The sequence below is a fragment of the Balaenoptera musculus genome, chromosome 6 (genome assembly GCF_009873245.2).
Source record: "Balaenoptera musculus isolate JJ_BM4_2016_0621 chromosome 6, mBalMus1.pri.v3, whole genome shotgun sequence".
NCBI classification, from domain to species: Eukaryota; Metazoa; Chordata; class Mammalia; order Artiodactyla; family Balaenopteridae; genus Balaenoptera; species Balaenoptera musculus.
The window spans coordinates 30,153,051-30,441,408 of record NC_045790.1 but is presented as its reverse complement, the minus strand read 5'-3'; the positions used below and the strand labels follow the sequence as shown (position 1 = coordinate 30,441,408).

The 288,358-nt window shown below is 43.5% G+C and overlaps 1 protein-coding gene across 7 annotated transcripts; it reads left to right on the top strand.

The window, feature by feature from the left end:
- The first annotated feature begins 67,427 nt into the window (after positions 1–67,427).
- Positions 67,428–278,822, top strand: DAPK1 (death associated protein kinase 1). Of its 7 annotated transcripts, none has more exons than XM_036856617.1 (28): positions 67,428–67,477; positions 68,610–68,779; positions 79,393–79,488; positions 175,795–176,016; positions 213,863–214,001; positions 215,706–215,835; positions 216,007–216,055; positions 216,142–216,168; positions 216,659–216,811; positions 217,178–217,223; positions 218,381–218,470; positions 219,841–219,933; positions 222,892–223,011; positions 223,470–223,568; positions 224,406–224,504; positions 226,091–226,189; positions 227,402–227,599; positions 228,944–229,141; positions 233,088–233,186; positions 239,978–240,055; positions 253,491–253,713; positions 259,434–259,622; positions 261,713–261,910; positions 262,983–263,121; positions 264,250–264,370; positions 266,969–267,157; positions 277,006–278,234; positions 278,687–278,822. In XM_036856617.1, exons 2-28 carry the CDS (start codon positions 68,718–68,720, stop codon positions 278,718–278,720), a joined length of 4,419 nt encoding a protein of 1,472 aa, XP_036712512.1. In that variant the 5' UTR covers positions 67,428–67,477; positions 68,610–68,717; the 3' UTR covers positions 278,721–278,822. The 7 variants fall into 7 exon arrangements, with proteins under 7 accessions (XP_036712512.1, XP_036712510.1, XP_036712514.1 ...); XM_036856615.1 differs by having other exon boundaries at positions 67,434–67,751; XM_036856616.1 differs by lacking the exon at positions 67,428–67,477 and adding an exon at positions 68,362–68,506.
- The last annotated feature ends 9,536 nt before the right edge of the window (positions 278,823–288,358 follow it).

Sequence of the window (288,358 nt, the reverse complement as noted above, 5' to 3'; positions counted from 1 at the left end):
ATTTTTAAATAAGGAGAAAGTACCCCCGGCCCCCGGGGGAATTCTTGTTTCATTCAGATGTAACTTAGCAAGGACTTTCACAAATAAAATGCAAGTGAGAACAGAAAAAATTAATTAGAAACAAAGATCAGAATTCCTTTTCATTAACTCCATAAAAACCACCATTCCTTCAAAAGAAAACTTGAAGAAATGTTAATACACTAAAATTAAAATGCAAGTCACCACTTGTTTTCTTTGCCCTGACCTTGCTAAACTAAAATTAATGATCTGATCAGCCCAGAGACCACATCTTAAAGGGCATTTTCCCCTATAAAGCAGAAGGTCAGAATTCTGTTCCAAGGTCTGTACCTGACCTGTGGTTATTGAAAAACCAGTGTTCCCCCTTTAGGCTCTGGAAGCCAGCATCCGCTGAACAGTGAGACAGTGACCCTGAGGGACGGCTGATTTCTTTGAATGAAGCATCAAATACATGGCGATTCTTGTAATACATAAAAAAAAATGATTACAGTTTTACTTTAAATTTTACCCACATGCATACACACACAGTAACCTATAGTTTCATCTTAAGTTTAAAAAGTTGAAAAGATAGAAATAACTTATGAAAATTATTTAAAACAAAACACATTCACAGCAACTACATTATATCATTTATATGCAATGCATTCTTTTAAAAAATAAATATATTTAAGGTTTAAAAGTGTGTTCATCACAGGAAACTTGGAAAGAAAACAGGAGAAAAAAAAAATCATCAATGCATCTAACATCCAGATACAACCATGCCAACCTACGGATTTGTCTTCTTCTGGTATTTCTGTTGTTCATATATTTTTACATATAAATGTCAATATACAGAGTATTCAAAATTTTATATGCAGATTTTCAGTTTTTCCTGATTATACCAATAATACCTGCTTTTTGTAGATCATCTACATTATATAGAAAATTGTACATCCAAAATGCTACCATCTAGAGAGAACATTTTAAATATGTTGGTGTAACTCTTTACATTATGTTTTCTTTTTTTTTAAACCTACACAAGTAAATATGTTCACAATCTTGTTTAATTATTTTTTCTTTTTCAGAAAGCTTAGGATGCCATAGAATGATAGGGAAATCTAACAAGACAATATGTAATAGAATAAAGTGTTGTCATTGAGAAAGTATGGAGCGGTAGGTCCAAAAATTAAAATTAGCACAAGTTCTGGAAAGAAGGAAAACTTTCACACACTATAAGAAAGAATATCCTAATAAATCTCTGGAGATTGATCAGAACAACTTATTTGAGAGTTGTTCATGCTGAGAACATTCCTTCAGTCTCTTCCCACCCCTGGTTCCCACCCCATCCTTCTGAACTCAACCTGAAGTTGAGAATGACTAATCTTAGGTGCAACATCAAATGCTAGGCAGTTTTCTACCATTGGTCAGCTTTCCCATTGAAAATAAGAAAAAGGAGATTACTTAAATAATATATTTGCATAGCATTTCTTTTTTTATTGAAACATAATTGATATATAACATTATATTAGTTTTTGCTGTACAATATGATTTGACATTTGTGTATATTGCAAAATGATCACCATAATAAGTCTAGTTAACGTCCATCACCATACATAATTACAAAATTTTTTTTCTTGTAATGAGGACTTTTAAGATCTACTCTCTTAGAAACTTTTAAATATGCAATACAGTATGATTAACTATAGTCACCACACTGTACCTTACATCCCCATGACTTATTCATTTTATAACCAGAAGTTTGTACCTTTTGACCTCTTTCACTCCTTTTGCCCACTCCTAACCCCCACCTCTGGCAACCACCAATGGGTTCTCTGTATCTATGAGCTCTAGGGCTTTTTGTCTTTTTTTTTTTTTTAAGAGTCCACATATAAATGAGATCATATGGCATTTGTCTTTCTCTGTATGATTTATTTCACTTAGCATAATGCCCTCAAAGTCCATCCATGTCATCACAAATGGCAAAACTTCATTTTTTTTATGACTGAGTAATATTCCATTGTGTGTGTGTGTGTGTGTGTGTGTACCACGTCTTCTTTAACCATTCATCCATCTATGGACACTTAGGTTGCTTCCATATCTTAGCTACTGTAAGTAATGCTGCAATGATGTAGGGGTGCTTATATCTTTTCCAGTGAGTGTTTTTATTTTCTTCAGATAAATACCCAAAAGTAAAATTGTTGGATCATATGGTACTTTCATTTTTTTAATTTTGAAACTTCATGCTATTTTCCATAGTGGCTGCACCAATTTACATTCCCACCAAGAGTGCACAAGAGTTCCCTTTCCTCTACATCTTCACCAGTACTTGTTATTTTTTGTCTTTTTGATAATAACATTTCTAACAGATGTGAGGTGATATCTCATTGTAGTTTTGATTTGTATTTCCTTAATTATTAGTGATATTGATCATTTTTTCACATACCCGTTGGCCATCTGTATGTACCTATATATCTTCTTTGGGAAAATATCTATTCTTCTGCCCATTTTTAAATCAGATTATTTGGGTTTTGATCTCTAGTGAACTCAGAAGGTAGTGCAACTATCACCACTATCAAATTTCAGAACATTTTCATTATCCCCAAAAGAAACCCATACCCATTAGCAATTACCCCCCACCCACCCCCCCGCCACAAGCCCTTTCCTCAAATCCTGGCAATATTTCCAATTTTTTGAGAGCTGACTCTTAAACATTTACTACACACCACTGCTAGGAACCCATCTGTTTCTATAGTAACAGTTACTTTTCTCTTTCTTCTCCCTTAATGCTTTGAGTCTCCAAATACCTTGAGGCCTCCTAAACCTGAAGATCTAGATCACAAAGATTTATATATCTTTAAAAAGAAGTTATTTAGCTCTTGCTTAATTCAGTTTATCCATCACAGAATGAGATGAAAAATAGTCATGCATAGAGAGAAGATCAGGAACTAATAAATCTTTTAAAAGGCTAGATCACTTTCTGTGAGATTAGTATGTGGGATTTACTTCTGCATGAGACAGTGAGCTCTTGTTTATTTTTAGATTAGATAATGCATTTCCTAGGACCCACAGGAAGCTTTGGCTTCTCTTATTACTGAGCACACATGCAGAGACCACAGACTTTGTGAAACAGGGGGAAAAAAATGACAAGGGAAAAGGATTGGGTGGTTTGCTCTTTTGATCTCTAATGCAACACCATCAGGAAAGATGAAGCAAAATGCCCAAGAATTTACTAAAAGAAGTTCACCACAAATACACAAAATGCACATGTCAAAAGATGTATATGCATGTACACACTCCTGTGAGTGTATATGCACCGTGAGATTATTTGTTAATGTCCTAATGACTCCCTAACCCCAGAACAGTCTCCCCAGATATGGGCTCCCAGACACCACATACATATTACTCATCTAATTAATGCTTGCTGAATGAACTTGTTTCTAAATCTTTTATATTTGCAAGCAGGGAATGCTGGGCTGTCCTCTCAAAGTGTGGTCCACTGACCAGCAGCATCAGCGTTATCTGGGAGCTTATTAGAAATGCAAAGCCTCAGGTCCCACCCAGGCTTACTGAACTGCATTTGTATTTTATCAACACCTCTATTTGATTCACGTGTGCATTAATGTTTGTGAGGCATTGGACTGAAACCTGTGGAGGACCCTTTAATTGACAGCTGTTGTCATCTCACTTTTCTGAGTTTGTATAGAGAAAGAATTTGTGGGCACTTAGATAGAATTCATCCAAATGATCCCTAACCAGAGTTTAGATGTCTTGGGAATCCCCATCCCATCCCAAGCTTTAGTTTTGGAGCTAAAACAAGAGGGTAATTCTCTGCCCAGGTTGGAACCTTACTGACTGTAGAAAGGCCAATGGCCCGTCTTCATGGATCATGGAAAGTTTTACTCAAAAAAAATTTTTTTTATCATAAAAGAAAATATTATGCTTACTACAGAAAATCTAGAGAGCTATGGAGGAGAAAATTAAAATCACCTGACTTTTAACCTCTGAGTGTTAAACCCTTAACATTTTGGCCCTTTTTTTTTTGTACATGAGGATGTCCCATGCTGCTTCCAGTGGAATTCTTTATTTTACACAATTGGGAGAATGAAGTATAAGAGTTTGTATCCTGTTTTTTTCACAAGTCGTAATTATTCTCATACCCCTAAAAATTCTTCAAGAATGATTTTAATGACCTAATATTCTGTGTGACTGAACCATATTTTATTGAAATATTCTCGTATTCTTGAATATTTTTAGACTTTTTTAACCCTTATGTATGACATTGTGACTAACATCCTTCTGTTCAAATCTTTCTGTGATTTTCTGATTTCTTCTTTATAGAATTTCATAAGTACACTTGTGGGGTCAAGTGGTGTGAACTTTACACCTGATTGACACACAATGTAGAACTTTATTGTGTATCATACTGTGGGGCAAGCCCCCCAGAAGCTCAGCAGGCAGATTGCACTCTCACCAGCCATTTCAACTCTCCAGCTTCTTGGATGACAATTACCATTGCATTGTTTTAATTTGCATTTCTTTGATAGCCAGTGTGGTTTCTTCTGTGAATCTCCTATACTCCTTGGTCTTGATCTGCTTTTTTGTTGGGGTGCTACTATAATCAGAGATGCTAATATCATCCATCATTAACTCTTTATCTTACCATTTTCTCTTTCCAATTGCCATTTAACTGTTTATAAAGTCATATAAATGTTTTACATTTTAAATTGAATATACTGTAGTCAAAATTATGAATCTTTTCTTTGTGATTTCATAACACTTATGCTTAGAAAGATCCTCCCCACTAAAAAACACATAATTAATCTCTATATCATTTCCAGAACAAGGTGAAATAGCAGAGCTGATCGTTACTATCCTAACTTCATTCCTGATCAAGCACAATGTTGGCTTTTACCAGCATCACGTCCTTTGCCATTTTTTTGTGATGTTTCCTTAATTATATATATCTCCTAAGACATATTCAGGAGTCTGACAGCCAATCTATCTCATTGACCTGTCAATTCTTCTTCCAGTATCATATGATTTTAACTATATTTTAGCCTTAAAACACCTGGCCAACTCAGTTTTTACAAACAAGGTGTGCTCTTACTGTTTTACTTTCTAACTTTGGCTTCTTATGGCATAAATCAAATTTCAAACCCAAAAGCTGATATGTCTGCCCACATTTTTGGCACAGAAGCAGTTATCTTTTGTTGCTGTAATGTAGAGCATTAGATATGAATAGAGGCAGGCTCCTCAAAGTGCCCTGATAGCTTTGCCTTTCCAAAAAAGAAACTGGAATGTACAGAACTTTTTGACGTGAGGTCCAAAGCTTCATTATATTTTGCCATGCAAAACAATATCCACTCTCTTTCTTGACATATCTGGCTGTTTGGGGATATTAAAAATCCTCTTTAAACAGCTAGGAAAAAGTCTATTTATCTTTATGTCTAGTTTTGTGGTTGAAATTGTGAATATCAAGTGTCCTATATTTTCTTGAAGAAATATTTTCCTTTTCTTTTTGGCTTATCTCACATAGACTCACTTTTTAAATTCCTCACAGCAGGTGTCCTTAAGTAAACCACTCAAGGGGTGTAGCGAGTGAGGAAGAGTTTGCCCTCAGTGTTCAACAGAAACGGTTCGTCTGCTGAGTTCCTTAACTACTATTAGCTTCTGCTTTGGCATTTATAAAATTAAGAAAAGAACAGCTCCTGTCTTGTTGAGTTGATAGAATAGTTAAATGAGATTATGCATGGAATAAGCTAACACAATGCCTGGCACAGAATCAACCCTCAATAAATGTTAGCTTAAAAAATAGACCCACTAACTCCAGCCCCCCTCAGTCTTTGCAGATGATCTTGCTTGACCTCTACTTTGCTGAGAAAGTGAAATTCTCAGTCTACCCCTCCTTTATGCTCATCCTTGACCCTAACAATCTTATTCCTTCCTTCTTCCTATCTCGAGAAAAGAAGGTCATCCTCCTTGCCAAGGCTATCACTGTATGTGTGATCATCCTCCAATGCAGAAGCTATAATACCTTTATAAACTGGTTTTGGAAGCCACACACTACTCTTTCCACTGTATTCTATTGGTCCCACACACCATCCCTGATTAAACATAGAAGGGAACAGCAGAAGTACATGAACACTAAAAGACAATGACCACAGGGGCCATTGTAGAGGCTACCAGAGTCCAGTAGACACTCTCCTCTTCCCCCATCCACACTGGCCACAATTTCTCATCCTCTACTCTCTCAGGTAGAGTTCCTATCTGCAAACAATCCAAGTTGACTCCAAGTATTCAGAAGAGGAATTTATTAAAAAGATTTTTTTGGGACGGCTGGTGACCCAAGGTGGCTGAAGTTACATTTCCAAGAACAACGCCCAAACCAGGTCACAGAACTTGCAGGATGAGAAAACAACTCCCATCGCTGTGGCTGTTGTTACTGCTGCCTCACTGGGCATCACAGGGAACCATGGTGGTCACTGTCACACCTCAACAGTGACACTTTTTTTTTTTGAGTTGGGACTGCAACCTCACAATCTCTGCTCCTCAAAAAGCTAAAACCTCTGTTGCCACCTACCCAACAAAAATAATAGAAGATTCTACAAGTCGGTCTTTACCCAAGTTGTTCCTTTCTGAACAGATGTTTAATATGGGTGTGTCTGATCAGTGCTGCGTGAGTCACATTCTTGCATCCCAAGTGCAAGAGAGGCTTGGAGTCTCAATTTTCTGAGTTCTGCTTTGTTTTTGGTGAGACAAGATGCAAAAGGCCAGAAATACCCCAAACGTTGCAAGGGTTTCAAAAAGTGTAGGACACCCAAAAAGAAGGACAAATTGTCCACGATACCCACTCCTTTTAATCCTTACAATTTGGCTTGTGTCTTGCTGTTCCACTAAAGCTGTTTCTCAATGGTCCTCAGGGCCATTCAACAAGCCTTCTCACCCTGGATCAGTCCTTTACAAGCTGGAGAAATGAAAGTAGCCCTTGGCCATCATCTTAGGCAGGTTCCCCAGAAGTGGACCTGGAGACAAGAATTCCTTTCCAAGTGATTGATTAAGGAGCCTGGCTGAGAAGTGGATGAAGCAGAAGGAAGAGGAAAAAGCCAAGTGTGGGCACAATTTCAGGCCAAGTCCCATGGAGTAGATTCAGCCTCATCCTGCAGGGAACTCTGGAGGGTAAACTATGCCTCAGAGTTGTCCTGTCCTGAGGCCAGGGAGCTTTCACAATCTACCTTTGCAAGGAGTCAGAGAGGGACTTGACCATCTAGCTCTTTGATCTTGAAGGTCAGGTGGCTACAGTAGCCTGAGGGTAGTCCTCTGAAAAAGAGGAACAGATCTGAACCTTTGGAGATCAAAGCACACAGACCCCTTTGGGAAAAAGTGTAAGCACATGTTAAAAGGCACCCGAGGATTTCTGGGCAGAGGACAAACAGAGCCCAGGAGAATCAAGGAGTTAGTATTCAATTTCAAATACACAGACTCAGGTAGTGGCCCAACCTGAGTCTACAGCCTTGCCAGTTGTGCTGTCCTCAACCAGCCGCCATGTATCTCACTAATCCCCTGGATCTACCTCAACCTTCATCCAGCTGTACTGTTGGCTTACACACATACCCCTAACCTTTCTTGACTTTCATAGCATCATTTCCTAGAGCAGGAAATGCTCCCCGCTGAGTTGCATCTATCGTAGAGCTCCCGGAAACCTGCTCAAACACTGCCTGGCCTCCCCAGCCCTCAAGCATAGCTCTCCCTTGAACTAGAGGAGACTCTAGCTTTTCAGAGCCTTATCACATAGTGTAGGTATTTATGTTCTTGTCTTATCTTCACTGATGGATTTTAGACTCTGGAGGACAAAGGCAGCTTCTTTTTTTTTTTTTTTTTTATTTTATTTTTATTTTTGGCTGTGTTGGGTCTTTGTTTCTGTGCAAGGGCTTTCTCTAGTTGTGGCAAGTGGGGGCCACTCTTCATCGTGGTGCGCGGGCCTCTCATTATCGTGGCCTCTCTTGTTGCGGAGCACAGGCTCCAGACGCGCAGGCTCAGTAGTTGTGGCTCACGGGCCTAGTTGCTCCGCGGCATGTGGGATCTTCCCAGACCAGGGCTCGAACCCGTGTCCCCTGCATTGGCAGGCAGACTTCTCAACCACTGCACAACCAGGGAAGCCCCAAGGCAGCTTCTTATAAAACTATGTTTACTGCATAGCATCTTCTTCATGGTATTCGCTTACATGTGTCTGTTGAAAGAATCCTGCTTCTGAGTTCATGAACCATCTAGAATCTTGCAATTTACTTTGAAAATAGAGCATTCCCTAAAGCAGAACCTCCAGCATAATACCTTAAATATATCCCTCTGTTGAAAGAAGAAGAATAATATAATATACTTTCATATAATTACTCCTGATCTAAACAGTAAGTACGGAAATAAAAGATGTGGCTCTGGGTCCCCAGGCAAAAAAATCCTGGAAAATTTCCCTGACTTTTTTAGACAGTTCTTGTCAAGTGAATTTACCCGCAGTCCCTACTAAGGCAGGGCTGATGTCATCTTAGCTGCTGGGGACCACATGCACTCTTGTGCCCTCATCTACTTAAAATCCTTCAGCAGTTTCCCACTGGTCTTAGAATTCATCATTCACAAGGCCCGGTCTAACCCCCAGCCTCAGCTCAGCACACTGTTCCTTTGCTCACAAAACTCCATCTGCAACAATCTGTCCTCACTGCTTCTATACACCACAGTTTTCTTTGCTTTAGAACTATTGTCCTCGATGTTCCCTCTGCCTAAGTACCTTTCCCTCCCCCACAGGGAACATGGAGGGTTGGCTCCTCTTCATCCTTTTGGTCTCAGATCTCTTAACATTCCATCTCAAGTGGCCCTTTCACCCCTTTCCCAGGAGGTGTCAGTCCTATCACTTCATTTATGTCCTTCAAAGCCTTGATGACAATCCTAAATTATCATTCAAATGATATTTTCTCCCTTTCCCAAGTAAAATTACAAGTTGCCCAATGGAGATTGCCTTGTATATATGCTCAGGGCCAACAAAAATTCTTGAGTCAGTATAGGCATTCCATTAATAATTATTAATGAATGAATGGGAAAATATGCTTTGTAGAAGAAAAGTCTTCTTATTTCAGGACAACAAAACAAAATTATAAAGCAATAGGTAAATTTGACTTCATACCATTTGGAAAGTTTCTATGTGATAAAATGTGAGTAACCATGTAAAAAATAGAAAAAAAAATAAAACTTGGAACACACATAACAGACAGCATTAATGATCTCCATCAATTTAGGTGACTGATCTTACATGAATGAGAAGGATTTCACTTTATAAAAAGTAAAAAGGAGTCCAGGGTCCTAATAAGAGTAAGATTATCATTAATAACAATGAGAAAATTAATGCACCCCCAAATAAGCAAAGATGATTTATGGCATCACCACTAAATCTCCACTGAACATGGGAATTATTTTCCTGACCCCAGTGTATCCCTGAACTACTTGTGTCCACTTAGAACTTTGCACCTCCCCCAAGAAAGGCACAAATCACATGGTCTTACAGCTAGTCATCTAGGCATCTGTTTGGGAGAGCCTCAGGGAAGGAATGGTGTCTTGTTTGTTGTTCTCCAGAGCCAGCTCAAAGCTTGTCACAAAGCAGGTTACAAGGTGGGGAGAAGAGGAGTGGGAGGAGGGGGAGGGTCAATAACTGCAAAAATAAAGCCTTTGAGCAGGTAAGGGGAGATGAAACCCAAGAGTAAAGTGGAGGTGCTGGCCCTCCTTCATAGTAATTAATGGGAAGGCACAGGCAGATGAGGGAGTGTGTGCTTAAGGGGTTTCATTTCCTCCACTGAATATGAGGCAGACATGGAGGAATGTAAAAGATTTGAGGGGAGTGAAGAAGGTGTAAAGCTGTCATATTACATACTGAGAAAACAAAGCCATTAGAAAAGCTTAACAAGGTTGACATTGAGTGTACAATTGAGATTTGTCATCATGAAACAAAAGCAAGAACCAGTCAAGGAAGTTATGCACTATTTTCCAGCAATAACTAGCTGCTCGAATGAAGGCACAGAGGAGGTGGAGAGCTGCGTTCAATCAAGATTTCAGGTTTGCTGACAAGCCACTGGGGAGAGGGTCTACGAAGTTCATGGCATGTGCAAGAGGAGAATGGACCATGGACTCTAATCTGAGTAGGAAGGAAGTGAAAATATGATAAATCCCTGAGAGTGAAAATATAATAGGACCAAAGGATTAGAGTCCTTGCTGAGGCTGCAGAATTGTTGGAGTAGAGGTTCTAGAATAAGGGAGATAGAAGGTGGTGGTCAGAGGATGGGATACTGAAGCTGATTTTCAGGGATCATGCACTTCAGGATGATGAAAAGTTCATATTTTCACCATGGTAGTCAATAGTTTAGTTGGGATAAAAGAAAATGAACATGAAGAGGAAGAGGAACTGAACTTCTAACGTGAAAGACGGATCATCCATGTGATTGTGGAAATCTCCGAGAATGAAGTGGAAAGGTGAGTTTTAAATGAATGTGCCATTAAATGCCTTTGAGATACGGAGGGCATTTAATCCTCTCAACAATTCCACATGGCATGACATTTTAATCCCCACTTTACCGGGCAAGGTACCTTGAATACTTATCTAACATCACTCAGAGAGTAAGTGATTGAGCTGGAATTTGAACCTAAGTCTCTCTGGCTCCAAAGCTTATTACATTCTTTCTATACCAGTGTGTATATTCCATTTTTCATTGGTGAGACTAAGCAGAAAGGAGTTAAGGCATGATCCATGGCATTCTTGGGCAGTGAATTCTAAGCCCAGAAGGAAAAGTAAAAGGGAGTACTGAAATGCCTTGAGGAAGAAAATGCAGACTCTAGAAACTCTTAATCTCAATATCATTAACTTCTGGACACTACAATCTCAGTTGCAAATGTGACTTAATTTTTCAGAGGAGTCAGTGAGATTCCAGAAATAAATATACATAAATGAGCCATAGAACTAGAGGGTATCTTAGAAAGTATTTTGTCCAACTCATTTTCTGCTTAGAAAACAGAAAAAGTTAAGTGCTTTGCCTAATATCACAAAGCTAGGTGGTAACATCAGGTCTAACCAGGTCACTGTCAACCCCGTGCATCACACAGACTGTGGTTTTCCCTCCTACTCCAAGAGGATTTTAAGTCATAATCTTTGAGACTGTATGTCTTTTCTTAGATCATACTTGCCAACGAGTTAAATCCATTTTGCTTGGGAGTCTTCTCTGTGGTGCATTTGGCCTTTTTGTGGCATCCACGTGGCCCTTTTTGCTCAAATTTGCTGACTCGGACCTTCTCTGGGATCCAGGAACAGCCTCCTTCACAGAAACCATGACTGCAACCTGCTCTAAACTTGTGGTCAAATCTTGCCAGAGGCGAGAGTCCTCTTCCTGTTGGTCTCTTTCCCAGACTGGTCTCTTGAGAAACTGGGAGTTCTGGTACCTGTTGTCAAGAAAGAAGTTGGAATCATTGAACACGAAATGTGACATGTTAGAGGACCAGCTACACACCAGCTGATATTTGGAGGGTTGAAAATGCACTGAACTGTTTTGGCTTCTTCAGTGAAGTCAGATTCAGCAGCTGGGGGTTTTCCTGTACCTTCCAGCCTTACACTTCTGTGGTTGGGGGAAGGAGCTGGGGTGGATTGGTCTAAAAGAGACACAGAGATGAATTAGAAAGTACTTCCTTTACTACAGGCATTTACTTCAGAACGTTTGATCAAGGCATATCAACGTTAGTAAACATTGTGCTAAGCATCCTTAGGCTCAAAGACATCAGCTTTCTAAAATGAAGGCTGTTAAGGCAAGTGGCTGTGTAGGGCCTCATAAATTATGAATTTACTAGTTACTGAATACAGATAACCCTGCAATCAGGAGATAGCTGGTGATTATGAGCAACTCTTCTTTTCATTCAATTAACCACCTGAAGAATCTGGGTTTTGATTTGGATTTGTGTTTGAACTCTATAGTCTCCTTTAAAACAAGGGGGGAAAAATTTAATGCCAGAGCATAGTACATCTCTTCCAGATTTACGGTGGAAGAGCTCTCTCTAACATGGTTAGAAATCAATGAATTCAAAGAAAATTACCTGCAATGTATTATTGTCGTTAATAATTACCACTGATCAACTCAGGAGGGAGGAAGGGCAAAATATGTTCCATTTCTGAAATCTGATCTTCCCCACAATTGGAGACAGGCTTCTGCTCTAACCGGTTTGACAAACAGGAAACCTAAATTTGGGCGGCTGCCCAGAGATTACCTAGCAAGGAGGCAGCAGGCCTAAGGTGGAAACACAGAGCTCCTCATTTTCCAGTTACAGCACAGACCCCCGCAGATGCTTAAGAGCAGGGAAGGAGATTCACGAACACTTCTGTATGCGGTCCTGTGGTCCTCCCTGTGCTTCCTATGCTACTAACATGTCAGACAAACAGAAAGCGTCCCTCCACCTCCACCCGCACCAAGACAGGTGCTTTAATAAAATCTAAGACATCTAGTCAGCATCCCAGAAGAAAGATGTGCTTAGCAGGAGTGACCTTTTAAAGAAAGGTCAAATATATTTTTCCTAAAGGTTTTTCAGGATACTTGGAGCCAAGTTTTCTGATGATTTTTCTAAACATAGTACTGAGAATTTACCACCTGCATTATTAGAGGGAGCCTTTCAATACTCAGGCTCCAAAGATAAATATTAATAATGGACATCATTTACTTGGTGCATTGTTTCACAAAGTATGGCCCAAGTACATGTTCAGATACCAGAGGTGGTATGCAAAGTGATTTTAGGTCCTATCTGATGAATTTTTTTTAATTGAAGTATAGTTGATTTACAGTATAGTGCTAGTTTCAAGAGTACAGCACAGTGATTCAGTTATATACACACACAGACACACACACATATTATTTTTCAGATTCTTTTCCCTTATAGGTTATTACAAAATACTGAGTATAGTTCCCAGTGCTATACAGTAGGTCCTTGTTGGTTACCTATTTTATATATAGTAGTGTGTATATGTTACACCCAACCTCTTAATTTATCCCTCTCCCCCAACGATGAATGTTTAACTTAAGGTTATATATTTGTTTAAATGTATATTTGAAAACATAATCAGCCCACCAACTCCATGCTTTAATGAATATAATTGCTTGGGATGAAGCTAAGTTTTTTAAATGAGTTAAATAAAATTAAAATATTTAAGTAAATAAGAGTACAGTCAATAATCAAATATGATTGAAGTTTTGCAAGTAATAATTTGGTGCTTACTATGATTTCCAGACACTTTGCTAAAGGATTGTGGTTTCTGCTCCATCCCTTGTTTCTTCAAAAGCTCAAGTTAATCATATCTGTGAGTTGATGGAACCGAACCCTTTTGGCTTTGGTTTTGTTTTCTGAACACTTTACCTTTTGAACTAAATCCTCTTGGATTTTGGATTTTGCAGGATTATTGGCAGAGGTATGAAATTCTCCTGCATTACACAGTGAGCTTTGGAACTCGTTTGGTGGTGAGACAGCGGCTCATACCCGCTCATGTGAGCTGCTTATGTGCTTCCCTTCCTAACTCTGCATCCAGGGAGAGCACTTTGGTAGATTGGAATTGGCCACAGTGAGAGTATTTACACCACAGATATTGGCAAATGCTATAAATTAGGGTTTGGTTTTGTTTTTTTCTAGAGAATCGGTTGTTAAACATTTACCAAAATAAAACTTTATTTAACTCTATTTTAAAGTCTCCCTGCAACGAATCATTGGGTCCCTGCACAAGCAGAAACATCCACTCAGACATCTGCTATGAATATGATAGCAGCAGAGTAGTCTTATTTTATTAATGTATTTGGCAATTAATGGGAGATGCTTAAAGGATGTTTTAATGGGACATAAGGGGGAGATGGAGAGACAATGGATATAACAGTTTGTAGCAGCAACATACACCTTACTACGTAATGTGCAGGGTTATTGCACCCACTTATTTGTTTTAAAATGTAGTCTGGCCACTCTGGAGTAGATAGAATATGATAGCAGCAGAGTGCATCAGAGAAAAGGACCTCCAATAAGGGGCAGGCTTTTTAGGTATTTCCTTTTAAAAAACGCTTCTTCCAACCTCTACTTTTGTTACTTGACCAAAAGTGGACCATTAACTTTTTTTTATTAATTAATTTATTTTATTTATTTATTATTTTTGGCTGCGTTGGGTCTTCGTTGCTGCACGCAAGCTTTCTCTAGTTGCGGCGAGCGGGGGCTACTCTTTGTTGCAGTGCACGGGCTTCTCATTGTGGTGGCTTCTCTTTGTTGCAGAGCACAGGCTCTAAGCCCGCGGGCTTCAGTAGTTGTGGCGCACGGGCTTAGCTGCTCCACGGCATGTGGGCTTTTCCTGGACCAGGGCTCGAACCCGTGTCCCCTGCACTGGCAGGCAGATTCTTAACCACTGTGCCACCAGGGAAGCCTGGACCATTAACTTTTTAAAGAGCTATCTGGATTGTATATTTCCAAATGACACTGGGGAATTGACCTTCTCTCTACCCCTTTATGCTACACACCACTCCTAAAATATTGTATCTAAGTGAACTCTGATTCATGACGAACATCAAGCTAATGCCAAAAGAGGAAAGAAGTGAAGATGTCCACAAGAAGACAATAAGCAAGGTGGTGAGGAGGGGGAGGTGAATGATGCCTAGACAACCATCCCAATGGTTAATTCCCCTGTATGTGTACAGCAGCCTCAAGTTTTTCTCAGCATCAGCTGGCCCCTCCTGTTTCCACCCAATCTCCTTTGATGTTCCAGTAGCCTGTCAGAACTTATCTCCAGGGGTCCTGAAAGCTCAGAATTCAAGAGCCCAGTGGCTAGCCTGATTGGCTATCTCCTGTAGAGATTAGAACTTCAGAACATGAGTAAGCATTCTGCTTCCCTCTTAGATATATATTTGCTGCTTCCCACCTGAAAAATAGTACAATCTCACCAGCCTAAAGCTCATTACAGCTGGGCTGGCTAATTCCCAGGTGGGCATTTCATCCGTGATTTCAAGCACATTCCATTGACTAATGGATTACACCTTGACTGGGGGGAGGGCAATCAGATAGCATTGACTCCAAGCCAAGCAAGTTACAATGCTTACTGGGCTCCGCCACGGAGGGAACTTAGCAGCTGCAGGCCCTCCACACTGCACAACCCCAGGGAATACATTTTACACTGTCTTCTATGTGCTGGTGACTCCTAGAATTGTACACTGCACACAGATTATCAAACGATCACAGATGAAGAAAACAAGGCCCTTAGAGAAGATGGCTTCTCCAAGTTGTTTAGCTACTAAGAGAAGAACTGGGATTACACCCCAGGTCTCTGGGTCATAGTCTTTCTACTACACTAAACTGCCTCCCATATATATTTTTTTAATTTTTATTTACTTGTTTATTTATTTATGGCTGTGTTGGGTCTTCGTTTCTGTGCGAGGGCTTTCTCTAGTTGCGGCAAGCGGGGGCCACTCTTCATCGCGGTGCGCGGGCCTCTCACTATCGCGGCCTCTCTTGTTGCGGAGCACAGGCTCCAGACGCGCAGGCCCAGCTGCTCCGCGGCATGTGGGATCTTCCCAGACCAGGACTCGAACCCGTGTCCCCTGCATTGGCAGGCAGATTCTCAACCACTGCGCCACCAGGGAAGCCCCCATATTTACTAATAATAGCAACAGAAAATAATGATGCTCTCTTACCATATTGAACATTTATTATGTGTCAGGCTCTGCATATTTGATGATTTACATACATTTTCATAAACATCATGGATGGAATAAGGTATGGACCCTGAGGGACCTAGGTCTCTAACCTGTTGGCCAAGTCATAAGAAAGGATTTGGCAGAGTTTTAGAACTAGAGTTTTAGTCTAAGTGTGAATGCAGTAGGACTCATGTTTCTCTTTGCTTCAGAGCACAATACAGGCTTCTCTTATCCACTCTGCCCCTGAGGAGGTAAGGTGACTTTACTGACTGGTAATCCTGGGCATGTGTAGTTCTGCCCACTGTTTCTCCTCTGCTTTTCCATGATTTAAATCTTCCCAGGTCGGGATTCTCATGTAGACAGAGTCCAGAATATACAGGAGCATAGCGATATGGCTGATTTGGGGCTGCTGACTGCCAAGAGGCCTTGCTACCGTTTAATTATTTGTTGTACTGATTGCATAAGATTAAGCCCATACCTCACCAGGCAGTTGAATTAGTGTCCTTTCCTCTCTGCCCTAATATCACCTTCTCATCTTGTCCAGGGTCCAACAATGAGACACTGAGAAAGAAAACTAATTCAACTTTTGGAGACTAGATTCCAGTCCTTCAAGCCTCTATCCATGCGTCCATCTTCACCCACAGAGATTTTTCAGCAAGGATTACATTGAGCTGCATGTACCAGAAACTCAACAATTGTGCCTTAAACAAGTGAGGGGTTAATTTTCTCATTAAACAAGAAGTCCAGAGGGGGAAGTCCAGAGCTGATGTAGTAGATTGTGGAGATCATCAAAGACCTAGGCTCCCCCTAAGTTTTTCTCCACCATCCTTTGCTTGAAGCATTGATCCTATGGTTGCAAGGTGGCATCACAACTGGGTTCGGGCAGGAGAAAGGGAGCCAGTCAATGGACAAGCAGTGCATGCCTGTGGAGTCTTTCTTTTTAACAGGAAAATAACAGCTTTCCAAGAAGCCTTACCAGTGGACTTTCAGACTTACGTCACATGGTTATCACTAGAGAGCCCGAGAAATCAAGTGATTTGGGGCAGGGGTGCATGCCATCCTGAACAAAAGCCAGGTTATGTTAGTAAGAAAGAAGGAGAAAAAGGCTATTTGATGGTGTCAACCCCCAGACTGGAGTCCCTCCCTGAAGCCCTGGACCACCAGTCCTGTCCATGTCTGGATCCTTCTACAGATGTCAGAGTTCCCTCTCCAGCTGGAGTCCTAGTTGTATTTAACAACTAGTTGTATTTAACTCTTAGCTGATTCAGGACTCCTTCCAACAAATTAAACCCTCCATGTCTTACCTCTCTATTAGCCTTGGTCAAAACCCAGAATATAAGTTCCCTGTTAAGCCTAGAGTCTCCTACACTGTACTGTGCTCCGCCAGTGCAAATTCTCATTCTCTTCCTCCTTCCCCAGACTTTGGGCGGCTCCTTCCATCCACAATGCCTTCATGATTATTGCCTCCACTTCCATGCCCTTCCCTGAGGTTGAATGTCTCCTACGGCCCTCTCAAGTGAGGTTCTCTTCATCCTATACCCAGGGAAGCTCAGAGAACTTCCAGACAAGTTCTGCCACCATCCAAATGAGACACAAAGATTCTCACACTTTGGGCCCACTCTGAGAAGACTGGTGCCTTCTCCAGACCTCCTTGTCCAATCTTCCAATCTTGTTCTTTCCAAACTCCTGATCATCTGGCCAGAACCACCATCCAGAAATCAGAGTAAATCTTTATTACTTCGGATAACCTCCCCTTCTAGGAAAGTGGGCAAAGAGATATACTGTTCAAAATCCTGCCCACTGGGAGGGTTTCCCTTCCTCACTACCCTCATATTGAAATGCTTTTATTACCTACTTCTGGCAGAGGCTGGCATCTAGAAGGAGTATCTATGAACAGCAACAAGTTGGCATTTTTTTTAAAACTTCAGTCACAGGGAGCTCTCCCCATGGGCATAAGTGTGGGCTGAAGGAAGGACAGAAATGTGGACAGAGTAGGCAGGCTGGGAGCCTGAACCACGTGGTCATGAAACCTATTTGTGTCTTCAGAGCCAGCCCAGGTCTACTCCTATAACTGCTTCTTACACTCCATGACTGAGGCCTGACTTTGTGTGCGCAGGAGGGAGGTGGTCAGATAGTCTCCAGTTCATGATCATGCATTTAGATCAGAGCCCAGTAACAAGTCAAGAGCTGTTTCTCAAAAGAGAATAGTTACTTGCTTACAGGAGCATGACATTGCTCAGTATTCCTTGGGGTTTTTGTAGTGATTCTCCCATAAGGACTTGCCATGAGCTTCATATACATTCTGATATGCCACAGATCCTCTAGAAATCATTGAATGTTCTGAGCCAAAAGAGGAAAATAAAAGCAAGTCCACTGGAGAGTCATACCTTATTCTAGGCTTCATACAGGGCTGACAGCGTGGGGGTCCACTTGGTACACTGGTCCAAATAGAACACACAATATCCAAAGGGCTCATTATGAACCATGCCTCTTTCTTGGTGGTAGGAGACATAATATTAAGCAGCATCTGTTTCCTAGTGAAAAATATAATAACCTAATATTCCCCAGAGCGCTAGAACTCCAGAAACTTTATATAAGTTATTTTACAATATCTTTTGATTCATGTGCCTTACGAGAGTAACTAAAGAACCTGCTACTTCCTATTCTCCACAGTCTGTCAGCCTAATGTCATCAGTGCAAGCATTAGGTGTCTATACTTTAGAATGATAATTTGGTTGCAATCTTCATGGATTAGGGTGGGGCACAGAGTCAGAGTTGATACCTGTGGCAAGACGGCAAATGTATATTGCTGACCTGTCAGGTGAAAGCAAGATATTTCTGGTATTCTCCATTTATTAAAACAGATAAAAAATATGCCAGCTAAATAGCTGTCCATCAAGTACAAGAGCTTTATAAATTTGCTCCAGTAATAAAATTCAGTGTGATGTGCATCCACAATGGAAATTACCACCTAATTAAATTTATAATTTACCACTATTATACAGGATCATTCCACTTTTTGCATTTGCCAAGCTGGAAAACATATCAGAATGCAATAAAGGACCATTAGACATTCATATTCAAATATTTGATTGTAATGTAATCTCTGAAATTCCCCCAGAAATAGAATTTTGCTTTCTAGGTACTATTCAGTGGGTTTCGCCAATTACTCTGATCAATAAACTAAACTGACATTCTATATTACTGAGAATTCATTGAATCTTAGCATATAATAGTTTTCCCAATAAAATAGCCACAATTATTTGGGGAGAATGTCAGAAGGAACTTGTTAGACGCATGCAGTAATATAGCGCATCCTTTCATCGGTGGTACTCAGCTTCACCTTCATTCAAGAGGCTCTAGATTTTTTGACTGACTCATATTATGGAGTTGGGTAAGAAGTCTCACTTTCTAATGTAATAGCTTGAGCCAAATTTTCCTTTCATCCATGGACTGCCTGTTGATTTCATTTCTAAGGAGCCTGTAATTTAAACACCACAGCCAGAAATGTATACATGTCTGATAATCTCTTAAATTCTTCACACCGTGCTTGCCCTGCTGCATAATGAAATGACCGTACCCACTTGGCTTCTGCTGTCATTTGAACTCAGGCATTCTGAGCTTCTTTCAACAACAGTGAGATCAAGGAAGCTGCTTCAATGGCAGCATTTTTCATCAGCATTTTTGATCTCTCAAGAAAAGGTTGTAAAGCTCTTTTTAAATATTGTGATGCTTCTCTCATCAACAGTCTTCATGGCAAGGGTAGAGGGAGAGTCTTCTCAGTCCTATCTGGAGATAGAATAAGAGGGCAGGCCAGGCATACGTGATAGATCCAGTTCAGAGTCTGTTAGACAAACTCTTGAAATTACTGTTCCTGCCTTATAAGACCCTTACCAGTCTCTCTGTGTCATTTAGTAAGGGCCAGCATTTAATCCAAGATTATATAAATTAACCCAGAAAACAAGTAAAACCACAGCTGGTTAGCTAACTCTAGCCCACTTTATGCTGAATCTCTAGTAAGTACACCCATGTAAATAGAGTCCCATCCCTGGTGAAACATCCTCAGAATCCGTTTCAGAAAAATCCGTCTAGACATTTAATGATATAAATTTACAAATCCTTTTAGATTCTCCTAAACACAGTGTCTAAATTTTGCACTTCATCCTCCTAAACCATATTGTGTTTAAATCCTGGTGCTCTTTGGAGCATCAGTAAGAGATGGGGCATGTGGAAAGTTATTGTCTTTCTTCTACATAGAAGATGTGGCTTCATCTGTTAAAGGAAATACTGACTTTAGAAAGTTTGAAGAATCTGAAAAGCACTTTGAATCTCACCATATTTCCCATTCCAATTACTGAGGTCCCTGGTCAAAGCCCTAATGTTTAGTAAAAGACCTGGTCAGATTGTAAATTAAACTGGTACTTAAATTAGCAGCCTGCAGAGTCAGTCTGTGAATTTCATTTTTAGCTATTTTAGCCCCACATCTACAAGCCAAAAGCAAGCTATAAGTATTCAGTGTTTTTCAAGCACTTTTGGCCATGACCTACATTATTCATGTAAAATAAATTTTCTGTCACAAATAAGTTCACACATACATACAGTTGAATGAAAAATTACGTGAAATATTTCTTACTCCAACTATATGTAAAGTACTTTGGTATTTTCCCTTCTGTTATGTTATTTTTAAACTCTTGGTCATGACTACACAATAATGGGTTTCAACCACAATCTCATAAAGATTCTGAGTTTTATCCCATGTCTTGAGGAAGTTCAAAGTCTGATACAACTCTTAAAATATCCAATGACGTTAGAAACCATCCTATTCCTACGTTCCCAGAATTTCTCATTCTCTTAAAATTGATTTAATAACGAATTCTAATAATCCCCATTTCCTTGAGGATCTATATTCTGCAACCCACCCCTTCATTCTTTCCTGTCAATTTTTGTATGATTCAGGGATCTTTGGATGCAAATAACAACAATCAATTCTGACTAACCCAAGTAAGAAAAAAAAGGGTTAATTGGGAATAAACTCAGTAACATAAAATCAAAAGAACTTCTTAACAACCAAACTTTGGAAAAAGTAGGAATGGTAAGTTTCAGGAACCTCAACTTCAGGAATGTATAGACTGTCTCCTGAAGGTTTTCTTCCAACCACATTTGTTAATGATTCAAATTTGTGAAAAAGAGAATCTGATTGACCCCGCTTGATGTGGTGTGCCAACCCTGTGGTTGGCATGGTAACAGGGTCTTCTGATGTGTAGTCCCATCAGAACCACATGGACCAGGATGAGAAATAGGTCCCAAAGGAAGAGATGTTCCCAGACACAAATAACAGATGTTCACTATGGTAAACTGTATAATCAAGATAGCCACCCATTTTAGAACTGGGTTCAAGGAAAGTCTAGTTCAGCAAACCGCAGAATCCATTTTCAGCATCTCAGACAGACGTTTCTCATTCTCAGAGTAGGGACCACTCAGTGACAGGGCTCTGTGATTCAGGCACTAATGGAGAACTCCAGATGTTCCATGTTCCAACAGGCACTGCTGCCCTGGCAAGGCTAATGGGATTTGGGATGGGTGGCATTCTCAATGCTAAGTCCCCCTCATTATTTTTGAGATGAGGCTGAAGCATTAAAAAAACTCCCACATTAACCAGCAATGCCTAAAAACAGTAGTTCTCACAAAGAATGCCCACCAGTATAAACTGGGGTGCTCTTTCAAAATAAACATGACCATAATACAACCTCAGATATTGTGATGGAGCCCAGATACATGTGTTATGGACAGAGAGGTATTTCTCAAGCATAGCCAGGGTTAAAACTCACTGACTTGGATATCAGAGCAGCCCAAAGCCTGGAGGTGAGAAGCACTGTTTGATCCAGCTCTGAAAATCACAGAAAAGGGGGAGGGAATGCAAGCAAGTCCCTGAGATTAGGGGAAGAAGGTGACATTACAGTGAGGTTTTCTATGTGTAAAGTACATTCACCTAATAATTTCTCTTCTCCCCTCATCTTATCTTCAGGTCTCCATAATTACCTGAAATTCTGCCGTTAACAGTTCGTCGTTGAGGCAACCTTGCATATTAAGCCCTCCTAGCCACTAACACGGTAGAAAAAAAATTCTAGGAAAAGAGCTGGGAATCAGAGACAAGTCAGGAGACTTTTGATATAGAGTAAGGAGAGGCATGAATGAAAGAGTGTAATGGGATGGGAGGAGTGTGCAGCAGAGACCACTGGTTGTTTTTATAGTATCGATTTTCCCTTCTTCCTCACTAATAGAACTGTAGTGTAGCCTAGTTCAAAGACTACATTTCCCAGGCTTCCTTGCTGCTAGGAGCGAACAATGAGATGTAAACAGAGGTGAAGTGGTGCTCCCTTGATCCTTCATAAAGGGGACTGACTCAGCTGAGAGGGGTACCCCTCCACGCTTCCCCTTCTCCTTCTTGATTCCACAATGAACTCAGATTTAGTGACTAAAGTTCCAGATGCCATCTGGAACCACGAGGCCATCTGAGTATGGGAGATGCTTGCTGAAATGGTGGAACAGAGGACTGATGGAGGCTGGCTCCCCGTGACACGAACTTCAACTGCCTGATCTCAGCTTTAGACTGCCTACCTCCAGAACTTCCTTACAAGAGGGAGAAACAAACCTCTGGTTTGTTAGGTTGCATACTGGGGTCTTCTGTTATATGAAGCCACACTTAATCCTGGGGGAGAATCTGGAGTACAGCCCTATGCCCAAAGAGGTCATTTTCAGGAAAGGCTCTCAAAAGGAGGGCTCTGAAATGTCCTAATGTATATAAAAAAAAAAAAAAACTTTAGCTTCCATCAGGTGGAAAGTAAAAGAAACCTATGGCTTCCTTTTTTTTAATATAGCCACACACACATCATGTCTGTTTGCAATCAGTCCTGCAAGCTTCACCCCAGCAAGCCTCCCACCCCTTACCAGTGCTTCTCTCCCAGCTCAGTAGTCATTGCCTGTCCATCCTCACCTGTCCCTCAAGGCTGACACTCCTGATAGTTGTCCCAGGTGCAGCTGTGGTCTTCTGTGGTCTTCCAGCCCAGCTCTACCAGTAATGCTGCTTTGTGTGAGCACCTGTAGGGCCCACAATCCTCACTAAGAGAGGTGCCTCCCACCTGTCTGCACAAAACCCAGACAATACTCAGCAAGGAGAAGTTAGCGTGGTAATGGATGAAGAGCCACAGATTAGAGCTGATGTATTCTCTTAAAGAGCTTAGAGCTAGAATTAAATTCTGTAAATGAAGATCTTGGAGTAAAAACTTAGTATTTTGGAGATTGTGTTTAGTTGTTTTACATGTGTTTAGATATCCTTCCCAAGGTCACATCCTATAAGAGGCAGTTAGGAAAATGTCCGAGATAGGCAGAAGTTGGGTATTATAAAGTTATGATTGGCAAATTCAGTTGCTAATAACAGTAAGTCCCAGGCTCTTTGCAGTGATTAGTAGTGAGCACCCAGCTACTGACCTAGCAGCCAGCAGGGTCCAGAGATAGATCTCTCTGGGCTGCGGAGGGAGCAGAGCCTCTGTAAATGGGCTGGGTGGCAGTTGGACTGGCAGGCATGGCCGTGCAGTCCCTTGGGTAGCAGGGGCTCTGTACTCCCCATCCTCCCTGCTGACCCCTTCTCTGGTAACCTGAGAGGGCCTCCTTCTGGTGTGCTTGACATCCTGTTTCCATGGCTGGGCCTTATATGCATCCTTCATTGTCCATCAGCTGTATTCATAGACAGGACTCTCGGCATACTCAAATCCTGTACTGTTCCATAGTTTCCGTGCTACGCCAAATTGGCTTTCCAGAAACCCGTGCTCCCACCACCACACAAACGCACGTGCACACCTCCCCTGCTTGGCTCTCAAAGCCTGTCTGAATCTCCCATTATATTTCTGCAGTCCCCCCTCTACCTCTGCTCGCACACGCACACACCCTCCCACTCTTGAAGCCTAACACATCTTGAGAACATTGACCAGTACTGACTTCGGCGTTGTCTACTTTGGGGACCTTGGATGAATCACTTAGCCCTTCCCACTTCAGTTTCTTCATTAGAAATTGATGAGGTAGAACAGTGAACTTAAAGATCCCTTCCAATTCTGAAAGGCTGCCATATTTTGTACGTAGATTCTGTCTCCCATGCAGATATCTTTCCTGATTAATAATATAGATGATAATGGTGATAGCTAACACAGAGCACCTACTATGTGCCAGGCATAGTGCAAGGGGCCTGACATGCATTATGTCAGTCGACACCTCGTAACAATTGTATTAAAGGTGAATACAATTACCTTCCCTTTTTTCATTGAAGAAGAAAGACCAGAGCATTAGAACTATATGTCCAAGGTAATAAAGAGTACAGCCAGGACAGGATGTTGAGGCTGACCCCAGAGCTCATGGTCATAGCCGCTGCACTATCCTAAGGTAGTGTCAGGAGCCTGATGGTTGCATGTCGGTGTCAAGAGTCCTAGGCTCAAATTCTGATGCCACCATTTACAAGCTAAATATTGAAAACAGTGTTGGCATCTAGTAAATGGCCAATTATTATCAGCTATTATTCTTGTTGCTTTCAAAGTTCTTCCATTACTGTTCTCTCCTAGGAGCAACAGATTCCTTTTGGCTGTGATATACTGATATCACCTCTTAAAGACAAAAAAAATAAATTAAAAGGGTAAATAGCAAATAAAAAGAAAAGAAAACTCCAAAAGAAAAGTGACACTATATAAGTCCTTGGGAGAAGAATTCTTTTTTTCAAACCTTGACAGAATTCAACCTCCACAAACTATGGTTTTTTCAGAAGAACTTCTGCTCTTTCTTTCTTTCTTTCTTTCTTTTTTTTTTTTTTTGCCACATACAGAATTCAAAGAACTGACTTAACAAGAATTTGAGTTCCACTTAAAAACTCCACACTGATACATAGCATGCTCTGCAGATATTCTGCTACTGGGTAAGGAAGCACCACTGTTTCTAGGCAACAGACCAGAAGCAACGAAGAAGAACTAAGCAAACAACTCAAGCTCAAGGGCTGTGAATTCTATCTCCCCCTTTGCTTCTCTGACCTTGAGCAAGTTGTCTGCTCCATGTGCTCCCCTTTCTGCTGAATGGGGATAACAAGTTCAGCCTTGTTTTGAGAAAGCCATTTCTAAAAGCAACCTACCAATAAAATGTATAATTAAAATGTGTGGTAGAACATTATTTAACCATTAACATAATTGTCTAGCCATTACATACATGTGTAGTCTTGGTTTTCACACATTAGTTATTAAGAATTGTTCAATCAGAGTCTTCCTGAATATAAACTAGGGCTAAATATGTGTTCTACATTAAGATTGAAAAATACATACACCTCAGGGGGTCCCAGGTCTGAGAGCTACAATATATACAAGGATGCAAATACCTTTGATATAATTGCTCCACTGCCCATAGTTACTTCAGACTAAATTAGCCTTTATTTAGATAGGTCCTGAAAGCTCTTTAACATCTCAGTAGGGAGGATGGTCCACGATGCCTCAAGGTTCATGTGTCACTTCTGCATAACTAATTATTATCATCATCCTTATTATTAATCATAAATGATGAAGCCCTAACTAATTATTTAATAGAGTAGTCAAGTGTCAGTAAACATTGAGAGGCCCTCTTGTTTCTCTTGAGTTATTATTTAATTCAGCTGTGAATGTGAAGTTCAACCTCACTATACATCAGCTTTCATTTTGATGGAGATGAAAGAAAAAATATTCAGCCAAAATTAGAGATAAGACCTGCAGACTTACTGCCCTTTTCTTCTGAGTAATAGCCAATTGTAAAGCCTGCACAGGGTTTGACCTGGTTATTTCTGTATTCGAGAAATTGGAGAGAAGAGAGACACTGAAAATGACCGAAAAGAAAAAACCGATTACTAAAAATTAATGACTACTTTATTTATTTCCTTTGTCATGACAGTAACTCAGAATTTCTCTCCCATTTGTATTTTCTTTGATTTCTCCTTCTCAGCACCTTTGGGAAAAACCCTCAGTCAGAATGTTCACCTTAAAGAAGAAGACTGAGTGGAATCGCCTGTGAATAGCAATTAAGAACAGAGTGTGGCAGGACTTCCTCATTTTCTGTATTGGTTTTTGTTTGTTTATTATGGTTTTTCTTTCTTTTTTTTTTTAGCATTTTTTAATTGAAGTATAGTTGATTTAAAATATCGTGTTAGTTTTAGATGTACAGCACAGTAATTCAGTTATATGTATATATATATTCTTTTTCAGATTCTTTTCCCTTATAGGTTATTACAAAATACTGGTATAGTTTCCTGTGCTATACCTTTTCTCTTTTTTTTTTTTTTTTTATTTTATAAAATCATGTTGATTTGGAAAGCTTACAGTAAATAGCATTTTATTTAGAGAGTTCCATTTCCTCATTTTAAAACCAGCTCTGGTGAGCAGAACCCTGGTTTTTGTTTGTTTGTTTGTTTTGTTTTGTTTCTTAAGTTTAGAATGTCCTTTTAATGATTCAATTAAACTTTACAATAATGCAACATAGTAACAAGGAGCCATCTAGGAAGTGAGACTTAGGCTAAATACAAAACCTCAAAGACAGTTAAAACTAGAATTTAGTATCCACTGAAGCATAATTTTTTTCTTTCTAAAATTACCTTCATTTCTACCAAGTATGGCCAACTTAAGACTAATTTGCTTGCAAAATAATTCTGGCTTTTAATAAACTTGGCCTGATTATTTACATAAGTGTAATTGATCATATAGGCTCTTTGATTTGTTTGTTTTGTTTTGTTTTATTTTGGTGGAGTCTTAACCACTGGGCCACCAGGGAAGTCCCGATATAGGCTCTTTTAAATTGGCTTTGCTGGAACTTTCTATAAGGAATCTCGGATTGAACTTTTAAAAGATCTCTCAAGACCAGGAGAACCATGCCAAGGACTTGTCATCAGATTTCTCCTACAATATCTACAGATTTGTTTTGGTTCCTCTCTTCTCGAGGTCTCAAAATATTTTGAGGTTCCTGTACCTGCCAGAAAGTGAGCTTTCTTAGTTACCTGGTAAGGTTTCTGGGAACCCTGTAAGCAAGGTACCAGGTTGTTTTACCAAGGAGCTTTATGGCTCCATAAAGTCCACCTTAGTTCTTTAAAGCCGTCTGGTCTTACCTGATTCTATGCACATTCTCAAACATGACATTCCAGTCAAAGCCATGATAATATGACCAGTGTTTCCAATTATGTCCTATTATAAGTGAAACAGATTCTCATTATACTTATGCAAATAATTATATTATAATGAAAATAACAATCTCATTAAGAGTTTCTAGATTGCGGAGGGATCAGTTAGAGAGAAAAAATGTTTCAATTCTGCTCACAGAGGTATAATTTACCAAATTGCTGTAAGCCATAATTAGCTTAAGGGGAAAGGTTCCCTTGTATCTGGAAAACAAAGATTAAAGCCATTATATTTCAGAAAAAAAGTCATAAAAATTATCATTCAGCTCTATCTAATTCTTGTTGATCTTGATCTTCTGTTAACAATTTTATGAAGCCATTAGGTTTTATATTAGAATTCTTTATTACCCAGTTCAGTGGTATGATCTGAAAGTTATCAGAAACCTTGCTTGTCAAAAAGTTCTTTCAATGGTTCTTCTTAAAGATGAAGGATTTTTGCAAAAGCATCATAGTAAAACAATAACTGTCTGTAAATGACAAAAGACTCAAAAAGTCACAGTTAAAGGCCTGATTACAATGTAATTGTCAAAGAAATTTGGTTATTTTGGGACATACAACATTAAAATGTTAACTAGAATTATGACCAATAACATTATACCAGGACACATTCAATTATTAGAAATTCCATATAATTTCTAGAACATTTATGGTAATGACTTTACTCATACAATATAACCTAAGAAGGTTTATAACCACTCATTTGACAATGTTTCCCATGCAATCTAACAAACTAAATAAGCCTAATTAGTTTAATATCTCTCTGAGATGTTCCAGGGTCTCTCTGAAGCACGTCAAAGTTAGCTAGAGGTCAAAATAACTTCATTTAGAATTTGATTTAAGAAAGTTTATCAAAGATATCAAAAGGTTTTAAAACACTTGGTCAAATATGATCATAGGTCACTGTGAAACAATACTTATTCATTTAGCCTAGTGACAGTAAAAGATTTCAAAGGCAAATACAGAGAGTTGCAACAGATTACTTAAAAGGTAAAGAGATTTTATAATGTTATCAAAAGCAGATCACTAATAAAACATTGTAAATCAACTATACTTCAATAAAAAAGGAAAAAACATCAGAGCAATAGTCTAAGAAAACTTAGTCCCCTTAACAGAGAGAAACCAAATTCTAACTTTGTACAACCTTACCTTTACTATTAAAATTCTTTCCAATCTTAGCCAGTTCTGATCACATATAAAACTCCTTTCTCAAGGTTTCTTTTCCACAAAACTTCAAAGATTCTCTCTTCACCTTCAGATTCTGTCCCTTTGTCTTTTTTTCTTTTTGTAACCTCTTTTTTAGGACAAAATCACCTTCTTTTCCTTTAACAAAATGCACTTCCATTCCTTATATCTTCTTTCTTTTGTATATAGTGATGTTTTCCCAATTAATTTTTAGTAGTTTTAATTAGAATATTTTAATTAGAATCTTTAACCTTTAAAAACCTTAATTTCGGGCTTCCCTGGTGGCGCAGTGGTTGAGAATCTGCCTGCCAATGCAGGGGACACGGGTTCGAGCCCTGGTCTGGGAAGATCCCACATGCCACAGAGCAACTGGGCCCGTGAGCCACAATTACTGAGCCTGCGCGTCTGGAGCCTGTGCTCTGCAACGAGAGAGGCCGCGATGGTGAGAGGCCCGCGCACCGCGATGAAGAGTGGTCCCCACTTGCCGCAACTGGAGAAAGCCCTCGCACAGAAACGAAGACTCAACACAGTCATAAATAAATAAATAAATAAATAAATAAAAGAACGTGAATTTCTAAAAAAAAAAAAAAAAAAACTTAATTTCTAGTAAAAACTAAGCAATTATAAACTGTCCTTTACATTAGCATTCTGTAGAATGACAATCTTATAAATGCTATTTATAATTTCTAAAAACATGTGCTTTCTTATAGAAAATGTCTCAGTGTGGCACCAAACACATTTATTAATAGTCCTAAAAATTTTCAGTTTTTCTGTGAAAGGAAGCATATGTTCAGTAATGTTTCAGTATCTTATTTTATTTGGGAATGATCCAGATATTCAATAAACTTCCATCATTTCTATCTATGTTGTCACAAACGGCAGGATTTCCTTCCTTCTCATGGCTGAATAATACTATCCATTATTTATCCATGGATCCATTCATTTATTATTGATGAATACTTAGGTTGTTTCCATGTCTTGGCTATTGTGAATGACATGGTAATGAACATGGGGGTACAGATATCTCTTCAAGATTCTATTTTTCATTTCCTTTGGATATATATATCCAGAAGTGGGATTGCTGGATCATATGGTGGTTCTATGTTTAAATTTTTGAAAAACTTCCATACTGTTTTCCATAGTGGCTGCACCAATTTACATTCCCATCAGCAGTTCACCAGACTTCCCTTATTTCCACATCCTTGCCAACACTTGTTATCTCTTGTCCTTTTGTTCATAGCCATTCTATCAGGTGTGAGGTCATATCTCATTGTGGTTTTGTTTGCATTTCCCTGATGATGATTAATGTTGAGCACCTTTTCATGCACATGTTGGCCATTTGGAGGTCTTTGGAAAAATGTCTATTCAGATCCTTTGCCCATTTTTTAATTGGATTGTTAGTTTTTTGCTATTGAGTTGAAAAAAACTGTTATGAGAAATTTTGACCTGGAAAAAAGATTTAACTGTAAATAAACTTCAAGAGGTTAAGGACTGCATCATTTTCCCTCCTGTTGTACTTCCCTAGTCCCAAGTACGGCTTCTGATAAGGTAGTAAGAAAAATTTCTTTTCTGAATGAATTGAATAAATAAGTAATAATATACATACAAGAACGATATGAAGTGATATGAGATATATCTGAAGGGTTATTGAGTAAAATAGGAAACCATTTTCCTTTGTGGCACCAGAAGGTAGAAGTAGGAACAATAAGTAAAAGAACACAGATTGTTAGGCAAATATTTTAAAGAACTTGTCAATAGTCAGTACTGTCCAAATATGTAATGCATTGCTTGAGGTATTTGGGAGTGGATGGGTGGCCACAGGACAGAAATAATTTTACAGAGGGATGGGACATTGGACTAAGGTCTTAAGGTTCTTTCCAACAGAATATTTCCCCTGTGAGCTGAGGGAAACATGCAGAGAAAGGGATGTACCTAGAAATGTAAAAAAAAAAAATTTTTTACATTTAAAAAAATGTTTATTTTATATTGGAGTATAGTTGATTTACAACGTTGTGTTACTTTCAGGTGTACAGCACAGTAATTCAGTTATAGGTATATGTATATTCTTTTTCAGATTCTTTTCCCTTATAGGTTATTACAAAATACTGGTATAGTTTCCTGTGCTATACCTTTTCTTTATTTTAGCAAAATAAAACCCAGTTGATTTGGAAAGCTTCCAACAAACAGCATTTTATTTGGAGAGTTCCCTTTCCTCATTTTAAAACCAGTTCTGGTGAGCAGAACCCTGTTTAAATCAACAAAGTAAGGAGGGAAATGTTAACTGTTATTGGTGGAACTCTTCTGCAGTTCCCCAAACATCATTCATAACAACCACTCGAAGCAGATGTCCCCTCATTAGGAGGTTAGTGGTATATAGGCTGGAAGCATCAAGTTGAACAGTGAAGTCAATATTTGTCTTAGTTTACACATCAAACTAGAAAATCAAACAAACAACTCTTGTTATAATAAATGAATTGGTCTTGATAATTTTGTTATACTATTTTGATAACAATGTTGCCAGGGCCTCAGAAGGTATTTACGGAGGAAGTCACACCCAGAGGTAACACACTTTTCATAAGACCACAAATATTATGAATATGTGATACATAATTGTTTGCAATTCAAACATCCCATTCTTTAGGTGTTGACAGAAAAAGGCCCCCACAGTGTATCTGAGGACCGAGGCCGCTGCCTCTGTTTACCTCCAAGTACAATGGGAGGTTACCTGCACACGGGTGGAAGCAGGTATTTCTTGGTAGAGACATCTGTCTCCAAGAGGAAGAGCTGAGTTACCTCACCAGAAACCTCCACCTCGCTTTCACCCTCCCAAGCACAGACCTGCTTCACAAGGTTAAGGACTGTTCCGTTAACAACTTTTTTTTTTTTAACATTGGAATATAATTGCTTTACAATGTTGTGTTAGTTCCTGCTGTATAACAAAGTGAATCAGCTATATTTCACACTAAAGACTCTTGAAAAGGTTTACTTTGCAAACAACCAATTCCTTTTTTTCTAACATAATGACTTTTAACCCCACAGTTTAAATAGCAAATAGATTGCTCAACATTACAGTTCAGGCAAAGCCACACTCCATACTCGTGAGTTTACCCAGAGACACCCGTGAGGGATGATTTAGGATCGTGTTCCATGTTCGGGTGACTCTGAGACGTTTGGCTTTGCCTAGATACACCAGAGGGATGTAGAAGTGCCACCTCCAACAACTCCTCCCCCTGTGCTATGCAGCCTGTTTCCAGGTGTTTCATCACAGCTCTTTCATTTTGCCCCAAAAATGTCTTTCTGAGTTAAAATTTCATTTCGCTGTGCAGTTTTAATGCAAGAAAATCATGAGCCCTCAAAAGGTAGAAAAATTGGTGAAGAAAATGGAGCAGAAGAAAGAAAAAGACTTCATGGTATCTCTCCTCCATCAACCACCAGGAGCCATCATCTTCCTTCTTGGGGACCAAAACCTTTAGTGTATCATGTACAAACTGTATTTATTAACCTTCAGACTGTTCTTTAGGACCTATATAAAAGTATCATTGCTCAAGTGATATACTTTTCTACCTATGCACATGGTTGGGCATCTTAGTGCTGGTCTGGAACACATTCTAATTTTTCCTATTAAAATTAATGGAAATTTCTCTTCCCTTAATGGCTTTTCACTTTATAGCAAGATTTGCAGGAATGAATAACACTTACTAAGCAAGGGATAGCTATAGCCTGGTCTTAATCTGATCTATACAAATGCATTCTTCCACTTCCTCAGTGGAATCCTCTCTAATCACTAATCTGGAATAGCGATTAGATTAGCTAATCGGTATACTTCTGGTATATTTACTGGGGCCTGAAAATGGCTCTGTTTTCCCTGCCTCTTTCCTTTTGGCAAGTTATTCCTGTTCCCTGCAGTTCTCTCTCATGGCAAATCACCCTATCCAGATCGTACACATGCTTCAATACCCTACTTGAATGCCTCCGCTGGCACTGCTTTCTCTGACATCCTGATTGTCTGGTTGGTTGCACCATTCCTTTTCCCATGTAACCACATCTTGCTGAACATTATGGTAAACTGGTGGACAGGCCCAGGTCCTTCTCCCCAGTAGACTGTAAATTCTACTGTTTTCTCTCCCAACCACCATCACCCAGCCTCACAGCACTTAGCAGGGAGCTGGACAAGATGTAGATGTTCAATAAATAATTATTGAATTGGAATTCTATGGAATGAATTATTGTTTTCTAGTCCAGCATACAGTGGAGGCCAAATCTCTGCATGCCCAAATTATTATTATTTTTTATATAAATTTACTTATTTTATTTATTTATTTTTGGCTGCTTTGGGTCTTTGTTGCCGTGCATGGGCTTTCTCTAGTTGCGGCGAGCGGGGGCTACTCTTCGTTGCAGTGAGCAGCTTCTCATTGCAGTGGCTTCTCTTGTTGTGGAGCACGGGCTCTAGGCACACAGGCTTCAGTAGTTGCGGCACACGGGCTCGGTAGTTGTGGCTCATGGGCTCTAGAGTACAGGCTCAGTAGTTGTGGCGCACGGGTTTAGTTGCTCCGTGGCATGTGGGATCTTCCCGGACCAGGGCTCGAACCCGTGTCCCCTGCATTGGCAGGCGGATTCTCAACCACTGCACCACCAGGGAAGCCCCCTAATTACTTTTAAAGAAGTACGCTGTTGTATTTCTTCCTTCAGGATGGTCTGAAACAGGCAAAGACATTTTTGCCCTGACACTGATGGGGATAATAATACAGTGCTTAACTAATTGGCTTTGTACTCAGACCCCTGACTATGACACCTTGCTCTCTTACTTACTGGCTGTGGGACACTGAGCTAGTTTCTTAATCTGTCTAAGCCTCAGACCCTTAATTAGCAAAGAACAAAATGACACCTCCTTTTCTAGTTATTGTAGGTTCAAATGAATGTTTTTCCTTCCTCTGTCTCTTTTGATTTTAGACATTATTTATTTATTGAAGTATAGTTTTTTTAACATTTATTTATTTGTTTGTTTATTTATTTGACTGCGTTGGGTCTTAGTTGCGGCACGTGGGATCTTTTACTTGCGGCACGCGGGATCTTAGTTCCAGCATGCAGGATCTTGTTCCCTGGCCAGGGATCGAACCCAGGCCCCCTGCATTGGGAGCACGGAGTCTTAACCACTCACCACCAGGAAGTCCCTGAAGTATAGTTGACTAACAGCATTGTGTTAGTTTCTGGTGTACAGCAAAGTGATTCAGTTACATCTATGTGTCCATGTATGAGTGTATATATGTATGTGTGTACATACATATGTATTCTTTTTCAGATTCTTTTCCATTACAGTTTATTACAAGATATTGAGTATAGTTCCCTGTACTATAAGGTAGGACCTTGTTGTTTATTTTATATATAGTAGTGAGTATCTGCTAATCCCAAACTCCTTACTTATCCCTCCCCCACCCCTTTCCCTTTGGTAACCATAAGTTTGTTTTCTATGTCTGTGAGTCTGTTTCTGTTTTGTAAATAAGTCCATTTATATCATTTTTTTAGATTCCACATATAAGTGATACATATGATATTTGCCTTTCTCTGGCTTACTTCACTTAGTATGATAATCTCTAGGTCCATCCACGGTGCTGCAAATGGCGTTATTTCACTCTTTTTTATGGCTGAGTAATATTCCATTGTATATGTGTACCACATTTTCTTTATCCATTCCTCTGTCGATGGACATTTAGGTTGCTTCCATGTCTTGACTATTGTGAATAGTGCTGCTATGAACATTGGGGTGCATGTATCTTTTCAAATTAGAGTTTTCTCCAGATATATGCCCAGGAGTGGGATTGCAGGATCATATGGTAACTCTGTTTTAAGTTTTTTAAGGAAGCTCCAGACTGTTTTCCATAGTGACTGCACCAATTTACACTCCCACCAACAGTGTAGGAGGGTTCCCTTTTCTCCACACCCTCTCCAGCATTTGTTATTTGTACACTTTTTGATGATGGCCATTCCGACTGGTGTGAGGTGATACCTCATTGTAGTTTTGATTTACATTTCCCTAATAATTAGTGACATTGAGCATCTTTTCATGTGTCTATTGGCCATCTGCAGACATATTTACTTTAAAGTCATTTTCAGATTGTTCCATTATTTTCATTTCCTTGGGAGTAAACTCCTCACCCAATTGCTGAACTTATTCCCTATCTTTTTTTCAGCATCAGCTTTCTTCACGTGATTTGGACTTGGAGTCTGAGAGCTCCTCATGAGTAGGAGTTCAAGGGTATATATGTTCCCTTCTCTCTAGTTTAGTCTTCCCTTACTGGCAACTTTGCTCTTTCCTCCACAATCTACCCCTGTGCTTCCAGGGAGATCCAGATCTTAATGGAGAATCTCAGGGCTCCCACGTGAAGGTGATATTAAGGTATCACAGAGGTACTGACTGAGGCTACCTAGTTGATTGGACCCCTTCCTAGAGTGAGGCTGCATCTGTTTCCTTCTGCCACTCAGGCTCATATGTTTATGACACTGCCCCTTCAGGTAGTACCAGCACTTCCCTCAGCCTCTGTTTGTGCCAGGATTTGGCAGAACTCCCCGGTTTTAGGCAGTGTGCCTGATGCACCTCTCATGAGGTATTTGGTTCCAATTACCCCACAGACATTGAACTGTTCCCTCAGACCCAGAGAACAGCCAGTCGTAGTTTCAGCCCTGCTCACTGCTCCATCCTGTGTTCGGGTCTAGAGAGATTGTTATCTTGCTTGGAGGATCTTTATCTTGCATGCCTTTGTTATTTAGTTATGTATTTAATATTTTGATATTTTTGTATATTACTGATGTGTGTCTGGAGCTACAGATAGAAAGGGATGGTGATGGGGTTGCTGTGGGTGGTTGAAATCACAGTGCTGTCCTAACCTGCAAGGAGCACTGTGGAAGGCGTCCTGAAAGAGACTCATTTGAACTGGGTTCAAGAGATGAAGCAGGACAGGGAACCAACCCTGAGAAGGGGCATGAGCTCTAATCTACGGAAGAAACACGTAAGCAGTATGTCAGAGAAGACAAAGAGATTGATTTTAGTTGGTAACCATAGCTCCCAAACAGAAAACTGTATTAGATTGAACCATATGAAATTGCTTTTTACTTGCAAAAACAGTGCTTTCATATGGTTCAACCTAATGTGTGTGTGTGTGTGTGTGTAAGGGGATGTCATGGGAGTTTAGGCTGAAAAAGGAGGCAAGAGCAAACTTCAAAGCCCACAGAAATTAAATGACATACCAAGATGGTTGAGCTCTGTCCTCCTCGAGGCACCTAATTTTGAACAAAACCACAGCAAAGCCATAGCAGGGGACAGACAGCCACACAGGGAGGAAGGAGGAGGAAGAAGAGAGGAAGAAGCAGTAGAGGAGGAGGAGGAGCAGGAGCAGGAGGAGGCGGAGGATATGGAGCAGAACAAGAAGGAGGAATAAATATAAAGAGGAACAGGGGGTTTCCCTGGTGGCGCAGCGGCTAAGAATCTGCCTGCCAATGCAGGGGACATGGGTTCGAGCTCTGGTCCAGGAAATTCCCACATGCCGCGGAGCAGCTAAGCCCATGCACCACAACTAATGAGCCTGTGCTCTAGAGCTCTCAAGCCACAACTACTGAGCCTGAGTGCCACAACTACTGAAGCCCGTGCTCTGCAACAAGAGAAGCCACCGCAGTGAGAAGCCTGCGCACCGCAACAAAGGGTAACCCCACCTCGCCGCAACTAGAGAAAAGCCCGCGCGCAGCAACGAAGACCCAACGCAACCAAAAATGAAATAAATAAAATAAAATTAATTAATTAAAAATTTTTTAAAAATAAAATAAAATTAAAAATAAAGAGGAGGAGGGAGAGGAGAAGAGGGGAACTAGGAGGAGCAAGAGTGCTGTTTTCTCAGGAAGTTTACGCTTTGGTTCTGAATGGACAACACCCATAAATAGCATATATACAGGTTTGATTCTCAAGATCTTTTACAAGGTACAGTATGGTAATGAGTGCAAATGGGATAAACCACGAGTGAGGGCATGAAAAGGAAAAGAAGGACCCCTGGATGTGACTGGAGATCATCTAGTCCAACCTCCTCATTTTATAGGTGGGGAAACTCAGACGCAGAGAGACTCAGTGACTTGCCTGAAGTCATATAAATTCAGACCCAAGACTAGAATGCTAGTCTTGTGCAGTTTTCTTCTCATTTCTTCATCAGGGAGAAGTTAGTTAATTGAGAAATACTCACTGGAACAGATATGTTTTGAGCCAAACGAAAGGAAGCAGCATTTATAATTTTGGATCTTGCAAATGCAAATTTTGTAGACTACTATGTTGGTGGGTCTAATGATTTGCAAAATGTAATGGAAATGTCTTTTGAGCAAATAAAATGCATTCCATATAAATACTCTATATTTTGGAAAATAACATAATTGACAGAAGAAAGGAGAAGTCTTTAAAAAAAAACGGGGTGGCAAGAAGCCATCACTGGTCACAGGGAGTTATGGTCATGAGTGATGACAGACCAATAAGGCAGTCACCTCCTGACTGACTCCTTAGACCACTAGACTCTGACATTCCTAATGTGCCTGTTGACTTCTGGGAATAAGCTCCTGAAGGAGGAGATTAACGTCTAAACTGGATCATGTTTTTCCCTCAAACACAACCTTAATGCGTAGATACGGCACCTCTTTTCTTTATGATCAAAAGCTGACCTTCTCCACACAGCCTCTATACAATGAGTAGTATTGAATTTTGACATTTTATTAAACTTTGGTTTGGTTTCTAAAGCAAAATTCAGCACTCCATACCTACTTTAGGAGACACCAATAAAATAAAGGAATGTACTGCCCTATCCTAGCCATGCTGTAGTTCTAGAAATTGTGTTATAGGTAGGATAATCTTTTTACTGGAAAGACTGTGATTTTTATCATTTTTAAAGTCCTATTTTCTTAAAGAGAGAAGTTTAGATATTTTAAGCTAGTAATTCCCTTTCTAGGAAGCAATCCTAAGGAAACAATCAGAAACTCAGATTAATATACAGATATGCTCATCATTTAAACATTTATTATCATAAAAAATTAAAATCAGTCTGAATGTCAAGCAATAATAAGATAATTAAATTATCACATATACATACACTGGAATTTTAGATACTATTGAATTCATGTTTCAAAGAATATGTGACAATATCTCCTATAGAATGTAAGCTTCCTGAGAATACAGACCAGGTCTGATTTTCCTCAACATTGTATTCTCATTTCTTAGCACAGTGGCTCAATTAATATTTGTTGGACGAATGAATGGGTGGATGAAAGTATTAAGGTAGAAAAAAAAAAAAGAATTCAAAGCTATGTATATATTGTAAATCACACTATTTCTTCTCAAGTAAAACACTCCAAAGAGATACTGTCACTATTATTACAAACAAAAGCAATATTACCAAAAGCATTACCTTCTTGTGGCTTCATACCACGTAAACATAATGAAAATGTGTTTGCATTCAAAAGCAGAAATATGTTCTTGGGTGCTCATGTAGAGTTTTGGTGCATATGATAAACAGGTTGAGAGTAAAACAGAAGATAAACTGTCCTTTTATTTTAATCAATTTTCTCCCCAAATTCTATTATATTGAACCTTATTTTTCAAAATTCGTTCTTTGTTGCCATAGTGATCAGCTCCCAGTGTGAAATTATATCACACTGGCTTTCTTTCAAGTTTCAATAATGTGCCGTCACCACCCACTTCTCTTTCAAAATGTTCAAATCCTCTAATCACTCAGTAGCTTAATAGCCTCACTTTTGGGGAGTTGAAATGGGAGTCTGGGGCTAGGAAAGGGTTGTATACAAAGAGTGGGAGTGAAATAAAAGGAAAAGAAAAAAGTAAAGTTTGGAAATAAATTATTATATAAAATAAGGTTTGACCTTCTCCATCTAGCAATCTACTATTCTCAACATACCTCAAATTTTCCTTTTATACATTATATACTAACGAATGAATTAAGCCTTAACTTAAAAGGAGAGTAATTTGAGAATAAAGGTACATTGTCTATATTAGCACTTACAGATTATCCTTAATATAGAAAGAGTCTTTACAAAACAGTAAGAAAATATTTTCCTATAAAAGAATGAAGGAAAGTTATAGATAGACAATTTACAAAAGAAAATAATAAAATTGTCAATAAACACATAAGAGGATGTTCAACTTTGCTAGTAGTCAAATAAAAACAAGATACTGCCTTTTGTCTGGTGTTTGGTAAAAACTAAAAAGGACAATAATGCTAATATAGCTAGAGTTTAGAGAAACGGGCACTCTTATACATTGTGGTAAGAATGTAAATTGGTACAACCTCACTGGGTATCTTTTGAATTAGGATTTCCACTCCCAGGAATTTATCTAAAGGGGAAAAAAATTGAGAAATGGGGATATATATTCACAAAGATGGGTATACAATGATATTCATCTTCTCTTTGTTTTCATACAATAAGTGGAATCAACCCCAATGTCCATCAACAAGGAATATTATATAGATTATGATTTAACCATATAATGGAGTGTTCTGAAGACATTGAAAATGATGATGTAGATCTGTATTTCTTGACATGAAAAGTTTTCACATTGACATGGAAATATATCCATATAACATGAGATGGGAGAAAGACATATGGGGATTTGGAAGATTTCTGAAAATACCCTAGGAAAAATAAATGTGTATGAGCTTCCACAGAAACAGGTCTAGACGCAGCTACACCAAAATACGGACTGTGGTTATTGCTGAGAGGTATGCTTACAAGTGATTTTTATTATATAAATTTCTGTATTGTATGAATATTTATAACTGGCAAATTAAAATCAGGAAAATCAACTGAGATGTTTCCATTTTTGTTACACACCAAGTAAGTTTCTCACAGAATTTGAAACTTAAGTTCCCAGACATATAAAAATCTTAGGACTGAAGTGGACCTTGGAAATCAGAAATGAAGTGGTGATAATTGGGTTGAGGAAGGCTTATGGAAACATCTGACACAAATCTGTTACCCAACAAGTAGTTATTTAATAAAAGCCTGGATTTAGGCCCTCATTTTACAAGACAGGAAGCCCAGGCTCAGAAGATGCTTACTCTGGGTCACACAATGAGTAAGGGAGGAATCCAGGCTTCCTGACCCTGGGTCTCCTGGTTTTCTCACCTGAACAGGCCAACCCCATTGAACAAAGTAACCTTTCCCTCCAGCAATTTCAGGTGACTGCCTATTTTGTATAGCCAAAGGCGTTGTTTTTTTAATGGATGACACATCTTGGGCAAAGAAAGAAACATAGCATGACTCAAACAGTGAGCTGAGTTTATATAGAAATTATAGGCTGTACCGCTGTTTGGTAAGAGTTTGGAACTAATTACAAGGTATTCCCAAAACAACACCTCTTTGGGCGTCACGTGCATTTCTGAAGATTTCCTGCAGACGACTGCTGGCCTAGGGCATTTCCTCTGTGAAAATCCAAACATTGCTTGTTTATTGTTATGCAAGATTTCTAGGAATCTTTCTAGTAACCAAAGACTGGACGTGTAGCCTCTCACCACGGACCTTCCCACATAGGGACCTATTCAGATAAGGAAGCATTTCTGTTGTTAATGTAAACCATCACTCCTGAATAAAAATGATTCCATTCTGTCTGCCTTTAATACAGGAGATGGGTATAAATTGAGTCATATTAATGGGAAAAGCCCATATTTCTCTGATCCTTGACTGAAAAGTGTCACAGGTTTTGTCTGAGTGTCCCCGACTTGTGTCTCTTCTGGGCTCCAAATTTGACCCCTAGCTATATCCCCTACATCCCCAAAGAGGGACTCCCACATTCTTTCTCTCTCCTGGTCTCTTCTTCGATGCTCTCTGCCCTTAGATACATTGGCCTCTGCTGCCAGTGCCCATCACAGGGAGGTCCAAGTCCATGGTCTGGCTCTCTCTGGATGCTCCCGATTGGACCAAACCTCAATGATAGTCTAGTGACATATTCTCCGAAGACTGGGGAGAAAGCATCACTGACTCTGGGCCATATTTTGTCACCAGGAGCTTGAGGGAGCTGAGTCTTTCACCAATGACTCCCCAAGGCCAGCAAGGTAGAGGCAGGACAGGCGCAAGAGCACCCTCCCCACGCCCCTATCTCTCCCCAGACACACCAAAATCCTCCTCACCTTCCTGCAACAAAAACCAGGCTGGATGCAGACCAACTCAGGCGAATCATCGCCTAATGACAGCTCTTCAGACAGGTCTGAGCCTCGTAACAGGCTCAAGTAAAGATCTTGGCTACATGCATTTCCCTCGTCATTTTATATTCCAAAACAAAAGCTTATTTTTGTTTTTTTAAAGATTTTTTTAATGTGGACCACCTTGCAAGTCTCCATTCAATTTGTTATAGTGTTGCCTCTGCTTTATGTTTTGGTTTCTTGGCCCCAAGGCATGTGGGATCCTAGCTCCCGGACCAAGGATCGAACCCGCACCCCCTGCATTGGAAGGCGAAGTCCCAACCACTGGACGGCCAGGAAAGTCCCACAAAAGCCTATTTTGAAAGAATGAAACTAGTTTGCACTATGCTAAAACAAATTTAGCGTCTGACTACTGTAAAGCAGTCTGTCGATTCAGGTTGAGGTCACTGGGAAGGAAATGCAAAGCAAAACACATAAACATGGATATGAAAACCAAGGAAGACAACAATAAAATCGAACAATGAAAATGATGCCCTTTCTTTTTGGCTTCAATTTGTCATTTCTGTCAGAACAGATCAAACCACCGTGTAGACAACTTTTTAAAAGTTTGCAAGTTAAAGTTAAGTTTAAGCTTAATTTTATTTCAATTTTCAAAGTGAACTTTAAAAATTGCTTTAATGTGACTTTCATGAATAAACTGAAACACTAAACACATTTCGCAGCAGCTGAAAGAGAAGACAGACTCCATTTCGATAATATATGGCTGGGCCCGAGTGCACGCATTCAGATCAATCTCAAACATCAGGGATTAGCTACACAAACACACAAAATTTAGCACCGCTGAATTTGACCACTCAGACGTAAATGCAACTGTTCTCAGAGAAGATCAATGTTTGTAGTCTTAAATTCATTCAATATTTAATTTAAATGCAAGTTGGTTTATGCCCGAAGCCAAGGCCTGACATTTCATGGGGTTTCATCCCCAACAGCCCAACCCAGCATAAAGCCTCATGCAGACTCCCAGGTGCCAAGGAGGCTTCAGGACCACAACCTCAAGGCCCACCGACCTTGGTCCAGAAATAGTGCAGGAAGGCACACCCACATATGCAACCAAGTCCTGAAAAGCCTAACACCAGCTACCTAACTGGTTTCTCTGCCTACCTCTTACCCCCTCCAGTGGTCTCTATGGGGCTGCCAGAGCCATCCTTCCAGGGGCAAAGATGAGTAACATTTACCCCACCATTCAATTCAAGGCCAAGTTAAACACTTAGGAAAGCATTGCCAAAGAGCAGAGCAGACGTAATAGGTTGAAAATTAGAAGCAGAACCCAAAGAAAAACTCCAAATAAATCTAGATCCAACTCATATAGTTTCTTTCACTGGGTTTCTTTTTATTAGCTTGCATTTCAAAAGTTGTGCACACCCAGCACAGAAAAATCAGAAAGAACACCTCTACAGCCATACTTGCATCTCCTGGAATGGCATTTTTGTACATGTTATTCAAGATCCTTCCTTATGGGCACACATACATAGAGATAATATTTTTACAAAACTGGACCCCTGAAGTAAGTGCTGTCTGTTACACACCATACTTTAGGTCAGTGGTTCATAAACTTGGCTGCTCATTATAATCACTTGGGGAGACTTTGAATCCCTTGATGGACAGGCCTCAATCCTGACCTCTAAATTAGAATTTCTGGAATGAGACCCAGGCATCAGTATTTTAAAAAACTTCCTAGGTGTATCCAAGGTGCAAAAGAGTTTGAGAACAACTGTCTCATGCACAGTAGTAGAGTAGGCCACCCCAAAATATGCATATGCATCTTTGGCATAAAGATTATTTTGAGAAACTGCAGACACGGAAGAAGGTCCGAAAACAGAGTAGAAGTTATCCTTTACTAAGGGACATTTACATTTATAAGGGAAATCTCCATCTGTAGGGATGTCTCCCTCCATACCAGGAGGAGCAGGATGGCTGTAAGTCACAAGGAACTTGTCAGTGGAGAAGGCACCACTCAAGCCTGCGGAACAACTTCACCCTCCTTTCCTGGGCTTTCCCTGGTACCCTCCCACAGCTGGCTCGCCTCCTGCCAACCCCACACCTCCAACACCTTTCTTTTGTCTTTCACTGAAGATATATTTACGGTGGTAGCTTGGGCCATTTCAGGGAACTCTACTCAATTTTCCTGGGTATCTCCTATGTATATGTAAGGTATACATGCTAGTAAACTTTCATTTGTTTTTCTCTTGTTAACCTGTCTTTTATTACAAGGGGCACTCAGCCAAGAACCTGGAAGGGTGAAGGGAAAATTGTTTTTCCTCCCCTACACTTTCACAAAGAACTGCGAGTGAGGAGATTGGGTTTGGGGTGAGGTAGGGCGGTAGCGGTCAAACTTTGTTGTGTATCCGATCCCCTGGGGAACTCGGTGAAGATACCTGGTCCCAGGCTGTCTCCTACTGCCATGAGCCTTGGACTCTGCGTCCTGTATTAGCTCTCTAGGCAATTCAGATACACACCAAGCTGGGAGGCCACCAGCTCAGGTGACCAACCTCCTGTTGTGTGATTGCCTCTTAGGTGACCCTCTACTTCCCCATGCTCACTAACCATAAACCTCAGGAGCTGGGCTGTTCTCCATGGCAGAAGCCTCTAGCCACGTGTGTCTACTGAGTGCTTGAAATGTGGTTGGCTCAAGTTGAGAGGTGCTGCAGATATAAAACAAACACTGAATTTCAAAGACTGAGGACACATTGAAATGATAGTATTTGGACTATATTGGGTTTCTCTCTTTTCCCTGTTTTTTCTTTTTCAGTGTGGCTACTAGGAAATTTAAATTACACGTGTGGCATGTAACTTATTTCTATGGGACAGGCTGCTCTAGGGGACAAGACTTAACGCCTGTTCACTACTGTCTTTCCAGCACCTAGCTCAGCGATTTTGCATCAAATAGGCAATCCATCAATATTTTCTGGAAAGAGGGAATGAGTCAATGAATGAATGAATGAATGAATTAATATGGCAGCCCAGGCATTCATGGTATTATTCCACAGACAAAGGAGAAACTTTCAAAAAATAGTAGCTATGTTGGTTTGGGTTCCCCCAGAAGCAGTCCCTGAGACAAGGATTCAAGTGCAAGTGATCTATTTGGGATCTACCTATTTGCTCTCCCATCCCATCCTAGAGGTGCCGAAAACAAAAGCCAGGGAGTAGAGAAGTGAAACTGGGAAGGAAGGAGGCTAATAAAGGGTGTGATCTCAAGCCAGTTACTACTGTGGGTGACTGGAACTTGATCCTGATGGGAAACATTAGGGAACAGCACAGAATTAGTGCTTTGAAGTTATTTCCTTCCGCCAGGGTATTTCTACACCATTCCTAGCCATCATTAGTTAAAGCTGCTGGGAGGACTGCATGTGTTCATCCCAGGCACTCTGTCCTACTGTGTGACGCAGACAGAGAAAGCCTGCAGGCAAAGAGACATCAGTGTTAGCAGGTGGCATGTGCTAAAGTGGTATGGCTGAGGGGCAGGGGCATAGCCAATGACTCCCAACTATAGTTCCTTTCAAAGCAAGCCTGTTAATTCCATCAGCTAATAATTAAAATTGGTATCACCATCATACAGCTCTCCACATCCCACAAGACAGTCAGTAAAGCCCCTTTGGGATCCTATGGCAGCTCTTTCCTTGTTAACCCCACTTCTTGCTCTCCCATCCCATCCTAGAGGTGCCAAATGGATATGGGGAAGAGGTTACCAGTAATGAGCCCAGTGTGGCTTAATGAAGTGTTGCCCAAGTTGGTTAAAGATGACCCCAGCTTTGCTGTCACTGAGTCACAGCTCTGCCCTTCATTTCCTGTTAGTTCACCCTAGGCAGGTGTTGGTGGGCAATTTTCTTTCTTCTAGCTTCTGCATTACGATGCGTACTCACCCAGAAATGCGACTGTCCCTTGTCTTTGAATTGCCCTCAATACACGTACACATGAAATGATATATGTGTGCGATACATGAAGTGGTAGCAGCTCAATATTTTAACAAAGAGTCACAAATTTCTAGTTCAGAAAATGTGACTTCACTCAGTATTAAGTCATTTCACAGAAACCAGACCATAGTGGTTCTGTTTTTGGAGGTTAATTTCTTCTGGTTCTAATTTGATATGAATCAGGAGAGGCTCCAGAATAATTTCATCAAGCACAGTGAAGCAAGGCAAATAAAACAAGTAGTAAACAAATTGAAAATGAGAAATGGCTGATCTAGGGGGGATTGAACTCCAAGTAGTCTGGAGTCTTTATAGTAATTTTAAATCTACTTGATACCATAAAAATGTATGTGTTTTCCATGACCAACGCATTTCACTAAGGGCCTTGGTTTCATTCAGAGGACTTGAGCCAAACCACTGTCACAACCTGTCACTGCTGGAACTTTGCATTCAAGGCCCTTTCCCCGGTCTAACATTCTAGTATTTATTTTCCCTTCCTGGAATTTAGGTAGTGTAAATATTTAGGTTATTTAATTCAACTTTTAGGTTATAAATAATCAGGTTATTTAATTTAGATAGATAGATAGATAGATAGATAGATAGATAGATAGATAGATAGATAGATAGATAGATAATCTTAAAGGTCCTGCAAATAGCTGGGCCATCATAACTTAAAAAATAAACTGGATATTCCAATAAAAATATACAAATTTAAATTAATTCCCCAATCACTGATCCTTCTGTACTTAACAAACACATGTGAAGCATCAAGAGTTGGCAAACACATAGTTTCTACTATACAGCAAAGTGAATCAGCTATACGTATACATATATCCCCTCTGTTTTGGATTTCCTTCCCATTTAGGTCACCACACAGCACTGAGTAGAGTTCCCTGTGCTATACAGTAGGTTCTCATTATCTATTTTATACATAGTATCAATAGTGTATATATGTCAATCCCAATCTCCCAGTAAGAGGACTTTCTGTGAGGGTCAGGGGCAAAGGTGGGACGCTGGGGCCGTCCACAGGAGGTCTGACAGAGTGTTTCTCAACCACAGACAGGAACTGTGTAGAGAGAACAGCCCTGTACAGGGTCCTCATAAGCAGCACGTGATGCCTGTGACACAGAACATTCAGAGTCAAGAGATCACTGCTAAGAGGACCACCAAGCAAAACCCCTGAGCTCCTCCTGGTCCCCTCAACCCTGCTCTGACCCAGAAAGACCCAGAAGTAGGGAGGAAGAGTGATGGGTAAGAAAAAGGGGAAGAAGATTCTCACATCCCTCCCCACTTCTGACCCAGGCGGACTCAGCCTCTGCTACAGGAAGAGGGATGTTTCAATATGGAGGGACAGAGAAGTTTGGACTTCGACGTGACGTTTTAATACCTGAAAAGCTCTTAACTGACCAAATGGGACTTGTTCTTATGGATGGAAGCAGCCCAGGAGGCTATAGACTGAACCCAGGAAGTTGTATGGGGGCGGTGAAGGGGGAGTCTCCCGTTGCAAGAGCTTGTGGTGGGGGAAGGATGAACTCACTTCCTTTTGCACCCCAGCAAGTTCATTAACCTGGTTATGCTGTCAAAGATCCTGTGCTTACAATAACCTAACACCAAACTAGTGAACCTTTTCCTTGGCCTTCAATCTGACTTGAACTTCCTTTTGCAAGGAAAGTTGATGTTGACTTGAGAGCAGGAAAAAAAAAAAGAGCTGGGAAACACAGATGTCCATAGTGCGCTAGAGAACAGCTCTGCCTGGGCAAAGAACCCCCATAAAGATCCCCAATTGTTGCCATGGAGGAACATGGGCTCCATCGTTTTTAATCTACTGATTTTATAAGAGAAACTGAATCCACAAATTTTTATGAGAAATACCCCTTTTTTGTTTAACATTGACAAGTAATTTTTAAAATTTTTAAAATACTGTGCAGATCCAAATGAAAAGAGCCAAGCGGGGGCAGGCAAGGTTGTGACTTTGAATCTATCATGGGGCAAATACAGTCATAGGTGCTAACTGGGTCAGATACAAAGATCTGTAGCATGTGCCATGTCATCCAGCAGCTTCCTATCCAGGAGGACAGATGATGCATACAGCTAAACTGCATACAAAGGGGAAAAAACGGTGGGGAGCAGCGTGTATTAGTCAAGGTTCTCCAGAGAAACAGAACCAGTAGGCTCTCCTCCTATTGGTTCTGTGTGTATATGTGTATATATATATATATATATATATATATATATATATATATATATACACCAATGTATATTGTTTATTATCTATATCTATCTATCTATCGAGAGAGAGACAGAGAGTTTTGAGATTTATGATTTCTTTGAAGTAACAGGCATGGGGACTGCAAGCCTATAATTTATAGGGCAGGCTGGCAGGTTGGAAATTCAGGCAGGAGTTGATGCTGTAGTCTTGGGGCAGAATTTCTTCTTTTCCAAGACACCTCAGTTTTTGCTCTTAAGGTCTTCAATTGAGTGGATGAGGCCCACCCACATGATCCAGGGTAATATTCTTTACCTAAAGTCAACTAAAGTAGTTAGCCACATCTACAAAATACCTCCGCAGCAACATCTAGACCAGCGTTTGAATAACTGGGTACTGCAACGCAGCCAAGTTGACACATAAAATTAACTATCCCATGGATAAGTGCTGTAAGAGAGGTACAAAAATTACTACAGAAGTTCAGAAAAATCTGAAATTAAGGAAGGGTATAGGGTTGAGAAACAATCCCCATGATAAAACACTAAAGAAATACAGACTTCTCAATAGAGAAGACCAAGAAGAAACACTGCTAATCAACAGTAGCCAAGCACGTGTTGGTCATTATTACATGGTATTTCATTTAATCATCTCAACTCCCCCTAATGCAGTAGCAACTATCATTATCCCCATTTTCTAAATGAAGCCCCCAACCCCAGTGTTTTCAATATCATATGACTATTAAGTGGGGACTCAGATTCAGGCAGTTTGAAATCTCCAGAGCCCTAACCACTACTTATACCACCTCGCAATGAAATCATACCCCACATGTTACCTCATTAATTCTCACAAAAGCCCCATGAGGTGGGTATTACTATATCCCCACTTGACAAATGAGGAAACTGAGGCTTGAAGTACAAGGTAGCTACACAGTTCCATCCTGGTCTCTCTGATTCTGAACTTGTGCTCTGACCACCCCCAGCACCCTGCATGCCTCCCACCTCAGCTCCAAGTATGCAAAGAAGAACATGTCAAGTGCTCTCGTTTATGTCCACATGTAACCCACAAGAGGAATGGGGCTTAAATTCAATCAGAACAAAACATTGACAGAACATTGGAAGTAACTTCTTGGTTGTACATCAGGGAAATACACACCTCAACCAGAGAAAGAAAGGTTTATCCTTGGAGACCCTGCTGCTTTCAATATTCACCTCCCTAAAGACAAGACAGGTTATAGTCATTTAATGGGAATGTGTATTGAGACTCTGAATTTTGGTTATTGATTGGCAAGAATAAAAACACAGCCACCCACACAGAAAACAACAGCAAAGTTGGCTTCTCTTAAATGAAAATATTTCTTTGGCTTTCTCTTAGCTACATATTTTTAGCAAAAATTAAACATACACTGCAAATCATGCCTTCATTTCTTGGGTAGGGAATAGACTCATTTCAATCTAACTTCAAAGGAGCAACCAGGAGACTCTTCTTTCTCAGCCCAATTTGAAACACTCCCACACTTTTTTATCCTTTTCCCTCTGTGAGTTATTTTTTCCCTCCTCAGAACGTAGAGTATGTGAGAAAATGTACTGTTCTATTTTTGCTGAGGAATGAATTTTAAGCTCATAAACTGTTAACTATTCAATTGTTATCCTTTCTCTAGACCTTTATATTAGAGTCAATGCTAGGTCTTCCTTCCTCCCATGATCATAAAGATAACATGAGATATAGGCTAATAATTTAGCTATTGTCTAAGACTAAACGATGTTCTTTAATTGTAAGCATTATTTTTATTCTAATTATAACTCTATAACAGTAATCATCCAACCCCTCATAATTTTATGTGTGGTCATGATATTGTAGGTCGAATAATAAAAATAAAATTTATATTCATTGAGCCCTACTGTGTGCCAGGCATCAGGCTATACACATATTTAAAACTCACATCAACCTTATGAGGTAGGTACTAATTGTTGTCCCCATCTTTCTAAGGAGAAAACTGAGGTATAGGGGACTTCAGTAACTTCCCCGTGTTTACACGGAATGGGACTGAGATTTAAAACGAAGCACCTAACTGCAGAGACCATCTGTGGTTGTAACAACGTGCACAGCTCCCACTAAAAAATGGTGAGGTTTTATTTTCTTGTTTTACTCTTCCTTCGTGGGAGTTTGAAACAACATTCAATGAGGGCAGAACAAATAAACACAAATACTCCAAAGGGAAACACGGCGAATACATAGGTGGCCTTATCCTCATTCAGGGGAGATGCTAGTCAGAAGGTGAGCTGTGAATCTACATGGGACAATAAGCTGTAACATGGAGGTGGAGGCTTGGGAGGTCGTTTACAGCAACCACTTGACCTTAAGGACCATAATAGGATTTCTGTGATGCAGCAAAGCTTATGAGAAATCACAGACATAGAGCTTGACACCTGTCTTAGTCTGTCCAGGCTTCTATAACAAAATATGATAGACTGGGTGCTTGTAAACAACAGAAATTTATTTCTCACAGTTCTGGATGCTGGAAATCCAAGATCAGGTTGCCAGTGTGGTTGGGAATCTGGTGACGGCTCTCTTACGGGCTGCAGACTGCCAACTTCTTGCTATATCCTTACATGGTAGAAGAGAAGGGAGCTCTCTTGGATTGCTTTTATAAGGGCACTAATCCCGTCCATAACCTAATCCCAAAGGATTAGGGATTTGGAGGTGCTAATACCATCACAATGAGCATTGGAGTTCAACAGATGAATTTGCTGGCAGGGGAAACACAAAAGTTCAGTCTATGGCAACACCCAACGCATCTCCCTCTTTTTACCAAAGTGACAACAGAGGTCTAAAGTGGGAAAATGGCTTACCCAGATTCATAGAGTTTTTGGTAAAACTAGAACCATTTATTCAGTTAACCAATTTCTCTGCACCTCATGACCTCTCCAATAGGTGAGTTTAGTTAGGCAAAAGGGTGTGGCTTTCAAAATCAATTCAACAGCTCAAGTTAAACACAGAGACAAAAATATTACGGTACCAGATGTTCACTTTCTTTTTTTTAATTGAGGTATAATTGATGTATAACATTATATTAGTTTCAGGTGTACAAATGATTTGATATTTGTATACATGGTGAAATGATCACCAAAATAAGTCTAGTTGACATCTGTCATCATACATAGTTACAAAATTTGTTTTTCTGGTGATAAGAACTTTTAAGATCTACTCTTTTAACAACTTCCAAATATGCAATTCGGTGTTATTAACTATAGTCACTATGCTTTACATTATATCTCCATAATTTGTTTCTTTTGCAACTGGAAGTTTGTAACTTTCAGCCTCCTTCACCCATTTTCCACACCCACCAGTCCCGCCTCTGGCAACCACCAATCTGTTCTCTGTATCTATGAGCTGGTTTTTTGTTTTTGTTTATGTTTTTTTAGATTCCACATGTAAATGAGATCATACAGTACTTATTTCACTTATAATGCCCTCAAGGTCTATCCATGGTGTGGCAAATGGCAAGATTTCATTCTCTTTCATGGCTGAATAATAACCCACTGTTTAGCACAATTTCTTTATCCATTCAACCATCAATGGACACCTAGGTTATTTCCACATCTTTGCTATTGTAAATAATGCTGCTGTGAACATAAGGGTGCATATGTCTTTTGAGTTATTGTTTTCATTTTCTTTGGATAAATATCTGAAAGTAGAATTGCTGGATCATATGATAGACCTATTTTTAATTTTTTGAGGAACCTCCATACTGTTTTCCATAGTGGTTGCACCAGTTTACATTCCCACCAACAGTGCACAAGTGTTCCCTTTTTATTTCTCATCTTTTTGATAACACCCTTTCTAATAGGTGTGAGGTGATGTCTCATTGTAGTTTCAATTTGCATTTCCCTAATGATTAGTGATGTTGAGCATCTTTTCATGTGCCTGTTTGCCATCTGTATGTCTTCTTTGGAAAAATGTCTATTCAGATCCTTGGCTCATTTTTTAATTGAATTGTTTGGTTTTTTTGCTATTGAGTTCTATGAGTTCTTTATACATTTGGGATATTAACTCCTTATCAGATATATGATTTGCAAATATAGTCTCCCATTTCATAGGTTGCCTTTTAATCTTGTTGATGGTTTCCTTTACTGAGCAGAAGTTTTTTAGTCTGATATAATCCCACTTGTTTATTTTTGCTTTTGTTGCCTTTGCTTTTGGTGTTAAGTCCAAAAAATCATCACCAACACTGACGTCAAGGAACTTAAAGCCTATGTTAGCTTATAGGATTTTTATGGTGTCAAGTTTTATGTTCAAGTCTTTAATCCCTTTTTGAGTTAGTTTTTGTGCATGGTATAAGATAGGGGTCCAGTTTCATTCTTTTGCATTTATCTGTCCAGTTTCCCCAACACCATTTATTGAAGATACTGTCCTTCCCTTATTGTATATTCTTGGCTCCTTTGATATAAATTAATTGACCATATAGGCATGGGCTTATTTCTGGGCTCTCTATTCTGTTCCATTGATGTATATGTTTGTTTTTTATTCTAATACCATGCTGTTTTGATTACTACAGCTTTGCAATATAGTTTGAAATCAGGGAGTGTGATGCCTCTAGCTTAATTCTTTCTTCTCAGGATTGCTTTGGCTATTTTGGGTCTAGGTGTTCACTTTCTATGTGGCATTACAGCAGATTTTAGCAATATCTCAGCCCCTCCAAATCTCTGTTAACTGGAATTTCCATAAAATATGCTCATAATTCTTCAAGATTTCACTGTGCCTTCTGGATCATTAAAGAAAAGATAAAATTGTGGTCAGTGCAGTTTCACTGTTACGCAATCGACTTTATTCTGTCTCTCCATATGGCATTTTATCTTGCATCTTCTAAACTCAGAGTCTGCTTATTAACCAGAGCAGCCAGGCTGAGCAGGAACGGTTAAAAGTCGGTGGAGGTGGGTCTTGTTTCTCTCCAGAAAACTCAGTAGGTTCTAAGTATAACTGGAAGAAAACTGGGACAAAATATCAGAAAGAAAATAGCTATAATACAGCATCAAGGTCTCTCAGGCATAGAAAATATAATAATTTCTGTTTTCTTACAGGGAGAAATCTTCCTTAAGCTTACACATGAAACCTCAACAAACTTACTTTCTTCCAAATATTTAAAGCAGCAGAACTCAGTGTTACTTCAGGAAATACTTGGATGGATGGTGGCCAGCTGGATGGGCAGAGTCCAGCAAAGGAATCCAGGTGGCTCTGAATACAGAACACCAAATAAGCAGAGGTCGCCATTACCAAAGCCCTGGAGGCCTGGGTATCAGGGTGTGGGACCTGCATTCCCCAAGACTCTGAGCCTAGGAAATCAGACTGTGGGGCGTCAGTTAGGGAGTGTCTTGAGATCAACACCTGAGGAAGGGCAGGGATAGGATTGGGCAGAGGGAGAAGTGGAGCAGCAGAAGGCCATAGACAACCCACCAGGAGGTCTGAAGCTGGGATAACCCATTCAGAGTTGTCCCAAGTTTCTTAGAAGACACTGGGCCTTTGTACCCACCTCCAGCAGTCACTGGATGAGTCCACCCTGGGCAGGGTCAGGAGGCCCTTGTCAGCTGAGGAAGGTCCTCCAGTGGGCCAACAACTAAGGGCTTTCTGCCAGCGGCACTCGCAGCAGCTGGGAAGGTCAGTGCTTTGTTCCTGAAGGGGGATCTGGGGGGCACATTCCAGCACCATCCCAGGGCATGAGCATGCTCCTCTTCCGGGAGCAGGGCCTTGCAAGACCAGGAAAGAGTATCAGTGCTGCCATCCCAAGACAGGGGTCAGGGCATGCCTCGACCCCAAGAGCAAGGGGGGTGCGTGGGGCCTGGAGAGTAAATCCATGTTTCACAACAGAGCACAAACTAGACTCAAAGCCAGGCCTGTGATGGGGCAGACCCAGACAGGAGGGGGCCAACTCGGGGGCCCCATGAGTACGGGGGCACGGCATGGGGCCCGCGCCCTGCTGCCCTCTCTCCTAGGCCAGTTTGATAGTAAGAAAACACACAGAAACCCCTAAAAGCCCAGCAGGATTGTCTGGGCCACACACTCCCAGTTTGGGGAGTGCAGCAAAATGGAGAAGTGAGAGGAGATAACACATATTGGGTGAGCAATGGGGCCAGCCTGGTGCTGGGACTGGGTGTGTGAGTGGGGAAGTGATGGGAGCATCTCAGCCTCACCAACTTGAAGGAGAACAGGAAGCAGGAGAAATACAGTGGGGGTAGAAAAATAAGTAATTAATCGTACTTTACATATGCAGGATGTTTTATGTTTTTCAAAATTCTGTGTATGTTGTGTGTATGTGTGTGTGTGTGTGGTCCCAGTATGCTAATTCTGCCCCTAGAATGTTTATATTAAAAAAATATCATCTGGGGCTCCCCTGGTGGCGCAGTGGTTGAGAATCCGCCTGCCAATGCAGGGGTTCCTGGTTCCAGCCCTGGTCCGGGAAGATCCCACATGCCACGGAGCAACTAAGCCCGTGCACCACAACTACTGAGCCTGTGCTCTAGAGCCCGCGAACCACAACTACTGAGCCCACATGCCACAACTACTGAAGCCCACGTGCCTAGAGCCCGTGCTCTGCAACAAGAGAAGCCACCGCAATGAGAAGCCCGCGCACTGCAACAAAGAGTAGCCCCCGCTCACCGCAGCTAGAGAAAACCTGCACAGAGTAACAAAGACCCAATGCAGCCAAAAATAAATAAATAAATAAATAAATTTATTAAAAAAAAAATCATCTGTGAATGAATGTGGTAAATGCTTGTAAAACAGCTAATCAGAATGTCTCTTTCTGTCTCTGTCTCTGTCTCTGTCTCTCTCTCTGTGTCTCTGTGTCTCTGTCTGTCTCTGTCTCTCTGTCTCTTGTCTCTGTCTCTGTCTCTCTCAGGCCTCTGGAGTTGTGAGCAACACCCACTCACTGAGCCTGTGCTCTAGTGTCAATCAAAGATGACTGCAAGAGGTGATGTTAGAAAAGAAACTGGATGTCTCCCCAGGTGATCATATCCTCTTGTTGTAAGACCGAAGCATAAATGAAAAAACGAAAGTAAAAGGTAACTCCTAGGACTGCCTATTAAGTTCAGGAGTGGACCACGTCCCATAAGCTGGTTTGAATGCTTTGCAGAGAAGTCATCATATATACACTTGAGGGACTGATTGGAGACTTCCACTGCTAGCTGCTCACAAGTGATTCTTTGATGTCACTTCCTTATTATCATAATAGGTGGAACCTAAACCTTCAAGGCCAATTAACACATCCTTTATTCAGGTATTTGCATGCTGAGAACTATTGAGGAATGTCCTTGCACAGCAACATCTTCCTGTCTATTCTCAAGTGAAGAATTAATGGCCTTGCTCCAGTATAAACACATTGTGTTTTCAATAAAATGATGAAAAGCTTTTTTAAAAAAAAAGTATCTTGCAAGTCACTACACTTGAAATTGTCCTTCAATACAAAATGGTGAACAATTATTTTAAACAAATCTATTGTAATAACAATTGATGAGGATGTCAGTTCTCTAAGTTCTCTGACAACTAATTCAGCCAGAGACTTTAAGAATACATTTAGGATTTCCCTGGTGGTCCAGTGTTTAAGACTCGCAGTGGGCTCGGGTTCACCTGCTGGTCTGGGAACTAAGATCCCACATGCTGCGCGGCAAGGCCAAAAAATAAAAAAAAAATTTTTAATTTTTAAAAAGAATATATTTATATTGTATATTACATGTAAGATGGTATGTTCTATCACATCAGAGCAGTACTCTCCTTCAAGAATTTCAAGAGTTTTCTCAATGCCACTCTGGCTAAAATTCTGCAATTCTTTTTTTTAAAAAAAGTTTTATTGAAATTCACTTGTTTTAAGTGTTCAATTCAATGATGTTTAGTACATTTGCTATTCTTTTTCAAAGTGATTTTCCCTGGTAAAACCATGCGTTGAGTTTTCCTCAGTCACATGAATCATTTCCAATCTGGGTGTTTTGGTTGCTCCTGTATCTAGGTTACTCATTTGTACAGAACTCCCAATTCTTGCTAGCTAGAAGACTGAAAGGCCTGGGTTTCCCTGATGACAGCTTTTAACAAATATTTGGTTGCCTCTGCATTGTAATCAAAATACTGATAAATCCACCTGGTTAATCCTATTTCACATCACAAAAGACTCCAAGGGCAGGCCATGATAATGTTAAACATTTACAACTCTGCATATAAGTCTGTCTTTTGCAATCATATTTTAAAATGGTTTATTCCACTGTCAAAATACAATGTATTTCATCATCATTAAATAAAATTTTCTCTGCTTTTTGGCAGGTGGACAACCTATCAGTCATTGGGAAAGATTGCCACAGTGCAGAATTTAAAGGTGCTGTAAATTTTGCACCTTAAGAACACCTGTGCCTTGGCGTGCTTAAACAGCTTTCAGTGCGTATTAAAAGCCAGCTGATCTAATTTAGCACTACAGTGATCCACTTGGAAAATAGGTAGAATTGTTATGCTTTCAATTAACATATATTTAATCAAAAGGTAAAGGAAGGAAAGCCTAGGAAAGAAACAATTATTCGGCAGTTTTAATTGAAATCCATGTGTATACCAGGTGTAGGACACTCAGCAGTTATACAAGGCATGTTCCTGAAGAAGCAAACTCTGTACTGAGAGATGAGAGCAGCAAACATGGAACAATGAAGGCTATATAAGGGAATACATATTTGGGAATAAATTGTATAGAAAGACCTAAAGGGTCAAAGCAGTTTAGAGAAGAGAGATCAATGTAGACCATAAGTATTAGGGAAATTTTTATGGAGAAAACAGGACATGCTCTGGACCTAAGGGATAGTTAATATTCTCAACAGAAAGTTTCCAAATTTGGGAATACTTCGGTACATACAGTCATAATTTTGATGGAGTGGCATAATCTATATTTATATCCACCTAAATTGACTTAGAAATAGCACATAAGTAAAAGTGTATCCATATCCTTATATGCAGAACAATAGAACTGGAAGATATAAAAAGTAGTTTGCATATCTAGAATTCCTGGGCAAAAGAGAAGATCCAATAATTTAGGGAGACCTGGCTTACCAAATTCCTGACTTGGAGCCCTACAAATGATGATATTAAAGGTCTCAGAAGTTGAGCTGAAGAGAAACTGTTTAACTCTACTTACTGTAGAATTCTCCATGCTTATCTGACCATGGAACACTCTCACAAAATACATGTTACACAGAATACACATGTCAAAGAACTGAATTCCATGGGACACAGATTGGAAATAGAAATCTATAACAATAAAAAACAAGCAACCCAGTTTTAAAAATGGGCCAAAGACCTTAAAGACACCTCACCAAAGAAGATATGCATTAACGTGTACACACTACTATACATAAACTAGATAATCAACAAGAACCTACTGTATAGTACAGGGAACTCTACTCAGTAATCTCTAATAACCTATCTGGGAAAAGAATCTGAAAAAGAATGGAGATATATATATATGTATGTATAACTGAGTCACTTTGCTGTACATCTGGAACTAACACAACATTGTAAATCAACTATACTCCAATATAAAATAAAAAATTAAATTAAAAAAGGAAGATATGCAGGTGGCAAATAAGCATATGAAAAGATGTCTGCATGATTCATCATCCGGGAAATGCAAATTAAAACAAGGAGATACCACTACACACCTATTAGAATGGCCAAAATTCAAAACACTGACAACACCAGATGCTGGCGAGGATGTGGGACAGCAGGAACTCTCATTCACGGCTGCTTCAAATGCAAGATGGTGCAGCCACTTTGGAAGACAGTTTAGAAGTTTCTTACAAACCTAACCAGGATCCAGCAGCCACGTTCTTTAGTATTTACCTCCCCAAATTGTAAACTTAACGTCTACACAAGCAACTGCATATAGATGTTTATAGAAACTTTATTCATAATTGCCAAAACTTGGAAGAAACCAAGATGTCCTCAGTAGGTGATGAATAAATAAACTGTGGCACATGCAGACAATGAACTATTATTCAGTGCTAAAAAGAAGTGAGCTATCCGGCCATGACGAGACACAGAGGAAAGTTAAAAACATATTCTTAAGTGAAAGAAGCCAATCTGAAAAGGGTACATACTGTATGATTCCACATATGTGACACTCTGGAAAAGACGAAAACTATGAAGACAGTAAAATGATCGGTGGTTGCCAGGGATTAAGGGTGGGGGAGGGAAGGATGAATACTCAAAGCACAAAGGATTTTTAGGGCAGTGAAACTAGTCTGTATGACACTATAATGGTAGATACATGTCATTATCAATTTGCCCAAACCCACAGAATGTACAACACCAAGAGTGAACCCTAATGTAAGCTATGGGCTTTGGGTGATGATGATGTATCAATACAGGTTCATCAATGAGACAAATGTACCGCTCTGGTGCAGGATGTTGATGATGTTGATAATAGGGGAAGTTGTACATGTGAGGGGCAGGAACTATATGGGAAATCTCTGTACCTTCCCCTAAACTTTCCCCTCAATTAATTTGCTCTAAAAAATAAAGTCTATTAAAAAAAGTAAACCAATCAGGTGTGCATTACACATCAGTGGAATCTGGTCCACACACATATTTTGTTTGCTACTTAACCTACTTACAACTCCTGTCTGGTACTAAGCTTCATTTAAAAAGGAGAGAGAGAAATTGGCATTGAGAGCTATTATGTGACTTGCACAAGGCCCCATGGTGGTGTTCATGGCACAGTGAGTGGCGGAACCCAGGTCTCCTCAACGCAAGTCTTGCACTTCTTCTGCAAAGTTCTACCTTACAGAAGCTTCCTTGTCTGTATCCTGAAACCCTCAGAAAGACAGATGAATAGGTTAGAACAATGTCACAACTATTATTGAGAGGAAAAAAATAGGAGCCTAAAATGTAACCTACTCAAATGTGGCCAAATATAAATAATCTTTAAGGTGATGAAAGAAAAATGCTTTATGGTTTTAGAAGTGTCAAAATTGTTCAAATGCGTAAAGATGGTCACAAGAAGAATTTGCAATCACGAACCAATTCCATAAGGATTTCTGGTCTTTTTTTTTTTTTTTTTTTTTTTTTTTGCTGCACTGCGTGGCTTGTGCGATCTTAGTTCCCCGACCAGGGACTGAACCCTCAAGCTAGGCAGTGAAAGCGTGGAGTCCTAACAACTGGACGGCCAGGGAATTCCCTCTGGTCTACTTTTTAACCACACAAATCTATTATTTCTCCTTAAGGACTGGTGTACTTCCAACCAATCCTTACCTTGAAAAAGCAGACATTTAAAAAAAATCATGGCTGAATGCAGTATTTGGAGAATGATCTGATTTAGTCAAACATGTATAAGACCCACAGCTCCCACTTTTCATATGGAAGTTCTTGCATTCCATACTGCCTGACAGTAACCTAACGACCTTTTTCCATTTGTGTCCTTTTATCATTTTTAAGTTTGATTCCTTCTTCAATGGCTTTAATCATTTTAACCATTCTTATTTTACAACCTCTATCCAACTGTCCCATTAACTAAAATTCTGGGGAGAGAAGTTATTCCCGTCATTGATTAAGTCTAGTGATTCCTAATTCTGTTGTACTGGTTCCTTGAGGGTTCTACAGTTTTCAGTTATGAGCTCATCTTCAGTGGGGTTTAAGTATTCTTCCTGGGGTGAGATGAGGGCAGGTCTCTCCAGAGGAGTTTACCAGTTCAGGACTACTTTCCTGATGTAGGTGATTCTGGACCAACATAAAGTGTCAATTTTAAACTCAATTCCATGTGAGGAGGAGGCCTGAGGTTACAAATTCTCAAACACCTTGTGGCAGATCAGTTTTTGTCATCAACCCATGTTAATGGGTGGGTTTTTATCCAGTCCACCTCTTACTGAAGGTTCAATCTCTTAGAGAGTGTTTTACCTAAAACTGCCCAAAGTCTCAACTCCTGTCCCACTTGAGTATTAAAAATCCCAACCCCTTATATTCCTGAGGCTGACACCCATACCCAGTGCTGTCAGGATCCACTTGTACCTTTATTTATTCTTTTGGTTGTATCTTTCTTACTTTCTTTCAGGTACAGATGTGCCTTTAAATGATGTTATTAGTGTTTCTAATACCTCACAGCTAGAGGGTTTTAGGGTTTCTTGTTCACCATACAGCCAAGTTCAAAATGCCCTTTAGCTTTCACTGCACGGCTTCTGTTAGAGAACAAGGGAACAGCTCAGGTTGGTCAGATTATGTTATACACCTTTCTTGATAACTCTGTTACAATGCATAAAACTACTGTTATAAGTTCAAGGTTTTCCAATGAACTGGAAAATGCTGTTGTGTATTCTTTTCTGGGAGCTTTCCTTATATTTCATGATAAACAGAATTTGTAAATAAATTGAGGAAGCAGCAAACAGTGAATGGGAGAGATTTTTGGTCAAATTTGAGATTCTTAAAAAAATACTTCTCTGTGTAGCAGCCATTGATGTCAGCACATAACACATGTTCATAACCTCATACCATCCTTTGAAGCAGCACTGATGAATTTCAAAGCTTCTTGTTGCTTTAAGGAACTTTTCTAAGAGAGAAAGGGGAATCAGCTCAAACCTTCTTGGACAGATATTGGAAATTTGGCACATGCCAATTATCCCCCAAAGTCCTTCCAAACTCTAAGAAGATAAGCACAATTATTGTTGATGAACTGTTTAATTAATGCATATATTATTCAGCATACTATTTTAACTAGAATTTATGATACTATAAAGTTGCATTTTATGTGATATACATATGTATACGCACATGTACCTATAACAGTGGAGTGCTGTGGTGATGCCTACAGTGAATTTATGTCCATTTTGTTAGGCTTGGAGCATAATTTTACTCTTTTGAATTTTCATGGAGTTATTGTTGCTGAGCCTTGGCTTTTATGACATATTTTTGTTTACTGCCATAGTTTTTCCTTAGTCAGTAGTACAACCTCCAATTATTGCATTCTTTCCATGGAAAAGCGCTATATGTTTACACCATGGGCTTCATGATGCTCTAGTTTCCTGGAATGCATTTTGATTAAAAGCAAAAATTGTTTGTATATCAGAACATGATTGTAGCTAATTAATTACACCAAAAGGCAATTAATCCAGGAAAAAATTTCACTGTGTGCCATCATATGCCTAGTACCATGCTTTTTTAAGTACTAGCTTTTTGAGATATTCTAAAAGATATAAAACATGGACCTCTAACACTCAAGGGGCCTACAAGTATTTTAAAACTTATATAAATCAAATATCTAATCAAATATTTGCAAAATATTTGATTTTGCAAATCAAATGGGCAAAACCTATTTTTAAAAAGATGTATTTAAGTCATTTAAGACATACTTAAGTCAATTAAAATGTAATATTTTTTTTGGTCACGCTCTGCAGCATGCAGGATCTTAGTTCCCCAACCAGGGATTGAACCCATGTCCCCTGGAAGTGCCGAGTCCTAACAACTGGACTGCCACGGAATTCCCCCAAAATGTAAATTTTTTTTTTAATATATGAAAGAATCTAGTTAATATTTGAAAAATTAATCACCTTTGCAAAAAGTTAGGATAGGATGGGGTGGTGGGAATCTATGTTTTTTAAACATTAAGAAAGTGAGGTAGACTGGAGAGATGGGAGTGGTGTGGAGGTCTGCGGAAGAGGTGGGAAATGCATTTTCAACTATTGTGTCTTTTTTATTGTATAACCTTGATTAGGAACTACTCTCATTGATTGTGGCTGGAGAGCTCCACTGGGGGGATTTCTTCTAGGAAACTTAAGCAGGAAATTTTAGAAAAACCAAGTAGATCCTTTCTTTAAGAGGATTCTACAGAAATATAAAACGTGGCTACTTCTTAGTCATTATTCCCTGGGTTTGTCTTATTCACCATTATCCTTACCATTCAATAAATAATTAAATCAATGAGTGAACATTAAATTACTAGAAGTAATTCTGAATTCCTAGGAGGTTATAAACCCAGTGTGGTGTTCTTAAGTGGTATTTCCTCAGAAATTTTCATCATCCGACATTTCTTAAAATTAAGAGAAAATGGCAGAAATACTTAAACAACAAATTAAATTAAGCCCATTATTCTTATAAAGTTTTTTGAAAAGAATATATTTGGACTTATTAAGTCTAAACAAAAAACATCAATTTTCTAGAGGTGTGTAAATTTATGAGAATACAGCACTGAAAGGGTCAAAGATTATTGCTTTATTTGCAAATCTTCAGACTGACAAATCCCTCTGGAAAAATTTATGATGTTTGTCTTTTTAAAAAGCAATGTTTCTATAAACACTAACAAACTGCTATGAATAAGGCTGTAAATCACTTCACTGGCTTGAGTAATGGGACTTGTATTTCATGAAACCATGCCAAGAAACCTGGAGGCTTTCATTGATATTGAATCTCCTGTAATATTTAATATCTGTGTCCCAAAAAAAGACAAATTTTGATACTGACCCAAAATACTTTTACCATAATTTTTTTCTGAAAGGAAAATAAATAGAAATCAATGATATTGTCTGATGGTTTTAAAGAGGTTCATTAGTTACCAACAGAGAAAAAAACGTTAGAAGCAGTAGAAAATAAATAGAACTACCTTCACTAAATCAATGTGGCTGTAGGTTTAGATTTTGTCTGTAATTATGATTTGTACATCCAGTTCTAATGGATGAATAATGTTGAGTTCTTCCTTCTGGATGACTTTTCTTTCAGTCTTGCTTTAAGTTTGTTTGACAAAACAGAAACTCTGTTGAATGTTCCACTCTTCCCCTTCCCCATTATATCCAAATGGATATAATCCCAGTTATATCCATTTTAGGCAAATGGGGAAATGTTGCAGAATCTGGTAGCTAACTGCACTAAAAATCCAATAGCAGGAACTCTGTGGAGAGAGAAGCATACGTGTTATATGAATGCTACATTTGCATTTAATAGTAAAATAAGTGACGTGTACAGTGCTTAGAAGACAGCTCTGTGTACCTCTAGTTAGGAACCTGGCTGACATTCTGGGCCATGAGTTTTATGAGTGCTGTTCAGTGTTACCAATCTTTTGCTTCAGGTAGTGTCTGAACCTAAAAGAAATTGGGCCAGGCATAAAAGAAATCAGTCTAAGGACCAAAGGAAACATGTATCCCCAGATGTTTATAATCTCCTGTGGCCTTTCAGACGCTGGTCAGTGATTTGTATGTGTTTATTTACATCCCTCTTGTTTTTTTTTTTTTTTTTTTATAAGTTTATTTATTTATTTAGGCTGTGTTGGGTCTTCGTTTCTGTGCAAGGGCTTTCTCTAATTGCGGCAAGCGGGGGCCACTCTTCATCGCGGTGCGCGGGCCTCTCACTATCGCGGCCTCTCTCGCTGCGGAGCACAGGCTCCAGACGCGCAGGCTCAGTAATTGTGGCTCACGGGCCTAGTTGGTCCGCGGCATGTGGGATCTTCCCAGACCAGGGCTCGAACCCGTGTCCCCTGCACTGGCAGGCAGACTCTCAACCACTGCGCCACCAGGGAAGCCCCCTCTTGGTTTTTTTTACAAAGGATTTAATGAGGGTTAGCGATGCATTCAGTACCACAGGATACAATAAATAAAAATTGGAAAGAAACTGAGTTGGAGGGAAAGTAGGTGTAGACAAGTAGGCAAAATCCATGCCATGGGGTCTTAAACTCCGGGTCCCATACTCCAGTGCAGAGGGCCAGGCAGGTAATGTCAAGCCCTAATCTTTAAACCCATGCGCTACAAAAAGGCTGTGAGTCTGGAACAATGGTGGGAGAATGGGTCAGAGAGGTTCTTCAAACAGCTCACAGCTCAGAAGGAGTTGTGTAATGTGCATTTGATATTTTGTTTGTGAATATTCAATCCTGTTGCAGAAAACAAGAAAATAAATGGGATGGATGAAACTCGCGAGATTTGTTAAGCACAGAAAAGGAAGTCAGTAACCTATTAGACCAAGAAGACAGCAAATATTTATGATGCACTGTACATACAGGAGACATATAAGGCACTCAATATTCATGAGGTCTTAATTCACCACTCATTGGTGGTACCCATTCTGACTCCAAGAAACACAAGTAAAACCCATAGCTGCTCAGCAGACTAATTGGCAATCTATAGCTACTGGCAAGGCATACTTGCCCCTCTGTATTTGCTTGAGTTAATGTGCTTCTGTTCTCAAGAGTTTTGCCCCTAACACTCTCCTTTTTAGTCCTGCATCCTGTTCCTAGATGGCCTCATCTACTCTCATGCTTGAAGCTCCTCTGGTGTACACAAAAATTACCCTCGGCTATCCCATAGGTACCCAACTCCACCTGGACATTATCTAGATGCCCCATGAGCACCTCAGACTTCATATCTCCCAGATTGACCTCATCTTCTCTTTCCCCAAACAGCTTGTCCGTCTGTATTTCAGCCAACATAGCAGCAATATCTACCTAATCACTCAACCAAAAATTTGGATATTGCCCTGACTCTGTCCTTTTCCTCTAGTACCAAGTCCTGTGATTTCTACCTCATTAAAGTTTCTCATTGTCTTTCTCTACCCACCATCTCCAAGGATGTGCCAAATTAGCACTAATCACCCTGGGTATCAAAGAGTCTTCAGAGTGAAGACCTAAGTGCCGAGCACAATGGACAAGACTGCAAAGATCTCCCTTGGTTTACGTCTCCGCTCTCATCCAAGTCCGGGACACAGTGCAAAAGACCCTTCCCCTCTCTACTCTTACCTCTTGACATTTCACTGCCTGAACTCTGATTACTTACAGATTCCTGAACGAGCCATTATCTTTCTCACATCCATGATTTCATCCTCACTGTTTTCCTCTCTCTAGATGTTCTTCTCTCCCACCTCTACAACCCCACAATCCACCACCCCATCACCCACCATTTTATTCTGCTAACTCTTAATCTTCTTTCGCATGTTTTAGTGGGACTGTCAACTCCTCCAGGAAACTTCCCTGAAACCCCAGGCTCACCCCTATCATCATCCTCCATCCCTGGCCTTTATCTGAATTAAGTGCCCTCCCTTCGTGTTTCCTGACAGCAGTCTGTCAGGGCTGCAGAGGAAAGAGATAGCACACTCAAATTAGGATGATTCAAGGAGGTGTGGGAGAGGTGCAGGGGAGCCATAGGGATGGAGCAGGAACCCCAGGTTAGTAACGTGGAGCTGCCACCAACTCTAGGTCTGAAGAGACTAGGGGAGAGAGTGGTTACCAACACCTGGACAGAGAAAGTCACGTAGAAGAGTTTATCTGGTGAGGAGCAGTGACCTTTGTTTGATAGTGACCATGGCAAACTTGCAGTGAGAAAAGCAGGGCAATAACTACCCTGGCCTCATTCTTCTCCCTTCTCCTTGACCCCATGCCAGGTTCCCCATTGGCCAAACCAGCCTGCAGCCAGAACACAAGGAAATGAGTTAAAATAATCTTACAGCTCAGCCTGCAGACCAGTAAGGGTGGAGAAGGATAGAAAATACATCTAGAGAAATAAATGGATTATATCTAGCACAACCACACTTTAATAGAATTGTCTCTTTGTTCTTTAGTCTCCATCACTAGACTGAGTTATTTGAGGACAGAGAATGTTTTATTTATCTTTGCATCCTTAGTATCTAATACGTATTAGACAATAAAAGCTTATTCAGAGAATATGGCAAATTGGCCATAACCTGGAGGATTACATTTTCTGATCTTGCCACTTGCTTTCTCACTCTGGAAAATGGAGAACAGAGTGAGCTCTACAATTTTCACCGTCTGACAAAAAAGAAACATCATTTGGTCAGGAGTAATGAGTTCTCTTAGCGCTCAGTGCTGAGAGGAATTAGAGTCAATCATGTGACTGTCTACATAAGAGGCACTCAACTGCATAATGGGCAATATCTTCAACATGGAAACCACAGGTGCAGAAACATTCTTCATGGGGTCATTTAAAAATATTAGCCCTTGATAAAAGCCAAAGGCATGTTATTAAAAAGTAATCCAAAGGTGAACTGAGCTAGTGTGTTCCACTTTGACTAATCTTAGAACATCTTGCCCAAGAAATGGTTAAGCCTTAGACTTCAAAACTGACCCACTAAAAAAACTCCAGTCCTCTCTGGATTCTCTCATCTCTCATCAGCCAATAGATGAAAAGGATCAACTGAGAAACTCAATGCACTGAGGAACCATGGATCCATTAGAGGACAGAAGCCTGGGTCCCTGAATGACTATGTGGAATGGAGCCCTTTCTCTAATCTCTGCAAACCTCTGTGCTGAGAGCAAGAAATAAACCTTAAATGTGTCAAACCTCTGAGATCTGTGGAGTTTTATAGCAGCAGTTATTTTACCCTGACTAATGCAGATATAAAATAATGTCCTAAATTCTATACTGGAGTCTGTTTTAAATGTTATCACCATTATTATCATAAGCCATAGTCCATATCATATTCAAGTTCTTTTCATGGAAGTCCTTTCCAGCTTGAGTCTCATAATATCAGGATTATAGTATTGTCTTCCATAGGAGAAATGTCTCTCAGAGCTCTTCTTGCTTGGACTATGATAGAAAATATAATACCAACATTCTGATGTATTTTATAATGTAAAAAGCCCTGTTTCATGCATTATCATTTTAGAATCTCCCAGCAACTCTGAGGAATACACAAGTGTCCATTATTGTCCTAATTTTGCAGGTGGTGAAACTGCGACTAAGAAGGATAAAGTGGAGAAAACAATTTACAGAGTTGTTTGAAGATTAAGCAAGAGAATAATTTAGTCTGCCTGGCATTTGGTACATGTCAAGAATTAAGTTTTCTTACATGTTATCTATTGCCTCATAATAAACCACCCCAAAATAATGACTTAGAACAGCAGCAATCATTTATTCTGCTGGCAGAATTTGGGCTGTGAAGACACAAATAGCTGTGGGTGGGGGTAGGGTGGAACAGCTGGCTTCCTTGGGCTTCTCTCTTTCTGTGGTCTCTCCACATGGTCTCTCCACATGGCAGCCCCAGGGTAACCATGGCAGCTGAAGGCTTCCGGAGTGAGTGGAGAGAGCAAGAGCAAGAGAGCAAGCAAGAGAAAAAAGAGAGAGAGAGAAAGAGAACGTTAGGTAGAAGCTCTAACACATTATGACCCAGCCTTAGAAGGATATCACACTGTGCCACTTCTACTACATTTTCTTAAAATCAAGCCACTACAGACAACTCATATTCACGGGGAGGAGAATTAGACTCTGTTTCTTCATTGAATTTTGGGGCACATTTTCCTCTCTAAAATGCTTGCCTAAATTAGTACAGACATGAAACTAAGGGGTAAGGGACACAGCCAGGGTCATTCACAGCTAGGGTTAAATGGTTCCACCACTGTTAGATCCAAATGTGTGACTCCCAAGCCCCTGCTCTTTTTCACTACTCCAGAAAATCTCCTGTGATCAGCATGAGGGAAGACATGCTAGTCCCCAAACAGAGGCAGTTCTTCTCATTGCCTTGGAAAGTACACTTAAACATTTATTTTGCAGGAAAATATTACCCTTAAAGCAGCCATCCATAAGCACTTTCCAAGTTTCCAAGTATCTGTGTTTTTGATCCCCCACCAACAGATGTATTCATTTGCATTTCCCCTAGATGAACCACTTTTTTTGTTATTTTTGACTGTATATCTCACCTCGCAAGATCCTTTTGTATTAATTCTCAAACCCATCACTAAGGTTGATGCCGCCACCCAATTTGGAATCTTCCCTTGATTCCATCATCATGAATGTGTGCCCTTCCTGTGGGCCATTGAACGAAATGTTCTTTAAGAGGAGGGTCTGACATAAGATCTGAGGGGCATTCTTTTTTTTTTTTCTCCCAAGAATTTCTATTGAACTAAAGAGAGTTTAAACCATCTCATTTTAGAAAATCTGGAAATTTGAACGATGACATGGATCTGAAGCCTCAGAGCATTCACATACCGGTTTTTGTAACTCTCAGCAGTAAGGCAGATTTCCCTATAGGAGCTTTTCTCTGTTTAGGGATCCCCAGCAGTCCCTATGGGGAAACATCCTTTTTGTTCCCCCTGAACCCCAGGGCTTGGTGGGGGCCTGGGGTAAGAAGTAGAGAGAATGGATAAGGGTCTCCAGTGTAGACCAGCACAGTCCACAGGAATATAACTGCAAGCCACATAGGTACCATATTTTCTAATATTTGCATTTTAAAAAGTAAAAGGTGAAATTAATTTTAATAATATATTTCATTTAACCCAATATGTACAAAATACTATCATTTGAACATGCATATCATATTAATATAAAAAATATTCAAGAAATTTTTTCATCCTTATTTCCATACCAAGTCTTGGAATCTCATGTGTATTTGACACTTCTTGCACACCTCATTCCGGACTAACCACATTTCAGCTCATCAATGGACAATACTGTACTGGACTGCACACATAAACCCTTGGTTTCTGTTGCTGCCTTGGGCCTCTGAGACCTCAAACCTTTCTTCTCTGGTTTCATACCTTCTTACAGTTCAGATCTCAGCTCAAAACACCTATCCTGAACAAAAATCCCTTCTAATGCTATCCATTCCCGCCCTGTCATTCTCTATCCCGTTACCCAGCAGTATTGTCTCCATGGAACCAATCCCTTCTAAAATGATCTCATTTATTCGTTTACATATTGATTAGCTTCTCCACCAGAACGTAAGTTTCAAGAGGGCACGGATTTTTTTTAAACCTATTATGGTCTCTGTGATTTTCCGGTGCCGAGCACCGTGCCTGGACCACGAGGGGCGCTCAGGACACCTCTGCAGGATGAAGGAATCTCATTTCTCTGGAGCCCCGCCGAAGGGGGCAGCGTAGCGGCGTGTCACAGGTGGGGCGCCCATGTTGCGCGCGGCCGCGCTGGCTGAGCTCCTGGAGCGGGTGTGGGGTGAGTGGGTGTGTGCGGGGGTGTGCGCGGTAGAGCGCGCCAGCGAGCCCAGAGCGCCGAGCGGGGAGGAGCAGCCAGCGCCGCGCAGCACCCGCAGCGCCGGCCCGGCCGGGCAGCTCGGAGGTGGGTGGGCCGTGTCGCCAGCCCGCCCGCGGGGTCCCCATTGGCCGCCTGCCGGCCGCCCTCCGCCCGGAAGGCGGCGAGGAACCGAGGGGCTGCTCCGGAGCAGGAGCGGGAGAGCCCGGCCGAGCCGACGCCGGACGGACGCGCGGGATCCGCGCCCCCACTCGCTGCCTCCCTGCGCTCCCGCTGCCGCCCCCCTTGTCCCCGGCGCTGGCGCCTACCGTCGACCTCCGACAGCGCCCCGGAGAGACCCGGGCAGCTCCCGGGCGCCCGGGTGAGTGGCCGCTCGCGGCTCCCCGTCTCCTCCCGGGCCCCGCCGCCTGCTTTTGCTTTCGCGGCCGCGGCGCGGCGGGGTTGGCCCGGGCAGCGCCCAGGGCAACCGGGAAGGCCGAGGCGGGGTACACTTGACTGAGGGGAGAAGTGGGATCGCAGCCAGGAGATGCCCCCAGCCCCGCGGAACGGGTGGGAACAGGTGGCGCGGGCCGGGCGCTTTGTGTCGGGACGCGGAGACCGGGAGCGGGCGGCCGCGCCTCCCTCGGCCGCTCCCTTCCCTCCCTTGCTCCCCCGGGCGGCCGCACGCCGGGTCGGCCGGGTAACGGAGCTGGAGTCGCCAGGAATGTGCCTCTGGGGACTGCTTGGCTCGAGGGAGGAGAGAAGGTGGCTGAGGCGGCCGGGGAGGTGCGGGAGCCGAGAGGTGGCGCGGGGGCTGCACCGCCACTCCAGGCAGGAGAGGGATGCTTCCAGCTAGGCACGTTCGGCCCGGGCGAGGGCTTCATTCTTCCGCTGCGCCCCTGGAGGTGGGGAGCTGGGTGGGCGTGTGTGCAGAGAAAGGGGAGGCGGGGAGGCCAGCCACTTCCGGAGCGGGTTCTGATCCGTGCCGAGCGCCCTGCTTTCGGGGACGCGGACCCTGGGGTGCGGTTGTGCCCGGCCCCACGCGTGCGCCGGCGATGCGGGGCTGGGGGCGTCCCTGGCCCGGGTTTAACAAAGAGTGCTCCTCTCCACACGGCGGGGTGCGGCAACTCCGGAGAGGTGGTCTTCAGCGAGCGAGTCTTAGCCCTGGGGAGGGTACTTCGTTTTGAGGTTGTCATTTTATTGTTGTTATTGCTTTTTTTTTTTTTTTTTTTTTTTAAAGGACAGTTGACTGATGCATGAGGGGCCCACGGAGGCGCAGGAGCGGTGGTGATGGTTTGGGAAGCGGAGCTGAAGTGCGCTGGGCTTCCGTGAGGCGTGACAGTTTATCATGACCGTGTTCAGGCAGGAAAACGTGGATGATTACTACGACACCGGCGAGGAACTTGGCAGGTACTGGGGGTGCCGGAAGCGCACGCTTCTGGGTTGTGGGAATGCACAATACTGCGGGCAGTGGGCGGTAAACAAATGCAGTTTGAATTCAGGCGTCTCCCTCGTCCTTCCAGGAGATGTGCAAATTATAGAGAAAAGAGTTAACTAACCCAGCAAGGACTAGGGACCAGAAATAAACTACCTAAAACAAGGGGCTGGCGGTGGAGAAGAATTTCAGTGTTAGATTATGATGCAGAGTGTATTGATCAAGACCCCTGGACAAGAATAGATTTAGTTGTTTGCAGTAATGCTTGTCAGCTTTTGCCCTTCTGAGACAATGAGGCAAAAGCTGAGATATAGTTGAAACTGGAGTTAGCTCCAGTTAACTGTGAGTTAGCCCTTATGTGTGCAGAGAGTACAAACTAATTAATAGGCTTTTAAAGGCTTAATACTTTCCCTCTTTCTGAATTTTCAGAATAACATGCACAAGTATCGGTAGGTCACACATGGAGACTTGCCAGATGTTGATGTTGTGTTTGGATTTTGAAACTTCCTTGAACCAGGAATTTAAATACCCAGTTGGTGTCAGTGGTTGCTTTGGTTTCATTCGCGATGTTAAATTTTTAACACATCCCTAGTTGAGAGTCTAATATGGCTATCTGGATTCAGAGCATACTTCCATTGCTGCAGGAGCTGTGATTCTGAATATGAAGCCTTTCAGTTCCAGGTGAACAAAGAATGATTTCTTTGGGGGCCTCTAAGGGCTGGATGGGTTTCCCCTTGACTGGGGATTTGACAGGGTGTGTTATGCTCTGGTCTAACTTGAGCAGAAAACCCAGTTTTCACACCTAAATTTAAATTCAACATAAGAAATTTGACTGCAGTGTATTTGTATTGTGAGTCAAGTAGACAAAAGGATCTTAAACAAAAAAGTATGTATTTATTTACATGTGTATCAAAATATGTATTTTTCCGTATACACCTGATGTCCTGATTCAGTGCTTCCTGTTTCCCCATGAAAAGGAAATTCAAAAATACCCACACCCTAGATGACCTTGTGAGAATTGTGAAAGTTGAGTTTAACTAAAATTTTTTCAAGTGCAAGTAATAGTTCAGAACAAAAGCAATTTTTAAAAAGATACTGTATCAAAATATTTCTGTCTACATTTAGTATGGCCTCAGAACATCACTGGGAACTTGTGCTTAGGGGGAGCTTACTATATATTGGAGATTTACTGAGTGAACAAGTAAGAAGGAAAGCTCTCAAAAATATTTCATGGATATGTTTATTGTTAAGGTTTAAGAGTATGTGGTTGAAATACTTGGTTTAACTAGAATTAAGTCACTTTATTCCTGTGGTTTTTAGCAAGATGAGTGGTACATGGAGTTTTCCTTTGGGAGCAAGGGAAAAAGGCAAAAAAGTATGTTTAAATTCTGTTTGTGTAGTGTGGCCTGATTATATGAATTCTCTTATAAAGAAAGATGATTAAAAGTAGGTGAGATGATTGCTTTATAGGTTAAGTATGTTGACCTTATTTTCCTTAAGATCTTTTGGTAGAATTATGTGTTACGAGAAGGAAAAATAATGAGGCCTTCCTGTGGCTGGCGGGGGAGTTTGTGATCTTTATTTCGTGGGTGCGTTGACAGGCCCTCTGCCTCTGCGATGGAGAGCAGTTTGCTCATTTGTCACTAGATTTTGCTTTGATTTTGGCTCATTCTACGTTTCTGTGTATAATTTTCTCCCCACTGTGCAAGACTAATTGACAAATTGTTTATTGAATAATTTAATTTGTGTGACCTATGAATTTGAAAGAAGTGCTTTGAAAAACTGGGAGTTGGGGATTTTTAAAAATAAAGTATACATGCCGATGTGTCTGATAGGTCTTTTGCTTTTGTTTAAAAATGCAGTAAATGGTTGATTTTTTTATTTCGAAGTTTTTTTCAAGTCCTGTGAATTTTATGTCTGCCAGGAAATAGCCACTTCCTGAAAACAAATCCTGGCGTAAGATGGACATATAGGAAAGATGCTGCTTCATGTGTCACTGAGAGAAGATTGGGAGTAGAGGCAGGAGCTTAGTAGCGGAAAATGAAAATGGGCAGATGCTTAACACAAAAGCAGGCTTGTTCTAAGCAGTGAGTTATAAACAAACCAACATCTACGATTTAAAACTTCATCCACATATCTTTAGCAGTAATCTACATAATAGCTACTCACTTACCTTATAAATGGTCTAAGACAAAGTCCATAGCTAGAGGAGGGAGGATGGGTTTTTGAACAAGTAGAATATAGTATTTTGATTATTACTATTGTTACTTTACTTTTAGGAAAACAGAGAGTATGTGTGTACAAGGGTGAGAGTGTGCGTGTGTGTGTCTGTCTATGTATATTATTGTGTATACTGCCCAGGTGTACTGTAAAAGCTCTCTGTCAACTCTAAAGAGCTTTATAAAGTATTATGATTATTTGTAGTAGTGATAGAGCAGACAGACCACTGGACAGATATTCTGGTCCAAAATTGGCTCTAGAACTTGCTAGCTGTATAACCTTGAATAGGTCACTTACCATCTCTGACCCTCAGGATCTTCATCTATAAAGTGAGAGGCCTAGTGCTTATTTCATGGCTGTTGTGAATACCAAGTAAAAGAATTTTATCAGCAGTCAAGAGTTAAACAAATATAGATATCATCAGCAGGACTGGTTGAGACATGTGAGTATTCCAGGCATGCTAATAACTTGGTTTGCAACTTGATATTCTTTTTTCTGTTTACCAATTTGGGGAAGGGAGATCCTGTGGGAAAAGGGTCATGGGGGAGACCCATTGCTGACAGCCCTTGGCCTCTCCACTCTGATTCTGAATAATGCAGCTCTGGCCTTGAACTTGCACACCCTTCAAGTAGAAACAAGTCCCTGCAGTGAAAAGGACTGTCATGGTTAGAATATTGTTTGGTGACCTGTGTTGACTCCAGGAGGCCCTTTGGGTCTCACCCTCTATCCCAGGAGGTGGAACGAAGAACTGCTTCTGTCACATGTAGTGGTTTCTGGGAGGGGTTCTTATAAATGCAGATTTCTCCATGTGCTGTTACACTGGGTCATTTTAATGCCCCAGGTGCCTTAACATCTCTTATCAATTGGCACTCGGGGCAGCTGAAGCCCAGCTTGTCCCACCATCGCACTCCAGTTACATCCCTGGCTGTGGTTCAGCCTAACCTGCGAGCCTCTTGGCACCTCTGTGAACACCTCCTTCCTGAGAACTGGCCTTCTTTCTCTTACACTGTCTGACCTTATGTGATCTGAAGACCTGGGTCCCACCTCCTGAATAAATCTCTCCACAATGATCTCTCCCTTTCAGAAGCCAAATGACTTGCTCTCTGAAGCACTCCACTGGTCATGACCACAGACTGCCCCATCCATGCTCCATCCTTGCTTTGTGTTGTTAATATTCTTGTATGACTCCATGTAGCCGGCTTAAAAGTTCCTTCAGGGTGCGCTGTGGGCTCTTTAATCCCCTGTGGGTGTGCAATGTGCTGTGTAATTCTGGGCAAAAGTTTAATCGATGCCTGAATAGGCTAATGCAGGCCGGCAGGTACAATATTGAGACCAGAATGGGGATTTGAGACGCAAATGCTGATGCCGGTGCTGAGGCCGATGGATGGTGTGTAGTGTGGGACAGCCCGGCACACTCCTTTGGGAAGTGGGGAGACACCTACGTTTGCAGGATGCTATATGAATTAGAGGCAGCGGCTGTAAACATCTCACACATAGTCGCTGCCTCAGATATTAGTTTTAATAACCTCTTTTCCCCGTTACAGCATTTACCACAACGCATACTCATTACTTGTTTGATTATCTGCTTTCGCCACAGCTTGTCACAGGGTTGTGACCTTGGACTTGCTCATCATTTTTTATCTCTTATGCCTAATTAGGTGCATGACGTAGGTGCTCAATAAATGCTTTCGGATTAAATAAATGGATTAATATTTGTAAAGCACCATGAGTACACACACATATGCACATATATATGGTTACATGTATATGGCCCTCAATGAGTGATGACTCTGGTGGGGATGAACTTAGGATATTAAAGGCTGAAGCTCATCAAAATAAAAGCTGTTTTTCCTTTTGCGTTCTGTGGCTGAGTAAGGTGCACAGCAGCCAGCATATCCAAGCACAAGATCAGTTTTAAACAAAACAAAGTGGAGCATTAAGTATTCTACATTTGTTTGGATGGTTGCTGGAAGCTAATAATTTAAAGTTAAAACATTCTCATTTTGGCATAAAATCCAGAGGCATTTTAATTGACGTGAGGAACTGTAATAAACCCTGACAGTCTGAGTACATCTTTCTGTTGGTTTACTGTGAACTGCAGGAATCAGTCCTAAGACTGGCAATCCCGTGGGGATGGGAGAGGGAGAGACTTCCCAGCGTGTTTTCTCCTTGGAAGTGGGACTCGCGGGCTCACGAGGTTGACTAGTGAGATCATCCTGTAGGACCTCCCTGAATGTGAGTTTCCTCTTCTCATTTCTGCTTCTGTGTGCCCTCAGCTGTTTCCTCTGATGGGAAAGACTGCAAAGGTTTAAGAGAGGTAAAGTTCAAGTATATGTATTAGAGGTAACAATCAGGGATTTTAAAATTTTGTGCATTATAGGGAGGTCTAATAATAATCTTCTAGCATGTGAAGGGAGGGCACGGTGACAGTAGTGAGTGGCAGTTGGGTTGAATGCTTGCTTGCCAGCACTGGGAATGCACCTCTGGACCACCTGGGGACGTAGAAATTAGGTTCACTGGGACCTGGTGGGACATACCATCAGGAACATAGGGTATGGAGGCGCTAATTGATGGGGAAGCCAGGGAACGTTGAAGCGGCCTTTTTGGTCCTCCTGTGCCCTTTTACCCTAGGCTTGTGTCTCACCCAGCCGCTTAGGAACCTAAAGGCCCCATAGCGTTGGCACGCCCCTGCAAAGCTGTGAAAAACACAATAAGCTTACAGAGATGGATGCTCAGATGAATTTCAGTAATTGCAATACAGGGTTATATCAGAAGAGGTGACATTATCAGACGTATCCTGTGGTCTCCCAGCAAAGTTGTAACCCCAGAAAGGTAGAGACCATTTCCTTCAGGCACTGGGGTGGGGGTGGGTGTGTGGATACCTTCAGAGATGGTGTGGTCGGGGGATGACGGGTGAGCAACAAGGTCAAGATTAGGTGGTCTGACCTCTGGGACACCCTGTAGGGGAATGAGTTATGAACTTTCACCCCTAATTCTACCCAATTGCAATGTGTACCTAACCTAACCTAATCAGGCATTTTATATGCATGAAATAAAGCATGATTTTAATGGAAACATATTTCTGATCAGGAGACAAAGAATGCCACCTGCTGGTAGAGGGGAGGGGCTTTTGTTGGTGAAGGGTAGCCCAGGACCCTTGGGCACTTAGACCTAGAGGAAGCTGAGCAGTCAGTGAGTCCTTCCTTCTTGTTTCATCCCATCAGTCCTTAGGTCAAGTGGTTTTCTCAAGGTAGCTGGCTATCAGGTAGAAAGAGATGGACCTAGACTCCCAAGCAGGACTGTTTTCATTATATTCTTCACACTACTTAGGATTTGGCAATTATCATTTTTTTGGAAGCCAGATAATGTTGATATTGAACAGAAGTGATTTGGGCAGCCATCTAATGCCTATCCATCTTAATACGTGCTTGGAGAGGATGGTCAGGAGTAACTAGTAACCGCTTCATGGTGGGTTTTCATTTTCACCACATGAAGAGGCTGACGCTTTGAGTTCAGAACTCTGATGGGCATTTGACAACACATGTGACCTTCTTGCCTTTTCCAAATGGCTTGTGCCCCATAGTTATGAATGGTGCTAGTACATGCCGTAGTTTTACCCAAGTGCCAAAGTTCATAATTTAGCTTTTTAGAAAGTTCACAGAACACTTTCATTATTATTTAACCTTTGAGTCATGGAATGTATACTAGTCTGTCTGGTTTAAGGCTGGGGTGTGATTGTTTGAGGCTTTATGTGGAAGGTGATAATTGTTTTGCTTTGGTTTGCTGTGGTAAGTCATCACAACAGAATGCATCATCCCTCAGCCTTGAGAGAGATTATATGGTAGTATAATTATTTATAATAAATCCAGTCTATCACTTTGTTTACATTCTAAATTAGTTCCTGTAAATGTACAGTTAGGAGAGAGTAGAGGAAAATATGACTGACCTTTGGTTTTTCTACATCATCTAACAAAAATGGGTTTAAAAATAACTTTGTCTAACTAGTACATCTTTCTTAGGTAAAACAGAAAGTGTCATATCCCCATTCTAGGTTTAATGTACTAAAAGGATTTTTACAGGGAAAAGTCTGAAACCTGAAATAGTTGGTCTTATTTTCAATCCCAGTTCAGAACAAAACAAAACCAGTCATGTGCTGGTAACTAATCTCTGGTGATAACTGACAGGTGTGATCCTTAGTGACTCTTGTTTATCGCTTCTGTCTTTTGGAGGTGACGTTGAGAGCTCGTGTGGCTTACAGACCACACTGCAGTCATTTAAGTATAATGTTGCTAACCTCTGAGAAATGACCCCGGGGCTTTCCCCTATGTCCTACCTGTCGACATTCCAATTGTCAACTTGAGAAATTTTATTCAGTAATATAATGTATTGATACATTCAGAGATGTCAGGAGGGGAAGGAGGCGGGGAGAAAGTTGTTGATTTTTCCCTTTATCAAACATTCAACTTTGGATGAGGAATGTAATGTTTGAATAAATGAATGCTGTGAACTGCCGATCTCTGGTGTTTGAAAGGTTTATATTGATGGTGCTTATATTCATAAGCCTGATGGTTTTCAGCTGGGAAATTTAGCTCTGTGTGTGGACTCTTGTGGGACACATTTTATTTTCGGTCAAAACTGTCTGATTATGAGTAAATTATAGAATAAAAATTTAAAAAGCAAAAAAAAAAAAAAAAACTGTCTGATTACTCCTTCTTAGATATAATGTGATGAATGGGGCTGGTTTTTAAATATCTCCGGTACAGTTGATATCGTAAGTTTTCACGTATAAGGAATGAGTGAATTTCCATTTTTTTCCATTGTTAAATAGTTTTTTCTATAGTTCATTGTTTTCTACTTTTGAAACCATGCATCCCTTCCCTTTTTAACTTGTAAGGATTGTCAGGATTTTCGAGACCTTACTTTGGTCCTCCATGCTCTTGTTCCTGGCCCCCCAGTGTGGAATTTTCCAGTTGCAAAAGAAATGTAGGAGAGGTAATCAGTACCTTTTTTTGGTCCCATCATGAAGAGGGTCAGATTTCCCTCTGAACTGCCTGTCTTTATGTCCGCCTAGCAACTCATACCACCGTCTATGACCAGGCTGTATACGCAGGAGGGTAGGTACGACTCAGGTGATAGGACAAAATAGTGACAGAGGGATACGTTGGCGCATAGATGGAGCGGCTTGGGGGAGAAGAGGTCAGTAGTTAGTACTGATTCTGTTCTAATGTTTCCGCCCTCCTTTGAGAAGCTCTTCTAAATTGTTTTGCCTCCTCTGGGTAGAGCTCAATTTTTTTTTTTTTTTTTTCATCTGTGGTTTATGGGTAAGCGGCAGAAATATGTGTCTCTGGGAGAGTGATGAAAGACTGCAGCCTTTTGAGTGTAGTATTTAATAGACTGAGAATTGCAAGCTGCTTCCCTTTACAAAAACAAAGCTATGGGCACTGTAGGTATATGAATACTGTAGAGAATAGACTTTTCACAGCTAACTGCTGAAGCTGGAAATGCTGAATTACACCTGATACCCAGAGGAGCTGTCCTGAGAAATTTGGTAAGCCAGAAAAAGTTAAGAAGTTATTTGTTATCTTAAAAATACTATTTTACTGGTACATAAATCAGTGTAATTGAAACCAGATACTGCCGGGGGTTTCTGATGTACACTTGGAATGTGAATATAGAAAGTTATCTTTCTCAATGTTGTCTTTGCCACTCAGAGTGTCTAGAATCAGCATGTGAACTGCTGTTTTTAATGCCAGAAACTTCCACCAAAATATCCTCAGGAGCTCCCGTCTTTGGATAATCACAGGTTTATTTCCTTCCCCTTTCATGGCTGGCTTACACTTCTCTGCAGACCATAATTGCAGTGGCACCAGTGTGCTCAGGACAAGGCCTGGCTGATGTAAGGCACCTCTGCTCTTGTTTTCTCCCGAATGTCTCTATTTCCACATTGTACAATCAGAGTGAAGTAGAATCCTCACCTGTCATCCCATTTGGTGGAGAATTTATAAAATGACTGCTTGAGACCTTGTTCTAGGCATTTCTTTGCCATGTAATTCAAACTAGCTTTGGAATGGAGGGAAGATATTTACAATTTCCCATTTAGAATTGATAAGGTTTGAGCACCTGGCCGATATCCCCCCTCAGGAGCTTCAGGAAGCTGATTCAATTGTTTGGGAGAGGAAGTGAATTAGAACAAGTGGAATATTTTCCAGGATGAAGTTTTATCAGTCTTGCTTTCCTCCCCACCCCTCCCATGGCACAGAGAGATAGGAAAGCTTGGCAAATACGGCAGTGGACAGGCAAGTCGAGGTGGTGTAGAAGCATGAAGTCCCTCGGTTTTGCTAAACATGCTTCGGGCACTGAATGAGTATATCCGGTTTTATTAATGTTACCAATTAATATGGACCATCCTTTGTAGGCCTCCTCTTCAGAAGCAACATTCTCTTTCATGCAGATAATTAAAAACATTTTTTTTTTTTTTAAACAAATTGAGTATTTTAATTATTTATTTATTTTATTTATGGCTGTGTTAGGTCTTCGTTTCTGTGCGAGGGCTTTCTCTAGTTGCGGCAAGCGGGGACCACTCTTCATCGCGTTGCGCGGGCCTTTCACTGTCGCGGCCTCTCTTGTTGGGGAGCACAGGCTCCAGACGCGCAGGCTCAGCAATTGTGGCTCACGGGCCTAGTTGCTCCGCGGCATGTGGGATCTTCCCAGACCAGGGCTCGAACCCGTGTCCCCTGCATTGGCAGGCAGATTCTCAACCACTGCGCCACCAGGGAAGCCCCAATTAAAAACATTTAAAAAAATTTTTTTGCACCCACAGGGCAAGGTCAGGCAGAGCAACCGCGGAGCAGGACCCCGCGTCCCGGCGGGTCTGGGCTCCCAACATTCCCGAGTCTCTGGCGCCCCTTCCCCGCACCCTCGTCTGACCCCGCGCCCCAGTGTGCCCTTTGACCCCGTCTAAAAACGTGTTCTGAACCAAGCCGCCGACGGAGGAGGGACCCACAGCGACCTGAGGGACCGCTCTGCCGTGCAAGCGCCGCGGCGCAGCCGGGAACCCGCTGGGGAGGCGGCGGGGAGGCTGCAGGACCTCGTCCCCAGGCGCAGCCCGCCCTCCGCCCTCAGCCCACGGGGCCGGGGTCCTCACCGACCCACGCGCCCAGGCCGGCCAGAGGAGCGACGCGGTGGCGCGGAGGCTGGTGTCCTCGCCGACCCTGAGCCGCCTCCCCTCCGGCCCAGGCTGGGTGGGCGGCAAAAAAAATTTTTTAATTAAAAAAAATTATCTGTATTAGAGACAAGTTTTAACCTGGAGAACTAAAAAGCGAATGCAGAGTGAGCTGGCCTGTTTCGGCCTGCAGGCTTCTGTGGAGCATGTCCACGGCTAGTCGTGCAGATTCTCTCTTATTTCCTGTATCCCTTAATGTGCGGTAAATAACTGGCCACTTGGTATTATTTTACACTTGGCTTGTTCATGTGATTCTTGTCTCTCTCTGAATTGTGAGTTTTCTGAGAGTAGAAAGCATGGCTTTTTGTGTCTCTTACATGGGGTGGGATTCAGCTAAACGCACAGGAGGCTTTGTTTATTTGCCTTATGAAGGTACATGTCCAGGAATTAGAATGTGGTTCAGAGCTTTTGACCCAAATCCCTGACTCCACAATTCACTAGCTGTTGCCTTGGGAAAGTCACTTGACTTCTGAGAGACTCAGTTTTCTCATCTGTGAAACGGGGATAATAATCATACCTACCTCATAAGGTTGTTGTGAAGACACACGCAATGCGTGTAAGGCACTTGGCCTAGTAGCAGGCACACTGTAAGTGCTGGAGAAGGGGCGGCTGTTTAATAAGACAGAGAGCGCAGGAGAGACTGAACATGCTTCTGGATCCTTGTCACCGGGGTCCTGCCTTTTTCTGTTAGTTCCTCATTGCCCCACCCAGGTTCTGACCTGGTCTCCCAGGGGCGGGGTGGGGGTGACGGCCCTCTTCTCCTCAATTCCATCCTTCCTCCTTCTCTTCTTTTCTCCTCTGTCTCTCTCCCCATCTTTGGCTCAGCCCGCAGGGTGGGCTCATTCTACCAAGTTTGACGTCTCTTATGTGATCTGCCTTTCTAGCTGCCCGTTCCGGCTGGCTCGGACCCAGGACTCGGTTTATGTACTGGGCTCCCTGGTGGGTCTGCCCGGTAGCGTGGTCAATGATTTGCAGAGCTCCTGAGAAACAAGTTAGCCAGGAATTGAGCCGTGCATTTGAAAGTGGGCTGCTGGAGATGGGGCTTACACGGATGCCATTGCAAAAGTGCACCCAGATGCCCCTGGAAGAGGGAGGGAGGAGCTCATGTCAAGGAGGGTCAATTAAGATGGGAAAACATGCTTTCAGGGAAGCCAGGACAACTAAAAGCTGCACAACAGCCGGGAGAGAGCTGCTCGGAAATGCTCAGAGGGACGGTCATCCTGGCGTTATTAAGAACCTGAGGTATGTCAGCACACAAATTTATGTTTTAACAGGGTGTACTGTAACTTCCTGAAAAGTCAATTTCATTTTTCTAGCTGCTTTTTAAATGAAAAAACTGTCTTAAGCAGCCCAATAAGAGGCTAGGAATTTGATTGGATGAACAAATCATTGATTTTTCTTACAGATCTTTATGGAAGAAGGAATCTGAATGAGTGTGAGTTCCATTCTGAGATGAACTTGCTGCAGAAGGCAAGACGTACGGCAGGTCTGAGCCTCCGTTCAGTTCTGACACGTACTGATTTAAGATGTGAAAATAAGTGTTTGGCCAAGCCAGAATTGCCTGTGCCAAGAAAAGCCTATTAGGTTGGTGGCTGAAAGGCTGAATTGTTAGGATTTACTTAATGGCGAGGTTCTGCCAGCTGCTGGGAGTGAATGCCCACTTAGGCGTTTGAGTGCATCCTTTTTCCCTGGACTGGGGGCCCATTTGTTCAAGGAACATGGCGGTCGCACCAGAGGCCCCTTTAAAGGATGCTTCCTTATTCTTTGGACCATTGAGTAGAGATATCTGTAGTTTATAAAAGTGACATTAGATGCTCACAAATTTGCAAAGGAAAATGCCCAGAAATTGGGTTTATAAGGTAAGTTCAAGTGAAATATCAGGAAGTGACAATGCTAACTATAAACAGGCAACATAAATAGACTGTTAAACAAAAGTGTCGTGTGAACTGTGATATCCGCCCGTCACATATTCATTCGTCCAGGGTTGATTGGACTTCTGAATGATAGGGCACTGGCTGGGGTGTCAGGCAGGACCGTTTATCTCAGCAAGTTCCTAACCAAGTAGGGCAGACAGACTTTATACAACCAATGATAATAGAAAACCTAAATAAGGAGTGAGAGAAATTAAGTATGAAAAACTGTTTCTGGAGTTCAGGCAAGAAGAGGCCATTCTGACTTGGAGGGTTCATTCATTTATTCACTCATTCATTCAGATTCTTGTGGGGACATAAAAACATAAGCAGGTGGGTGCCTGAGCAGATATGTGTGCGCACGCATGTCTACCCATTTATTCCCTGGAAGAAATTGGAACTCAGACATGGAGGAGGAGACAAGGAAACTAAGATTTACTGGGAACCCGTTTTAGACCAGGGGCTGGAGGTAGGTATTTAATCCACATTTTACAGATGAGAAAACCGAGGTTCGGAAAGACATTGGCCTTGGATAACGTGTTTAAGATGGTGGAGGCAACCATTGGACACCCAAAATTGCTAAGTCATGGCTGGAGATTGGGTGATGGTGGTAGGGCTTACCCTGTGGCCTGTTTCTCTGCCCTGTCGTGGAAGGGAGAAGTTTAAAGAACTTTAAAACATCCAGGGGCTTCCCTGGTGGCGCAGTGGTTGAGAATCCACCTGCCAATGCAGAGGACATGGGTTCGAGCCCTGGTCTGGGAAGATCCCACATGCCGCGGAGCAACTCGGCCCGTGAGCCACAACTACTGAGCCTGCGCGTCTGGAGCCTGCGCTCCGCAGCAAGAGAGGCCAAGATGGTGAGAGGCCCGCGCACCGTGATGAAGAGTGGTCCCCGCTTGCCGCAACTAGACCCTAGCACAGAAACGAAAACCCAACATAGCAATCAATCAATCAATCGATAAATCTTTAAAAAAAAAAAATCCAGCACAGCGCCTGGCTCATACAATGTGTTCAATACATGTTTCCTTCCTTTTTTTTTTTTAAATAAATTTATTTATTTTATTTATTTATTTTTTACTGCGTGGGGTCTTTGTTGCTGCACACGGGCTTTCTCTAGTTGTGTCGAGCGGGGACTACTCTTTGTTGCAGTACGCGGGGTTCTCATTGCAGTGGCTTCTCTTGTTGCAGAGCACGGGCTCTAGGCGCACGGGCTTCAGTAGTTGTGGCGCACGGGCTTAGTTGCTCCGCGGCATATGGGATCTTCCCCAACCAGGGCTCGAACCTGTGGCGCCTGCATTGGCAGGTGGATTCTAAACCACTGCACCACCAGGGAAGCCCGATGTTTCCCTCCTTTAAACTAAAAGTTCTCAACCTTGGTACTAGTGACATTTTGGTAGGGATGATTCTTTGTGGTTGTGGGATGTTTAACAGCATCCCTGGCTTCTGCCCTCTGGATGCTAGTAACATCTGTCCCCACCCCCGCCCCAGCCCATTGAGAACCACTGGGCTACAGGATCAGGGCAGGGAAGTGTTAACAAATGGACCTAGGGGTTGGAGCGGGTAGTAGGCAAAGAGGATCCTGCCCCCAGTGAGCAAAGAAAGTGCCCCTGAAGGAAGGTATTGACCTTGGGTGTCCAGAGCTTGGGAAGGAAGAGAGGAGGCTGCAGATGGTGTGAGCCAGAGGTCTGAGGCAGGTGTTGTCTTAGTCTGGCTTTTATGTACTGTCCCTGGAGTGGGTGTGTCTGCTGTTTCCCAGAGGCGTGGAGTGGCACTGACAATGAGTAAGACCTGGAGAGACTTCCGGATGTCGCTCGTCCAGTGTGGTAGCCACCCATGACCAACGTCGAAGTTTCTGCCTTGCCCCGTCCTGCTGAGCAGGCTGCTCTGAGTCATGGCTCGGCTGGGTTCCCATCACTGCCTGACCTCAGTCCACCCTACTGTCTCCTAAGGGTGGCCTTCTGCTGCTGTCTCCACGACTCTGTTTTTAACCTGCTTAATAGCTTTGTGTGTGTGTGTTTTTTAATGCTGATTTCTAATTTTTAGTCAAAGCTAGATAACTCCTTGCTTTTTATTCACTTTTCATTCTCTTAGGCCCCACATCTTGCCTCTCCAGCAGGCTGGATGGCATAGCATGCTGTGTGACTGTGGGGAACCCATATAGCTTAGTTATTGCCTCCAATACCCCCTCTTCCCAGCAGGGGGCTTTTAAAGGTGAAAAGTCAGGTCTCAGGATGTGGCAGGAGGTGTGAAAAGTGATCTCTGCCCTCTCCCAGCTCCCTGGGGGAGGGGCACTTATACGGAAGTCACCTGGGGAAGCTTGTCAGTGGTGGAGGGTGTGAAAGGACAGGGGCTGATTTGGAGGGCACGGTGGGGAAGGGAAATGGGTCAGTCAGGGTGCTGGCAACAAATGAGTCCACTCCTCTTCCCTGGTGGCACAGTGGTTGAGAATCCACCTGCCAATGCAGGAAACACGGGTTTGAGCCTTGGTCCGGGAAGATCCCACGTGCCGTGGAGCAACTAAGCCCGTGTGCCACAACTTCTGAGCCCTTGTGCCACAACTACTGAAGCCTGCGCGCCTACAGCCCGTGCTCCGCAACAAGAGAAGCCACCGCAGCGAGAACACACGCACTGCAACGAAGAGTAGCCCCCGCTCGCCGCAACTAGAGAAAGCCCGTGCGCAGCAACAAAGACCCAACACAGCCAAAAATAAATAAATAAAATTTTAAAAAGAGAAATGAGTCCACTCCTGATGGTCTAGGTGAAGGACGGCCAAGTACACAGTCTGGGAAGCTGATATTGTGCCTAGGGCTGAGCTGGGGCCGCTGAGGAGGGCCTTCAGCACATATGCCACTTTGGGGAAGACACACCCTGACCTCTCCCTCCTCCTTCCTGCCAGTGCCTCCCCTTAACCCCCCGCAGGGAGCAGGATGTGGGGCAGCCTCCAGCTGGGCAGAGAACAGTGAAGAACAGATTGGGGGGGGTGGGGAGGGTGGTGTGTGGACAGATGGAGGAGATGCAGAGTAACCAGGAGAGGGACATCCGCTAGTGACAGCTGTGAAATAGCACTGCGTTTGCCATGCAACTGCTCCCCTCTGTTGGTGCAGGTGATCAGAATCTGTACTATCACTGTGAAGGATCCTCCTCCCTACTCTGAATACTGGGTTTATATCCCATTTTTCCCAGGAAGTCACTTCTGACCATCCCCTTTCAAAGTGTTCCCTCCTCTTGCAAACTCCTGGATATTTCCTCTTTGCCACAGTCATCCAGCATTTAGACTCTCCATGTTGCATTGCTGGCCATATGTGCATGTGTGTGTGTGTGTGTGTGTGTGTGTGTATATCTGTGTTTATCTTCCCTAGATTATAAGCCCCTTAAGGTGTCATAGTTCTTTTGTTCCCAGCATCTTTCACAGAGAAAGTATTCCAGAAATACCCGTTGTCTTAATTGGTCATATCACAATATTCTGAAATGAAGGACTGTACCATAGTTCCTATGAGTTTTAAAGGTGGATAAGTAATCACTAAAAAGTTCCTTAAGATGCATAGTATGTTTTCATCTTTGGAATAGCCCTGGGTAGCGACAGCCCTGTAAAGGTACAGAGTGGGTCCCAGTTTCAACTGCTAGCTGGAGAGTAGGATATGGACAAAACGGCTATATCGTTTCCATTGTACAATCTCCATTGTAGAAATCCTGATGATTTCCCCCAAATCTATTGGTACTTTTTTTTTTACCATGTTACCTATTCTCATTGTATGATTTTTTTTTTAAAGAAGTATCTTTTTTTTTTTTTTCTTAAAGGGAACGCTATTTATTTATTTATTTTGGCTGTGTTGGGTCTTCGTTTCTGTGCAAGGGCTTTCTCTAGTTGCGGCGAGCGGGGGCCACTCTTCATCGCGGTGCACGGGCCTCTCACCGTCGCGGCCTCTCTTGCTGCGGAGCACAGGCTCCAGACGCGCAGGCTCAGTAGTTGTGGCTCACGGACCTACTTGCTCCGCGGCATGTGGGATCCTCCCAGACCAGAGCTCGAACCCTTGTCCCCTGCATTGGCAGGCAGATTCTCAACCACTGCGCCACCAGGGAAGCCCTCATTGTCTGATTTTAAAGTATGGGGGAGTCTTGTGGGAATACACTGGGGTTGACCCCCTCTCAGTTACTGAAGGGAAAGTAGGTACTAGAGGCAATAGGCACCAGCTGTTGATGTGCCCATGTCACAGCTAGCGTGGTTCTTAGAGAAAGCAGCACATGTTTGTGCTGAGTCTGTGAACAGGGCCTCTACAGCACAACTGTTTGCCCTGGAATATTTGCAGTTTAAAAGTGAAAACCATGGGACTTGACGTTAAACCTTTCTGCAGTCGGCAGTCTCTTCAGTACCATCAAATTTGCTCTCTTTTTTTTACGATGCTGGAAAACTGGGGCTTCAGAAAGCAAAAAGGAAGTCTGAATATAGAATTGACTTCTTCCCCAGTAAATTTTAATTGATTCTAGTGCGAGTAGAAAGGTGTATCATGTGTTCTTAAAAGATAGGATTTAATTATGGTTTAAAATTAATTCTCTAGAAAGTGCTTGGAGTTGCACCCAGAGAGAAGAAACAGAGGGCTCTGGTAGAATCGTGTAAACGGATTGATGGGAAAATGGGCTCCTGCTGCTGAGGGTTTGGGAGCGCTGCCAGCCTTACGACTAGGTGTCAGTGAGCCTCCCCACTCAGGGAGCAAGTGGAGGGACTGCCAGCGTGGGGGAGCCCTGCTCTGAGGGGGCAGGGACATCTGGAGCCAGAGCAGTTTCCAAAGCGGTGCAGCTCTTGTTTCTCGGGTAGCATTCCTTCCTGTGGTAATAAAGAGGTTACAGGCGAGAAGACAGCTGCTCGAAAGCCAAGGACAGTTGTTGCGAGCAGGTATTTAAAAATCAGCCACCGTGGGATGGGAGGAATCAGGATACTGGAGACAACTAGGGTTCAACTTTATGGCTTAGAGTTTCTTTTTTGACCCTGGAAGGCAGGTGGGAAGTGGTTTTTTTAGGCTTCTTTTTCAGATTGGGAAACCAGAGTTTAGAGAAGTTAATCTCAAGGTAGCAGAGTTCAATTCAGTGTGAATTGAAATGCGTGTATGTGTGTATATACTTACATACATATATATATACATATATATAATATACACATGTATATGTATACCATACATACATTTATTGTAAATTTTACTGATGTAAAGGATGTGTGACAATTTACAAATAATCACAAAATATCCATATTCATTAGTATAAATTCCATATAGCCAATATATAGCCAGCATGCGTTTGTTAATTTTTGCTGTGGTCAACCTATGCTTGATGATGTTTTGACAAATGGAAAGGCATCCCCATCTGCTAATTCTTTTCCCAATAAATTGATTGCCACTCAATCTGGCATGTGATCTACTGTTCAACGATTTCTCACCCTTGCACAAATTATATTCAGTAAATTGAACCCTCCTTCAACTTCAGCACTGCTGATTGCAGTAGTGCTATCTTTTTAGCTTTTGGTGTCATTGCCGGGATTGGGGCATTGTTGGATTCTGTATTCTTTAACAGTGGCTATGTTTAACACGCAGCTCACAGAATTTCTGCAAAATGGGCAGTGGGCTCTCATGAGCAGCACGGACCGGCTGGAGCGCTTCCCCAGCTCCGTTGTTAAGGTCTGAAAAGGCAACTGCTTACCTGTCTTACTCACTGCTGAGCCCAGTCCCAAGGATGGTGCCAGATGTGTGCTTGGAGACTCAGAAAGTGTTGTTCACATGGATGAGTGAGACTTCAGAGCTGGGACCAGCAGCCAGTTCATGGGACTCCAGTTTGCACCGCATGAGGACAAGGTCCTTGGTGGGCAGTGAGGAAGCTCAGGGAGGAAGAGACACCGTCAGAATCTCCACCGTCAGAACTGCCTGACAGAGCCCTGCCTTCTGGTGGGATGTTAGCACTCGGGCAGTGACACAAAGAAGAGGAGAGAGGACAGCATCTCCTTCTGTGTCCCTTTCTTCCAGCTTTATTAAGTCTGGCATTTTTCTTCCCCATCTTCTAGGGAAGGCAGGGCCTTCTTGTCTAGCAGTGTGGGGACTTGCCCTAGTCATCAGTACCCAATGCGGGTAACCAGTTATGGGGAACAAGAGACATATAGATCCCTTTACGTCTTCTAAAATGAAGTGGGTCATACCTTTCACACGACGCAGACGTCAGAGAGAACATGCAGGGAAGGTCGTGTCCCTCCTTCTGTCTTCTAGCTACCAGCTCCTCAGCTTCTTGGGCATCCTTCCAGGTAGAGCCTGTGCATATTTCAGTCAGTAAGCTTATGCATATTTTCATGTTTTTACTGAGATGGTATCATGTTATATGCATTGTTCTACAGTTGGTTTTTTTCACCTCACAACATATTTTGAAAATCATCCCATTACTGCAGAAAGAGAAATGCCTCTTTCTGTTCTTTGAGTTTACCGTAATTTATTTAACTCTCTCCTTATCTATGAACTTTTAGGGTTCGTTTCTAATTTTTTATTACAAATAATTCTTCAGTGAATACCTTTGTATAAAAGGTTGAAATTATCTGTAGGATAAATTCCTAGGAGTGAAATAGCTGGGTCAGAGGGTATGAGCATTTGTCATTCATCGCCAAGTTGCTCTTCATAGAAGATAAGCCAGTTTACAACCCAATGACCCACAGTTGAGAGAGCTGATTTCTCTACCTTCTTTTAAAACTTCTGGGTGCGTTCTATTTTGATAGGTGTGGTTTCATTCTTTTTTTTTTTTTTTTTCTTTTGGCCCCACTGCATGGCTTGCAGGATCTTAGTTCCCCAACCAGCGATTGAACCCAGGCCACCGCAGTGAAAGCACCAAGTCCTAACTACTGAACCGTCAGGGAATTCCCTCATTAATTTTTAAATATGAATGAGTATAAGCTTCTCTTCATGTGCTTAAGAACTATTTGTCTTTGCTGTGAACTTTCAGTTCATACTATTTGCTCATTTTTCAATAACTTTTTAGACCTCTATTAATTTGTAGGAACTCATTATATATTAAAAATTGCTTTATGTCTATGGCATGATTTAGACATCTTTCCTCTAGGTTGTCCTTTGTCTTTTGACTTTGTTTCTGCTCTTTCCCCCCCATGGATATGTTTTTCTGTATTATGGTAAAATATACATAAAATAAAATATACCATTTTAACCATTTTTAAGCATACAGTTTAGTGGTATTAAGTACATTCACATTGGTTATGCAGCACAATCCAGCTCCAGAACATTTTCATCATCCCAAATGGATATTTTTTTAAAGTAGTCAAATTTATCAAAATTTTTTCATCTTTTCCAGGTTTTGTATCATATTTAGAAAGTCTCTGCTCACTTTGAGTTCATTAAAAAATATTTTCTATAGTTTCTTCTAGTACTTTTATGGTTTATTATTTATGTTTAAATTCTGTCATCCATCTGGAATTCCTTTGGGTATAAAGTGTGAGGTATGACTCCAAGTGTACTTTTTCCAGATAGGGAGCTCCTTGGTTGCCATTTGGCCATCAAACAGGTTTGAGGACTAGCTAGATTCAGTTCTTGGTAGCTATAGGGAAGCAGCAGAGGAAGCCATTTTGAGCCGTCCATGTGAGCTTGGGGGACTTCAGAAGTTAAGCCTAACCTAGACTGAGGAAATTGAATTCTAGGAAACTAGGAACTCCTAGGTATTTATGTTTGCTATCCTCAAAAGAAAATCACAGACATGCTAGTCAGTACTTTGAATTTGCTGAAAGACAGTCCGTCCCCCCTGACAGAGGTGGATAGGATATGTACAGCACACAGGACAGAACTTCTGGCTCTTAGGCAAGGCCATCCTGCAGGACGAGCAGTTTGTACCCTGCCAAAGGCTCTGCAGCAGGCTGAGAAGGGGTGGGGTCAGGACTGAAATCCAGCTGATGCTCTGGGACCTCTTCCTGGAAGAGGGGGCACCTGTTTCGCAAAGGCTCCAAGTAGGCCGGAGGTGCCCTAACACTAGAACTCAGTTTCCCAGGTCTCCAGACCCACTGGCAAGCACCCTTCTGGATCCTCCCAGGCTCCTTGAGTGGAGGATCAAGGAGCGTCCCTCACGTTCCAGGTGGGCTGGGCCGTGGGTTGGTCCCCTCACTCTCAGGGTAACTAGGCAGGGCCTGGGGACATTGGAGCCCCCTGGCTGGTTATCTCAGGCTGCAAGAAGCATAGATATCCTCATGGTCCATGAGGTGGGATAGAAAGGTTGGGAAGCACAGACTTGACCTCTTGAACTTGCATCTTTCTCAGAAGCCTGCAGGTGGAGCTGGGGTAGGTTTCCTGCCAGAAACACCTCCTCACAGAATTCCAGGGGACACCAGTCACAGACATTCGCATCCAGACTGTATGAATGGTGTGCCCTGCAGTCTCCCCAGGGTCCCATTTTATCCCGTGGAAGCCTGTGGTGGCCCAATGGAAGCAATTGGGGTGGAAGAATGTCTTTCTATATGTGGGGGTGAGTTCCAGGACTTTCTGCATCTCTGTTTTTCACTGTGCTTAACTCAAAAATGAGTTGAATTAATGAACGACATGATGTCAACTTCCAGAAAAAACCTGTGGTATTTCTTTTGCAGAGCAGCCATATCCAGGTTGGGGACTTCTGGTCTACCTCCCCTGTGTGTTTTCATCCCTTCCCCTGTGAGCTCTCCAAGGCCTGGCACTGGGGCATCTCCGTTTTGCCCAGCTCCTCTCTCTAGACCTGACTCCTACTGGATGCTTGAAAGTTTGAGGAGCTTAATTACCTGTCCCTGTTGCTCCCACCACGGGGTGAGAAGTCAGTTGCTCCGAAGGACACAGCCAGTCAATTGAGCCACCAATGTACAGAGAGATGCAAGTTTGTTTTTATGTTTTGTTTTATTTTGTATTTATTTTTTAACTTTTAATTTTATCTTGGAGTATAGGCAATTAACAATGTTGTGATAGTTTCAGGTGCACAGCAGAGGGACTCAGCCATATGTATACATGTATCCATTGTCCCCAAGTAAGTTTGTTTTTAAATATTAAAGTGGAACTCACCTAGAAACAGCAAATATTTAAATTCTTTGTTGGGTTTTGCTCTTTTTCCTGGTTACTACTAGATTTTTATGGGGGGGACCTTTTTTTTTCAGATATAGTTTGCATGCAGTAACATTATACTTTATATTGTACAATGTTATGAGTTTTAACAAATACATATTGTCATGTAACCGCCACTGCAATCAAGAGGTACAGTAGTTTTGTAATCCCCCCAAATTTCCTTGTGCCTCTTGTAGTTAACACCCCCACTGTCCCCAGCATCTGACCACTATTTGTCAGTTTTCTGTTCCTCTAGTCTCTCCTTTTCGAGAATGCTATAGAAATGGAATCATAGCATGTGTACCTTTTAAGTCTGGGTAGCATAATGCATTTGACATTCACCCAAGTTGTTGCTATATCAGTCATCCCTTTGTATTGCTGAGTAGTACCCTGTCATATGAACATGCCACAATGTATCCATTCACCAACTGAAGGACGTCTGGGGTTCTCCAGTGTTAGCATTTTGACTCCATTTGCTAGTGGGTGGGAAGCTTTCTAGAGGATCATTATGGTACTAATCAAGTATGTTTGGTATCTTTTTCGAAGACATCCCCCAAGACACTGCTGTGTAATTGTGCACTGAATGGTCCTTTAAGGTGATGGTAATGGTGGTGTCACTGCCCAAATCTGGTTGACATCTCACCATTCAGCCATCCTTAATTGTTCTCTGCTGCTCTCTCTGGTGAGTGACGCGCCTTCTTTGATGTTGAGGCCAATTAGAAATGTTATAAAGGCATTTCTCTGAAAAACTCAGAACCCAGACTAAACCACCTCCATATGCTGTTTTCTGCTTCAAAGACAGTGAGAGGCTAGTTTGACACAATTCCTTCCCATTAGAACAGGGAAGACTCTTGGCAGTGGGGCCAAGGAGGAGGGGATGGAAAGAACCACCTGAACAGAACACACTGGTCTCAGGCAGGCTGTGAAAGCGGATGCCTGAAGGGTGGAGGGCCAAAGGCGATGTTAATTGTCTGTGCTTACTTAGCTGATGGAAGCAGAATTCCACAAACATTCTGTAAGACCAAAGCCTAGTAGGCGGCTGCACACTCAAGTGAGGAGAGCTGGGGTCTGCGTACTTCACTGATGCGTTGTTTCATTTGGGGCAATCCTCTGCCTCTCTAGGTCTTGGTCTCCCAGTGACTGAAAAAAATCCAAGAAGGGAATTGAGGAAACTCATCTTTTGACCTTGACTTGTGTGCTCTTGAGCATTATGTGTCCTTGTGTGGATCACCTACCCTCCAGTTCCTCTTTGCTAGAATGAGGGGCTTGGAGGGGATGGGCCTCCTGGGTCTCTGACCCTGATCTCACCCTCTCAGAGCCCAGCACATACTGGCTGTTTGCATCTGCTGGGTCTGCAAGTCCAGAAGCAACAGCTTGGTACCGCAGGGAGGCCCTGCTGCCATCACTGCTCACCAAGCATGGCGGTGGGGGGAATGCTCTGTTGTAGGACAAGCCTGGGCTGGCCAAGCCCCCCTAGCAGAGTGCAGAGGGAGCTTGCTCCCCTTGGGAACTTCCCTGGAAGCTTCTCTGATGCATTCTGAATCCAGGCCTATAAGGAAGGTGATCTGGCAAAAGATCTCCAGAGCCTTTGAAAATCCCTTTTATAGACGTGCATGCAATACTGTCTTCCAAAACACAAACTTCATGTTTTCTTTGGACCGTTTCCAAACACTGAACTTTTTTCTGAGCTGTCACTGGCTGAATTATTGGGACTTACCTCAGGTGGTTATTTCACATCCTCCTTTTCTCGCTAGTGACATTTAAAATACTTCTCCTTTGATAGCACGCTATGTTAAGCCAGGAAAAAATCCAAGGACTGGAAGGGATCTTTTGGCTGAGGTGTTATCTGCAAGTGATCGTTTGTCGACTGGAATGCAGAAACCACGAGTCCTCCTTTGCTGCTGCGTTCTAGTGACTTTGAAGTGGAAAGTTAGATTTCAGAAGCACTCCCAGTGCACTGTGCAGGCCACATTATTTCATACTCCTGTATGCAAAGGTAGTTTGAATTCATCATATACGTTCATCAACATAGTAAGCCACATTTGTACAGAGAATGCTGGTGACATTAACACAAACGTGCCGTGTAAGCCTAATATCCAGATGGTTAAACACCCTTCTACATTAATCATTCTTGTGAGTACTTCAGCAATATATGGACACTTTATCCATTTAAGCTTATTGTTGGAATGCAATGTCTATTCCCTCTTCCTGGGATGCTCTTCCCCCCGAGAGTCACATGTTAACCCTCACCTCCTTCAGCGTTTGCTCAAGTGTAACTTTCGCAATGAAGCCAAACTTCACCACCCTATTAAAATCACCTCTCACCCCACACTGTACCCCATTTTCTGCCCTATTTCTCCCCCAGCACTTAGCACTTTCTAACATACTACTAACATAACCTTACCTTTTTAAAGTTAAGGATTTTATTTATTCTGTGACTCTTTGGGTAGAGATCTTTGTCTCTTTTGTCCTAGGCATCTAGAACAGTACCTTCCTGACACATAGTAGGTGCTCAATAAAAAGTGATGGAGTGAATGCATGCATGAATGGGGGGATGAATGGCATAGTTATTTGGTTATTTGTTTGTTTTCATTTCTTGACCGCAGAGCTGGAGGGAAGGCCCAGGTTGCATTGGAGGAGACCAAGCTTTAACACCACATGGGCTGCAGCCCATATCCCTTTTCCTGCTGAATAACTGACTACATTGAGGCTGCCTGGAGCAAGGAAGCTGCCAGCCCCAGGAGGCTCAGGCTGGCCCGGGAGAGCCCAGGAGGAGGGGTCCTGGTCTCCTGCCCCTTAGTGCAGGGCAGATCCCCTCTGTTGCACTGGGATCTGGTCTCCTGCTGTAAGTTCCTTCATTGTTGCCTCTGGCCCTTTAAATTTGGGGTTTTATGAGAATACCTGGGGTGGTGGAGTATCTGATGTCTCCTTCACTTCTCAGAACTCCTGCTTCCTCATCTGCAAAATAGGATCCTAAGAACTGCCTTAGAGATCTGTGTGCATTAAATGAAAGAATGTCCATAACTTCTTATTGCAGTGCTGTCATTAATTTTTAAACTCACCGCTCCCTCCCTGCTACCATCTGTATTTAGAATTAAAAAGCACAGCCTAATCTTGCCCTCCTGTTTTCCCCAACAAGAACTTATATGGTTTCTCTAAAATGCAAATCAAAATTACAATGAGGTATCACCTCATACTGGTCAGAATGGCCATCATCAAAAAATCTACAAACAATAAATGCTGGAGAGTGTGTGGAGAAAAGGGAACCCTCTTGCACTGGTGGTGGGAATATAAATTGATACAGCCACTATGGAGAACAGTATGGAGGTTCCTTAAAAAACTAAAAATATAACTACCATACGACCCAGCAATCCCACTACTAGGCATATACCCTGAGAAAACCCTAATTCAAAAAGAGTCATGTACCACAATATTCATTGCAGCTCTATTTACAATAGCCAGGATGTGGAAGCAACCTAAGTGTCCATCGATAGATGAATGGATAAAGAAGATGTGGCACATATATACAGTGGAATGTTACTCAACCATAAAAAGAAATGAAATTGAGTTATTTGTAGTGAGGTGAATGTATCTAGAGTCTGTCATACAGAGTGAAGTAAGTCAGAAAGAGAAAAACAAATACTGTATGCTAACACATATATATGGAATCTAAAAAGAAAATAGTTCTGAACAACCTAGGGGCAGGACAGGAATAGAGATAGAGAAGTAGAGAATGGACTTGAGGACACGGGGAGGGGGAAGGGTAAGCTGGGACAAAGTGAGAGAGTGGCATGGACATATATACACTACCAAATGTAAAATAGATAGCTGGTGGGAAGCAGACACATAGCACAGGGAGATCAGCTCGGTGCTTTGTGACCACCTAGAGGGGTGGGATAGGGAGGGTGGGAGGAAGACGCAAGAGGGAGGGGATACGGGGATATATGTATACGTATAGCTGATTTGCTTTGTTATAAAGCAGAAACTAACACACCATTGTAAAGCAATTATACTCCAATAAAGATTTTTTTTTAAATTTTTAATTTATTATTTATTTATTATGTTTATTTTTGGCTGTGTTGGGTCTTCGTTTCTGTGTGAGGACTTTCTCCAGTTGCGGCGAGTGGGGGCAACTCTTCATCGCGGTGCGCGGGCCTCTCACTATCGCGGCCTCTCTTGTTGTGGAGCAGAGGCTCCAGACGCTCAGGCTCAGTAGTTGTGGCTCACGGGCCCAGTTGCTCCGCAGCATGTGGGATCCTCCCAGGCCAGGGCTCGAACCCGTGTCCCCTGCACCGGCAGGCAGATTCTCAACCACTGCACCACCAGGGAAGCCCCAAGATTTTTTTTTAAAAAAAGATATATAAGCTCCTTTTCAAAAAAAAAAAAAAAAGAACTTACATGGTTTCTCTTGTGCTCTGTTGTTATTCTTCCATGCACCATAAATTATGCCATAGCAACATAACATTTTCCAGAATGTGAGAAATAGCTGAACATTGAGACTGTCACTTTTGTGCAGTTGTCAGAGATCTAGGAGAAGCAGTTGAGAGCGCTTTTGACTTTTAGCATCAACCTCAGAGACCCTGTGTTACCAACATAGGTTGTGTTATCAGTTCATGCCTTTAGTCTTTTAAAGGTAGCTTGATTTTCAGTTTGCAAGTTGATTTCAAGTTTGTTTTGTATGTACAATTTATATTCAGCACATTAACAGCCTCGATCTCTCTGAGGGTCAGATAATAGGTCTGCTTTTCTGCACCCATTTTGAAGTTAGCAGAGACAGTTAATAGGCAGCTGCGTGCCCTCCCTTTTAGTTTTAATAATGGACGAAAAGTTCTTTCATCCACTGTATTTCTTCGAAAATTCCAGAACAGTTTTCCTCTGTTTGAGGAATATTAATGTGGCTCTTTAAAAAGATAAACATGTTATTTCATTTCCAAACTCGACTTTCCAATGGAATTCTGGCATTCAGGGACAGCCTGGATGAACTGGGTTGGGTGTTGCTACGTGAAAAAGACGTGCAGTGGGGAGCCTTCATGGCTGGTGGGAAAGGACATCCAAGGATATCCCTAAGGGGCCCTTTTGAAGGTCAGGCTCCCTGGAACAAAGATACTCATTGGGCCAAGATCCATGACCTCTTCATATTCATGCAGGTCTCCCCTTCAAAGGAGGTTTTTAAGTAATTTCCTTCCCCATGGGGACAGAGCAGCCGTGAACCAAGGATTAGCATCAGGCCTTTTAAAAATGGAGACCGATGAATTTAAGAAATGCTTACCCTTTAGAAAGTCAAGTACAGACATGGATATATTTTAAAGTATCTATCTATCTAACCCTCTCCCTCAAAGGAGACTGGAGAGAGAGTGAAGAGAGCCAGAGAGTGAGAGTGAAAGCTGGAGAGAGAGGTGCATTTGTGGAAGAGATGGGGGCAGGGAGGAGAGGGAGAGAAGAGACAGAACCATTTTTTAGGGAAAATATGGTCTGATAGTTCTGGGTTGCACGCAGTGGGTTTGGTTCCGTGTGCTTCTCGTTTGCACCCCATGATGGATTGTGGCTTGTTCACAAGCCCTCTTGTGCACGGTCCCCTCCGAGTGTAGGGCTGTGCCCCATGCCCTCTGCTGGAGTGCATTACTGGGCCACCAGCCTCCAGCCTGTTGTTCAAAGAAGAAACAATATTTGAAAGCTGGCCTGATTTTTTTTTTTTTTTTCCTTTGGGCTTTCCTGCATTTTCTTTACTGAGCACGTATTACTTTGTATTATAATTGGGGAAAACAGAATAAATAGCAAAAAGAAGGGGCGTGAGGTGAGACCATCTGAAGGCTTTGTAAGTTGTGAGAGGGAGAGGCGGGGCGAGAACACAGTCACTGGGCAGCAAAGACTGGGGGGTTTCAGGCCAGTGCTAACCTCTGCAAGATTAGTGACCCAGGACGAGTAGAAAAAAGTCATCACTTCTGTTTAATGCTAAGAAAAAGCCACCCCCTCCCTGGCAGAGGGCATGGAATCCTTCAGGATTTCATACAGGACTAGATATTACGTATACTTTTAAAAGCTGGTTACCTGAAAATTAAACTATTATTGTTTTCTCTGGCTTACAGGAGAGTTACAGAATATTGGAGGATATTGGAGTGAGGAAGTGGGGGGGAGGGACCTGAAAAATGGGTATCAGTTCAGAGCAATCCCCTGGACTCTCTTATTTCTGCAGCTCTCCCCCTGTGCGTCCCCTGGGCATTTGCCCCATGATCTGTTACAGGTAGTGCTGACACTGTTCTTGGCTCTTGATTTTCCTTTTTCGAGGCACCATCTCACTAACAACATATTCCTAAACGGGCTTTAGTGCTGTGCTGGGACTACTCTCTTTCTGGCCACATGGGCATTAATGACACCCTTTGAGCTCCTCCTATTTGTAAGTCCTTATGTGCCGTTGATAACTGGGGCCAGAAGTGGCCAGGGTACTGTGGTTTATACCAGGGGTCACAAAAGATGACTCGAAGAACAAGTCTGGCCCAACGCCTTTTTGTCCAGCCCACAGGCTAAGAATGGTTTTCAAATTTTTAAATGATTGGAAAAAATCAAAAGAAGATAATATTTTGTGACATGTAAGAATTATATGAGATTCAAATTTCAATATCCACACATAAAGTTTTATTGGAACACAGCCTCACCCATTCTTTCACATTTGGTCTAAGGCGGCTCTCATGCTATAGAGTTGAGTCGTTGTGGCAGAGATCTGGAGCCCTTGAAGCTGAAAATACTTACTATCTAGCCATTTACAGAAAAAGGTTTTCAATCCCTGGTTTACATCATTGGGCTGTGCATGTTGTACCGTTGCCCTGTTGTTTAAACTTTGAGATCTGAAATGTATTAAATGAATCCCATTTTCATTATAATGTAACATTTTTGTTTTGACAGCACTTTTCATGCCCCCTATAAAAATCTGAAAATGCCAGACAATGACTCAATGTTGAAACTGTTGAATACACAGAGCCAGGTGTCCATAACCGAACGCTCTGATGCTTTAAGAGAAGAAAAACCTAATCCCTCCTTTTCCACCCCCTTCTTTTTTTCCAACATGTTATTATGAAAAATTTCAAATATGCAGAGAAGTTGATGGAATATGCAGAGAAATTTACTATGCAGTGAACACTGATATGCCCACCACTAAGATTCTGCATTTGCTAACATTTTGCTTTATTTCCTCTATCCTATATCTATCCATCAGTGTACCTTATTTTCAATGCATTTTAAAATAAGTTGCATATGTTACTACATTTCAACTATGGGTTACTTTTATTTCCACTGTTGATGAGGCATAACCAGAAGGGTGTGGAATGTTTTCATTCTCAGAATGGAATAAAAGGGAGGTGCTAAAAGCAGATAGGAGCAAACAGGAAGATGTAATGTAGTTAAAGCCTGGGTTTAAAAAAAAAAATGTGTTTGTGTGTGTTTGTATGCACACACATTGTAAAATTGTGTGTGCATATACATGTGTGTGTATATATGTATGTATGTCTACATATAAAATAAAGGACAAAAATTGTCCTTAAAGTAATAGAATCTTAGGGAAGCCTATTCAGAGGCAGCTGCAGGGAAAGAACTATGTGTAACTGTGCCCGGACACCAGGACAGTGTTGTGAAATTAAAGATGCCAGAGACAAGGCCATACTGAGTGTCTAGATTGGGGGCAGATGTGTTTTAAGGAAGGAAACACGTGGCCACCTGGGTAGCCTTGTTTCTAGCCAGGCCACGTGGCACCGCCAGGGCAGCCTCGACTTCCCTGCCCTTCGCTGGCGTATCTTCTAGAAGCCTGAGCTCTCCTGAAGTTGTAGTTGTGTTGCAGTTCTGCCTGAACCTATTTGGCTCCGCTTCAGGAGAGCATCCGAGGAGTGGGACGAGGAGGAAAAATGGTGTCTGTGTGTTCCAGGCGGCTTCAGATGGGTAGAGAGCTACCTTCAGGATCAGAGGCCAGCCAGTTCAGAATGTGCTTGTGTCTACGTGTGCAAGCAGCTCTCTGGGGAGCAGAGCCAGGTGCCTGGGGAAAAGTCTGAAGTGCATTAGGCAACCTGCTACCTGAAGGACCAGTGAGGAAACGTTATCAGAGAAGCCTTTTAGGACAGGAACAATTAATCTTTAACTAACTCATTATGTCCATTCATTTTCTCACAGGCTTCTCAGCTCCCTGTCCTGACAGCCTATTTAAATGCGTTTGCATAGCGCTTTACAAATTTTAAAGCACTTTTCATGGGTGGTATTGGCCGTCACTATGATCATGTGGGGGTTATTATCCCAATTTCTTAGGAGAATTTTTTTTTTTTTGCAAATTGCTTTGAGTTCTTAGGGAAAATTGTGTAACAAACACTAGAGCCTATTTACCAGTAAATGTACATAGAGCTATACACCACATGTGGCAAAATACAGATGGCTTATTTTGGCAATTGTTTTTGGTTTTTGTTTTAATGCTGTAATGCTGTTCCAACTGGTTTGGCTTAGAAGTTTTTTAATTGACAGTTTTTGCCCCTCCCAATCTTTGCTCCCTGAGGGCTCCGGTACTCTGTTGGACATTTAATCGAAACTTCTAAGGCCCTTAACATAATGCTGGTCCTCGTGCAGATACTTTGTAATGTTTACTTTAAACTGACTGAGTTATTGATAGGATGACTTAGTTTTGATTCCATCTCTGAATCAAGGATCAGCAAAAACAACTTTAGGCACACTCGGTGGTCTTGTCAGTAGATACTGTTGTGAACAAGTGAAATACCTTCCTGTTGTTGACCATTATTTCAAAATTATGTTCTTCCTTGTGTTGTATTCTTCCTTGATTTGTTTTCTATAGTCGATTTGATTTGTGCAAATGTATTTATTAATATGAAGAATACTTTTTTGGAAGACATGTTATTCAAAAGATTAAGGAATAAATAAACACTTCCTGATTTCAAACAATATTGCAAAGCTATAGTAATCAAAACAGTATGGTATTGACATAAAACAGATACATAAATCAATGGAACGGAATAGAAAGCCCAGAAATAAACCCACACGTTTATAGTGAATTTTCAACAAATGAGACAAGACTTTACGAAAGGACAGTCTCTTCAATAAATGGTGTTGGGAAAATAGGATATCCATATACACAAGGATGAAACTGGACCCCTATCTTACACCATACACAAAATCAACTCAAAGTGGATTAAAGACTTGAATATAACTCCTAGAAGAAAACATAGGGGGTAAGCACCTTGACATTAGTCTTGGCAATTATTTTTTGGATTTGACACCAAAGCAAAAATAAACAAGTGGGACTACGTCAAACTAAAAAGCTTCTGTACATCAAAGGAAATCACTAACAAAATGAAAAGGCAACCTACGGAATGGGAGAAAATACTTGCATATCTAATAAAAGGTTATTATCCAAAATATATAAAGAACTCATATTACTCAATAGCCAAAAAACCAAACAATCTGATTAGAAAATGGGCAGAAGAACTGAATAGATATTTTTCCAAAGAAGATATACAAATGACTAACAGGTACATGAAAATATACTCAACATCACTAATCATCAGGGAAATGCAAATCAAAACCACAATGAGATATCACCTCACACATGTTAGAATAGCTATCATCAAAAAGATAAATGTTGGTGAGGATGTGGAGAAAAGGGAACCCATGTACACTGTTGGTAGGAATGTAAATTGGTGCAGCCACTATGGAAAAGAGTATGGAGCTTTCTCAAAAATTAAAAAATAGGACCACCATATGATCCAGCAGTCCCACTTCTGGGTATATCCAAAGCAGATGAAAACAGGATGTCAAAGAGATATATGCACCCCCATGTTCATTGCAGCATTATTCACAATAACCCAGATATGGAAACAACCTAAATGTCTCAATGAATAAAGAAGAAGTGGTATAGAATATTATTCAGCTATGAGAAAGAATCACACCTTGCCATTTGTGACAACATGGACAAACCTTGAGGGCATTATGCTAAATGAAATAAACCAGACACAGGAAGACAAACACTGCATGGTATCACTTATATTATGTGGAATCAAAAAAACTGCCCCCAAAACCCAGTCAAACTCACAGAAAAAGAGATAGAAAAGTGGTTGCCAGAGGCTGGGGGCAGGGGAAGATAGGGAGTGGTTGTCAAAAGGGTGTAAACTTTCAGCTACAAGATGAATAAGGTCTGAGGATCTCATGTATAACATGGTGACTATAGTTGATAACACTATATTGCTACTGTATGATTGAAATTCACTAAGGGAGTACACACACACACACACACACACACACATACAAAAGAATAAATAAAAAATCTTCATCAGCTCTTAGCTGCTGGAAATTACGTGATGTAAATGATTGGATGACACAGAGACCATATCTTTTTTTTGTGTTCTCTGTGTGTTTCTAGCCCCTGGCTAATCCTATTGTAATGGCCCCTGTTTTGCTTTCACCGTGGTTTATGAACTGCTTTTCCATTAACTCCCTTTTTCTGGGTTTACCTGACTCTGGATTATTGTTTCCTCAACAGCATCAAGCAGAAGTCAGCAGAGAGATGCTTGTGAACATGCTGTATCACCAGTGTTCTTAGATTTATTTTAGTGTTCAATTCTAGTAGTGACATGAAGCTAATTTTTTTTTTGATATTGATTTACATAAAAATTATAAGTCCTAACTTTTGAGCGTTGTTTAAAAAAATCCTGTAAATTTGAAACTGGTTCTTCTATGGGATCAGCATTTTATATTGTAAGTTATAGACACTCAGAATAACTTACAAGGAGGTTCAGTTGATCCTAACGTGGAGTTCTCACGTGTGAAGGTCTCCTTTGATGTCAAATATAATGTAATATATTTTTAATGTAATACTATCTATAAATATGATTTTTTTCTCTAAGCAAGGTTATAGTCTTACCTTAGTTAATTTAGATACCTAGTCCTTTAGAATTTTATTTCCCTTTATATCATAACATAATTCACATAATTCAGGATATCTTAGAGTATTCCCAGATCCATAAATTTGCTTCACCAATTCTTTACAAAATTATTAAACTGTGTATTATTTTTAATAAAATAGATGATGATATAGTAAATGTCTTTTGCCTAAGATGTACTGTTAAGGCAACTTAATATGTTTGTATGTATAGGGAAAAAAAGGGTTAGGCATATAATCCAAAGGCCAGTGGTGGTTATCTTTCCGTAGAAAACTGCATCTTGGTGATTTTTGTTTCCCTTTTGCTCATCGGTTTTCTAAAATTTCTACAGTAGATGTTTTACCTAATAAAATGGAACAAAATGATACTTTACTTTTTTTTTTTTAATAAAGTCAGTTATACCTGCCTCTCAGCTTTTTTTTTTTTTTTTTTTTTTTTTATGGTTGTGTTGGGTCTTCCTTTCTGTGCGAGGGCTTTCTCTAGTTGCGGCAAGTGGGGGCCACTCTTCATCGCGGTGCGCAGACCTCTCACTATGGCAGCCTCTCTTGTTGCGGAGCACAGGCTCCAGATGCGCAGGCTCAGTAACTGTGGCTCACGGGTCTAGTTGCTCCGTGGCATGTGGGATCTTCCCAGACCAGGGCTCGAACCCGTGTCCCCTGCATTGGCAGGCAGATTCTCAACCACTGCGCCACCAGGGAAGCCCGCCCCTCAGCTTTTCTCCCCTCCCAAGTGAGGCAGGACTCACATGAATTTTTTTTTTTAATCTTTATTGAGGTATAATTGACAAAACTTTAAGATATTTAAAGTGGACATCATGGTGATTTGATATACATTGTGAAAGGATTCCTCCCATTTAGTTAGTTCCATCCATCACTTCATGTGTATATGTGTGTGTGTGTATATAATTTATATATATATATATATATATATAAATTTTTCTTTAAGTGAGAACATTTAAATGCTACTCTCTTAGCAAATGTCCATTATACAATACAGTGTTGTCAATGGAAGTCACCTCAGGGTTCTACCTGGTGTCCCTGACTGCCTTCTAGGTTAGGTTACTGCTCAGGTCAGCCCCAGGTGCTATAGGAGCTCAGGAGTAAGGGTAGTCTGCTGTCACCAGAGTGGCCTCACTGGCTGAGACATGGGTGTGGAGTACTTAGAAAAAATTGATACTGATGAGAGGTGAAGTTTTGATGTGTTTTGGAAGTCCTGTTGAGGACATCAGCCTCTCCTGTGATACAGCACGGTCTTACCTCCCCCACTGGACAGGCTGGGGGTCCGGGGAGATGTTCCTGTGTGTGGTAGGGTCTGTGTGTATGTGTGTGGTCTATGGGATGCATGTGTGTGGGTGTGTGCGTGTGTGTAGTATGTGATGTGTAAGGTGTGTGTCTGTGTGTTCTCGTCAGGAGTAGTGGACGCCGTGAAGGATGCATTCTCACGCTCTGCTAAATGGAGGGAGAAGGGTTTCAAGAAACAGCAGGTGGAATGAAATGTGCAGCTGTAAAGTGAGAAGAAAATGTTGTTGAGGACCAGATTGGTTCTCAGGCCCAAGAAGGAGAAGGGGCATCCTCATAACATCCACCCCTTAAAACTATAAACATCAGATAGAGCCTCAGGCCACCCAGGGGCTGAGAGGAGCTGAAATGTGCTCTCATTCACAAAAGCAGTGGCTGCCAGCTTCCATCCACAATCCCATAGGAACTACAACTGTTTTACTGGTCCCAAAAGCTTTGTAATTCAGCAGATGGCTTGAAGAATTCAGTATCTTCCCATTTTTACCGTAAAGTTAAAGGGATTCTAATTAAAGCTAAAGCTACAATCTCAATGTCATTGTTTAAATGAATTCACTAAGACTATAGCTGTGGAATCTTTTTAAAGACATTTTAAGATGTTAATTTCCTATAGAAGTGTAGTATACTAATAATTGAACCAAATAATTACACTAAAGAATGATTTAGGGATCTGCCCTTTTGGAGTACATTTTTTTTAAAGAAAGATTTTTTTCTTTCCTAATTATAAAAGTAATAAATGGTCATTAAAAAAAAAAACCTGAAAGAAAAGAAAAATCACTTATAATCCCCACCACCCAAAGAGGATCATTGTAAATATTCACTCATCTCCCAATCATAAATGCAGATGTCTGAGGCTGTGTAGGGGTGTGTGTATTGGTTTGTTTTGCACGTCTGCAGTTAAAGGCCAATATCTTTCCATTCAACTGAAGATTCTATTATTGTCTCCCTTTAAAAGGCCTTTATCTGAAACCCCCAATATGTCACAGTTCACACGTCCTGGAGACCTGTTGTTAGAGCAAATATTTGAACAGAATTCTTTTAAAATCCTGAGATATGCGAGATACAATATTTAAGCAAGACTGACTTTCTGCCCAGATGTTTTGTTGCTGGCTCATTCTACAGGAATTGCCCATATGACTAAAAATTCATTGTGAGAGATTAAAATAAATAAATAAATAAATAAAAAACCACAAAACCAACCTTACGTCTGATTAATTAAAAATTTTAAATTTACCTATGTTAAAAAAAATTAAATTACCAAACAATGATGAATTAGCATAGCTTTATAAACTGTTTGTTGGCTTTGTTGTTTTAATTTTAACAATTTTTAAAATTAGGTGGTTTTGAGTCTTGAGCTGTGATGTCTTTGTACTTGTTAGACAGTAAAGGCCTTTGTACTCTAAAAAGTGGGCTAAACACCCTAATTGGATTATATATTGATATATATTTGGAGGCCTTTTATGAAAACTCTTGGTGTTAGCTTAAGTGTCCTAAAAGTGATGAGACATATTAAGACAGTTACTGTAGTTCAAGGTGTGTAGATTTTATATAGACTTAAGATATATAGATGTATAGTTTAAGATGTATAGGTTATATGTGCTGGTAAAAGCTAGATGTGACCTTTTCCTGGCTGCTATTAAGTTAGTTTAATAGGACAAATAATTGTAGTTGATAATAGGAGTATCAGTGTGACCACAGTAACTAATTCTATTATTATACACATTATACGACAATGTAGTGGTTCACTTATCTGTCTCTTTCCTAATCTGTGAGACTCTTAGTGAAACCTGTGTCTTAATCATTTTTTAATTCCTAGGGCTGACATGTACTTGAGATAGAAATAATTGGTGAAATAATGAAAGACCCTCTCTCTGAACTTTCTCTTTACCCAAGTTCATTTGGACTGTGACATACATCCCACAGAAATCTGTTTCAGTTTTCCATGTCAATCTCAACCTCACACAGAAATGAAAGTAATTTGAAAGACTTTCCAGGAGCATTCTCATACTTCCCCACATTTTAATTAAAGTACTCCAGATTTTCAAAAAGAAATAGTAATATTATTATGTATAAATTATCAGAAGTAGTTAAGTAAAGACAAAATCAAGACATTCAAATAGAACATCCTTTTACTAAACAGTGAATATTGGTTACTGCTTTTATTCCTCCATCAGTCATTTCTGGTAAATGCTTATATATTCCTGTGTAGTTTATGACCAGCTCAAGTATAAGTGATTCTTCTTCTAACACTTAAAGAATGATGACAAGAGACAATGAAAGGCAGTAGAGCAAACTGCATGCCACTGGAGGAAACTTGTGACTTTCTGAAAACTTCCTCAAAACACTGTGGTTAACCAAAGAAGAAATGCAAAAGGGGAAATGTGAGGTTTATTTTTATACTGAAGATAGTATTAAGAAGAGTTAGAACCTCTCAAGAATATATTTTCATTAACTACAATCACACATCACATTCCCACAGGTACTATCGTGATCTGTAGGGCCATTCCTGTTACAAATGTGGTTGACTCATTTTTCTGTTATATATCTATCACATATCTGTGTAGTCCATATGTATTTATGTTTTTCCTGTTTGTTACAATTGGATTTTGTTGTTTTCAGCAGTTGCTTGTTTCTCAGGTCAGAGAATGTCTTTGCTCATTTTTAAAATGGTATTGATAACTACACAGAATTAAATGAATTTTTGAAGAAATTGAAATCAGCAGGTTGTTTTAGACCCTGAATTTAAGGACTACAGCAGTATTTATAAGCCCTTTGCTCTGATAAGAAAGAGTCAGGGACTTAGTTAAACTAAAAAAAAATAACTTATAGGGTTTGTCAGCAAACTTTTGTGCTAATCTGTCCCTTCATAATGATTTAGCTCACTTTAATCCCAGATTAACAATAAAAAATTAATAAGGTGCAAAAATTACTTATTAATAATAATGGGTAACATTTCCTGAAAACATGAGACAAGTCAAGACAGTGTTAGTGTTTAGCAGTGCTTTCTGCAGATTATCCCATAGTCATCACAACAATCATAAGAGGTTGCTGCTGTTACGCCTATTTTACAGATGAGAAAACCGAGGCTTGACAGGTAAAGGGATTTGTCCATGTCACACAGAGAGTAAGGGATAAAGCCAGACTCTGAGCCCAGGTGTGTCTGGCCTCCTGGTCCCAGACCTTGTGCTCCACCCATCACTGCTCACTTTGTCAGCAGTCCAGCATATGAACCTGCAAGCAATACACATGTCATTGCCTCATCAGACCTACCCTGTGCTGCAGGGGTTCCAGCTAGGTTTTCCTATGCATGTTAATGAGTACTTATCAAGTACCTACCCTGCTGGTTGACTTACATTCAGTGACTTTTTGAAGCCTCGCCAAACCCTATGCAGTTAGAAGGATCATTCCCATTTTAAGGATGAAGAAACTGGCTTTGTGGCTAAGTCACCAAAAGACAGATGGCCAGTGAGAAGTGAACCCAAGTCTGTCTGAAGTCAAGAGTAACACCCTTGCCGTTGCCCAGGGCTGGCTTCAGAGTCAATGCAGAACCACTCCCCAAGGCCTTGAAATGATTGGATGCCCTGCACAGGTTTGCTAGCCCTTATCACCACAGAGTTCATTGACAAACACGGGAAATGTTATCAGGATCCTAAATAGATGTCAAATAACCTGGCTTATTGTTAGCATGTCATTTTATAACTAATTATCCTAATGTGACTGGACAGGTGACAAATCAGAAAATAAATTTTTATTGCTTCTACCGTGAAGCGTGTAGACATTTTGTAGGAATTATTTTAATAAGTATTTAAAATATGGCATATATTATATAGAACAAGTTAAAGAATGTTAACATAAAAGAGGTTCTTTTTTTTGTTTGTTTTTATTTTTTATTTTTCTTTTGGCTGCACTGGATCTTTGTTGCTGTGTGTGGGCTTTTCTCTAGTTGCAGCGAGCGGAGGCTACTTTTCCTTGCAGTGTGCGGGCTTCTCATTGGGTGGCTTCTCTTGCGGAGCATGGGCTCTAGGCGCGCGGGCTTCAGTAGTTGTGGCCCTCGGGCTCAGTAGGTGTGGCACACGGGCTTAGTCTGCGGCATGTGGGATCTTCCTGCATCAGGGCTCGAACCCGCGTGCCCTGCATTGGCAGGTGGATTCTTAACCACTGTGCCACCAGGGAAGCCCAAAGGAGGTTCTCAAACCTCCTATTCTAATAGGAGGTTCTAATAGGTTCTAAAACCTATTATTTAAGGTTGCACATTTATGTGCCAAATATGTAATTCTTGTCTTGATAGTTTTGCTTGTCTAAAACAAATGATCTGTTAAGGAACATGCCTTAGCCCCAAAGGTGGAGGGGAGGGGCAGGAAACCTTTATAAAAAACAAAATTATGGTGGCCTCCTTAACAGGCATAAGGTTGAATCTTTCTCAATGCTCATCTCTTAAAAATCGCTTTTCATTCAGAAAATTTCCTTTGCTCACCAATTAAATATAGCTATTAATCATTTTGAACCCAATTTCTTTAAAATACACTGTTGTTAATAAATGTTTTCTGGTGGTAGATAAGCGGATTCTGACATAGTTAATAAAAACAACACAATCAGCCTAACTGATTCTAAGGATTATCTTTTCATTTCATGGAGCTTTCTGCATGTTTATCATTTATCCCTATCTGGGTTTTTTTTTTCTGCAGTTGCTTTATTAAGCATTGCATTATTTGGTAATACAGATTGTGAGTTGAATGAAGTGGTATAAACTTGGGAAAAGTGTAAAAGCCTCACTTAAATATCCAGATTAAATTCAGTATAGTCTTATGTGTTTAGAGTTTGTTTATTGTAACACTGTGCTGTAGGTTTAAGGATTGAGGACTTAGAAGAAGATTGCAGCCTGAATTAGTGATCTGTCATATTTTAAACAAACTTGTGTTGAGATAATAAAGATAGAAGTTGTAAATATATAATCCCCCAGAAGGCAGGGGTTCTAGCCAAAAAATTATTTCAGATAATGTTTCAGAAGAGGAATATACATGATTAAATATATAAATCTATTGTCTTAGGAAAAATTATACAGGGAACATGATTCATTATCCAAATTTTGAAAACACAGAAGAAAATTCACCCACAGCTCCACTATTTCAATAAAACTCTGTCATGATTTTGAGTTAATAAATGCTTGTTGACAATAAAGATAAACCAGTGAGCTCACCAGATTTTCATTTTGAAATATTGCATGCATGAGCAGGGAAAAATTTTGTAAATACCATACTCAAGAATATATGGTACTTGAGAATCTGAGTGTGTACAGAGGTATGTGTATCCATGTATACATATACGTACACACATTTCAGGAAATTGTCTAATATTTCTTACAAAACACAATCCGCATATGTATGAAGGTAAGTATTTTTGCGTTGTATTTAGTGACCGTATCATTTATTTTTCATAGCAAGATTTGGGTAGTCCCTACAGATGGTGCTCTCCTCCAAGCTCTCCCTGGCAAGGTGTCCCAGTTCAAACAGGGAAGGCAGGACGACTTGAAAATGTTGAATTTATTTATTTATTTATTTATTTTTAGTTGTGTTGGGTCTTCGTTTCGTGCGAGGGCTTTCTCTAGTTGCGGCGAGCGGGGGCCCCTCTTCATCGCGGTGCGCGGGCCTCTCACTATCGCGGCCTCTCTTGTTGCGGAGCACAGGCTCCAGACGCGCAGGCTCAGCAGCTGTGGCTCACGGGTCTAGTTGCTCCGCGGCATGTAGGATCTTCCCAGACCAGGGCTCGAACCCGTGTCCCCTGCATTAGCAGGCAGAGTCTCAACCACTGCGCCACCAGGGAAGCCCGAAAGTGTTGAATTTTAAATGAGAGTTTAAGATTGACATAAAGTTAACTTCCCCTCGGGTATCCAAAATGGAGGAAGAAAAGCATTTTTCTCTAGGATGAAATAGAAAAGTGAAGATTTTCATTCGGTCCCTGCCCCACCCCGCTCCCAGCTCCCCAAGGTGGAACTGGCAAAACAGCTCTGCTTTGTGGCAGGTAAACGATTTTCTGCACGTTTGTGGCCCACTCTTGCACCTCACACACTGTGTGTGCGGGCCTCACACTCCCTAGGTTGCTTTCAGCATCTCACTGCTTGCTTTCAAATCTGCTTCCCATCTGGAAGATATTGTCAACTACCACTGTACTTTGCAGGCGAGGACAGAACTCCTGAAGAGCAGAGGCTGTCAGACCAGCTGTTGAAGGGCTTACCACCTTTTATTCAGAAAATCAGAGGCCCCCAGCAGCATGGTCTCCCTGCTTCTCCCAGAGCAGGCTCCCTGGTGAGACGTTAGGAAGGACTTAGCTTGAGAATGGTTCCTGAACCCACAGCTAAACTATTTATTAATCATCTCAACTCCAACAGTTACTTGGGATGAATAGATCTTAATGGCTGCTTAATGAAAATATACATAATATAGAGGATTAGACAACTGCAAGCAAGAGTCTACGTCATTTATTAGTTTCTTTCCATTTTAGGTGAGTGTGGACCAGACTGAGAAAAATATGCTAGACAGACATCAGTCAGAGCATTTAGGATCCAATCCTAGCTTTGCCCCTGCTGGTGACCTTGGGCGAGACGTTTCAGCCGTAAAATAAAGGTGTTTGTGTGATCATCTGACAATTAGGTTTGAGCGATTGCACATGGTTCTGTAAGATGGACCATTTTGCTGCATCCCAAAAAAACCATAAAAGAAGAGTTTTGTTTTGTTTGTTTGGTTTGATTTGGTATTTTGGTTTTTTTGCTTTGTTTCTTTTTTTGTCTGTCTTGCAGAACTTACATATCCTCAGTGCTTCACACAGCACAGCTGAATAACACACACCAGCTCTTGGGCTAGGAAACTGATTTTTAGTTAAACAAACTTGAGTTTTCCAGTGGTGAGACTGGGTGGGGTGGGGTGCAGCTGTTTTCAAATGTAGTATGGTGAGGTCAACAGGTCAGGAGACTACTGCCACTGAAAAGATGGTTTATACTGATGGTTACCAAGAGGAGGGGGCACACCACGTTTGGGGGGGGGGCACCAGAGGAAGCAGCGGGTGGTCAGGAGGCAGAAGGACTGAGGGGAAAGCGTGGGTGAGAGCCTTTATTGTGGTTTCCGCAGAAAGGAGTGGGCCAGACTGCCTAGTTTGAGTAGCTTCAGAAGGCCCTAGGCTATAGGAGTGCTCTGAGCTCTCTGATACCTGACCCTGGGGTGATACTGAGGGATACTGGCCCAGAGTGTGAGGGCCTAATAACGATGGTCGGGGTGGGGTGGGGGTGGGGGTGGTGGTGGTGGTGGTGGTGGTGGTGGTCTGGGCTCTGGATTCGTTGGTTTCAATATGAAAGATACACTGGCAGGTGTGTTATTATCTAAGAACTGGCTAGTCCTGGGAGAGCAGTCCTTCCTGGGTTGCAAGGTCCTGGAATAGAGCAAAGTATCAGAATATAGAAAATAAAAAGGCATGACTGATGCAGACAGTGTGTTGGTTTTGGATGACAAGAGGCGCATCCTTTTTCCCCCTCTTCCACACCCTGCTTCTATGCACCTCACTTCCTTTCTTCTGCCCTGTTCTCTCTGCCTTCTACCTCATCTCTTTTTGTTTTCCTCGCCCTTCCTTTTACCAGAAGATTCAGATCAAGTCCAAAAAAGGCTGCACTGACAAGAGCAATCTGCGTTCTTTTTCACCTTTATAAGTAAAAAATTCACAGCGGGGGTTTAAATACCTGATGTAATGATAATAGCAGTAACAACAATAATAATAAAGCCAAGACCCTCCCTGCCATCTTAGCAGATTTTTACTTAGGAGCCACTGGCTTCCTAGGGAAAAGGCTCCTTTCCTTTTCTAGAGGAGTGCTGTCCAAGAGAGCTCTCTGAATGGAAATCTCTGTATCTGCACTGTGCAATATGGGATCCACTGGCCGCATATGGCTATTGAGCATTTGAAAAGTAGCTAGTGAGATTGAGGAACTGAATTTTTAATTTTAGCTCCCCTAAAGTTAAATTTGAATAGCCACCCCAGCTGGTGGCCACAGTGCTGGACAGCACACATGTAAGGACAGTCTGCCTGTAGTGTGCCAGGCACTTCACCTGGGGCTCCACCAGATGAGTGCTATTGCACATTCTGTAGGAAACATTGCGGAAGCACCTAGTAAGTCACTTGCCCAATGTCACACAGCTGGTAAATCGGGATTCACACCCAGGCAGCTTGGCTACAGAGGTTGTGCTTTACCACCACCTCTACTGAGTCTCCCCTAGCTTTGAGGGGAAGAGTTGCTTTCTAAACATCAGATTTTTTTCTCATGGGGGCTGAAGTCAGAAGGCTTAGGTTAGAACCCTAGTTCTGCCCCTTAAATAGCTGTGTGATGTGTATGTCATTGAGGGTCTGTGAACCTCCATATCATCATCTGTAATACAGGAAAGATAACTCTTTCCCCTTGCATTTTTTTTGAGGGGAAGGAGGATGGGAGGGTCCTAACATTTTGTTTGCATTTCTCTCTCTCATCATTTTGTGGACTACATTTTTCTTATTCCTGTGTCTATTCTGCAAAATATAAGCTTGAAAACGTCATCAGTAAAAGGCATTTGGTTATTGAAGAGTTAAACTGATGTACATTATTTTTTCCTTTAATACTAAAATGCTGGAATTGCTTCTTTGATTCTACAGGAACAACTAAACTTACGTATTCAGAATTACCTCGCTTACTCAAAGAGGAAAGCATGGCATTGTTCTTACTTGTGTAAGGTTTTCCTTTTGAGTGACTGTCTCTGAGCCAGTTCCCCATATTTGGCTGCCGTCTTGGGGAGCACAGTGCTGATTTTATTCTGGTGTGCACACTCTGAGGTTCTCAACTGGAGTCTCCCCATCAAGTTTCAGTAGCTGGTTCTGCTTTTCAGAACTTCTGTCAATGCCGCGCCTCACGAGGCTATACAGGACACAACTTTTGAGAACTCAGCACTGAATGTGAATTTAATTTTTGTGTGGTTTGTTGGTTTGGATTATCCTCAGGATTATTAAGAATAGACATCCCTCATAAAAAAGAATGAAAATTTTGCCATTTGCAGCAACACGGATGGACCTGGAGGGTATTATGCTAAATGAAATAAGTCAGACAGAGAAAGACAAACACCGTATGATATCACTTATATGTGGAATCTAAAAAATACAACAAACTAGTGAAGATAACAAAAGAGAAGCAGACTCACAGATATAGAGAACAAACTAGTGGTTACCAGTGGGGAGAGGGGCAACATAGGGGCAGGAGATTAAGAGGTACAGACTATTAAGTATAAAGTAAGCTACAAGGATATATTGTACAACATGGGAATACAGCCAATATTTTATAATAACTATAAGTGGTGTATAACCTTTAAAAATTGTGAATTGGACTTCCCTGATGGCACAGTGGTTAAGAATCTGCCTGTGAATGCAGGGGACACGGGTTCGAGCCCTGGTCTGGGATGATTCCATGTGCTGTGGAGCAACTAAGCCCGTACACCACAACTACTGAGCCTGCGCTCTAGAGCCCGTGAGCCACAACTACTGAAGCCCACGTGCCTAGAGCCCGTGCTCCACAGCAAGAGAAGCCACAGCAATGAGAAGCCCGTGCACTACAACGAAGAGTAGCCCCTGCTCACTGCAACTAGAGAAAGCCCGTGGGCAGCAACAAAGACCCAATGCAGCCAAAACATAAATAAATAAATAAATAAATAAATTTATTTAAAAAAATTGTGAATCACTTATATTGTACACCTGTAACTTATATAATATTATATATCAATGATACTTCAATTAAAGAAAAAAAGAATAGACATCCCTGAAATCAAGAAAAAGTTTTTGATACTACCCACACTCTATTCTGTTTTTTAAATAGGATTTCAGACAACTTAAATTAGTTTTTCAAATAGATTAGAGTAGGAAAACATTCCTCATCCTAAGCAGCATAAAATAATGTTCCGTTTCATTAACTTGGCTTTCAGATCCTTAGTAGAACTGTCATGAGATTTTACGGCCTGGCAGTGGTGCCCTGAACGAGATCAGACTGTGGGACTGGTACCGGATTTCCACACTTAATTTTGAAGATTTGCCACCAGATAGTACTGAGTACCGTATGCATTCCCTGGATTCAGCAGTGAACATTTTGCTGTATTTGCTTTGTCACATCTCTGTTCATATCTATTCATACACCTAGCCCTCACCTCTTTATGGATTTCATAAACTGTGATCCATAAAAAATTTTATGGATCCATAAATTGTGGATACCAGTACACATCACTCCTTAACACTTTAACGTGCCTGTCACCCCCTAGAGTTCAACATTTGTTTGTGGTTCTTTTTACGAGTGGTACATTTTACACATAGAGAAACACACACATCGTAAGTGCACCTTTTAATGAGCTTTGGCAAATGCATACGCCTGTGTAACCCAAACCCCTGTCAAGATAATTATAGATCATTAATATCACCCCAGAAAGTTCCCTCCTGCCCCTTCTTAGTCATTCCCACTTTTCACTATAGTTTTGTTTAAACTGTTCTAGAACTCAAGGTAGATGAAGTCATACACTATATACGCTTTTGTGTTAAGACCTCTGTTGCCACCAGTGTTAGTTTGCTAGGGTTGCTGTAACAAAGTGCCCCAGACTGGGAGGCTTAAACAACAGAAATTTGTTGTCTCACAGCTTTAGAGGCTGTGGGAGGCAGTCTGAGAGACAAAATTCAGCCCATGGGCTTCCCTGGTGGCACAGTGGTTGAGAATCCGCCTGCCAATGCAGGGAACGTGGGTTCGAGCCCTGGTCCGGGAAGATCCCACAGGCCGTGGAGCAACTGAGCCCGTGCACCACAACGACTGAGCCTGCGTTCTAGAGCCTGTAAGCCACAACTACTGAGCCTGTGAGCCACAACTCCTGAGCCCACGTGCCACAACTACTGAAGCTCGTGCGCCTAGAGCCCGTGCTCCGCAACAAGAGAAGCCACCACAGTGAGAAGCCTGTGCACTGCAATGAAGAGTAGCCCCCACTCACCACAGCTAGAGAAAGCCCATGTGCAGCAATGAAGACCCAACACAGCCAAAAATGAAAATAAATAAATTAAAAAAAAAAATTCAGCCCAGAACCCCAACAAATGACTGAAAGAGTCGCCTAGGTTGTTGCATGTGTCAGTACTTTGTTCTTGGTTGATGAGTAGTTTTCCATCGCAAAAGTAAACTAAAGTTTGTTCAGTCACTGTCCTGTTGGTGGGCACTAGTTCTGGCTGTTGTGACTAAAGCTGCTAGGTACCTTCTTGAACAAGTCTTTCTGTGGACTTGTGCTTTTGTTTCTCTTGGATACAGACCTAGTGTGGAATGGATGGCCTGTCTCCTTCCAGCTCTAACCTACTGAGATTCAGAAGTAAACCTCTGGGCTTCTGTTTCCATATCTGTGGAATGAAGATTATTAGAGTAAATAAATAATCTTGAAGAAAATAGCTTCCTTCTACATTTCTCTACAATAATAACCAAGAGATGGAGGATTCCCCAGCATGTCAAGTCCTGTCAACTGTAGGACAGTAGCCACAGTAACCTTTGAATATTGGCTCTGCAGACTTGGGGAAAGTGGAAAAACAAGTGAATTTCCTACTTGCCATAAAATGGCTCCTATAGAATGATTGACATTTGGCCATAAATGTTCCTTAACAGCATAGAAAGTATACAGTGAAATAATAATGAGAAAGTCAGTTTCTACTTGACTAACAGTGAGAGAATTTCAACAAATATATATAGAATGGATAAACAACGAGGTCCTACTGTATAGCACAGGGAACCATATTCAATATCCTGTGATAAACCATAATGGAAAAGAATATGAAAAAGAATGTATATATATATGTATAACTGAGTCACCTTGCTGTACAGCAGTAATTAACACAACATGATAATTCAACTATACTTCAATCAAAAATAAATTTTACAAAAAGAAAGTGCAAAAGAAAGGCACAGAGTGGAAGAAAGTATTACATCATATATAAGTTACAAAGGACTTGTATTCTGAATTTATAAGAACCTTCTACAAATTCAAACAACAATAAAAAGACAATCAGAAAAGAGACTTGAAGAGGTATTACATAGACGAAGTTATCCACATATATGAAAATGTGCTCAAACTCATTCATCCAGACAATCAGAGGAGAGTCTGAACCCCTGTGTCATCTCAGGGACTTGGGACCAGGAACAAGGATGAGATGCCCCAGCGTCCAGAAGCAGCAATATTCAGGAAGGCAAAGACAAAAAATATGTGTGTGTTATATTTTTATATATAATAAAAATGAATAAAAGCCTTTTCAGGGTTATGCAGAAGAGCCTGGTGCCCAAGGTATAACTCTCAGAGAGCCTGGGAGGGAGAAGTTGCTCCACCCACAGAGAAGCCAGAGGGGCTGACTCAGGATGGAAGGGTAGATGTTAAAGGGCATTACTCTCCAGGCCAGAGGACCCCAGCTGGTGGATTCCCCCACCCCCATCTCCATCTGCTGTGGGCAGCAGCCTGGAAGTGTTGCTGGGATACAGTCCAGTTGGGAGGCAGCAATTACAAACCACAGACCCCCCTTCTTAAAAGTGGGTGACATCTTCATGTCCCTTCATTTAGATCCTAGGCCAGGATCTATTGGTCTCCCTCTAAAGTTAGTGGTGAAGTCCCTAAAGACCCAGTGGCTGAGGGTGTTACTGGGACAGCAAAGCAAAGGGAGCTGAGGAGATAGTCCCCAGGCCTCTGCTGGCAGCTGATGAAGGACAGAGAAGAAGGTGAAGTCCTCCAGAGCTGCAGGGAAAGGGGGCCAGAGTTCCCTGGGCATCCTTGGGGGCCAGCCCAGCAGGATGTCCCTTGCATCCTGCCATGGGGAAGCAAGCGATCAGCGCCCCGCACGCTTCCAAGGCAGCTCAGGTGCCTGATACATCAGCACAGAGAAGCCTTAACGAAACCAGAGGGTGTAGAACCCTGAAGGCGGATCTTAAAGATAAGCATCACCCTGTACTGTCATCTCCCTGCAGCGATAGACATGCGAGCCTGAAGCTGATGCGGAGTTTCAGATCCCTCTGTGGGATGGCAATCCACAGGCAATCTAGATGAACTGCACTCCAGATAATCTCAGCTGCCAGTAAGCCTGGGGGCTTTGTGATAACCAAGATCAAGTTCTGAGATGACCAGGAGGCCCATGTAACTCTCCCCACAAGCAGCTCACTTTTCAGGCTGCTAGTGACAGAAATGTGATGCTGTCTGGGGTCCACTCTCTGGGCCCCGGCAGGGAGCCCAGGAGCGGGCAGGAGAGCTTGCAGTTGGTGGCCATTCCAAGTGTGGGGACTCGGTCAGATGAGGCTGCCAGACACCGCAGCTCTGGTCAGGGATGCTCAGGGCTTCCTTTGCAACCCTGAGAACGTCCCAGAGGAGAGAAAGGGGGGGGGGAGTGTCGGCCTGAGCATGGACAGGGACACTGCCTAGGAAAGAACCTGGCGTGCATCAGGGTTTGTGAGACTCTGGGCCCAGCAGACTCATCTTCTCTAGCACCCCCGCAGAAATGGGTGCCAGTAACATCTCTTTTTGCCAATCACATACAGAAAAATCAACACTACTTTTATTTTCTTTTTAAATTGTGGGAAAATGTACATTCCATAAAATTTACCATTTTAACCATTTTTAAGTGATCGGTTCATTGCCATCAAGTACATTCACATTGTTGGGCAACCATCACCACCATTCGTCTTCAGAACTTTTTCATCTTCCCAGCGAAAACTCTGTACCCATGAAACACCAACTCCCCATTCCCAACCTTCCTCCTAGCCATTCTACTTTCTGTCTCTGAATTTAAGACTGCTCTTGACCTCATCCTTGACATTTTTATTGGTACTGTAGGTGAAAAAAAATTAATCAATAGTTGATCTAAGAAAGAAATGGAAAATTTTATTCAAGCCACCCTGAGGATGATAAGCCGGGAGACAGTCTTTCAGAAAGCTCTGAGGACTGCTACCAACTGTTAGAGGTCAAAGCACAGTTATAATAAGTATTTGAGATAAAGGGTTATACATCAAATGACGTATTGTTGACAGTTTACACAATCCAGATCTACATGTACAAAGCGAGTAGTGGGTCATGGGTCATCTTGGCCCCTTACAGGATTAAGAAAGAAGGTTATCTCCTGAGGAGTTGTGACCCTTGATGAGATTAAGAAGGAATGTTATCGCCTAAGGAGGTCTGGATAATGCAGATGCACAACACACACTAATGGGGAGGGAGGAAGCCCAAACAGGCAGAGAAAAAATTTATGTTTAAATTTTTCTCATCTTGCTGTAAAATATGAATTTTATTCCGTCAATACTTAAGTTCCAGCCAGCCAAGTAGGCAAGAAACCAAACGAAACCTCATTCATCAGGTTCTTTGAATATGTTCTTCCTTGATTTTTGTCTGTGACATAGGGTGGGGTTGGGGATTGGAAATTGACACCTACAGAGCAATCTCCGAACCTCCGCCAGCTTTCTGCTCATATGCATCTCAATAATCATTACATAGATGAGATTATCTATTTGTGTGTCCTTTTTCTCCATCTGACTCTGAGCTCCCTGAGAACATGGGCCCTGTCTGATTTGTCCTTGTATCTCCAACACTGAACACTATGTCCAGCACATGGTGCTGTGTTTATTTATTTATTTATTTTTAAATATTCTCCAGATGAGGGTGACAAGGAGAGGAGGAAGAAGAGGAAGAAGAGAGAGGATGAGGTGTGTAACTTGTGGGCAGAAAGGGGAGGCAGGAAAACATCCCCGTATGTATCTTCCACCAAGTTTTGACATGTTCAAAGGAATAAAAGGAACTGGATTTGGTAAATTTGCTGTCAATTAAGTAGACTCTAAACATTTTGGGGAACTCCTTTGAGAGTAGTTGAGAGCTATATATACCCCTTTCTCAGAAAAATACCCTCAAATACTCAAAGACATAGCCCGCTCACAGACCCGCAGATCAGAAATCCTGTCCCGAGGCATAAAAAATAGAATTTTTATTTTCATCTAAGTAGTTTAGTTCATAAGGAGCTACAGATGCATTAAAATTTTAAACTAGGTTTTGCCATCAGTAATCTCCTCAATGACTGCAAGGGAGTCAAAGGAGGATATTCCCAAGTGCGGTCACACCGATGCTTTTAAGGGTTCTTGTTGCTGACTACCATTTTGAAAATGATTATTATTCCCATCTTGTGCAATGCCTCAAGGCATTTTTTTTTTTTTTTAAAAGGAACCACCAGTGAACAGTTTATTTTTATTTTTATTTTTTTTTAGAAATTCACGTTCTTTCATTTATTTATTTATGACTGTGTTGAGTCTTCGTTTCTGTGCGAGGGCTTTCTCTAGTTGCAGCAAGTGGGGGCCACTCTTCATCGCGGTGCGCGGGCCTCTCACTATCGCGGCCTCTCTTGTTGCGGAGCACAGGCTCCAGACACGCAGGCTCAGTAATTGTGGCTCACGGGCCCAGTTGCTCCGTGGCATGTGGGATCTTCCCAGACCAGGGCTCGAACCCGTGTCCCCTGCATTGGCAGGCAGATTCTCAACCCCTGCGCCACCAGGGAAGCCCTCAAGGCATTTTTTAAAAATATTTATTTATTTATTTTGCGGCACACGAGATCTTCATTGCCGGACATGGGCTTCTCTCTAGTTGTGCTGCGCGGGCTCCAGAGCGCGAGGGCTCAGTAGTTGCAGCGCTCCAGCTTAGTTGCCCTGAGGCATGTGGGATCTTAATTCCCCGACCAGGGATCGAAACCGGGATCCCCTCCCCTACATTGGAAGGCGGATTCTTAACCACTGAACCACCAGGGAAGTCCCCCTCAAGGTATTTTTTAAGCTCAATAGCAATCATTAATTTAATTAATGATTAAATAATTGTGGAATACTGGAAGCTATAAAAGTAAAATGTAATACCAAAAAAAAAAAAAAACACAGCAGTCATCTTCATTTCATCTAGAAAATTCAGTTTAAAGAAAAAAATCCTGTCCCTCCAGACATTACAGTGACTAAGCCGGAACACTCCCTCTGACTCAGCGGGACCTTGGGGGGCCCAACCTACCAACTCTGTACACAACCCCCCTCCAACCCCGTGCACTGCCTTGACTTAGGGGTGCTCACTTAGCTTCCTCCAGTGGTCCTGTAATGGGGGCATCCAGGGAGACTCCTGATCTCCATGGCAACCTGGACCCAAGTAAGCAAAGCCCATCAACTGTTCTGGGCTTGCTGACTACTCGCAGGGACAGAGGCAGCTGGTCCCGCCCTGGCTTCCTGCACCACCTCCCCTGGACACCTGGAGCAGGGGGTTTCTGCTCTCAGCTTCAGCTGGTTCTCCAGGAGGTCTTTAAAGAGAAGCCCAGCTGGTGACAAATTCTCTACCAGAACCTGGAGCGATGTTGTAATGATGGCTCTTTAGATGGGTCAGGGAGCCAAGTGACTTGCTGGAACAGAGGAGGAACTGTGGACCAGCCTCTCAGAGCCACAGAAAAGCAGATACAGGAGAGCTGTGTGCTCAGGGCAGCCTCACTAGTGTGACTTTTAAGGACTTGGGGGTTTACGTAACATCCCTTTTTCTCAGCTAAGTAAGTTCCTTATTTCTGAACCTCATTGCTCTGAGAAGACCCAGTTCCTGATCTAGCTGTCCCATTAGAGCATTTCCCTAATATAGCATGTTCTTAAGCAGATGTTAAATCAGGAAGCAATTAGATCAGAGCTAAGCCTGGTCTTAACCTTCTAAAGCAATGTATCTGTCCTTCCCTTTAGCCTGTCTCCTGTCTCATGGACACAAGGAGAAGCTGGGACTGATACCCTGGGGTCATCTGGTACTTTCCTTGGGAAATATTAGTAAACAAACAACAAAAACAAAACCAAAAATTTAAGCCCCAAATTTAAAAACTAAGCACTAGAAGCACCTTAAAACTTACTGTTAAGCACAAATATGCAATCATGCAAAAGCGCACTATATAAAATTACTGGCTAACTAAAAAGTAGGTGAGTTCCATATCGATATGATTAAGCAGTGCACAGAAAAATTATTATTATTTTTTTTAGAATGAGCTTGTGGATTATTACATAGGCATATGGGAGTCCACGGATTTTTTTTTTTAATTTTATTTATCTAGTTATTTATTTATGGCTGTGTTGGGTCTTCATTTCTGCGCGAGGGCTTTCTCTAGTTGCGGCAAGTGGGGGCCACTCTTCATCGCGGTGCGCGGGCCTCTCACTATCGCGGCCTCTCTTGTTGTGGAGCACAGGCTCCAGACGCGCAGGCTCAGTAATTGTGGCTCACGGGCCTAGTTGCTCTGCGGCATGTGGGATCTTCCCAGACCAGGGCTCAAACCCATGTCCCCTGTATTGGCAGGCAGATTCTCAACCACTGCGCCACCAGGGAAGCCCCAGAAAAATGATTATTTAAAGGAATGGAGGTAGTCACGTGCTGCCACCGTGGGAGATACTGTTTTATTCTTAAAAAGACAATTGAGAAAATTAAGTATTATTAATAAAGGCACAAGTGCAAATGTGACCATCATAATTACTGCCGAGGAGCAGAGGAGGAGCCATTTATCTTCTTTCTAATCTTGGTCACTGGGAATCATTGATGAGGCGGGACCAAAAACAGGAGAAGGCAATTTGGGGTGGACATTTCATTAACAGCAACTTGTGTGGCCCAACAGCTGTGAGGGTCGGGCACTGCACTAAGTGCTTTTTCACATATTATCTCGTTTTAATCCTTGCAACAGCCCTTGAGGTAAATCCAAGTGTTGCACATATTCACTTGCGGGTGAGGAGGCTGAGGCAGGGAGCTAGAGGGCCTTGTCCGAGCTTCCCTGTCAAAGGTGGCAGGGCTGGGTTAAGTGCCCACGTGTGTCCCCATACCCTCTCAGCTACTCACGATACCCAGTTTGCTCTCTGGCTCACTGATTTATCACCGTGTATTGATGGGAAAGCTGCCACACACCGGTCAGCGTTTGGCCCCTGGGGTACCTCGGTGAACAGGACAGTGTGACCCCGTGGTGCTCATGTCTGGTGGGGGGGAGGTGGCTGGCGGCCATGCGGCAGGTAGGGCCACTGTGTTCTCGCGCTGAGACCCAGTGAAGTAGCTCCACGGCCCTTCCACAGAGGGCAGCCTTGGTCTCTGAGAGGTGAAGTCGTTTGCTCAAGGCCAAGGTATTCGGAACACGATGTGAGGATTCTGGCCCAGGCTGGTGTGGCGCCCAGCCCCTCAGGAGGAGGACTTCCTCCTCAAGTTTTTATATAAAGAGGGGGCAGAATTGCCTTTCCTTGTCCTTGCTCTCGAGAAGGACCTAAGAACGGAAATGACCCGCCCCTGCCAGGCTGAAGTGGGGTGCAGTCACTGAGGTAGGGCCCGGAGGCTGGGGGCTTGGGCCTTCTGAGCTCCTGTTCCCGAGGGGCCAGCCCAGAGGTGGAAGCCGGGTGGGCAGAGCTCCTCGGACCTGGTGGGGGAGGTGGATGGAGGACCTTCAGCTTTTCCCGTCTGGCCGGCAGCTGCTCACGCCCTTTATGGGTCAAGGAAAGAGGAAGGTGGAGGCCTGGCCTCTAACCTCATCCCCCCTGAGGCTGCTCTGCAGGAAGGAGGGCCAGCACCTCCCTTCTCGGCAGCGTGGCTTCTCGGAGCTCAGTGTCTGGCTTTGTGAGGCCAGTGGTTTTCAAATCCTCTTTGGTCTCGAACCCTTTGTTCAAAGCATGTTACCTGGCAGCCCCACATCTGCCAGGCAGCCCTCTGAGGCACGCGTGGGACTCCTGAGAAGAGTCCAGAAGCCTGGGATCTGCCTTTTCCTCCGTAGCTGGGTCTCGGGAGAATCACCTCTTGTCTTTGTCCTGCCCTCTGTTCACTACATCCGGCCCCTTCCTCGTGCTTCTGATGCGCTGCATTCAAGAAGAATATTACAGTTTTCTTTCTGTGACTCAAAGAAGCCTCTTTTGTGAGCTCTAAAGCCATGCAGATTAAGAAATTATAAATTTAAAATAACATTGAGGGACTTCCTTGGTTGCACAGTGGTTAAGAGTCTGCCCTCCCAATGCAGGGGGCCCGGGTTTGATCCCTGGTCAGGGAACTAGATCCCACATGCATGCCGCAACTAAGAGTTCACATGCCACAACTAAGACCCGGTGCAACCAAATAAAAATAAATAAATAAATAAATATAAAAAAATAACGAGTGTTCATTGCTTTTTTTTTTTGGCCATGCTGCACAGCTTGTGGGATCTTAGTTCCCCCACCAAGGATCGAACCCCAGCCCTTGACAGTGAAAGCACAGAGGCCTAACAACTGGACCACCAAGGATCGAACCCCAGCCCTTGACAGTGAAAGCACAGAGGCCTAACAACTGGACCGCCAAGGAATTGCCCATGTTCATTGCTCTTATTGACAAACAATTTTAGTCATTAGAGGTTTTTTTCTGTCTCCTACAGAATCCTCCTCTTATTACCTAAACCATTACTTATTGAGAAGTTATTAAGAGAAAAATGTGTTGGGTTTTTAAAAATACCTAATCCTTTAGCCAAGTGTGTCTCTTGGAAAAGCCAGTTATCAATCCTTAGAGCATTTTCCTTCTTTCACTTACCCAACCATGACCAGTCTTTAATTTTAACTTCAGTGATCAGGATCCTGAGTGAGAGCCCAGCGTGGTAACTGGCAGTTAGCTCGTCACACGTCCTATCATCTTGCCAGCCCCTTGGAAACCAAGTGCAGGATACAGGTGATCTGCCTGGTTTCACATCATGGTCACAGAATCTCCCGGGCTGATGTCTTATCTGCACACTGGGTGTCTTGGCCTGTCCATACCGTCCTTGAGGCGTCCTAGGAAGATACTGAACAATATGGGTCATATCCTTTCGTCATGAGTAACCCTGCGGGCAGCGTTACAAAACCTGAGAATAAACCCACAGACCAGTGGGAGAAAATAAAGCAAGCAAGCCTATAAAATTAAGGGATCTACTTTAACCGTGAAAAAATCTTAAATAAGTAGAGGAGCTTGGAACCACTTGAATATATGCTCCACATACATAAATGCACACATATATATGACCACACACATAAACACGTACACAGTAGCAGATATGCAAGGTGCAAGACAGTCATTGCATGTCAGTGCCCCTCTTGAGGGACGTGAACAATTCCTGGTACCAGCTGGTCCCTGAGTGTCTGCTAACTATCCTGCAGAGTCATTGGAGGGAAGAGCTGCGATTAAAGGGGTTCCTGTTGACACAGGCAGCAGTTTTCCTCTGTGGATCCCTCACCTGCCTCATTGAACAGCCTGCTGGGGCCAAGTGGGGGCTCAGTCAGAGCCTGCTCTGGGCTGCACCTACCCATGTGGCCTCCCACATGTGGTCCCCATCCCCTCAACTCCCCCTGGTTGGACTCCTGATAGGCAGGTGGGAGAAGGGAGACCAGACCTCCCTGCACCTGGTCACCGTGCCTGGTACCTGGTGGGCCATCTTGGAGGTGCTGTCCATTTCAGTTGTTTAATCAGAATCTGATACGCTTTCTGTGGATGGAGCAGGTGTACAGATGACTGATTCATGCTCTCTTGCTGCAAGGAGTCCCAAACGTATGTGTGTTTGTATGCATTTGTAATCTAGTTGCGCCCTTCCCCAAAATAATACCTAGCATTCATTGAGCTCTTACCATGTGCCTTACAGGTGTGATCTCGTTTACTCCACTTAACAAGCCTATAAGTTACATGCTAATACTATAACTTACGTATAACTTATATATATATATGTTAGGTGTAATACATTTTACACATGAGGAAACTGAGGCAGAGAGAGGTTGTGTGTCATCACTGGTACCCCCCAAGTTCCCAGTGTCCCAGGAAGGCTTCTTCCCATTACTATATAGTATAGTGTAGTATACAGTATAGTGTCTATACTGATGCTGTGCAATAGAACTTTCTGCAATTATTGGAAATGTTCTGTGCTGTCCATTGTGGTGGCCTAGAGGTTCCTTTTTAACTGAATGGTATTCCACTGAATGTACCTACCACATTTTCTTTATCCACTCATCCACTGATGGATGTTTAGGTGCCCTTCCATCTTTTCTTTTCTTCCTTTCCCTCCCGTTTCCCTCCAAATATAATACGTAATTAAAATATCTAGACAATTATTGTATTAGATGGGGAGCAGTTTGTGCTTATTTCATATTTTAAGAGCAGCAAGTGCTGAACCTTTATTCTCTCCCCATCATCACCCCAAAATGTACCAAATGTGTCTGCCAAAAGTGGATTTTTAGTCTAATGAAGCCTCCTATTGACTTTTAATTTCTCTGGGTCATTGACTTTCCATAGCAAAAAGAAATTCCCCAGGTCTGCTTAGGGTGTGACCCTGTTCAGATGGTAGGTTGGATAGGCTTTGCATTGGGGTAATGTTTGGGTATGTTGGGTGACAGTAGTCTTGACATGTTAAAGAGTTAATTTTTCTCTCCTACAAAAGTGGGGAGGTAAGTGGCCGAGTGTGACATGGTGGCACCTCGGTGCCATTGGAGACACAGACTCCTGGGTTTCTCCTCTGCCATCCCTAGGGGTCACTGTCATCTGTGAGGTTCCATGGTGGCCACCAAAGCTCCATCCACCATGCCCATGGTTCAGGCAAGAGGAAGGGAAGCGTAAAGGGTCCCAGAGGTGCCACCCGAGGTTCTGTCCGCTTATCAGTCAGACTATGTCACACGGTACCCTGGCCCCACCGCCGGAGCATGGGAGGCAAGGCACGTGGCTGCCATGAATAGAAATTTGCCATGAATAGAGTTTGCTTCTGCTGGGAAGACAGAAGCAGGTGGACACAGGGCAGGCAGCCAGCAGCTCACCTGGTGGCTTCAGCATCCACCCTCTTGGGGTTCAAGCTATGGTACCAAGAACTGGGGACACAGACCCCTTTCAAATGGCCTGCCCTTGATACTAGAGGCATTTGTCTGCTTTTTTTGCTGCCAGAGCAGGCCAGCTTCCCTTTGTGAGTGTGGGCTCTAAATTCTTCCAAAAATAGAGGAAAAGGGTGTGTTGTATCCCTGTCTGATTTCTTTGTGCGTCTGGTCACGGAGAAGTGTGGGATGAAGTAGCTGCCCGTGAGGTCTCCTCTGCATGGGTCTGTTTTAAAATTCTTCTATTTAAATGGGTTTTAAAATGTGAAAGGGGAAAAAAAGGGTTGTCCCCTTAAAGAAGTCTCTTTCAGATGATGGTTCATCAGACTGCAGCTTAATAAAGACACTCATTCATAGTGATTAGGTCTTTGTTAGAAAGGATGGGGGAGAGTTATTGAGGCTGGTTTGCAGAGACTGCAATTGCCCAGATACCCTCGTGGTTTGAGCAGACAGGTAATTTACTCTTCCTCCGCACTTCACAGGGGGCCTGTGAAGGAAGGGGGCACAGGGAGTGTGGGGATTGTCATAAGTCCTGGCTCCTTGAAGTAGTGAAGTAGTAACAGGGCAGTCAGGGTGCCAGGCCCTACTTTGGAGGGCTCAGTGGGAGTGCGGGAGAGTTTGGGCAGGGTTTCCTTGCTGAGTCACTGTGAACAGAAGTGATAGGCTTTGGGCATCCAGGGGCTGGCCTTTGAGGAGATATAGCTGTGGGACCAGAGAAAAGAAACCTCTTGGGGAAGCAGGGGAATCTCAAGCCTCAGAACCCTCAGGCCAGCTGTATAGAGGCAGAAAAGGCAAGTCAGATTCCAGGGGAAAGAGAAGACAGGCAGGAACTGGCTTCCATACAATGTATGTAGTAGTGTTGGGGGGGACAGTCTATGAGTCAACAATGAGCCCAGGAAAACAGCCGGGTTTTAGACCTGGGTTTGCTACTTACTCTAGGCAAGTGGCTCACTCTTTGCCACTCAGGGTCAGGATTGCGAATGAAATGGCCCCGATGGGCAACACAAATACCCTCTGACCCTATGATCCAGACTTGGGGATGCTATCAAAGGGGTCAAGGCCAAGATCCCATGCCAGAGAGGAACTTGATAGGCCCCAAGCTCTCTCCCATAACCCAGTCACTTCTGTGCATTTCCTGCAAAGAAAGGAAATAAAGCAGTTTCCTAAATTCAAGGCAGGCAAGAAGAGAGAAGTAGGAGCAAGTAGGCAGAGGGAAGTGAGGAGCACTTAAACTGCTCTAAAACCAGGAGTCATCTTGCTTAAATGGGCTATCACTTTCTTCCTCCTAGCAATTAAGGAGTTATGTGTTCAGCGTAGTTATATTAAGTTAGGATGGGCAAAGTCATGCCACTGTAACAAACAATGCCAATGCCCAGTATGAGTGAGCTGGGGGCTCTGTCTCACATGTCCTGACCACGGGACCAAAGCTCTACCATCTGAAAAATGACAGTCACATTTGTGAGGGAAGAGGATGTGGCATATTGAGGACTGGCTCTTGAAGCTTTCATCCAAGGCAAGTACTTTGGCTCACATTTCATTGGCCAAAGGAAGTCACATGGCCAAGCCTAACTTGAAGAGCATGGGGGGCGCCCTCCTACCATATCCTGACCGGAAAGGTCCCTGAAATATGTGATGAATAGCACTGCCACAGTAGTTATTTTAATAAAGAGTTATATTTTTACAGAAAAGGGGTCAGGAACTGGGTCATTTGCTAATCCAAGTCCCTACATTATTTACACCTGAAGAAAGCTGAGATTCCCATATGACCTTACCATACCATTTAGCTTAATCTCAAGAACAATGTCCAGAAGGAAATAACTCTTGCCAAGTCTAACTCATAGAATGATAGCTTGTCAGCTGTCCAAATTAGGAAGACAGATTGAAACAGCAGTTTGCTGTTACTGCCGAGGAAAGACAATTTGCTGTGTATTAAGCTTAAAGAGTGATTTAAAAAGGATTCTGCCCAGACATGATGACTGCTCTGCTTTTTCAATGGAACCTAAAGCAAGTGCTGACCTCTTAAACTTTTTTACTTCCATCATGACACATGATGGGATTTGGAGTGAAGGTTGGAAAATGGAAGGAGAGCAACAGTCCACCTGGAGATTTGTTACTGGTGAATTTCAGGGCACATACTTTTTGTGAAACGGTCATGTTCTTATTCTGTCGTCTCAACGTTTTTTGTAAGCAAAAGAGACTTTTTATTCTTTATTAACTGGGCCTTTGGGAATTCTCTGCTGATAAATTCCAATTCCTAAGTTTATAATTATGTGTATTTGTGACAATTTAATTAATCCACATGAATTTATTAAACACCCACTGTGTGGAAAGAACTACGGGAGTTGCAATTGGGGGTACAAAGGTAAATAGGATTTTAGGCTACTTGCATGCTTTTGAATTTAAGGGCCCCACAGAGAAGGTATAAACTCATGCCCTAATAATACCTCTTTCCATTCTGGGGTGGATCCTAATATTCATGGTCCCTAAGGAACCTCTTGGTGGCACACCCCTTGGCAGTTTGGCATTGCTGTTCTTCCCTTCCCCTTGAATCAGGACTGGCCCTGTGACTTGTCCTGGCCAACAGAATCCTGCAGAAGGGATGTTGTGACTTCCAAGGCCAGGCCTTGCTCTCTTGGTACACTTTATTCTCACGTAAGGACGCTCTGGGTAGCGTCCTGGAGGATGAGAGGCACGTGGAGGGAGGGGCCCAGCTGATGGCCAGCCGGCGCCACCAGACACGTAAGCGAGGCCATCAGCCCCCGCCAATCCCACTGGATTGCAAACAGGTGAATGAGCCCGGATAGCACCATGAGGAGTGGACAGCCTGCCCAGTTGAGCCCAGCCCATACTGCAACCATCAGAACTGTGAGCAAGCCAGTTATTGTTATTTGAACTACTAAGTTTGGGGTGGTTTTTGTGCCTAGTGGTTGACCGTTGCCCAGTCCCTGCACTGACCCAGCCAGACCGACCTTCTTGCCATTCACCAATATGATGTGATATTTGGCTCCTTCTTGGACGTGTTGTCCCTTCAGTCTAGAATGCCCGCCCCTCCTTTCCTTTCTCGGAACTTTCTGTCCTATCTTCAAGATCCAGGTACCTCTCTGAGTTCCCCTGGAGCCCTCGATACACATGTCTTTTATTGATACTTTCTCCGTTATCCTGTGGTTCTTTGTTTACAGGTTGGTATCTCCCATTAGATGCTGACCTCCTAGGGGAAGAGGCTGTCCTCTCCTTCACTGACTCCTGGGCCTCTACTCAGATCCTGACACACAGTGGACGTGGCAGTCCATTGGGAGACAAAGTGTGGAGAATAACTCCTTTGTGAGGGTGAGCACTGCCCTGGTAGTGGGAACATGGCTGCCGAGTCCTGACTCTAACTGGGTATCATACAGCAGTGCCTCTCAAACCTTAACCATGTGCACGTGATCGCCTGGGATCTTGTTAAAACGCAGGCTCTGATTCAGTAGGTCTGGAGAGGGGCCAAGAGTCTGCATTTTTTTTTTTTTTAACATCTTTATTGGAGTGTAATTGCTTTACAATGGTGTGTTAGTTTCTGCTTTATAACAAAGTGAATCAGCTATACATATACATATATCCCCATATCTCTTCCCTCTTGCGTCTCCCTCCCTCCCACCCTCCCTATCCCACCCCTCTAGGTGGAGCACCGAGCTGATCTCCCTGTGCTATGCAGCTGCTTCCCACTAGCTATCGGTTTTACATTTGGTAGTGTATATATGTCCATGCCACTCTCTTACTTCGTCCCAGCTTACCCTTCCCCCTCCCCGTGTCCTGAAGTCCATTCTCTGCATCTTTATTCCTGTCCTGCCCCTAGGTTCTTCAGAACCATTTTTTTTTTTTTTAGATTCCATATATGTTAGCATACAGTGTAAGAGTCTGCATTTCTAACAAGCCCCCGCAGTCCACACTTTGAGTAGCAAGGCCATAAGATAACCCAGGTGCCCAAGAACAGCAATCAGTAGTTACAGAGGTCCTCAGTGGTTCATGGAGAAAAAAAATAGGGATGAGTCTTTTTTTATTGAAGTACAGTTGATGTACAATATTATATAAGTTACAGGTGTACAGTATAGTGACTCACAAATTTTAAAGGTTATACTCCATTTATAGTTATTATAGAATGTTGGCTGTATTTCCTGTGTTGTACAATATATCCTTGTAGCTTATTTTATACATAATAGTTTGTACCTCTTAATCCTCTACCCCTCTGTTGCCCCTCCCTGCTTCCCTCTCCCCACTGGTAACCACTAGTTTGTTCTCTATATCTGTATCTGTTTCTTTTTTGGTTATATCCACTAGTTTGTTATTGATATATTTTTTAGATTCCACATATAAGTGATATCATACAGTATTTGTCTTTCTCTGTCTGACTTATTTCACTTAGCATAAACCTCAAAGTCCATCCATGTTGTTGCAAAATTTCCTTCTTTTTTATGGCTGAGTAGTATTTCATTGTATATTATACACCGCATCTTTATTCATGCATTTGTTGATGGACACTTAATAGGGATGAGTCTTAATAGCAGTGCTGATGGCCATAGAATACAGAATATGGCTAATAAAGTGAGCTTGATCATTTTAAGGGTGCTCCAAGTGAAGAGCAATGGTAGAAGGAGATGAATATTTATTGGGAAAGGAATGTTCTAAATAAGCTCAGATTTTTAAAGGATCTACCAGAAATAAGGTAGGGAGAATGAACTATATCAGTACTGTTGACTACAGAACTAGCCTAGATTCTGACAGATACTAAATACAGAAACAAAACAAAAAAATTTTGTAGACTGGTGTTCTGAAGAAGAACAAGGATGCGATAGACACATTAATCGGCTTCTTAGAAGGATGAAAGGAAAGCAGTGAACACTGGGGAGCTGGTCACATCAGGCTAACCTTATTTTCTTATTTGAAAAGATGACTGGGCTGCAGGAACAGAGAAGTGTGGTCCTGGCACACAGCGGATTTCAGCAGGGCATTTGACTCCTACCTGGGACACATCTGTGGTCAATATGGAAAGAGCATATATGTTTGGAAGTGTACAGTGTGTATGTTTGAAAAGATATTTGTACATTTTGATGACTGGTTGGAAATCAAAACAGCAAGAACGCTGATTGATAAAGTTTACCAATGCAAAGAGGTGCCCTAGAATTCATGCTCGTAGTTCTTCTGAAGATATAGTTGGACTACTTATGAAATATAGAGTTCCTTCCAAAACAAATTATTAGGAGATAAAAATATACTCTTTCTATTGACACAGCAAGTAAAGGCAAAGTCGAGGGGACTTGAGAAATGCTTGGCGTCCCCTCCCTGGTGGCTGGTGCCAAGTCAATCTGTAGCTGTTTATTGTCTTGAATATGTACTCAGATTAGCTGTGTAGCAGGCCATCTGCCGTCTCCTCCAGACTCAGTTGATAGGCCCTGGGAAAGCGAAATCCTGCCAAAATGCAAATAACCTACTAAACTGATAATAAAGGGAAAGATAAGGTCTGTGGGGGGATGGGGTAGGAATAAGTGACTGTGTTCTCAGCTCCTCTTTGTCTTTCTTCTGCTTGTATTTCCCCCTGTTAGAGAAAGACCAGGTGTGTATCAGGAGACCCCGGACTCAACTGGAGATGCTGGGTCAGACCCGAAGTAATGGGGCAACTAGGAGGCTCAGTTGCAAGCCTACGTTTTGCAACCTCCCAAACTAGTCTCTTCGTTTGAACTCAGCAGCTGGCTTGGTTTCCACTGGTCGGCTTGCCGCGGTGGAAGCTCTGGTCAGATTTGAGCTCTTCCGGGTGAGGGTTGTGGTCTCTGCCCCCAGGGGGCTAGCACCTGGATTCCCCAGGTTGCCTGCCTTCTCATTAATTCATGAGCCCAGCCTCTTCTCCCCCCGCCCCTGCCCCCAAATGCCCTCCATGGCGTTCCCACCCAAGCATGATTCAACTGTTCCCAGCAGCAGTCTTGAGCTGATTGGACAACTGTCATTTACATGCGCCTACTACTTTAGTTTCCAAACACTTTCATATTCACATTCAGCTCCTTTCAATACTCATAGCCACCCCAGGAAGCTGTCACTACTCAATTGGAATAGTAGTGTTAAAGAAACTAAGGCTCCATCCCAGGAGGAGGTTGTGACCATCTAAGACCTCATAGCTAAGGAGTAGGAGACCAAAAATGTGAATGTAGATCCTATCACCAGTTCTGTCACTTTAGGGTGAGTCGTTGAGTAAAGAAGAGTTTGCCAGCTCAGATGTCAGCAGGGGCTCTGCTCCTAGCAGCAAATGTGTGAAGCTGACCAGGCACAAGGCAATAGGGAGCAGTGAGGCCTGTGTCCAGCTGGAGAGCACAGGGCCATCCCAAGGGGGCCACCGTTATTCACCGTGTGATGGTTGTATGTGCGGACTGGGCCAGCACTGCCAGCTCTACCAAGTCTAGGCAATGCTGAGAATTAGTTTTAAAATATTGACAATGGATTCATTTCTTTTCACACTTTGTGGCTCAAACAAAAATCATCCCCACAACCCTCCAGTTTGATCAGTGGATTAAAGTAACATTCCCTGGTGAATGAGGCTTCGCTTCTTTTGAGGGTACTTGCATTTTAAAAGAGTTTGTTGAAGCAATTTAGTTTCTAATTAATGCAGTGCATGGGGGAGATGTTTTGTCATCCTCGGCACTACCTTCCTGAGCCTGCTTTAAGTCCCTCAGCTTCAACAAATCTTGGCTAAAGAGAGTTTGAAAATGAGATGCAGTGTGCGTGGCATCACCCCGCAGCTTAACCATATTCCCCCCGTTCAGGGGTCTAAACTCCACAAGGTGGCTAGCCACCAGGATACAGAAGGGGAGGCTATCTAGACTTACCTTGGGGGATGCACAGAAGTCATTAAAAAAACGTTTTCCGAAAATCCTTGGAAAGGGGGAAGAGGACTGTCTGAGCTGTAGTTTATAGTTTGGAACTGTTGCAAAGCAGATCCATTTTTAAATTGCAGTTGTTAATCACCCACGCCCTGTGTCTGAAGGAGGATCTTGCCACAGGAAGGGACTTGGTGTAATACTGGGCTGAGGTAACGAGCAGACTTCATACTGGGAAAGTTTAGAGGAACATAGAGTCGGCTCCAAAAAGGAAGTGTCAACCTAGCAGGAGTGATTTAAAAAATACGGGGGTTGGGGGGTTCTCTTGATATAGGGAACGCCTTAGGCCATCTTCATTTTGCATAAGCCGCACCAGTCTGCGTCAGTCTCAGTGGTTCAGGTCTGGTCTAGGCACCTGCATTCTCAACAGCTCCCTGTAACTCTGGTTGAGAACAATTACTCCAGGTTTGGGGGTTTCAGACTTCACAGCATCAAAGAGCCCGGGGGACTTGTTAACATGGGCATTGCAACGCCTCTCCTGTCCGTCCAATGAATAAGAACCTCAGGGAGGCCCTGGACTCTTCTATTTTTTAAAGACCCCAGATGATCCTTGGCTTGGGTTTTGAGCAGCCCTTTGTAAACCACCCCCTACCTTGTGGGCACCCAAATACACACACAAAGATGACATTTGCAACCAATAAATAGAAACACTTTAGTGTCCCACTTTGGCAAGCACTTGAGGTGAAAATAGATCTCCTGAAACAGCTGTCAGTTAAGGCACAAAGGCTGTGACTGCCTAACTCTTAACTGCTGGGGAGTGGGGTCAGAGGGAGCAGTGAGGACTGGATCAGGCCGGGCTTCTGGTTAAACTCAGGCTTTCCCTATGAGAGGTCTTCCAGGGATTGATCTTGTGTCATTTGTAGAAATGGTGCCAAACAGCTGTAAATGCAGGGCTGAGAGCTATTTGTCCCCTTGCTTTGTTCTCTTTCAGATTACAGAAAACACTTTTGACCAATAATGTAAACAAAGTTTTACTTATTCTCTTTTGATTCAAGAAATCACCATAAAACACAACTTCAAAAACTCTGAATGTCATGATTTTATAGCTGGCAATATAATATTTGTGTTTCTGGGTCTTAAGTTGTTAGAAAAGCTTATGAAACAAAAGCAGTTTGTTTTTCCCGCATCTGATTCTTACACCCCTCATTTTGAAGTTTGCCTTGCACATTTAGTGTTGGTCTTTGCATAACTGAGTCACTTGCTAATATTATTTTTGTTGTTCTTTTGTGATAAGAGCAGAATTTCTGTGAGTTGCCGTCCAGGAGAGAGAAGGTACAAACACTGCAGATCAAGTATCACCTGGGCCTGTATGGACTCCTGACCTCGTTTCCCTCTTGTATCTACAGGAGACGCACTTCATTCTGACTGTTTAAGCCTCTCTGTCTACTAGAAACTTCCCTTCTGATTCCAACCTTGTCTAATTATTAACACGCTGAGATACTACTACTGAGTTGATCAGAAAAGGGGAGAAAGCTTAGGTTTAGGACTAATTTTATTACCTCTCAAAATGGCTTTGATGGAAATCTGCCATATGTATCTTTTTATATATTGTCAAGTGCTTTGCTTTAACTCCAAGGATATTACCCTCCAGTTGGACCATGCTCTTTTCCATTCTTCTTATTATTTTGTTATGCAAATGAACAGCCAGTTGCACATAGCGTAAATAATACAGGTTTTGTGTGCAGAACTAGAATTCGTGGGACACCTACAACCAAAGAACTTTCCTGCAGGGAGTGAAAACCCCGCTGAGCACATCCTCTTCTCAGGAATTTCTTGAAGGAAGGGAATCATCATTCAGGCAGCCACCCTAGGAGATTTCATTCCAAAGACTGAATTTTCTGTTCAAATGTCTGAAATACCTGATTCCCCAGATTTGGGGGACAGAAGAGGGAGAGAAATCATTCAGGAACACATAGGATGTTGGCTATGCATCTCAGAGATTTTTTTTTTTCATCCTAAGTGTCATTTGCTCAATTTGTTTTCCTTGCTTACATGTGGAACTGACCCCTAAACGTGCTGATAAGAAAAGAATAAGTAAGTAAACACTCCCAAGGTTTGAGGCTGATATAAAAGTCACTGGGTTTCAGTGAACCGGACTGGAACACGAGCCTTTTGTTTGCTGTTGAAAGTTTAGCACTTGAATTTCGGGTTGGGCTGTTCATTTCATTAAGGAAAATGTGGACACCTCATGCCAACTCCTGTTTTCCTTAGTCCCTGAGAATGGAAGGCATTGTGTATTTGGTCCACACACCAAAAAGTGAACAGTGACTTAATTGTGCCCTGGGAACAAAAGCTATTACCTGGGGACAAGATGGGAGACCCCAGGCTTCTGCTCACCCTGCTTCAATCTTTACAAAAGTCAGCGTTGCTGGGAACCCCAGAGCAAATGTTTGCATTGTGGCCACTGTTTGCATTTGAAATTGTAATCCGTAGAGTGGTTTCTCCTGGTGCTTACAATTGAGAGGAATGTGGCAAAGTGGGGACCAGGCTTATTCGGAAGAGATCAGGCATCCGGGCCCCAAGTCCCCCGACAAAGACCAGATGTCAAGCAGAAGGAGGAGACTGAAAAGGGAAAAGAGAGAGTTTGGTTCCCCCACTCAATCTGCCTCTTCCTCACAAAAGCCCCAGTGACACACATTGAAGGTTGCATCAGTCATGTGGCTGCCCATCTGCTTGCCAGCAGTTCAACTTTGGTTAAATCCGTTTAAAGAGCACTTACCCACTGTTCAGTTATCTGCAGGCAACGAGTATGTGCCAGTGTGAGAACTGGGGGGCATCAGCTTTTCGGGCAGATGGTGGCAGTCCCTTGATTCTTCTGTCACATGAATGTGATGACACTGTATCTCCTTGAATGGTGATGTCAGGGTAGGAAGCCTCTTTTCTCCTGAGAGTGGCTAAGGAGTTGGCTTTGCTGTTGGTTGAAGCCAGCACTTTGGTTGATGACCCCGAGTCCCAGGACATTTTGTTTTCTTTTGCCTTTGGAGTATTGGCCAAGACTGAGATTTTGAATGCTTTTTGGTTCATTGGGGAGAATGTTGACTTGCCAGGGGTTGGGAATAAAGTGTCACAAGTAAAAAGAGTTGCTTCAGAATTTGAAATTCCTCTTCCCCCAGTGGTTCTCTTGAGTTCTGGTAAATCAGGACCAATGAATATCACAGCTAATAATATTGACAGCAAAAACAAAACTAGAATTTTTTTGACCTTTTATACTATACTGTAACATATATAAGCATTTATCACTTATAAGCCTTACAATCAGTGGTTTTTATTTTAAAAAATGAAACAAAATGAAAAACAAGTAGGGATTGGATCTCAGGACAATGGCTAAATGTGTTATGTTCTCCGTGAAGTCATGACATCATGGACCTAAGCCAGCATTTCCCAAGCTTTGGTGCGTACATGAATCACCTGGGATCTTATTAAAATGCAGATTCCGATTCAGTGTGGGTGGGGACCGAGAGTTTGCATTTCTAATGAGTGTGCTGCTGCAGATCCACAGAACACTCTGGGTGGCAAGTTTCTAAGTCAGAGATTGCCAAACCTGGCTGATCATTGGAATCGCCTGGAGATTCTGGAACACATAGCTTCCCTTCCACCTTTGAGATGCTGATTCTTAAGACACCAGCCTTACTTTTATAAAGTGAGCAAACTGTGGCCCTGAGAACGGCTGTGATCTATACAAGATCACACGCAAGAATCCAGCCTCCTGGGGTCCAGAACACACTTGTTCCTCACACTACCTGTGACTTAACGTTGACTGGTATCACGTGCTGAAATGTACACCCAAGTTCACATCTTCTTTCCTTCTTGCCGAATCTGCACAGCTGACAAACCACCCTGGCTGCTGGGAGGAATAGGCCTCACTTCCTGCCACATGATCTGAGCTGGTCTTCCTCCTTGGACTGCTCATTGTGTGCTACATATTTCTCCCAGGTGGCACAACTAAGGCTCTGTCTCTGCAAGATGGAAACGCTGCTCCCTGAAGAGCTGGTGGCACTTGAGTTCTGTCCTTGCACACAGCCATTTATTAATACGACATCAGGAGGTGATGTGAGGAGGACAGGGGGGCTGGTGCTGGGGCAGTGGGGATAAGTGGCTCTGAAGGAGGTGTGGTGTGTTTGCAGAGGTGAACAGCACAACTGGGGGCTTCTCCGGCATGGCTGCATCATTGCTGCCCATCCTTGACCAGGAAGGCTCAGACTTCTGGAAGTGCTCCCAGCTCTAGCCAGCACCTTATGTAAGTGTCCTGTGGCCTCAGGACCTTCTCTAGTCACTTCTGCACAGCTTCAATCTCCCTAAGTGTCCAGGAACTCAGCAAGCTTATGAAATGGTCCTACAGGATTCACTTCATGCCCCTGATCTCTATGACTCTAACCCAAGCTGACCCTTAATCATTTGGAGTTTTGAAGATATTTTCATTAGTGAATATTTGTTAGGATTAGTTTTGGCTGCTTGTGACAGAAGACCCAAAATAATAATGGCTTAAAGAAAATAGGACTTTATTTCTATCTTGTGTAGGAGTCCAGAGCTGCTGTGGCAGCTCTGTAGTATCAACGACTTTGCCTTCTTTTATGATGTCACTCTGCCAATATGGCTGCACATGCTTCAGCCATCACATCTTCATTCCATCCAGCAAGAAGAAAGAAGGGCATGCCCTTTCTCATGAAGGACATTTCTTGACTATTGCACCCAATACTTCTGCTCACATCCTGTTCTCCAGAGTGTGTAGTTACATGGCCACAGCTAGGTAGTTACATGGCCACAAGAAAGGCTAGGAAATGTAGTCTTTATATCAAGTGGCCTGATTATCAGCTGAAAATGGATAATTCTAGGACTCAAGACAAAGGAAAGATCAAATATTAGGATAGACAACTGGCCATGCCTCACCAAGGTCTTAAGGTCAAGTAGTGTTTGAATTAGAACCAGATTTTCAGATTGTTGCTTCCAAGCCACTTTATATACCACAGGAGGTTTGAGGTTATGCTGGATCTCTTAGGCATTCCTCCGAGAGGAGCCAGAGCTGGCCATTATACTTTTATTCAATTAATTATGATTTAATAATTTAATTAGTTAGGGCTGATGTGGAATGCAGATTTAAGGAGAGAGTTGCTGGCAGTAATCAAAGCTTTAAGGCAGAAGGCAAGACTCGTAGATTGATAGCATTTCCCCTGATGCCGTCTTCAGCTTGCTGGAGCTGTTTGTTCATATGTTTGGAGCCAGGCAAAGAGATTAACTATAACCACGGGAAGAAGAGAAAAATGGACCAAGTCTTAGCACCAGAAGGGATAGTTGTTTTGAGTCAGCATTGGGTGCTTTCTGGAGCATGATAGAACCTGTGAATCTTAAGGAGTGTCTGGGTCCTGAGATCCTTATTTTGTAAAATGAAAGCCCAGATCTAGAAGTACCTGGGATGTCAGTCTTCATGGGGGTTTCAAAGAAGCAGTTTGAGGAGTGGCATCCATATTATTTGCACATTGATAGTTAAATAGATTTCCTCAGATAGTATACGACTGAATGGGCCATTCTGTGTTTTTTCTAGAATGTTCTGCGTTGTTCTTAGAAAATACCTAGGATAATTTCTGTATAGCCCATAAATGGATGTTAACACCTCACTTCCCCCCACCCCTTTTTTTGCCTAATAGCAAACACAAAGTTTTCTCTTTAGAAGAGAATGGCCAAGAGAGGTGGGAAAATAAGAGTAAATTTCTTCAACCTAATCATTCCAAACAATTGGAACAAAGCAATCCTCACACAGGTAATAAGGAGCTCCCCTGAAAAGTGGAATCTAGAGCAGAACAGAAGGTGTGGGTAGACCTGGCCATGCCTTGCAGGGGGAGGCTGTGAATATCGTTACATCCTGAAACCAAAGTAGACAAATCACACGTCTTTTACAGATGCTTCCCATGGCTTGATGGTTTGCTTTTACAGACTACTCAGGGTGTCTGCTTTAGTGTAATCCTCTTTCATATCAGTGTCCAGTGTATTCCAAACTTCAGTGGATTTTGATGGGCTCATTCTTCACAGACATACACATTGAAAATACGTTTGAATTTGTGCTAAAGGCAGGCTGAGCAGATGTTTTCTTTTTTTTTTTTTTTAATGTATATATATATATATATATATATATATATATCTTTTTTTTTTAATTTTATTTATTTATTTATGGCTGTGTTGGGTCTTCGTTTCTGTGCGAGGGCTTTCTCTAGTTGCGGCAAGCGGGGACCACTCTTCATCGCGTTGCGCGGGCCTTTCACTATCGCGGCCTCTCTTGTTGCGGAGCACAGGCTCCAGACGCGCAGGCTCAGCAATTGTGGCTCACGGGCCTAGTTGCTCCGCGGCATGTGGGATCTTCCCAGACCAGGGCTCGAGCCCGTGTCACCTGCATTGGCAGGCAGATTCTCAACCACTGCGCCACCAGGGAAGCCCCAGATGTTTTCTTATACTGAATGCATTGCTGCTTTCCTGTACTAATAACTGTAAGAATTTTAAAAAAGCATAATGAACTCATTTGCTCCTGCATTTTCCCCATGTTATGTAGGTCATGTCTTTTCAGGCAGCATGATGTTTGCTTAGAGGAAAGGTTTTATCTAGTCAAATGTGTGTCTGTTCTCCGAGGGAGAGAAGCCAGGACTTGGGCATCTGACAAGCCATGGTTGCATCTCGGCCTCACCCTTCACTAGCTGCCCATCCGTGGCAAATGACCCTGTTTCCCTGGATCTCAGTTTTCATTTTCCTATGATAGAGATGGCCGTGCCTCCTCACAGGAGGATGGAATGAGCTCTAGAGGATGTGACAGGTCCAGCCCAGTGCCCAGTTCCCTGCAGCTGCTCAGTGAATGGGCATTTTCTTTCTTTGTCTTGATTTTCTGGACCTTTGCCTTCTTTGGAAAAAAAACCTGCCAGTCAGTGTTTAGGGGAAGAAATAATAATCTGGTTTGTCACTAAAATTTATCTGAGAATCTGCTATGGGACTCAGGGTCCCTGGGGCAAATCCAAGAAGCTCTTGCTCTACATCAGTAGCTCTTGAAGTGTGGTCCTCAGCCCCACAGTATCATTGCCTGGGAAATCATCAGAAATGCAGATTCTCAGGCCCCACCCCAGACTTGTCAGTTGGGAACTCTGGGAGTAGAGCCCAGCAATCTGCGTTTTAACCAGACTTCTGGGTGATTTGAATGTATACTAACATTTGAGAACCACTCCTCTCTACATCTGGGTTCTCGGACCTTGCTGGAGAATTCTGAGGTGCATTTTTATTTTTTTATTTATTTATTAGATAAATTTATTATTTATGTATGTATTTATTTATTTATTTATTTATTTATTTATTTATTTATTTATTTTTGGCTGCATTGGGTCTTTGTTGCTGCACACAGGCTTTCTCTAGTTGTGGCGAGCGGGGGCTACTCTTCGTTGCAGTGCACGGGCTTCTCATTGCAGTGGCTTCTCTTGTTGCAGACCACAGGCTCTAGGCACGCGGGCTTCAGTAGTTGTGGCGTGCGGGCTTCAGTAGTTGTGGCTCGCGGGCTCTAGAGCGCAGGCTCAGTAGCTGTGGAGCACGGGTTTAGTTGCTCCGTGGCATGTGGGATCTTCCCGGACCATGGCTCGAACCCGTGTCCCCTGAATTGGCAGGCAGATTCTTAACCACTGCGCCACCAGGGAAGCACCACCCCCCACCCCTGGCCCCAAGGTGCATTTTTAAATACCTGCGCCAGGGCCCTGATCCCAGAGATTGTGATGCTGGCAGTCTGGGGTGGAACCCAGACATGGGGATTTTTTAAAGGCTCCCAGGTGATTCCATTGTGTGCCAGGATTAAAAAATTTCTGCTCTAAAGAGTTTCCGTCTCATCTTCTCTCTTTCTCCTTCCCTCTTCCCCTCCCCACCTCCTCCTCTTCTCTCCTCCTTCATCTACTCTTTGAGGTGGGATGCTGGAATTAGGGAGAGAATTGTCTTGTAACATGAGCTCAGAGGGGCTCACGGGGAGTGGGTGAGATGCTACCCACAGACCACTGAAAATTTCCATTGCCTTTGCCTCATTCCTACAGCCCTCTGCTATCTTTTGATGGAAGTCTTCTGATTTTAAATGTACCACATGCTCGTGTAGAAAGTTTGAAAAAACCTGGGAAACTTTGAAGGAGAAAATAGAAATACCCCATAATCCTATTCCTCCAAGGATCCCATTAAATGTTAACATTTTGCTGTATTAGCCTCCAGTCTTGCACTTATATGTCATGTTTAATATGAAATTAGGATTGTATGTACAGTTGCATATCTTGCTTTTTTACCTAACATTATATTATGATAATTTTGTATGATATTCTTTGAATTCCGTTTCAAAGCCAGCATCAAATTGCACTTTGTGGATTTGTTGTAATTGGCTCAGCCGTTTCACTCTGGTTAATTCCATTCTTTTTTTTCCAGGGTAAGTTCAAATATCCTTGTAAATAAGTCCTTGTTTTTCTTATTATTTCCTTAGGATAGATTCCTAGAAGTAGACTCACTGAGCCAAAAGTTAAATTTTAAAAGTTCTTGTTACCTAATGCTAAATTTGTTTCCCAAAGGGCTGTGCCATTTTCACTCCTACTCTCTGAAAGTGTTCTGTTTGCTTGTACTTTTACTAACATTTGTCATTATCTTAACAAACAAAACAAACAAAACTTGTGATTTTACTGAGGCAGGTGGTCGTGTTCTTGCTCTCTAGCAGCTCTCTGTGGACATGGTCACAGATTTCTAAACACGTGTCTTATCTTCCTTTCATTCATCTTTTGGATCATGTTTATCTTTTAATGTCTGACAGCACTAGTTTGGGAATTTTCATCTTATCTTGGGATTTGAGACCATCTGGACTTTCCAACTCTGCTCTCTTATAGCTCTATCCTCACTGTATCTGGGCTTCAACTTCACTGCCTTTGTACCTTTGAACCCATTCATGCCATGCACACCAGCTTACCGGGAAGACGCTTAAGACAGTACCCTCAAGAGACCCTTAATAAATGCTCTGAGATATGACAGCAAAGGACATACATCGGATTACAGTCAAAGTTAAATTACTGTAGATCATCAACCAAGGTGTAAGTCATCTAATGCAGAAGGACACTGCATCTGCACCCAACACACACACACACACACCCTCAAGTGCATTTCTGTAGTGCATCATGTAGGGAAGTCTTTTAAGGACCATCAACTGAAAGAATCAGAGAATTCATTTTCTTGGCCTTCCTTGACAAATGATATTTGCTTGAAGCACCAAATAACTTATAATTGTAGACTTTCCTTTTAAACTGAATGTGCCTTGCTTCAGTGAAGGAAGAGATCGAGAACATTTCCACTATCCACACTTAACATCGTGCAGCCATCCCAACTTGTAACAATGGCTAAGACCATGTAGATAAAACCAAGATAACTTGCCTTTAGGTTTGGGAACTCCTAGGAAAATCTCTGTGCTAGAAGGGTGCTGGTGAAGTCGTAAATCATCATTGCTCTAATTCATGAAGCTTCCGGCACCTTCACATCCTAGATGCTCTACTTTTGGAAATGTAGACATCTACCTGCCAGGTTGAATTCAAGCTTAGAGCATCTGTGGTCTGGGAAGAATAACAGTTAAAGGCCCAGCTGTTGGTGAGTTTCAAGAACTTGGCATTATTTGAGAGGTGGGGACGTTCAGGAGGGACAAGGGCAGGAAGGATTGAACTCTTCTATTCCAGGGTCAAGGCCACAGGTTTACACATTCTCTTCTATTTGTTTGCAAAGGGATTCCTCTTTTTCAGTTTAGGGAAATCAGATAACTGATGCTGCAGAAACAGACTGATGGCCTTACTTTTATCCCAAAGGCTCCTGGATGTGTTCTGTCCTATCCATCCACCCATCCATACATCTACCTACCCATCCATTCAGCCAGCCAGCCAGCCATCCACCCATCTACCCACCCATCCATCCATCTACCCACCTACCCATCCATCCATCCACCTATGTACCCATTCAGCCAGCCAGCTACCCAGCCAGCCAGCCAGCCACTCAGCCAGCCAGTCAGCCAGCCACCCATCTATCCATCCACCCACCACCCATCTACCCACTCACCCATCCACCCACTCATCCACCCATACATCCATCCACCCATCTATCTTTCCAATGCAAATTTATCAAACACCTACTACTAGAAAGCAGCCACTGTGGTCCATGGTTTTCTGAAGCACTGCAATACTGTACAACACGAGTGTGTGCTATGTATCCAGAGGCCTAGGGGTGGCCTGGTGTGGACTCAATGGCATATGCAGATTTTTTTTCACTTAAACTGGACATTATGACAAAAAAATAGAAAATTAGCCAATAATAAGGCCTAATCTATTCAAAGACAGTAGTTACAGCATGTAAATAGTGATTGAAGGGGCAGGCGGAGAACAGCTTTAACTGTGGGTAAGAGAACCTCCAGGTTATAGATAGAACTGCCCAGTCTGCTCCTTCTTCCAGACAATTCCTTTTAGTTCCTAATTTAAAAAATAAATAAGTAAGAAGGTCTATGGTTATGTTTAGATCATTTTACAGGTGTGGTAGGCTTGGATAATGGCCCACAATGATGTCCTCTTCCTAATCCCTGGAACCTGGTAAAGGGACTTTGCAGAGATGGCAGTAGGAAACTAACATGGGGAGTGGGGTGTTCCAATGCAGAAGCAATCTCAAATATTTTGTCCTCATGAGTATACTTTACTTTTTTATACTACATATCCTCGTTTTGGGTTTGAAAGGTACAATCTCCATAGCAGATTACACAGGAATGAATTCTATCCTCCATCCCTTTATCTTTGGAGGAATTTTTTGCTCCAAAGTTTAGTTTATTGGATATTATTAGCACTTACTGTATACAAGGCTAACATAAGAGTAACTACACAGGTTGGTACGTGCTCTAGCTTTGCATGACTTTACCACCTGCTCTAAGACTCCCTTCGTCTCAGCCCTCCATGGTGTCCCAGTAGTGATCTGATTGCCCCATAAAGGTAGCACATGGATGGCTCTGCCAGGTAGGACTGCGAAGTTAAACTTCTGAAGAGGATTTTGGAAGTTTTAGGGAGAAGTAGTACTCAGAGTATGGTTCCAACAGTGCGTGAGGACAGGTAATATGAACACATCATCATTATTTCAGTGTGTGGCCTTTATACAACTTGGTGTTGACTCTACTGTAAAATGGAGATGACATAGACCTCTGTGGGATGCTATCCCCACTCCCCCTACTACAAAGTCAGCGAAGAGGTAGAACTACCATATGACCCAGCAATCCCACTACTGGGCATATACCCTGAGAAGACCATAATTCAAAAAGATACATGCACCCCAATGTTCATTGCAGTGCTATTTACAATAGCCAGGACATGGAAACAACCTAAATGTCCATCAACAGAGGAATTGATAAAGAAGATGTGGTACATATATACAATGGAATATTACTCAGCCATAAAAAGGAATGGAAATTGGGTCATTTGTAGAGACGTGGATGGACCTAGAGACTGTCATACAGAGTGAAGTAAGTCAGAAAGAGAAAAACAAATATTGTATATTAATGCATATATATGGAATCTGAAAAAATTGGTATAGACAAGAAATAGAGACATCGATGTAGAGAACAAATGTATGGATACCAAGAGGGAAAGGGAGGGGTGGGATGAATTGGGAGATTGGGATTGACATATAAACACTATTGATACTATGTATAAAATAGATAACTAACGAGAACCTGCTGTATAGCACAGGGAACTCTACTCAGTGCTCTGTGGTGACCTAAATGGGAAGAAAATCCAAAACAGAGGGGATATATGTATTCATATAGCTGACTCACTTTGCTGTACAGTAGAAACTAACACAACATTGTAAAGCAACTATACTCCAATAAAAATTTTTTTTAAAAAAAGCAAAGTCAGCAGAGAGGGACTGCGTGCCCCAGTCAGAGGTTACCTCTCTGAGTGATCTCTCTACCCGCTCAGTCTCCTTGGCCACTTTTAGACTCATCATCTAAAACCACGATGCAGGCTGTTTCTCTCAGCTGTTCAGACCGGCCTCCAAAAACATAGCTTCCTTGCACACCAACTGTAATCCTTAAATTGCATAGTTTTTGTGCCCTTGTTTTCATTTTTCCTTTTGAGGGGAGGAGCGGGGAATGGCAGTGAGTGGTGGGAGATACCTTAATCCATCATTAAAGCTCTTCTGTCCGTAGGCAGATAGACTCAGCTTTGCCAGAGCACAAATCGTGATGACTGAAACAAGCTGTGACTTTTTTAAAAACTTAGCTAATTTTACTTAAACAATATTCTGCAATCAAAATGGATTTTAAATTGTGTAGTTATCATTATCAATAATAAATAAAGCTGATTCAAGGTCCTGTGCTTTCAGAGGTGTTTAAGCCCATTTCCGTTTTGAGATCCACATGTTATTTATGGCTAGGTCGGGGTGGAAATTAGAAGTTGATTCTTCTCCCTAACTACCCCAATTCCCTCTTGGCCATGTGGACGGTAAGCTGTTGTGGGTCAAAAGCAATGTGCTCACATGACCAGCCTACAAAACAGAGCCAGCCTTAAAACCTACCTGACTGAACCAGTTTGGAAACTTGGAGAAACTTCCCCGGGGGTAGAGGGTCATGGCCAGGGAACAAACCAGCAATACATCTTATGCCCTTCACCTGGAGTAGATCATGTGCCCGGAGGTCATATGTATTTTTCAACATTTCTTCCATCTCATTTTCTTTAATTTGAAACTCTGGGCTTAATGTAATAAGAAAATTTAACTGAAATTTTGAACAAGGCCTCACATATAGAGTTCAGTATTCTACAAAAAAATAACTAAACTTTTCAAAAGAAAACTAATTTCGAAGGCCTTCAAAGCTATACACTTAAAACAATCAACTTTATGTTTTCAACGAAGATAGATTTTGTGTTCTGCTGGAATATGGCCCCTTACCAGCTATGTCCTTCTCCTCTGATTCCCTTCTTAATGAGCTGGAGTATCTAGCGAGATCTGAATGAAGTGTACATAAAGTAAAACTGAAAGAATTGCTACAATCTTGGCAGCTTTTCTGATTGTACCAAATAATTTAAAGCAAAGTGAAGTTGGAGGTATATATTAGTCAGCTCAGGCAGCCATAACAAAATTCCATAGACTGGATGGCTTAAACAACAGAAATGTATTTTCTCATAGTTCTGGAGGCTGGAGGTCCAAAAATAGGGTACAGCATGGTTGGATTCTGGTGAGAACTTTCTTCCTGGCTTGCAGATGGCTGCCTTCTCGCTGTGTCTCTTCTTACAAGGGCACTAATCCCATCATGAGGGCCCCACCCTCATGACCTCATCTAAACCTACTTCTCTCCCAAAGGTTCCAAATTCTACCTCCAAATACCAACATACTGGAAGTTAGGTCTTCAACATATGAATTGGGGGGGGACACAAACATTCAGCCCTTAATGAGGTAAAATGAGTTAAAAGGCTGGACTTGTCATGTGAAAAACAGTAGAGGAACAACAGTCATTAGAGTCTCCGGGACTGTAGCCTTCTGGGGCCCAGTAATGGTTGACATTCAGTGACAGTCTTCACTGCTCTTCAGTGTAACGGAAGGATGAGTCCTTAAAAATGTGGTCAGGAGTGGCTGGCAAGTTTGTTGAGACTGACATTCTACTTTAGTTGCTTCTCCCTAAACGGGGAGAAAGAGTCCTAGAGATGTAATTCTCAGCCAGGCAAGAGAAAAATAACATTTCATTGTTACAGATTCCCCCCTTTTGTGATATTTTAGGAGAAAAAACTCCCACCAAACTGTGCTTGACACACAGACAGTGCTCAAGAAGTGTTCACTGAGTGAGCGAATGAGTGAATGTATGCATGCAAGTAACAATCACCTGGAATTCAGGCAGAGACCCCAGTTTTTCTCAGCATATTTAAACTTGCCATCTGGCAGGAACGCTAAGCACACTGTATGTAAATGCCTACGGCAGATTTAGTGAGTCCTGTGTGATAGGCTTGTTAATTCTTATGACTTTCCCAAGCAAGGGGAAATAATAGATGTCAATACTATGATCTCTCACAAGTGAGGAAGAAATGAATCAGCCCTGTGTTTGAGAAATATGGTGCATAGAGAGGGCAGATGTCAGTGAACATGAAAATCCGGGCTTGCAGGCTTCCCTTTCACCCCTCCCCTGCCATCCTGTCAGCAGCATTAACCTCCCTGTGGATGATGTAATCATTACCCTGCCTCCTACTTCCTTGACCCCGTCGTTTCCAGTATCCTTTTCCTCTGCTTCATGGTGTCACCAGAGACTCTACCAATATCTCCATTTCCAAGCAGCCCTTCTCACAGCACCTCCCCCACTGGCCTGCCCACCCCTTACACCATAGATACTCTTTGGCCTCCTTGGAAACTTGCAGTCATCCACCACTTTTCCATATCCATCACCGCTCTTCTCTACTTTAGTCCTTGGGTAGGAGAAGGGGGTAACTGAAATAAATAAGATCATATCCAAAATCAATTTACCAAATAGGGTAAAACTTTTAAATTTAGCTGAATCATAATCTCTGTGTTTCTCGCTGAGGTGGATGTATTTTTGTAGCCTCATGTAGTATGCTGCTTAGAAATCTTGACGTTTGCCTTTTTGGAGCCATAAGATTGTCTACACCAAACAGTGGTTCATGGTGGCAAGAATTTGCTAGAGAAGGCTGTACAGAGTCTTAGTAAATGCCTTCAAATGCATAAAAGTTGGTTAAAGCACGCAGGTTGTCCAGTTGACTCCTGTACTCTAAACAGCAGTGTACGCTTACAAAGAAAACTATCTTAAGGCACATAAATGAAGAATTGAAAACGTATTCACATAATTTTAAGAAGAATATCCAAAATACCTCGTCTGGGTTTTCAAGAGAATGTTGGTCTTTATTATTCTTTTAATAAGGTAAGCAGTAATATCTTTATCTTCCAATGGTTAATGTGTTAAATTAGCAATGGTTCACCTCCCAGGGACTTCACAAGTATCCTTTCCGCCTCTCTTCTGTAAATAAAATAATCACGCTGTGTCCCAGTTTTATATTATGGCTATAAAATTAGCCTGAAGCGGTGCTGTGTGACACAATAGCCACCAGCCACTTGTAGCCATAGAGCCCTTGGAGTGTGGCAGTCCCAACTGAGGTGCGCTGTGGGTGTCAAGCACCTTTCTTGGGTGTTTACCCCCAAGAAAGGGTAAAATAAGTCATAATAATTTTTAATTCTTGATCACGTGTTGAAATTATAACGTTTTGATATGTTGAGATAAATAAAATATATTATTAAAGTTAATTTTACCTGTTTCTTTTTACTTAATGTAGCTACTCAAAAATTTTAAATTGCACATGGGGTTTGCATTTGTGGCTTGCATTATATTTCTGTTGGGCAGCTCTGTCTTAAATAAGTCATGTTTTAATTTATAAATGTTTATTGCTTAAAACTTAATTTTATATTTATGTCCTAATTAGGAAGATTACATATTTATTTATAACTATGTAAATATATAAATCTTATATAAATATATAAGATTACATATTTGTAATTCACTTACTATAGGAAAAAACTATTAGATACATTTCTGGACAAATTAATTGACACTGGGACTTAAATAGATTAATGTAAATTGAATTGACCTTAATATAGTTAAATTGCAAGCTTTTAAAGCTTTTCTTATGTGAAATTTTATTCTAAGTATGTTTGCTTAAGAGAGGTTAGAATTCTGGAACTAGTGCAAAGTTCAGTTCCGTTTGCTTTGCCCTGAACCACAAATATTAACTCTTCTGAACCAGTTATATAGTGACATGACACCCAGAATTTTTAAAGTTAATTCAACGTCCTAAAAGTCATCTTCTTCAGTTTGTTTACATATGTCTTTATCATATCCCGTGGACCTAACAATGAAAAACATCTAACATTTTCTTTAATTGGGTTAGTGAATCAAAAATTAACAAGAGAAGCTTGGAATGCCAAGGCCCAAGGCTAAACAAATTAATTCATCCACCCATTCAGCAAACATTTGCTGAGAGGAAGAGGGAGATGAGGTGTCCTAGCAGGGTTGGAACTCCTCTTCTCCCTCACCATGTAAGGTTCAGGGATTTGTAGACAGACCCAAAGACATAGATTCAAAAGCACACGGTATGTTCTAGTAGCTACAGGTTGCCGAGTTCAGCGCTGTCGGGTTTATAGGGACAGAGTTACAGCTAGCTCCCAGGCATGAAGCTTTCCTCCGTGTTCCCTGTCTTCATGGCAGGTAGATGATAATATTTCACATTTATGTTATTAATAATGGAAGAAAAAACAAGGCCAGATCTTTCTCTACTCCCTTTCTATATTTAATTTTTTAATGCTTTGTTTACCTACATAGAGCATGTCTGTGCATTAGAAAATGTTAATCTTATTTTTCTTGTGCATGATAAATGTTGGTCTTGAATGATCAAAGTCACAATTGTTAGCTTGAGAAATTTAAGGCTTCTTTGAACATAGGTAAACTCGAGTTAGAAACAGCCTCAAACAGCCTCAGTTAGAGTCTTTCCTCCATGGCTGTCCAAGAAATGGACCTATAATTGTCCCAGGGTGAGGTTGCCCCACAGAATTTGACCATCCAGTCACTCCTGAGGCCATGAGGCCAGAAAGATGTCAGAATGATTTTAGTCAAGGACCCAAGGTGTGAAAATTGGCCACTTTTGTTCTCATGCTTTCTGTCTCTTCACCCTGAATATTTCAGTATTTCCTAAGTCCAAGTGATTGGCACCTTCCCCACATGCCAAGGTGTTCTGAAGCCATCAGCCTTCATGGGCTCAGCAGCCCACGCTCAAGACAGCGTCTCCAGAACAGGGTGAAAAAGAAACTGCATAAATTTTTCCTTCTCTTATTTCTCTAGTAAGACAGTGTAAGAGCCTTGACATGTGTCTAAGAGATGCAGATGGTTTTAAGCAACCATATACAATAATAGCACAGGTTTTTCCCACTACCTGAAAGTAGAGCATTCCTATGAAGCCTCTCCTAAGCTGAAATAGCATAAAGTGAAGAGTATCCCCCACTTTCCAAAGGTTCATTTTATACCACTTTGCTTTTATGAGAAACCTACATTAGTACTTGTTTTTGCTAACTGCAAGAAATCCAAAGAGTAACAGAAATGTGGTTTTTTTTCATAAAAGTAAAAATCCTCTTTTCTCTTTAATGCTCTCATCATGCAGCTTGTAAGTGGCAAGGCCAGGATTTGAAACCAGGCCCTCTCTTTCCAAAGTTTGAGAGACGTGATGTCATGCAGATTTATCTGTCTAGATATTTATTTTAAGTTTTCATTTTGGAAGACTTGAATGGGCTGTTTCTAAATCCTGCTTAAAAGAATTCTTTCTTTCCTTTATCATCCCCTATTAGAGACTGACCTGAACTTATTAGGGATCTTTGGACATAGACACAGGGGTTTTATTCCCAGCTGTGATATCACTTAAATATTTCCAATTATTAACATTGTATTTGTGTGATAGTATGGAATGTATAAAACACAGTCACGTCTTTTTACTTCTTTTTAGTCTTACAACAGTCCTATAAGCTAAGCATCTTTAATCTCAGTTGTGTGTGTGTGTTTTTTACTTTTTAATTTCTCAAATGACCATGCTAAGGCTCAGGAAAGGTACTAAAGTATCAGCGTTCCCACTGTTGCTAGATGGGAGAATGGGGTCAGCTGTCTCCTGGCTGAGCTCTCTTCCCTCCCCACAATGCATTTCCACTCAGGTTGTTAATACTCTCTGTCATTTTGGAGAGTTAATCTCAAGGTGCAGATGCATAAAATGTATTTCCAAATAGAGTCTAGAGAAGTTGATGGAAATATGGATTTGATTTTGAGTTTCAGTCTGGGAAGATCATTAATATAACAGAGATTCAGAAAATGCATGAAGAAAAAATAGTGTCATAGGATTTCAGGTATACTCAATAATATGTTTTCTTTTAGTTAAGTGAGGAGTATAGCAAGCCAGAGTCTTGATTTCTGCAACCCCTAGAAACAGAGCATCTTAAGGTTGGAAGGAGCTTAAGAGACCATCGTCCATCCTCCCACTCATTCCTGGCTGATGGCCTGATTCCTCTTGACAATTTTTCAGATAGTGACAGTTCTCATGCCCAGAAGCAAAACCTCCCTATTGTCCTTGTCCTCCCCCGACTGCCACCTACACTGCCAGCGTCTTTCCTACCAAGTGCAAGTGCCCAGCATGAGGCCCAGGCTCGTGCTGAGAGCAGGAGCAGTGCACCCCTTCAGCACACTGGGACCAAGTGCACGGTATGGGCAGTGAGGTTACACTGTGCTTGTGTCATGTGTGGTCAGATAGAACCATCATCTGTTTTCTATAAGAACTGCTGTCCCATGAGGTTGATTTCCTTGAACTTAACTTTAGGGATATCTATTTCTCTTATGAATTTTATTATTCAGCCTGTTGGGATAATTTAGATTCTAGGTTCTGTCAGTAAATACAGCCATTACTTTTAGACTAGTTATTTTAAAATGTGGTAAGTATGCTTTCATCTGATACACTGAAAAATGTCTAGAACAGTGCTAAACTCGAGAGTCTTATGGCCTGCCAAAATCCGCCACATGGTGATTCACCATTTCAGCTACAAAAATGTCATGAAAAATTATGTCACAGGCCCTGCTGAAATCAAAACATTTTCTTGTCTGTAGCATTTCCCATTTCTGCTTGTCTTATAACCCAGTTGGGACAGGGGGAAAGTTCTTGCTGATTATACTATTGATCACTTGCTGTTTTCAATTCATCTGAACAACAACTGATCCTCAGTTTTTGCTGGGTACTAATAACAAGCTAATTGATCTTAGATAGGGATCCAGTGGGTCCTCTTTTGAACATCAGTTCAGCATCACTCCTTAACATTTGTCCAAGATTACCAGCAATTGAGATTGCTTCTGCCACACTGAGGTTTAACTTTCCCAGACCTGTAGATTGGAATTTCTTTTATTTGTCAAGCCAGACAATCTTTACCATGTCTTTTCTAAACTCAAGCTTCGGTTCCACTTTACCAGTGTTTTCCCAGTCTTCCCTAAGGGAAGACCACTGGCCTCATACATGAAAAAAATGAAAGCTTAAGAGAATTAATTTTGTTTCCTACATGTCTATTACACCGTCGACTCTGACCAGCCGTTTTTAGCCCTTTTCTATCCATCATCTGTTAAGTTTTTGAGGGTTTCTTTTTTCCAATCTTAGTTCATTCAGGGTTCCTGTTGTGTACATATGAGAGCATGAGCCTAACCTCCTCATTTTCCCTTCTTTAGAAATCTGACCTCATGGAGTTTGCAAATTACATTGGCCTTTCAAGGGCCAGTTACAAATTGCTTAATGACTATGAGCAACTCTTATTTAAAAAATCTTTAGGTTGTGCTTCAATTAGGGGATTTACCCAGTTACCTAAATTTATAGCCTAAGGCAACTGCTTGGGAAAAGCACTTGGCCCTAAGGAGACCTTAGCCCCAAGGAGACTAGGGGAAATCCGAGAAGTGTCAATAGCCCTATGAGAACCCTAATATACCTTTGCTTTTTAAATGAATGTACAAGATCAAATGCACTGATTGCCCCTTTGACAGCTTCTAAGTCAGGTGGGCAGCTCCCAGGGGGGCCAGTTGGGACCTAGCACAAGGCTGGAGCCCAGTAAATTTTGGAGAAAAGTAAATGCACATGGACTGCCTAGGGCCAGGAAGTTCCTAAAGCTAATGATGAGACATCTTGTGTGATATTTTAAAATACTGGAACAACTGTTTTTCCATGTCTAGAAGGTCAGTGGAAACAATTTAAACAGTTAAGTAGTCAGCATATAAATTTAGGATGACCTGTAAGGTGATTGAGTCAACATGTATTAATTCCAAAATTGTACTGAATGCACCATGTTGGTCTCTTGGTACTCAGTAGTGGTGTTAATTTTCAGGAGGAATCCTATATACAAATGTGATATAAACAATATTTTAAAAGTTAATATATCTATTTAGATCACTATGAAGGGGATTAAAATTCAGACTCTATAATAGACGATTCTTCTAGTGTTACTTCTTTGTGGTTCTAAATGTCATAACTAGTGGTGTATCTCTCATGGATGCCTAACAGGTCACAGAGTAGCTAGAAGAATGGGTTCTACTTTTGTGCCATTCACTTGCCTGTTAAGTGGAAAGTTAGTCCCAAATCGTGTATATTGGACTTCTACAGCCACTGTCACCATGAAGCCACCTAGCCACACTTGAGTCCAGCTGCCCTCCCTTCTCAAGTTGCTCTAGAACCCCCAGAAGTCAGCCCCTAGACCGTAAGGCCTAAACAAGTGGCCTGGAGTGTTGCACGTAACCTCTGGTGTGCCTGCCTAGGGCATCATGAGTGTGTTTATTCCCGTTAGATTGTCCGCTGCTCCAGGCCTATAGCCGTGTTTCCTTTGGGCCTCATTACCTGCCCGGAAGTTGTGGATCTTTAAAGCAAGTAGCCTGGCCCAGGTGTTTCTATGAAACTGCAGATAAGTACAGGCTCTTGATCCAGGTGACAAGACAGTGTAGACCTTCCGGGGAGGTGTTCCGGCAGCCTCACTCAGCTCTGTGGAGTCCAAGGCCATCAGTGGGGCGGGGGTGGGGTCACAGAGACCCTCAGTGCTCCGCACTGCAGATGAGGAAGCGGGAGAAGGGTTTCTCACCTGCACCTCTTCAGGGGCTGTTCCAGAAGTTTCCAGCAGACAAAGCTTCTGAAGCCCCTGCGCACGATCACTCTGAGTCACCCTGAATGCAGGTTCCACATTTGCTTAGGAAGCGACATGTCACGAAAAGGCCTTGGGGTTTGAAGCCCCTGCTTCGGGAAGAATCACTTTGATACCTCATACACGTGAAATATTTTTCATTTTCTTTAATGTTTGACCTGATAAGGGACACCTGCTCCTCAGAAGCCTCCCTTCCCGGGAGAAAAAACGTCATCCGTGTGTTCGGGCTCTGGGCTGGGCTGTTTACAGCCCTCCCGGCCTCCAGCGATAAGCTTCATGTTTGCTCTGGTCGGGGCGCAGGGGTGAGGTCAGCCCACGTGGCAGGCTTCCAGGGAGTTCTGCTTCCATTGAGGGAATACTCAGCCTTCCCGGGAGCTCTGGTTTCTCTTTAACTTATCATCTTTCAGTTTTATCTGCGTGGCTCTCTCTTCAGGTAACTCCAGCAGTGAATTTCCCTGCCAGCCTCTCCTTGCCTGGCCTGAAGTGACCCCCTCGGTCCTCTACCTGTTTTCTCCTCTCCCCAGACTTCCTCCGGGAGGTGAGTCCCCTCCTGATTCAGAGCCAAGGTGACAGGTCCATAGACATCATGGGAAAGGGCTTGGCCAAGAGCGCTGTGAAAGGACTCCTCCCAGCTAGGCTGACGGCCAGACAACAATTGGCTGCCTCATTGAGACCTGGGCCCGCGACTTCTGCTGCCCCAGAGAAGGCAAACCCTCAAGAAGCCACTGCCTCAGCTGTATTCAGTGTCCAGAGCCAGACAGGCCCGTGAGCAGCGTCTCCAAAGAGCATCGGTCTATGGCTGCACTAAAAGCCATGTAACGCCAAGCGTATTTGAACTTCTTTCAAGTCACTCAAGTCCAAACTCTTCACTAATATAGACCCGACTTCCTGGAATAAGATAGAGCTGATTCTTCCCATGACAAAGTGTGACAGAGGGTCCCAAACCTGCTCATGAAAACACACAGGCAAAAAGTATTTCTACCTAAACTGAGAGGGAAGACATGAAAATAGTCAAACATCTTTGTTCAGCACCTCGAATGCTCCAGAACTAGGCAGAGTACATATGGGAGGGCGGGGGTCATCCCACAGTTCCTATAGGTTACATTTAGTCTATGCAACTCAATACAGTATTTGCACAATTACAACCCATACCCATCAGATTGCAGAACTGGCCCTTTCTCGTTCCCTTGAGCTCGTTCCCTCATCTTGAACCTTAGCACCTCGCATGAATCTACCTTTCTCTCTGGCTGAGGCATAAGGAACTTCAGCTCAGCTCCTTGTTTGTCTTCTCTCTCCCCGTGAAGTTATATGAACCCCCTGCTCGCTTTTTCAGTTTTTTTCCCCTGAGAATGGCTTGCTGAGTTGAGAACAGATCGTACTTTATGGCCCAGTTACCTTTAGCCCAATAGCTAGAAGGGGATTACATGACAAAGTCAGGATGATCAAATAATGGGATTGGCCCGGGGGTAGCTTGCTGAGGTTGGAGTGATCAAACAAGGGACGGACCCCTCTGAGTCTTGATGGGACATCCAGAGGACCCCCTGCAGCTCCAGCTGTCTGGGGCAGGAAGCCCCAATCGCCAGTCCCCTGATGTGGTCACCATTCATTAAATGGGCGAGCTGACCGTGGAGTGACACCCTGTCTTTTTTTTTTTTTTTTTTTTTTTTTTTTTTTTTGGCTGTGTTGGGTCTTCGTTTCCGTGCAAGGGCTTTCTCTAGTTGCGGCAAGCGGGGGCCACTCTTCATCGTGGTGCGCAGGCCTCTCACTATCATGGCCTCTCGTTGCGGAGCACAGGCTCCAGACGCGCAGGCTCAGTAGTTGTGGCTCACGGGCCCAGTTGCTCCGCGGCATGTGGGATCTTCCCAGACCAGGGCTCAAACCCGTGTCCCCTGCATTGGCAGGCAGATTCTCAACCACTGCGCCACCAGGGAAGCCCGACACCCTGTCTTTGTAAAGGCATTTGACTCTCCATAAAACTGGATCCACGAGCAATCCTGGTTCCGATGTGGGGCTTACTATTCAGAGAAAACATTTGGAGTATTGTTGTTTGTTTTGTCTGGTCCATTGGAGCATTGTTTAGATTGTATCAAATGACACTTTTCCAATACTTGTTTTCTTCTTTCCTTTCCCTTTTGGCTTTAAAAACAAAAACAAACAGCTCTCAAACACCATGTCCGTGCTCTGTGCCCGGCCCTGAGTTCAGTACCAGGAGTGGTGCTGAGCAGAGTGGATAAAGCTCCCCTCAGCCCTCAGCTAGAGCAGGACACCCACCTGCTCTGCACACCTCCATCACATAGCACGCGCAGCTCTGTCATAGAGAAATATATAAAGTCTTGTTAATCCCTGTGGGTTGTAAGTTCCTTAAGTCACAGACCGGATCTGAATCAGGCAAGATGATTAGGCATGAGTAATGCAAACCAAAGGAACTGCACCCAGAACAAGATGTTTTTTCTAGGCTCCTGCAAATCAAGTGCTGGGGGAGGCCATTCAGGACTCACTTTAAGGGCTCCACAGGATCCAGGCTCCTTCCCACCACCACACTCCTCTCAGGGGTGGTGCTCATGGTCCAAGGGGGCAGCAAGGGCTCCACACATCACCTGTAAATCATCCAGCAAGTATCACTGCACTCTGCCCTGGAGCTCCCACTCTCCACACCTACTCAGCCTGTTCTCAGTTGCCACGGAAAATACCCAACCCAACTGGCAGTCTGAAAGAAAAGGAAAACACCACATTCCCTGCTCGTCTCCAGTGGTACTGGGCTTCTGTTAGGACTGAGGCCATCATGCGTTTGCCTGTCTCCTGTGAGCAGCCCAGACCAGCAGCCAGAAGGAGGCCGGGGAGCCCCAGGCCCGAGGCGGCAGGTGGCCTCCTCTCCCAGGCCTGACTCGGATGGTCCCCACCCTTCTAATAGGCCAGAGCCCCAAAAGGGTCTGGACCCCCATGGACACCTCCATCAAGCTCTGCACTTAGCTCCACCCAGGCCTGTGACTGACATCGTGCCTTAGGAAACACCTCAAAATGTAGCTCTTGGTTGAAAAGGAAAAGGAAACGGTGCATCCAGAGTCAGTCCCAGCTCTTTTTTTTTTAACCTTTTTATTTTATATTGGAGTGTAGCCAATTAACAGTGTTGTGATAGTTTCAGGTGCACAGCAAAGGGACCCAGCCATACATACACATGTATCCATTCTCCCCCAAACTCCTCTCCCATCCAGGCTGCCACAAAACATTGAGCAGAGTTCCCTGTACTATACAGTAGGTCCTTGTTGGTCATCCATTTTAAATATAGCAGTGTGTACCTGTCAATCCCAAACTCCCTAAATATCCCTTCCCCCACTCTTCCCCCCAGTAACCATAAGTTCCTTCTCTAAGTCTAGTCCCAGCTCTTAAGAAGCTGACCATTAATTGGGAGAGAGGAACAAAGCAAACTCCGATAAGAAAACTGGACTTCACAACAACAACAACAAAAAAAAGTGGTGAAAACACCCTCCAACCTGCTGAAGCCCTGAATGCTGTGCCCCCTCTGCTGGGTCCTTCACACAGAGGGCTGCTGTGACTCTGTTGACCCAGTTTTCCCTAAAAGTGCTTAGCCATGAAACTCTTTCTCCAAGTAGCCTCTTTTTTAAAAAAATTGTATTGAAGTATAGTTGATTTACAATATTGTGTTAATTTCTGCTGCACAGCAAAGTGACTCAGTTATACATATATACATTCTTTTTCATGTTCTTTTCTATTATGGTTTATCCCAGGATACTTAATATAGTGTCCTGTGCCATACAGTAGGACCTTATTGTTTATCCATCCTATATGTAATAGTTTGCATCTGCTAATCCCAAATATGAGCTCCAGAGAACCCACTTTGGGAAATGCTCTTCCAGGTGGATCTCAGACCTTCCCCCTCCAAAGAGGTATCCTGGGGACAAGTGGAGTGAACAAAGATATCCAATGCTCTCTTTCTGATCTTCCTTATTTCTGAGTCTTCACCTGCTCTGGTTTGCTAATTTCTTAATTATAATGAGGCTGCTCTAGCCACCCGATACTCTGTGTATTTGGTTTCTCTGACCCACTGGCAGCACCACACTTGGGTGGGAAGTGAGACCCTTGCCTGCCCTTGCCATGGGTCCTGGGTCTTGCCCTGTTCTCCTGGACTTCTCTGTGTCCTGTCTTCTGGGAGGATGCTCTCCCCAAGGGAGTGGCCTCTGGTCCGAGCTCCTCTGCCCAGTGTGTGGCTCCCAGCATACCCTTCGGCAGCACTTACGTTCTGCATCTCACTCCTGACTCGCATGTGTTGTCCCGGTTCCTGGGGTGACGTGCTGCTGTTTATCGCCTTGGCAAACTCTGCTTCTCCCTGTTGGTGCCCTGGCAACCTGCTCTGTTTTCTCACTGGTGGGGGAACTGTTGTTCTCCAGATCATGTGCTATTTTAACTGACCCGTGGCAGCAGTTCAAAATAATTTTGGAGGGTTTTTTTAAAAAATAATAATAATAGTGATAAATCACCAGTTTTGTTTTTTTGTAAAAAGTGGTTTCCCTTGCTGTCACGTGTAGCTAGCTTCTCAAAAGGCAGAAAGAGAGCAGTTTCCAAGTGTGGGCTGCACCATGGAAACATTCCAAGGGAATTTAACTTGGTGCTGAAGTACCAGGTTCCCATACTGGGTTAGCCATCATCATCTTCTGAAATCTGCGCAGCCGGTGGGTTAGGATGGAAGGGGAGGTTTCCACTGAACGAGGACAACGTGCTTCCTCTTCACCAGAGACCCCTACAGGTGATGTCACTAGGGGTAGGCCCTGGACGTTCAGAGCAGTCAGGATGGAGATTAGCAGTCACGTGTTTACTGGGTCCTGCTGGAGAGTTTGGTTCTTGTGTGTTTCCCAGAGTGGGGACCTGCTTCACCAGAGAGACTGGGAAAGGTACGTTGGAGATGAGCACAGCTCAGGCAGAAATCTGCTAAAGCATTTCAGTGAGATCTTTGGGTTTTGCTGTCATCGGTTTGGGGTTCTGGCACAGAGGTCCCTCGTAAATGATGCAGCATTTTTCTTGAAAGAGGGTCAATTGCTGCCAAGATGAGAAGCAAAGAACCTGAAAAGTGAGCCCACACGTGCTGATGTAACAAGGGGGCTGTTTGTGGGAGGCCCTACCCCACCCCAGGGGGACCTGCGTTCAGAAAGGTCTGGACACTCTCACTCCTTTCCCAGGCTCTCCCTTTAGGCTCGTCAGCAACACTGGTCACCTTCTGGCGCCTCACCTTCTGTACTGAATCCTTTCTTCATGTAGCCTCTGGGGTCATCTGTTAAAAAAAAAAAAAATAGTGGCTGTTCCACTTATCCATTGCTGTGGAACAAACACCCCAAAACTTGATAGCTTGAAACAACAATTTTTTATGAGCTCCTGCTTCTGTGGGTTGTGTGAGTGTTCTTGCTTGGGGTCTGTCACATGGTAACACTAAGATGTTGGCTGGGGCTTGAGCCATCTGGAGACTCACCTGGCTGGCCTTTTTCTTTTGAATTTTTGAATTTTATTTTATTTATTTTTTTTATACAGCAGGTTCTTCTTAGTTATCGATTTTATACATATTAGTACACGTGTCAAACCCAATCTCCCAATTCATCCCACAATCCACCACCCACCGCCCCACTTTCCCCCCTTGGTGTCCATACATTTGTTCTCTACATCTGTGTCTCAATTTCTGCCCTGCAAACCAGTTCATCTGTACCATTTTTCTAGGTTCCACATATATTCATTAATATACAATATTTGTTTTTCTCTTTCTGACTTACTTCACTCTGTATGACAGTCTCTAGATCCATCCACGTCTCTACAAATGCCCCAATTTTGTTCCTTTTTATGGCTGAGTAATATTCCATTGTATATATGTACCACATCTTCTTTATCCATTCTTCTGTCGATGGGCATTTAGGTTGCTTCCATGACCTGGCTATTGTAAATAGTGCTGCAGTGAACATTGGGGTGCATGTGTCTTTTTGAATTATGGTTTTCTCTGGGTATATGCCCAGTAGTGGGATTGCTAGGTCATATGGTAATTGTATTTTTAGTTTTTAAGGAACCTCCATACTGTTCTCCATAGTGGCTGTATCAATTTATATTCCCACCAACAGTGCAAGAGGGTTCCCTTTTCTCCACACCCTCTCCAGTGTTTGTTGTTTGCAGATTTTCTGATGATTCCCATTCTAACTGGTGTGAGGTGATACCTCATTGTAGTTTTGATTTGCATTTCTCTAATAATTAGTGATGTTGAGCAGCTTTTGATGTGCTTCTTGGCCATCTGTATGTCTTCTTTGCAGAAATGTCTATTTAGGTCTTCTGCCCATTTTTGGATTCGTTTTTTTTTGTTTTTTTAATATTGAGCTGCATGAGCTGTTTATATATTTTGGAGATTAATCCTTTGTCCGTTGATTCACTTGCAAATATTTTCTCCCATTCTGAGGGTTGTCTTTTCACCTTGTTTGTGGTTTCCTTTGCTGTGCAAAAGCTTTGAAGTTTCATTAGGTCCCATTTGTTTATTTTTGTTTTTATTTCCATTACTCTAGGAGGTGGATCAAAAGAGATCTTGTTGTAATTTATGTCAAAGAGTGTTATTCCTATGTTTTCCTCTAAGAGTTTTATAGTGTCCAGTCTACATTTAGGTCTCTAATCCATTTTGAGTTTATTTTCATGTACGGTGTTAGGGAGTGTTCTAATTTCATTCTTTTACATGTAGCTGTCCAGTTTTCGAAGCACCACATATTGAAAAGACTGTCTTTTCTCCATTGTATATTCTTGCCTCCTTTATCGAAGATAAGGTGACCATATGTGCATGGGTAATCTCTGGGCTTTCTATCCTGACCCACTGATGTATATTTTTCTGTCAGTACCATACTGTCTTGATTACTGTAGCTTTGTAGTATAGTCTGAAATCCGGGAGCCTGATTCCTCCAGCTCCGTTTTTCTCTCTCAAGATTACTTTGGCTATTCGGGGTCTTTTGTGTTTCCATACAAATCATGAAATTTTTTGTCCCAGTTCTCTGAAAAATGCTATTGGTAGTTTGATAAGGATTGCATTGAATCTGTAGATTGCTTTGGGTAGTAGAGTCATTTTCACAATGTTGATTCTTCCAATCCAAGAACATGGTATATCTCTCCATCTGTTTATATCATCTTTAATTTCTTTAATCAGTGTCTTATAGTTTTCTGCATACAGGTCTTTTGTCTCCTTAGGTAGGTTTATTCCTAGGTATTTTATTCTTTTTGTTGCAATGGTAAATGGGAGTGTTTCCTTAGTTTCTCTTTCAGATTATCCATCATAAGTGTATAGGAATGCAAGAGATTTCTGTGCTTTAATTTTGTATCCTGCTACTTTACCAAATTCATAGATTAGCTCTAGTAGTTTTCTGGTAGTGTCTTTAGGATTCTCTGTGTATAGTATCATGTCATATGCAAACAGTGACAGCGTTACTTCTTCTTTTCCGATTTGGATTCCTTTTATTTCTTTTTCTTCTCTGATTCCTGTGGCTAAAATTTCCAAAACTATGTTGAATAATAGTGGTAAGAGTGGACCACCTTGTCTTGTTCCTGATCTTAGGGTGAATGGATTCAGTTTTTCACCATTGAGAATGGTTTTGGCTGTGGGTTTGTCATATATGGCCTTTATTATGTTGAGGTAAGTTTCCTCTATGCCTACTTTCTGGAGGGTTTTTATCATAAATGGGTGTTGAATTTTGTCAAAAGCTTTTTCTGCATCTATTGAGATGATCATATGGTCTTTCTCCTTCAATTTGTTAATATGGTGTATCACATTGATTGATTTGCATATATTGAAGAATCCTTGCATTCCTGGTAAAAACCCCACTTGATCATGGTGTATGATCCTTTTAATGTGCTGTTGGATTCTGTTTGCTAGTATTTTGTTGAGGATTTTTGCATCTATGTTCATCAGAGATATTGTCCTGTAGTTTTCTTTCTTTGTGACATCTTTGTATGGTTTTGGTATCACGGTGATGGTGGCCTCGTAGAATGAGTTTGGGAGTGTTCCTCTCTCTGCTATATTTTTGAAGAGTTTGAGAAGGATGGGTGTTAACTCTTCTCTAAATGCTTGATAGAATTCACGGGTGAAGCCATCTGATCCTGGACTTTTGTTTGTTGGAAGATATTTCATCACAGTTTCAATTTCATTACTTGTGACTGGTCTGCTCATATTTTCTGTTTCTTCCTGGTCAGTCTTGGAAGGTTATACCTTTCTAAGAATGTGTGCATTTCTTCCAGGTTGTCCATTTTATTGGCATAGAGTTGCTTGTAGTAGTCTCTTAGGATGCTTTGTATTTCAGTGGTGTCTGTTGTAACTTCTCCTTTTCATTTATTATTTTATTAATTTGAGTCCTCTCCCTCCTTTTCTTGATGAGTCTGGCTAATGGTTTATCAATTTTTTTTATCTTCTCAAAGAACCAGCTTTTAGTTTTATTGATCTTTGCTATTGTTTTCTTTGTTTCTATTTCACTTATTTCTGCTCTGATCTATATGATTTATTTCCTTCTACTAACTTTGGGTTTTGTTTGTTCTTCTTTCTCTAGTTCCTTTAGGTGTAAGGTTAGATTGTTTATATGAGATTTTTCTTGTTTCTTGAGGTAGGCTTGTATTGCTATAAACTTCCTTCTTAGAACTGCTTTTGCTGCATACCATAGGTTTTGGGTCATCGTGTTTTCATTGTAATTGGTCTCTAGGTAATTTTTGATTTCGTCTTTGATTTCTTCAATGATCTCTTGGTTACTTAGTAACGTATTTTTTAGCCTCCATGTGTTTGTGTTTTTTACGTTTTTTTCCCTGTAATTGATTTCTAATCTCATAGCGTTGTGATCAGAAAAGATGCTTGATATGATTTCAATTTTCTTAAATTTACTGAGGCTTGATTTGTGACCCAAGATGTGATCTATCCTGGAGAATGTTCCATGTGCACTTGAGAAGGAAGTGTAATCTGCTGTTTTTGGATGGAATGTCCTATTAATATCAATTAAATCTAGCTGGTCCATTGTGTCACTTAAAACTTGTGTTTCCTCATTAATTTTCTGTTTGGATGATCTGTCCATTGGTGTTAAGTGAGGTGTTAAAGTCCCCCAGTATTACTGTGTTATTGTCGGTTTCCTGTTTTATAGCTGTTAGCAGTTGCCTTATGTATTGAGGTGCTCCTATGTTGGGTGCATATATATTTGTAATTGTTATATCTTCTTCTTGTATTGATCCCTTAATCATTATGTAGGGTCCTTCCTTGTCTCTTGTAACACTCTGTATTTTAAAGTGTATTTTATCTGATATGAGTATTGCTATTCCAGCTTTCTTTTGATTTCCATTTGCATGGAATATCTTTTTCCATCTCCTCACTCTCAGTCTGTATGTGTCCCTAGGTCTGAAGTGGGTCTCTTGTAGACAGCATATATATGGGTCTTGTTTTTGTATCCATTCAGCAAGCCTGTGTCTTTTGGTTGGAGGATGTAATCCATTCACGTTTAAGGTAATTATTGATATGTATGTTCCTATTACCATTTTCTTAATTGTTTTGGGTTTGTTTTTGTAGGTCCTTTTCTTCTCTTGTGTTTCCCACTTAGGGAAGTTCCTTTAGCATTTGTTGTAGAGCTGGTTTGGTGGTGCTGAATTCTCTTAGCTTTTGCTTGTCTGTAAAACTTTTGATTTCTCCGCTGAATCTGAATGAGATCCTTGCCTGGTAGAGTAATCTTGGTTGTAGGTTCTTCCCTTTCATCACTTTTAAGTATATCATGCCACTCCCTTCTGTCTTTTAGAGTTTCTGCTGAGAAATCAGCTGTTAACCTTATGGGAGTTCCCTTGTATGTTTTTTGTCATTTTTCCCTTGCTGCTTTCAATAATTTTTCTTTGTGTTTAATTTTTGCAAATTTGATTACTATGTGCCTCGGCGTGTTTCTCCTTGGGTTTATCTTGCCTGGGACTCTCTGCGCTTCCTGGACTTGGGTGGCTATTTCCTTTCCCATGTTAGGGAAGTTTTCGACTATATCTCTTCAAATATTTTCTTTGGTCTGTTCTCTCTCTCTTCTCCTTCTGGGACTCCTATAATGTGAATGTTGTTGCGTTTAATGTTGTCCCAGAGGTCTCTTAGTCTGTCTTCATTTCTTTTCATTCTTTTTTCTTTATTCTGTTCTGTGGCAGTGAATTCCACCATTCTGTCTTCCAGGTCACTTATCCGTTCTTCTGCCTCAGTTATTCTGCTACTGATTGCTTCTAGTGTATTTTTCATTTCAGTTATTGTATTGTTCATCTCTGTTTGTTTGTTCTTTAATTCTTCTAGGTGTTTGTTCTTTAATTCTTCTAGATCTTTGTTAAACATTTCTCTCATCTTCTCGATCTTTGCCTCCGTTGTTTTTCCGAGGTCCTGGATCATCTTCCCTATCATTATTCTGAATTCTTTTTCTGGACAGTTGCCCATCTCCACTTCATTTAGTTGTTTTTCTGGGGTTTTGTCTTGTTCCTTCATCTGGTACTCAGCCCTCTGCCTTTTTGTGTTGTCTATCTCTCTGTGAATGTGTTTTTTTTTTTTTTCCCACAGGCTGCAGGATTGTAGTTCTTCTTGCTTCTGATGTCCGTCCTCTGGTGGATGAGTCTATCTAAGAGGCTTGTGCAAGTTTCCTGATGGGAGGGACTGGTGGTGGGTAGAGCTGGTTGTTTCTCTTGTGGGCAGAGCTCAGTAAAACTTTAATCCACTTGTCTGTTGATGGGTGGGGCTGGGTTCCATCCCTGTTGGTTGTTTGGCCTGAGGCGACCCAACACTGTAGCCTACCTGGCTCTTTGGTGGGGCTAATGGCGGACTCTGGGAGGACTCATGCCAAGGAGTACTTCCCAGAACTTCTGCTCCCTGTGTCCTTGTCCCCATGGTGAGCCACAGCCACCCCTCGCCTCTACAGGTGACCCTCCAACACTAGCAGGTAGATCTGGTTCAGTCTCCTATGGGGTTACTGCTCCTTCCCCTAGGTCCCGATGCGCACACTACTTTGTGTGTGCCCTCCAAGTGTGGAGTTTCTGTTTCCCCCAGTCCTGTCGAAGTCCTACAATCAAATCCCGCTAGCCTTCAAAGTCTGATTCTCTAGGAATTCCTCCTCCCGTTGCTGGACCCCCAAGTTGGGAAGCCTGACGTGGGGCTCAGAACCTTCACTCCAGTGGGTGGACTTCCATGGTATAAGTGTTCTCCAGTTGGTGAGTCACCCACCCAGCAGTTATGGGATTTGATTTTATTGTGATTGCACCCCTCTTAGCATCTCATTGTGGCTTCTCCTTTGTCTTTGTATGTGGGGTATCTTTTTTGGTGAGTTCCAGTATCTTTCTGTCGATGATTGTTCAGCAGTTAGTTGTGATTCTGGTGCTCTTGCCAGAGGGAGTGAGTGCACGTCCTTCTACTCCGCCATCTTAAACCAATCTCCTGGCTGGTCTTTTAAAGCTACTGTCAGCTCAGCTGGAGCTATTGATGGGAGCACATCCACATGGCCTCTCCAAAGAGCTTGGGCTTCTCCCAGCATGGTGGCTGCATTCCCAGAGGGAGCTCCCAAGAATGTGCATGCTGAGCAACCCAGGCAGAAACCCCAGAATCACCTCTGCCACATTCTAGTGGTCAAGCAACGCTCAGATTCCAGGGGACCAGGATGATGGGAGAGGCAGGGCCACACTGCGGAAGAGCATGTGAGATGGAAGATATGGCTGAGGCCATCTTTACAAAATTCAATCTGCTTCCCATCACCTACCCACAGGCTAAAACTTCAGCATACAAACAAAGCCACAAGGTCCTCTAGGAACCAAGGGGGGAAAAATCAAATAGGTCCCATCCAAAATGAAGATAGCTTTGTTGAGTCCTAATGGGGAAAAAAAATGTAGAAACTTAACACTCAGATTTCAAAGATGTTGGAAAGAAAAATACCAAGACGAAATTAGGTGCTGCTTTTCAGCCTCTGAAATACTACCATCTTGGCTTCTTTGAGAAATCTGAAGCTGAGACAGCATGCTAATTTTCATTCTTTACATGTGCTTGATGTGCTGCACTCACATGCGTGGCCTCATTTCATGTTGCCATTGCCCTTGCACAGATGTGGAAACTGAGGCTCAGTGAGGTCCCTGCTTTCCCATGTTGTTGGCAGAGTTGGGGCTGGCATTGCTGCACTCTGGGCAGGGCCATGTTTGTGGGGATCCCTCATACCTCCCCCATCACTTCCTCCTCCCTCAGAAATATTATGCAGGCTCTTTCATGCCTCCTTGCCTCGGGTCACGCTCTTCCTGCTCTTGGAAGCCGTCCCTCCGACACACACTTTCTTCCTCTCCTGGCTGGAGCCCAGCCTTCAGGACACAACCTGGGCCTCCTGAACTCACCCTCTCCCCTGGAGTGGCCCCGAGTGGCTATGTCCTGTTTGTGGCCCTTTCCACATTACAGTGTTACATGCTTCTCCCTCCCTTATTCTATAAACCCTTTGGGGTTTGTATCCCCTGCCATAAATGTGAATTATTATCAAATGTTAACTCATCCTTGAAAAATCTTTTCTGTCACCTCACCTCTTATATAAGACCTGTAATTTCAGTATTCTAGCAGGATTTGAGTCAATGCCACTCTCAGAACGCAGCTCTTCAAGAAAAATAGATGACCCATAAACCGGCACTAAAATATTGCCACGGGCTTGATATATGAATTCAAAAGTAAAAATTATTTTCTGTTAATTAAAAACCTTTTCGCAAATCTTGGGGGGAGGGGAGAGATGGAACTGATCAGCTGTTTGATTTAATCCAAATCTGTTTCCAGCATTAATGTGGGGAAGTCACAATCATAAATAGTTACCAAAAATAATTTTAACTGTCATATGCACTGGGTAGATACATATTTAAAATCAAAGAATAAATTACACCCTGTTTTAGTCACTCTTTTTGGATCTGCACCCACCTTCCTTGGTGGGAGCTTGTTCAAATGTAGTGTCTGGATCAAGGTCGATGATGAAAATGTCAGGCCCTAGGGTAGGCACCAACCCATAAGGTAGAAAAAATTGTCACTCTGTCACTCCAGCCAGTTTGCTCTTCATTCTAAATGCAGCATTTTCTCTGACGTTGTGTGTCCATCCAGTCTTTCCCCAAGTGAGAGCAAAACTGCCACAGAGAAATGAATTTCAAAACAAAACCTGGGGACTTACCTGGTGGTGCAGTGGTTAAGAATCCGCCTGCCAGTGCAGGGGACACAGGTTCAATCCCTGGTCTGGGAAGATCCCACATGCCGCGGAGCAACTAAGCGCTACAACTACTGAGCCTGCGCTCTAGGGCCCATGTGCCACAACTATGGAGCCCACGTGCTGCAACTACTGAAGCCCATACGCCTAGAGCCTGTGCGCCACAAAAAGAGAAGCCACCGCACAAAGAAGCCTGCGCACCGCAACGAAGGGTAGCACCCACTCGCACACAGCAAACAAAGACCCAATCCAGCCAAAATAAAATAAGGTAAAATAAAATAAAATCCTGACTGGATTAAACAAAGTTCAACAGGCTTATTTATTTATGTATGTATGTATGTATTATTTTTGGCTACATGGGGTCTTAGTTGTGGCACGCAGGATCTTCATTGTGGCATGCAGGATCTTCTGTTGCAGCACATGGGCTCTTTGTTGCAGCGCACGGGCTTCTCTCTAGTTGTGGCGTGCGGGTTTTCTCTCTCTAGTTGAGGTGCACTGGCTCAGTTGCCCTGCAGCATGTTGGATCTTAGTTCCCTGACCAGGGATCGAACCTGTGTCCCCTGCATTGGAAGGCTTTACCACTGGACCACTAGGGAAGTCCCACAACAAGTTTATTTTTAATGCGCAGTGAAATATACACAAATTCTTCACCAACTGTGTGTGATCCTTGTGTGCTGACCTTGAGAATGAACCTTCTGTGTTTCTTTCTCATTGTTAGTATCATGCTTCCTAAGCACACATACAAACAGGGTTCTCTTTTTATTGGAGAGCCCCTCTGAGCATGTTAAAGCCATGGTTTCAGTTAATTAAAACACTGTCTGAGTTTTCAGTGGGGAGGAGGAGGCTGCATTGCCCAAACTTACTTAACCACAAGGCCCCTCTCTTTGCCTTGCCCTCACAAAACTCTTCCCTGAATGATGCTCCAGTCCTGTCTGTGACTTCACAGGAGTGGCTTGTATTTCAGACAAAATGGACACAAGCCCAGCACAGCAACTGTGCTCAGTGAATAGAGCTTTGGAGGCAAATGCACTTGCGTTTGAATTCATTTCTCAATTATGCAACTTACTTCCTGAATGATTTGGGGCGATTTTTAAAAATCTCTCTGAGGCTTGGTTTTCTCATTGACAGAAGAGACAGTGATAATGTGAATCCCATAGTTGTGGTTATTAATAAGATAATATATGTAAAACGCCTTGCATAGCATCCTGGATACAGTTCACTGAGTGACTAAAAGGGTACTGTTTAAATTAGATATATTGGTAAATTAGACCAAAAAATCAGACTGGAAATTAGATTAGGTTGTTTTATATGAAGCTTTGCTCCTTTTAGCTAAAGTTTTTCTCTCTTTTTTTTTTGTTTTTTTGAGTTTATTTTTGTGTATGGTGTTAGGGAGTGTTCTAATTTCATTCTTTTACATGTAGCTGTCCAGCTTACCCAGCACCACTTATTGAAGAGACTGTCTTTTCTTCATTGTATATCCTTGCTCCTTTGTCATAGGTTAGTTGACCATAGGTGCGTGGGTTTTCTCTGGGCATTCTCTCCTGTTCCATTATTCTATATTTCTGTTTTTGTGCCAGTACCATATTGTCTTGATTACTGTAGCTTTGTAGTATAATCTGAAGTCAGGGAGTCTGATTCCTCCAGCTCCGTTTTTTCCCCTCAAGGCTGCTTTGGCTATTTGGGGTATTTTGTGTCTCCATACAAATTTTAAGATTTTTTGTTCTAGTTCTGTAAAAAATGCCATTGGTAATTTGATAGGGATTGCATTGAATCTGTAGATGGCTTTGGGTAGTATAGTCATTTTCACAATATTGATTCTTCCAATCCAAGAACATGGTATATCTCTCCATCTGTGGTATCATCTTTAATTTCTTTCATCACTGTCTTATAGTTTTCTGCATACGGGTCTTTTGTCTCCCTAGGTAGGTTTATTCCTAGGTATTTTATTCTTTTTGTTGCAATGGTAAATGGGAGTATTTCCTTAATTTCACTTTCAGATTTTTCATCATTAGTGTATAGGAATGCAAGATATTTCTGTGCATTAATTTTGTATCCTGCAACTTTACCAAATTCATTGATTAGCTCTAGTAGTTTTCTGGTGGCATCTCTAGGATTCTCTATGTAGAGTATCATGTCATCTGCAAACAGTGACAGTTTTACTTCTTCTTTTCCAATTTGTATTCCTTTTATTTCTTTTTCTTCCCTGACTGCCATGGCTAGGACTTCCAAAACTATGTTGAATAATAGTGGTGAGAGTGGACATCCTTGTCTCGTTCCTGATCTTAGAGGAAATGCTTTCAGTTTTTCACCATTGAGAATGATGTTTGCTGTGGGTTTGTCGTATATGGCCTTTATTATGTTGAAGTAGGTTCCTGCTGTGCACACTTTCTGGAGAGTTTTTATCATAAATGGGTGTTGAATTTTGTCAAAAGCTTTTTCTGCATCTATTGAGAAGATCATATGGTTTTTATTATTCAATCTGTTAATATGGTGTATCACATTGATTGATTTGCATATATTGAAGAATCCTTGCATCCCTGGGATAAATCCCACTTGATCTTGGTGTATGATCCTTTTAATGTGTTGTTGGATTCTGTTTGCTAGTATTTTGTTGAGGATTTTTGCATCTATATTCATCAGTGATATTGGTCTGTAGTTTTCTTTTTTTGTACTATCTTTGTCTGGTTTTGGTATCAGGGTGATGGTGGCCTCATAGAATGAGTTTGGGAGTTTTCCTTCCTCTGCAAATTTTTGGAAGAATTTGAGAAGGATGGGTGTTAGCTCTTCTCTAAATGTTTGATAGAATTCACCTGTGAAGCCATCTGGTCCTGGACTTTTGTGTGTTGGAAGATTTTTTATCACAGTTTCAGTTTCATTACTTGTGATTGATCTGCTCATATTTTCTATTTCTTCCTGGTTCAGTCTTGGAAGGTTATACCTTTCTAAGAATTTGTCCATTTCTTCCAGGTTGTCCATTTTATTGCATTGAGTTGCTTGTAGTAGTCTCTTAGGATGCTTTGTAATTCTGCGGTGTCTGTTGTAACTTCTCCTTTTTCATTTCTAATTTTATTGATTTGAGTCCTTTCCCTCGTTTTCTTGATTTGTCTAGCTAGTGGTTTATCAATTTTGTTTATCTTCTCAAAGAACCAGCTTTTAGTTTTATTGATCTTTGCTATTGTTTTCTTTGTTTCTATTTCATTTATTTCTGCTCTGATCTTTATGATTTCTTTCCTTCTGCTAACTTTGGGTTTTGTTTGTTCTTCTTTCTCTAGTTCCTTTAGGTGTAATGTTAGATTGTTTATTTGCAATGTTTGCTGTTTATTGAGGTAGGATTGTATTGCTATCACCTTTCCTCTTAGAACTGCTTTTGCTGCATCCCATAGGTTTTGGATCTTCGTGTTTTCATTGTCATTTGTCTCTAGGCATTTTTTGATTTCCTCTTTGATTTCTTCAGTGATCTCTTGGTTATTTAATAACGTATTGTTTAGCCTCCATGTGTTTGTGTTTTTACATTCTTTTCCCTGTGATTGATTTCTAATCTCATAGCATTGTGGTCAGAAAAGATGCTTGATATGATTTCAATTTTCTTAAATTTACTGAGGCTTGATTTGTGACCCAAGATGTGATCTATCCTGGAGAATGTTCCATGTGCACTTGAGAAGGAAGTGTAATCTGCTGTTTTTGGATGGAATGTCCTATTAATATCAATTAAATCTAGCTGGTCCATTGTGTCACTTAAAACTTGTGTTTCCTCATTAATTTTCTGTTTGGATGATCTGTCCATTGGTGTTAAGTGAGGTGTTAAAGTCCCCCAGTATTACTATGTTACTGTCGATTTCCTGTTTTATAGCTGTTAGCAGTTGCCTTATGTATTGAGGTGTTCCTATGTTGGGTGCATATATATTTTTAATTGTTATATCTTCTTCTTGAATTGATCCCTTGATCATTATGTAGTGTCCTTCCTTGTCTCTTGTAACATTCTGTATTTTAAAGTGTATTTTATCTGATACGAGTATTGCTACTCCAGCTTTCTTTTGATTTCCATTTGCATGGAATATCTTTTTCCATCCCCTCACTCTCAGTCTGTATGTGTCCCTAGGTCTGAAGTGGGTCTCTTGTAGACAGCATATATATGGGTCTTGTTTTTGTATCCATTCAGCAAGCTTGTATCTTTTGGTTGGAGCATGTTATCCATTCACGTTTAAGGTAATTATTGATATGTATGTTCCTATTACCATTTTCTTAATTGTTTGGGGTTTGTTTTTGTAGGTCCTTTTCTTCTCTTGTGTTTCCCACTTAGGGAAGTTCCTTTAGCATTTGTTGTAGAGCTGGTTTGATGGTGCTGAATTCTCTTAGCTTTTGCTTGTCTGTAAAGCTTTTGATTTCTCCGTTGAATCTGAATGAGATCCTTGCCAGGTAGAGTAATCTTGGTTATAGGTTCTTCCCTTTCATCACTTTTAAGTATATCATGGCACTCCCTTCTGTCTTTTAGAGTTTCTGCTGAGAAATCAGCTGTTAACCTTATGGGAGTTCCCTTGTATGTTTTTTGCCATTTTTCCCTTGCTGCTTTCAGTAATTTTTCTTTGTGTTTAATTTTTGCAAATTTGATTACTATGTGCCTCGGCGTGTTTCTCCTTGGGTTTATCTTGCCTGGGACTCTCTGCACTTCCTGGACTTGGGTGGCTATTTCCTTTCCCATGTTAGGGAAGTTTTCGACTATAATCTCTTCAAATATTTTCTCAGGTCCTTTCTCTCTCTCTTCTCCTTCTGGGACCCCTATAATGCAAATGTTGTTGCATTTAATGTTGTCCCAGAGGTCTCTTAGGCTGTCTTCATTTCTTTTCATTCTTTTTTCTTTAGTCTGTCCTGCGGCACTGAATTCCACCATTCTGTCCTCCAGGTCACTTATCCGTTCTTCTGCCTCAGTTATTCTGCTACTGATTGCTTCTAGTGTATTTTTCATTTCAGTTATTGTATTGTTCATCTCTGTTTGTTCTTTAATTCTTCTAGATCTTTGTTAAACATTTCTTTCATCTTCTCGATCTTTGCCTCCCTTCTTTTTCTGAGGTCCTGGATCATCTTCACTATCATTTTTCTGAATTCTTTTTCTGGAAGATTACCTATCTCCATTTCATTTAGTTGTTTTTCTGGGGTTTTATCTTCTTCCTTCATCTGGTACATAGCCCTCTGCCTTTTCACCTTGTCTATCTTTCTGTGAATGTGGGTTTTTTTCCACAGGCTGCAGGATTGTAGTTCTTATTGCTTCTCCTGTCTGCCCTCTAAGTTTTTCTCTTTTTAATAAAATTTGTGATTATGTTTAAAACACATTTTTTTAGTAGGTAAGTCTTTAATGCAGGGATGGGTCTCCTTCTTTTTATACTCATCTGGCCAATAGAGGTTAATAAATGCTTATTGCATTGAATTGAAAGTTTTCATTTTAAAATGAGTGTGGCTGTCTGTACCTAGTGCAGCAAACTGTCAGTTATTAGATGATGAAAGGTTAGTAGAGTTTTTTAAAATGACACGCAGTTAATTCTCATTGTGGTATGTTCTATTAATTCACCACAAACACTGAATAAGAGATACTGAACCATTGGTTCTGGAGGACATACAAGGTTAGGTACCGGTGAGCCTCTGGTCACATTTTCACCAACAGATCAATGCATAACCTTGTTTGATGTGTGTTTCTGTTTAAAGGCACCTTATTTAATATATATTGTTGATTCACTAACATTGAACTCACAGCCAACACTGCTTATCTAGCACACGTTTTCTCTGTAAGGTGCACCATAGCCTCCGTGCTTAACAAACACTGGACAGCACTTCAATGCCATGCTTAGGGGCCATTTTAAATAGCGAAATCACAAACAAAAAACACAAAATGCAATCTTAAAAAAACCCCAAAACAAAAGAAAAAACAAAACAAAACAAAAACCATGGCACTAAACAGACTGTAAAATGGACACTGTTTACAGTGTGAGAGCTGAAAAAGGAAGGCAGAGTGTGGCCTTGACCGAGCTCAGCTGGGAACATGCCCATCTGACTAGTCAAATCCACAAATGACCACAAAAGTACTGCGAGTATTGATTTTTTAGGTTAAAAATAAATTTTAGGGAGTAAGTGAATTCACAAATATGGATCCCACAAAAAATGAGGATAGCCTGTACTCTGTTTCGTCAAGTTTAAATGATAGTATACAGTGAGTTTTTGTTTTCTAGTGAGGAAGGTACATTCCCTACCCATGGAACCGGCACCGCAGCCTGTGTGGGCATCATTCACTGAGGAGCCTCGTGTGTTTGTCACGGGAGGGGGGCTGGAGCAACAAGCAGTCCCCCAAGTGGGCAGCAATGGTGGCCTGGCTTCTCTGTGTGTGCTTACTCTCCTCCTGCCCGGAGCTCACCCTGCAAGCTGGATCAGGATGTTGCTCTGGGAGCCCACAATTTAAAAGCCCTTCCCACAAAAATCCCAAGCAAATTGTCTTTTCAAAGGGGGGTGGGTGTTGGAGAAGAGGACCTTCCCCCAATGTGGCCAAATCCAGGGTGGAATGTGGGCGTGAGGGAGATGGGGGCCAGGCGCCCAGGCAGGGAAGGATGGCAGCAGTAGTTAACCAAGACCCCAACTGGAATTAGGCCTCGCAAAGCAAATCACTGTGTTAGAGAAGAATGTCTTCTCCGAGGAGTCTGTCCTCAGCCTGCTGGTCACCTGAGGAGGTGGCCCTGTGGAAATGCCCGACGAGCATCACCGAGTCACACCAAGCCCCTCCCCGTGGGCCTTGCATGTGGCTCAGCTGGGACTCCATCCTCGTCCCAGGCGCTGAGTGCAGCCAGCTTCAGGGAGCAGGAGTCCTGAGCAGCTCCTCCCCCTCGGGGTGGGGCAGTGAGAAGAAGGGGGACGGGAGGCTGTGTTGGAAGGCTGGAGCCAGCCTCCAGATTTAGCAGCAGTTTTACATACTTTAACAGAGCATTGCCCTGCTGTGTGTGTGTTTTGTGTTGCTTTTCCTTTTAGGGCTCTCTTCCCCCAGGCAGTCATGAGAGGTGACATTTTGGGGGTAATACTGCAGCGCTTTGAGATTTGACCAACCGTGAGCTAATGACAATAACTCCAGTTTTGGGGACTTCCCTGGTGGCGCAGTGGTTAAGAATCCGCCTGCCAAGGCGGAGGGACATGAGTTTGAGCCCTGGTCCGGGAAGATCCCACAGGCCACAGAGCAACTAAGCCTGTGCGCCACAACTACTGAGCCTGCGCACTAGAGCCCATGAGCCACAACTACTGAGCCCGCGTGCCACAACTACTGAAGCCCACATGCCTAGAGCCCGTGCTCCGCAGCAAGAGAAGCCACCACAGTGAGAAGCACGTGCACCGCAAAGAAGAGTAGCCCCCGCTCACCACAACTAGAGGAAGCCCACACGCAGCAATGAAGACCCAACGCAGCCAAAAAATAAATTAAAAAAAAACAAAAAATCCTCCAGTTTTGGAAGAAAATAGCTCACAGTTACTGAAGATTTACTATTGCCAGGAACTGTTCTAACCACTTGACCCATCTTAGCTCATTTAGCTCCCTCCATCCCAACAACCCTCCAAGGTAGGCACTATATTGTACCCACTTTACAGGTAAGGAAAGTGAGGCAGAGTGGTTAAGTAGGTTAAGTAAGCCCACAGGTACACAGCTACTAGGCATTCAAATACAGGCAGTCTGTGCCCCTCATGGCTCCACGGCTCTATGGAATTACAGTTGAGGCAGCTTCAGTTTAGCACCTGTGGTTTTTAGGATTATAGATTCGGAATTCAAGAACAGGACATCAGCATTGTGCATGGGCTCCTGGCGAGGCTCTGCACCAAGGGCCTCGGGGACAGAAGATGCACCCGACAGCCCTTGGTCCTGAAGGGATTATGGTCTTGGGAGGGGTGGAAATGGGCAAGAAACAGGAAACAGCAGGCGCCACAGAGGGGTATGAGGTTCCCTGTGGACTCAGGGGTGCAGCACTCATTGGAGCAAGGGGGTGGGGAGGCAGATTGTTCAAGAGTTGGCAATAAATAAGGAAAAGTGTCTTTAAAGAGACAGCATTGAGATAAGTCTAAAAGGTGTTTTCCAAAATTGTTCTACACCCTCGCCTGACCCTCTGCAGCCAAGGTTATCCAGAACGCTAGCATGCTGCCGTGGGGCACTAGAATCACATCCTGTCCTGCGCAGGGGCCTTTCCCACCTGCCGGCCCCTCCTCTCCCACCAGCACCCCTCATAAGGGGACCCTGAAGTGTGAGTGAGGGATCAATGATTTGGTGAGGGGATGGGTTCCAGATGTTTCGCTGCAAACCTGGGCAACATGGTCAGCTTAGATCTGTGCACACACTACTGGCCTCGACACATAGGATGTTCAGAACCATGCCTGAACCCAGCCCTTAGGGTTAAGGGGTCTGATGCTCTCACTTCCCATAATTAAAAAGCATCAAAGGTCAACATGAAGGGTTTTCCTGGTGGCACAGTGGTTAAGAATCCACCTGCCAGTGCAGGGGACACGGGTTCGAGCCCTGGTCCGGGAAGATCCCACATGCCGCGGAGCAACTAAGCCCATGCGCCACAACTACTGAGCCTGCGCTCTAGAGCCCGCGAGCCACAACTGCTGAGCCCGTGTGCCACAACTACTGAAGCCCACGTGCCTAGAGCCCGTGCTCCGCAACAAGAGAAGCCACCGCAATGAGAAGCCCACACACCTCAATGAAGAGTAGCCCCCGCTTGCCGCAACTAGAGAAAGCCTGTGCGCAGCAACGAAGACCCTATGCAGCCATAAATAAATAAATTTTTTTTTAAAGTTTAGCTTAAAAAAAAAAGAATGTCCAAAACTTAAAAAAAAAAAAGTCAGCATGGAACATTTGGCAGTGAAAACACATTCGGGATAGCCTTTGAGTTTAGGCTTGCATTCAGCAGGCTTTTGGCTCTTTGCTTTTCTTTTTTAAAGCAGTGTGATTCAAACCACTGAGTTTGCCTTGAGTCTGCCTTTACAGCCCCTGAGACAAGTGACTGTGACTGCAAGATATGTGCAAGGCCCAGCTCCTGGAAGCATGGGTTGCTATGGGTTGGGGGTCCTGGGCTGGCCTGGGGCCCCTTGAGAGCGCTCAGTGGGGACATGATACTGTCTTTGAGAGGAGAGGGGATACAAGCACCACTTCACTGGCCTCTGTAAAGCAGTAACTAACTTTGTTTTGTATTCAGGCTGTTTTTTCTCTTTCCTCCATAAGCCCCATCTCTGCTGCTCACCTCCCACCTCCCACCCCCCGCTAGAGAGAAAGCCCAGTTCTTCACTCCCCAAAGAAATCAGGAAATGGTTGTAATAAAGTCATAACAGCTCCCATGACTCTTTAAGGTTGTGAGTTTAAGGGCAATAGGTGCTAGTGTTCCGATGTGATTTATTCTTCAGCTTCTCTGCTCTCCTGCTGCAGGGGGAAAGATGGTATTAATAAGTTGTCATGCAAAAAAATTGACACTGCTATAAAAATAATCCTTCATTATGTATTTTTTCTTCACTGGCCTCCTGCTGCCAAAGTAAATGAGTAACGTTTTAAAGTATCGATTCTTTAACATCAAAATATTAGCCTTAATTTGATTTTTCTATCCCTTTTGTCTTCATGTGAGGAGAATAAAGCTAGCTAGAAATAACTGTGATAATTCTCCACATAGCAGTTCCCAGAAGGTGCCAAGAAATATACAGATCCTGTGATGGGTGGATGGGCCCTGGGCACTAGGGTGTTAGGGAGGAAGTGAGGGTGCCACCATTGACACAGGAAGCATCCTTCCATTGTGTTTCACTTACTTTCAGGGTAGCCTACTTGCTTCTCAAGATCTCAGCTGCTTACATAGTCACTTTACTATTTTGTGTCAAGCTCTGTTATTATATTCTTTTATATGTGGATAGGAGACTCTGTTTGCTTGCTGTCAAATTTAGGATGCTTTCCTCTGCAAGAAATAAAAAAACCCAAATCAAACTGGTTTTAGTGGTAAAGAGAATTTTATTGGCTTATGTTGCTGAAAAATCTAAAGGCAGATAACTTCAGGCTAAGGTTGATCCAGCCACTCCACAGTGTTACTGCAGTGTTACTGGTTTCTTTCCTTTTACCAGCTTTGCCTCTGCTTTAGATCAAGAGTGGTCACAAGATGACTGGCAGCAGCTTTTGGGGGTCAAAGTGTCTCAGAAAAAAATCTTTGTCTCACATTCTCCAAAAGGTCTTACTTAGGTCACGTGACTTATCAGTCCCTGAAGTTTGACCAAAATATACACAGGCAGACTCAGAGACATCGCAGGTTCATTTCCAGACCACGGCAATGCAGCAAATATTACAATAAAGTGAGTCACAGGCATTTTTTGGTTTCCCAATGCATATAAAAGCTATGTTTATACTATACTGTAGTCTGTTAGGTGTGCAATAGCATTTTATCTAAAGCAAAAACAAAACAAAACAATGTAGATACCTTAGTTAAAAAATAATTTATTGCCAAAAAATGCTAACAATCATCTGAGCCTTCAGTGAGTTGTAATCTTTTTTCAGGGATAACATCAAAGGTCACTGATCACAGATGACGATAACAAATATAACAATTATCAAAAAGTTTGAAATATTGCAAGAATTACCAAAATGTGACACAGACACAAAGTGAGCAAATGCTGTTGGAAAAATGGAGCCAACAGGCTTGCTCAATACTGGCTTGCCAGAAACCTTCAAATTATAAAAATATCTATGAAGCACAGTAAAGCGAAGCACAATAAAATGAGGTATACCTGTATTGTTTGTTGTTGTTTTGAGTGTTTCAATTGACAAATATTGGTGCTAGAAATACGTCATTGAAGGCAGGGCCCTATATATTTTTCTGTTGGTCCCGATCCCTTGCTTTCCTAGACATACAGGATAAGAACAAGGAAATGAGGTCAGACAGGAGGGAGCTCCTTCCCGTGGTCCCTGAATCTGAAATGCGGGAGAAGGAGGAGAGCAGAGAAACGGGGGCATATTACCAGTTAATAAAATTTAATTCAAGAAAATAAATTGTTGGGGCTTCCCTGGTGGCGCAGTGGTTGAGAATCTGCCTGCCAATGCAGGGGACACAGGTTCGAGCCCTGGTCTGGGAGGATCCCACATGCCGCGGAGCAACTGGGCCCGTGAGCCACAACTACTGAGCCTGCGCGTCTGGAGCCTGTGCTCCGCAACAAGAGAGGCCGCGATAGTGAGAGGCCAGCGCATCGCGATGAAGAGTGGCCCCCACTTGCCGCAACTAGAGGAAGCCCTAGCACAGAAACGAAGACCCAACACAGCCAAAAATAAATATAAAAAATTAATTAATTAATTAATTAAAAAAAAAGAAAATAAATTGTTGTTCTTTGCAACAATGTTCATAAAGAGACAGGCTTAATGGAACTGAAATATAGAAGAAATTTCTCTGTTGAATTTGTTAATTTCCCACAATTTGGACTTTCCAATTTATAATCCTGTTGTCCTCCCACCCCCCCACCCCCCACCCCCGCCTCCCCGCCCCCGCACCGGCATGGGGCCACATCCTGGCCCAAACCTGGGTTTTAGTGAACAATAAAGAATGTATAAATGACCTGGGCCCTCTTCTGCCTTCTCTCTTCAGTGGGCAGTTTGCAGTCGTGAAGAAATGCCGTGAGAAAAGCACCGGTCTACAGTATGCCGCCAAATTCATCAAGAAAAGGAGGACCAAATCCAGCCGGCGGGGCGTGAGCCGTGAGGATATCGAGAGGGAGGTCAGCATCCTGAAGGAGATCCAGCACCCCAACGTCATCACCCTGCACGAGGTTTATGAGAACAAGACGGACGTCATCCTGATCCTGGAACTGTGAGTGCTGTGGCTGGGCGGGGAGGGGGGTGGGCTGCAGGCTCCCCGGCAGCTGGACAGCGCAGTGACCAGCCCCGGAGCCGCGTCAGGGATTGACTTGGCTTTGCCAAGTTCGAGAACTGCAGTGGGTGGTGCGCTCTGAGGCTGGCTGCAGTTATCTGGAGTAATTCTGCAGCAGCTTCCATTGATGTGGTCCCGCTTGATTTGCAAGTGGGTCCCCAATCTTGGGGTTCTTCCCAACCCCAAGGGGTTTGTCATGAGGTCGTCTGTGTTTTGAGTTTCATGTTAAGCTTTAGGCTTATGTTCTTCCCTCCTGTCATGCTGTTCCTCTGCCTTCCCTCTGTTTTCCTACTTCTCTTTTTCTTTCTTTCTCTATTCTCTCCCTTCTGTCTTACCACGCCCCATTTTTAACTGTTGGAACTGTCAACACTCATATGAAAGGGTAAAATTGAACCAGAATCACTCAGGGGTGATTATAGGACTTGTTTTTAAAGCGTTTTGCTGATTTTCTCAGGCACACCCTGCCCATCGGATGTTATTGTGGGAAACTGTAGTGTGATGTTCTATGACGCGTCGCCCTGGCCCTGGCCCTGGCCCTCTGCCTGAGGGCCCCACTCCTGATGATGAGTCCAGCAGCATGGGCTGGCAGGAGAGGAGAGGAAGTCATCCAAGAACGTGCAATTGGGAGTGTCTCTGGGCTGTCTGGATGGAGGACACACATTAGTACCCTGAGGGCAGAGGGAGGGATGGATGGAGCAATCCTGGGTGGTTCTTAGTGAACCACCCATTTCCTGGAGCCTCGAATTAAGATGTGTCCATCTGCCAGCCCAGCAGCGCCCCCTTATGTGCAGATCTCTTAGGGCTAAGAGGTGATTTTTGAGACCAGGGGAGATGGAAGTGAAGGGAGGTATACAGAGGGAGCCCAGCATTGGGGGCACCGCACTATGGGGACCTGCGCGTTGCAGTCACAAGGGCCTGGGATGCCCACTGCCTCTTGTCTCACCATTGGGATCTGGGCACATTCCTTTACGCGTCTGAGCAACAACCTTCTTAACTATAAATTAGGGTCAATAATACCTATCTCAAAAGGGTTTTGAGGAGATAAATGAGATGAGAACGTAAACATGTCTGGCTCATGGATGTGTTTAATACATGTTTCTGGGAGTTCTCAACCTCTGCACTAGTGACATATTGGGCTGCATAATCCTTTGTTCAGGGGGCCATCCTGTGTGTTGTAGGATGTTTAGCAACATCTCTGGCTTCTACCCACCAGATAGCATCCTCTTCCCTAGCTGTCACAACTAAAAATGCCTCCAGACACTTCCACATGTCCCCCGGGGGGCAGATTCTTTTCTCCCCCTACCCGCCTCCCCACGCCCCCCCCACCCCCTCCTTGAGAACCACTGCTTTAAAGGAAGAGCAGGGTTTTAAAGGCACAGAGGATTAAGGGGCCTGCTCAGGGTTCAGCAGAGAAAAGACAGGAATCAGAGTGTAATCCTTGCTAAGGCTTTATATGGTGACTTGGAAACCAGACAGAACCAAGATCAAAATCCAGGGCAAATCCTTTACCATCTATCTCTAAGCCTAAATTTCCTCCCTTAAGACTGTTGTCAGAGACCGTGAATGCAAAGTTCCTGGGAAAGAAATTATGTAGATCACAACTGTTTTGCGTTTTCAGAGAATTACCAGGTCGTGCGTAGTAAGTCAAGAATGTAATTTGCTCCCTTTGTATATCAGAATGTACAAATGGTGCCGGGGAGTTACTGCCACCTGCGTGTGTATATTCTGGATTCAGCTTCTGTTGATGGACTCCCAGTTCATAGGTATTTTCCACTAGGTGCATTTATCTTGTGCATAAAATGGATAACATACAGGTTTTTTTACCACTTGATTAATTTTTTTTTTTTAATTATTATATAGTAAATTTGATGTTGGGGGAGGGTTGTGTAATTCTATGAAAGTTGACACACGTATAGATTTGTGTAACCACCACCCAAATCAGGATTCAGAATAGTCCCATTGCCCCAAAAACTACCTTGTACTCTCCCCTTCTAGTCACACCCACCTTCTTCCCTCTACCCTCCGGCAATCACTGAGCCATTCTCTATCACTGTAGTTTTGTCTTTTCAAAAATTATATAAGTAGTATTATAAAGTATTCAATCTTTTGAGACCAACTTCTTTCACTCAACATAATGCTTTTGAGATTTGTGCATGAGTCGTTTGCTCCTTTTTATTGCTGAATAGTATTCCATTGTGTGGTGTTTGTTTATCTGTTCACCCATTGAAGGACATTTGGATTGTTTCTAATATTTGGTGATCATGCATACAGCTACCATAAACAGTCACATACATACTTGTGTGTGAACATAAGTTTTCATTTCTCTGGGGTAAATACCATTGAGTGGGTTTGCTGGGTCATGTGGTAAGTGTACATCTAACTCTACAAGCAGTTGCCAAACTGTGTTCTAAAGTGGCTTCACCATTTTACAGCCCTTCCAGCAATGAATGAGTGTTCCAGTTGCTCCATCAGCCCTTTGTATTGTCAATATTTGTTTCTAATTGTAGCCATTCTATTAGGTGGATAGTGGCATACAGCTTTACATAGTTCATTATGTGGAGACCTTGAATAAAAGTTGAGTGAGCTCACAAAGAGCAACTGTTAGGTGGAAGGAGCAGGAGTAGTCTTACAAGATGACCCCTTCCCCACAGGGTCAGATGCATGTTTGTCTTCCCTGGGTATTTGCTCCTTACAGATTCCGGCATTCCCTGTGAGCTGATTGTCCTAGCCTTTTCACCCACCGGGCGTGTGGGGAGTAGCGATGGTTACTTTTATGTGTCAATTGACTGTACCACAGGGTGTCCCAACATTTGGTTAAACATTATTCTGGGTTGTGTCTTGAGGGTGTTTCTGGATGAGGTTAATATTTGAATCGTAGACTGAGTAAAGCAGATTGCCCTCCCCAATGGGGGTGGGCCTCATCTAATCAGTTGAGGTCCCAAATGGAACATAAAAGCTGACCTTACCCTGAATAAAAGGGAATTCCTCCTACCTGATGGCCTTCAAGCAGGGACATTGGCTTTTTCCTGTCTTTAGACTGAAACAGATACATTGGCTCTCCTGGGTCACCAGCTGGGTTCAGTGGACTCCGCTTGCAGGTCTTGGGACTTGTCAGCCTCCATGATTGCATGAGCCAATTTCTTAAAATAAATCTCTTTCTCTCTTTATATCTGTACATCCTTTTGGTTCTGTTTCTCTGGAGAACCCTGACTAATACAGTGGTACCAAAGACTAAGGAGGGAAAGTGCACCCTTGTTTTCACATCACAAGTCTGTCCCATTTTATATATATATTTACTTTGCCATGAAGAGGTGTTATAATTTTTAATAGACTATTCAAAATATTAGGTCTGCCCAGGAGAAAGAGTCATCTTTGCCTTTGAGAAAATTATTGTTGTTGTAAATTCTAACAGCTTTAAAGGAAGATTTAGTCATCAGTGACATATTCCATCTCTTCTTTCCTTTCTTAGGAATGCTGGGATACAGTGGTGGTTAAGGAGAGAATAAAATGTAAGAATTTGTCAGAAAATAGCCCTATGACCTAATAGTGGCCCCTTGTCTGTATCCTCTGGTTCAGTAATCTTTGAGTGGATATATTTTTTTGATTTATTGCTTTGGGATGAACTCCATGGCAATAGGGCTTCCTTCAGGCTTACTAATGAAGCTTGCTCCCTTGTTGAAACTTCCCTCATTGAAGCCTGTTTCCACGTGGATGTGTGAGTTCTCACTCCCACATCTGGCCCTGTCCTTACCACTGAGACAGAGACCCCAAACCACCACTCCATGCACTATTTCATGAGCTGCCCCCAGTGATCTGGGTGAGATACAGAAATGATATCTTTTCCATCCTTTGTACAGAAGCTACTTGGTGTCTGTGTTAAAGGCACAGTTGTCAAATCCTACTCCAGGATTTGACTTAAAATTTCTGTAAGCCCTGAAAGTAGTTTTGAAGAATGATATTTCCCCCACATGCTTCTCTGGAAAAGAATCTTTTCACACCTTATCTGCTATTGCAGCTCAGCAGAGCATATACAAGAAGGAGGCAAACCTGATGTCTCAAAATCACAATTCCATGTCCTCCACATCCCATTGTTCCATAATGAAGTCATACAAAAATCTCTTTGTTCTGTTACAGCTCACCCATGCATTGTCACATGGGCAAGCCACTACAAAACTTTGATCTTCAGTGCTTGAGTCATTTCATAACTTGCCCTGTTACCTGGTGAAAAGTGAAGGCAAACAAAGTCAGTGCTAATCAGAGACACTGGCTTCTAGAATTCTGTTCCTAAACTTGCTGCTCAGAAACAGCTAAGTATTTCAAGCTGTGGATAATTTAGGGTCCCTCTGCCCAGACATGGGTCAAACCCAAATGCCTTTAGAGGCTGGACAGGTGATGTAAATGAGTGAGGTTGGTCTACACAAAGCCTCAGAATCAGGGAGGCATCAGGGAATGGTGGGGACTGTGGCTAACTGAACCCTCAGCCACTCTTCTGTTGATTGTTGCCATGTGGGATTTTGGATCCAGTGTTGCCAGATCCTGCAGTCTTTTTCAAGAAAAGTCTGGTATCTAGGTTTTTAATTTTGGCAGTTAATTCATAGTATTCATGAGCAGACAAAATAAAGCCTTCCTGAAGGTCACATGTGGCCTTCACAGAACTCCAGATTCTAGCCTGTTTTATGTAAGCAATAAGTATTAGCAGCAGGTGATAAATACAGTCAGAGCCAGCCCCAAAAGGCTAGCTATTCTGTTGGAAAGGCAAGATACACACTTAGCATTACAAAATGATTTTTTAAATGTCCAGTATGGTTTACCGGTGGTTCTCAAACTTTAGCGTGCTTCAGAATCTCCTGAAGGCTTGTTAAAATACACATTATTTGGCTGCACTTCCAGAGTTTCTGAATCAGTATGTCTAGGGTAAGGCCCAATAATTTACATTTTAAACAAATTCCCAGGTGATGCCGATGCTGCTGGTCTAGGGTTCACCTTTTGAGAAGCTGTTGTAGGTTGAATTGTGTCTCCCCCAAAATGATATGTTGAAGTCCCAACTCCCTTTATCACAAAATGTCCCCTTATTTGGCAGTAGGGTCATTGCAGATGTCATTAGTTAAGATGAGGTCATACTGGAGTAGAGCGGGCTCCTTATCCCATGTGACCTTATAAGAAGAAGGCCATGTGGAGACAGAGACCTGGGGAGAAGGCCATGTGGAGATGGAGGATTGAAGTGATGCAATAGTAGCATCTACAAGCTACTAGGAGAGAGGCCTGGAACAGATTCCCATTGGAGCCCTCAGAAGGAACCAAGACCACAGCCCACACCTTGCTTTCAGACTTCTGGCCTCCAGAACTGTGAGATAATCAATTTCTGTTGTTTTAAGCCACCCATTGTGTGGTACTTTGTTACAGGAGCCTTAGCAAACTAATACAGAAGCACTAGAATAGAAAACTACCCGTTGCTGGACTGCAAGCCCACTCATGTGTTAACCGAAAATTCTGTAAGCCAGTTAACAACAAAATAAAGCACCTAATCATGGTAATTCCATCAGGCAACCAAGAAACAGTGGGATGCATGACTCTTCCTCCCTGCAGGAAGCTTGCGCAGAGGAGGGCTGGAGTGGGGTAGGTGATTCTGGGTCTACCTTAAGTCAGGAATGGACATCACCCTGTCATGGCCTGCTTCAGGAGGGTCACCTGAGCTTTGGATAACCTGTCTGAAAGGTTACCCTGTTAAGAATTATAAACTAAAAATCCTAGAATTGCCATGTAAACTTGGCATAGTGGATTGTTCCAAAGAAATCAAGCCAGTTTGGGTCTCCAACCTTAAATTTTCCCCTTTATTTGTTCTGCTTGGAATTTAAAGCAGGTCTTTTAGTTAGAGTAATCTTCTCTCTCTCTCTCTCTCTCTTTCTCATAGGAAATTCAGTTTAATTAGTGCAGTATGCAGTGGTTGTAGCCAGGTGCAGGACATGGAATTAATGCACTCTATTTTAATTTATTTAATAAAGTAAATTTTATTACTTTTTCTACTGTGGTAGAAAACACATAACATAAAATTGACCATGTTAAACATTTTTAAGTATACAGTTCAGGAGCATAACGTATTCACCTGTGCAACAGATCTCCAGAACTTGTTCATCTTGCAAAATGGAAACTCTATACCAATGGAAGAACAACTCTCCTTTTCAGCTCTCTTTCTGACTTTGTCTAAGTTAATAATTTCTGGAATTCAGTTTGTTCATTGCAAACAACTGCCGAATTGTATTCAGATATTTGTGTAATATTATATTACTTTATGCAGGATCATTGTTAAGTTGGCTCACTCTCTCGTAGCCAAACGGAGATGCAGACTCATAAGAATATAAATATGATTGCTTCATTGTACATCAGCACAGTGGATGTATGTGGATAGGTTCATGCTTCACTGACAGCAAATCCAGAATTGCAAGGGGCTTTCAAGAAGCAAATGCAGTGATTAAAGTGATGGTTTCAGGCTACCTTAAAAGTGGCAAAGTTGTACTAAGCTGAACGCAGTTGTAGGGACATAAGTGATGCTGGTAAATGAGGCGTATCTGATGCCAGGGGCCTTTCAGTCCCCCGCCCCCATTCTCTACTGCTCTCCTGGTCCTCACAAGACACAAAAAGACATTAAGATTGCTTAAATGCTTTCCTTCCTTCCTTTCTCCCTCTGTCTCTCTTTCTCTCTTTCTTTTTCTTTCTTTCTTTCTTTTTCTTTCTTTCTTTTTCTTTCTTTCTTTCTTTCTTTCTTTCTTTCTTTCTTTCTTCCTTCCTTCCTTCCTTCCTTCCTTCCTTCCTTCCTTCCTTCCTTCCTTCCTTCCTTCCTTCCTTCCTTCCTTCCTTTCTTTCTTTCTTTCTTTCTTTCTTTCTTTCTTTCTTTCTTTCCTTCCTTCCTTCCTCCCTTCCATCCTTCCTTCCTTCTTTTTATTTTTCTTTTTCGCTGCTACATTTGTTCTCTCTTCCCTGAGCTCCAGCCAGCTCTTTTGACTTTTTGAACTTTTGTTTTTATTCACAAAGGTAATTTCAAGAACTGTTCTGGGTTACACTTTTGACTTCTGGATCCTCAGATATCTACTATTAGGCAAGAACAGAGAACTGAAATGCATTTGGCAACAGTCTCAACTTTTCACAACAGAATTAAATTTGTGTAGAATAGGTTATTTTCCACTCAGGCATTCTCTTGAGAAATAAAACCCTGTAGGTATATCTTCCCCCATGCTCTTACTTCTTGCTAGTTCAGTTGAAAGTGTTTCCTTAGTGTTTATTAAATGGGCATTTTTATTCACTTAAATGGATTATTTGATTTCCAGATGGTCTTAGAAAAATTGGGACAATGAAAATCATAAAAACAAACCACACCTAGTATCTGTGAGCTCATAGATGTGCAGTTTTTATCATATATTCATAATTTTAATATCTGGCTCAATTTACTCTGTGCTGTATACATAAGTTATAGATAGTGAGTATTTGAAATCTTTGCTTATCTCCAAGAAAGGTGTATAATTGTTAAGGTTTGGTAAACTGGGGTAACACTGCTGCCTGCCAGCCTCAGAGACTTCCATAGCTGCAGTGATGGGCTATTAATCCCTCCTCAGGGACCACAGATTCTACTTTATGATGCTCTGGGGTACTCCAAATCCCTGGGAACTGTTCACACTTCCTCTTGGAAATTCACAGCCATGTCACAGATCTCATTATTCTTCCTGTCTTGGTTAACCACTCTCCTAATCAACACTTCGAGGGCATGCAAGAGAAGGTTACTCTGTGGAATTGGGGCTTCAAATGACCCCTCAGGCATTCTGGTTTCCCCTCTTGCTCTGCTCCCTCTCCTTGCTGCTCTGGTTTCGTCTGTCCGAGGTGGGGGCCATCCTGGACACAATCACAGCCTCGCTGCACTGCTCAGCTTCTTTTCTGCCCCCAGAGCCCAGGTCCCTCCCAGGTCGAGAGCTGCTGGTTAGGTGGCCCACGTTCAGTCCAGACCTTCTGCCTGGCTTGCCTCACGCTGCTCATACAGCACCCACGTCTAGGCACACTGCGCCCAGAATTCTAGGGTGGTGGTTGGGGTCAGCTTTGAGAACAAGAAGCTGCGGGGGGGACTTCCCCTGAGCCAATGCTGCAGAAGAGAGAGCATCCAGATCACAGGTCATGGGTGGGATTCCCTTATTAGGCTAGTATTTAGAGTAGATCAGTAACAATCTCTCCAGAACATCGATGACTCCCTGGGAGCCTCCCTTCTGCCTCACATCATTGAAAAATGTTGTTTAAAGAACAAACAGAAGGTCGAAACCTTCAAGATGGCAGAGGAATAACACGTGGAGATCACCTTCCTCCCCACAAATACATCAGAAATACATCTACATGTGGAACAACTCCTACAGAACATCTACTGAACGCTGGCAGAAGAGCTCAGACCTCCCAAAAGGCAAGAAACTCCCCACCTGTACCTGGGTAGGGCAAAAGAAAAAAGAAAACACAGAGACAAAAAATAGGGATGGGAACTGCACCAGTGGGAGGGAGCCATGAAGGAGGAAAGGTTTTCACACACTAGGAAGCCCCTTCTCAGGCGGAGACTGCGGGTGGCGGAGGGGGGAGCTTCAGAGCCACGGAGGAGAGCACAGCAACAGGGGTGCAGAGGGCAAAGCGGAGAGATTCCCGCACAGAGGATCGGTGCCGACCAGCACTCGCCAGCCCGAGAGGCTTCTCTGCTCACCCGCCGGGACGGGTTGGGGCTGGAAGCTGAGGCTCAGGCTCCAGAGGTCAGATCGCAGGGAGAGGACTGGGGTTGGCTGCGTGAACACAGCCTGAAGGGGGCTAGTGCACCACAGTGAGCCGGGAGGGAGTCCAGGAAAAAGTCTGGACATGCCTAAGAGGCAAGAGACCATTGTTTCAGGGTGCGCGAGGAGAGGGGATCCAGAGCACCGCCTAAAGGAGCTCCAGAGATGGGCGCGAGCTGCGGCTATCAGCGCAGACCCCAGAGACGGGCATGGGACGCTAAGGCTGCTGCTGCCGCCACCAAGAAGCCTGTGTGCAAGCACAGGTCACTATCCACACCTCCCATCCCGGGAGCCTGTGCAGCCCACCACTGCCAGGGTCTGGTGATCCAGGGACAACTTCCCCAGGAGAACACACGGTGCGCCTCAGGCTGTTGCAACGTCACTCTGGCCTCTGCCACCGCAGGCTCACCCCGTATGCCGTACTCCTCCCTCCCCCCGGCCTGAGTGAGCCAGAGCCCCCGAATAAGCTGCTTCTTTAACCCCGTCCTAACTGAGCGACAAACAGATGCCCTCAGGCGACCTACATGCAGAAGCGAGGCCACATCCAAAGCTGAACACCAGGAGCTGTGAGAACAAAGAAGAGAAAAGGAAATCTCTCCCAGCAGCCTCAGGAGCAGCGGATTAAATCTCCACAATCAACTTGATGTACCCTGCATCTCTGGAATACCTGAATAGGCAATGAAGCATCCCAAACTGAGGTGGTGGACTTTGGGAGCAACTGTAGACTTGGGGTTTGCTTTCTGCACCCAATTTATTTCTGGTTTTATGTTTATCTTAGTTTAGTATTTAGAGTTTATTACCCTTGGTAGATTTGTTTATTCATTTAGTTGCTCTCTTCCTTTTTTTTAATATACAGATATATATATATTTTTTCTTTTCTCTCTTTTTGTGAGTGTGTATATATATGCTTCTTTGTGTGATTTTGTCTATATAGCTTTGCTTATAACATTTATCCTTAGGTTCTATCTGTCCGTTTTTTTTTTTTTTTTGTCTTTTTTTTTTTTTTTAGTATAGTTTTTAGTGCTTGTTTATCATTAGTGGATTTGTTTTTTGGTTTGGTTGCTCTCTTCCTTCTTTCTTTCTTTTTTTAAATTATTTTTTAATTTTTAATAATTTTTAAATTTTTTATTTTAATAACTTTATTTTATTTTATTTTATTCTTTTCTTCGTTCTTTTTTTCTCCATTTTCTTCTGAGCCATGTGGCTGACAGGGTCTTGCTGCTCCAGCTGGGTGTCAGGCCTGTGCCTCTGCGGTGGGAGAGCTGAGTTCAGCACCAGAGACCTCCTGGCTCCACGTAATATAAAACGGCAAAACCTCTCCCAGAGATCTCCATCTCAACGCTAAGACCCAGCTCCACTCAATGACCAGCAAGCTCCAGTGCTGGACACCCTATGCCAAACAACTAGCAAGACAGGAACACAAACCCACCCATTAGCAGAGAGGCGGCCTAAAATCATAATAAGGTCACAGTTACCCCAAAACCCAACACCGGGCGTGGTCCTGCCCACCAGAAAGACAAGACCCAGCTTCATCCACCAAAACACTGGCACCAGTCCCCTCCACAAGGAAGCCTACACAACCCACTGAACCAACCTTAGCCACTGGGGACAGACACCAAAAACAACAGGAACCACAAACCTGCAGCCTACGAAAAGGAGACCCCAAACACAGTAAGTTAAGCAAAATGAGAAGACAGAGAAACACACAGCAGATGAAAGAGCAAGGTAAAAACCCACCAGATCAAACAAATGAAGAGGAAATAGGCAGTCTACCTGAAAAAGGATTCAGAGTAATGAGAGTAAAGATGATCCAAAATCTTGGAAGTAGAATGGAGAAAATACAAGAAACGTTTAACAAGGAACTAGAAGAACTAAAGAGCAAACAAACAATGATGAACAACATAATAAATGAAATTAAAAATTCTCTAGAAGGAATCAATAGCAGAATAACTGAGGCAGAAGAACAGATAAGTGACCTGGAAGATAAAATAGTGGAAATAACTACCATAGAGCAGAATAAAGAAAAAAGAATGAAAAGAATTGAGGACAGTCTCAGAGACCTCTGGGACAATATTAAACGCAACAACATTCGAATTATATGGGTACCAGAAAAAGAAGAACAAAAGAAACGGACTGAGAAAATATTTGAAGAGATTATAGTTGTAAACTTCCCTAATATGGGAAAGGAAATAGTCAATCAAGTCCAGGAAGCACAGAGAGTCCCATACAGGATAAATCCAAGGAGAAACACCCCAAGACACATATTAATCAAACTAGCAAAAATTAAATACAAAGAAAAAATATTAAAAGCAGCAAGGGAAAAATAACAAATAACATACCAGGGAATCACCAAAAGGTTAACAGCTGATCTTTCAGCAGAAACTCTGCAAGCCAGAGGGAGTGGCAGGACATATTTAAAGTGATGAAAGGGAAAAACCTACAACCAAGATTACTCTACCCAGAAAGGATCTCATTCAGATTTGATGGAGAAATTAAAACCTTTACAGACAAGCAAAAGCTAAGAGAATTCAGCAGCACCAAACCAGGTTTACAACAAATGCTAAAGAAACTTCTCAAGGAAGGAAACACAAGAGAAGGAAAAGACCAGTAACAAACCAAAAACAATTAAGAAAATGGTAATAGGAACATACATGTCGATAACTAACTTAAATGTAACTGGATTAAATGCTCCAACCAAAAGACATAGACTCGCTGAATGGATACAAAAACAAGACCTGTGTATATCCTGTCTACATGAGACCTACTTCAGACCTAGTGACACATACAGACTGAAAGTGAGGAGATGGAAAAAGATATTCCATGTAAATGGAAATCAAAAGAAAGCTGGAGTAGCAATTCTCATATCAGACAAAATAGACTTTAAAATAAAGACTATTACAAGAGACAAAGAAGGGTGCTACATAATGATCAAGGGATCAATCCAAGAAGAAGATATAACAATTGTAAATATTTATGTACCCAACATAGGAGCACCTCAATACATAAGGCAAATGCTAACAGCCATAAAAGGGAAAATTGACAGTAACAGAATCATAGTAGGGGGCTTTAACACCCCATTTTTACCAATGAACAGATCATCCAAAATGAAAACAAATAAGGAAACACAAGCTTTAAATGATACATTAAACAAGATAGACTTAATTAATATTTATAAGACATTCCATCCAAAAACAACACAATAAACTTTCTTCTCAAGTGCTCATGGAACATTCTCCAGGATAGATCATATCCTGGGTCACAAATCAAGCCATGGTAAATTTAAGAAAATTGAAATTGTATCAAGTATCTTTTCTGACCACAACGCTATGAGACTAGATATCAATTACAGGAAAAAATCTGTAAAAAATACAAACACATGGAGGCTAAACAACACTACTAAATAACCAAGAGAAATCAAAGACGAAATCAAAAAATACCTAGAAACAAATGACAATGAAAACACGAAGACCCAAAACCTATGGGATGCAGCAAAAGCAGTTCTAAGAGGAAAGTTTAGAGCAACACAATCCTACCTCAAGAAACAAGAAACATCTCAAATAAACAAGCTAACCTTACACCTAAAGCAATTAGAGAAAGAAGAACAAGAAAACCCCAAAGTTAGAACAAGGAAAGAAATCATAAAGATCAGATCAGAAATAAATGAAAAAGAAATGAAGGAAACAATAGCAAAGACCAATAAAACTAAAAGCTAGTTCTTTGAGAAGATAAACAAAATTGATAAACCATTAGCCAGACTCATCAAGAAAAAAAGGGAGAAGACTCAAATCAATAGAATTAGAAATGAAAAAGAAGTAACAACTGACACTGCAGAAATACAAAGGATCATGAGAGATTACTACAAGCAACTATATGCCAATAAAATGGGCAACCTGGAAGAAATGGACACATTCTTAGAAAAGCACAAACTTCCAAGAGTGAACCAGGAAGAAATAGAAAATACAGACCAATCACAAGCACTGCAATTGAGACTGTGATTAAAAATCTTCCAACAAACAAAAGCCCAGGACCAGATGGCTTCACAGGCGAATTCTATGAAACATTTAGAGAAGAGCTAACACCTATCCTTCTCAAACTCTTCCAAAATATAGCAGAGGGAGGAACACTCTCAAACTCATTCTATGAGGCCACCATCACCCTGATACCAAAACCGGACAAATATGTCACAAAGAAAGAAAACTACAGGCCAACATCACTGAAGAACATAGACACAAAAATCCTCAACAAAATACTAGCAAACAGAATCCTACAGCACATTAAAAGGATCGTACACCATGGTCAAGTGGGGTTTATCCCAGGAATGCAAGGATTCTTCAATATATGCAAATCAATCAATGTGATAAACCATGTTAAAAATTGAAGGAGAAAAACCATATGATCATCTCAATAGATGGAGAGAAAGCTTTCAACAAAATTCAACACAAATTTATGATAAAAACCCTCCAGAAAGTAGGCATAGAGAGAACTTACCTCAGCATAATAAAGGCCGTATATGGCAAACCCACAGCCAACATAATTCTCAATGGTGAAAAACTGAAACCATTTCCTCTAAGATCAGGAACGAGACAAGGATGTCCACTCTCACCACTATTATTCAACATAGTTTTGGAAGTCCTAGCCATGGCAGTCAGGGAAGAAAAAGAAATAAAAGGAATACAAATTGGAAAAGAAGAAGTAAAACTGTCACTGTTTGCAGATGACATGATACTCTACATAGAGAATCCTAGAGATGCCACCAGAAAACTACTAGAGCTAATCAATGAATTTGGTAAAGTTGCAGGATACAAAATTAATGCACAGAAATCTCTTGCATTCCTATACACTAATGAATAAAATACCTAAGAATAAACTTACCTAAGGAGACAAAACACCTGTATGCAGAAAACTATAAGACACTGATTAAAGAAAAAGATGATACAAACAGATGGAGAGATATACCATGTTCTTGGATTGGAAGTATCAACATTCTGCAAATGACTGTACTACCCAAAGCAATCTACAGATTCAATGCAATCCCTATCAAACTACCAATGGCATTTTTCACAGAACTAGAAAACAATATTTCATAATTTGTGTGGAAACACAAAAGACCCCAAATAGCCAAAACAATCTTGAGAAAGAAAAACAGAACTGGAGGAATCAGGTTCCTTGACTTCAGTCTATACTACAGAGCTACAATGATCAAGACAGTATGGTACTGGCACAAAAACAGAAATATAGATCAATGGAACAGGGTAGAAAGTCCAGAGATAAACCCACACCCTATTAGGGTCACCCTATTTTTGATAAAGGAGGCAAGAATATACAATGGAGAAAAGACAGTCTCTTCAATAAGTGGTGCTGGAAAAACTGGACAGCTACATGTAAAAGAATGAAATTAGAATACTCCCTAACACCATACACAAAAATAAACTCAAAATGGATTAAAGACCTAAATGTAAGGCCAGACACTATCAAACTCCTAGAGGAAAACATAGGCAGAACACTCTATGACATAAATCACAGCAAGATCCTTTCTGACCCACCTCCTAGAGAAATGGAAATAAAAACAAAAATAAACAAATGGGACCTAATGAAACTTCAAAGCTTTTGCACAGCAAAGGAAACCATAAACCAGATAAAAAGACAGTCCTCACAATGGGAGAAAATATTTGCAAATGAAGCAACTGACAAAGGGTTAAACTCCAAAATTTACAAGCAGCTAATGCAGCTCAATATCAAAAAAACAAACAACCCAATCCAAAAATGGGCAGAAGACCTAAATAGACATTTCTCCAAAGAAGATATACAGATTGCCAACAAACACATGAAAGAATGATCAACATCATTAATCATTAGAGACATGCAAATCAAAACTACAATGAGGTATCACCTCACATCAGTCAGAATGGCCATCATCAAAAAATCTACAGACAATAAATGCTGGATAGGGTGTGGAGAAATGGGAACCCTCTTGCACTGTTGGTGGGAATGTCAATTGATACAGCCACTGTGGAGAACAATATGGTGGTTCCTTAAAAAACTAAAAATAGAACTACCATACCACCCAGCAATCCCACTACTGGGCATATACCCTGCGAAAACCATAATTCAAAAAGAGTCAAGTACCACAATGTTCATTGCAGCTATCTTTACAATAGCCAGGACATGGAAGCAACCTAGGTGTCCACTGACAGATGAATGGATAAAGAAGATGTGGCACATATATACAATGGAATATTACTCAGTCATAAAAAGAAACGAAATTGAGTTATTTGTTGTGAGGTGGATGGACCTAGAGTCTGTCCTACAGAGTGAAGTAAGTCAGAAAGAGAAAAACAAATACCGTATGCTAACACATATATATGGAATCTAAAAAAAAAAAAAAAAAAAAAGGTTCTGAATAACCTAGGGGCAGGGCAGAAATAAAGACGCAGATGTAGAGAATGGACTTAAGGATACGGGGAGGGGGAAGAGTAAGCTGGGGTGAAGTAAGAGAGTGGCATGAACGTATATATACACTACCAAATGTAAAATAGATTGCTAGTGGGAAGCAGCTGCATAGCCCATGGAGATCAGCTCCGTGCTTTGTGACCACCTAGAGGGATGGGATAGGGAGGGTGGGAGGGAGACGCAAGAGGGAGGAGATATGAGGATATGTATATACATATAGCTGATTCAGTTTGTTATAAAGCAGCAACTAACACAACATTGTAAAGCAATTATACTCCAATAAAGATGTTTAAAAAAAAAGAACAAACAGAAATAGTTCTAAAAACAACCTTATATTGCTTTTTTCCCTTATTTGTCTTTCCAAGTAACTGAATATTACCTCACTTTCTTATGTTTCTTTTTTTTTTTTTTTTTTTTTTCATGTGTCTAACTTGTTTTCATTATGGTCAAAATCACTCTAATGCAGATGAGGAACCTCAGCAGTCGGTATTTGCTTGTTCCATCCTGAAATGTCAGTTTCATTTCCAGCCTCTAAACGAATGTAGTTAGCAGTCATGGCTACAGTGAAACGTGAATGCTGCTATATTGATGAAATTAGGTGTAAGTGAAACATGGGCTAAAGGACCTCGTCCTCCGTAGATGACAGAATATTTTCCCCCAATATTTTGATGATAAAATTCAAGTAGAATTGATTGTTTCAGAAACACAGGGTAGAATGTTCACTTGTTTTGAGTCATGTGCAGTCAGTGTGGATCTTTATAAACTTCCTTGAGAGAGAGGGTAAAGGACAAGAGAGGCTTTCCTTGGAGAAGAAAGAGAAGCTGCACTTCACTGAGTCTTCGGGTCAGTCAGTCACTGAGAGGCCCCTGCCTTATGTTTTCTCATTTAGTCCTTGGGCACAAGCCCAGGAGTGTGGTATCGTCACCACCCTCCAGATTTGGAAAGCTGTGCCTATGCAATCCTGATAGAGGGGTGGGGGATTCTAGCTCTCAGACAGCTTCTCAGGGAGGGAAATTTTTTGTTTGAGTCCTGAAGTTCTGCTGAGCCCCTGTAGGACTTAACACTGCAAGGCTAAGCCGTCATCTTTGGGGGTTGGGGGGAGGGTGAATGAAATAAAAGACCACCTTGGAGCAGGGAGGGTGTTCCAGGTCTACCCCCTCACCCTCTTCCTCATCTAGGGCTGCAGTCACCTTGGACCGTGACCTTCAAGGGCAGTGATGCTCACATTCCAGTGGCTCTTGAGCCGCATTTGCTCCTCTCAATTTCAAAGCAGTGAAACCTTGGCAGGTTTTGAAAGCCAATCTGGACCTTGAGGACCTTTCTGTTTCTCTCTTTGGTTCTGCTTCTCCAGCAGTCATGTCGTTCGTACCCCTCATTTCTTAGTACTTCCATGATGTTGGGAGAGAGCCGAAAACGTTCTAGTGTTCCCATGGGAATGAAGGTGTCCAGGACGGCTTTGTGAGGGCCCTGGTGTGTGTATTTGCCCCCCTCAATACGTTTCTTTGAGGGCAAGACCATGTCCTGCTTTGGGTCCCACAGCACTTAAGACTGTTCTTGGCCCAATAAATGTATGCAAAGTCCAGATAGAGTCAGAAGAACATCACAATGTGATGGAAGGGGTCACGTGTGGCTCAAGAGCCAGCTGACCACTGACGGAGACATTTTTCTTTGTGAGATGCTGATTGACTTGCTTGGGCTTCAGGAAACGTAGTACTCTTGACTAAGTTTCTTAGAAGGTAAGGAATAAAACCTTCAACCTGAGGATTTGAGTCAGTCTGGATTCTACCAGAAAGCAGATGGCACACACAAGCAGGGAAATTTGAAGAGCATTTAATAAAGAGACTATTAATAAAGGTGTGTCCAAGGGTTAAAGAAAACAAGTGCTGGGAAAGCACCCTGGAACTAGTGATAGCAAGGTGCTCCCCCCACCCTTAGATCTGAAGGGTAGGAGAGGGAGTGGCTTAGGAAAGGATAACTTCCTGGAGAGAAGAACCACCTGACCTGAGCTGAGTGCTCAGTAGAGGGACTCGGCCCTTCCTTGGCAACCTGGCAGGGGAAACAGGGTTGACCTCACTCTCCTTCCCTGTTGATGCTGCCTATTGACCAAACCAAACCGGAAGCCATCTGACAAGGGAACCTTTTCATTCAGTCTCAGTGAGCAGCCTCCCTGCACCCAGAAGTGGATGGAGAAGAGTAGAACATGGACCTGGAGAAGTAAATAGAAAACAATCTTGCTCTGGGTTTAGAGGGTTTTTTTTCTTGATTCTCTAATCCTTTGGACACTAAGTATTTACAGTCCAAACTTCCTGGCACCCCCTCATGAAATCTGTCCAGACCTGAAAAATACCAATTTGTCACTGGATGGTTAGGATCCATTTGATCTCATGCCCTCTTTTATCAAAGGCTGTGTGCCCATCACGCATTCTTAAAAAGGGAGTACTTTTTTTGAAGCATGACCCCCTTTTGTTTTCCCCGTTTTTCACTTTATTAAAAACTCTATTGGAGTGAGGAGGTGGAGACATGGAGGGCAAGGCTCGAAGTCCTGGCTCTTTGACAGGCAGTAGTTCTCCTTTGCCAGGGTAACTCGCCCAGCAGAAGAGTTGTGTTCATCCTGCCTCTTTTACCCCTTGAGTGCTGTGTCCCTCTCTGAAGTGACAGGAGTTGTCTTCATGCTCCTTGGCATCCATGTGTCTAATGGCGGCAGTGGGAAGGATTTCCATGGAGATGGGAAGCACTCTGTATCTTCTTTCCTGTGATTCTCATTCCCTCTTCAGATCACTTTAATCTACCTTCCATTTCTCTACTTGCCACTGAAAGGACTCTTGCCGAAGCTTTCTAATTCGCAAAATTCCTTAATATATATACAACCCATGATACTCAACTGTCACCTTCCAATATATTGATATCCCTACACCTATATCTCTCAATCTCTCTGCAGCCCCACAATTGCTTCTCCAGTTGCCTATTCAACATCTCTACCCAAATGGATCTCCCCAAACTTAACATGTCCTAACTGAACTCATAATCTTGCACTCCCCAATTTACTTCTCCCCTCTCCTTCTCTTGCTCGGTTCATGGCATCACCATCTTCCTGGTTGCCCAGCCTGGAAACCTTGGCACCACCCTTGCCACTTCCTTCTCCCCTCACTCCCCACTGACCTACACAGCCAATCTTTCATTACATCCTGTGGGTGCTGCTTCTGAAAGAGCTCCTGAATCCCTCTCTTTGTTACCATGCTCATACTTTTTCCCTGGTCCAGGATCTCATTAACTCTCCCCTGAGTTATTACAACATCCTCTAGTTTCTCTTCGGTCCAACTCACCCCCAGATTTATTATAAAACAGCTACTTCTCTTGCTTAAAAATCTTTGATGTGAATAAGCATGTGAAAAGATGCTCAATCTCATTCATCATTAGGTATCCCTACAAATCAAAACCACAGTGAGACAACGTCACATCCAGTAGTATGGCCATAATAAAAAAACACAGACAATATCAAATGTTGGTGGGGTTTTGGAGAAATTAGAACATTTTCTAAAACATTAACATTGCAATGTAATTAAAATGTAATGTAACATAATTACATTGCTAGTGAGAATATAAAATGGTTCCGCTACTTGGAAAACAATTTAGCCATTCCTCAAAATGTTCAACATAGAGTTACCATATGACTCAACATTTCCACTCCTCAGATTATACCCAAGAAAAATGGAAATATATGTTCATACAAAAACTTATTCATGAAGTATGTAGCAGCATTATTCACAATAGCCAAAAAAGTTAAAACAACCCAAATGTCTATCAACTGATAAATGGATAAACAAAAATCTATACAATGGACTATTATTTGGCAATAAAGAAGGCAGAGGTACTAATACATGCTACTGTGGATGAATCTTCGAAACATTATGCTGAGTGACAACAGCCAGTCTCAAAAGACCAGATATCATATGGTTGATGAATATGAAATGTCCAGAATAGGCAAATCTGTAGAGACACGATGTAGATTAGTGGTTGCCTTGAGAACGTGGGGTATCAATGGCAGGGAATGAGGAGTGGCTACTAATGGGCATGAAGTGTCTTTTGGGACCATGAGAATGTTCTAAAATTAGATTGTAGTGATAACTTCACAGCTCTGTGAATATAGTAAAAACCATTGAATTGTAGACTTTAAAAGAGTCAATTATATAGGAAATCATATCTCAAGAAAGCTTTAGAAGATATCTTTGATGGCTCCCTCCTGCCTGCAGAATGAAGCCCACAATCCATAGAATGGTGTAGGATCTTTGAACCCATGTCCAGTCCCCTCCTTATATCCAACCACTTCCCCTGCACTCCTTTGCCTGTGCCCCTGATGCATGATTCACAGAGAATCTCTTGTCTTTTTCAGATTTTGCCAGGCTTCTAGACACCCCCAACCTGTGTTTATACTGCCCCCTCTGCCTCTCACACCATACCTTGTCCACCTGGAGAACTCCTACCCATCTGTCAAAGCTCAGCTCACACATCACCCTCTCTCTTTGGCTTTCCTATCTGCCCCAGTTAGATTTAATTGCTTTCTTCTGTGTGTTTTCGTCGCCTTTGAGAAGTGTGTTGATTATAGCACTTACCATACTATATTTTATATATATTTATATACACTTTTATATATATTTTTTGTGTTGTTCCCCTGTAATGGATTGTGAGCTTTCTAGGAGATATGCTAGTGTTATATTTACTTGTCTTTCCATCTCAAGCCCCTAGAAGAGGGCATAAATACTAGTGCACAGGCAGTGTCTGGTAAAAGCGGCTGAAGTTGAATTCAGTTAAGGAGACTAGCCGGGAGATCCTGATGAACAGCGACAAGGGGCTTTTCTAGAGTTAGGACAGTGGGATGAAAGGAATTAACAAAGCCAAAAGCTCTGCTTCGTTTGTGATCTGTGAAAGTTGCCCTCTCTCCTGAGAACAGAGCAGTTTGTCACCTTAGCTAATTTCTACCTTGGGCCTGAATAGGACCATAAGTTTAAGCTGAGTGCATGGGATGAGGAAAGAGTAGGATAGAAGGATAGTTGATGGGATTCCGAGGGTCAGGAATTGAGAACCTACAATATGCCTGACATTGTGATGCCAATGACCATCAGAGGTAGGCAGCTAAAGCTGCTGATTGTCATTGGCATCTGGTATAATAATGCCCATCACATGGCAGGTACTCAATAAACATTTATGCAAATGAAAAAAAGAAAGAAAGCTTTTCAGACCATCAAAAGTCACCCTTGCCCATTATAGCATTCTGCATAGAACCTGCCCTTCTCAAACCTGGGCATGGTCTCAGGCTGACCATGCTGTTGGAAAAGAGATCCAAATCCCATCTCCATCTTTCTTCGAGGCCTCCGGTGGGGGGGTGACTCTCTGCTCTCAGCCTCCTCTTCCAAGGAGCAGGTTTCAGCCTTCCCTTTCCTTCCCTCCATTTACCGACCAAGGTGGCCAGTAGGAGGCGCTCAGCTCCACACCACTCCTCTGCCCATGACTCCCCACCTTCTGCCGGTGGCCATGTTTTTGGCGCTCTCAGGGGGAAGCCGAGGTTGGGCATGACCTGAGAGCCTCCCACCTGCTGAGTGACTATCAACTCCCTCACCTTTTCCACCTCCTCCTCCTCCAACTCTTATTCCTCTTCCTCAAATCCATCCTCAAACTCAAGGGAAAGACCACTTTGCTCTATACCCATTTAAAATCACAGCTTTCCACATCGCGGGTAGCCTGGCCCACACCGTGCGTACTTCAGATTGGCCGGTGCCACCTATGTGATAGGCCATTGGTCTTTTATCCTGTGATTTCCAGGTCATTAGCAATAGTCAGCAGCTTTCATCTGAGCCCTTCGGGCTGGATTGTCATAGAGAATAAAGCTGATCAAGGAGTTGGAGGAGGTGGATCCCTGTGCTTCCCCAGATAATAGCCTTGCCTTGTTTGCAACTAGACGAGCCAGATTGATTTTGGAAATAGCCTCCATCTCTGGCTGTTCCCGTGTGGTTTACTTCCCACTGGCCTTTTGTTCTCGCACCAGTTACAATGACCCAGGCTGAAGAGGTGTCTGGCTGCCCGGCTTTTCCATTTGCCCCACTTTTGATTGACCTCTGGAGCCATTAGAGTAGAAAGAGGCTTGTCAGATGCTGTGGTCAGCCTTGCTGTTGAGTTTCTCGTGTCCCTTTACGTGAGTACCTTCTTTAGTTGAAGAAATCTGCATGGACATATTGAAAGGAGGGACCAGTCTGTCTCTCAGCGCCTTCTTTACCAGCCCCTAGCCTACAGCAGTGCTGCTCAGCCATTGTCATGTGACACTGGTTTGGGGTAAACAGATGAGGCTATTCATGGCTGGAGGTGACCATCCTTTAGGTCCAGATGGGCACCTCTGGGCCTCATCCAGACACCTGAAGGCTGGGACCCCTCTACCTCTGTTCATCTGTACCCCACCTGTGATAACCCAGTTGGCAGGTTCAGCCACTGAACTCTGGGACACCATGCCCAGGAGGCTACATGTGGCCTTTCTAGCGAGCTTCTTGCCTGAGCCACCTCAGCCAGCATTCCTGCATTCCTGGGCTACCTGTGTGCAGCCTTCCTGCATCTCCTGACCTCCCTAAGGTCCTCAGGGATGAGCAGTCTTTATGTGTATCACATAGCCTCATGTGTATCGCCCTCATTGTTGGCGTGGCATTTCCTGAGGATCCTCCAGACTCTGTCTCTCTCCTGAAATGTAGGGCTGGGACTGTGTGCTCTCCTCAGGATGTGGACGGATGGGGAACCACTTGTCTTCAGGTTTTAAATCCACCGTGCATTCCCAGCACAAGTGGCTAAGGATCTCCTGTGACGCTGGTTCCCTTCCTTGCATGCTAGCATCTACTTTTTCTCATCTGAATTTTTTATAATTTCACCTGGAGCAGACACTTTTGACTCTCCCTCTCCACCCTCCCTTTCTTCTTCCCCACCACCCCCATTAGAACAGAGGCCTGGATGCCCCCAGATCTGGGGCTGCTTATCACTCTAACTCAGAAACGCAAGGTTCTCCAGACGGCATGCTGGGCTCCCAACACGGCCCTTTCTCGCACACTGTTCCCTCTCTCCAAGGGCACCCTTCGGTCTCATGGAATTATCGGGGAAGCACATTGAGCCATTGCTCTACAGAGGTTTTTGTTCTTGCTGTCTTATACTTTTTTCTCTTTTTTTCCTTCCTAAACTGATATACTCCATCATTTTTTGTTTCTGGGAGGTTTCTGGAAACTTGAAACTGATTTTATCTATTTGGCATATTTTTATGTTCCCTCCCCCATCCCTTTCTCTTTCCCATGTCCCTTTACTCCCTAGCCAGTATGGGGGAAAAATGCAAGTAGGGGATCAGAAAATGAGCAAGTGCTCAGTGTTGGGGGTGGGAGGGCTGTGGCTTACATGAATCTACTGTAGGTGAGATGACCACCTACATAAGACATCCTGCAGCATGATGTGTCACCCCACTGCCTGAGCAGCAGGCCCTGACACCCAAAAAGCAGCCATCAAGGTTTTCTTCTCCAGAGACCTGCACTAACAAACCACGTCTCTGAACCGATAGCGTATTTTCAAGAGTCGTAATGATTTTGATCTAGTCAGTGGTAGAGGGAAGTAGATTCTGATTCCTGAAAGAGGAAGAAAGAAGCAAAACTGATTTTGGTTTGTTGGCTTGTTTTGTAAATGCCTCATTATATTCCACATAGAGCTTCTTCAATTTAAAAAAAATAATTAGGGATTTTTTTTAGTACCATGTCTAGCTGAGAACTGAAGCCTCCTGTTTGAAAGTCTGCCTCAGCAAACTGCGGCTCTCTCCTTCGACCTTGAACTTGAGCCTGTGGTCATTTAAGTGAGGGGGTTGGATAATCTCATCCCGGACCACTCGGACTGGAACACAATTGCTCATTATGCTTTGTCCACAACTACTGCCACCTTCTTAACAGCTGAGTGATGTGGCCTGGCCCTGTGCATCGTGCCTGCTGTATTGATAAATCATGATGCATTTTCTGTTTACCAGTCCAGCATCCTATTTCCATCTTGGATACTGAAAGAAAGTCATGATTCTGCTCTTTCATTCATGAATGAAAGTGACTGCTTTAAAATCTTCATTTTTTCACAGAAGTCATACTTTAACCCAGCCTCACAGATTAGTCCTTCCTGACAATAGAAGACCAGATTTTTGAGGCAAGGGACCTTTTGGGGACCCCAGCTTATTTCCAAATGTATGTCTTTGTACAAGACTGGAATCTTCCTTTTCTTGCCACAGCTGGCAGAGCTAACAAGCTTGGTGCCTCTTGCACAAAGTGTACATCCCTAAAAGCACATAGACCAACTCGCTATTTAATAACATTTCAGGTTTTCTTGCCAGTTACTTCAGTCAGTCATTCTTGAATCATGGAAGTGCCATGTCCACCAGGATGCAAAGGAACTGAAATGAAATTGTTAATTCTTGAAGAGTTAGAGGACCAGGCAGAGCTGCCAAGGTGGAGTGGTTGCATGGTGGGCTGGAGGGTGGGTTGGGAGTAGAGGTGTGAAATGAGCTAGAGCTTGTGTGAAAGTTTCCGAGCACCAAAGCAGAAGGATTTTTGATGTTTCATGAGCAACTACTTTATGCCATACTCTGCTAAGTGCTTTTCATAGAATCTCATTTAATGAAGAAGCCACAAAAGTCATCAGCCTCTTTAGAAAGCTCAGCATTAGGAGCAAACCCCCTAAGATAAGGAAATAAAACATTTCCCCTATCCCTGGAAGGGAACTCAAGCAGCTGTATTTTTTCTGAATAGTAATTGACATTATTGAGGACTTCTTATGTGCCAGGCATTGAGCTAATTAAGCACACAAAAGCCCAAGGAGGTAGTGTTCTGAGGCCCCATTCTGGGTGTCTTTTGCTGCATAACGAACCACCCCAAAGCTTAGTGACCTAAAATGGCAACAGTCATTTGTTTTGATCATGAATCTATGATGTGGGCAGGGATCAATGGCGCCAGCTCCTCTCTGCTCCCTGTAACATCAGCGGGTGGCTGCTTGGGGCTGGAGGACCCCCTTCCAAGACAGCTCTCTCACTTGACGGGCCAGGTGGTACTAACCGTCAACTGGGAGTTCCACCGGGGGTGTTGGCTCTGCTGCACGTGTGCCTGCCTCGCCACAGAGCTGCTTGGGCTCTCCCACAGCGTGGCAGCTGGGTTCCAAGGGCAAGAATTCCAAACAGGATGTAGAAACTGCCAGCGTCTTATAACTGACACAACATCACTTCTTTCATCTTCTATTGGTCAAGCAGACACAGAGCATGCTCAGGTGTGAGGCGAGGAGACCAAGGCCACAGCTCTCAGTGGGTAGTGGCAGAAAACTGGCAGCCACCTTTATCCTCCACGAGCCCAGAAAGGTTAAGTGCCTTGTCCTGGATCACACAGCTAGCACGTTGACGGTCCCCTGTGCTCTGCGTCTTCTAGATCCTGTGACACTCCCCGAGGTGCCCAGAGCACCTGACTGACCTCAGTCCAGATTTCTGTACCTTTTCCTGCCATTAACTGGGCCTGTAGTGTCAATGCCCAGTGAAGCAGATTCTAGAAACATTCCTAAATCACTTCACCTGTATTTGGAATTGACTTTAAGAACATCCCTGGAAGAATCCTAGGCTTGAGAAGAAAAGACCCAGGGGTGCGTGAGAACCATTTTTGGATACAGGAAAGCTGGTTGTGTAGGTCACGGCATGGCGTATATTCTGCATCCTGTATTGTTCGTGAGCAGAGGTTGTCAGACTACAGCCGGTGGGCCATAGCCTGCCACCTGTTTATGTGTAGCCCTCGAGAAAAAAATAGTTTGACATTTTTAAATGGTTGATGAAAAAAGCAAGAAGAATATGTAACAGAGTCAAATAGTTGCAGCGGACACTGTATAGCACACAAAGCCTCTTACAGAAAAAGTTAGTTGACCTTGTTCTAGAAGGCAGAATCAGCGCTGTGTTAGCAGAGCTAGATTTCAGGTCCACATAAGAATTTTCTCTCTAGAGCTGTCCACGTGCAGGAACAGCAGCTCTCAGCTGAAGGCCGTGCGGGCAGAGGGCTGTGCCTAGGATGCTGCTGTCAGTGGTGTGCTGGTAAATGTGTAATGACCGGCTCTCCAGGGAAGAAGAACCCTGATGGGTAATGTTTGTCTGTTTCTTTGGTACAAATCCCACCGTGGTCACAGCTGAAAACCGTGGTCAGTTTTCAGTTCTGACATGATGTCACGAAGGGTCGAGTTGGGAAGAGATGCACATAATCGGCTGCAGGAGTTCCAGTTTACCACTGTGATGGGTTCAGGGGATCGATGCTATATAATGCTGCCCTCAAGTAGCTCCCAGTGCGGAGAGCTGCAGGTGTGCAGGGAGGAACAGTAGTGCTGGGAAACCTTTGACATTCCATCTGCCTCTCTGGGCTCACAGGCAGCCATCGTTAGCATCTGCAAGTGCAGAAAGATTATGTACCGTGCCCTGGATTACACAGCTGCTAAACTCCACCTGCCATTTCCTGCCTCACATTTGGTTTAGAAAATATTGATTTCTACAAAGAGTGATAAGTTGGACTGCATGCAAGTTGAGAACTTCCGTTTAAGAAAACATCACTTTAAGCAAAGGTAAAATGTAAATGACAGATTGGAAGAAAATATGTGGAATCTTAAGAGATCCAGGCCTAGTGTCGAAAGGATGTAAAAAACACCCATCAATCCATTAAAATTAAAAACAAAGACAGTCCAATAGAAAAATGGGCAAAGGATGTGGACATACAGTGTATACCTACTCAAATACGAAACGCTGATAAACGTAGGAAAGATGATTAGTCTTTCTTTTTTTCTTTTCTTTTTTTTTTAAAAGTGCTTCTATAGCACCTTGTTGTGTTTTTTTTAATTTAATTAATTAATTAATTAATTTATTTATTTATGGCTGCGTTGGGTCTTCGTTTCTGTGCGAGGGCTTTCTCTAGTTGCGGCAAGTGGGGGCCACTCTTCATCGCGGTGCGCGGGCCTCTCACTATCGCGGCCTCTCTTGTTGCGGAGCACAGGCTCCAGACGCGCAGGCTCAGCAATTGTGGCTCACGGGCCCAGTTGCTCCGCGGCATGTGGGATCCTCCCAGACCAGGGCTCGAACCCGTGTCCTCTGCACTGGCAGGCAGATTCTCAACCACTGCGCCACCAGGGAAGCCCGATTAGTCTTTCAATATGAAAGAACATCAGTCTCATTACTAAGCAGGGAAATAATGGGATAATAGTGGGACTCATTTATTTCATCCATCAAATTGGCCCAAAGTAATAATACCAAGCAAGGGAAGCTGTGATCAGAGCACATTTATTGACTGCAGCTGGAAGAACGTAAGTTAAAACATCCATATACAAAACTGAAGTTCCTTCTATCTCCCCTCCTCCCCAGTCTTGGCCCTCTCCCTCCCTCCCTCTCCCACCTCCCCAAAAGTTAAGATGGTCTGAATTCAACTTAATGATTTTTCAACTTTATGATGGTGCCAAAGCAATAAGCACTCAGTAGAAACCATACTTCGAAGTTTGAATTTTGATCTTTTCCCAAGGCTGGTGATACATGGTGCACTCCTCTCCCATGATGCTGGGCAGCTCCCAGTCAGCCACACGAAGGGAAAGGACAGACACTCTACAGGGTATCACGTTGCCAGCATTTATTGCATATTGTGTTTTATGTTTCATATCCCATCATGTCTACAAAATAACCGCTGACCCAGAAATTCCAAATCGGGCCTAGAAAAAACCTCACATTTTGAGAGGAGGCAGGGACACAAAAAGATCATCGCCTTGTAGTTTGAGGTAGTGAAAAATTGGAAATAACATAAAGCCCCTCAGTCGGGCAATAGCTAAGTATACTCTGATCTAGATATCCCTATGAGCGCCAGGCAGCAGTGAAAAGGAGGACACAGGAGCTCTGTACCAACGGGCATTGCTGAGGTGAGATAGCAAATTCTAGAACGGCTCAGGCAGTCAAGTACCATTTATGTTCTTAAAGTGTAGGTGAAAGAACGCTGTGTAGTCCATAGAACATCCATAGAAAGTTCCAGGAGCCTATATACCATAATAGTGTACACAGGTGCTCCTTGACTGATGATGGGGTTATGTCCTGATAAACCCATTATAAGTTGGAAATTCATTTAATACACCCAACCTCCCGAGCACTGCAGCTTAGCCTGGCCTCCCCTAAACATGCTCAGGACACTTTCATCAGCCTACAGTTGGGCAGTTATCTTGAGTTTAAGCTCAAGAGTAATTACCTTCCTCTTCTTCTTCTCACCAGAAGCAGGAGACACAGATGGACATTTTGTAGACATGGTGGGATTTGAAACGTAAAATACAATACACAATATATGCTGGCAACATGGTACCTTATAGAGTATTGGTCGTTTCCCCTCGTGATCGCGTGGCTGCTGCCGCCCGGCATCACGGGAGAGGAATGTACCATGTATCACTAGCCTCAGGAAAAGATCAAAACTCAAATTTCGATATACAGTTTCTACCAAATGCTTATGGCTTTTGCACCATCAGGAAGTTGGAAAATCATAAGTCAAGTTGGCACCATCTGTACTTTTGTGGAGGGTGTAGGGAGGGAGAGGGCCAGGACTGGGGAGAAGGGGAGATAGAAGGAACTTTAGTTTTGTATATGCAGGTTTTAATTTTTCTTAAGGAGAATATATTTATGTATTTCTTGTATAATATTTTCAAGAGACCAAATTAAAAAGTTCGATCCTCCCCACATGGAAGGCTTCTGTGAGGGAATGTGCCATCTCCCTGGCTAAGCCCATATCTACCAGGTTGGCCATGCGGGGGCCACTTGGGGAGGGGTGTGTGAGTGGTGCTTAGTTTGGCCCATGAGCTCGAACTTCCCTTGAGGACTCTCCCTCTTGCACCTCCGTCCAGGCCTCAATGTTCTCTTAACACTTTTGCCTAAGCAAGGAAAAGCTTTTGTCCTTAATTTCCTGTTGCACGATTGAGGCTGGCCAGGAGCGAGGGCACCAGAGTCACATTAGATGGACCCTATTGGGTTGAGGTTACCAGCACTGCCTTCTGCCCGCCCCTCCCACCTTCCCCCTCAGGGCTCTCATCACTGCGCCCCCCGGCTGCTCTCAGGCACGTCTAGACTCCTCTATGTCTAGACCCAAGGAAACTGGGCCAAGGCACCCTTCCAACTTACCTATTTCATGTCTAGGAACCCACCTCTTCCCCAGATTTTTGGCCCCAGGAATGTCCACCCATTTCAGGAAAACTCTTCTGTTTAACCATAGGCGAGTGTGTGGCCTCATTGTACCGTTAGCATGGCAGCCGCATCAGAAGCCCACACCGTATGATGGCGTCTGGACAAGAGATACACAGAGAGTAGCTTCGAGGGTTTTCCTCACCCAGACACCTGTGGTTAAGAGGAGTGAAGGCCCAGGATGGCTGCATGGAATACTGACCCACTGACCACGTGGCAGACACACTCATCCTACATCATATTATCCCCATTCATCCCCAGAGGTAATAATGAACAGCAGGTGTTACTATTCCTATTCTACAAGCAAAGGAACTGTGCCTCAGAAAGTAACTTAACCTATCTGAGGTCACAGAGTCCAGACTGAAACCCAGAATGCCTGCCTCCAATGCTTTTTAACCTGAGCATATTCTTCCTTTAGGGATTTCATTCCAGAAGGCTTCAGAAGTCTCCTCCCTGCTTTTTGCACAACCTCCCAGAGTGAAATGAAAGATCACTTCCCCCATGAATTTTGAGTGCCAGGCATTCTTTTCCTTGAGAATCCCCAGAACTCCTTTTAAGTTTTTGCTTAAATTTGAAGTGAAAACAGACAGAAAATGTATTTGCAGATACAGCTTGCACTAATTCAAGAGGAGGCATGAAGGTTAGGGCCTCCTTTGATATTATTTATGTGACTTGAGGCAACAATATATAATCAAAGAATGGTATTCGCAGACTCCTAATCCACTTTGACCTTAAATTCACACTTATTTCACAGATGCAAAAAGGAAGGTATCATATTGCGTCTTTCCTTTGGATTCTCCAGCTTCAGTTTTGCATTCCTCAAAGTCCTCAGTAACCCAGGAAATTTAGAATGTGAGAGGTGAGAATGTGAAAACCCTTCAGGACTTCCCCTAGATTAACAAGAAAGAGTGTTCAACACTTGGTGATGACAACGGAGCATTGGGTTTTAATTTGGGGTTTATTTAGAGGCAGAGCCGAGAAGTGGTTGGGTACTTCCCCTCACACCTTCACAGCACGGTCCACCAGGAGAGTTAGGTTTCAAAGAAGAAGCATCTCAAAGTGTTGGGGAAATTACTTCAGGATGGGATCAGATATGCATTTTTCTCCCACATTTTCTGACCTGAATTTAAAAGTTTTTATAATAGTGCATGAATGAACCCTTCCTTCACAGGAGAATCTGAAAGCAAGACTAACAAAAAACATCAGTAGATTCTAATTATCCTCTCTCTCTGTTGCATCCTCTCCTTTTCCTGAGTTGCTTTAGACATCCCATATGTAATACTTTGTTTGCAGCCTGTGAGCAATTACTACCTGTTATGGTTTGAATTGTGCCCCCCCCCCAAAAAAAAAAGAAGATACGGTGAAGCTCTAACCCTCAGTACCTCAGAATGTAACCTTATTTGAAAATAAGGCCTTAGCAGATATAATCAGGTTAAAATGAGGCCACTAGGGTGGGCCCTAATCCAACCTGACTGGTGTCCTTATATAAAGGGTAAAATTTAGCCATAAACAAAGACATGCACAGAGGGAAGATGATGTGAAGAGACACAGAGAGAAAGAAGTCCATGTGCAGGTATAGGATTTGGGTGATGCATCAACAACCAAGGAAAGCCCAAGGTTGCTGGCAAACCACTAAAAGCTAGGAAGAATCAAGGAAGATACCCCTACAGGCTTCAGAGAGAGCAAGGCACTGCTGACACCTTGATTTCGAACCTCTAGCTTCCAGAACTGTGAGACCATAGATTTCTGTTATTTGAAGCCATACAATTTGTTTGTGTAGCCCTAGTAAACTAATACAGCTACCTGTACTTAACCCTTATAAAATACACATGTAGGATAAATAAGATTGAGAATTTCTGTTCATCTGTTATAGTTAGCATGACATTATATTTTCCAAAGATGATTGCAAGATCATCCCCTGTCCTACATGTCTGTCTAGACCCTTGAAATTCCCCCATCAAGAGATGAATTCTAGGGCTTCCCTGGTGGCACAGTGGTTAAGAATCCACCTGCCAATGCAGGGGACACGGGTTCGATCCCTGGTCCAGGAAGATCCCACATGCTGTGGAGCAACTAAGCCCATGCACCACAACTACGGAGCCTGCACTCTAGAGCCCATGTGCCACAACTACAGAAGCCCGTGCGCCTAGAGCCGGTACTCCGCAACAAGAGAAGCCACTGCAATGAGAAGCCCTCACACCGCAGTGAAGAGTAGCCCCGGCTCGCCGCAACTAGAGAAAGCCCATGCACAGCAACAAAGACCCAACGTGGCCAAAAATAAAATAAATAATTTTTTTAAAAAAAGAGACGAATTCTAAATCCCCTCCCCTTGAACCTGGATGGGCTGTGACTCCCTTTTGATGTTCTATGACATCTGAGGCAGCTTCCACCCTGTTTCCTAGAACACTTGCCCTGGAGCCCTGAACTGCCATGTAAATAGTCCACTTGTCTTGAGTCCTCCATGCTGTGAGGAAGCCCATACTACCCCAAATGGAGAGACCACATGGAGACACAAGACTACATGGAGAGAGATACCCAGACAGCCCCTAGATGCTCCAGCAACACTACAGTTTCGGCTTCAGCCACTGTCTGATTGCACCCCCATGACAGACCCTGAGCCAGAGCTGCCCAGTCCAACCCTTCCTGGATTCCTGATCCATAGAAGCTTTAAGAGATCACAAAATAGGGCTTCCCTGGTGGCGCAGTGGTTGAGAGTCTGCCTGCCAATGCAGGGGACACGGGTTCGAGCCCTGGTCTGGGAAGATCCCACAAGCCGCGGAGCAACTGGGCCTGTGAGCCATAATTACTGAGTCTGCGGGTCTGGAGCCTGTGCTCCACAACAAGAGAGGCCACGATAGTGAGAGGCCCGTGCACCGCGATGAAGAGTGGCCCCCGCTCACTGCAACTAGAGAAAGCCCTCGCACAGAAATGAAGACCCAACACAGCCATAAATTAAAAAAAAAAAAAAAAAAAAAAAGAGAGATCACAAAATAATTGCCATATTTAAAGCCACTAAGTTCTGGGGAGATTTGTTACACAGCAGTAGGTGACTGGGACAGTTAGTGTACTCTGTGCTTTGCATTGGTTGTTTTCTTTTAATTTTAATTTAAAAAATGGATTGAATTTTTACTTCTGACTAAATAGTTTTATATTTAGAGAAGACAGACTATAACCACAAAATCTCAATGATTTAACCTAATAGTATTTATTTCTCACTCACTCAAAGTCCAATATGGATGTTACAGGTTGGGTGGCTCTCCTACAAGCACTGACTCAGGGATCCATATTCTTTCTACCTAATGTCTTTGCAGTCCCCGGTCCTCCTTGGGGTCCTCTGCTGGGTCATCTGTGTTCAGGTAACCAAAGAGAAAGGGGAGAGAGAGAGTGGAAGATCATGTGAGATGTTTCAGGGGCTGGGTCTGAAAGTGGCACACGTCATTCTGGTCCACATTGCACTGGCTAGAACTAGTCCCTGACTCAAGAGAGCTGGGAAGTGCAGATTAGCTGTGCACCCAGGAGGAAAAGGTAAGTGTGATGGGAGCATAGCTCTGCTACATTCGCACGCTGGCTCATAGAATCTTATATTATCAGAGCTGGAAGTGACATGAGAGATCGGCTTCTCCAAGTGTGGTCCACCAGCATCAGGACCACCTGAGGGACTTGTTAAAATGCAGATTCTGGGACCCCACCTGCTGAGTCAGAACCTCAGGAAGTGGGTTCTAGCCAGTTGATTTTTGCCAAATCCCCCTAGTTCTTGTTATGTACACTAAGGTTAGAGAGTCACTTACCAGTTCAACCCTGTCATTGTACAGATAGCAAAGTTGAGGTCCAGAGAAAGGACATGACCTCCATACTTTCCTTCCAGCTACTCACAACCTGAGGCCAGAGCTGGAATTGGGGACCTGTGTGCAGAGGCCCATCCAGTCCTCTTGCCACACCCCTCCCAGGGCTCTTCATCATAGCTGGCCAGGACCCCAAGAGTGTGCCCTGGCAGAGCATACTCGGTTCCTGAATTGTAGCCTTGGCCCCCAATTCAACAACCACACATACTTCCTCTGAGACACCAACAGGGAAATCTAGCCCAATGCTGTAGAATCACAGCGTTTTCCTTGAAAAGTCTCATCAGCTTATAACCAAGAGTCCCCTGCAGTTTATATTATGACCAGATCTAGTCCAGAATCAAGTCCTGTTATATCTTGGACATTCCTAGCAAGAGTCGGGGACCTGGAATAGTGTTTTAATTTAGAAATTGGAATCCTATAATAATTTCTCTTATGTCACTCTGAAGGCCTACCTTATCTTTAAAGCTGTAATGTGTCCTAATGACATTCTGATATAGCTAGCTTTTAGGGGAGGCCTTGGTGGTAATGAAAGACTTGGGGAGGAGAGGGAACCTTCATATTTTCCAGAGCTCTTGTTGAAAACAGCCAATGCTTATCAGCATGCATTCCACACAATTTCCATGATGATGCTATAATTTAAAACACTGACTGAAAGACCTAATAAAGGAGGTGAAACTAGCTTTCTAAATTTGCTGAACAAATTGCTCATCTCTCCCTCCATCAATCTTCCTTCTCTTAAGCAAAATGTAAAATTTGGAACAAAGAGTGAAAATACTAGGGTTTTGACTGATCTCCTTGTTAACAGTATTCTGCTGTATGGCAGCTGCATTGTAAGCATTTGAGTTCTGATTCTAAGCATGTATGTGCAAGTTCCCATGTAAAAAAATCTTCAAGTCACTGTCTACCTTCTGAGTTTGGGGGACAAACAGGGGTAAATTAACAAAGGATGCTTATCATGCTCCCCAACCTTTGTTGAAATCACTTAGTTTCAATTGCTTTGATTAATCACTAAAGATTTTGTAAGCAGAGGTTAATGGCTTAAACATCTGCCTTCCCATATTGGCGTGAAGGAGAATGAGAATGTAGATAAGACCTTCAGGGCATCAGGAAACCGGTGATGGTTCCAGGCCCAGTGAGATGGGGGGTGTCCTAACCCTCCTGATGTCTAGCTGAACGATTTGCCTCCCAGCACAAGCTCATTGCACAAGCGATGGTGTGGACCTCATCGTGAACAGCATGGGATTTGCACAGGGCCTGCAAGCAGGGTAGATGGAGAAAATCAGAGATGACGGCTGCCTCCTTTCCCTCAGTTGTGATCAGGCACTGCCACTTTGCAGTCTGGTCCCTCACTCCAGGGGCTCCAGGGTTGTTCCCAGTTCTCACTTCTCTTGTCAGGAAGCACTGTTGGAGTTAAGTTACTCGGGACAGGAAGACTGAATAGGGCACGAGGTGGCCAGCCTGTAGAAAGGCAAACCTGATCTTTGGCTGAACTGAGTAAACAGACCCAGTCAAGATGGTGAGTGTTCTGGTCAGCTATTGCTGCATAACAAACTACCCCCAAATTTAGTGAGGTGCAGGGTGGGTTCTCTGGGAAGTAGACTTTGAGCTGGAGAAGAGCATGCAGGATGTTCCTTAAGAACTACTCTTAGAATCAAGTCTTCCAAGGGAGAGGAAGGAGTAGGAGTGGGCAGAGAAAGTCATGCTGCCTTGCAGCTCAGTGACAGCCCCGGCTGGCCCAACAGAGTCCTGGAGCCAGAATGACCCTTGAGAGTTGCCCCAAATTAGGCTGAGATGACCTGGCTTTTGTATCAGGGGTGCACAAACTGGCATGTCTTACAAATCAGGTGGCCACCTGTCTTTGTAAATAAAGTTTTGCTGGAACACAGTTCCACCTCTCCGTTTACGTATGATCTAAGGCTGCTTTCACGCTGCTTGGGTAGAGCTGAGTAGTTGTGACAGAAGCTGCATGGCCCACGAAGCCTAAAATATTTAATATCTTGCCATTTCTAGAAGTGAGTCGACCTCAGCTTTATGTTCCCACAGTAACCATTGGCTGTGGGCTTCCAGGGAAAGGACAAGACCTTGGGCAGTGGCTCTGCAGCAGAGATGAGCCCTGTTGGATGAGGGCTGAGGGCTGAGGGCTGTGCTGCTTCCACGCCCAGCACTGGGGACAGCAGGTCCTTCCTCAAGGGGAATGTGGGCAGTGCTCATGGTGTCCACCATAGCAGATTAATATGACCGTTGCATTTTGTGGGTCAGGAATTCTGGAAGGGCTCAGATGGACAGTCTGACCTCCATGGCCTCATCTGGGCTGGAGGGTTCACTGCCAAGATTCCTTCCTCACTCAGTGCTCCTTTGCCTCTTTCTCTCTTTATGGGGCATCTCATCTTCTGGGGTTTCTCCATGCCACGGTGTGGTTTCGGGATCATCACACTTCTTACAGGAGGGCCCGTGAAAAAGCACACCGGAGATGGCACAGCATCACTCTGCTGTGTCTTATTGGTCGAAGCTATGATGGGGCCCATCCAGATTCAAGGGGATGAAGCCCCAGATGCAAGATCACAGCACAGAGCAGGGGGCGGGATGTGCTGTTGCACCATCTTTGGAAAATCCAGAATGCCTCAGTGGGCCGGGTCTCGGAGCTGTTTGAGCACATCCTTCCCACCTCCACAGTCGCCATCATCACGAGGGTGGCTTGAAATGACCATGGTGGGAATATGACACCTCGGGAATGGGCTTTGCCCCACCTCAACCCCAGAGAGCTGGTTGTTAAGTATGGCCCAGCACACCATGGCTGCCGTGGTCGGGGCAGCGGGGGTTAACGATTTGAAGCCAGGCAAGAAGAAAGACAGCAACGCTGATTGATTGCCGAGGCACTCAACATATCCTGGAACATCAGAACAACTCTAGGGGGGTCCTCTTATTTCACAGAAGAGGAATCCCAGGTGTGGCGAGATTGGGTAACTGGGCAGGATTTGAACCGGGGTCTCCTCACCCTCCGCCAGCTCTCAGGAAGATGAAATAGGCTCCTTGTCAGTGGGCTGAGGGAAGCTCAGGTTGGGCGAGAGGGAGGGAAGCCAGCCAGAGAAGGAAGGGGAGCAAAGGCCTGGCCGGGGTAGCCGTGGGGTTCCTGGGAAGGACTCAGGCCTCCACATCGTGCCCAGCTGTGTGGACGCTGGAAGATTCGCCCCAACTCCTAGCAACCAAACCCCAGCCCTTTCTTATTGTCAGGAAACTTATCAATGTTTTAAAGGCACAAGCAGACTGTGTGAGCAAGGGGGAGTGGGGAAGCCACTGAAGGAGAGGCAAAGAGAGGAAAGGCCGACACCATATTTACAGGAGCATCTGTAATGCTCCCCTGACTGGGAGTACAGTGGTTAAGCCAGACCAATGGATTTGAAAGGCGGAGGGGGGAGAAGCAGGGCAGGGAGGGGACTTTCATGATGGAGCCTGCCCTTAGGCAGGTGGCATGGATTCTTCCTTTATAATAGTACCGGTTCCACTTACTGGGCCTCAGCCTAAAGCTAGACCTGCCTGCCACGGGCTTTACGTATATTTATTATCATTAGTCCTCAAAACCCTCAGAGGAATGGGTCCTGTGATTCCCATTTGATAAGAAAATGAGGCACAGCAAGAAGGAATAACCTTTTGGCTGCAGAATTAAGGTTTGCGTTGGATGTGCCAGCTCTGGACCATCTCCCCACCGTCGTGCAGCTGTGATGCCACAGTTTACCTAAGGAATGGCCGCACGGGCCAGAGACCAAAGAAGCAAACGGATGATAGAGCATCTTTCTCAGTGTTAGTTGGTTCACAACTTCCCATTTTTTCCTCCTTTTTGTTCCCTAGAGTTGAAGGATTCCCTCTCCCTGTTCTGTTGGTTTTAAGAGGAATAAAGAAGACAAAATGTGAGACGCAAAGGGCTCCACGGAGTTGGGTAGGAAGCCAGTGCAGGGGCGCAAGGCCGAGGGCAGTGAGGCTGGGACGGTGCGTTGGTGGAGGGGCGTTGCTGTATCAGCTGCAGGCCTCTGCCCCCCAGGCAAGGCTCAGGCTCTGTGGCAGAAACGCTCTCGGGTCCCGGGGTTGGAGGAGTCACTTCACCCTCCCTTCCGGATAAACATCCTGAAGTTAAATATCAGAGAGGCCTTGCAGCAGGAGGATGCAATTAAGACTTCGAAAACTGATCCTCAGTTTTTAGTGTGCTAAGAATCACCTGGGGTGCTTGTTTAAAATGCTGCCTTCCTGGTCCCTGCTCTTGGAAACTCATTCAGCAGGTTGGAAGTGAGGCCCAGAATCCGCATATTTAAAACACCCCAAGCAATTCTGGTGCCAGGGGGATCCTCAGCCAGGCTAAGAAAAACACCCACTTGGAGGGTGAAGGTGCAGGATCTGAAACTTTTCTTTTACAAAAATAGCTTTTTTTGTCATTATAATTTAATCTCAGGAGCACCAGTTTTCTTATTCTGGGTGTAGATGTGGTAGGTATGTTTATGGAGCTGCCTTGCTGAAAGAAAGATAATGCACACGTGGTTATGTGCATAATTGCAGTTAATTATTATGTTGTGAACGTATGGTTAAACTCGATAAAGATTAACTTATAAAAACTCTTATTAAAAGTTCCCTGTTATTTGCCATTAATCAGTACCATGGATTTTTTAGGGGAGTTTGTTCATTCATCCACTTAATTAAAAAGCTTTTTCATTCTTGGTGTGTGGCTGGCCCTGTGCAAGGATGGGGAGACTGCACGCAGTGGGGCAGTGGGCCAGCAGCGGGGGGCTGACCGCTGCCCTCCAGGGATTTACAGTCTGGCCAGGGAGACAGATTCATCAAATCCCCAGCAACCACGGGCATTTCAATTTTGTGTATGTTTATTCTTATTTGTTAAGGTGTTTGTTAAATTCATTACTAAATGTGATTTTTATAAATGTAGAAGTATTTACATATATACAAATACAAAGCATACAAACAAAAAAATCCTTGTCAGGCCATATATTGTTATTTGGGCTTAAAAAAAAATTGACTGATATACAGATTTTGAACTTTCCAGGTGTCTCTGATTGGGTTAGGAAGATATATTCTATAAATTCTATACAAAGTTGGATTGTAGTTTTTTTTTAAATCAGTGAGTTCAGACTTCATCTCTAAACATGTTTAATTAAGATGTCTGAAAGATGCATTAATTTTTTTCCCCATCACATGTCTACTCTCTCCCCTATTTGTGAAACTAGCACATTAGGAAAGCAGTACCCAAGTGCTTTCAAGCACAAATGTACCTGAATGCAGAATTCCTTTCCAACAATGAGAAGCACAGAGAATTCTGATTCCTTGCTTAGCAGTTTCAGCATGTCCTCAATGCTATTTTCTTGCCAGACACTGGAGCGTGCAAATCATCTATGAGAGAACAAATCAATATGAGACAGAACTGTCATCAATAACCTCTGCTTCCTGATTTTCAGCGTTGCAGGTGGTGAGCTCTTTGACTTCTTAGCTGAAAAGGAATCTCTGACTGAAGAGGAAGCAACTGAATTTCTCAAACAAATTCTTAATGGTGTTTACTACCTGCATTCCCTTCAGATTGCCCACTTTGATCTCAAGGTATGTTGCTTGGCGTGAATCAGATGAAAGCTTACACGTACCACAGCATTCGCTGTTTGCTAAGAAAAATTGAGGGCGTCCGAAAGAGATACATGTTTTTTTCCTAGAGGGGTTTAACAAATGAAATTATCTATATAAATCAGCAAGTGTATAATGCATGCCTACTACAGGAATTCCTAACCAATGTGTGAGATAGAGGCTTAAGATTAATGATTACATTTGAGAATTCTTGGGGAAGAATCAAGGGGTCTTACCAGCTAGGTCTTTAAGAAAGGGGGCTGCTGTTGGTTATGGGGTATTTTCAACCTGGAGTAGCCATTGGCTGCCCAGTTTCCATCCCCTTCTGGCTACAGGCATGTAAGATGGAAGGTGTCTTGATCTCTACTCTCCCTCTTGATGCAAAGGCTTCTGGGCTGACTCAGTCTCTGGCAATCAATCAAGCCAAACTCTGAGACTGGCTAATTGTGATCTTTGCTTGGCTGGAGGCAAGACATTATCGGACGTAAAAAGGCGCATCATACTCCCATCCATCACAGAGGAGATGGTCTCTCTGAGAGGGGAAGATATACATATGAGCAACAGAAATGGCAATGTAAGATGCAGGGTACAATCCGAGGCAGCGAGAAGATTATCACAAACAGTGTGTGGTTGATTGCCAAGTGAATGATTCAGATCATTGGAGCTAGGATAGATGTAAGAGAAGGGAAGATTTTCTCCATACTTATTGTAGCAGAGCCGTCAAGACCCCATCTGGATCCCCCAACACTCACTAACACACATCCCAAAGACTGCTGCTGGGAGCTGGAAATGCCAGAGTAAATGCCCACTGAAGCAGCTCTTAGCAGTGGAGCTGGGGAGAAGGTGGATAAATACCCCAACTCCCTCGTGCTTCAGTTGGAAAATTCTGAGTGCTGCCCTTTCTCCCCAAGTCCTCCAAAGGGATTGTGCTCCAGTCACCCCTACCTTGATAAGACACTTTGTATCAGCTTCCTTCCTTCTGTTTCCTGTCTCCCCATTCCTCTACCAAGTATTCCCTGGAGTCCCCTCCTGCATAAGCTGCTTGCATCCAAATCCATGTCACAGGTCTTCTCCTGGGAGAACCTAAACCAAGACATTTATTTTTCCTGGTGTTCTCTTGCAACTACTCTTTTATCCCTACTTTTTGGTTGTTTTTTCAGGGGAGAGGAAGAACTACCTGCCCTCTTGTCCTCAGCATAACATATGATAGGGTTTTTTTTTTAATTGTGGAAAAATAAACATAAAATTTACCATTTTAAAGTATGCAGTTAAGTGACATGAAGTATATTCACATTGTTGTGCAACCGTCACCACCATCTATTTCTGGAAATTATTGATCTTCCCAAATTGAAACTATGTATCCATTAAACACTAACTCCACAACCCTCCTACCCCCAGCTGCTGGCGTCCACTATTCTACTTTCTGTCTCTATGATTTTGCCTATTCTAGGTATTTCATGTATGTGGAATCACACACTATTTCTCCTTTTGTGACTGGCTTATTTCAGTTCACATAGTGTCTTCAGGGTTCATCCATATTGTAGCACATGTCAGAATTTACTTTCTTTCTCAGGCTGAATGGTATTCCATTGTATGGTAGACCACGTTTTGTTTATCCATTCATCTGATGGACATCATGTTATTTCCACCTATGAACATTGCTGTACTATTTTTCTTTTTTTTAAGCCTGAAAACATAATGCTTTTGGATAGAAATGTTCCCAAACCTCGGATCAAGATCATTGACTTTGGGTTGGCCCATAAAATTGACTTTGGAAATGAATTCAAGAACATATTTGGGACACCAGAGTTTGTTGGTAAGTTTTCTTATTCCTGTGGTCATTCATTTCTCATAAATATTACGCTTGCAAAATTCACCCTGCTGCAACATCATTTCCCTGGTACATGTTTCTGGTTTTTATACATGAAGATTAGAATCTGTTGATTCACTTTCTTCTAAAACTAAATGTGCATTCATTTCCTCTTAGCTCCTGAGATAGTCAACTATGAACCTCTTGGTCTTGAGGCAGACATGTGGTAAGGAGCATACTCTTGATGTTGTCATCTTTCTGATTTATTTTACTATTCTTCTGATGTTGTTTTTCTTTTTATTTTGTGTCTAGGAGTATTGGGGTAATAACCTATATTCTGTAAGTACCCAAATCCACAACTCACGTTCTTTTCCTTTTTCTTTGAGACCATATGTTTTACTGACCATTCTATGTGTAGTGTTGATCAGTTCAGCTTATGTATGCTTTTTAAACATACTCATTTTACACCTCCACAACATGTTTAGTTTATACTAATTAAGCATTTTCTCCTAATTTGAAATGAGTCATCAGAAACTGCAGCATAATCACTGAAAGAAAGCATGGCTGTCTATTACTGCTGAGAAAATAGGAAAGGTTTTCTTTTTTTCTTAAACTACTAAATGCTGTTCTAAATTAACTGTGCTTTGCATTAAGCTGAAGATTTTGTGCATGACAGTTAAATGCCCTATAAAATGTAACTGAATTCTAAAGTGACTGCTCAAGCACCAGATTATAATGTTATTCCTCACTCCCTTTATCAGATATTATAGGAACAGAATGACAACACAAGAGGGACTTACTCATGTTCTGTGCCCTGCTTTATTAACAGCCTAAGTGGGGCGTCCCCATTTCTTGGAGACACTAAACAAGAAACGTTAGCGAACGTATCTGCTGTCAACTACGAATTTGAGGAAGAATACTTCAGTAATACCAGTGCCCTAGCCAGAGATTTCATAAGAAGACTCCTCGTCAAGGATCCAAAGTGAGTGTCCATTATACCCGAAAGGTGCCCAGCTGTGGCCTCAGCTAGACGAGAGTTAGCACCTGTCCTGTGCACACGGCCACGTTTATGCTACCCTGGTTGTTTCCTCCTGGCAAAGAGAAGCATGCCATGTGAAACGCTTCAGAAAATGCAGGCAGGGCCCCTTGTACCTGCTCAGTCAGCCCCTGTGGGCACAGTGAAATAATCACACAAAGACTGATATTGTTTTCGGCTCTCTTCCGTGAAGCAGGCCCCGAACTGCATTTTCCAGAGCATCTGCTTGGTAGGCACAGCCGGCATGGAAACAACCTTAGTGTTTGCTTCTATGGTCACCGCATTTTTTTTCTTTCCCCTCCCCCCACAAAGGAAGAGAATGACAATTCAAGATAGTTTGCAGCATCCCTGGATCAAGGTAAGTTGCATATTGCGATTGGTTTGGGGATTATAGGGCGACCTGGAATTCATTTGTCCTAGGGTATCACTAGACATTATGGGTTCTAACCATGGTCACGTCTGGAGTATTGTGTTTGCTGTTGGTGCGTACTTTAAGACAGCTGACAGCTGAGAGAATCCTCATGATAACAGAAGTAGTAAGGAGTGAGCTACCACAGTGCAGGATTGTGATGAGGAGCTGAAGGGCAGGTCCACTCAACAGCCTTGAGTTTGATTGTGGGATATGAGCCCAAACAATATTTTTTAAAATTCTTGAATTAACTTCCAGCATTTAAGTATCATATCAAATCTGGATTTCCAGCTTCTCTTGAAAAATCTGAAGATCTATCAACACTGAGCCCTCATTCCACAAGGCTGCCAGAAACTCTGCCCAGTTGCCTTTGTGCCAGGCCAGCGGCCACCCCCGACATATATACACCTTTACATTATTTGCCTGGCGCCTGTCAGCATTTGGGTTAAAGAACTGAAGTTGCTTCAGCTAGACCAGAAAGGACTAAGGGTGGGGAAGCATGGCAGTTACAGAATAAAATCATGGAACCAATAAGTGGATTGTGATGCAGTAACTTGCATTGCAGAAGTAGGTTTGGGGCAGCTGGAGACCTCTGTCTGTGCCAGCTGCCAGCAGTTGCCTGGGCTTCCCTAGAAGGCAACGGTGTCTCCTTCCTTCAGAGGTAGAGTTGCATGGCCTCCTGAAAGAATGCAGTAGGAGGGATTTTAATGCTGTAAGATAGACCGAATTTGCTAACATCTGAGGTCCCAACCATCTCTAAGTTACTTGATGATGTTAAGTTCACATGCCTCGTAATATGGCCTCACCGTGAATCATGCCATTCCCAGACTCTCTTATGGAAAGTTGTAATTCAGCTTGTCCAAGCTCAACTTTTCAACTTTCCCTCAAGATCCAGTCTTCATGGATTTGCTCAAACCCTTAGCCACAAGAGTTTAGCCTCTGGAGACTAGGTTCCTGGATCAGGCATATTATCCCAGCTCGTTTTGTTACTTTAGCAAGGTGAATGTGTAAGCATCCCAAATAATGAGAGGTTTTCAAAAGTTGTCATGTAACACATTTCTATAATTTAAGAGCTATAAATTGTCTTCCTTGGATTTTCATTTTAGCCTAAAGATACCCAACAAGCACTTAGTAGAAAAGCATCGGCAGTAAACATGGAGAAATTCAAGAAGTTCGCAGCCCGGAAAAAATGGAAAGTAAGATTGTTTGATTTGAAGGGATTAACTAATTCTGTGTCCCCTGTGGCTCTCCCTCTGCTCAGGGCTCACTTCTTCTGATACTGGCAATGCAGAACTGCATCCTTTTTAAAAATTCACTCTGTAGTCATCTGCACCATTACCCTATTTTCAAAGACAATCAAAAATACTATTTCAGTCCTATTAACTCATCTTTTCACATGTAATTTTGCATTTTTTTAAATTAAAACCATTCCCAAGGCAAATTTTTAAATCAGTACAATAAAATTATAGTGCAGTCTTTTTCTAAATGCAACAAGCCACATTTTAAATAGATTTGTTTCTTGTGGTAAGCACCGTAGCATTATGACTATACCAGAACTTGTGTAAATGGTTCTCTAAATCCAGCCTTGGTCTGTGAGTGGTTGGGATGAGGGTGGGGTGTGACCATGAGCATCTGCAATGTGATCCCTTCTCAGTGTGGATGGTTTCTGCAGGGGCTGAGTAGGATGTGGCTCTAAAGGGCATTCCAGCCAACCTTGAACAAATAAAAATTCAGGGTTAAGAAGGGGACAGGATGGCTTCCTGTGCACAGGGTCATGTCAAGCCCAGAGGAAGCAGGTACTTGCCATGTCTCCTCATCACTGGGCCAGAAGTGTACCTCATTGTACTCATCAGGTTGGGGTTGCCTTGATAGAGATGAGGAGGACCACAGCCATGGGGTACTCAAGACTTGACTCTTAGTCTCAAAGAAGCCCTGAAAATAAGGCTTAAAATGTAGAGTGAACCACCATAAGTTTCTCTTTCTCTCCCTCTCTTTCATTCACATACAGACACGCACACACACACACATTCTTTACCTGTTGCTTCTGCCTTTGAGAGTAAATGCAGAGGTGTTTGTCCTATAGGCTAAAGAGTCCCCAACCTGCTCATTTCGAACAACTGGATGAGTTTTGAGAGTCACACTGTCTGCCATTACCAGCTTGCCTGGGCACCAAAGACACAGGGCAAGACCCTTGCATACCATGCTTCTCTGAGGAGAGACGTGCAAGGGCTTTGTTAGGGTAAGATCCCATTCCTCAAAGAGTAGAGAGTGAATATGGAAAGAGAAGGGATGCATCCAGTTCTGCAGCTTAATAATGAAATGCAGGAGAATCTCTCTCTATTGTTGTCTTGATTTATAAGACCTTTAGAAATTTCTTTAAGCAAATATGATCCAACCTGCTTGTGGGATCGCCCACCCCTGAAGAATAATACATGCTGTCAGCATTGAATGCTATCTCAAAGGCTTTGTCATTTGCACTAATTTGAGTATTGTTATGTAAGCTCTCTCTCCTCCTCTCCCCCTGCATTTTTCTCACACTCTCTCTCTCTTTTTTTTTTTTTTAAAGCAATCTGTTCGCTTGATATCACTGTGCCAAAGATTATCCAGGTCATTCTTGTCCAGAAGTAACATGAGTGTTGCCAGAAGCGATGATACTCTGGTAAGCAAACCTTTTCCCTGGATAGGTTTGTTCTTAGCACTGTGTATTTACCGTGTTTAGGTTGTTTGATTTGTTCAGCAACCCAGAAAACCTGAAGTCTTGGGAACATCAGGCCTGTTCTTCCTCCTCTTGAGTGGGGGAGTTGGGGTGGCTGATTTGATCTACTCTATTACTGTTTCGTCCTTTTTCCTCTTTGTTTTGATTGGCTATATCTACTACCTCTAACACTACCACCCTCCCACCCTCCTCTTCCCCCCAACACAGTTTGATAAAAGAGAGGCTTACCAGTAGAAGAGGAAAGATCATATTCTAATTTTCATGAACTAAAACGAGAGCCCTCTGTTTCCACCAACCTTGGAGAATCTTAGACTGTAATAGTACAAAAGGGGCAGACAACCCTCCTTCTGAACACATACACACACACACACACACACACACACACACACACACACACACACAAACACACCAGAAAATCAGGGGAAATGCAGTGAGGCTGGCTGATATAGTTCGTGGTAGACCAGAAAGCTAAACCCACTCACTTTGTTGATGTTTTATTGACTTCCAAAGGCCCTTGAGAACAACTCAACGATTTTTTTCCCTTAATCCAAACTGAAACCTAATCACAGATTAACTCTTCAGATATGACTGGACACATCAGAATTCAACGAGACTTTCCCCAACAGTCAGACAACGGGGCTTTGTGAACCCTGGAGGTAAAGGGGACTCCAGAAAAGGCAGAAAGGGTGGTTCTGTGGGAACCAGCCTGCTCCTGTAACTGAATAGTCAGTGTTTCCTGAGTGGAATCCGGGGACTCCAAGGGCAGGATCACACATCAGCAGACACCAGCTCTTTTTTTACTCCCTGAAGCCAGTAGTTTTTTGGGTTTTTTTTTTGTTTTTTTGTTTTTTAATAGATCTTTATTGGAGTATAATTGCTTTACAATACTGTGTTAGTTTCTGTTGCACAACAAAGCAAATCAGCCATATGCATACACAAGTCCCCATATCCCCTTCCTCTTGAGCCTCCCTCCCATCCTCCCTATCCCACCCACGTAGGTCATCGCAAAGCACCGAGCCGATCTCCCTGTGCTATGCTGCTGTGAAGCCAGTAGTTTTACTCAAGTTCCAAATCTAACCTTATAGCCTGAAAAGAGATAGGAAATTTTAAAAAGAAAAAAAGAAGTAGCAGAGAAGCAAGTTAGGAGAAGGGAGAGAAAGAGGAGGAAGGCTGGACTGGGGAATTGTTTGAGGGTGGCAGTGGAACCAAGACAAGATATAAACTATTAATCTAAGTAAGGTGATGAGAACAATGAAATCTTATAAATTAAAATTGCCCTAAATAATCAGTTGGGAGACAGTTTGTTGCAATGAAGAGTTTAGGGTAAGAGAGGGACAAGGGCTTGTGTAGAAGCTCCAGGTGGGAAGACCCCCCTCCCCAGCCCTCAGGGTCTCTCTCTCATCATCTCAGTGTCCTGCTGATTGTGAGGCCGTGTTACAACAACTTATTCCTCCCATTCTCCCATTTCTTGTCACTCTCACTTTCAGGCAAATGTCTCTTAGTCTTCAACTTGGATTGTGATAGAAAAGCAAAACCAGTGGTGTTCTTAAACATGTACTCTGTGCAGATATTATTACGTCCCTCATGAAGCTTGTTTGGATTCAGATTTATAGAGAAGAGAAAGCAGAGTTCAGAGAAATGCTTTCTCCATTCCAACCCCCACAGGCAGAGGTTCAGCCTCTGTAGGTACGCTTTTCCAGATTTGAAATTTTAGTAGCAATACCTCTGTAAGTCCAAAACTTTTGTTTGGGACTTTTCTAGCTTATTTTTTTTGTTTTAATTTACCATATCGTGCAAATTTCTTATTATATATATTTAAGAAAGTACTTTGACAAAGTAGCAAAAATTTAACAAACTTACTGTTCCACAGTATCTAGTTATTTTCTCTTTGTAAATGAAATGCATCCATTTTCCTTTTTCTGGCCTTTATTTTTACATTTCTCCCCTTTTCAGACCTTCTTTTTTTAAAAAAAAAAAAAACATCATGTGGGTCTGGCCCTTAGGTTGCCAGTTTGTGGCCTCTGTTCTCAGCATTTCATATATATATATATTTTTTTTAATTTATTTATTTTTATATTTATTTTTGGCTGTGTTGGTTCTTCATTTCTGTGTGAAGGCTTTCTCTAGTGTGGCAAGCGGGGGCCACTCTTCATCGTGGTGCGCGGGTCTCTCACTATCGCGGCCTCTCTTGTTGCGGAGCACAGGCTCCAGACGCGCAGGCTCAGTAGTTGTGGCTCACGGGCCCAGTTGCTCCGCTGCATGTGGGATCTTCCCAGACCAGGGCTCGAACCCGTATCCCCTGCATTAGCAGGCAGACTCTCAACCACTGCGCCACCAGGGAAGCCCTCAGACCTTCTTTTTTAATAATTGTGGCCAGTTTTCAGAGAATTTTGCTATGTTGTGGAATACCTAGAGAATGAAGAATTTCTAGTGCTCAAAAAATGACAATCTGTAATTGCAAAAATTACAAAGTAAGACTTTCTTATTCAAAGATATCATTTCCTTGGTTCTATGGTTTTTAGAATCTGAGTTAGACCTGAAATTTTCTACAGTGGTTTCTGGGACTATATGTTTTTAAAGATTCCTAAGATAAACACAAAGTGTAGTTTGTCATCAGTCGTTGTTCTAAATCTGAATCTTAAGAGCTGTTTGCTCTCTGGGTTATAATGCAGGCAACATAAAGACACAGGTAAATAGTAGGTGCTGCTAGTTCCCAACATGGAAGGGGAAAAAAAATGACCTCCTGCTTCCCTTCATGACCAGGTGGATTTGGGGATTAAATGGCTTACTTTCCCCTGAACGCTCCTTTTAACAAATGAGCATTGGTTTCTCTGATGTTGGTAAAAGGAGCAGCATGACCAGCAATCTAACACTTTTTCCCTCTTCCACGTCTCTCTCAAGGATGAGGAAGACTCCTTCGTGATGAAAGCTATCATCCATGCCATCAACGATGACAATGTCCCAGGCCTGCAGCACCTCCTGGGCTCCTTGTCCAACTATGATGTTAACCAACCCAACAAGGTCTGATGCTGTCCTGCCTCGGGTAGTGGGGATCGGGGGGTTATGGTGACTGGGCACCACCAAGTCCAAGGTGGAAAGACCCCATCTGCTCTTCATTCTCCCTTACTGTTGTAAACTCCATACTGTGGGGAAAATCACTTCTGCTTAGAAAGTGAGCTGAGTTAGGAATAAGGTCTTTTTGCATTGAGGGCCTTTCTACACGCACCTAGCACGCACCTCTAACCATGAAATTTTAAATGTACTCATCGTGCAAATGAAAATGTCACTTTTGATTGTGAATCCAAAAGAGGAAGATGATGTGTCCTTCTGACTGTCTTCCATTCCTGTCACGCAGCACGGGAATGTGTCCTGTGTCTGTGGAGACACAGGAAGGTGTCTGGGGCAGCAGGGGTAGTTTGGGTTTTTCCTTTCCTACCAAACCTGAAAAATAGTTATTTTTTTTTTCTTGCCTTTTCCAGCATGGGACACCACCGTTACTTATTGCTGCTGGCTGTGGGAATATTCAAATACTACAGTTGCTCATTAAAAGAGGCTCAAGAATCGATATCCAGGATAAGGTCATAATTCTGTTTTATTGCAAATGAATTAATTTTTTAAGTATTTCCAAATGTCTCTAATCAAAAGGTAATAGAGAAAAATAACACATATGCCCTACTTTATATCTCAGTTTCCTATAAAAGAAGATGAACTACTTGAATAGCCTGTTCCTGTCTAACATGTTACAGAGAAAAAGGCAAACATTCATCTTCCTCGTGGCTCTGTTGCTCGACATCATCCTTTCTTCATGTCCTGCCCCAGATTGACTCCTTACTGATCATATTTACTCAGCGGTGTTATTTGATGTCACATTGAAAATGTTTTAATTATCCAATTAATCTCATCAGAAATGTATTTGCCCACACATTAATTAGGGCAACAGAGTAAGGAGGATATGCTTTGAGGTGTAGACCACATTGGAAGTGTAGACACAAGTGATGATCAGCTAATTGTCATTACAACGGGTTTGTCATCAGCTTCCATAGACTTTCAACTGAGCTGTAAATGGACTAGATCTGGCCCTTGACAATATAGGGAATTCTAACCAGAAGTTGAAATGAAGGTTTTAGGAAAAGAAAAACAACTTTTTATTTTGAAATAATTCTAGATTTACCAAAAAAAATCTGCAGAGATAGTATAGAGAGCTCCCTTATCCCTTTCACCCAGATTCCTGGAATGTTAATGTCTTACATAACCTTGGTCCCTTTGTCAAACTGAAAAGTGAAATGGGGTTTTATTCCTCTTGGGAGTTGCTCCTTTGGAGTTTGTCATCACATAGGAAGGGAAATAGAGCAACTGAGTGATATTTGCATTCAGATCCAGTCTGGGAATGTGACTCTGCCTTGGTTTTTGTACAGGGTGGATCCAATGCCATCTACTGGGCCTCTCGGCATGGCCATGTAGATACCTTGAAATTTCTCAATGAGAACAAATGCCCTTTGGATGTTAAAGACAAGGTAAGGCCACTTCTCTTCTTAAGGAAAGTAATAAAAGGCATGCCATCTGCATCATGACCCAAAGAACAAGGATTCAGGACCAAAATCTTCCTACATAGAATTTAAGTAGAAGTTTCTTTTTGCTGGTGGCTTAGTCTAATATTAAAATCTGATTTTAGCTGAAATCTGCCAAGTGGTTGCCATGTTATATAAGCAGTGAACTATCTTCCCCATAACATGAAAACTCAAAGTTCAGCCAGAAAGACAACCAGAAAGTGACCTGAGTCCTGGTCCTCTTCTTGACCCGCCATGTGCACATCTCTACCATTCTCCTCCTCTTTGATGTGACTGACAGTGCTGACCTTACGACCACTGGCACTAGAAGGGTTAATGAGACAATGCCTGTAAAGTAAGGCTTTTGGGGTAAAGATGTTATCACAATTATTGGTTTAGGAAGGTACCTTACTTTCACGTACCCATGTTTCATTCAGTCCACACAGCGGCCCTGTGAATTAATTGCAGGGCTGGGACCTGAACTTAAGATTCCTATTTTCTCATCTGTTATGTATTCCATTATGCAACCCCTCTCTGATTCTACTACTAGTAGACTGATTTGTCATGTTCAGTCCGGGCTGCCACATATAGTTGTATGGATTGTGCACTGCACCATATCTAAGGGAGGACATTCACATTAAAGACATAATTTTTTTTTTATTATTTTTCATTATTATTTTTTAAAGATTTATTTATTTATTTATTTTTGGCTGCATCGGGTCTTTGTTGCAGCACTTAAGATCTTTCGTTGACGTGCACGGGCTCTTCGTTGTGGCCTGTGGGCTCTGGAGCACGTGGACTCTGTAGTTGTGGCTCGCATACTCGGTAGTTGCGGCGTGCAGGCTTAGTTGCCCTGTGGCATGTGGGATCTTAGTTCCCTGACCAGGGATCAAACCTTCATCCCCTGCATTGGAAGGCAGATTCTTAACCACTGGACCACCAGGGAAGTCCCAACATACATTTATTACAGCAGTTTTCTGTCGGGTGGCAAAAAGTATCTCATTCTGTTATGTTTTTAGATCAGTTTATTCTGACAGTTTCATGGCAGATATAAATAAAATATCTTAAGGAAGTTGCATCTATTACTAATTCATAGAATGTTATTGTATGGGCTAATGGTAATGTTTTTAAAAATCTCTGAGAATGTAAGAAATTACATTCTAAACATAGACAAAATGAAATCAGAAACTTGCTAATAAATAAAACCCTGTGTTTAAAGAACTTAATATTAAAAAAGGAATTTTGTGTTTTGAAAAAAAATCACATAGCTGGAAGTGTCAGTATATAAAGAAAATTGAGACCAGCTATCACAAAAAAGGGAATGCACTCTTGCTTAGGGAGGGAGGGTTATCACACACAGGATGAGCCACGTGTGTGGATTTAACGCTAGCTACATAGTGGGTGCCCCACCCCAGGGTCCTTGGCCCAGTCACCAAAGGGGCATCTGGCCTGAGAGGGGCAGGTACCACCTCAGGGGAGGATGTGGAGCCAGGCATGGGTGGGAGTGGGATGGCTCCCAGGGGCCTCTGAATCTTTGGCTGTGTCTTTTGCAGTCTGGAGAGACAGCCCTTCATGTGGCAGCTCGCTATGGCCATGCCGATGTGGTTCAGTTACTGTGCAGCTTTGGCTCAAATCCCAACTTCCAGGACAAGGTGGGTCATGGTACCTGATGTCCTCACTTCTTTCTGCTTTTTGCACGGGTATACAGGCAGCCAGATGATATGTTTGGGTCTTACGGAGTTTTATCCAAGTTAGGTTTTCTGCTTAGATTGCAGAGGGCAGGGACTCAAACAAAAGCACTAACATTCATTCATTCATTCATTAATCCTCTGGACAACCCTATAATTCTCATTTTACAGATGAGGAAACTGAGGCAGAGAGAGGTTCAGGAACTTGCCCAAGGTAACACAGCTCAACAGTGGTGGAGCCGGTGCTCAAGCCCACACAGTCTGGTTCCAGACTCTGTGTTCATAACCACTACAGTACAGCAGCCTCTCGTAGACAGATACATGTGTCTAATGATGTTGATCATGAATATGTAGACCTCATGACCAACCTTTTTTTTTTTTTTTTAATTTTATTTATTTATTTATTTATGGCTGTGTTGGGTCTTCGTTTCTGTGCGAGGGCTTTCTCCAGCTGTGGCAAGCGGGGGCCACTCTTCATCGCGGTGCGCGGGCCTCTCACTATCGCGGCCTCTCTTGTTGCGGAGCACAGGCTCCAGACGCACAGGCTCAGTAGTTGTGGCTCACGGGCCCAGCCGCTCCGCGGCATGTGGGATCTTCCCAGACCAGGGCTCGAACCCGTGTCCCCTGCATTGGCAGGCAGATTCTCAACCACTGCGCCACCAGGGAAGCCCATGACCAACCATTTTTGTTAAAGCTTGGTTGTGTTGGTCCCTTCTTTGCCAGAGCAGTAATCAATTTATGTGACTCATCTTTATGCTATATTCATGACAGGAATCTTGAGGCATCAAGATTGTTAGAAGAGTTCTTGCTCAGAGAAGTGCTGTCCCGTGGTTAGTAGTCTCCAATGAAGTAAAGGACAGACAGCACTTTTACAAGAAAGATGATATAAATCCACCCACGCAGAGGCTCTATCGTTCAGAAGAGCTGAGCCGCTGGTTCCAGTGGGCTCCGCAAAGTCAGTTGTCAGTAAAATGCTGAGAAAGCTGAATTCGAATTAAGGAAAGCCGTCAGACCCATGCCCATTTTTTCACGTCAATGTTTTGCTCCAATAGCTACAAACGCTTTCAATCCGCTGCCTTGAGTTTGCTGCCAAGTTTGGCCAAGACTCTCACCATGCCTGTACTTTCTTTCATAGTCTTGCATTCTCCTCCTCTATGTACTTGTCTCCTTGGCCAGGAAGAAGAAACACCCCTGCACTGTGCTGCCTGGCACGGCTATTACTCTGTGGCCAAAGCCCTTTGTGAAGCTGGCTGCAATGTGAACATTAAGAATCGAGAAGGAGAGACCCCCCTCCTGACAGCCTCCGCCAGGGGCTACCACGACATCGTGGAGTGTCTGGCTGAGCACGGAGCCGACCTTAATGCATCCGACAAGGTACTTAGTGGGTCAATATATCCCACTCATTGAAAAGTGATCTTGGGGGCTGGAGGGACCACAAGACTTCTCAATTAGTTTACCTAAAATAACAAACTTGAGTGCAACAAGTTATATTATCCTTTCTCTTCTCCTATCCAAAGATTCTGTGATTCTAGATTCTGTTTAATAATTAATATTCATTTGTGGGCTGTAACAAAATTTACGAATTGGTCAGATGACTCAGGTCTCTATTTTTAGCCTTTTTAGCTTTGGAGCAGGTACAGTGATGATCACAGAGCCCAAGACAAATCCTCATTTAGGACTGAAATTGGCAACACACTATTAATTTGTAGATAGACAAAGAAATAGGTGGTTTATTTACTTCCATCACCTGCTATTTTGTAGAAAAACAATAAACTATTCTTATTTGTTTGGCAATCTCAATTCCAGGCCAGGTTTTCCTTTTTAATTAAGCAAATTCAGCATAATCTGTTCTTATTGTGAACTTGTACTTACAATGAGGCTGTGATGTTGCTATGTATAGTTAGATCTGGCACACTGTGGTTAATTTAGGAACTGCCACTTGTGGAGTATTTTCTGGGTACAGAGAAGTAGTTCTCAAGTGGGGTGACCTTGCCCCCAGGAGACACTGGTAGTGGCTGGAGACATATTTTGGTTGTCACAGCCAGGGTGGGGAATCTAGAAGATAAAGACCAATGGTGCTGCTGAACAGCCTACAATTCCCAGGACAGGTCCCAAATGTCAGTAGTGCTAACACTGAGCAACCCTAGAACAAGTACGTTACAGAAATGTTTCCAAACTCCCTCTACCCAGCTCCTAAAACTCAACACGTTTCTTCACCGGGGGTTCTATAGCAGGTGGAATGAATCCCGGGCTGATGCTCATATACATGACAGCCAGTCGCCTTGCTCTCTCAGTTTCTCCTGCTGTAAAATAAAATAATAAACTTTCTACTTAGGAAGTTAGTAAAGATTGCTGAGCAAATGTTTTGAAAAGTGTTTTTCAAATACTTGATAAAACAGGCCATTGGAGTACCAAAAATAACTTAAGTCCTATAAATTCAGAGACAGAAAGGAGTGTGGACTCTTCCTACCCGAATGTACTGGCCAAGCCTAGGTTAATTAAGCTGACGGTCAGCTTGGTCTGTGATTATTCAGAGTGATATGTATGGGGCCTCGCCCCGACCCCACCAGGAGTAAAGTTCACGGTTTTAATCCTCCTTCAGGCTTTGCAGTAACGGTCCCATTGCCAATTAAACCTGGCCCAGTGCAGCTGGAAAGGCAAGCGGCCAGGCCCACATGCCCAAGCGAAAGCGCTCACGGCCCCTGGTGTTTGTTGCAGGACGGACACATAGCTCTTCATCTTGCTGTGAGACGATGTCAGATGGAGGTCATCCAGACTCTCATCAGCCAGGGCTGTTCCGTCGATTTCCAAGACAGGCATGGCAACACCCCCCTCCATGTGGCCTGCAAAGACGGCAACGTGCCGATTGTGGTGGCCCTCTGTGAAGCCAGCTGCAATTTGGATCTCTCCAACAAGGTAAAGCTGGAAGGAAGATCCCTGCAGAGTCTGTCTGTGTCTGTCTGTCCACGTGTTTCCAGGTTTGGGCAAGTTTCTCTCTGCATCTTTTCATTGTTCGAAGTCAGTATTGCTTATATGAACCTGTTCCTTTTTATAGGGCTCTCCACTTTAAGTATATTTTACATCCGACTTTTGAATAATTTCCTAGAGTAACAGAAAATTACATTAATAAGTACTTCCTACTGAGCCCGGCTTACCATTTATGGGCATCGAGAAAGAGAGAGAGAGAGAGAGTGTGTGTGCCTGTGTGTGTGTGTGTGTGTGTGTGTGCGTGCGTGTGTGCCTGCGTGCGCACGCATGCGCGTCCCCTCCTGTAGAGGAGTCAGAGAACATGGTACAAATTGGGGCATCTTCCTGGAGCACTAAGTCTTCAGGAAACACCTAATGAGTTATGATGTGATTGAAATTCCTAGGGCCAGATTTCTTCAGTTTCCCCCACTGAGAGTTTTATGGTCAAAAGTTCATAACATCTTTTTTGTGCTTAATAAGTTTGGTAAGACCAAGAGGATACTATCATTTGGTGAATGATAAAGAAATAAAAATCCCCATATGCTGACTCCTAGAAATTAGCTAACACCTTCTCTTTTCCCTGAATACCATCTAGATTTTCATTACCAAATATGATAGAACAGTTGGATATTCATGTGGTTTCAGCCCTGTAACTGTATGAAAGGCAAGCACTATTCTGTTACGATTATGTTAAAAACAAAGTCCAAGTAGAATTAATTTTTTAATTGCAGGAAATGTTTGTTTATAAATGGTAGACATGATACCAGCAGAATTTTATTATGATTTGTTTGAGGTAAAAAGAATTAATATCTGAAACAACTGGAAAATGATGCTTCTATCCAAAAAAATAGTCCTCTTGCATATTATGTGATTAATTCTAATGGGAATTGAAATTGGTAATCTTCATATTCTGGAAATATGAAAAGCCAATATACTAGGTCTTATCCATTAGCTGCTGGTTGCTTTCTTAGTTTATCCTATTCTAACCTTGCCAAGTCAGTTATATAAGTGGCTTAAGGAGGAAACTAAATGTAATATTAAGCAGCATCAAGACCTTGGCTTTCCTTCCAGGAGTCTTTAAATGAATAAAAAGCAGCTTTAGGAACCTCGTGGCACTCATTTGAATACCTTTGACTTGGCCATTGTACACTGTAACTTTGTGGGTCTCACGCCTTTTTCAGAAGGGTTGGTGTCAGCTTGTTTTCCTGTTCATTTTTTAGCTATTTATTTTAGGAAACATGATTGGGGCTGTAGAGGAGCTTAAAAGATGCACAGAAAAGTAAGAGAAAGGCATTATTTCTCCAGAAAGCACATCTGGCTTTACATGGTCTCACCCCAGTAACCAGCTGTCAGCGTGGACATGGCACAGTGACGGCCCGTGTCCCACAGGCAGACTGTCACTCCTTTCCCATGGTGTGTCCTGCCTTTTCCTTACCTGGACTCAATTCCCCCAGAGATAAAAATGGTCATTCAGATACTACCCCTGTCAGCAGTATGTGACAGGAACTTGTCACTATTTTTGACGCTCATTGCAGTGAAACAGACATGTCTTTGTCTGCATTCTTCTCATGTGAAAATCCGGAGAGTGGCTATTTACTCGACCACATCGGGAAATGCGGGAGAGGAGAGGAACTAGATGATGCAGAGTGCACGGCCCTTAACCCTTTGTTCCTTTCTGGATTGGCTCTTCTTCTCAGCGAAAGTAGAAAAAGCATGTCGATACACACGTGTGTGTGCATGCACACACACACAGATGCGCACACACATCCAGGAGCCTGCAAGAGAATTCCGTGCCTGCCAAGCATTGATGAATGCCCTTCTGTGACAACACTGTGCCAGGTGCAGGTGGGGAGTAGGGGTAGGCAGGGTATGGACGGCAGGGAATGGTTCTTGCCCTCAGGCTGCTTTTGGACAGACACACAGACATTTCAATATAACAGCATCTCATATTGCAATCACTGCTGTGATAGAGGTACAGGTGCTCCAGAAACATGGACATCTGGACATTAAAGAAACCGGGAAAAGCTTTTCAGAGGTGATCATTTTAAATGAGTAGGACTTGGACAGATGAAGAAGAGGGGAAAGCATATTTCAAGAAGAGGAGGGAGGCAGCTAGAAAGGGGCACTGAATCCAGATGGTGAAAGACCTTGAATGTAATGCTAAGGAGTTTGGGTTTTGTTCTGTCAATCATTGGGGGCCATCAAAAGTGTAAACTCTCCTAGTCCCTTTTATTCATCACACGCCTCTTCATTGACCTTCTTCCCTTCTATAAAACTATGCATCCTGTAACCAAGACTATCTTCCTTACACAGAAATCCAAACCCTTCCTCCAGGTCTTCCAAACCTCCTCCTTTCCTTCTCACTTTAACTCTAGGGTATTTGAAAGCTTCGTATCTGCTTTCTAAATCACTCTAGAAGCTAACAGTAAACAAAACATAAATATGCACATACATTGCAGCGTTATTTATAATCGCAAGAAATGGAACCACCTTAAGTGTCCATCCTCAGCAGGCTGGCTAAATGAGTTATGATATAGCCGTATATTGAATATTATTCAGGTATCTGAAAGAATGTAATAGATTTCCTTATAGACAGGAAAAATTATTCACAATCTATTGTTAGGTGAAAAAAGCAAGGGACAGAATAGAAGGTGGAGTGTGATTAATGTCTTGGCTTTTCAGATTATTTCTCTCCATTTATGGATTCATAGAGAAAAGCCTGGAAGGTTTGAGTAGGGCTAGTTCTGAGTAGGGGAATTGGGGGGAGGGGGAGGGGGAGGGAGGCTTCATTTTTCTACCATATATCCTTCTGTGTTGTTTGGATATTCTACCTGAGCATGTGTTAACTTCCTAACAGAAACCTGTATTTGCACATAAAAAGCATAAAGCAGAGACACCCAGACTTGCTCAGTTCATAACTTCCATAGTGTCTTAGTAATCTTTTTCATGGCTCCCCCGAGCAAAAGAAATACCTAAAGTTCTGTTTATTAAGTTGTTCAATCCAAACAACCTAGTATTTATGTCCTAACAACTTAGTAGCTGTGGGAATAAATGATCCACATAAATTGAAAGGAAACTATTTTTATTTCATTCTTAATTAACCCCAGTTGTGTATTAATGGTATGTGTATGCTTGTTGGTCACCTCATAACTCCTCAAACCTTGGACTCAGAGTGGACACCACCACCCTTATATCCTGTTCTACATGGATTTTCTCAAGATACTTGCCTCTTATCACAGCAGCGACCAACCCTCTGCTGTGCATACATGATGTCATTGAAGGGAAGGCAGTACCAGCTACTTTGAGACTTTGAACTACCTGGAGCTACTAGTTTCTCTGGTGTCTGAACCTGCTGGTTCCATCAAAAATTTAAAATGTTCCTCAGCGCCCCATGAGTTCACTGTAGTGCCTCCAGATGCCTTGGGTTTGGGAACCCATAGGCATAAAAAATGGTGGGTATGGCCTTGGAATTTCGCCTCATTAGAGTGTCTTCAGTGGCTGTGCTTCCATGCCTTTTTCCTTTGCTATATCTAAATTTGAACTGTGGTGCAGATCTTTCCGGAACTTTGGGGCCCTTGAGCCCTGACTCATGCCTCCTTTCTGCTGGCGCAGCAGGAGACTTAATTTAGTTATCTTATGATAAGCCTCCCACTCTTTCATCCTTTGAAGTTTTATTTTAAAGTTACTCTTTTAAATGAGAAATACTTGAAAATGTTTTGCTTGGCTTGCCTCCCCGAGGAGATGGCAAGTTTCTGGAGAAGGGAGACCTCGCCTCCTATTTCTTCTTGGAGGATCCCAGATCCCTACACCATGATGGCCCTGTGAGGTCACTCCATAAATGTCATCCTCAGCAGCAGCCGTGAGGACTCTCCTGGGTCTTTCTTGTCTCTTCCAGTATGGACGGACGCCTCTGCACCTTGCAGCCAACAACGGGATTCTGGACGTGGTCCGCTACCTCTGTCTGACGGGCGCCAACGTGGAGGCGCTGACTTCGGTGAGTAGCCCTCTGGCAGGAGAAAGCAACTGCAAACCCCTCAGGCCTCGAGGGCACAAGGGGAAAGGTATTGCTTGGCAACTGCACTCCAGAGCAGACAGGCTGCCGTTAAGCTTCAGCTCCTCCACTGCAGTTACGTAAACATTTGCCCACACAAACCCGGGTTAAGAGCCCGATAATGCCTCATCCTCTTCTTCCACCAGGACTTCACTGCCAGGAACACCTGCTGTTTCCCACTGGCCTTTTCGTTTCCTGTGTTACACAACAGGCCGTTGTGTTTTCTATTAGACTGTGTGTTTATCTTTTCTAAACGTGCCCCCTCCTTACAGGGAGGGAGGAGGAAGGCCCCCCAGCGTGGAGAGAACAGGTGACAAGAGCTGTTCTCTCTTTTTTAAAAAGTCCAGCTTTGCTCTTAGGCCCACGACATATTTTAAAATGAGATTTCTTTAAATCTCATTTCTTTAAGTGTCTTGCTCCCGACATTCCCCGTTCCAGACCTGGTACCTCCCTGCAGAAGAAACCCTTTGATTCACATTTCAAGAAATACCAAAGAGGAAAAATATGTCCGCTAAGAGATAAGGTTGCTGTTTTACTGCTGCAGTGAAACATTATCATTTGAGTTGTTTCAGGCCCAACAGTGGATTGAGTCTCCATTTGCTCATGTGGGAGATTCCTAAAACTCACTAGAACTTTGCTGACATAAAGTGTTTCTCTAAGGAGACCCATCGGAGTCTTGAAATATGGTGGCCAACCTTGGGAAAATCAGGGCTCTGAGGCTGGAGAGTCATACAGGGGTTGGCAAACTATGGACCATGGGCCAAATTCAGCCTGCTGCCTACTTCTTTTAATAAAGTTTTACTGGGACACAGCCACGCCCATTGTTTACACATTGTCTGTGCCCATTTTCACTCTACAAGGACAGACGAGCAATTGCAACAGAGACCCTATGGTCCTCAGAGCCCCAGACATCTGCTACCTGGCCCTTGACAGAAAAAGGGTACTGGCTCTTGGCCTAGGACATTGCCTCCCTGGCTGCGCTAATGTGACAAGTATGTGATTCCCTCCCCACAAGCAGTGGGTCTGTTCTCTGCAGTGTTGAGCCTCGAGCTGGGCTCTTCTGCAGGCCCAGTGCTTACCAGCACTCTACCTGGGATTGTCCCTTCTTAGGGCACCTCCTCGCCCATCACAAGCCCACCTGCCGCCGTGCAATGACCTGACGTGCCATTTTCAAACCCTGACCATCCATGTCTTGGCACTCAGTCCAGCTACTCCACGGTAGAGCACCGATGTACATTTTGATGGGGAGAAGTATTTTTTTGTTACAGATGTTGCCTCATAAAAAGTAAACTGTCGAAGATGGCTGTGAAGAGGCCAGCAGCTGCTCCTGCCCACCTGGCAGTGTGGGCCGGAACCTCTCAAATGTGTGACCTTCGGCCTCTGCTGGGTCCTTGGGCTGCCCCCTGACCACTGTGAGCCCACGGTCATCTCCCCTTGCCTTTGGCCGCCCCCTCAAGAGGCCCTCGGGTGTAACTCCTGCTCCCCACCCTTCCCAGCTCACTGCAGACGCTCCTCCCTGGTCCCTATGGGTCCACCTCATGGGACCTCAGTCGTTTATTCATTCAGCAGATACTGAGCGTACACTGTGCACCAGGCACAGAACAGGGAACACAGAGGGGCCAAGTCAGGCAAGCTGCCCCTCCCTCGGGAAACTCTAGTCTAACGGGAGAGAGTCAGACCCAGGGGTCACAGCAGTAAATATACAGTTACTGGATGGGACCTGTGAGAATTAAGAGCCAGAGTCCCCAGGGACGTTTCCAGGGGTGTCAGGAGCACTCCGCAGAGAGAGTGGAGACAGAAGGAAGGCCCTGGCCTGGCTGAGCTGGAGCACGGCCCGGACTGGCCTGGCCAAGGTGGGGCTTGGTGGGGCTGGACGTGCATGGCCCCCCCAACAGGCATGGTGGAGACGGGGGTCTCCTAGGGCGGGAAAGCCACGTGGGCTCCGCGCAGGGTGCGGGTCATCACAGAGGCGCCGTGCTGCGGGCTGAGGCCGGCTCCATGGAAGGACAGCTTGCTGCCTGTGTCATACTAGACTTTCTAGTAGCCACATCTGACACGGAAAAAGAAACAGGAAATTCATTTCACTAATATATTTTAATATGTTAAAAGTAACATATAAAGTAATGTATTTTGCACAATAACGTGCAAAATGTTATGATTTTGACTTGTAATCAGTATTTATAAATTATTGAGATACTTCCAGTTCTTTGATTGAAGTCTTCGAAATCCGGGTACGTTTTATACCCACAGCACATCTTAGCTCGGCCTCGTTTCCAGCCCCGCAGAGCCGCGTGTGGGCTGGGCTGCCGCCTTATTGGACGGCACAGCCCAGCCCTCTTCGTGGGCCAGCTTTTCCCCTCTGCCTGACCGCAGGGTTCTTCCCATCGGGCACCACCTCCCTCGACCCTAGCGCCTCTAGCTGTTACCCTCCCTCTCCCAGTCTGTCCTCAGCCGGGATAACTGAGAAGAGTCTTCTGAAGGTCTGATCCTCTTTTTCCTTCCCTCCCACCTCTCCTCCGCCCACCACAGTCTGTCCTCGACTCCCGGAGTTCCCTCGACTCTGCAGAAGCCCCAGTCACCTCGCCTTCAAAACTTTTTTATTGTAAAATAAAACATTTTTTTTAAGGAAAGGACATGAGCAAAAGTAAAACTTGGTGGATTTGACAAACACCTTTGTAACCCCACTAAGGTCAAGAGGTAGAATTTTCGAGGCCACCCCAGAAACCCCTGGTGGCCTGTCCCAGCTGCAGCTCACCCCCACCCCTGCCCCCAGTGGAAGCCCCACTCTGACTTTTGTTGTACTATAATCACTTCCTTCCTTACCTTTCTCTGTTGTCTTTCTCACCTAAGGGCCAGCAGTTATGTCTAGTTATCTCTCCAGGACACGGCACTTCCTTGACACTCTCTCTGGCCTTGGATAAGAAGATCCTACTTGCCCCTGCTTCCCCTCCCATCTCTGCTGCCCTCCTCCAGCTCCAAGTCTTCTTGCTGCTGTTCCACCCCCCTGGCCGGCTGCCCTCCCGCTCTCTGCCCCCTGCTCCTCCCACCAGCCCCAAGGCTGCAGCTGCACCTGAGAACTCAGGCCCACGTCCGGGTCTCCAGCCCCACTTGTCCCCTGAGCACTGCGCTGGGACCCAGCCTGGTGGACACCACCTCTGGAAGGTCCCCCACCTCCATGCTGCATCCTCTCCCTCCGGGTCTGCTCTCCTCCCTCAGTGTCTGCCCTTTGCAAAAGCCTTCTGCGTACATCCAGTCGTCTGGTCCAGGAAACGTGGATGCTCTCTTCCCTGGCATCACGCTGGTGGCCACATCCTGGATTCTTCTCGAACTCACAGCTCTTTGTCCTCTGCCTCCACTTGGTTAAGATCTCACTGTGTATTTCCCCCAGGACCAGCTCTGCCTCGGAACTGGTCCCTCACCTGTAGCCTCATGGCCCTCCTGACAGTTCCGACCCAGCACCACATTCATCCTTCTGGAAAAGCCAGTCTGCAGTGGACTCCAGTTGCAAATCATCCCGGGGCTCCGTTGCCTTCAGGATGTGCCCTCCATGGCCTGGTCCCTGCCCACTGCCCACATCACTCTTCACCATGCACCCCCTTGGCTAGACCAAACTGAGTGGGACTATTTGCAGGTCCTGGGACCTCGCTCATTCCCACCTCATCCAGTTGGCACATGCTGTTCCTTCCCTCTGGAGCCTCCTCTGTTTCCAGCCCCACCCCTTGCACATAGTGCCCCCACGTACACACACATACCCCTGCCGTGAGGCAATAAGACATGCTTCTGCCTTCACAGGGAGAGCCTTTCAGTGCCTAGTGGGCACCCAGGCACATAGTAGTGCGTGATATTGGTGTCAGGAAGATTCCGGGACACTAACTCCTTGTCATCTTCCAGTATTCAACTGGAACCCCAGGACGCCTCCTCTTTCCCAGTCCCCTTCAGTGGGTGTTATTTGCCCCCTTTCTTGCTCTGTTGGGATTGACCGCTGATTCTCCCATGAGGCTGTGTGCCCTTGGCCATGATCACGTGTAACTTGTCCTCGTCTCCTAACTGGTGTCCCTGCTCCCATCCTGCCCTGTCCACAGTCTGTTCCTCACACAGCAGCCTGCCTGGCCCTGTGCAGACATATGTCAGATCATGTCCCTCATCTGTTCAGAGCTTCCTTCAGGGTAAAAGTCCTCGTGATGGGGATGTCCCTAAAGATCCACATTGCCTCCCTGTCCCCATGTCTTTCTCCTCCTCCTCCCCTTGCTCCACCTGCACCAGTCACACGAGCTTCCTTGATATTCTTCAAACATGAGAGTCATCCTGCTGCCTCAGGGCCTTTGCACTTGCTGTTCTTTGCAAGACTTCCTCAGGTATCCAAATGTCTTGCTCACTCACCTCCTTCAGGTTTTGACTCAAATATTGCCTTCTCAGTGAGACCTCCCAGACCACTGTGTGTGACAAGCAGGGCAGTGAGTGCTAGGATCGCTCGCGGGCCAGCTGCAGAGCTGGCAACTTGCTCAGGGGTCCATGGTGGCACAGGGCCAGAATGAAGAGATCCAGCTCCTACCCTTTTCCCTCTTGGACAGAAAGTCAGGGAGTTTTGGGACACTCTCAGCTCTTTTTTTTTTTTTTTTTTTTTGATGATTACTGCTGCTTGCTTTTTCTGTGCCTGGTACTTTGTCGGTTCTTTCCATTTGGTTTTCTCTAATCTGCTCAAGAACCTATGCAGTCAGGGTGTCATTTCTCATGCTGTAGATGAAGAAACCCAGGCTTCGGGAGACCGAGTGACTGACCACACAGCTGGGGAGGGGCAGAATCCGGACTTAAACCTGGGTCCTTCTCACTCCAAAGTTCAAACTCTTTCTACTACACTGGCAGACATTTCTTTTGGAAGCCCAAACAGTGTCCTTTAGAGCAACATGTTTTGCAAACTGTGAAGTGCTGTGCAAACGTAAGGAATTGTTATTGATGGCTGTTTTCCTGCCATTTGAGAGACTTAACAGTGGAGAGTAACTTTGCCAGTGAACATCCTCTGTCTGTGTGCTATGCAGATCTGAGGTCTTCAAGGGAAATTCATGGCCAGTCACACCAGAGGACAGAAAATTTAAGTCGAAGCTCAGATTTCTTCCAACTAAGGCAATGGTCCCAAAACTTCGCTGCACAATAGAATCACCTGGGAGGGCTTTCAAACCCTAATGTCCAGATCGCACCCCAGAAAGGTAGAAGCAGAGCATACGGGTGGGAGCCCGGCAGCAGGAGTTCTTAAAGACCCTGGTGATTCCAATGTGCTGTGAGATTTGGGAACCAAGGCCTGTTCTTATCATGTCAGGAAGGATCTAGACAGTTTGGCATGCATCCCTGGTTTGGATGTGGTGCCTGACAAATTACCTAATTCACCCCAAAGCAAACCAGAAGCTTTCGTCTGCCCGTTGGAGCCATTTCAGGACTTGAGGGGGGCAGAGAGAGGTGGGTGGCATGACTGTAAAGCACGCCTCCTCCAGAGTGCCCACCTGAGCTTCGACCACAGCCTACGGCTGTGGTTCTCAGCTGGGCAGTTTCACCCCCCAGGGGACGTTTGGCAATGTCCAGAAACACGGGGTTGTCACAACTCGTGGAAGGGGAATGCTACTGGTGTCTGGTGATGGAGGCCAAGGTGCTGCTAGCCATCCCACAGCGCCCGGGACAGCCTTCCACAGCAGAGGGTCGTCCTGGCCAAAATGTCAGTAGTGCCGAGGCTGAGAAAAGCTGATCTGACGGTAGGGATTGTGACCTGGGTTGAGAGATTGGCAGGTGTGCTGTCAGTCAGATCCGGGCATTCCCCCAGCCTCCCCGGGGAATAGAACTTTAACTGTCACTGGTGAACACTGAGAGATGGGCCAAAGGCCCCTTAGTCTTTTATTTAAAAAAATATTGCTTTTATTTCTTCTGAAGTTGCCTCTCATCTTTTCTACTTTTAAATTTGTAATAATTCCTAAAACTGCAGCAGAAAGATCCCTCAGCCTCGGTTCCCTCCTCGGTAGTGAGTGAACAGCCCGCGTTCCTGCCGCCCTGGAGTGGCTCTGAGGTTACTGCACACGATGCACTGAGATTATTAGGAGGCGCTCAATAAATGTTAGCCATCATCGTGCATGTTCACGGCCTGGAAACAGAAAGGAATTCGTTCAGTGTGAAACTGCAGCCCTGTGAAAATTCTCTAATTAAAAAGCAAACACCAAAGTGCTGTGGACCCTTATTTCCTCCTTTTATGTTCACCAAAAATCTTCAGATCAAAATTGTAAAACTCAGCCTTTTCTTTGAAACGCACAGTAATTACCAGTAGCTAGCTTGATAGGAGTGCTGCAGATTGTCCAAGGAAGGATTTTAAGACGTTAGCTTCCACTAACTAGAATTTGCCAGCAAATGACAATCTTTATCGTTGGCCTAACTGAAGAGAGGAGGCTCAGGACGCAGGGTAATCTGCCCGCTGACGAGGTGCCCAGTTTGATTAAAGCCTGTGGGCCTGAGACGTCTCGCCATTGGACCTCAAAGCACCGATGCACGGTTTTTTCTACTTCTTATCTTCCTTTTTTTGGACAATCAAGTGAAATAAGGATTCCACAGAAAGGGAAATAATCCAGGACATGGTGTCTTGTCCACCTTATTTGCTTCTGATGCCTGTCACACTGTTTCTGCCTCAGATGGCAGTACTGGTGTATGGAAAACACAGCTCTCTGTCGTGAAGGAAAATACTAATCGTTTTTCTCCAACAGGATGGAAAGACAGCAGAAGATCTTGCTAAATCGGAACAGCATGAACACGTAGCAGGTCTCCTCACAAGACTCCGAAAGGTGAGAAATTGTGGTCTGAAATGCTCTGTTTTTATGTGAAAGATTCTGTTTTTTCCCTTGTAAACTATGAGGATGAACAAAAGAGGCTTTGGACACACAGGTAGTACCAAAAGGCACTGGTCCTGTGCTGTGGTTTGCATATCGATTTGCATGAACACATTGGCTACCTCTCTGATTTCTTCTTCTGTATCGAGACTTGGAAATCATTGGCCTCTTTGCAGTCGCTATGCCTGGTTTCCCTCCTCCTACCCGCTTTGTAATACCTGCCCCCTCCCCACTGTGAAGTAGAGGGGAAATGAGAAAGCTGACTCTGCTTCTTTCTTTCTTTCTTAATGTTTCGAGCTCAAAGATATCACTTGTGCTTCAGTGTATCAAACATTGTTGCTCTAAGGTTTGAGGAAACATGACAAAAATAAGTAAATGAAGGTGTACCTTTCCAGCCCACATCATAGCATAGAGAGACTTCAAAATAGTCACACCCTTTAAGCTAGGGATTCTATGTCTGTGACTCTATCCTGAAAAATGGAAGAAACCCAGAGAAAAAAGTTCTATGCACAAAGATGTCCATTGCAGTGTTATTTATAATACAGTAATAAAAATTGGAAACATTGAATGACCAACAGTGAAGTCTAGTAAATTGACAGAAGCTATAAAATAGAGTGGTTTGGGGCCGTGAAAATGTTTTTGAAGAGGTTTTAGTAACAGGAGTTTATTGCTTAGGATGTTCCTGGGCTTCAAAGCAGAAGATAAATTATGTGCACATTATAATCTCAGCTATGTCTTTTTAAAATGCATGGAAAGAAAAGGGTAACAGTGGTGTCTTTGGATTTTGCTTTTTTAATTAACACTCTTCTTTAAACATTACTGTATTTTTTCCAAATTTCCTATAATAATCATGTAATAATTTTTCAAAACACAAACTTTATAGAAATAAAAAAAAAATTACTCAGTTAAGTGCTCATTGAAAAGGTATTGTCCAGAATAAGCTTGGGGTATCCTACAAAGATCCTGCCATATAAATTGAAAAGTGCCTGGGGGACGGATTATAATGTCTTATAATCACAGTAACTTTCACAGCTACTGAAAGTTTGAATTTTCATAGTGGTCCCCTGGTCCCCTGGTCCTGGTTGAGGGGGGAGTGAGAAGGGACACATACGTAGGTTGGAATGATTTCTTCCCCAGTGCTCAGAGTTGACCTGGGGAAGATAATTCATTTTCACACCTTTGTGCTTTGGATCCTGTGAACTGATAAACACTGAGATCCCCCAGGCCACTGCAGGGGTTCAGTCTCCCCTTTGATCTAGAGGTTCTAGAAAGAGATCCCTCCTTATTCACACGTTCTTACAGGAAAGACTTAAATTAACTCTGGGCTTCGAATTCTCCTACTCTGTACCACCACGGACTGTCTCATTGTGAGGGAGAATTTGAACTAGAAAAACAAGAGAAAACTTTTTGTTTACAGGCAAAACAAGGGGGGTGCGGGGGAGCCTATGAGTCTGTCAGCAAATCAATAATGCACTTTCACATAAAATCTCCTAATCTTAAAATTCACTTTATTTGAAGCTATATTCAGCCAAATGAAACACAACTTCAGGCCACCGGTTTGCAACCTCTGACTTTTGCTGGATTTTATAGTAGGGAGCCCCACATTTGAGCGTGTGTGGAGTCTTACGTTCATAGACAAATTGTCACAATATAAGAGCTGTTTTAAATTGATTCCCCTTTATAGTATTCATCCATAGTGGAAAGAAACTGAAGCAAAATCTGGCCTTTCCACAGTCTGGATGAGCACACATTTTTACAGTTAATAATTTAGCCTCTAGTATGGTCCACTGGTAGAAAGAAACACCTTATTAGGCTTAACACCTTAGCAGGTATATAAACATGCTGAGTCAGGTATTCTCAGGTTTCCCAAATTCCACAGAGTGGGATTTTAACCCACCTGCCACTCCTGGCGCCATCGTCCTGATCTGAGCCCCAGCATTGTCCTTGCGGGTGTTTTGTGGGCTCAGCTGGCACACGGGGAGCCCCCTCACAAGTGTAGCACTCTGGACAATCCCATTGCCACATACTTTCTTGGAGTGCTGTTCACCATCTCAGGAACTCTTGTTATACAGCAGTGACCCAGGGGAAGGTGCAGTCTATTCATCTTTAAGCAAAAATCAACTGCAAACCACGATCTCCAGTGGTCTGAGGGTCACCCTTGGCCGAGGGACGAGGCTTTTCCTTGGACTGTGCTGTGTTTTACTGCCCATCTACCCCTTAGGAAGATCCTTCCTTTTATTTAAAAACAGATTGCTATGCTGGGTGCAAACCCAGATGTCTATTATGGCAGGTTGGAAACAACGGGTAAATGCCCAGAAAAAAGACAGGAAGGAGAGCACCCAACACGATAGCTGAGGTTGGGTGGATTGGATGGGTGTAATATGTTTCGACTACTTTTATAATTAGGAATATATATAGGAGGTGCAGCTCCACACATCTCAGGGAAGGGTGGCTGTTTCCAGACCAGAATTTTGAATTCCGGGTGGCGTGGGTTCTTGCCTGGTCCCAGTTTGGCTTTCCCTTTTTTTTTTCTTCCGTTAATTTGCACTTTGTTTTTTGGTGTCTAGATTTTTTTAAGAGAGAATATTACGTTTAGTATTTTACCATTATCCTGTGGTTTTTGTAAGGAGACAAAGAAAGTCATTTCAATGCCTGTGAATATAGTACGTCATCTCTGTTAGAGCCCAAAATCTACCTAAAGGTTCCCCTCTCATCTTTGCTTTGAGAGGCAAAATATGGGTTAAAGGCTGAGAGCACAGACTCAGGAGTCCCCACTCTGACATCTAGCTGGATGAACTAGCCAACTGTTTAACAGCCCTGGGCCTCACTTTCCCTGTTTGTTAAATGGGCTGAATATAGTGCTACTCACGGGATGGTAATGAGGGTCGGATGGGTGATGTAAATGTTGTCCTTAGGGCAGTGCCTGCACACAGTAAGCACCATGTGTTTGCCACAGTCGGCATCCTTGCTTGCATCCTGTGGACCACTCTCTGAGTCCCGGGGAAACATGGAGGTTTCCGTGGAGGCTCCTCTTGTGACCCACCCCACCCCCGGGAGCAGATGTTGGGGTGTCAGCAATAGCAAATGTGGCAGGGTACACTTGAGAGTCATTTTTAGTAACAGCCACCATTTACTCCTCGGTATGTGTGGCAGCACTGTAATTTTACATCCCTGAGATGGGGACGTTCCTGCAGGAAACCTGGACTCCACAAGGTTAAGCAACATTAGTGCAGAGCAGAGATCCAGACCAAAACAGGTCTGCTTTCAGGGCTCGATCAGGGGCTCAGGGCTTCTTCGGTGCTGATTCCTCGCCAGCCAGGGATGGTCCTTTCCCCCAGTGAGCTCACGGGCTTTGTGGCAGGCATGGGTCACCTTCCGCGGGGTCACCCAGAGCCCCATTCCCTTCAGCAGAGTTTTCCCCAACTCTGTGTTCAGTGAGACGTGCGTTTCGCTTGCCTTTGTCATTCCCTCGAACGGCTCTAGACCTCAGCGCTCTGAGTCGCCAGAAAGGGAGGAGTTGGCTGCCAAGCATTTCTAACCACCCTCTATCTTTTTTTTTTTTTAAATAAATTCAAAAAATAAATAACTGCTTGGGATTTGGGGACACCCAGCACTGGAACCTGATTCTTGAAAATGATCGCGATGTCCCAGTTCATCCCTGGAGAATGCATCACAGAGGACTTGTGGGCGGTTGCCTCAAGGAGCAGCCTCTACCTGCAGAGAAAGCCAAGAAAGTAGATTTATGTGCAATCATAACCGGGATTGTCTGCAGGAAGAGACTGTCCACAACCCAGTACAATGGGCGAGGGGAACGGGAAGAGGGTAACTTATACTTAGGGGCATCTTATCGCCATTTCCTTTCAATGTCATTGTCTCCTCCATATGTGCCAGTGTTTCTCACCAGGGTGTTATCAGCATCAGCATGTTGGGTGGGTGGAACTTCCTGTCCTTGGAGGATGCGAGGACCCCCAAGCGTCTAATGTCTAAGGTATTCCCTCCCCCATTCATTGTGGAAACCAAAAAAACTGCCTCTACACTTTTCCTAACACCCCTTAGGGTGTTGCCACCCTCAGTCCTACCACCCCCACGTAGATCCTAAGCACAGTCATGGAGAGAAGTCCGTGTCTGGGACAGCAGGGAGGTTGGCCTTAAATTGCCTTGCTATGCCATTTGGTTTCTAAGGGCCAAATTAGCAACAGAAATGTTCCCTGTGTTTTCACCTTTAATCAGTTGGCAAGGCTAGGAACGTATTTTTAAACATTTGTTAGGGGTAAGCCACGGAATTTTCTCTTCCGGAAATAGAACCAAAGTCATCTTGTTCTTCTGCCTGATCCAGGTGTTGGTATGTCCCAGGGTTTCATCTGTTCACTCTTAACCCCCTCCCAGTGGGTAGTGTCATCTTTGCCTTTGACTTCAACTGTTGACACATACTGAGGACTTTCCAACCCTCCCTCCATCCCTCATCTCCTTCTAGAAGCCCACACCTGCGTGTCCATAGATCTTTTTTTTTTTTTTTTAATTTATTTATTTTTGGCTGTATTTGGTCTTCGTTGCTGCGTGTGGGCTTTCTCTAGTTGCAGTGAGCGGGGGCTACTCTTTGTTGCGGTGCACGGGCTTCTCATTGCTGTGGCTTCTCTTGTTGCGGAGCACGGGCTCTAGGCATGCAGGCTTCAGTAGTTGTGGCACACGGGCTCTAGAGCACAGTCTTAGTAGTTGTGGCGCACGGGCTTAGTTGCTGTGCGGCATGTGGGATCTTCCCGGATCAGGGCTCGAACCCGTGTCCCCTGCATTGGCAGGTGGGTTCTTAACCACTGTGCCACCAGGGAAGCCCATGTCCATAGATATTCTGATCTCCATCTGATGATTCACAAACTTGATGTGTTTAAAAGTCTATTCTTCATCTTCCTCTCTAGTCTGTTCTTCCCTAGTGAATGCATGACTCTTTCCAATCACGGAAATCAGAAATTTGGAAAAAAAAAAAGAAAAAGTCATCGTGTTGACCAGCACAGGACAGCAGAGGGTGGGCCGGAGGAGACTGAGAGAAGATTTTGATCCTTTGAGCAGGGGGCTGACTTCGGGGATGTGAGACCCTTGCAGCCAGCACATCTGGGCAGGTGGGGGGAGAGGGCGGCCGAGCTGGGGCTTGTGAGGGTAGGAAGAACACAGTGCATCTTCCTCTCTGATCCAGTTCAACAGGAGATGATTTGGGGGTAGTGGCCTGTTGAGGCCCCAGGTAGTGTCTGGGAGAGCCCACCATACACATCTCTCCCCAGCTGCGTGTCCAGTGCCATCACATTCGGGGCTTGAAATCAGCCGTGGTGGTGGTATTTACACCACAGGAATCAGCAAACACTACAGATCAGGCCTTTCCCCCCCCCTCCCTCCAAGCCCCCTGCAACGAGCTGGTTTTCCAGCACACCATTGCTACGGGGTCTCTGGAGGCTCCCACAATTCCACCTTGCATTGTAGGCACCACCTTCTTATAAGAAGGAGCTGCACCCTCTACTGTGCCCGGTGCTCACCCCCACTACTAAACAAAGCCCCCTTCAGCCCTCCAAACCTGCCCAAGAACTGTGTTGTTACTTAGCCAAACCACTTCTCCTTCTCCTAGAGAAAGGAGGGGTGCATGTTATGACAGGCAGGGAGGGCTTGCACTTAGATTTTGCATTGGCATCCATTTTTACTATCACTGCAAGGTCCATTCTCATCTGATTTTAAAATACTACTTTCAAGGGGGTTTGGGGAGTTGGCTTATTTTTATTTTGTTTGATTGTCCTTCTAATCAGCTTTTCTGTAAACTGATATTAAAAGTAGTTGCTTTTCCTAAGCCTGAGACTAGACAGTGAAGAAACATGCCCAGGAATATTTTGAAAAATAGGACAAAGTTGGGAGTTTGCCCAGAATTTAAAATTCACCACAAGTAAACTGCATTTGCATAATTAAGAGTTGCTGCTCCCATCCTGCTGGGTCTAATTGCGTCCTGCCACGTGTGGAAAGCCCTGTCATCTCTCCATGCTCTTATTTGGCTTTCCCAGTTTGGAGATGGTCCTCTCTGTCAATCTGCTGATGTTTAGTTACCTTTGCAGGTGAGAAAGTGAAAGCTAAATTGCCAGGGGCCAAAAGGTGCTGGAAGAAAGGAAACTAGAAACCCAAATTAACCAGGCCTTCAAAAAGCAATGCAGTTTCCAAATAATGCAGTTTCCAAATAATACTCGTTTAAAAGATAGTCACAGTATCTACTATAGGCCAAGAACTGTTCTAGGCACCAAAGAGACCACAGCAAACAAAAGAGGCAAGACCAGCCAATAAACAAATAAGAAAATGCCAGGTAGGTCAGGGGGTGGCAAACATTGGCCATAGAGCCAAAACCCGCCCATCACCTGTTTTTGTAAATAAAGTTTTATTGGAGCACAGCTACACCCCTCCATTTACTCCTGTCTCTGGCTGGTTTCTAGACACGTACGTGGCAGTCACAACAGAGACCACCTGGTCCTTTACAGAAAGGTTTGCTGCCCCCTGGTGTAAGTGTAGGGGATTCAAACGGGGTGAAATGAGAGAAAGCAAGGGGATGGCAGGTGGTGACTGCTTTCCACATACTGGTGTGGGGATGCATCTCTGATGGTGACATTTAAACCAACACCCAAAGCCAAGAAAGAGGAGCCAACCAGAGGAAGGGCTGGGAGAAGGCAGAGGGAATGAGTGAAAAGGGCCTGAGGCAGTAAAGAGTCAGGTGTGTTCTAGGAAATAAATCAAAAATGAGGGGGTGATGGGGTTAGCAACAGAGTTTGAGTGTGGTCTTTGGGGCAGAAAATGATGTCCGAGGAGATCTGATCTGAAAGATAGGCCCAGCTTTACAGATCTTGGTAAGGTGATTGGGTATTGGTCCAGGTGTGTTAAGTAAGTAGGTTAGGAATTTCCCTCTGCTCAGACCGAGAGACCAGATAGAAGGTGGTCTTGGCGGCCAGGTGAGATAGGACAGCTGCTTGGACCAGTGTTGTCCAGGCTCAATTACTTTGTGAGCTTTGGGCAAGAATACAAATGGGAGCTCACTTTCCTGTGTAAATATTTAAAGTATATAGTTAAAGCTAACAGGGAAATATGTGCTCTAGCCTCCCACTTTCACAAACGCACCTTTGTGAGCACCTGGAAGCCCAGGTTCTGGTTTAGGATTCTAATTCCTCGGGGTTCACTGCTGCTGCTTCCCCCCAGCTTCCCAGCCTGCTTGCAAGAGGCCTCACCACGTCCCAGCCACATCCGCCAGGCTTTGGGGGCGAGGGGGACAGGACACGAGAATATTTCAACACATGAGCCAAGACTTGGGTAACAAAGAACCCTCCACACCCCCGGGCAGTGTCCCTGCTCATGCTCCCCCGGCCCAGCCAGTGAGGACCTGACCAGCCCGGGCACAGGGAGGGTCTTAGAGCTTCTGTTAAATATAGACCACGGATGGACTTTAGTGCTCCCCCTCCAAAGAAATCGATATTCTACCACCTTCTAGAGCTAGCCAAGAGCACACTCCGTACCTTCCTTTGCGCCTCTCCGCATCAAAACCATAGTCTGCATTGGAGAGCACACACTCTTAGGCTGGTGCAAGCTGCCTTCCCGGGGACCCCGGTCTGAATGCGCCACCCGTCCCTGCTGCGACATCTAGTGGTGAAAAGTGGAAACGCATCACCCACCAGGAGGGGAGGGATTTCAGAAACTTCTGTCTCAGACTGCTACATCAAATTCAGTTATGTTCAGATTCTCCGGAGTTCTTAGTGAGCACGAGGAGGGGTCATCCTCGAGGACGAGGTTAAATTTCCTTAGACAGGAAATCTCGACTATATCTTGCTTTTCCTTGCCTTTCAAGATAATGGTGGATTCTGTCAGTCTTGATGGAGAGCAGTTTCCTGGCTCATCTTCCCAAGGGCAAGGTGAAGGGTGAATGAGTCCATCCCAGCCCAGGCCAGCAGGTCCTGGTGGAAGGGGAAAGGAAGGGCCAGGAGATGTGCAAAGGCCCTGGGCAGAGAGCGGGAACGTGGGATGGCTTGCAACCCCTGTACCCCTTTCTTTGGCCTGCGAATTATTTTTCTCACCTGCCCTGCATTCACCTCCACTTGAAAGGTGAGAATGCATGTGTGTTCGTATGATCGTCTGGAATTGAGGACATTGTAAAAGCCGAGCTGTCAGTCCAGTGAAGCAGTATTTTCTTGGACAAAACAAGATTTCTTGAGGACAGTTATTATTGGGGAAACAACATGTGAGCTAGTGATGGGTCCTGAGATGAGCACAGCCCCTCCAGATGAAGGCTCAATCTGCAATTTCATAAAAAAAAAAAAACTTGAAGCCTCCCTGGGGCTCCCCGAGGATGTGGAGCCTGTTAACACAGGCCAGCAATCCAACTCATTTGCTTAGGAAAAATGAGGTGCCGAAATGTGCCCTTTGTCCATGCAAATCCAGAGCAGGGGGGCCCCTTTTCATTCTACTTGTCTTTATTGTAGCAATGACTTATAAATCTTACTTTAAATCGGGACCCTGCACCAACTGGGAAGTGTCTTCTGAGTGGGACAAGCTGGAAATGGCCCTCCTTGGATATTCACAGTGCTTGTAACTCAAGACATCCCCACTTTGAGATTCTGCTCTCGATCTGCAAATTCTTGTTTACCGCTCCCTGCTCCCCACTCCCCATCTGAGAAACCCACCACCTCCCTTTCACTGACAGCAGTGGTAGAAAAGAGACCTGGTGGTGAGTTCTGTCTTTGCCTTGGGCAAGTGCCTTGGCTCCTCTGAGCCTTGGTTTCCACATCTGAAATGGAGAACGACCACATTAACCACAAAGGTTTCTTTGAGGTTTAATAAGGGATGTGAGTGAAAACACAGCATAAGCTGGAAGATACAAACGTGGAAGTTACTGCTGCAGACAGGAAATGCATCTGTCACAACTCCTCCGGGTGTTCACGAAAGAATAATTCATGACCCTTCCGGGGGTACTGCAGTGGGCGTGTAGCAGAGGAAAGAGACCGGCTCAACCCCAACTTCAGCAAAGACAAGTGGGGATTTATAGCCAAGGAGCAAGGGTGTGGGGGCCAGTGGGTGGAAAATTGCTAAGAGGAAACCCAAAGGCTGGGAGGCTTCTTGCTGGATTGACTGCTTTGGCTTCTCTTATTAGATGGTCAGCCGGTTGTGGCCACAAGAGGAGACAGGGGGGAGGCTCAGGGCAAAACATAGCTTTTTATATCATAGGTCGCAGAGAGACAGGGGTTAGAGCATTGTCACAGAGCTCAGACTCAAGCCAGGGGCAAGCTGCGAGCCCCCGTGGCAAGTGCCTTTACTAGGGATCAGGGTGGGTACATGAGGAAAGGCAGGGAGAGTGGGGGGCAGTGTCACTGGTGCGTTTGAATGTCACGGGGTCACCCTTGGGAGGGTAGGAAGGGGGACTTGTGGCTGAGCCCACCTTGCACACCGGTCGGTGCACCTGGGCCGACACTCACAGCCTGTTTGTGGGGATGTTGAGGCAGCGGGAAAATAGGAAGTTTTAAAGGTTATAATATTCATCAGGATTCTTGCTGAAGGCGCGCCAGGGTGATCAGGTGTCAAGGTTGGGCATGAAGAATTTGCTCAGATATCAGGGGTGGGGGATTTTCTGTAAACGTGACCCTGCAGGATTCTTGTTTAACCTGGACTAACCGGACCAAGGTCACAGCCCACTGTCACTGGCTCCTCTTCCCTCTTGCCTCCATTTCTGGGGCTGACCTGGGAAGCAGGCAAACAGATCGCCAGCCACTGCCGGCCCGCCACTGCCCTGCGTGGAATGGGGAGGAGTGAGTGGGGCTCTCAGCATCCGGCAGTGCTGAGCAAAGTGGAGACATACCATCTCTCAGCTGCGTGGGGCAAGCCCACCTTGGTTCAGAGCTGCTGCTGGAAGCACGCAGGGTAGCACCTGTGTCCTTCAGTTCCCTCGGTGCAAGTCTGCTCAGAGAGGAAGGGCCTGTGGGGACTCGTGCAGAAGGGACAGAAGTGCCCTCACTCCTTCACACAGGACAGACATGTTGGCCAAAGCTCACAGTGTCAGGATCAGGAAGGCACGAAACAGAAGAGAGCAGGGAGCGATTCACTGCGCAGTGCGTCCAGACCTAATGACGGGATTGAAGCTGGAAGCAGGTTTTCTGCCTTTGCACTGTGTCAGGAGAAGCAGATACTGGCTTCACACAAAGGAACTGTGCGTGTTAGGTGGCTGCGTGTCAGGAAGTAGGTGGAGAACTTTTTAATTTACTCAGTGAGGCACTCCTAGCGGAAGGGGATGCTCAGAGTTCAGACACTCAGCGTGAGGTGGGTGGAGGTGTAGCGGGGGCCTGACTTAAAGGGAAGATAAAGGGCTGGTTTCGGAGATTAAATTAGAATGAGAGATGGTAGATTTGTTTCAGGGGGTCATGGGCTCATCAGCAGCAGTAGATGGCACGGGGGAGAATGCCAGCGCCCCATTTCTTCATGCCTGCTCGGCAGCACCCCAGTGAGTAACTGTCTCAGGAGAGAACTTTTCAGCTTCTGTACTGACTTGAGTAACAATTCAGGGGAATTGCTGGCAAGATACCCCAGCTTTTTCCACCCAGTGCAGTGCTTGAGGTTAGAAAAAGAAACCAGATCACTGTCCAAACCATGGTGTCCAACCCTAGCCGACCCAATACTTTATCATGTACATGTTGTGATGCCCCTTTACTCTCCCGAAATAAAATTCAAAGATAACAATGTACCTACACAGGTAATTTTAAAAGATCAATAGAGGGACTTCCCTGGTGGTCCAGTGGTTAAGACTCACGTGCTCCCAATGCAGGGGGCCCAGGTTCGACCCCTGGTCTGGGAACTAGATCCCGCGTGCCACAACTAAGAGCCTGGCGTGCTGCAACTAAAGATCCCACATGCCACAACTAAGACCTGGCACAGCCAAATAAATAAATATTTAAAAAATACAAATAAAATAAAAGATCAATAGAATGCCCTAACTATAATATAACAAAGACATCAAAGGAATATATATAGTATAATAGAATGTGTATGTAAGTGCGGAGCACAGGCAAAGAGGAGACATTGTGAAATTGGCAGATACTTGGACCCATCTGCAGAATCACTGAATGTAACACCTACAGATGCCACGGATGTGGGAGGGATAGCAACTCAAATACAGCAGCAACAGGCTGACGTTTCAGAAGTGGGGATCAGAGCTCCTGAAAGATTAGGAAAAAAACCCATGTATATATAATTCCACCAGTGTATAAAATAGTTGCATTCTTGGGAAAGTCACTATGTATTAAACCAAGCCCTCCCAAAACCCTCTGGGTCATATGTAAAATGCAATTAAGTCCTAAGCTCAGATGATCATAAACAAGGTTTTTCTCTTATATAAATGCTCAGCAGACGCTCAGAAGTCAGGCAGACTCAAGAGAATTCTTACTGCTCAGGCCATTGTATGTACACGTCAGGACCCCTAGCCCCCACCTACCCACCGCCAGCAGCATCCCCCAACGCTGAGAACTAAAGCTGCCGTCGTCCATTTCCAAAATGCCAGCTAGGGGACAGTGTTGCCCCTGCTGAGAAAGATGGGTCAGAGTTTACCAAGAGAAAATGCGGGTAGGAACTCAGGAGAGCTGTGTTTGTTACTGAGCACGCTCCCATCCTTGGTCGTTGGTGGAAAAAGTAACGGTGGCTCAGCTGGAAGAGATCAGCAGTACATCAGCGCCTCCCAGGATTTGGGTCTGGAAGCAGTGGTCCGGCCAGGTCTGAGATCACACTGAAAGGGAAAGGCAGACACTTGCCTCCGATACGCTCTTGTGTGGGTCACCCCTGAGTACATCATTTACACAACACCTCTTTATTGGGCATCCTACCTGTGCCAGGTGCTGGGGATACCGTCTCTCCCCTCAAGGTTTGGCCCCTAGTCTAAAGGAGAAGAGTGTCACGTGATTACCCTACAGTCTAGTGGGGTGACGATGGAGAGCCACACGTGCACTTGAGCCTGCTTGTGAGGAAACCTCCTGGAGAGGCCACAGCAAGATAGGTCTCCTGGGATGCGTGGAAGTTAACAAGCTAAAGCAGAGGGGATCATCGTGGGTAGGGGAGAAGGGCTCGACCTCAGGCTGCAAGCCACAGTTCTGACAGGCTGTTATTACTGGGTTAGGAGCTGGGAAGCGGGCCGGGTGTGTGAGGCTGGGATGGAGCCAGGGTGACATGATCAATGCCCCACCACGTAGCCCTTGAGGTGGGTTCTCTGGGGGCACAGAGCACCTCACCAACACCATCCCTTCAAAAGCACCCATGTTATATTTGATGTCACACTGTTCGCATGTCTGTGTCCCCCCAAAACTGCGGATCTGGGGAGGGTGTAGATCTTCCTGTTCCAGCACACGGGAGGTCCTCCATAAATGTTTGATGATGAATCTGTGAATTATCCAGGGCTGCGGAGACTCCTGCTTCTCCCCTGTAGGGCTGAGAAAGAAGAAAGCGGAAAGGTTGTCATGGCCCCCAGGCCCCTCCCCAGCATTTAGCTTTGTACCTTGTGATGCCCTTCTTCTCATCATCTTGTACCTTCAGAGTGTCGTAAAGGAGCAAGACCCCTCCACACAGAAGGAGCAGGTGACCTGACCAGTCTAACGGGGCTGACCCCGTTTCACTTTTGAATTGACCACTTGGCAGGAATTGCTCCATCCAATTCATTGTGCATCAAAATGCAATGGAAGTAGGCAAATCCACTGAGACAGAGCACACTGGTGGTTGCCCGCAGCCCGGCAGAGAGGGTCCTGGGAAGTGACTGCTCATGGGCACAGAGTTTCCTTGTGGGGGGATGAAAACGCTCTGGGACCAGATAGCAGTGATGTTTGTACAACATTGTACATGCACTAAAAGCCTCTGAATGGTTCACTTTAAAATGGTGAATTGTATGTTTATTTTACATTTAAATTTTTTTAATGCGGTGGGGACAGAACAGACTGTATCTACCACGTGGGTAGAAATTTCAGGTTGGGGTGCAAACTTCCAGTTATAAGTTAAATAAGTCTTGGGGATGTAACATACAGCATGGTGACTGTGCCGCACATTTGAAAGTTGATGAGAATAGATCTTTAAAATTCTCATCACAAGGAAAAAAATTGTTACTATGTGTGGTGATGGATGGTAACTAGACTTACTGTGGTGATAATTTCACAATATACACAAACATCAAATCATTTACACTGTACACCTGAAACTAATATAACTTTATAGGTCACTTATACCTCAATTTTTTTTAAAAGGCAAAGAAAACTCGCAGACTGGAAGGATGCAGCAGGGGTCCTGAACCGTGGGAATCCGCGTGTGCCTTTTGCTCAGGGGCTGCTCTTCTCCTGTGACTAACAGGCCCTCTCTCATCTATATTCAGGACACTCACCGAGGACTCTTCATCCAGCAGCTGAGACCCACACAGAACCTGCAGCCGAGAATCAAGCTGAAGCTGTTCGGCCACTCGGGGTCTGGGAAGACCACCCTGGTGGAATCTCTCAAGTGTGGGCTGCTGAGGAGCTTCTTCCGAAGACGCCGGCCCCGGCTCTCCTCCACCAACTCCACCCGGTTCCCACCCTCACCCCTGGCCTCCAAGCCGGCAGGTAGGCACCCCACCAGCCCCTGTCTCTCCACTGGGTACTTCCAAGGTCAAGGTCTGGGAGGAGGTGTGGCTTTGTTTGGAGCCCTTGGCCTGAGGCTGACCGGTTCCCGCCGCCTTGGTGGCTTCCAGGTGTGGTCCTCCCGTCTCTTGGCCAGTGAGCGCACCCTGCCCTGGTGCTAGCGAGGAAAGGGCCTCACTGAAATCACGGTCCGCAATCACAAGCGTGCAAAATAGCACAATCGTGTTCTGCTCGGGGACTCTACCCTTGAAGACACAAAGAGCTTGTTTGGACTGACATAGGTTCAAGGTTGCACGGATGGAATATCAGCCCGCAGAACGGGTCCTCACCCCTTATGCTTTCTTCTTGGAATGCTGCGGGCACATCCAGGAATGCGAGAACACAGAGCCACAAAACTGGGTGCACGGGGAAGCCCGTCCTCGCGTATCCGGAAGTGGGGTGGTGGCTTTGAAAGGCTCCTTAATGGCTTTTCAGTGAGCCCGTCTGTTCACCTGGACCCTAGTTGGGAAGCTGATTTTGCCGTCTGCCTCCACCTCCCACAGACACGAGTATCAACGGGTTCACACCCGGAACTCCAGGGTGGCCTGTCCTTCCCCAGGGAGAAACATCTGCAGTGAGCAAGAGGAAGTGGTGCAGTCTGGGGTGTCATTTTTCCTAAACCCACCCTTTTAGAGTGAGGAAATTAAGGTTTTCAAAGATAAGAATAGAGACCTTCAGAGAGTTTCCTAAACAATGTCGATGTTGAAGCTCTGTGCCTCAGACTCACTTTCTGTACATATTACGAAGGTGTCATACCTGTTCCCTAGGATGAAAACAAATGTTTTAAAGTTTGTGTTTCTATGTAATTTCGCTCTCTACGAGGAAGGATGTCTGGGCAGCATTAGCTAGAGTGAGGGACAGCTGACTGAGATCTGCATGCCCCTTTCAACTTCTTCCCTCTGAACACAGTAATAGAATTGGAATTAGGGGAAGAAGTGTAACCAAAATGGATATATAATTAGAATGATTACAATATTGCTAACACGTGTTGCTAATGCATGCTGAGTACTAACTGTGTGCCAGGAGCTGGGCAAAATGTGGTACGTGTGACACCTCATTTAATCCACGTGACAGGCTTATTGGCATTTTTACCACCCTTTTACTGAAGCCTTGAGGGGTCAAGTAGACTGCCCGGAGTCACACAGCTGGCGATTCATGAAGTGTCTGGCTTCTGAGCCAGGGCTTATTAATGATACTTATAACTCCGTCTGACTTGGGGCATATTTGTGCTCATGTTTTCCATTTTCCACTGTAATTTTGCTCAATTTCAGTATGTAAGATAGGTCTACACCTTCTCAGAAGCCAATAGTTTTCCAGGTTTAATGATTAAGTTGAGCCTCTTACGTGTGGACCAGGCCAGTATTGCTTCAAGGTTCAAAGTGAGCTTCTCTAGCAGTTCCTTGTGTCACCCCTAGAGGGAACCAGCTCTCTCCTGCTGTGGGTTAAGGTCACTCCAATCTGACTCTGGGGGGATGGGGGGCAGAGGGGCAGAGAGACAGAAACAAAGAGCAGAGACAGAGAAAGACAAAGAGATGAGAGCTATCCAGATCTGTGACCTGGAATTTTTGTAAGTCGTATTGGATATGAATTTATGCCTCAGGAGCCCATGGGCTAAACTGAACCAGCCACATATCAAGTGACATCTGGGTTCCCCCGGAGGGAGAACGGCTCAACCCTCACCCCTCAGAAGTAATATCTCCATTCATCTTCCTTCTGGTCAATTTCCCGCATCTGGAAGAATCCAGAAGTAGATTCTTGATAAAATGCAGCTCAGGATGGCTGGATTATCAGCAAATCTCACTGTGTCCTTCAGCCAGGACTTAGAGAAACTTGGGTCATGGGGCTGACTGACACAAGATTCTCTCGAGGACAACAGGTGCTCTGGACCAGGTGAGTCTCCCCACTACACTCAGCAGAGAGAAAAGTAACTCGAGGCGCTGGGAAATAAGGTCAGAGGTCAGCAGCCTAGTGAGCTGCAGCGTTCTGTGTAGTATGAGGGAAAGGAGAAACACTGAATTAACTTCCAACGTTTAAAAGTCAAGATGTCTGGACTTCCCTGATGGCACAGTGGTTAAGAATCCGCCTGCCAATGTAGGGGACACGGATTCGATCCCTGGTCCAGGAAGATCCCACATGCCGCGGAGCAACTAAGCCCTTGTGCCACAACTACTGAGCCTGCGCTCTAGAGCCCACGAGCCACAACTACTGAGCCCGCAAGCCCACAGCCCGTGTTCCTCAACAAGAGAAGCCACTGCAATGAGAAGCCCGCGTGCAGCAACGAAGACCCAATGCAGCCCAAAATAAATAAATAAATAAAATCAAGAGGTCTCACCTAAAAAGCTGGCTGTTTGGTTTCTTGTAACAAGTTGGTAGCTCTGGCCACACTGGATTCACATTTCCGCCTGGAGCCGGTCAGTGGAGAGGAGGGGCTACCCCATGTAGAGGGGCCCAGGCTCTGCATTTCACCCTGTCTCACACAGCGCCCTAACTCCAGGCGGGAGAGCTCAGGAGCAGACGCCTCCACGCCCGTGTCCGAAGGTTTGCCCTGTGGCAGAAATGACATTTCAGGAGTGCATTGGAGTGTGTGACCCCTGGACTAAGGTCACACCTAGTTCATCCCAGAGCTGTCTGGCCAGAGCCAGGCAGCCTCCCGCAGGGCCCGGGCAAGAACGGAAGAGGCCCGCGCTGCTTCATGCCCAGGTGGCTTCGGTCTGCTCCGAGGGGGTGGGTGAAGTTTCTATCCAGACAACCCCTGCAGGTGACAAGATTCGTCCTCGGTTCATTCTAGTCCTGCCTGAGGCCGGGAAGAGCCCGGAGGCTGTGTGTGCAGGAGGCTCCGGAGCAGGCCCTCCTCCTGCCCTGCCCAGCGCGGGGCGAGCACACCCTGGGCTGAGGGAGCGCAGCAGCCTGCAGGGCCTGGACCCCGCCAGTCCTCGACTGGGCCCGGCCCTAACAAAACAGCAGAAGGGAGTCCTGGAAAAGCAGCGTGGCACAAATAGGAAGCACCAGGAGGGCCACCTGCGGGAGACCCGGCCGGAGGCAGCTGGCAGGCCCTAGGGGCCTCGTGTGCCGTAGGGGCATGGACGGAGCAACGTTTCTTTGTTAGGCACTTGAGGAAAGCCTGCTCTGGAGTGTGGCCTCCAGGGAAGGAAATCCGTCTCCAGAAACAGCAGCATTTTCCCTTCACAGTGGCATCGCTAGCGCCTGGGGGCCATGCTCTGCTGTGTCCCAGGCCAGAGCTCTGGACGCCCCTGACCTCTGCTAGAATGGTCAGGCCTTCTTCCTTTCCCTGGGAGAGGTGCCCACGTGGGCACATTTACATCACTCAGGCAGCAGGAAGGTCGTTTGCCTTTAGAAACGTGGCTTTGCGTCGCACTGGAGGCTAAAGGCTGAGCCACCAGCCAGGAGACAGGATGGGGTGGTGTGGGGACCTGGGGGCAGCCGCTCACGGCACGTGGCTGCCACGCACACACTGCCTTTGTGGCCAGCTGAGTGCCATAGCTGTTGAACTGTGGTTCTGCGGTAGGAAGGAAACCCCCGGTGCCAGCGGAGGAGCGCGCGGCCAGAAAGATCACTGCAGGAGGCTGGCTGTTGCCTGCTCACCAGAGAGGAGCGTTTGCAGGAAGTCTCTTCTGACCAGGGTGCAAAAGCGGCTTCTCCCTCGGGGCCTGCCACTTTTTACCACTAGGGGTCAGTCGTTAGCAAAAAAGGTTTTCCTCCTATGATTTTAATGTTTCCCTGTGAAATTGTTATTTTAATAATACTGTATACAAATTCTGTCCTAACCTTTCATCCTCCCAACAAAAACTGTCTGTGAGGTGCCGGAGTGCCTGTCATTTACCGAATCCGTTCTGGTCTCCCTCGGCAAGCCCCAGCCCACAGTGCCACTAAGACAAAGCTTATTCCCGACAGAGGTCGCCCCGGACACAGGTTTCCGGGCACAGGGAAATGGACAAACCCGTTCTTGTGAAGTCGCATGGCTTTTCTCAGACTTGGACTAACAATCTCTAAAGAAATACACTAAAATGTCCATCACTCTGGCCTAGAGATTTGAGTCATTTTGTTTTCTTCTTTACATTTCTGTTTGCCAAGTTTTCTACTTTTATAACCCGGGGCGGTGGGGAGCTCCAGTTTTCTCCTCCTCCCTGCCAACCCCTTGGATATTCCCATTGTCCTGTCCTCAGTCTGAAGTCTTTGGTCTTTAAACAAGGGTTACCTTTGTGTTTGGATCACCAATTTTAAAAGTCAGGTGGCCCAGGTGAAATGGTCATTTCTTTAGTCTCTTGCAGTGACTGTCACTATTAACTCTGAACCAAAGGTACGAACTATATGGTGCGATTCGGTTCACTGAGCCCCTCCCTGATGCACTCATGGAGCCTCCCCCTGCGCCCACCCCAGTTCTAGCCCTGAAGCGGAGAGGCCAGCTCTGCCTTCACAGTGCTGTCGGGGGTCTGTTGCGAGAGACGGGCAAAAGCCGGAAGGAGGTCAGGACCGAGGGCACACAGGGCACCGCTCCTGGCCCAGGGGACCCAAATGTGTTATTCAGCTGATTCCCCTGCTCCACAAAGTTCTACCATTATTATTTATGTAATATTTTTAAAACTGATTCTTTTTATTTACTAAAAGACATAGGCTTGAAAGTGAAATCGCTAATGTCCTTACCATAAATGGAAAACCCATACCACTACTACCAATAAATAAAAATAAATGCAATGAACAGCAATATGATTAAAATCTAGCTATATACTGTTGCCCACTCCCTCTTTTTTTTTTTTCCTGGAAAGAGGAAGAACATGCTTCCATCTTTTTCTTTTTCTTTTTTTTTTTAATCGGGGTATAGATTTTTACACTCCCTCTTTATTAAAAGGGAAGATTAGCAAGGATTGAAGACATGCTAAAAACTTAATGTCACAAATTGAGACTTGCCCCTAGAGCAATTTAAAGACCTTCAAGGGGATTTTATAAAGGAATGGCCTTCTCACTGTGTGATTCAGCATTACTTAATGTCATGGCCTGCTACTGTCTAAGATCATTTTGCATTCAACCTAACAATCTCGTGTACCAGAGTGGTACTCATCTCATCTGTATCAGTCAGGGTCCTGGTGGAGATTTAATGAAAGTTCAAAGTCACAGGCACAATTCACAGGAACATATACAAGAGACGGTGAAGCATCTGGAGGCTAGGAACAGAGGGGAGCCATTAGTTACCACCCCTGAGGCTGAAAAGGCAAGAGGAAGAAGTCACGATCCTGGGAAAGCTGGAGCTCCAGGGGAGAAGCCGCCAGGGGGTCTAGGGTCAGAGACACAACTGGTATCAGAAAAGCAGCAGGCAGTGAGGAGGGAAAATATACACCTCGACCTTTCTCTCCTCCCAGCCTCTACAGTGCCTCCCATTGGTGGACCCTAACCGGAGGCAAATGGCAAGCAAGTCTGGGAGATGCAGTCCATGGGGTTAGCCTCTCGGGACACAGAGCAGCGCAGGAAAGGATGCGGGAGGTGGAGCAAACAATCAACACAATGTCCCTGGGAAACACTGCTGCCCAGCCTACAGGAGAGGCACACACACAAACCAGCCTGAAGCAGGGGTGGGGCAAGGACAGAGCGCAAAGTCTGGGAAGGAGGGCAGGGGGCAAGGTCTAACGTGCTTGCTCTCTGGCCTGCAGTTTCCGTGAGCATCAACAACCTGTACCCGGGCTGTGAGAATGTGAGCGTCAGGAGCCGCAGCATGATGTTCGAGCCGGGCCTCACCAAGGGAATGCTAGAGGTGTTCGGGGCCCCGTCCCACCACCCGCACTGCCCCGCCGATGACCAGTCCACAAAGGCCATCGACATCCAGAACGCCTACTTGAACGGTATGGCTCTCCCACCCCAAATGGGAAGGACCTCGAGTTTCCCCCCAGGGAGCCTGGCCCAGCGGGCATCCATCACAGCCGCACAAAGGATGGAAGAAGGGCCAGCACAGAGCGATGTGGGGAGTGACCCAGGACTGAAGCATGGCTGGTTAACACCCCCAAAAAGTAAAACTAAACCCCCTGGTGTCCCTGGCAAAGCACTGGGCACACAGAGGTGCTTAATAAATGACTTGAGTAAATTAGTACATTTTTTAAAGTACTGCTGAACTTCCACTTGGATGGGAAATCTCATAAAATACGGTCCCACTAGCATTTTGATGTTCCCGAGTTTGAAACCCAAGTGCTGCTCCCCCGGAGCTCCCAGGGCCCCCAGCTGGGCCCAAGGCACTGGAACACAAGCCTCGTTGAGACACGGTCCGGAGCAGGGATAGAGCAGTTTCTCTGAGGCTAAGTTCCCACAGCTGTGAGGATTTTACGAGCTCGTGTTTATTAAAGGTCCTAGTATAATGTCTAGCAGGGAGAGGCTCTCAAAAAGTGGAAATTGGGAGCATCTTCATGAAGGCCCTTTTATTATACTAAACCCAGTGAAAAATAGAATACTCAGGGTGTTTACCTAAAGCAGTGGTTCTTAGACTCCAGCGTGCGCACAAATCCCCTGGGGGGCATGTGAAAACACAGACTTGCCAGCCCGCCCTCGAGCGTCTGATTCAGCCCATCTGGGGAGTTTCTTGGTAATGCTGCTGCTGGGACCAGGGACCCTAATAAAATAGAATTGAAGTCCGTGTGCATTCTGCTCTCTTAAAAGTTGAGTGTTCTCTGAGCTCCCTGGAGCAGAGCTGGCCCCGCAGCATAGGGAGAGCAGAGGTGTGCCCTCAGCACCCATCACCCCTACCCTCATCCCTCGATCTCCCCTGGCCTTATTCCCGTCCCACGTCTGGCTCCCAATGCTCCCCAAGCTCAAAGGGCCTATTTCTGTGTTCCAGAACTATTCACACTAAGGCCTTAACTGCCAGACTTAGAGGCCCATGCTCCCCAGGAGCGCCTGTGCTCTAGAAAAGCCCTATGGATCTTCCAAAATGACTCTCGACTGCAAAATTTCTGGCACAGGATAAGCACCAAGGGGAAAATTTAGGGAAAGGGAGGATGAAATCCTATAACATAAGTGGTCCTGCCTGGCTTCCCAGCGGCCAGTGGGTGGGTGGTCACTGACCTGGTGGGATGTGGCAGCGTAGAGGTGGCTGTGTCCATGTGTCTGGACAGTCGTTAGGAGGTTCCGGGTGCCTAGGAACTCCAGGTCAGAATCTCACCCATGACACTTGCGGGAAAAGCAGCCGCCCCCAGAGCTCCTGTGTGGGAGAGTGGGAGAGTAGCTGCCCCCCTACCCACACCCACAGCCTTCCTCCCCCCGCCCCTTCTGCTGCCTCCCCAGCAGAGGTGGCCTCTTGGACCCAATCTCCGCACAGTTCCTCTTACATCCTTCCTGTGCAAAGCTGCTCATCAATGACTGCATCTTACACCTATGCACGGCAGCCTGCCCCCTTCTGAGCGACCAAAACAGGTCTCTCACTCACCTGTGGAAGGTGAATTTAGTCACCATTTAACCAAAATTAAGGTTACATTTCATAGTGAATATACCAACACTTGGGGGTGAAAAACAAAATATATGTGTCCACCTACACCTTTCCACGTATGCTTATAGGCATGCATATACACACACGTGTGTGGGGTGTTACGTGTGTGTGTGTGTGTACCACTCTGCGGTATTATAAGTAGATGTGCTAGAGATAGAGATACAGATACAATAATGAAGGCATTAAGGAAAATGGATAAGCAGATACAGATATAAGTAGGTTTATGGATATAGATATTGTAAAAGGCATGGATGTAAAAACAGACATAGACATAAGAAATAGGGAAATGTAAATATTCCATATGTAGATCTATACTTAAGTAGATGCATAAATAAATAGATGAATGCTATGAATGTCACTGTCCCTACTGGTCATCCCTAAAGTGCTGAGAAAAACTGTGATTGAAATTTGGTGGTGGTGTTTCACAATCATAATCTTTCTTTTTCTTTTTCTCTGTAGGCGTTGGCGATTTCAGTGTGTGGGAGTTCTCTGGAAATCCTGTATACTTCTGCTGTTATGACTATTTTGCTGCAAATGATCCCACGTCCATCCATGTTGTCGTTTTCAGTCTAGAAGAACCCTACGAGATCCAGCTGAATCAAGTGATTTTCTGGCTCAGTTTTCTGAAGTCTCTTGTCCCGGTTGAAGAGCCCATAGGTAAGCCGAGGAGGAGGGCATGCCCTTCCTGTCGGTCTCGCAACCTGGTCATGCCCGGATCCGACAGCTTGTGGCCAACAGCTGCGGGAACCCTTGTTCCTCCTTCCTATCAGGAGATTTCCACTCTAGAAGTTTCCTAGGGCTCAGCTGTTTGTTTTGTTCTGCAAGGAGTTGTTTCATGATTGCATATTTCTGCCACAAAGACTCAATTCTGAGCAATTCCTTGAGAGCCATTTCTCACTTTCTTTCTATATTTTAGGGCTGTAGTCATTTTTGTTAGGTGCAAAGTGGGATACCTCCTTTGACAGCTACTGTGCCTTACCTAATGGGTACATAATTAATAGAATGAACTCTCCTTTGTTCTGTAGTTCCATCAAAAATGAAAGAAAAGGAACCATGATAACTGAATGCATTACCTTAGCCTTATCCCTAGAGGAAAAGACAGCATGGACAGACTTATTTTGTTCTTTTCATACAAAAAAAGAAGCAGCCTTCCCTGATGAAATGCAAACCTCAGCAGTCATTTTTTTTTGAAAAGCTTACAATAATAAAATAAATTGGGCTAATTCCCCTCAGGGTACCTCCAATTTTGCCTCTTTCTTTCTCATTCTTTTTCATGTTTTCGTTTTAAACACGCCCATAAGTGAGAGGCTCTCTGCCTGTGTGAACTGCAGGAGTCTCCCTTCTGAGCCATTTCTGTGCTGGTGCTGCGTCCAGCGGGCTTGCTCTGGTCTTATAAAGGGTGTCCCCCTGGTCAGAGGTTAGATCTCTCCTCACCATGCAAACAAGGCCTATTTGGAGGAAGATCTGAGAAGCTGCCTTATGCCCTGTGGTCGCTTCTAGTTCACTTCAGAGCAATCTTCCTGGAGGCCCAGGAAATAGGCTCATTCCATTCTGGGCCAGGCCTAGGCCTTCCAGAGGTCACTCCTAGCAGCAGGCCTGGGGCCCTCAGGTCCGCGGGCAAAGTTGCATGTCCACCTGGCGAGACGGCCCAGGCCTCAGGCAGAGCACCCAACCTCACCTGGGCAGGATGGAGGACCCACCTGTGAAACGGTTTGCTCTCTGCCCTCAGCCTTTGGCGGCAAGCTGAAGAACCCACTCCGAGTTGTCCTGGTGGCCACCCACGCCGACATCATGAACATTCCTCGTCTAGCTGGAGGCGAGTTCGGATATGACAAAGACACCTCGTTGCTGAAAGAGGTCAGGAACAGGTAAGTCGGCTGCTGCATCTTCAGGGGTGATACAGCCAAAGTCATGTGACCCAGAGAAAGGAATTAAAGAACTGAAAGGCCTCTTTGGCTTGGTCGAATTTTTTTTACCAAAGCCACAAATACACATAATAACAAATCAAACAGAAGTAAAGGGCACATAATAAAAATCAGCGGCCTTCTCACTTCTGTCCTCACCCCCGAGTACCACTGCCCAGAGGTAACTCCTTTTAGTTGTTTTCTGTATTTTTTTTCAGCTCTAGGGAGGAATAATTGACAAGTGAAATTGTAAGATATTTAAATTGTATGAAGTGGTGATTTGATGTATGTATACAATGTGAAAGGATTCTCTCCATCTCGTTAATTAACACATCTGTCACCTCACCCATTTATCGTTTTTTTTTTTTTTTTTTTTTTGGTGAGAACATCCATCAGTATTCCTCAAAATGTAAGTTGCAACCTGCTAGTGGATCATGAAATTCATTTAGGAGGTCTGGAGTGGAGTGGAGGGGAGAAGGATGTGATGGAAAATATCAGAGTGCATTTTGTGTCAAGTATTTTTGGAAAACATTTTTTTCACTTATAAATATGGATGTGCACAGAATCACAATGTAAAAGTATCTCTTTTTACTTAGTGTCTATCCCCAAAAAAGTTTGAACCTGCATTTCTGTTTAATATGCTAGTAATTTGAATTCTTGGTTTATCAACTGACAACACTTCTCTGTTATCTTCCTGATGTGAAAAATAGGGCTTCTACTAATATTTTAGATCTAAGGTGTTATTTCATACTCATCCCTCTGTTCTCACTCCATCAACCTGCAGCAGCATCTCTTCTCCTGCCTTGTAAAGTGAGTGCATTAGGCCTCCCCTTTCCTGCGTCAGGGGAAGCTGTTTCCCCCTTTTTTTGGAAGCTGGGGAGCCTGTCTGCACCTGGAGCAGGCGGTGTCCCCAGGCCTCCACCCCAGGGTGACATTACAGAGTCCAGCCAACAGCAGGTGCGGGGTGTCCCTGCAAGGCCACCAGAACTTCCTTGCCTCCCACCAGCCTTTTGGGCCAGCAGGAGCCTGGCCCTCTGTAGAAACACCCGGTGACACTGCGTCACTCTGAGGCGGTCACTGCTCTTCCCTTAGGTTTGGGAACGATCTTCACATTTCAAATAAGCTGTTTGTTCTGGATGCCGGGGCTTCTGGGTCTAAGGACATGAAGGTACTTCGAAATCACCTGCAAGAAATACGGAGCCAGATTGTTTCGGTGAGTATACCTGGGGAGGGCTGGACCCAACCTTCCCCCGGACCATCCAGTGACCCGGGAGTTGGGCCTCTTTGTGTGGCCCTCTGGGTTTGGTCTGGTTTTCATGGGACCCAGCACGCAGTGTCTGCGTGGCCATGTTTTTATCCTGTTACCCTGGGGTAAGGAAGGAAGAGTAGAGAAACAAGGAGATGGCCTTGAGATGTAGCGTTGTTATGGACAAGGTTAGAGTGTATGAAATTCTGACAGTTTTGGTTGTTTGTTTAAAAGTAAAATTGTTTGTTAGAAATTACAAAAGCAATTCAAAAGTGACTTATTGTGAAATATTTGGGAAATGCAGAAAAGTAGAAAAACAGTCACCAACAAAATTCACTGAAGAGCATAAAATAATAGCTGTCCAAATGGAATGAGATGGTGTTCTTGGATGGCAAGATTTTATTACTAAGTGTTTCATTTTCCCAAGTTATATAAACTTTATACAGTTCCAGTTAGCATCTGAATGGGATTGAGGAGATTGGGTTTTTGTCTTAAAATTTCAATAGAAGAATAAATGAAACATGTTATAAAGGCTCTGTAATCAATAAACCAATAAATAACTGGAATAGATTAGTGAGTGTTGAAGTAAATCAGAACATCTGCAGAAATTTAATAGAGGACATAGATGTTATTTAAATTTAATGGGGAAAATGTTTATTTAATCAATGATCTGGCACAACTGGCTATTTGCCTAGAAGGAAACTAGGTTGAACTCCTGCTCACTACATAGCCCAAAAATAGACTGTAGGCAGATTAAAGCTTTTAAATGTAAAAAATAAAGCAATATCTTGATGGAAATGCAAGATAATTTATGTTTAAAATAACTTAGGAGTGCTTTGAGAAACCTTTTAAGCCAAGATAGAAAACCTCAGAAGTTTTCAAAGAAAATACACCAACATTTTGTCAAATACATTTGACAACATAGAAGCTTTTTCTGGCAAATAAATTCCGTAAACAAAGTTAAAAGGTGAGATAGATTGGGAAAAAAATATTCTCAATGCCCCTGGCATATAAAAGGTTGCTATCCATAATATTCAAAAAGCTGTCTGAAATGGGTAAGAAATGGGCAAATATCCCAATGGAAAAATCCTAAAAAAAAATGCTCCGGGGACTGTTCCTGCTTCTAAGCTCGAGTGTAACAGGGAGGACATGGCTCTCGCTCCCCTGCCTGGCAGGTGCCGTCTTTAGTTATAACTCACCGTTTGCCTGATAGAAGTACCGTGCTTACAATACCAGGCTCCAGTTCTAGGCATGCTTTTGGAACTTTCAGGAACCTTCTCCTCCCTCGTGAAGCTTGACCCTCGCTTTCTAAAGGGGGCTACACTACGGCAGAGTCAGTGGGCAGGGGGTAAGCCTGGAGGGCCTTGGAGAACCTGGTCACGGAAACCAGTGGGTGGCGATCGGGAACAGTGGTCTGTGACAGGCTCAGCACCTGCTCACCAGGTGGGATGAGGGCCTGTGCTCCCTGAAGAGTCTTGAGCTGGGGTGTGGCTTCACATGATGTCTGCTTCACATCCCACACACCCCCAACTCCTGCGGTCGGGCAGATGAAGCTCACCAAACAAACTGCCTTTATCCCTGGGAATATTGTTTGTTGAATAGGGAGTGGAATGTAGGGGGTGTAAAAGATGAGATTCGAGAAGGGACTGCCTGATTAATGATGCAGTGCCGTGTATGGCTCATGGGGTTTTTAATTAGGAAAGTGTGCTGATTATGAGTCTGTAACACAGACTGATTTATTTAACCAAGTTAAGAGATTAAAAACTCATTTCAAGGGCTTCCCTGGTGGCGCAGTGGTTGAGAATCTGCCTGCCAATGCAGGGGACACGGGTTCGAGCCCTGGTCTGGGAGGATCCCACATGCCGCGGAGCAACTAAGCCCATGCGCCACAATTGCTGAGCCTGCGCGTCTGGAGCCTGTGCTCCGCGACGAGGGAGGCCGCGATAGTGAGAGGCCCGCGCACCGCGATGAAGAGTGGCCCCCGCTCGCCGCAACTAGAGAAAGCCCTCGCACAGAAACGAAGACCCAACACAGCCATAAATAAATAAATAAAATTTAAAAAAGAAACCTCATTTCAAGCCAATTACCAAGAATTAATCAAATTTGAAATATTTCAACAGTAATCCCCATGAATACCTAATTTACTGGTAAAAAGCCATTTAATAATGATAATGATACTTACTCTCTTTTCCTGTCTCTTTGTTCATAAAGTGGCCATCACCTGGCTGAAACCCTCACTCCAAGAGAGGGAGGGAGGAAAACATTAGGAGTTAGTGAACGTTAGTTAATTGAGTCCACAATTTCAAAGCCATTTTTTGTGAAGCCTTGCCATCTATTTAAAACGAGCAGTGGAAATGAAAGCCTCTATAAAATTTTATATTTGTTAAATAGATTCTGCTTAAAGGCAACACTGAAAAAACAAAACTGCCCCAGTACTTACCCAAAAAGCACTGGTGCATCCAAAGAATTACATGCAACAGTGCATATGCGAGCGGCATCGTTTTATCCCAGCTCCTCCTGAGTCCCCACAGCTGTGCGTTGACCTGCCTGTTCCGCATGTTCTAGGTCTGCCCTCCAATGACTCACCTGTGTGAGAAAATCATCTCCACGCTGCCCTCCTGGAGGAAGCTCAACGGACCCAACCAGCTGATGTCATTGCAGCAGTTTGTGTACGACGTGCAGGACCAGCTGAACCCCCTGGCCAGCGAGGCGGACCTCCGGCACATCGCCCAGCAGCTCCACAGTGCCGGCGAGGTGAGGGCTCCAGCCCTGGCAAGGGTCTGGGCGGGGGCCCTGGGATGCATTTCCAGTGTTTGAAGGTGGGATGAGCCGCAGAGGCCGAGTGGCAACTGCCCACTACCCATGATGTTTCCAGACGTGTGACTATCACAGGAAGCCTCGAGTGATTCCCCGAACTGCGGTTCTTTGCTCTCCTGTTCACCTTAAGAGCTGTTGTTTTGTCTTGCTTTGGTTGGTTTGTTTTCCGGCTTCTCTTAGTTTGGGAGCACAGTTCCTGCTACACTGGGTGACTGGGCCTCTCCTCTCTCTCCCCGGGGCAGCTGATGCTTTGCTGTGATTCCTGCAGCCTTCAGGATGGCTGCTCTCCATGGAGTGTATCAGCTCCAAACAGACCTCTTGGGCTCACAGACAATCAAGAAATAGTCGTGACGTATCTTCAGGGAGAGAGCATCTGGAGACACTAAGACACGGCCAGCAGTGATCCCCAGAAATGACCAAGAAATAGGAATCTCTCTTCCTGGTTCAGCTCTGGGGTGCAGTTTGGGAACCCTGTTCTAATTGCTTCGTATGCTGCCTTTCCCTCTCAAGGGCGCATAGCCTTCACATTCTTCCATCATGTGAAATCAGGAGACAGTGTAAGCTAGTATGGGCCAAGAAGAACAGTTCTGAATATGAAAAACCAGAAGCAGTTCCAGGAATTTTACAAACCAGAAGCTTCCCTGCCCAGTCTCAGGTGCCATGTGGGGCCCTTGGCCATGGATTACGTAGGTTTGAAATTCTACTTGAATCAAGAAGCCAGTGACCCTAAAAACTAGAGCCTCAAGCAGTGATTGTGTCAGTCTTTGAATTCCAATGAAACTACAGGCTAATCTACTGGCCCCTCCAGCAGTACTTTATCTTTTTTTTTTGGTAACATCTTTATTGGAGTATAATTGCTTTACAATGGTGTGTTAGTTTCTGCTTTATAACAAAGTGAATCAGCTATATGGATACATATATCCCCATATCCCCTCCCTCTTGCGTCTCCCTCCCTCCCTCCCTATCCCACCCCTCTAGGTGGGCACAAAGCACCGAGCTGATTTCCCTGTGCTATGTGGCTGCTTCCCACTAGCTATCTATTTTACATTTGGTAGTGTATATATGTCAATGCCACTCTCTCACTTCTTCCCAGTTTACCCTTCCCCCTCCCCATGTCCTCAAGTCCATTCTCTATGTCTGCGTCTTTATTCCTGTCCTGCCACTAGCTTCTTCAGAACCATTTTCTTTTTTTTTTTAGATTCCATATATGTGTGTTAGAATATGGTATTTGTTTTTCTGTTTCTGACTTACTTCACTCTGTATGACAGACTCTAGGTCCATCCACCTCACTACAAATAACTCAATTTCATTTCTTTTTATGGCTGAGTAATATTCCATTGTATATACGTGCCACATCTTCTTTCTCCATTCAACTGTCTATGGACATTTAGGTTGCTCCCATGTCCTGGCTATTGTAAATAGAGCTGCAATGAACATTGTGGTACATGACTCTTTTTGAATTATCGTTTTCTCAAGGTATATGCCCAGTAGTGGGATTCCTGGGTCATGTGGTAGTTCTATTTTTAGTTTTCTAAGGAACCTCCATACTGTTCTCCATAGTGGTTGTATCAATTTCATTCCCACCAACGGTGCAAGAGGGTTCCCTTTTCTCCACACCCTCTCCAGCATTTATTGTTTGTAGATTTTTTGATCATGGCCATTCTGACTGGTGTGAGGTGCTATGTCATTGTAGTTTTGATTTGCATTTCTCTAATGATTAGTGACGTTGAGCATTCTTCCATGTGTTTGTTGGCTGTCTGTATATCTTCTTTGGAGAAATGTCTATTTAGGTCTTCTGCCCATTTTTGGATTGGGTTGTTTGTTTTTTTGATATTGAGCTGCATGAGCTGCTTTTACATTTTGGAGATTAACCCTTTGTCAGTTGCTTCATTTGCAAATATTCTCTCCCATTCTGAGGGTTGTCTTTTCATCTTGTTTATGGTTTCCTTTGCTGTGCAAAAGCTTTTAAGATTCATTAGGACCCATTTGTTTATTTTTATTTTTATTGCCATTGCTCTAGGAGGTGTGTCAAAAAGGTTCTTGCTGTGATTTATGTCATAGAGTGTTCTGCCTATGTTTTCTTATAAGAGTTTGATAGTGTCTGGCCTTACATTTAGGTGTTTAATCCATTTTGAGTTTATTTTTGTGTATGGTATTAGGGAGTGTTCTAATTTCATTCTTTTACATGCAGCTGTCCAGTTTTCCCAGCACCACTTATTGAAGAGGCTGTCTTTTCTCCATTATATATTCTTGCCTCCTTTATCAAAAATAAGGTGACCATATGTGCGTGGGTTTATCTCTGGGCTTTCTATCCTATTCCATTGATCTATATTTCTGTTTTTGTGCCAGTACCATACTGTCTTGATTACTGTAGCTTTGTAGTATAGTCTGAAGTCAGGGAGCCTGATTCCTCCAGCCCTGTTTTTCTTTCTCAAGATTGCATTGGCTATTCAGGGTCTTTTGTGTTTCCAAAGAAATTGTGAAACTTTTTGTTCTAGTTCTGTGAAAAATGCCATTGGCAGTTTGATAGGGATTGCATTGAATCTGTAGATTGCTTTGGGTAGTAGAGTCATTTTCACAATGTTGATTCTTCCAATCCAAGAACATGGTATACCTCTCCAGCTGTTTGTATCATCTATTTTCTTTCATCAGTGTCTTATACTTTTCTGCATACAGGTCTTTTGTCTCCTTAGGTAGATTTATTCCTAGGTATTTCATTCATTAGTATGTAGGAATGCAAGAGATTTCTGTTCATTAATTTTTTATCCTGCTACTTTACCAAATTCATTGATTAGCTCTAGTAGTTTTCTGGTAGCATCTTTAGGATTCTCTGTGTATAGCGTCATGTCATCTGCAAACAGAGACAGCTTTACTTCTTCTTTTCTGTCTTGGATTCCTTTTACTTCTTTTTCTTCTCTGATTGCTGTGGCTAAAACTTCCAAAACTATGTTGAATAATAGTGGGGAGAGTGGACAACCTTGTCTTGTTCCTGATCTTAGAGGAAATGGTTTCAGTTTTTCACCATTGAGAACAATGTTGGCTGTGGGTTTGTCATATATGGCCTTTATTATGTTGAGCTAAGTTCCCTCTGTGCCTACTTTCTGAAGGGTTTTCATCATAAATGGGTGTTGAATTTTGTTGAAAGCTTTTTCTGCATCTACTGAGATGATCATATGGTTTTTCTCCTTCAGTTTGTTAATATGGTTTGGTTTTTCTCCTTTAGTTTGTTAATGTAGTTTATCACATTGATTGATTTGAGTATATTGAAGAATCCTTGCATTCCTGGGGTAAACCCCACTTCATCATGGTGTATGATCCTTTTAATGTGCTCTTGGCTTCTCTTTGCTAGTATTTTGTTGAGGATTTTTACATCTATGTTCATCAGTGATATTGGCCTGTAGTTTCCTTTCTTTGTGACATCTTTGTCTGGTTTTGGTATCAGGGTTATGGTGGCCTCATAGAATCAATTTGGGAATGTTCCTCCCTCTGCTATATTTTGGAAGAGTTTGAGAAAGATAGGTGTTAGCTCTTCTCTAAATGTTTGATAGAATTCACCTGTGAAGCCATCTGGTCCTGGGCTTTTGTTTGTTGGAAGATTTTTAATCACAGTCTCAATTTCAGTGCTTGTGATTGGTCTCTTCATATTTTCTATTTCTTCCTGGTTCAGTCTCAGAAGGTTTTGCTTTTCTAAGAATTTGTCCATTTCTTCCAGGTTGTCCATTTTATTGGCATAGAGTTTCTTGTAGTAATCTCTCATGATCCTTTGTATTTCTGCAGTGTCAGTTGTTACTTCTCCTTTTTCATTTCTAATTCTATTGATTTGAGTCTTCTCCTCTTTTTTCTTGATGAGTCTGCCTAATGGTTTAACAATTTTGTTTATCTTCTCGAAGAACAAACTTTTAGTTTTATTGATCGTTGGTATCGTTTCCTTCATTTCTTTTTCATTTATTTCTGATCTGATCTTTATGATTTATTTCCTTCTGCTAAATTTGGGTTTTTTTGTTCTTCTTTCTCTAACTGCTTTAGGTGTAAGGTTAGCTTGTTAATCTAAGATGTTTCTTGTTTCTTGAGGTAGTATTGTATTGCTATAAACCTCCCTCTTAGAACCGCTTTTGCTGCATCCCATAGGTTTTGGGTCATCGTGTTTTCATTGTCATTTGTTTCTAGGTATTTTTTGATTTCCTCTTTGATTTCTTCAGTGATCTCTTCGTTATTTAGTAGTGTATTGTTTATCCTCCATGTGTTTGTATTCTTTACAGATTTTTTCCTGTAATTGATATCTACTCTCATAGCGTTGTGGTCAGAAAAGACACTTGATATGATTTCAATTTTCTTAAATTTACCAAAGCTTGATTTGTGACCTAAGATATGATCTATCCTGGAGAATGTTCCATGAGCACTTGAGAAGAAAGTGTATTCTTTTGTTTTTGGATGGAATGTCCTATAAATATCAATTAAGTCCGTCTTGTTTAATGTATCATTTAAAGCTGTGTTTCCTTATTTATTTTCATTTTGGATGATCTGTCCATTGGTGAAAGTGGGGTGTTAACGTCCCCTACTATGATTGTGTTATTGTCGATTTCCCCTTTTATGGCTGTTAACATTTGCCTTATGTATCGAGGTGCTCCTATGTTGGGTGCATAAATATTTACAGTTGTTATATCTTCTTCTTGGATTGATCCATGGATCATTATGTAGTGTCCTTCTTTGTCTCTTGAAATAGTCTTTATATTAAAGTCTCTTTTGTCGGATATGAGAATTGCTACTCCAGCTTTCTTTTGATTTCCATTTGCATGGAATATCTTTTTCCATCCCCTCATTTTCAGTCTGTATGTGTCACTAGGTCTGAAGTGGGTCTCTTGTAGACAGCATATATACAGGTCTTGTTTTTGTATCCATTCAGCCAGTCTTTGTCTTTCGGTTGGACCATTTAATCCATTTACATTTAAGGTAATTATTGATATGTATTTTCCTATTACCATTTTCTTAATTGTTTTGGGTTTGCTATTGTAGGTCTTTTCCTTCTCTTATGTTTGCTGCCTAGAGAAGTTCCTTTAGCATTTGTTGTAAAGCTGGTTTGGTGGTGCTGAATTCTCTTAGCTTTTGCTTGTCTGTAAAGGTTTTAATTTCTCCATCGAATCTGAATGAGATCCTTGCTGGGTAGAGTAATCTTGGTTGTAGGTTTTTCCCTTTCATCACTTTGAATATGTTCTGCCACTCCCTCTGGCTTACAGAGTTTCTGCTGAAAGATCAGCTATTAACCTTTTGGGTATTCCCTTGTATGTTAATAATTGCTTTTCCCATTCTGCTTTTAATATTTTTTCTTTGTATTTAATTTTTGATAGTTTTATTAGTATGTGTCTTGGCATGTTTCTCCTTGGATTTATCCTGTATGGGACTCTCTGTGCTTCCTGGACTTGACTGACTATTTCCTTTTTCATATTAGGGAATTTTTCAACTACAATCTCTTCAAATATTTTCTCAGTCCCTTTCTTTTTCTCTTCTTTTTCTGGGACCACTATACTTCGAATGTTGGTGTGTTTAATGTTGTCCCAGAGGTCTCTGAGTCTGTCCTCAATTCTTTTCATTCTTTTTTCTTTATTCTGCTCTGCGGTAGTTATTTCCAGTATTTTATCTTCCAGGTCACTTATCCGTTCTTCTGCCTCAGTTATTCTGCTATTGATTCCTTCTAGAGAATTTTTAATTTCATTTATTGTGTTGTTCATCACTGTTTGTTTGCTCTTTAGTTCTTCCAGGTCCTTGTTAAACGTTTCTTCTATTTTCTCCATTCTATTTCCAAGATTTTGGATCATCTTTACTATCACTACTCTGAATCCTTTTTCAGGTAGACTGCCTATTTCCTCTTCGTTTGTTTGATCTGGTGGGTTTTTACCTTGCTCCTTCATCTGCTGTGTGTTTCTCTGTCTTCTCATTTTTCTTAACTTACGGTGTTTGGGGTCTCCTTTTCGTAGGCTGCAGGTTTGTAGTTCCCGTTATTTTTGGTGTCTGCCCCCAGTGGCTAAGGTTGGTTCAGTGGGTTGTGTAGGCTTCCTGGTGGAGGGGACTGGAGCCTGTGTTCTGGTGGATGAGGCTGGATCTTGTCTTTCTGGTGGGCAGGACCGTGTCCAGTGGTATGTTTTGGAGTAACTGTGACCTTATTATGATTTTAGGCAGTCTCCCTGCTAATGGGTGGGTTTATGTTCCTGTCTTGCTAGTTGTTTGGCCTAAGGTGTCCAGCACTGGAGCTTGCTGGTCATTGAGTGGAGCTGGGTCTTAGCGTTGAGACGGAGATCTCTGGGAGAGCTTTCGCCATTTGATATTACATGGAGCCGGGAGGTCTCTGGTGGACCAATGTCCTGAACTCGGCTCTCCCACCTCAGAGGCACAGGCCTGATACCTGGCCCGGAGCACCAAGTCAGCCACATGGCTCGAAAGAAAAGGGACAAAAAGAGAAAGAATGGGAGGAAGGGACGGAGAGAGGGAGGAAGGAAGGAAAATAAAGTTATTAAAATAAAAAAATTATTAAAAATAAAAAAAAATTTTAAGTAATATTAAAAAAAAAGAAAAAGAGAGCAACCAAAAACTCAAATCCACCAATGATAACAAGTGCTAAAAACTATACTAAAAAAGGAAAAAACAGATGGAACCCTAGGACAAATGGTAAAAGCAAAGCTCTACAGACAAAATCACCCAAAAAAGCATACACATACACACTCACAAAAAGAGAAAAAGGAAAAATATATATATATATATCTATATATATATAAAAAAGGAAGAGAGCAACCAAATCAATAAATAAATCTACCAATGATAATAAACTCTAAATACTAAACTACAATAAACACAAAACCAAAAAAAATTAGATGCAGAAAGCAAACCCTAAGTCTACAGTTGCTCCCAAAGTCCACCGCCTCAATTTTGGGATGGTTTGTTTTCTATTCACGTATTCCAGAGATGCAGGGTACATCAAGTTGATTGTGGAGATTTAATCTGCTGCTCCTGAGGTTGCTGGGAGAGATTTCCCTTTCTCTTCTTTGTTCGCACAGCTCCTGGGGTTCAGCTTTGGGTTTGGCCTCGCCTCTGCGTGTAGGTCGCCTGAGGGCATCTGTTCTTCGCTCAGACAGGACGGGGTTAAAGTAGCAGCTGATTAGGGTGCTCTGGCTCACTCAGGCCAGGGGGAGGGAGGGGTACAGAATGTGGGGCGAGCCTGTGGTGGGCAGAGGCCGGTGTGACCTTGCAACAGCCTGAGGTGCGCCATGTGTTCTCCCGGGAAAGTTGTCCCTGGATCACGGAACCCTGGCAGTGGTGGGTTGCACAGGCTCCCAGGAGGGTAGGTGTGGATAGTGTCCTGTGCTTGCACACAGGTTTCTTGCTGGCTGTAGCAGCAGCCTTAGCATCTCATGCCTGTCTCTGGTGTCCAGGCGGATAGCCACAGCTTGCTCCCATCTCTGGAGCTCATTTAGGCGGTGCTCTGAATCCCCTCTTCTCGTGCATCCCGAAACAATGGTCTCTTGACTCTTAGGCAGGTCCAGACTTTTCCTGGACTCCCTCCCAGCTAGCTGTGGTGCACTGGCCCCCTTCAGGCTTTGTTCACTCAGCCAACCCCAGTCCTCTCCCTGGGGTCTGACCTCCGAAGCCCAAGCCTCTGCTCCCAGCCCCGACCCGTCCCGGCGGGTGAGCAGACAAGCCTCTCGGGCTGGTGAGTGCTGGTCGGCAGCGATCCTCTGCGCGGGAATCTCTCCGCTTTGCCCTTCCGCACCCCTATGGCTGCACTCTCCTCCGTGGCTCCGAAGCTTCCCCCCCCACCGCCCACCCCCTTTCTCCACCAGTGAAGGGGCTTCCTAGTGTGTGGAAACTTTTCCTCTTTCACATCTCCATCCCTGAGGTGCAGGTCCTGTCCCTATTCTTTTGTCTCTGTTTTTTCTTTTTTCTTTTGTCCTGCCCAGGTACATGGGGAGTTTCTTGCCTTTGGGGAAGTCTGAAGTCTTCTACCAGCGTTCAGTAGGTGTTCTGTAGGAGTTGTTCCACATGTAGGTGTATTTCTGATGTATTTGTGGGGAGGAGGGTAAGCTCCATGTCTTACTCCTCCGCCATCTTGAAGGTCTCTCCAGCAGTACTTTAAATGATTGAATCCAAGGGTGGGGATAAGCAAGGGACCAAACCTAACCTTGTAATATAGTGCTAGATCTAAAGATATATATTGTAACCATAATAATAAACTCACTCTTTTTAATACAGTATTCTCTTGCCTTGTGGCATTTGCCAGCAATTTTCTAGCTCATAGCGATTAATCCACATTATTTGACACCACATCCCTCCTTGCCCTTGAGACTTTAATAAGTAAGTGAAGGCAGAATAAAAAAGAAGGGAAATCTAAATCAGGCGGCCCCCATTCTCATTGGCCCCCAGCCCCTCCTCCAGTATTATTCCTGCCCTCTAGTAAGTAATCTAAGGATCTTATTCAGATTTCATCAGTTGTCCTGTCTTTTTTCGGCTCAGGATCCCACACTGCACTCAGTCATCTGTCTCCTTAGTCTCCTCCAATACGGGACAGTTTATCAGTCTGTCTTTTGTGACCCTGAGGAGATAGTTGTGTCTAGGACTGAACTGCAGGCAGTATTCCACCAAATGCCTGATCAAAAATTAAGTAGATACTGCTGCACATTCCAGAAATGTACACTCTAAGTCTCAATTTTGAACAGAATCATATCTACAGGGCATCTCAAAGATTTAAACCAGACTGTGGGGAGAAAAGTACTTCTGGTGCAAACAGGTCCAGGGTCTCAGCCTCCACGTGAGAATGGAGTCCACCTTGGATCACCGTTCTTTGTAGAACTAGCCCAGAATAGGGAGGGAAGGGAGGGAGGGTTAAGTGTTCAGTAAAGGGGAAAGTTGCTTCTATTTTTTGTCACTTTTTTTTTTTCTTTCTGACTTCTGCTTTTTAAAGAAATGAATGTGACAGGAAAAGCTTAAGTCCCTTTTGGCCACCTCTCGCCACTTTCCTCTCTTCCCACTCCAGGGCCAACCACTGTCATGGTAGCGTATCTTTCTAGACCCTTTTTATATGTATGTGTGTTAAAAATTTACCTAACAGTCTAATATTGTAACATTCTGAATCTTTTTTGAAAAATTTCAATCATTCAGAGAAGTTGGAAGACTTGTACAATATCTCCTCATATCCTCGACACCTAATTTAACCAGTTGTTTACATTTTGCTACATTTGCTTTAGCTCTTTCTCTTCTATTTATTTATTTGCTTTGCAAACATCATGACCTTTCACCCCTAAATATTTAGCTTGTACCTCCTAAAGAGAAGGACATTCTTCCACATAACCACAATATAATTAATTATCACTTCCTGGAAACATAACATTGATATAATACTACTGTTGAATTTATAGTCCTCATTCAAGTGTTTGCCACTTGTCCCAGTAATTTCATTTATAGCTAATTTTATTCATTTGTGTATTTATTTGGGGATTCAGAATCCAGTCAAAAATCACCCATTGCATTTGGCTACCCTCTCTCTCTCTCTCTGTCTTTTATTACATTGACCTTTTATAAGGGTCAAAGGTAGTCTTTTCAGAATCTCCCTTATGACATTGCCAAGCTGGTTTTTTGCCTCAGTATTGATTTTTGAGATCTGTCCATATGAATGTGCTGAGTCATTCCTTACAATATCTGCACAGATTTCATCCCTGCTCAGGCCCTTTAGTGCTCTGAGCAGCTGAAGCATCTGGCCGTTTATGTTCCTATGTGTGACTTCCCATTGTCCCCTCTGGCAGATCAACATCATGCAGAGTGAAACCGTCCAGGATGTGCTGCTCCTAGACCCCCGCTGGCTCTGCACCAACGTTCTGGGGAAGCTGCTCTCCGTCGAGACCCCACGGGCCCTGCACCATTACCGGGGCCGCTACACCATGGAGGACGTCCAGCGCCTGGTGCCTGACAGCGACGTGGAGGAGCTGCTGCAGATTCTAGATGCCATGGATATCTGCGCCCGGGACCTGAGCAGCGGTACCATGGTGGACATCCCCGCCCTGATCAAGACTGACAACCTGCACCGGTCCTGGACGGATGAGGAGGACGAGGTGCGGGTCTACGGCGGCGTGCGCATCGTCCCCGTGGAGCACCTCACGCCCTTCCCGTGCGGCATCTTTCACAAGGTGCAGGTGAACCTGTGCAGGTGGATCCACCAGCAGAGCGCGGAGGGAGACGCGGACATCCGCCTGTGGGTGAACGGCTGCAAGATTGCCAACCGTGGGGCCGAGCTGCTGGTGCTCCTGGTCAACCATGGCCAGGGCATCGAGGTCCAGGTGCGCGGTCTGGAGACGGAAAAGATCAAGTGCTGCCTCCTGCTGGACTCGGTGTGCAGCACCATCGAGAATGTCATGGCCACCACGCTGCCCGGGCTGCTGACGGTGAAGCACTACCTGAGCCCCCAGCAGCTGAGAGAGCACCACGAGCCCGTCATGATCTACCAGCCGCGAGACTTCTTCCGGGCACAGACCCTCAAGGAGACCTCGCTGACTAACACCATGGGCGGGTACAAGGAGAGCTTCAGCAGCATCATGTGCTTCGGCTGTCACGACGTCTATTCACAGGCCAGCCTGGGCATGGACATCCATGCGTCAGATCTGAACCTCCTGACGCGGAGGAAACTCAGTCGCCTGCTGGACCCACCCGATCCCATGGGGAAGGACTGGTGCCTTCTCGCCATGAACTTGGGTCTCCCCGACCTTGTGGCAAAGTACAACACCAATAACGGGTCTCCCAAGGAGTTCCTCCCGAGCCCGGTCCACGCCCTGCTCCGGGAATGGACCTCCTACCCCGAGAGCACGGTCGGCATCCTCATGTCCAAACTGAGGGAGCTGGGGCGCCGGGATGCGGCGGACTTCCTACTGAAGGCGTCCTCTGTGTTCAAAATCAACCTCGACAGCAACGGCCAGGAGGCCTACGCCTCAAGCTGCAACAGTGGCACATCTTATAATTCCATTAGCTCGGTCGTGTCCCGGTGAGGGCAGCCTTTGGCTTGGGCAGGGTCTCTTCCAACTGCAGAGGCAAGGGGAACACAACCCATCTTTCCCACTGGAGATTCTGGCGCGTCCCTTCCTACGCCCACATCCTGAAGGACGCCACCCTCCCTTCCGCTTCACCTATTTCTCTGCTACTACCTCCCTCCTCTCACACATTGCGTTGTGTGTGAATGGTCTTTCTAGTTTAAGAGCAGACCCTATCCTTTCCTTTGGCCATTTGAAAAGCTAGCCTCCCTCCGTCTCTCATCCTCTAGTACCTTGCTTCTTACTGATAATTTTACTGGAATTCCTAACTTTTCAATGAAATTTTTTTAAAGTATTATATTGATTGTCCTTTTTAAAGAAAGTGGACATTTATCCAAAATGTGTATTTCTTATACTCTTTTCTTTGTTATACCATGTCCTCAGCTTATCTCTTTTATATTTGTAGGAAAAACTCCCATGTAAGGAATCCCACTGTATGATTTATAAACAGACAATATGTGAGTGCCTTTTGCAGAAGAGGGTGTGTTTGAAATCATCCAAGTCAGCCCGGAGCTGTCGCGAAAGAAACGCTCCCTCTCTGTCTCTTGCTGTATGCTGATCATCGCCAGAGGTGCTTCACCCGAGGTTTTTTTTTTTGTTTTTTTGTTTTTTTTGGCAATTTTTGTGTTTCCTTTGACAAGGAAAGGGGAGAAAGAGACCTCCTCTAGAGCAATTTCATGGCCAGTGTTGTTGCTACGATAAGACATGTTTGTGTTTGCTTTTGTTTCAACGTCAGTGTGAACATCCACGTGGAACCTTCAGACTGTCACGCTTCATCATCCCCTGTCATCTCAGGTAGAAGGCTGACACTGTTGTAGGGAGCCAAGACCTGTGTGAGAATTCAGAAGACCCCCGACTCATGATTTGTGGCAGTTTGTTGTCATTTGTGCATAGCAGATGGTTCTCCATATTTAGATCCTGGTTTGATAACTTCCTGTACTTGAAGTCTCAAAAAGAAAATAAAGGAAGCAAGTTTTCTTGCAGTGATTTTAAATTGTGATAGAGTTTTAAATCGAAATAAGGGAACATGTCCTAATTCTTCTGTCCTGAGAAGCATGTAATTTTAATGTTATATCATATGTATATATATATATGAAGTATGTATATACATATATATTAATACAGGTATTTTTACTTAATCTATAAGATATAGTAAAAAAAGGTTTTCTTTTCTTTTTAGTTCTTTTTTTTTTTTCCTTTTTTTTTTTTAATAAATAAACTGTTGCTTGTTGCATTAGTTTGTTGGTGTTTAATTCAAAAGTGATTCTTTTTCTTTGTTTTGTTTTCATTTGCCAGTACCCCACCTCGTGGGACAAACCAGTCCAGAAAGTGATTAAACCTAAACTCTCAGGGGTGGAAATCAACCCAGTTTATTAGGTGCTTAATTATTACTAAAGTTGGGAATGGTGTGGGGAAGCAGAAAGAGCTCAGGTGATTTCACATGTATTTCTTTTATTTATTTATTTTTATTTTTATTTATTTTTGGCTGCGTTGGGTCTTTGTTGCTTGGTGCAGGCTTTCTCTAGTTGCAGCAAGCGGGGGCTACTCTTCGTTGCGGTGTGCAGGCTTTTCATTGCGGTGGCTTCTCTTGTTACGGAGCATGGGCTCTAGGCATGCGGACTTCAATAGTTGTGGCACACGGGCTTCAGTAGTTGTGGCACACAGGCTTCAGTAGTTGTGGCACGTGGGCTTCAGTAGTTGTGGCACGCAGGCTCTAGAGCGCAAGCTCAGTAGTTGTAGCGCACGAGCTTAGTTGCCCCGCGGCATGTGGGATCTTCCCAGACCAGGGCTCAAACCCGTGTCCCCTGCATTGGCAGGCAGATTCTTAACCACTGCACCACCAGAGAAGTCCCTCACGTGTATTTTTGCTTTAAAGAAAAGAGGCCCCTCCTATTTTCCTTGGATGAACCCCCAAACCAAATTGGATCATTTAGGCTCAGCAACGGGGGAACAGGGGAAGCTTTCTTCCTATACAAAGGTGGAGGGAGCTCCTGCTGAGCAAGAGAAAACTTGCTACAAAAGATACATACCTTCCCGCCCGTCTTTTTACTTAGAGACCACACTGCTGCGGGCCATCAACTAGAAACCCTAGTTTTGACCTGCATGGTAGCTGTAAGTGACAAAAGCTCTAATGACAAAACCCATTTTTAGTAAAATCTCAAGACTGGTTTAAAAAAAAAATGGGCAAAGAAAAAAGATTGGAAGGAAAAAGACTACAATGATGTGGGTGATTTTCTCTACGGTTGTGGCAGTAGAATTCATTTCTGTTTTGCCTAAATGGTACGTAATAAACATGATTTACTTTTATAAGGAGAAAAGAAATATTAATGGAGTAAAATTAAAAGCTACACGTAAATATGCGTCAAAAGGATAACACTGAAATTGAAATTGTGATTGCCTTAGAGGAGTAGAACCTCCTTTTCATGAGTCAACTCCCTCCCGAACGTCAGCTTCATCTCTCCTGCTTCAAAAGTGCTTCATATCGCAGGATCCGGCACCAGGATCTAGGACCCAGGAGGCAAGGGCTGCCTCTGGCAGCCTCAGTAAGTAAAATCCCAAAGAAGGATTCTGACTGCTCCAGTCTGGGTCATGGAGCCATCCCAGTGGTTGGGAGAGAGAGAGTCACAAGATTGGCCTGGCCCTGGGGACCCTAGGACAGTGTTGGGAAAGGAGCAGCTTCCCCCAAGAAGGGAGTTCTGTTAACAGGAGGAAGGGGCAGGGGGAGGATGCTGTGCCAATGAAGCAGAGGACTGCAGGAGTCTTTATACTTTTGTTTTAAGCAGGTGCCTGTCCATAAGGTTATGGGGCCACCTAAGCTCCTGAAATGTTGAAGCCATACTTCGGAATCATTACTACACAAATTTGAAGAGTTTAAGGTCCACTGAGCTCACTGCCCTGCCCTGAGAAATGCTGTGGGGTCATTCCAGGCGGCATCTCGGGGTCTTCAGTGCCATGAACTCTGGTTAGGCTGAAACTGCCTCGCAAAGCCCCAGCATGGGTAGCCGTCTCTGCCTCCTGCAGAAGGGGATAAACTAGGCCATTCATAGCTCACTTCCTGCAGCCACAGTGGGAATCAAAAGGTACAGGTTCTTAGGAGCCAGAAGCAGCCCTTCATGGACCCTTTTTCTTAGAGTTGCTGTAAAATGCACTCGGGCAACATGTTCCTCATCCCCTGGGAGCTGTGGCTGCCCTGGGGTGCCTGAGGTTCCCCTATGGACAAAGCATCCCAGGGACCCGAAGCCTCCCTGGCACGGGCTGGAGGGCACTTCTGAGAGTTCTGATTGTTTCCAGAATCTGGATCCCACACCTTCGGAAAGGAATCAGAACTCTGGGTGGTCTTTTTTGCAGAAAGGGGTTTACAATTAAAACTACAGAATTTCCTGAAACCATAAAACTACATTTGGCCCTATCAGTGTCCAGAGTCTGCACCAGTCTTACCAAACCCTGATGGTGTGACCCCAGAAAAGCCACTCCAAAATGAAAGCCTGGGCCTGGCTATTCCTGCCTCAGCAGCAGCTAGATGCCAGCCAGGCTGTAAAACCGAAGGGTAGATTTGAACTGAAAAGCTTCATTAAGAGTAAAAGGATAGTTGCAGTTTTGCAACGTGAAAAAAGTTCTGGAGGTGAATAGTGGTGATGGTTGCACACCAATGTCAATGTATTTACTGCCACTGCACTATGCGGTTACAAGTGGTTAAAATGAAAAAAAATTATATTTATTTTAGCACAATTTTTTAAGAACAAGAGAAAAAAGATAAAGCTGGAACCTAAAAATATCCAGGTAACAGTAAAGCTTGCTGAGTAATATACAGGACTGCCCACGTGTTCAGAGCAGCCCAGCAAAGCCTGTGCCCCCCACTATGGGGAAGGGGGGATTAAAAACATGAAAGATTGCTTTTTAGAAGAGTTGATATTTTTTATTTAAAAAAACCCTGTAAAATGGTTATCATGGGAGGAAGAGGTGAGAATTTTGTTTGGCTTCTTTTTTGTTGTTGTTTATTGTTCAGTGTTTTGGGGTTTTTTTGTTTGTTTTTCAGTTTGAATTCATACCTGGGATGGCACCAGCAGTCTTTTAAGGACTTTGGATTCTTTTTTTTTTTTTTTGGCTATGTTGGGTCTTTGTTGCTGTGCGTGGGCTTTCTCTAGTTGCAGCGAGCAGGGGCTACTCTGTTACGTGCGCAGGCTTCTCATTGTGGTGGCTTCTCTTGTTTCAGAGCACGGGCTCTAGGCACGCGGGCTTCAGTAGTTGTGGCTTGCGGGCTCTAGCGCACAGGCTCAGTAGTTGTGGCACACAGGCTTAGTTGCTCCGTGGCATGTGGGATCTTCCCAGACCAGGGCTCAAACCCGTGTCCCCTGCATTGGCAGGTGGATTCTTAACCACTGCGCCACCAGGGAAGCCCCAGGACTTTGGATTCTTGACGACTTAGGCCACACCATTTATGAGAGTAACGTGCTCTGATTCGCCATTCCCCAGACGTTTGCTGAGCACCTATTGCCTATCATGGGCGCCAGCCCCAGGCTCACAGCAGGGACACAGAGCTTGGTGGGCTGGCGCCTGCTCCCCTAACCAGCCTTGGCGCTCAACTCGACTGTCCGAGGAATTTGCTCTCAGGGGGCTATTTTCAGGGACAGTGACTGTGCTTTGGGTGGCCACCTGAGGTTGAGGTCACTTTTATCATTGCAGCCAAAGGTCACGTGCTGGTGAGAGGACTCAGCAGCTGCCAGGCAGGGGCCACGTCAAGGACAGAAACTGCTGTCCCCACTGAACGCCTGGTCAGGGAGGTGCCCCTGAAAGGGGACTGAAGGAGTAGTCAGCCCCCTTCCATCTGCATCTCTGGAAATGTGCGTGGCGGAGCTGGAAGTGACCCCAGGAAACGGCAGCTAGTCCTGGCTGAAACGCCCAGCCTCAGAAGGTTGCCCGTGACTCTTGTTCACAAGGCAATTCTTTGACCAGAAGAATCAAAGAAGTGTGTGGGAGTGGGGAGGAGGGGCAGGAAAGAAGCTTCACAGGTACCTACAGCAGAGGCTGCCCTGGGATCGGACTCTGATGCCCGTCACTCGAGGGGCTGACGCTTGGTGAGGGTGGCCTGGCCAGGCGCCAAAGGCTGTGACTCCAGCATGCGGGGTTCAGCAGCAAAAGGACCGGGACAAGCTCCTGGTGAATAATGTGTCTTGTCCCATCGAAATCACAGAATTTTACAATGAAAAGAGATCTTACAGATGGTGTCATTCAACCACACTCTTTGGAGGCTGGAAGGAAAGAGTTTAAGAGATTTAGACCAAACAGCACGGTTCAATTATTAACAATTTAGACTAAATGTCAGGCCCTCTGACCACAACTGGGACCCTTTATACACCTCTGCTAAGTATTTATATTGTAATGTAGTGGGTGTGTTGTGAGTGCATGTGTATGTGTGTATACTGTGTGTGTATGCACAAGTGTGCACAAGTGTATTGCGTAAGTATATGTGTATGTGTGTGGCATGTGCATGTGTCCACACATACATGTAACTGTGTATGTATATGTGTGTATATACATGTATACATTTGGGTATGAGTGTACGCATGTGTGTATATGTGTATAAGTGTGTGTGGGTGATGTGTGTATTGTGTATAAGTGTGTGTATGCATATGTGATGCATGAGGTGAGGGATTCCCTGGCCATAAAGACTTGTTCTTCTGGCCAAGAGCCTGGATTGCCACTGATTCAGCCATGAGTGCCCATTTCCCACAACCGGGGTGACTAACAGAGCATCACGAGAATTTTCTTACACCCCACTCCATGCCATCCTCCCGCCCCAGTGTGAGCCCTATGGGGTTCTGCACAGGCCTCAGGTTACATCACAGCCAGTGCCAGTGATGACCTTCCTGTCTTCCGAGAAGGGAAGGCCAGTCAGCCTAGAGGGAGGCCAGGGCGGGTTCCTCTAAATCACGTGATTCTGTGACCAATACTTGCATGGGAAGGAGAAGCCAGGCCTTTATTACTGACAGTCCATGCTCCCACCTCTGTGCTGAAAGGCAGCAAACCAAGGTCCTTCCATGCCAGCCCTCCCTGGGACTCAACAGTGCCCCTTTGGCTTTCGGGGCAGTTGCAATACAATGAAAGTTTTTTTTTCCTTTCACCTTTTTCCTAGACATACAGTATTTTAATGGAACTGAAATCATACAAAATGTACAATTTTATATGCTGTTTTTTTAAAAATTGAAGTATACTGACGTATAATATCCTATTAGTTTCTGGTGTACTTGTTTTTTTTTTTTTTAATGTAACATGACAGCTCTTTTTCAATGTTACTAGAAGCTCTTCAGAAACATTAGTTTTAATGGCTCATAATATTCAAATAGTGTTGTCATATCCCGATTGAACTAACTGTTCCTTACCATGAAATACTCAAACATTTTCCCCCATTATAAATAAAATTGGAATAAACATCTTTTTGCACTTTTTTCCCCCTACATTTTGGATTAGACATGAAACATTTGGGGTAGGGGTGGGGTGTGGTCACATGACAATTAAAAATCCAAGGACAGAAGCATTTATTGCTGAGCAAAAAATTGCATTTGTGTTGCTCTCTTTTCTGGGAAAATAGAAATCTAATGTCTAGATTTCTATTTTCCCAGAAAAACGTTATTTTATCTACTAACCTTATGATGCTTTCTTACTACATTTTTTGCTGCTTATAACAGCTTTTATAATATCATTCTTTTAGCAAGAATGGAAAGAAAATTCAATCTTTCCACCATCATGAGAGATGAAGATGATTAGTTAATAATTATAGTTATTGATTGTTTAGAAAACTCTCAGCTTCAAAACTCATTTTTAGTAATGCCATATAAATTTTGAGAATTATTTTCAAATCTGGGGAACCTCTATCAAGTATATATATATACACATATGAGCTGTAGGATTTTCTGACATGTTGAGTTTTCTCATTTAGTAACTTATTTTATATGTTCGTGCAATTGTAAACACTCATTAACCAATTGTCATGGTAGACATCCTTCTCTGTCTGGTTTGATGTCCTGAGTTTCTGTGCAGGCTTCTGTCATTGGCGAGGCACTTCCTGGTGCTCTGGTCTCTTCTATTTGTGTGGCCTCCCTGCCATCCCACTCAGGGGTCCCAGTTCTCCAGCCGACAGACATTGCTGACCCCAGGAGCCAGCCGTCCGGCTGGGTCCCTGTCCAGCATATTGGGAAACTACTGGACGAACTTATCAGTCAAAACAGGCTGTAGACAGTGAAGATCCCCACTAAAGACCCTTTCATGCAGAGAACGCCCAGCCCCAGGGCAAAAATGCAAATCCGGTTATTTTGTAGAAGGTTCTAATTTGTGAATTTAGCTGACTGCTTTCGCCTCGTGACATTTTACTTATCTTTCCATAAACTGGACAAAGGCAGACTTGATTTGATTCTCATTCATCATTTTGGCAAGAATGCCATCCTGAAAATGAGAAATGAAAGTGAATTTTACTTCTCTCTGTCCCCAAAAGCTGTAGCCTGAAGCTGTTTTCCCATAATAAGTAGCTTTTCGTTTTACTGACTCTTGAACCCTGAGACACATTACTGTGTCAGTGGTTCCACTTTGAGAATTTCATGCACTAGTAAAAGGTCATAAAGGTCATGGGGGCCTGACACTTTGTTTCACAAAGTAAGACCACTTAGAAACAGCAACAGCTACCAAATGATGTCATCAGTCATCGCAAAAAAAGTTTTTAAACATTGTGATGTCAAAAAAAAAAAAAGAAAAGAAGGTAAGTTAGAGTCTTAGAACAAAGGACATTTCTTTCAATTGAATAATCTAATCTTAGGGGAAAAAAAATCATCCAGTGGTCCTTATTTTCTCCATGTCACAAGACTAGTGACCAGTTGGTCATGGGCAGTGTGGCTTTAAAGTTTGTTGTTTTGTTTGTCCAGAAGCCTTTGCTCTTTGCTATGTATAGAAGTGCAGGGAGAGTCCAACAGGACCCTTCTTGTGAAATATTTCAAGGCAATGTTGCTTCCATCCCCTGAAAGCTATAAAACTCACCTACTGTTTTCCAGGCAAGGCCAGGCTTTAGGAAGCATGGAAATTCTGGCTGCTCTGGAAAGGTCACAGGATCTCAGCATTAGGAGAAACCTGGAAGTCAGGCGGTTTGGCCAGGGCATGACCCCGCCAGGAATGGCGAGGGTCAGTCGGTCTCTGCTCCAACAGCCCCAGGGCTGGAGAATTATGAAAGCAGGTTTTGATTCATAAGTGCACTGACACTTGCCATCCTTGTTCTGTCTTCCAGGTTACATAGAAATCTTGATTGTCATCCAAAATAGCCACTTAAACATTTTTTGTTATCGTGCTGCTTGCTGATTTTTCTGTGTCATGGAAGACAAGAGGGTCTGGAGTCAGGACATCGGAGGTGGCCACCCAGCTTCTCAGGACGCGTTGGGATTCGGAAGGACATTTTGCCTTTCTCTATAATAAAAATCTCCAGATTTTTATTGAACGCCAGGATCTCAAAAGTCCTATTTTGGAAGTTAAAGCCTGAACATATGTCTCTTTTTCTTTTCATTTCTCCTTTAATAATCCTAACACTTCCCAAGGAATGGAAACTGCAGGCCGAATCAAGAGAGGGCTGCGTATAAGACGGTCAGCAAGAAATAAACATTATCATTTCAAAATACTATTCTCAACACATCTGAAATTAAGGGACTGGGAGCAAAGAGGATGGAGGCGTTAGCATTCAGTGAGTACAGGGTTTCAGTTTGAGATGATGAAAAACTTCTGGTAATGGATGGTGGTAGTGATGGTTACACAACACTGTGAATGTACTAAATCAAAACTGGTTCAAATGGTAAATTTTGTTATGTATATTTTACCACAATAAAGAAAATTATGCTTGCTTCCCTGTGAGCCGGTGAGTAAAGGAAGATCTCTTGCTCCATCTTATCAGGGGAACAAGAAAGAAGTTGGGAACAACGGCGGTGGTTATTCTTAGGAGGGCAGTGGCGAGCTCCTGGGAGGTGGGTAGAAGTAGTGAAACCGAGTGAGAGCCTGTGGGCTTGCCGGGCACGGAGGCCCGTTTGTCCCGTTACTTGTAGGCAAGACTCCAGCCTCCATGACTTTCCCTGAGTTCCAAAGGGCAGATTTTAGCAGTTGCTCATCAAGGCAGAAGCAGCCAAGAAACAACCTGAGACGAGATTAAGGAGGGCAGGCCCTGCTCACACCCTAGTCTTATCAGAGACCCCAGCCTTGAACCACTGTTATATAACACTCATCAAATCCTCCCAGGGTGGGACATATACATAGTTTTTTGAGGCAAGAGTCTGCTGTGTCCCCCTTTGCCTGGCAAAGCAATAAAGCTATCCTTTTCTACTTCACCCAAGCACCCAAAACTCCATCTCCAAGATTTGACTGGGCACCGTTGTACAGAGAGGATGAGCTTTCGGTAACAATAGCAAGACACGTCCGGCTACCGGTATGTTTAAGTATGACAGACCAGCCTTGACTTTCTGCCTGCCTGAATTATCTTCGCTTGTGAGCTCTGAGCAAGCAGGGGTAGAGCACTCTGTGTATCTTACACACAGCAGCCTGTTACCCACCAGTCCCTGCAAACAGTACTGTACTTTGAGGACTGCTCCAAGTTGCTGTCTGGACCACATTTCAACTGCATTCAGCTCAGGCCGTTTGCTCATGGGCCCATGGATCTCCGTGTGTATAGGGGATCCCTGGCACTAAGCCCTGGCCATTCTAAAGATAGCATTTGACACAGCCTGGGCTGGATTTGTACCCAGACTGTTTAGATCCCTCTGAGTTCATTGAACACTCCGTGATGCAGATCATGGGGCACCAACCAAGAACGGTTCCCTTTTTGCAACAGGAACGTATAGAACTCAGGGCGGAAGAGAGTGGAGTGTGGGAAGGGAGTTCACTTGCCAGGAAGCATGAACCCAAAGCTGATATGCGTCAACAGTGTCCTAACCCATCAGAGAGGTTGGCATGTTCTTTTTTATGTTTGTCAAACTTCATCCTTGTTAGTGCCTGAGTAGGACTGGAAGTTAAGTTGTGTCCACTGGAATTGTAGGACTAGCCTCAGGAGAAACTGGAA

Coding starts and splice junctions, on each gene's coding strand:
- DAPK1 (XM_036856617.1), top strand. CDS start 68,718: ATGACCGTGTTCAGGCAGGAAAACGTGGATGATTACTACGACACCGGC. Junction 216,169..216,658: donor GGGGTAATAACCTATATTCT/GTAAGTACCCAA, acceptor CTTTATTAACAG/CCTAAGTGGGGCGTCCCCAT. Junction 261,911..262,982: donor CCCGGTTGAAGAGCCCATAG/GTAAGCCGAGGA, acceptor CTCTGCCCTCAG/CCTTTGGCGGCAAGCTGAAG.